Source organism: Triturus cristatus, chromosome 4_2, assembly GCF_964204655.1.
Source record: "Triturus cristatus chromosome 4_2, aTriCri1.1, whole genome shotgun sequence".
Taxonomy (NCBI): Eukaryota; Metazoa; Chordata; class Amphibia; order Caudata; family Salamandridae; genus Triturus; species Triturus cristatus.
In genome coordinates, this window is record NC_140586.1 from 115,906,181 (window position 1) to 116,194,538 (window position 288,358).

Below are 288,358 nucleotides of genomic sequence, written 5' to 3' on the forward strand. Positions count from 1 at the left end.
CAGATCGATTCCCTATTGTTAAAGGGGTGCACCAAGGGTCTATATCGGCCTCAACTCTTTTTTTCTCTGTATCTCAATGGCATTGTCCAGTTTTTTATTTATTATCCCACCGACGCTCCTTCTCTGGCAGGTTGTAAAATCCCTATTTTAATGTTTGTTGACTTAAAGCTTTTAATTTCAAAAACCCCTAGTGGCTTACAGCATGCCCAGCTCCATTTTGAAGAGTTTGCAAAATGCGGAACTTGGTCATCAACTCTGAACAAGACCAAATACATGACATTTAATCAGCGCAAATCTTATAGGGGAACTGTAAGACTAGCGGATAAGCCCCTAGAAAAAAAACAAATGTATTTAGTTATCTGAGCATAACACTAGCTTTAAATATATGTTAGAAACACCAGGTAGGAATGATGGCTTTGTAGTTTATCCAAATTTCTGGAGTGTTATTAAAATATTTCAACTGCTCTTTTTCCAAGCCCATTAGCCCAGTCCTTGAAATGTAGAACACTAATGTTTTGAGGTTGGTCCTTTACTGCTCTGCATTATAGGGCTTTTCCAATATAGCCACTCTAGCAGCCTCTGAATATAAGTTTTTGAGGAATTTGAGGAGTGTGATGAGTCTCCCGCAAAGCACTCCTTTTAAACTATTGATGCTACCTTGGAAGGATTTCAGTGACAAATAAGGCCCGACTTTGCCCTATTTTATTCTGGAGACGACTTTGGCCAACTGTGCCACAGGTTTAAAGGATGTCATTGATGGTGACTGCTTCATTAAGAGTGCTCAGTTATGTAAACAAACAAAGCAACACACTGACGGACATGGGCCTGAAGTCATTTTGGGACAATCCTACAGGAACTTATATTCTTTCAGATGAAAAACGATGTATTTTTTTAATCATATCTTTGCTGTGATTTTATGTTACATAAAGATTCACTTGTATTGGATTGACACTCTGACCAATGTAATGAAGTCCTTTTATTTCCCAGAGACCGCATTCATAATAATAGGATGTATAATATGGACTTTCTGTTAGTTTAATTAATTTACTATATTTTGATGTTATGAAATTTGCAGACCGTAGTGGGTTTTGGTTTCAAGAACCATAATATATCTTTCTGTCTCATCTTTAGGACATTTTTGCTCCCTCTCACATTGGGATCAATTCTGTCTATTGCTTAATATATCCGAAAATCCTGCAAAGAAAGTGAAAGTAAGCAAAATGCCTCACCACAGGATAATCATTGTCAATCTTATCTATGGCCCTCATATGTTCTAATATCCTCTACTTGGCTGGGAGAATGATGCTACACACATATAATTTGACACAGGGACATACTAGTTTATAGATTACATAACTAGTGCTACAGGTGATACATTTCTCTATTCCTTGCCCTTCCTGTAAGGTTTAGGGAATGTTTTCATGTTGCTACTATTTTTGCATGCCTTACATTTGTCAAAGACAAAGAATCCTTTATGGACCAAATTGTAGGAGCTTTTTTTTAAAAACGTTGTTGTCACTATGAACCAGTCAATCATGGATAGATCTACTACACTTAAGATATCTAATTTTTGGTTTCTCAGTAGACTGCCAATGGTGTTATTGCCTCTCGAAATTTTCCAGTTCAAAGAATAGTACATATTTCATGTTATAAGTAGTGAACAAACAGGTCTCATTCTCTGTAGGGTAACTGATATTGCTTTCCTCTCTCTCAAATATAATGTTTTCTCTCGTCTTCTCTGTCACCCTGCTGTTAGCTCTCTCTGATACCCACAGGGTATAGCCATTTTCACTAAATCTTTCAACCATACTATCCAGTTCCTTTTGGAAATCCATAGTATAGCTGCAAATCCTCCAAGCCCTTAATATTTTCCCATAGGGGATGCTCTATTTCATGAGGCCGGATGACTCCACAGCGCATGTAATAAGTTATTACCTGCAGTGGGTTTATGTTATAGACTGATCTCTAGTTAATTCCCATTTACTCTTACAGTCACATGCAAAAACACTACACTTATATTCCTTGCTTCACAAGTGAATTTCAAATTCCCAAATGTTTTATAACGTTTTTCACAAAATTCAGTGCCTCAGAATTTGTCCTTGCCATAACAAAATGAGATTGTCTATGTAGCTTGGACATAGCACTACTTTCCATGTCTTGTCAGATCTGGAGACATGGATAACTGTTCCTCCAACTAGCCTATATCCAAATTAGCATAACTGGGGGTAAACAGGTTCCCATGTTATGTTAACAGGATTTGTAGAGCGTGTGGTTGCCCCAGCAACGGGGCTTGCCATTGAAATAAGGTATCACACAACAGAAGTATACAGCGAAAGAGAGGTACAAAATAAGCGCCAGGAAAGCAACTAGGTTCCAAAATGTTTTGAGCTGTTTCCTAAAGCAAAGATGATTCTAAGTATTCCTTAAGTCAAGGGACAAACTATTCTAAAGGGCTACCCCAAAACCTGAAAGGAGCAGCCTCCTAATCTCTTCCTTTTGAATTATAGAATCACCACAAGGTTTTAAGTCGGCTGAGCAAAGAGCTCTTGTGGGTGAATAGGGTTGCACAAGTCCAAAGGGAATGGGGGCTCCTGATTCATTCATGATCTTATGCACTGTACTTAAGACTTTAAACTGCATGAGCCTCTCAATGGTTTTCCTGCATACCTGTTTTTAGAGTACAATGTCAAAGAGAAATATGTTATTTTCCAGGCATAACCTTGAAATTTCTGTGATCAACTTAGTATGTGCATAGTGGAATATAGGGCTGGCCCTGAGACATGTTTTGCGTGCTTCCATTTCTCTTTGATGCTGTATGCTAATGTAGATGGAGGCAACACCTAATGTCATAAAGAGAAATTATTCCTTTCAAGTTATCCCATCTATTCCTTGGGGAAAATCATTGGTGTCCTGTTCATAAGATGGAAGAGGCAACAAATGGTCATAAAAAAATAAATCAACATACTTGGAAGTAGTTTCAAGAAGGCTCCCAGCGAATGACACAATTGGGCTTACCAGGAGATTGTTTTCAATTTTGTGAATTTTAGGTAGTAAATAGAGTATTGGTGTGTGAGGGTGTTGACCACTAACGTACCCATACTCCTCGTGTTCAGTGACCCCCTGATTTTTCCATTTCTCTAGCTGGTCCTGGTTTGCTGCTATAGTTTTAGTATAGCTGTCCTTATCTCTCCGTTTATGTTTTTTTTTAGGGAGAGCTGTCTAAGGACTTCATCAATATACATGCTCTTGCGCATAATCACAGTGTTATCTCTGTTGTCTTAGGATAAAGTCATCAGGGCTTTTATTTGTGACCATATTAAGTTTTTTTTTTTTTTTTACCTTTCTGTTTCTTTGTCCCGAGCTACTTCAAATCTCGGATAACTACACCATGAAAAGTGTCTATGTGCAGTCATAGGAGATAGCAGGCATAAAGCGGATTTGGGGTTTGAATTCTGTTGCGGGCTCTTGTCTTACAATATACCTAAGCATTCCAAAAAGGCTACAGTGACAGCAATATAGTTACCTTCTCCTTATTATAACTCAGGAAGGGTAATAAGTTATCTACATCACTAATGTTCAGATTGTTATATAAATTGGAAATATGCCTCTCATCTACAGTAAGTTCAATTTCAATGTTTTCTTTACACATTTTAGTACGTTTGAGTTTCCTAATCATCGGAAGGAGTTTGTACATAATCAAAATCACTGCTGGGACAAAAAGACAAACCATAATTCAAAATGTTTTGATTTACCCTGCTATTATTGTCCATGCTTCTGACCCTTTTTTGTTGCCATGGGGTCCTCTCTTGCTTGTCTTTCTGCATTTCCTGTTTTGACACTTCTTCCTCTTCTTTTTCCTCTTTCTCTTATTTTGAATCCTGTTGCGACCCCTTCTGCAAGAGGAGCAACTCATCTAAAATAGTCAGACTCTTAGAAACTCATTCAGAAGTTACCACCTCACTTGTTTCCAGTGTATTGCTGTTTCCCATGGTCTCTGAACATTTTCCGAGGTGGTATCCCCATATTGTCTTTAAAGTAGTTTCTGTTTGTGGTCTCTGTAATTATTCATATATTCTTCTGAATGTAAAAATACCACCTGTTATATAATCTACAGTAAAAGACACACAAATGATGGACGGAATGCGGAACAAATCAAACATTCACCCCAGTCAAGAGATCTGGTTTAAATCCATTATTCTTTTTCTCTCCAAGTCACCCCAGATTAGACCCAGCCATATGCAAATCAGTTTTGACCCTGCTCCTCATGGGAACAGTCCAGCCTGAACTGCCAAGCCAGGTCCTCACTGGACCAGAAACAAGCATCCTGGGACTGGTTTTGGGGTATCACCCCTAACATCCAGGTTAGCTTAAATCTAATGGCACAGTGAGCCTGGGAACAGAGTCTGGCACACTTAGAGCGAGAAAGCAAAAGACACACAAATGATAGATAGAATGCGGAACAAATCAAACATTCACCCCAACTCAGGAGATCTGGGTTAAATTCATCGTCCATTTGCTCACCATGCCACCCCAATTTAGACCCAGCCATATGCAAATCCATCTTGTTCCTGCTCATGTAAACAATTCAGCCGAACTGCCAAGCCAGGTCCTCACTAGTCGAGAAACAAGCATCCTGGGACCGGTTTCGGTGTCCCATCAGCCAGGCTAACTGAACCCCAGTGGCTTGGAGAGCATGGGACCGGCGTCTGGGCATACCAATCTCACTCGGGTGACAAATGGAATAAGAACAAATTATGCCAGTGGGAGCCGCTTCATTACTTTATTCCTGCCTGGGTATGTCCCTACTCTGGAAAGTGCGGACAAGGAATACAAATGTATGGGACCCCTTCACACCAGTCCCTGAGGGTTAGGGCATCCCTATTGTTTTTATAATTTTTTTCTGGATTTTTTCAGGATATGGACTTAAAATGACTACCACAGCATATTTCTTGATATTGGAGCAGCAAAGCAGATGATAGTTTGATCTATCAGGTCCTCAAATCCTTCACAGCTTGACACATACATTAATTACTACAAAACTACTGAACGGATTTAAACCAAAATACACTTTCAGGGTAAAGACCTAGCTTTCTGCAAAATTTGGTGTAATGTTATCCACCCTATTTGGCTGTAGCTCTGTCTTATTTACCTATGTAAAATTGCAAGCTAAAAAAGAATTTTAGGACCCACTGCTTCTGGCTTCCGCTTGACCAATCACCCCGAAATGTCCAAAAAGGAGCTGAGATGGATGCACTTTTTTAAGTTTCGTGATGATTTGTCTGTGGCACCAAAGTTATTAGGAAAACAAAAATTCAATTTCCTATGGAAAAGTGGTCCAAACGAAAGAGAGATATATCTCCGCCAGTAGGTAGTTCTATTTAGGACCTATTATCCATAGGAGATCCGCAACATTCTATTTGGAATAACTTTGGTGCCGGTAGACGAATCTTTCTCGAAATTTTTAAAACTGGTGGGGCGCTCCGGTCCGCTCCGATCCTGAAAGTCTCAGGGTGATTCGTCAAGCGGGGGCCGAGAAAAAAGGGGGGTCCGAAAATGTGTTTTCACCATGCAATTTTCCATAGGAACCTTTAATCGCAGCTACAGCCCGAACTGCTAAACGGAATTACACCAAATTTGTCAAAAAGGTAGCCCTTGGTACAGAGTCGTGCCTTTTGGTCAAATGGTGTAAATCCGTTCAGTAGTTCCTGAGAAAATCAAAAGTAAAATCACATATATATCTGGGCGGAACCTAACCACACATCTCATCGTGAGATCTGATTGGCTGTCAGCACTTCATCCAAGAAGTGTTGGCAGCCCTCTTGGGACCAATATACATGATAGCACTTCATTAAAAAGCATTGCAGTTAATAGAAGGTTTTAAGACTTTAGTTACATTAGAAATCATTTGTTGATGGTACCATACTCATTTTAGGAATTGTGCTGTGTTCTAAGGTGATTTTACCATGTGTAAAAGCCTTCTGCTGGGATATTATGAATCATGTTTGAGAGAGAACTATTTTCTCATGCTTTTCCCACAGAGGTTTGGAAGGTGATCTATAAGCTAAACAGAGCATATTTTCTGTAAATTCACATTATCTTTCTCAGTCATGTGAGAATGAAGTCTGACATTCTCAATAAAACATGTACATCCAACAAGGGCAGAGACTGTCAGTTGATTCCTTTGTGTTCTACTGCAGCTTCTCAGAGTGTTCTAAAGAACAACTAGAGCGCTAACAGTCTTACTTATGACACAAGTATGGCACACCTGAAGCCATCTTGATTGGAATAAACTGGTAACACTTAAAACATTTAATTTGCAAAGGAACAAAATAAGGTGGTTCATTTTGCCATAGAAATTATGATTAGTGCTGCATAAAGAAAAATTAGGGCACATTTTGACTTCTCAAATTCTCTTCAATTTCATTAAAAAATTCTGACATGCAGACTGAAACATGCACTTTGAATACCAGCAGCAGACTTCCGTGGTGAGCAGTACCTTTACTACAGTGATCTAATGAGCAACTAGAGTGCTAACATTCAGAATTTATGGCAAATGTGTGACATATCTGAATAACTTCTTGATGGAATCAAAGTAAAAAACTGAAAGCATTTCCTACTGAGGAGACTGCAGTAAATGAGGAAATTAGGAAACTTCATAACAAATAAATCTCCCAACTTGGCCAAAAGAGCCAAAATGCAGCACAAATATCACCCAGATGTAGCCCAATGACAGAAGTGTGCAAAACACTTTTTATTTTTTGTGTTTTTGCAGTTTTATATAGTGCAGACTTGTCAGGTATTGGAGTGCTTTACATGAGCATTGGTTACATCACACAAGATCAAATTCATTTTGGTTGTAGACATGGGGAGATTAAGTGATTTGACCAGAATCGCAGAATGTTGAGCAGAAGCAGAAACTCCAACCTGGTTCCCCAGTTGCAAAGTCTGCAGCTCTGGAAGTAACACCACATCCTCTCCCCTAAGTGCAACATTTAATCAAGTGGTCAACTGGATAAAAAAAACATACAGATAACAAATAATTTAAAAGCGCTTTGTCGCTATTTGAAAACTCAGAAAATATGTCCTCATTTTAGTTTTTTAGAGCACTAGCCAAAATTATGATGCAAATAAGACCCTCTCATATATGTAGTTTCTAAAGGAAATGCTCTAGGTATTACAGTTTTGATTACATCAAGATGACGTCAGGCGTTCCACACTTTAGTAATAAATATAGAATGTTAGCAATCTAGTTGTTCATTAGGATACTGTTGAGAGGCAGAGGCCAGGGGCACGGACTCTGAAAATTGAAGGCAGGTAGGAGGGTGCAGAGGCAACAATTTGACCACACTGGGCAGGCAGGAAGGGCAGTGGCAGCACAACAGACTATGGAGGGCAGTGGAAAGGGGGGCAGGGGCAACAAACCAACAATTCAGGACTGGCAAGAGAGGCTGTGACAATATAATAGACCATTGTGGGCAGAAGGAAGAGGCAGTGGTAGTACAACCATACATGCCAACAGACCCTATTCAGCCAGGAAACAGCCAATGTGTTTAAGCTCAAATGTGCTTTATTTGATCTGTCTCTTGTCTACAATCTCCTATTTTTCAATGTAACTCAAAGGCGAAAAATCAATACCCCAGTTTTTTTCCCAAAATCTCCCTCTTACCAAGTTCAAAATGTTCGCAAGTATGGTACATTGGATAATGGAAGGCAGGAGGAATTGGGGTAAGGACATGGACTTGGATAACAGAGGACAGGAGGGACATGGAGAGGTGCACCAAACTGGCCCTACAGGGCAGGCATCAGGGTTTGCAGCAGCACAATACATCACACAGGGCATGCAGGACGGGAGTGCAGCAGAACAATCCATAGAAAGCAATAGGGAGGGGGCAGGACCATGCATATGGACAACAGAGAACAGAGGGGAAAGAGGCAATGGTAGGTAGCTGACCAAAATGGACAGACAGGAGAGAAAGCTGCAGCATAAAAGACCATAAAGGGCAGGAGGGGCGGATCAGGGGCATTGCAATGGAACAGACAAGCCAGGAGGGAGGGAATAGGGGTCTGCACATGAAAACAGAGGGCTGGGGGCAAGGGGGCAGGGCAGGGCAGGTGCAGCAAGATGACCATGGAGGTCAGGCAGGATGGGCACTAGAAGCAAGACATACCATGGAGAGCAACAGTGAGACTATGATGGCATACACACAGACCATGGAGGGAAGGTGGGAGGAGGTATGGGGCAGCTAGCTGACCACATAAGGAAGGTGGGAGGGGCCGTGGCAGCACAGAAGACCATGCATGGCAAGCGGAAGTGTTAGTGGCAGCACAATGGCAATGATGGGCAAGAAGGAGGGTGCAGGGGCATGCACAAAGGACCATGGAGGATAGAAGGGAGGGTCAGGACCTGGGCACAGACAAGAGAGTTCAGGGGAAGGGTCCTCACAAAAGACCACGCAGGGCAGGCAGGAGGAGCAGTTGCAGCACAACAGACCAGGGAGGGCAGAAGGGTGTGGCAGTAAAATGGACCATGGAGGACAGGAGGAAGGGGATAGGGGCATGGAATGTGGACAGGCAGGGTAGAGGTGGCAGGGACAGGTTACAGTCATCTGACAATGCTAGGCAGGTGGGAGGGGAGTGGCAGCTCAACAGAACACTCAGAGTAGATAGGAGTGGCAGGTCCATGGAACCTGGTGGGCAAAAAGGATGGAGCAGGGGCATGCACAAAGACATCGGAGGGCAGGGGGAAGGAGAATAGGGGCAGCAAGCTAAGCACAGAGGCTAAGCAGGAGGTCAATGATGGGGCATAGAATTGGGCAATGGAGGGCAGGAGAAGTGGACTGGTACATCATGCTAAATGGAGGGCAGGGGCAGCACATCAGACCATGCATGGCAGGAGGGAGGAGGCTAGTCCATAGATTCAGAACACAGAGGATAGGGAGGAGGTGGATGGGGCAGCAAGCTAACTGTTCAGAGAAGGCAGGTATTAGGAACTTTATTGTTTTTAAAATGTGTGTCTGTGCGAACTACTTAAAATATGAACAAGTATGCAGCATAATCTCACTTTTATTCAGGAAGAAGATGACGTTTGTGACTGTGACTCCGGGCTCACTTGGCAGAAACACCCCCTGACCCTCCACCTCCCATCTCAAAATGTAATGCCCGTGAAAAGGGTAGGTGAATGCAGTGTTATATAGAATATAGTCCTGAGAGCACGATCGAAAATGAAAACTAGAAATAGTGTATGGTATAAACTATGCACCAAAAAGTGTGATACAAGATGAACCGGGGTGTGAAAAATAATATGCAATACATTGTGCGCAATGACAGATTCATTGTAGAGCGCGAGATAGCACAGGCACTAGCGCATGCTATGCGATGTGCACCTTGGTGTGTAATATGCACAGGGCAGTGTTGTGTAACCTAACTAGTCTCTAAAGTTGTAATATAAAATATGTGCTGGGGAGTGTAACGTTGCATATGCACTGTGACAAAGATATGGATCCCAGATTGTAATATGTATGGCATAGCGCTGTCTATGTATGCAATTTAGCCTCCTTTGTCCTCTTGTCTCATCTTTCTGGCGGAGAAGGGAGAGATCGCTAGCGAATCTAGAAAGTCTTCAAGCTGCAAAACTACACTGACAGGTAAGAAACTATACGTTTTGCAGCGTGAATCTTGTCTGGATTCACTATGCTGTGCATAGACTTGCTAGCGGTTTGTCCTTATCGCGGTGGCTGGGTGGAAGATGAGCATTGGTTACTGAAAATGTGTTTTAAGACCTTCTGTCCCACATGCGCTTCCTTGTTCATTTGAATATCCACACAGTAGTGCTTAGTGAACGTATGCACTGAAGACCATGTTGCAGCTTGGCAAATGTCTTGGATAGGTGTGTTCGCTAGAAACGCAATTGTTGCTCCTTTCTTCCTTGTTGAGGGAGCTTGAGCTGCTCCTTCTAACTGTTGTCCTGCCTGCTTGTGGCAGAGTTGAATTGTCTGCGCAATCCATCATGCAATCTTATTCTTGGTGACTGGTTGTCCCAGAAAACTGCTGGCAAAGGAGACAAAGAACTGTTTTGTTTTCCTGCACTCCTTTGTGCTGTCTATATAGTGCATTACAGTCCTTCTGGTGTGTAGTGTGTGTAGCGCCCTTTCTGTTCTTGTGGTCGGTTTTTGGAAAAAACTTGGTATTTGGATTGTTTGGTTAATATGGAACCGAGACACCACCTTTGGCATGAAATGTGGGTCCGTCCTCATTACAATTCTGTCCTTGTGTATTTGTAAGTAGGGCTCTTGGAGTATCAGTGCTTGCAACTCACTTACTCTTCGTAGTGACGTGATAGCCACGGAGAAGGCTGTCTTTAGTGTGAGCATGTGCAGTGTAGCCTTGTGAATAGGTTCAAAGGGTGCCTTCATCAACTGAGTTAGCACTATGTTGAGGTTCCATGCTGGTGCTGGCATCCTCTTTGGGGGTGGGATTCTCTTCGCCCCCTCCAGAAATTTCTTTACAGCTTGAGAGGTGAAGAAACTTTTCCCCGTTTCTCCTCTTGTGTAGGCCACTACCGCGGCCAAGTGCACCCTCAGGGATGTGTAGCTTAATCCGCTTTGTAGCAGGTGCATTAAGTATTTTAGTACTGTTGATTCCCTTGTGATCTTCCGTTGTAGTTTCTCCTTGATGCACCATTGGGAGAACCTTTTCCATTTTGCTATGTAGCACTTTCTTGTGGTAGGCCTCCTTGCCTCCCTGAGTACTGCCATAGTACTTGCTGGTAGTTTGAGGAGTGCAAATTCTAGGTCTTTAGGAGCCATGCTGCTAGGCTGAGACTCTGTTTCTGGGTGAAGCACCCTTCCGTTCTGCATTGATAACAGGTCCCTTCTTCTTGGGAACCTGTGTGCTGGTTCTTGTGCCATTTCCACTATCTGTGAGAACCAGGGTTGCCTGGCCCACTGAGGTGCTATCAGTATTAGTGTCATGTTGCTGATTCTTCATTTGCCGAGTACCCTGTGTATCAGCGGTATCGGGGGGGAAAAGCGTATGCAAATGTCTTTGGCCAACTTATCCATAGCGCATTCCCTTGTGACTGACGGTCTGATTGACTGAATGTGAAGTGTTGGCATTTTGCATTCTGGTGTGTTGCAAATAGGTCTATTTGCTGTGTACCCCATTTCTGTAAAAGCTTCTCTATTTCCTGTTGGTTGATCACCCACTCGTGGGATGCCGACGTCTGCCTGCTGAGTCGGTCTGCTTCCACATTGTCCTTCCCCGGGAGATGTATTGCTAGTAGGTCTATTTTTAGTGGAATGGCCCATCTCTATATTTCCTGTGCTAGCCCTGATAGTGCCACTGATTGTGTTCCTACTTTTTTGTTGATGTATGTTGGACCTGGCCCTTTTTGCAGGGTCATCCCTAAACTTTTTGCCTTCCTCCTATATTTTTTCTGACCTGATGTTGGCTGTTTTATGACTCTGGGCACCTTACCACTGTTGATCAGTGCTAAGGTGCATATGCTCTCCCTATGGTAAAATGTATACATTGATTGGTGTCCATGTTTGGCTTATTTGGTTTACTATCAGCCCCTAGTAAAGTGCACCAGGAGTGCCAGGGCTTGTAAATACAAATGCTGCTGGTGGGCTTGCAGCACTGGTTGTGCCACCCACAGAAGCGGCCTAGTAAAATGTGTCTAGGGTCTGCCACTGCAGAACCTGCGTGCAGTCTGGTACTGTTGCGCTGACTGCGCAAGTGTACCCACTTGCCTGTCCCTAAACCTTCCCTGAACTACATATTAGTCACCCCTCTGGTAGGCCCAAGGGCAGGGTGCATTGTAGGCATAAGGTAGGACATGCCCTGATGTGTGTGGCATGTCTTAATAGTGAATTACAGCCATTTTCGTTTTTCACTATTGAAGGCTACCTGCTCTCCATAGGCCAGAATGGGCTGCTGGAATTACTACACGCTGTAATCCCAGTGGACTCAGTGAGCATGGTAGAAAGTCAAGTTTAGTATGCCTGAACTCAGAATAATAAAATACTTCTTTTAGTAAAGTTTATTTTAATATCCTGTGTTTGTAAATACTACTTTTAGAAAGTTAGTATTTACTGACCTGGCCATTTCAGTCCGCCTCTGCTGTGTGTGAGTGTTCTGCCTAGTAACAGTAAAGGAGCAGGGCTGGGGAATTCCAGGAGACAGGCTGGCTGCCAGGTGGTGGGTAGAAAGATTACACCAGGATGGGTGGGAGGAGTACACCTTTGACTCTGAATAGACCTGTGCTCTGCCACCACAAAGCCGGCTCTGCCCCCTGTGGAGCGGCTGATGTCTCTGCCCTGCTGCTGAAAGGAAAGAGCAGAGTCACCACAACAAAGTGCTCCAAAACTGGACTGAGCCAGGCCCAGGCCCCCTGGCGACAAAGAACAAAAGAATTGGTGTATAAAAGAAGGAGCCCTGCTCCTAAGAAATCAGATCCTGTTTGCGCCAAGACGAACCTCTGCCTGAAGGAGAAGGACCTGGAGAAGCTGAAGGAGGAATACTGTCTCTCTGCCTGAGAGACTGGCCTGCAGTGGGGGCCTGTCTGCTGGAAGGAGAGGAAAAGACTACAGAAAAAGACTTTGATTCAACTTGTGCTCTCAAACAATCTCCAAGGGCTTGCTTGTGAACTTGCCCCCTGATCTGCGCCCCAGGAACAGTGGGCGCTCCCTTTCCCCCAGAAGAGGAGAAGCTGCTGGACGCAATCCCGTGACGCTGACCCCCAGAGAACCTGTGTGCCTCTCCCCCTTTCTCTGCACCGCGACATCTGCCACCTGGGACTACCACGAGCACCGCAAGGACCTGCCTACCTGGTCTAAGCACCGCAAGTACCTGCCCCTCCGAGCCGTAGCTCGCAACGCGAAGAAAAGAACCTGAGTGTCCAACCACCGAGCCTCTGCGACCCTGTGCCGCCGAGATCACCGCGAGGACCTTTAAAACACTGGTGATCCCCTGGAAAGCCGATCGCGCTGCAACGCGCTAAGAATTGCCCCGGAGCTGCTCTCCCCTCCTCTGACCTTTGTCGTGTGGCTGAGACCTTCTGCGAGTGTGCCACGAAGCACCGCCGCCCTCTGACTGTGAGGGACGACACCGCGACGTGGGACACCTCTCCGTGGAAACCCGAGGCTGCAGTGACCCTCCCCGTGAAAGAATAAAGGTATTTGGGACTGTTCACGCTAAAGTACGGCCCGTACTTGCCTTCGTACGAGCCGTACCTATTTTGGGAAGATTTGGGACTTGTGCGCGTGATACGGCCCGTACTTGCCTTCGTACGGACCGTACCTGCTTTTAAAGTAACTTGTACCCCTTGGGACGGCCCGTACCTGCCTTCGTACGGCGCGTCCCTGCCTCTGAGATACCTTGTGACTTGTGCCGTAGTTTGACCCGTACTGCCCGTGTTCGAGCCGTACCCTTGTTGCTGTCCGTGTACGTCGCGTCCCTGTCACTGTACGGACCGTACAGCATCGAGAAGCATTGCCGGTGCTCATGCGGGAAGCGTGAGACTTGGCAAGCGAAGCCGGGAACAAGTTCGACGCGTACCTACGTAGGTACGGCCCGTCTGGCTCAAGGCCTGCATACGCGTACTCACGCGAGAAGCGTGAGAAACGGCACGACGTACGAAAATAGCGGTACGAAGCGTACCTGAGGCGCTACGAAGCGCACAACCCCCCCCAACTGAGCTTATTTTGAATAGAACTGTGCCATTTTTACAACTGTGGACTGCCTTTAAGCCTATAAGAGTAACTGGATTAGTACTTACAAAAGAACGGTATTTTAGCAACCTGCCTTCAACAAATCTTTTATATAAAGACCTATATTTTTACAGAAATACAGCCTTGTGTCTTTGTGTGGTGGGGAGGTGATTATTGTGTGGGACAGCTTGCAACGCTTAACCTAATGCCCTCTGGAAATCTAGCCTGACTGCTCGCGCCACGTTACCTAGAGGGTGAGCAGGGGTTATTTTTAAAGAGGTAATCCTACGCCCTGACTTAGATGAAAGGGTCCCTGCTTGTCGCAAGTGCATACCTGCGCCAACCAGAGACCCCGGATTCTAACAATGTAGAACATGGTGGTTGTGTTGTCTGTTTGGACCAACACCCTGTTTCCGTACAGCTCTTTCTGAAAGGCTTTTAAGGCTAGGAATACAGTCTGTAGCTCCAGGTAGTTGATGTATCTGACTGCATTCTGTTGCGACTATAGACCCCTCACCTTGAGCTTGTTCATGTGTGCGCCCCACCCCAGCTGGGAGGCGTCCGTTGTGACGGTCACTGTTGGAGTTGGTTGTGTGAATGGCTTCCCCTGTGATATGTTTTCCTTGTTCCACCTCGCCATTTCCTGATGCACTGCGTGTGTGACAACCGCAAGATCTTCCCAACTCCCTGTGGCCTGGAAACATTGCTGCTGAATCCATTCCTGCAATGGTCTCATGTGTAGTCGGATATTTGGGACTAGGTGGATGCATGACGCCATTATTCCCAATAGTTTGCTCACCGTCCTCACTGTCGGACCCTGCGGTAAGGACGTGCCTCCTTCAGTATCGCCAATGTTCTCTTCCCGCTGGGGAACACTTTGGCCTGTATGGTGTTGATCTCGGCCCCTAAGAATATCTTGATCTGCTCCGGTTCGGTTGATGATTTTTCCCAATGTATTGAGAACCCCAGTTGGCTCAGTGTTTGTACGACCTGCTGGATGTGTTCTTTGCAGTGGTTGTACGAGTTTGCTTTACAAGCTAGTCGAGGTAGGGATATACGTCTATTCCTTGCCTTCGTAGGTGCCCTACTACTGCTGCTAGGCACTTTGTAAACACCCTTGGTGCGGATTTGTGTTCGAATGCCAGTACTGTGAACTGGTAGTGAGTCTGGTTGATCACAAACCTTAGTAGACGTTTGTGGTTGATGGGGATGTGCAAGCACGCGTCCTTCAGATCTATAGTTGCCATGTAATACCCTTGTATCTGTGGTATTACCTCCTGTTGGGAAGTCATCTTGAATCTTTGAGTTCTTATGAATTTGTTCTAGGATCTCAGATCTAGGATAGCTCTTAGTGTTTCGTCCACCTTTGGCACAAGGAAATAAGTTGAGTAAACCCCTCTGTCCCTTTGGTTGTGTGGTACTACCTCTATCGCCTCTTTGCTGAGCAGTTCCTTCGCTTCTAGTTGCAAGAGCGAAAGCTTCCTTGCTGAGTGAGTCCTGTGTCTTGGTTTTCTGTTTGGAGGTTGTTTTTCTAGCTCTATGCAGTATCCGTTTTGTATGATGTTTAGTATCCATTTGTCTGTAGTGACCTTCCTCCACTGTTTGAGGAAGTTCTTTATCCTGCCTCCTATCGGTGTTGTATGTTCGAGGGACCGTTTGTCGTGGAACGTCAGGTTTTGGTTTTTCTCTTTGTACCCACCCTGAGGTGTTACTAGGGTGGGTGTTGGTTTGATGGTGAAGTCACTTGGAGGTGGGCTGTTGGCCTCCTCGTCCGTTTCTGCGCCCTCGAAAGGACTGGCCCCGGGGCTGGAACTGCCAGTTTTGCTGCTGTCCTTGGTTGTTCCCTTGATAGCCTTGCTGGAATGTTTGGTGCGATGTGATAGGCACATTGCCTCCTCTACCACCCGGTCTTCTCGTGGGTGTGACCCTTCTCATCCCTCTGAACTGCAGCGCTCCCATGGACCTTGCTGTCTCGTTGTCCTTCTTGAGCTGCGTTAACTTGTCAACTGGTGTGCCAAACAGTTGCTCACCGTTAAAGGCTGTATTCAGGATGTTACTTTGCACCTCTGGCTTGAATCCAGAAATTCTGAGCCATGCGTGTCTCCTCTCGGTCACCCCTATCATTATCAGTCTGCTGGAAGTCTCGGCAGCGTCCAAGGCCGATTTTAGGCATGTGTTTGCCATGCTTTTGCCTTCTTCTACCAGGTGAGCTCCTCTTTGTTGGTACTGATCTGGTAGATGCTTTAGGAGCAGCCCCACTTCATCCCAGTGGTGGCATGCTTGCCTGTTGATCAGGGCGTTGGAGTTTGCGATGCGCCAATGGATTGCCGCATTTCTCTTCTCCTTCCTCCCTGTGAGATCCATCCTACTACTCTCCTTGTCTGGAGGTGGTCCGGCATTTGTGGGCGCATTTGGTCCTCTTCCTAGTTGTTGCTGTGATTATGGAGTCGGCTGGTACTGACCCTTGGATGTATGCAGGGTCCTTAGATGAATGTTTATACTTCTCCGTTCTTGGAGTCAGCCTTGCATAGTGCTGGTTCCTTAAACGCCTCTCTTCCTTGATCCAGCACATAGGGAGCATAGGCAGGAATTGGCTCCTAGTCTGTTGAGGCAGTAGAATCTCCAGGAGAAAACATGCCTTGGGCATCTCCTCTTTCATCTTTACTCCATACGTTTGTGCAGCCTTCTGGACGACCATGTTGTAGACCGCTATGTCGTCTGGCGGTGAAGGCCTCAAAGGGTAAGTGTCTACCACTTCTTCCGGCAACTCGGCGTCGAGATCTTGCCATTCTAGGTCTTGTGCCTCCGAGGATGTCGTGTCCCGGTAGGATTGCAGATCCTCGTCGCCTTCTCCCTCGAAATATTAGTCTTCGGCCCCCTGTTCCTCGACTGGTCCGGGTGTCTTCGGCGTCCTCATCGTCTATTTTGACTTCGAGCACGGGTTTCGGTGGAATGGTGTATCGGCTCATCCTGTCGTTGAAGTTCTTTTTCCTCTGCAGGATGCTCGCCATTTCGGCCTCGAGCCTCCTCTTCTTTTCCATCTCGGCGGCATGTTTGCTGTTGATGGTTGGAGCGCCTCTCTTCGGGGCCATCAACGATGATGTCGGCCCTTCCTTTCTCAGTTCCCGAGGTGACCTTTTCAAGGGCAACCTTTGACGACCTGGGTTTTTCGAGGGCTTTTGCCGATTGGGAGACCTCTTCGAAGAATCCGCTCGGCTGACTGTCCTTGGTTGTTGTTGCCTTCGTCGAGTGTTTCGGCGGCAATGCTCCCTTCGAGGACTTAGCTTCACTTCTACGAGTGTCACTCAGGGCCTTAGCTTCACCCTTTCGAGTGTTGCTCGAGTGTTTAGGGGCCGACGACTCCCTTACCTCCTTCGACGTTTTCTAATGGACCTCGACGACTGTGCAGTCCTCCGGTCCTTCGGCGATGTTGTCCTCCTATCCACTGGAGAGGCCCAGGTCTCGGAGTGATGGAGGTGGTCCCTGCCCCTGCATGTTGCGGTTCGCCCTTCTCTGCCTCTCCCTCACTCTGAGGGTCTTGGGTGTAAACGCCGAGCACGCGTTGCAGTCTTCGCTGCTGTGGTCGAGGGGCAAGCAGAGGTTGGAGACTGGATGCTGGTCCCTCTGGGCATATTTGTGGTGGCAATTGGTGCAAAACTTGAATGGAGTCTTGTCCATACCCGTGCTCAGGGAGCCGCCTGCGAGCGCATTCTCCATAGAACGTCGAGCTCTTGGTCGTAAACTTTCTCCCTTGTCGTCCCAGCACCTGACCTGTAGTCCGGTGTAGCTGAAACTTGATTTTCATCGAATTTCTATGATTTTCCTAGATTCCTCTTCCAAAACTCTGGAACTCTTCGGCAACGATCCAGACCCAACGGCAGAAAAAAGAATCTGAAGATGGCGACCAAAGGGGGGAAATTCCGCGGGAAATTCCGCAGGAAGCTCGTCAACGTCACGAAGGACACCAAATGGTGGGACGAAACCGCCCACCTGGGCCACCAAAAAAAAAAAAAAAAGAAAGGAGGAGAGAAAGTACTACGATTCCGGACCCAACCACAAGATGGCAGAATAATGCACAGCATAGTGAATCCAGAAAGATTCATGCTGCAAAACTGTGTGAAGATAGACCAGGCGCTAGTTCAAAGCCAAGAGAGAGCGCCATATAAATCTTGCTAATAATAAACACATCCACGTTTACCCACATGGAAGTACACACAGTTCTTGACACTCCAACGCTGCAACCAAATGTAACCTCCAGGCAAGGTAAGTTGTAGCAAGTGTCCACAAGTACTGATTAGTGTGCACAACAACGTGCAGTAGAGGAAACAACCGAACTGCAATTAGAGCACTGCCAACAGGTTTTGTGAAGGTAAAGTAGAGTTTGCGATAAACTCGAATTGGTAGCCAGAAAGTCCCCACAATCCAGTTGACTTGAAAATACACAAGAGGCACAGGTGGCGGAATTCTCTCCAAAGCCATGAGCATGGGCAGCAAAACAGTGACACCTATATCAAAGCAGCAGGAGAAAGAGGCAAACAGATAGGCAGGTAGCAGGACACAGACGACTCTTCCAGGATACAGTAGGCAGGATGAAGTGGAAGGCAGAAATAACTGGCAGGCAGCAGGAACTGGCAGACAGCAGGAACTGGCAGACAGCAGGAACTGGCATGCGGAAGGGACTGGCAGGCAGCAGAGACTGGCACACTAGAGTTGTGGGCGACCGATGGCAAGGTCACTGGTGGGGCTCAAGGGGGCCAGGTTTCTTTACATATGTAGTTTTAAGTTCCTTAACCTTCTAGTTTCTTTAATGTTCATAGTAGTAGACCACAGAAGTTGCACACATAGATTCTTTTCCTTAAACGTCGCCAAAATATGATGTAAATAATAAGGTCCATTGCATGTAGTTTCTTTATGAAGATTTATTCCAAGTTAAGATGTTATACAGAAGAGCCCCACCAGGAGCAGCCTCCCTGCTGCTCAGCCCTTACTCCAACTGACACTCTCTCTCATCCAACATTCCATAACCAGCTTTCACTCCAACATTCCACTCCACAGACACACAGGCTGAGCAGCAAGTATAAAAGTTAACTACTGCAAAGTATCAGTAGAGTTCCCAAAGAGACAAGAACATGTTTGCTGAAATGCTTTCTTTCATGTTAGAGGAAAAAATGTCATTTCCAGTGTCAAGAACTTTCAAAACAGACAAAAGTGGAAACGGAAAACACTCTGTTCAGGCCCCTGGTCAAGCAGCAAATGGGCCAGGGATGTTTCCTTACATGCTAGGAAGATAACACCATGTTCTCTTCATTGGCTAATTGACCTACAAATCTTAGCAGTTGTAAAAATAAAATGAAAGCTTCTGGCATCCCAGTGGAAGGCATGCTATGGCTGCTGGTGAAGCACGCTCTGTGAAAAGTGATATCCCAACAAAACTCACACTTTCACGAATAAAGATGCGCCTCAAAAACTGAGGCAAAAACCAAAATACCGTCTGGTGAAAATGTCTGCAGAATCCACATAACACCTTACAGAAGCCATTCAGAGAGCAGTGGGGAGGAGAAGCATGTAAGGACAGACAGCTTTAAAACATGCATTCTCAAAAAGTGGTTCACACAAAAAAAAAGTGTTACCAAAAAGTGAGGAGTAATGGAAGAATACAAGGAGCCACACAAGGATCTGATAAACAGGTTATGCTCCACGGGAGGAAGTAACTCAACCTGGTCAGCCTAAAATAAATAAAGTCAGTGAACAGAAAGCATGCAAATGTGAATGACAAAAGTCAAAGCCAATTGTAAGTAATTTGCGGAATGCATTTCTAGGTCAGCTTCTAGCTATGTCTTTGCAACCAGACAGCTGTGCTGTCTGGTAGGCTTCGACCTAAAAAGGGCAAAGTGGTCCAGAAGAGCTCTTCATCTTGTTAGATCATTTTGTGCATCAAAATGTGTTGTGCCTTTCCTGAAAAGAAACAACCTGAGGGGATCTGTGTTCATTCCAATGGTACGAGGTCTTCAACTTCAGTATTTGCTAGAGGTGTCCCATGGCTGAAATTTGTAGTGCAGCGGCATGGACATACCTCCATATTTTCATCAAGCATTTGACTCAGAAGTAAGAAAGGATGGCCATTTCCCATCTGCTTGCTTCAGAATTTCCACGTCTGACCATTACCTCAGATCCATTACTTGTTATGGGCTACTGTTTTGAAGTCTGTTCAAGCGGTGAGGAATCTGAAGGAAAAAGTATGCATCAGAGGACAAATTTACTTACTTTTGGTAAAGTTCTTTCTGGTGGATGCTCTGTGGTAGCAGATTCCCTGCCAATCTTGCCCACCTCCCCGTTTTGAAGGATAGGACTTCCATTAATTAGGTTCCAACATCGTTTGTGGCACTGCACTTCAAAAATTAATATGAAAGTATCCTCATCTTTGCCTCTAAGAGCATGGAAAAAGTGAATGCAGGAAACTGATGTCAGTGGATCAGGGAAGCGATGTATAGCTCCAGTGATGTCACACCTACACCTCTTCCAGCTCCTGAGCCACCTACAGGCATAGTAGAGTTGAGAAATGTTTTTAGATTAAGTCTGATGCCTGGGGATATTCAATACGTGACAAATCTACCAGAAAGTTCTTTATCAAAGGGAAGGAACTTTTTCATCCTTGGAAAAGAGCTTGACATAATGGGCTTAAGGCAAATTGCCTTACTCGTCAGGGATCTTATACCAGCATGTTCAAACGTAACCTAGCATCGTGACTCAATCAGAGAAGTCATTTTCATATTTTGAAGGATAGGGCACCTCAACAACGTAAAAAAGTGGCATTGAATTGGTGAAGGAGCAAAATATCTAGTTGACTACTTCGAATTTAGAGCCTCAGTATTTGTTCACATGTTCTATCATCGTGCACTAAGGCTTATTGAACCAGCAAGTAAGATGTTTCTCACCCACCCAAAGTCAATGCACCTCACTTACCAAAAAAGTAGAAGCTTCCAGAACAGATCCAGTGTTTCGGATATTGGACCCACATCCGGAGTCTGAAATTGTCTAAACGCTAAGGAGCAGGGAGTGTCACAAACTCCATTGCCAGTCTTAGGGAGACCTTCATCAGCAGCAGATGGATCCTACCAATTATTTGTAGCAGTACCATAACAGCCAAACCATCACTTTCAGCATATGAGGCTACCATAGAGAAAAGGAGGTCACCAGGCCCACACTATCAGCATAGGAGGCTTCCATAAAGAAATGAGATCATGAACATCCTGTGGAAGCAGGGAAGCCTCCTTTCTATACCCAATTATTGAACACTCCGTCCACCCCTACCCCCCTCGCTTGTCAGTTACTCAACTGGGAGAGACAGATTTTGAACAGTCTGAAAAATGGCACAAAATTGCTAAAGACGAATGGCTATTAAACCTTGTGCAGAATAGCTATTCTTGTCAATTGCATCAGAAATTCCACAGCAATGATATCTGTATTTTATCACTGAACCAAGCTCCACCAAGAAGTTCAGACTTCACTGCATTGTTTTGCTTAGGAAACCTTTGCTTCACACCAGAAAGGAGTAGGGATTTTCATGCCTCTTTGTAGTTGATAGAAAAGGAGATAAACCCATTCTGGAGCTGAAAAAAGCTAATAAATTGATTAAAAAGATGAGGGCGAGATAGACCATGTACCTAAACGTCCCTGATCTGGCATTGGTAGAGATTGTGTTCATATGACTTGCTCGATAATGCCATCAGAAACACATGCAGGAAGGAATTGATTGAGGAATTAATTATTACATTTCATACCAAAGGTCACCTTGAAATTGGCAATATCTTATGCTTCAGGGAAATGTGTTTACTGTTATGACAATTTTTTTGTGTTGCAATATCCTGAATATTCGTGAGATGTACAGTGTTCTTGAATATACAATTCCCACATGCAGAACAACTAGTCAGTGATTTTTCTTTCAATCATTTCATCTCAAGCAGGTGCTCCAACTGATTGCCCCTTTCTGCGCTTATAAAGACTTTTAACTCCAATCGATCCTGTTTCAACAAGTTAATTCAATATTGACCTAATCATCTAGGGCTTTATTACAGAGAGTGCCCGGGGGTGCAATGGGCGTTTGCACCCACTTTCTCTGCCCCAGGGGCACTTTAGTATTACAGAAGGGGCTGCAGACGCTTGTGCGGCCCGTTCTGTAATACCAGTAACGCGGGTGCACATAAATCACCAGCGCTATCTGCAGGGAGGCGTTCCCTTATTTGCGTGGGGGCATGCCCCATACAAATGAGGCAAACCCGCGCAATATTACAGACGCGGGCACAGAGGCAAAGAAGCTGTCAGGAGGCCCCCTGAGATCAGCCCTCTGCAGAGGTTAAAGGGGGCCATATGGACCCCCCAGACATCCCCTTGCAGGCGGATGCAGTCACTAACTGCACCGCCTGCAAAGGGATCTCTAATCCCTTTATAAAGTGCAGGCCGATTGCCGCCTGCACTGTGAAAACACTAAACGCCTTTAAAGCAGCATCTCCCTTTTTCACCTGAATACACCACCCCTAGGGCAGTGCATTCACCGTAATAGGGTGCATTTTCATTGTTTGCAACTTGCCCACCTTTTAAAAGGTGCACCCCGTGCAAACAATATAAAGGCGGCTTTACTGTAATACGGCCCCTGGGGTTTTAATGTAGTGACAGTGAAACCTTATTGAAATCGCAGTATATTAAATCTGCTAGTTAATGAGACTCCGGCAAATACCACTGTGCTTTTTAGGATGGATATCTGTGGGGTACCTAAACATGGTTTTGTGGTCATTGATTCAGGCTCTGACCTAGAGCCTTTTCATCAATTACAGGCCACAGCCCCCTCTGTCCAGCAGCCGAACTATTGTCGTTTTGACTGGTAGACTGTGAGGTAAGGGAAGGGCCAAAATAATACACTTGAATCTCTAAAATGTGTAATCAGATTTTATTAGGAAACTGAAATTGAGGTGAAAAATACTGTGTTTGCACACAACAGGTAACATTTCATCTTGCATGTTCAAGTAAAATATCACATAGGTACATATCAATACACAAAAATTATGCCTTTCTCAGTTCTGCGAAGATGAGCTCCGGGAACGTATATTGCTTTTATAACAATCAGAAAATGTTGTATTGTGTTTGATGCTTGGGACCAGAACCCATGGTGAAGTGTGAAAATATCTATTCTAATATTCATACGTTGACCATGTGATTTTACATGTGCCTCTTCCTCAAAACCTGTTTTGTGCTTTTAAATGTGTTCTGTGGTAAGTTGTAAATTCTTCATATACATTTCTCAAATTTGTCAAATTCAAAATACAGTCCTTTTACAAAAATTTGAAACTGTTTTTAGCAGGTTTGATGCTTTAGGAGAAATTGGTGATTTATACATGCTCCTTCACTGTTCTTGGCGTTATTCTCTTCACTTTAATTGTGGACATGATATATGCCAATGACTTCTGTTAATATTATACATGTGTAATATAAATATTTGAAAAAAGCTTTGGAACGCATCTATACAATATTTAGAATAGACAAGAAAGAACTTTCAAGAGACCTACTATTTCTCATGCAACATTATCTGCAGCATCCTGTATAGTTTACGCATTTTATATGTAGCCGGGGGTACTGTATTATTAACGCACCTTCTTACCGATACTTCAGCCATTATAATTCTAGTTAATTTTTATAACTCTTCTGGTTATTACTGGTAGGACTCACAGGTCTCCTTGGTATCTAAGGTGTTTATCTCTACTCACTTTTTCGGATTTAACAGGACTCTCTGAAGATCAATATGATGGGACCGCAAGATGCTATATATGTTCCTCACTTGCAGATGAAGAGAAGGATGCCTGAAAAGGGCATGTGGGCTGTTTTAGATATTATTCATCTAGGAGTTTGGGGTTATCAGGATAGGTGGAAGGTAGGTACACATTAATATCCACCTGTCTGGTCATCATAATCAGTCAATCTGACAGATTCAGATGTATTTGTTCCATTCAATTATTTTTATTTTCCTAAAGAAGACAGAGCATATCTATGTTGAATAAGGTTATGATAAAAAATGAAGATAAATGGTGATGTAGATATGAAAAGTGTTTCCTTTTTTTGATAGATAGGCTAATTGGAGATATGGGGTAAAACCACAGGTCTAGATGTACAAAGATTTTGTGTGGGTTTGCGTTACTTTTCAACACAGACCCTTACCAAAATCCAAGTTGATATTTACAAAACAACATAAATGCTGATTTGTGTTGGTTTATAATGAAAAGTAAAACTTTAAAGGGCAGTGTGCAGCCTTGCCTTGCATTAATTTGCATCAAGGGGACATTCCAGGGGTGGTACATGGGCGTTCTCATGCCTCCACCCACGGGTTTTAACCCTTATCCGAATCTACTAAGAATTTTAGACATGGATTTGCACCTAAATCCTGCATATCCCTGAGGCTAGCGTAACAAGGTGAAATATTTTCATTTCTCCTTGTCTTTCCCTCTTTGAATATGGGCTTTCTTCTGCAGAACACATGCAAGAGGTAATTGCCTCAAAAACAATTTGTTAGTGCAGAAAGGAACAAAAAATATGCTGATCAAAACACAGATACCCTTGCACTATAGGGGAAGGTTGCTGCATTGGTGCATGGCTGCTGAAAGTACACCTGTATAGGGTGAGCGCAGAGATGTGCCCCTTCTTTGTAGATATAGCGCAGTTCTGCTCTCTCCAGATCAAGCAGTGCAACAACTTTGCTTGCTGCCCTGCATTGCATGAACTCTTTGTAATACTGGCCCATAGCGTTAAGGGTTTTGACCCTTCCAGAAATGAGTAACTTAAAGATTTTGAGAAAAAGATGTCATGGAATGCTGTTGAAGGGCTTCAGCAACCTCTCATTCTTCCCACAAATCTTGCAGTAGTTTTGCAGCCATTAAGTGGCCCTTATGTACACTTTTTATGGTTAGGATATTTTTGATTTACATAAGCGAGTAAGTTAAGATGTGCACTTGACATGAAGGCCAGTTTTCTGAAGGTATAGCTGTGTAATTATCTAACTGGGTCTTGTGAAAGCCAAGATAGGGGTAAAAAAATAATATTGGACACTATTGTTAGCTCAATGCTAGAGATCTATGTTACTAAGAGTAACTTCTGAATAAACATGAAAATGATACTCTGATATCTTTAGATCTTAGTACTTTACCCACTAAATAGGGGAACTTGCTTTAGTTTGACTTCCACTAGTACTCGGAACAGTGTTCATTCTATTCTCTTTTCAAGTAAACCAGAAAATTAATCTACTAGCCCATGTAAACTAAACTTGTTGTCTTATGGTGTTGACTTTGACACTTTGGTAGTTGATCACTATATTAAAAAACCTTAAAGCTACATAATGCTAGTTTAACTGAACTATCATGATTCTGTATTTATCACAGCTCTTTATCCATCTTGAGAGTAAATGACATATCACTGGAAATATTATAGATTTCACTTGCCAGTGGACCACGTTTGCATCCCTCGTTTGTCCAACCAGTGTATTCATACTACTGTTCATATCTTTGCAGTATTGACTGCTACCTGGTTTAGCTGCATGATGTGCCAGACTATTTGCTCGGTTTGATCATCATTGCAACCTTCTTCAGGGAGTAGGCCCCTCCCCTAAACTCTGCCCAGTAGACGCCATCTTGGTATCGGCTTCTGTAGTGCCCTCCTTTGTACCATACACCGTTGAGATTAGAGTGAGCACACATGTTGTACCACCAGCCACCTTTCTGATAATGGGCACAATTTCCTAAAACACACACAAAAAAGCGCATTGGTTGACATTTTTGACACAGAATTTTCAAAATTCACTATCCTGGTAATGGAAATTGGGAACATGTTATGTATGTATGAATCATATATTATTACAGTAGTGTCTCTAATTGTAAAAGTTAAATTGTCTTAATTGTGTTTTAAAAAAAGTACAAAAACTTCTTAAGCACAAGAGAAAAATATGGAAAGGTTTTCATATAGTTTTCACAAGCTCTGCTAATGCGACATCATGATTTTCAGATGGTAGATGCATTCTACAAAGATAATTTGTGTACACGTCAGGTTTACAGCCCATAATAAGGCACATACTCCCAGCAAAACAAATAGTAAGTAACAAATAGACACAACGTTCTCCAAGCTCCACCCAGGCTGCCCAAATAGTTTGTCCAGATCAGTGACCTCAGAAATGATGCACCACAGTTTTTGCTTGATCTGAAAAGGTGCTTTAAGAAGAGAGTCGTCTTCTCATTTTCCACCGATAAAAACGAATGTGCTGTGTACACAATTGGCAGTTTTTATCACCTTATCAAGAGATCTGCTTCCAGGTGTTCTTACTTTTCATCTTAAGTAGATATTTCCCCACATGGCACCTTCAGGAGGAGCAATTACTGAACCCCCCTAATACAGTACTGTTATGTCAGTTTTCTTCCTATTTACTTTAGAGCATAGCCCAGTAGGTAAGGGATGTAGTGCAACCTTACTGCATTTCTGTACCAAGCCATTCATGGCACATCACCCATCTCTATCGTTTGACAAGTTGCGCTACACTTAGACTCCTCTCTGAATTCTCCATGTTCCCAAACTTCAAGATGATGGGACCTCGTCTTTGGCATGCCCATCCCAGCCATCAACAAGCCACAGCCCCTTCCTCAAATTCTAATGAGTAATATTATTACAGTGGGAGTAAATACTCTCCCATGGGACGTGGAATTACATTTTCAGGGCCGGAGTGCCATGGAAAGTGTGCCCACATTTACAGTTATGTTTTGGGTTATAACCAATCCTGGAACTAGTTGGAGATGGATTATAACTGTCAATTGCAGGAGTAAATTTGTTTCCAGGATGGGAATGGGAAGACAATTCCCCCAAAATGGTTATGGTGTAAGAGAAGGGGTTTCTCCTATTATCCCTGTGGATGGAGGGAAAAAAGAAACAAGTGAGTGTGCAGTTAAACTCATGCAAGGCCTTTTTGATTCGAGAATAGTATATTTATTTATGGATGCCAATGTGTCTTAGTGTAAATTGGAGTTATGCTCTACAACAATTAGTACAAACCTGTGAACGTGCATATTATAATTCCTGTGTGAATTGGTGTTTCTGAGCTTGTGCTTGTGCCTCTGAGCATGTACATCATCATCATTCTCATCCAAGCGCTACACAGCACATGCATTACTTTATGTGAGAATTCATTAATAAATCTTCTATTAACATCATGTGCTGCAACATTTCACAAGAATTACATGCTTCTGCCATTGGGCACCGACGTTTAAGTTGTTTTCCGCAGAAGTAGAGGTTCCGATTTTGAGGTGGCTTGTGATCCCTCTCCTGAAACCCACAATGCACCTTAGATTGTGCCCCCATAAGGGTGAGTGAAAGCCAGCGTGGTGATGTGAGCAGGACTTTTCATCTTAATTAGATTTTTCCCCACATGGCACCTTTAGGAGGACCTATTACTGAAACCCCCTTATACAGCACTGTTGTGTCAGTTTTCTTCCTATTTACTTTGCACAGTACACCAATATGTCTATTGGTGTACTGTGGATACGTATTTGAAAGGTAACGACAGTTTCAAATGCTGTACAGTGAACTCTCAATCCGGGTAAATGGGAGGGTGCATTTGAATCTACAGCATGACAAGCTGCAGACTGATTGTTGCAGGTAAGTAACATTTTCTGTTTGCAGCATGTGCTCCTATAGTACATGCTTTTCAGAGACTGAGGAGCAGTGCCCTTCTCTCTGACTTGGTAGCTTTCAAGCTAAAGTGGAAGATGTTTGGAACACTGTTATACAGTTTACCCTATTTCTGCTTCTTGTCCGGCATGAATGTTATATTGTGCTAGAAGGTATGGATGCGTAGTCTGAATTTGACCACTTATTGCTGAAATGGCCAGAGTGGAGACACAACTTATGACCATTTATGACACTGTTTCACAGGAAATTGAAAGATCAAATAAAAGATTTATTGGTGAGATCTTCATGGCCTAAGAACTTGTGAAAACTAATCAAGCTGGTCATGATGACTGAGCACTGTCTGAGTGAAAATTATTGTTAAAGAAGAAAGGCTAAAGGGTTTGCTTCCAGGATACAGCCTCAAGCTATATTTTCTAGACATTCTGCCCCAGGGAGTTCTCCAGTCCCTAGTTGCACTGAGGAGACTATGCATACTGATCATATTAGTGATCTTCTTTCTGATGTCGATAAAGGGAGAAGAAAAAAGGTTGGACTGTGCATGTATAGCGCAATTCGAAACCTTGGTAAACTGATGTTTTACGGGACAGAATTATAGCAAATTCCCTCCACCAATCCTATTGCTTTGCTAGGGCTGCTTAATGTCTATATTTTATTCCACTCCAGTTCCAATTCTCTGGCAAGCCAAAGATATCGACTACTGTTTTACTAGATTTCAGAGTTTGTGGACTGTACCTGTACAAAGATTGGGCTTAAACTTATCAAATTCCTCTCCAATCAAAGGAAATTAATAAACAGGTTCAGATTTTCATGGTTCTCTCCTTTCTTCGGGTCCACTCAAGGAGACTTATGACAGTTTAACTTTTATCTCAATTCTGCCATGAAAACTGTTTTCTGTGGAAGGGTTTTGGACCCTCTCATAGGAAATCACTGAAGAAGAAGAGACTTTTTTTATCAGGTATCACAACTGGAATCAATTCCAAAATCCTATTGTCATATTTTAGAGGTTTGTCAGAAACCCATGGAGTATACTGCTCTTCCCCATTGGAAATGTGACTGTGCCATACCAACTATTCAGCAAGCCAGGACTTCTTGGCAGAATCAACTCATTGCTAAAGTGAGGCATACAGGTGCTCAAACAATACTATGAAGTGAATCTTCAAAATGGTCTCATGGCTCGATCCTGATGTACGCCTAGAGCTCTCACGGTCTTCATTCCCTAATAAACTGAAAGGGTTGCATCACTTTATTGAATATAGAGGTCTTAATAAGTTCACCATGAAAGGTTAATATAATTAGCATCTTATTAAAGATATTTTAGAATCAGTTCGAGGAGCAACCAACTTTATGAAATTAGACTTTTACAGAGTCTACCATCTCCTGAGAATGAAGGAGGAAGGTCGGTGTAAAATGGAATTTTAAAAACCCCATTTGCCCATTATGAATATTGTATAATGCTGCTGCGACTGTGTAACACCCTGGCAAATTCATGGATCATATCTTCTAAGATATTTTCAACCATTATGTAGAGGTGTATTTAGATATTCACGTTTTCTCTCAAGGCTTAAAATCCTTCAGGGAACATGTCACTTCCATCTTAAACACACTATGCTTACACCATCTGCACTGTACACCTGAAAAATGAGTATTGGAAAGAACTAACATCAAGTATCTGCGTTGCATTCTGTGTGCTTAAGGTCTGGTCATGAATCCCAGAAAAGGCTTTGCTATTTACGAATGGCCATCTACTACTTTTAAGGAGGTTTAATGCGTTTAGAGATTAGCAAATTTTTTTAGACAGTTCAAAGTCTATCCAGTGAATTTCATTGGATTGAAGAGTCAGGAGAAGCATTTCAATAGCTTGAAAAGCCTTTCACTCAAGCCGCCATCTTACGATATCCAGATGCTATCAGCCAATGTATTGTCCAGTCTGATGCTTAGCGAAGACAGTAGGACCGGTGAAGGTAACCCCGATAATGGCTTGGAAGACCTCATCAGTCTCATAATTTGTCAACCTTTCAATAGGTAAAAGAGTAAATAGCACATATGAAAAATAACTTCTACACCTGAACCAGAATGGGAGCTACGTAAATGTGTGCTCTGGTGGCTTAGAATGATATCAGCTGTGGAGGGCAGATGCAAACTCTCATCCTCACCAACCGCTTGTCAGAACATCCTTCCACCTTTACCAACCTCTCCATGATCCACCAGTAACTACCACTGACTTTCACAGCATTACTAGAGACATTGACAATCGCAACTAGATCCCCAAATTTGGAACATCCCCTAGCAATGCGACCAGTTTTTCTGACATTAAAACTTTCAACTTTGGTACTCTTCCTCCTGTCAGAATCCCATTTCACCTTGGCCTGAGCCATATCAACATTAGTCCTCACCACATGATCCAAATCGGAGATCTCACCACCTTTAGCCAATACCTTTGGCATCCATGCAGGTCAAAGTTTTGACTTGATTTTCCTTTCTCTCAAATGTTGGAAAAGTGACACATCCATGTGGAGTGTAGTGTGGACCGATTGAACTATAAAATAAATTGCTCTCGTTACAATGCTCTTGTTGAAAAGTAGCCATTTTAAGCACTCTTCTACCACCCGATTCATCCATTCAACTAAACCATTAGTTTGGGAGTGATAAAGCAAACTCCTCGAACGCTTGGCACTTGCAGATCTACGAAAACACTCTATTTCCTTATTCATAAACTGTCACCATTTTCTTACTCAAAGAATTCTGTGAAAACCTTGCTGTAAAAACACATTTATGCAATCAACAACATTCAAAAAGTTGGGATCCAATAAAACTCTGACCTCCTGTAACTTAGAATAGGAGTCAACTTAGAAGGAAAATGATACTTACCCAGTATGCATCTGTTCTTGACATATAGAACTGTAGAGTCATATGCTGTGCATAGATCGCCATCTAGTGTTGGGTCTGTATGTTTGCACTTTGTTTTTCATCGAAGAAGTCTTTTCTAGTCACAAGGTAGGTGACTCCTCCTTTCGGTGATAGTGCGCATGGGCATCAACTTCACTGTTAGAGTGTTTTCCCACAGAGGGTGATAATGGAGTTAGTAAGAGTAGTAAAAGAAGTCCATGAATGCATGTATCGAAGTAAGATGTTACTGCAACGGGTATAGGGACCCGGGAGGCGGGTGGGCGCATATGACTCTACAGCTGTATATGCCAAGAACAGATGCATACTGGGTAAGTAGCATTTTCCGTTGTAGGCATATGAGCTGTAGATCATATGCTGTGCATAGACTACATAGCCGTTACCTCCCAAAGCGGTGGCTAACCTGTATCTGTTGCAGTGGTCTGAAATAGTGTACGTAAAACTGCCGGGCCCACTCTAGCTTATTGTCTTGCTAACACATCTACACAATAGTGTTTTGTGAATGTGTCTGGTGTAGACCATGTTGCAGCTTTGCATATGCCATCTATGGGTATATTTCCTAAGAATGCCATAGAAGCCCCAAGTTTGCGTGTGGAGTGTGCTCTATAGGGAACTGTTAACGTTTGCTTTTGCATAGCATATTTGAATGCACTTGACTATCCACCTTGCAATACCTGATTTTGATATGGGATTCCCTTTGTGTGGTGGAGCAAAAGTGACAATTGATTTGTGTTAAGGAAAGGTTTTGTCCTTTCTATGTAATAAAGCAATGCTCTCTTCACATCTACTGTGTGTGAGCACGTTCTGGCTCTGAATTTGGTTGAGGGAAGACCACCGATAACTCAACAGATTGATTGATATGAAAAGCAGAAATGACTTTAGGAAGGAATTTAGGATTAGTGCGAAGAACCACTTTATTTTGGTGCATTTGTATAAAGGGTTCTTCTATAGTTAATGCCTGAAGCTCACCCACTCTTCTGAGTGATGTGATAGCAATGAGGAAAGGAACTTTCCATGTGAGAAATTGCAGTTGACATTTGTGCAATGGCTCAAAGGGTGAACCTATTAGTCTGGTGAGAACACTGTTGAGATTCCACACTGGAGCAGGTGGACGTCTCGGGGTAATGACTCTTTTGAGTCCCTCCATAAAGGCTTTGATAACATGCACTCTAAAAAGAGATAGATGTTGTCTATTCTGGAGGTATGCAGCTATTGCAGCTAGATGTAAGCGTATGGACGTGTACGCCAAATTGGAATGTTGTAGATGTAACAAATAACATATAATGTTTTATATAGAAGCATCAAGCGGGTTGATGTGGTTGTTATTACAGTATATCACAAATCGCTTCCACTTTGCTGCATAGCAGGCTCTTGCAGTAGGACGTCTAGCCTCTTTGATAATATTCATCCAGTCTGGCGGTAGATTATGATAGCCAAACTCTAAGACTTCAGGACCCAGATCGTCAGGTTGAGTTGACTGGGGTCTGAATTTCTTATGTCTTCATTTTTTTATTTTTTATTTATAGAGTTTTATATAGCATGGCTCTGTGTGAGGAGACTGGGTGTAAGATGTAGTTTTTGGTGAGGAAGTACTTAGAGTTCCAATAGGGTTGTGAACCAAGGTTGACGTGCCCATGAGGGAGCAACTAGGATTAGTGTCAGGGACGCTTGTTTGAGTTTCTGAACCACTAATGGAATGAGCGGGAGAGGCGGAAAAGCGTAAGCAAATATCCCTGACCAATTCATTGATAGTGCAGTGCCTTTGGACAATGGGTGTGGATACCTAGACACGAAGTTTAGGCATTTTGCGTTTAGATGTGTGGCAAACAGGTCTATGTGTGGGAATCTCCACATTTCTAAGACTGGGAGAAGAACTTGAGGGTGTATTTCCCATTCGTGGATTTGCTGTGTCGGACGACTGAGCATATCTGCCATCGGATTGTCTACTCCTGGAAAGTGTCAAGCTAGGATATATATTTAGTGATGTATGGCCCATTTCCAGATGGTCTGTGCTAGCTGTGCCAGCTGTAGAGAGTGTGTCCCTCCCTGTTTTTGTATGTAGTACATGGCTGTCATGTTGTCTGTACGAACTAGGACAGTCTTGCGTACTAGTTGAACTTAAAATGATTTCAGCGCCAGAAAAATCGCTGACAGCTCTAGATGATTTATATGAAGCTGTTTCTGCTGCAAGCTCCAAATGCCCTGAATTGTGTGGGTTTGGAGATGCGCTCCCCAACCTGTCAGTGATGTGCCTGCTGTCAGTACGATCAATGGAACCGGGTCGCTGAAGGGTCGCCATTTTAAAAAGTTTTGTGTGTTCCACCGCTGCAGAGAGCCATGGGTGCGGCCATCTACCAACACTAGATCTGATAACTGACCGTGAGCTTGGTTCCACTGACGTGCTAAGCATTCCTGTTGGGGACACATATCAAGTCTTGCGTAGGGACCTATAAAAATGCAAGACGCCAAAATTCCCAGTAACTGCATGAACACTCAAGCTGGTAAGGAGTGTTGAGGCTGAAACTGAGACATCAGGGTTTGTATATTCCGGACTGTGGCTGGAGTTGGGTATGCTAGAGCTTATTGTGTGTTTATAGTATCTTCTAGATATGCTTGAGACGTGGATGGTTGGAGATGGGATTTGGACAGATTTACTGTGAATCCTAGCTCGTGGAGCAATTACACAGTTTTTTGTGTATGGTGTAAACAGCTGTTGTGCAAGCTGGCCTTTATGAGCCAGTCGTCTAAGTATGGGAAGACATGAATATGTTGTGTTCTTAGATGGGCTGCGACTACTGCCAAGCATTTTGTGAAAACCCTGGATGCGGTCGTTACTCCGAATGAGAGGACTTTGAAATGATAGTGCTGAGGTGCTACCACAAACCTGAGCTATTTGAGGTGCACAGGGTGTATTGGAATGTGAAAGTATGCGTCCTTTAAATTCAGAGTGGAGAGAAAGTCGCCTTGCTGAAGAAGGGGAAGCACTTGTTGGAGTGTTACCATATGAAAAAAGTCCAACTGAATGTATCGATTTAGTTCTCTGAGGTCTAATATAGGCCTGAGAGAGCTGTCCTTTTTGGAAATTAGAAAGTAGAGGGAGTACACCCCTGCTACCTGGTATGGTAAAGAGACTGGTTCTATTGCACCTTTCTGCAACAAAGAGAGAACATCTTCCTCTAGAAGGGTGAGATGTTCTTGTGACATGAGGTGTGACCTTGGAGGAATGTTCAGTGGAGTGCTTGTAAGCTCCAGGCAATAACCAGATAGGATAATTTGTAGAATCCATTTGTCTGATGTAATCGTATTCCAAATTGGTAAAAATTGGGAAAGACGTCCCTCACCAGGAGTGGAATGGTCTGGGGGTATGGAAAGGAAGTCACTGTTTGGTGTTTGCAGGGAAAGTGCATGTTGAATTACCTCTGCATCTTCCCTTTCTGTTGGTTCCTCTATATCCACCTCTAAAATAACCTCTTGAAGAGGGCGACTGATTGTTGCCCTTGTAAGAGAAGGAGGGATTGTCTGTAGACACATTTTTGAAGCAGCCCCTATAAAATGAGCGACAAAAGGATCCTCTGTTGGAAGGTGATTGTAAGGTCTCCATGATTAAGCAACTTCAGTATCCTTTTTCATATTTTCTAGTGATGTATCAATAGCTGGACCAAAGAGGTGTTCTTTGTCAAAGGGTTGATTAAGAATAGAGGCTTGTACCTCAGGCTTGAATCCTGAAATTCTTAACCAAGCATGTCTATGGAGCAGTACACTAATGTTTACTGCCTGAGCTGCTGTGTCTGCCTGATCTAGAGCACACCTGATACATGTGTTAGTTATTAATTTACCCTCTTGAATAAGGACACTAGTTCTAGACTTATGCTCATCAGGAAGAAATTCAATGAGCTTTTCAAGCTCATCATAATGAGCTCTATCATAACTTGCCAATAGTGCTTAAGCATTGGCAATGTGCCAATGATAAGCTGCTTGTGACGCTACCCTTTTGCCCAAAGCGTCAATTAATTTGGACTCATCAGGAGGAGGAGTTTCCTGTTGTTTGCGAATTAGCTCTTTTACGAGCGTTGGAAACTACCAGAGAGTCCAAGGGTAACTGGCCTTTGATATATACAGGGTCATTAGGTGCTAATTTGTCCTTTTTCTCTACCCTGGGAGTGATGATTCTAACTCTTACAGGGTCTTTAAAGATATCATCAGTATATTTAAGCATACCCTTTAACATTGGTAATGTTTGTGCAGCCCTTTGAGATAAACTTAGTGTGTCAAACAGAAAATCCTCCTCTAAAGTCTCTTTAAGAAGCTCTACTCCATGATATTGTGCAGCTCTGTTAATGAGCTCAATATATCCAATGTTATCTGGAGGAGAAGGTCTGGATGGCTATAGGTCGGGTCATTATCTGGTTGAGGGTCAGCATTATAATTATCTTATGGGTCAGTATCCTGTGGTGTGTAGTCATCTATATCCCCATCCCCTGTATCCTGAGGTCAGGTGATGGTGGTGGAGGAGAATGTGTAGGTGTAATGAATACATTTGGATCAATGGGTGAAGGTGGAATGTATGGTGGAGAAGGGTTAGTACCCTCATTGTTCCTTTTTAGAGGAATGTGGTAGTCTTCTTGTAAGCCCATGTTCCTCTTCTCTGGAAGTTTGGCATGAATATGTCCAGTTTCTGGATGAATCATTATCTCCTTCTGTTTCGGATCCGAAGGTGGAATATCGGTCCGGGGCTCTTTAGTTGAAGTACTTTCTTTAGACGCCGGTTTTGGTGTTGAAAGTTTCGGCTCCGAAGTTTTTTGGCTCCGAAGATTTAGCCTTATGCACTGGTGGCACGGAAACCAGAAGGTGTTTGGATTTCGACGCTGAAGGTTTCGGGTTGGCATCGGCGTGGGGATGAGTAGAGCCCAAGCTGGAAGGCTGTTGTTTGTTTCGGCACCGAACTTGAAGGTGGGGCGCTCAAAACCTTTTCTCGGTGCCGACCTTGGCCCGAAGGCAGAGGAGGGACCGGAGCCTTTTTATGGGGGAGATGGTAGGGGAATGAAGTCTCTTTACTCATGATCCGTTGTCCCGGTGTGAGGTCTTTGGCATCGGAGTCGGCTTCAGACACGGAGATATGTTGCTCCTCCATTTCGGCTTCCTGCGCTTGTGATTCTTCTTGTTGGGACTCGTCTTTGAGGAGATCCGGCGCGGAGCCACTTTGCTGGTACATTTCATGATGTCGAGCCTGAAGGTCACGAAGCGTCTTCTTCGATCGAAATGACCAACACGCATCATAGTCCTCCTTGTCATGTTCCTGGGATAGGAAAAGGTTGCACTCTTCATGCAAGTTGGTGCGCGGAAACTTAGCGTAACACCCTGGACAGAACTTGAATGGAGTCCGTTCCATTGACTACTACTGTCCCCGGCACGGGTAGGCTCAACGGTCTGCCACAAATCTTCTGATCTAAGGTTTTCGAGTGTAAACGATACGCGGAGAATGGGAAACGTGATCGATAAACAATACAGTCGAAGGTAGTGGATTGCGCGTCGAAGGGGGCCCGAAGAATGGTGCCGAACCGGAGCGCAACAATTCACATCCGAACCCGAAGGCGGAAATAAACAATCTAACAATGGAGTCGATGCCCATGTGCACTATCACCAAAAGGAGGAGTCACCTACTTAGTGACTAGAAAAGACTTCTTCGAAGAAAACAAAGTGCAAACATCCAGACCTGACACTAAATGGCAATCTATGCACAGCATATGATCTACAGCTCGTATACCTCGAACTACTGCATTTCAATGACATGATATCATCAGATTCAGAGACCCTATCAACTCTATCCCTAACTTATCCGCAAAGACCAAAGGGCAACTCAGTAGGTTGACGAGTAGAAGTGTGAAGATTCCATTTTTTATAAAATCAGTGCAGATTACGCAATGTTTAATCACATCCTCAACATCTTTGTGCATTCCCGGCCACCAAAAAGCTATCAGGGACCCTGCAGTTCGTCAATTTGCCACTGATATGGCCCTCCTGGGCTTTAAAAACAATGGTTGACCTCTGTTTCCCAGGAGAAACCAGCTTGTTGGCATGCATCAACAATCCAGCTTCCAGTGTTCATCAGACACCTTAATAAAAGACTACATAGTACAGTGGCCAGTGTCTCTGCATGACACAAGTGTGTTCTTCCAATAGTTAATTGCCCTCAGAAGAACCCTGCCACTCACTTTCAGCTATGGCACTATGCTTTTCAACATCAAACAATTTTCAAACTCTTCCTCATCCTCTACTTCACTATCAGTCTGAAGAGGAATTCTGGAACCATAATCCACCCTGCAATTCTAGTCTCCAGGAATATGATGAATATCGAACTGGTATTGTAGAAGCTTTGAGGACTCGTAACCAGCTGTGAACTCATCCGTCCCTAACACGAGACAAAACAGACCCGAATCGAGCACTGGTAGTATGAATGGGGGGAACACAGTGTAACAACAGATCATAGGGTTTGAGAGCCATGACGCCTACAAACTCCTCTTTTACCCACTCAAATGAATTCTCACAATCTCGGCTGCAATTGTATGAACATCTTTCTGCAGCATGTTGGACAGACATCACATGCACAAAGGTAGCCGTGACTAGAACTCGCATAAATCCAGGAATGATTTTAAACTTGTCTTGTGAGTGGGAGGAGTGAAATGTTTGATGGCCTAAACCTAACTACGACATGGGAAAATACCATCCTTCGAGACTGCATATACCAGATACTCTACCTATTTTCTCAAGAACTCACATTTCTCTTTTTTAAACCCTTCAGTGCCACGCCCTTTCCCCCTCCTGTGCCGGGCGTTGTATTAGTGGGTGGGGTTCATGACGAGATAGTCTCGTCATGGGCACAGCGCAACCGTGCTCCATGACGAGACTATCTCGTCATGGGCACAGAAGAGGCTAAGAACAACTCCTCTTGACTGGAAAACAGACAGAACCTGTTCTAATCTGGTGGGAGCGAATATCACTATTGAACCGGAACTAGTGCCTGATTCAATTTGCTCTGCATGTGATGGGGGGTCTTGATGTCAACATTTGTTCTAATATTTTATCCCCTGAATTGGTATTTGACTCATCCCCTTCTCTCTTGAAGGAATCTTTATCCTTTCCTTTCTGAACAGCCTTTGAAGTAAGTACTGGATGTAATCTAATTCCTTCTATAATACCCTTTCTCCATCTACATTTCTCTTCATCCCAGCAGGCATTTGTATAATTTTTCACTGCCCTGTTAGTCCGTCTTTGGTATTTTTCCCTCTCTTTCTCCCTGGAAACGCTTTCCAATGCATTAAGTGCTTCATTCTGAAGGGATCTAGTGGTGGCTTCATTTCGTACAATTTTCCCTTCAATGGTCAAGAATTTTAGTATTAAATGTCTCATATCTAGGAAAGCGCAATTCACCCTCCTTCTCTTTGAATCCACTCCACTGGCAAAGCCAAGCATGTGTATTTAATCCATACTCGCTAGTAAAAATATATGCAGGTGTACCCTCAGGAGGTCCCGCTTCCTCTTTGAGTTGTGAAATTGTAATATTCCTGCTCACCAAATTCTTAATTTCTCTGAAACATTTCATAATTACAGATTAATTTGAAGCAATACAATTGAACTGAATGTTATGATTTTGTTCCGTACACGTCAATTTCCTGTTAAACCAATTGAATTCCAGTTACGATGTTCACAGTTTTTGATAAAAAATACAGTATACACTTTTGGGGCTCCAACCCCAGCATGGCACTGCAATGTCACCAACCAAACACTGCACGAAAACACACCAACTGACCAATCCCAGCTCAAACAAGCATTGGCATAGCCAATAGGTCTCGCCTTTGGGACCTTATAAGTGTTTAGCCATGCAACAGTTGCATAACTAAACACTTATAAGGTTCCAAAAGCGAGACCTATTGGCTATGCCGTGCGGCCGCAAAAGTGAAAGTGATCGCGATTGCGATCAAACATCAAAGCGGCCGTGCGGCCGCTAAAGTGAAAGGCCCTAAGGACATTTGAGTCACTTGAAGCATTTAAATTTGAAGCATCTAAGCCACAAAAACTACAAATTGCAAATCTTAAGGCGCTTGGTGGGCAAGGCAGGTTAGCAGCACAACAGAGGTAAGTGGATGAATGATTATTGACCCTGAACATTCCCCCAAAAGTATATAGACTTAACTGCCTAGGGGGTAGTAAGGGAGGGGAAAGTCAAGCGAGGAACACATAAGTGCATCCAATAGAATATACTTATTTGCGGCTATAGTTATGGGGCCAAAAAGAATGCTAAGAATCCGAAAAAAACAAACAGAGCGGAGTCCCGGCTGGAGAGAACTACTTGGAAAATCAAAATCTACAGAAGAGAGCCTGGAGAGTCAGGTTAGCCCCAAAGCAGGTGCCAAAACAATATCGCAAAGGAGAAAAACTAAAAAAGCTAACAACCAAGCTATTATAGAGACCGAGCAAGTAAATAAAGGATGTTTATCAGTCTCCAACCCTGTAAAGGATTTTTTAGGGAAACATTACAAAAGAACTGATACACCTATGAGAGCCATGTGTATGGGGGCAGCGCAGGTGATCGGAAATGGCACTGTAGAACTCGTGGAAGAACTACAGGAGACATCACTTCTGTTAAACTATTCACAAATAGGTCAAAGTGAATTGTTTATACCGCCGCGACTGTCTTCATCCCCCAGATTATTCCGGTCACAAATCCAGGGTCTCGAGACCTCAGGTCAAATGGAAAATATCAGTGAAACGTCAAGAACTGATCGGAGTGAGGTATCAAATACATCGGCTCAACGGTCAAATGAAACTCAGCAGGAACCTTTGAGAAGCACAAGAAGCGATGACCCTGAAAGAAATAGCCTACATGATTTTGACATTTCCGCTACTCCTTCCTCGTCAATGATGGACATACTGTTGATGCTTCAGAAAACCCTCCAGGGTATTCTAGAAGTTACAATGTTAAACAACGGGGTTCTAAAAACGCAAAAAAATATATTTAAAAGAGATAGAGAAGGAGTTGCAAGGAATTAGAGGACAAATCCATATATGATGAGACCGGTAGAAGATTTACAGTCTGTAGAAAAGCTAGGGAGTGCAGAAACGGTAGTACCACTCCATAATGTATATATATCTAAACGCCCGATGCTGATAAGAAGAAGAGGAGAAATCCCCAGATATAGGTTTATGAACTATAGCTGTCAAGCTAGGTTTACAAACTATAGTGGCCAGGCCAGAAGAATGTTAGGTAGAAAGCAGGGACCCAAAGGTACTCTAGGGGTAAAACAGCAGGTAAAGGAAGTGGAGAATAAGCCAAATCAAGCAGTAATATTAGCATCCGATAAGTCTGCAAAAGAGAAAAGTAAGAGGAAGGGCCCCAAGGACCAAGTAAAGAAACAGATCTGTAAGGGACCAAGAAGAGAGAAAGTAGAAGTAAAACCTCCATTAAAACAAAAAAAAAAACAAATGGGGATCAGGATAAATATACCCAGAAGATCCGAACCCTTGAAAAAGCCGCTCCGCAATCAGGAAAGATAGGAGTGAAAAGTAACCAGGGCAAGGCTATATGGAAGGATAATAGACGGTTAGGTATAAAAATACCTAACATAAAGCCAAACCCTCTAAGTAATAAATGGCTATACTTTGAACCAGCCCAACCAGAGAAAAAGGGAAAGAAAACACGAAAGATCCAACCCATAAATAGGTCCCAAATCCTGTTTTCCTTCTCAAAATGTCCAAGCTTGAGGGTAATAGGAACAAAAGATCTAAGACAAGTAGGTTTTGTAGAAGATACAAATGGGAAAGAAATTACAAGAGTCCTTGTTTATTCAGACTTGGTGAAAATGACAGTATGGAAAGCAGAGAGCGAGTTAGAGCAGGAAGGGATACGATTACTGTCAGAGAAGGAAATGGAAAAAAAGATGTACCCAGATGGCAATTTTTTAAATTACCATGCAGGACTTGGAAAGAGACAAGTGAGGTTAATGGAGGAAAGCAGAGAGGGGGGAGGTACTCTAAATATAGCAGTGAATAATACATAATTTGACAATACTTGGGGTAACTGGAGATAAGAAATAGTCCTGTAGGCCCCTCCCAGTGGTATAATGAAGATTCGGCAGAGGATGGAGGTTTAAGTGAGGTAGAATAGGATGAAGGGGTGTCGCATAGCCTTAAGTTCTTAACTTGGAACATAAATGGTTTGGGCGATAGAGCAAAACAGGAATGTTTAAGTAAGCTACTAAAGGATGTGGAAATTATGTGTTTGCAAGAAACTTGGCTATGCGACGAAACCCCAACATTTGATGGTTTTACCCAACTGCATCGATCAGCCAGGAAAAAAAGATTTGGGCGTCCGGCGGGGGGGATTATGACCTTACTGTCTACAAAAATAGCAACTAATGTGACTCCGGTAAAAGTAAAATGTAAATGGCTTTTGGTATGTAAACTGTCATTATTGATGCTAGGGAAAAAATATGAAAATGTAATTATTATAAATGTGTATATGCAATGGGGGGACATCAAGGAGTATGAAAGTGAGTTGGAGTATTTTAAAGAAGATATAGATGTTTTATGTGAAATGTATGAATTGGATATGTTTTTCATAATGGGAGATTTTAATCACAAATTGAGTCCAAAGAAGATCGATCTCTGGTATAGGGATATAATGGATGCATATGAGATAAAACAAGCAATTTTTCCGGTCTGCGACCCCCAAAGACGGGATGAATGGCTGGGAAATTATTTAGGGTCGAAGGGCCTTTATTGTCTGAGTGGTAGATTTGAATCTGATTGCCCAGCAAAGAAAACATTTAAAATAGGTACACAAAACTGCCCAATAGATTATATGTTTATGTTTGCTTGGAACTTCCCCCTAATAAGGAAATTTAGGATACTCCAGTTAGAAGGGAGTGATCATCATCCCCTGCAGCTGACAATCCAAGGTGGACGTACGAAACCCTGTGATAAGGTAATTGAACAACAAGTTGAATACCCAAAAAGAGTAACAACTAGATTAACGGAAGAATATTTAGAAAAATTAAGGAAATTGCAACAGAAGATACCTTTAGGAGATATAGCGGGTCAAAATCTGGAATGGTACGAGGGAAAAATAGCGCAAGTGGTGCAATGTCTACGAATCGAATTGAAGAGAAATAAAGTAAATCAACATACAATCCCTGTAAATTGCCTGAGATGGTTCACGGTAGATTGTCAGAAGAAAAAAAGAGAGATAAGGAGAGAAATTAGAAGTAGTAAAAAATCTAACTGGAAGAAACAAAGGCATCTTGAAAAATTAAAAAAAGAATATAAAAAGTTACTTAGAGATACAAAAAGAGCCTATAGAGAAAAATGTTGGGAAAACTTATTGGTGTCTATTGAAACGAAGAACCTAAGACAATTTTGGAAACTAGTGAAAGCAGCAGAAGACCATCCTGTCGGGGCCATGAATTGTGTGGTAGACGAGGCAGCATGGGAAAAGTATTTGAAGGTATTGTACGGCGTACATAGAAAACCAGAAGAAACAGCCCCAGAGCAATGGCCAGGGCTAACGGATGAATTAAAATCAGACTTCTCAGAACGAAATGTAAAAAATGTTATAGCTGATTTAAAACTAACACGGGCTGCAGTGTCAGATAACCTCCCAGCAATAATAATAAAGTCAGAGATGCAGTGGTGGGCGAGTTTTTTTTCTCAGATGTTTTCGGTAATTTTAGAGGTAGGGAAAATACCTAAGAATTGGAAGGGAGCCGTAATAAGACCAATCCATAAAAAAGGTGATATGAGCGCACCACAAAACTATAGGTTAATTAACCTGTTAGATATTGGGGAAAAAGTTTTCTCAAAAATAATTCTGAATAGATTAAAGAACTGGGTGGAGGAATTTTCAATTGTACCAACTGAACAGGGGGGCTTTAAAGAAGGACACTCCACAATCGACCACTGCTTTGCTTTATGGGCAGTGGCACGCAAGTCATTGGAACAAAATGGGAAGATGTGCTGCTGCTTTGTTGACTTTCGAGCAGCGTTCCATTCAGTTGATCGGAACTGCCTTTGGGAAACTCTAGTAAACAAAAACATCCCCGTGGGGTTGCTGAGTATAATAAAAGAGTTACATTGTGGCAATTGGGCCCAAGTAATAAGAGATACAGAGGGGTCACTGACACCAAAAATAGTAATTGAAAATGGCCTAAGACAGGGCTGCGTGTTAGCCCCCCTGCTCTTTGCAATATTCTTGGCTGACCTACCAGCAACCTTAGAGGTTGAAAGAAGTGCAAGCCCAAAAATGGACGGTAAGAAAATTTCATGCTTGCTATATGCTGACGACCTGGTGATTTTGGACCAGACCGAAATAGGCCTCCAGAGAAAATTACATGCGTTTAGAGAATACTGTGAAGGGAAAAGTTTAATTGTAAATATGGATAAAACAAAAATTTTATGTTTCGGAAATAAAGACACGAGTTTTAAATGGATGTTAGGAGATTTTAAACTGGAAATAGTGAATGAATATCGCTATCTGGGCGTATGGTTTGACAGGAAGTTAAAATGGTATACACATTTAGAAGCTCAGAAAGCAAAGGCCGTCTCATCAATCTGCGGATTGAAGAAATTTAATCGGGACTATGGATATATGTCACATAGACCGCTGTTAAAGGCTTTTAGTTCTATGATCCCACCAAAGGTATTATATGGAGTAGAGATCCTTTATCTAAGCGGTAAGCAAGTTTGGGACCAAGAGGAAGGTATGTGCCTGAAAACATTGTTGGCGTTACCACGCTCTTCGATGATCCAAGCAATAAGAACCGAGATAGGTACAACTGCTTGGAGTATTCAGGCTCAAATGGCTTTGGTTAGATTTTGGAAACGCCTGGATTTAGAGACAGGCCAGAAGATATCACATTGGTGTAGGAAAGAGATTATATCAAGTAGCCTGAAATGGGCGAAAGATACAAGAAATAAATTATTACAGGCCAGTGAGAATCTAAAGGTGAAAATCACCCAGAGCCAGTTGCAGGTAGAGTTCTCTAAGAAGGAGCTCATAAAATATGGACAAGAAGCCTCAAGAAGAGGAGATATGGTCTACTTGGAGAAGAAAAAATCTGTGCAATTAATGAGGGATTCATGGCGAAAAGAAAATTGGTTCCCCTATCTGGAAATTTTACCAAACATGGGGTATAGACAGGAGATTTTAAGAATAAGAATAGGCATAAATCCCTGGTTGGCAAATGAGGAACTGAAAAGAAAAATGTTATATTTTGATGGCCATTGTAAGTGTAATTTGGGCACTAAAGGCGATATATTGCACATTCTGTTGGACTGTACAACGCTACTAGAACAGCGTTAATGTTATCTCCGCCCAATATTTTTAAAATATGAAATAAGGCAAAGGAATAAGGCAGCAGAACTACTTACTGAAATGCCAAATCTTGATATAGCGATTGCAATTGGGAAATATATGAAAGAAATTAAAAATAAATAAATACATTTCCTAGCAATGAATTAGTTAAAAGATTTAATGATTTTAAACCATTTTAACTTTTGTATTATGGTACTAATATCGTATTTTATAAGAATATTTTTATATTGCATATATTTTAAAATGTGTTGAGCCTCCCTGAGCAGGAAAACTGGATTCATGTACTATTTATTGGAAAATTGATCAATTCCCAAACATTGATAATGTATATATTGTGATGTTTTCTTTTTCATGTGATGTTTTCGTTTGTTTTTTAAATTGGTTTCATAATTGTTTAAAGACCAAGGTCTAAATAAACATTGTTTTTGACTGACTGGTATTTGACTCATCCCCTTCTCTCTTGAAGGAATCTTTATCCTTTCCTTTCTGAACAGCCTTTGAAGTAAGTACTGGATGTAATCTAGTTCCTTCTATAATACCCTTTCTCCATCTACATTTCTCTTCATCCCAGCAGGCATTTGTATAATTTTTCACTGCCCTGTTAGTCCTTCTTTGGTATTTTTCCCTCTCTTTCTCCCTGGAAACGCTTTCCAATGCATTAAGTGCTTCATTCTGAAGGTATCTAGTGGTGGCTTCATTTCGTACAATTTTCCCTTCAATGGTCAAGAATTTTAGTATTAAATGTCTCATATCTAGGAAAGCGCAATTCACCCTCCTTCTCTTTGAATCCACTCCACTGGCAAAGCCAAGCATGTGTATTTAATCCATACTCGCTAGTAAAAATATATGCAGGTGTACCCTCAGGAGGTCCCGCTTCCTCTTTGAGTTGTGAAATTGTAATATTCCTGCTCACCAAATTCTTAAATTCTCTGAAACATTTCATAATTACAGATTAATTTGAAGCAATACAATTGAACTGAATGTTATGATTTTGTTCCGTACACGTCAATTTCCTGTTAAACCAATTGAATTCCAGTTACGATGTTCACAGTTTTTGATAAAAAAATACAGTATACACTTTTGGGGCTCCAACCCCAGCATGGCACTGCAATGTCACCAACCAAACACTGCACGAAAACACACCAACTGACCAATCCCAGCTCAAACAAGCATTGGCATAGCCAATAGGTCTCGCCTTTGGGACCTTATAAGTGTTTAGCCATGCAACAGTTGCATAACTAAACACTTATAAGGTTCCAAAAGCGAGACCTATTGGCTATGCCGTGCGGCCGCAAAAGTGAAAGTGATCGCGATTGCGATCAAACATCAAAGCGGCCGTGCGGCCGCTAAAGTGAAAGTAATCACGGTAAAAGTGGCGCGCGCGCCCGCGCACATGCACTGTAGCTCTAGGCTGGCCTGGTAGCACTTTTTGGAGCCCTCTCAATAAGTCTCGCCAGACCAGCGCAAGGCCTAAAAACTATGACACACAACGTCACTCCTTGCAACAACTCACCCTCCTTTACATTTTTCTTCATACTCGCACAACTGTATTAGCGATTTTTAAAACAGATTTTTTTTGCTCTGCTAAGAAAAGAAGTATTACAATCATCCAAGAATACACTTCACATTCGCAAGTGAAATATCGACCACCGTGAAATCAACCAAACCAATGTATTTTCCCAAATTTGCGCAATTAGGTTCAACTAACACAGATCAATGTTAATTAATCATAACAACCTAATAAACCTATGTCACTGGAGTAGGTGATGGTACCTTACACACCACACCTCAATCCTGCAAACAAGTTTTCAATTATTATGTTATCCTGGGATCTTTCGACTACAACAAGTCTGAAATCTTTGAACACCTTTTCAACAATTTATCGATCAACTTATCCACTTATTATAGTCAAACATTCAAACCAGAAGAAAGGCACAATCGCAACCACAATGCATTTGCCCTATTAATACTCACATCTTAAAAAACCTCAAACATCTCTGAAAATCGCTTTGTCAGATCTTCAAGTTCTGGACATTGGATTCATGAATTGGGAATTTCAAATACGATTTCTGGGTAGTTTCTTATAGATCCATTCAGGGTGTTCAACCTTTCCTCTGCTACCCGTTTTGGAGCGCAGAAATCTCATAACATTTTTATAAACCACTCCACCGTGAAACGTAATAGGAGAATCTCCAATATACATGCATCTTCAGGTAGAAGAATCTCTGCCAACGTTTTAGACTGGAGCACAACACAAATACATTTGTAAAGTAATCAATCATCAACTTACAGTATTTGATGTTCAGTCAATGATGAGAGGTTTGATGAAGTTTTAAATGTTTTATTTTCTCACTAAGCAACTAGTTTATATTTTTGTCTTTTTATTTAGTTTAGTCAGAGAAATAGGTTTACAGAAATATTGAGAAGAAATTTTGTTAGAATGACCATTATTATCATTTCTAGTTTATATAGCGCATGGCTACCCAGAGCGGGTTTCCCAGTGCTGACAGGAATCATGAAAGGAGAACATATTACTTGTATATACAAATGAGTCTTCAGTTGTTTTCTAAAGCTGAGCAAATTTCTGTTTGCTCTTAGATCAACTGGTAGGGAGTTCCAAAGCTTGGATGCCAAGTATGCAAAAGATCGTTCTCCACTTCTAGCCCTGTTTGTTCTAGGAGTGGCCTAAAAGAAGTAGTTATTGGACCGAAGGGCACGTTTTTTATTATGTGGAACAATACATTGACTCATTTATTTATTTATTTATTTATTTATTTATTTATTTATTTATTTATTTATTTATTTATTTGAGACGTTTTTTATAGCGCTGGCTAGACCCAGATGCATGCTGTCTTTGAGCATGCTTAATTTTATGTACGATACAGAGAGCTTTGATTTCTTTTCCTAACAGGTAACCAGTGGAGACTGGTCAGAGCAGAACACGCCGTTTGTGTTTTGGGAATTTTCAGCAGAATTCTTGCTGCAGCATTTTGAATAACCTGCAGCTTTCTGGTGACATACAATCGGATACCAAAATAAAGTGAGTTGACGTAATCTAGATGTGACAGGATGAGACCCTGTATCACTGTTCTGCGGGTTTCCACGGGAAGCCACTTGATTATCTTCCTGAGAGCTTTTAGGAGACCGAAGCATTGTCCTGTCAGTTTCTTAGTCTGTGAGGCCATGGTAAGATCTTTGTCCAGGTAAACTCCCAGACTCTTAAATTCCTTTTTCAGAAAGGGACGATTACTCAAACATAGAGGCCTGGAGAGATGGTCCTAAAGGGAGGGGTGGTTGCCAACCACATGACCTACATTTTTTCGCCGTTCAATTTAAGGCGACTAATAGACATCCATTTGTTCACTTGCTCCATGCAAGTAGATAAATTGGCCACAGTTTGGCGGATGTTAGATGCTAGGAACATGAAGATCTGTGTGTCATCAGCGTATGACACCATTGTAGAACCAGCTGAGCAAATAATATCTGCGAAGGGGCACACTTGCATATTGAAAGGAGTAGGGTTCAAGGACGAGCCCTGAGGAACAACACATTTAAGCTGATTGACCTCCGACAGACAAGGGCCTTCTTTGACCTGAAAACTTCTGTTTACCAAAAAAACAAAGTCTGCTAATTTAGCACATTGACTGTGATACCTAGTGCCTCTATCCTGTGCCGGAGGATAGAGTGAGACACAGTATCAAAGATGCACTCAAATGCAAAAGCATACAAAATAACAGTGTGTTCCATAAAGGAATTAGTCCCTATTTTAATCAAACGGACCTAACCTATCCTAGCCAGAATCCACAAAGAGCATGTGAAGAATTTGGAGCATTAGGCTAATAGCTATAAAAGGTCGAACTCCCCATAAAGAGAAGTTCTGGAAACTCAGTCGAGTTTCCCGACAGCTGTAGTAGCAACCGTCAGAACAGGTAGAAGGATATAATCACAACAGTAGCTTTAATCAGCATGGAGAAAGTCTCTAAAAAGGCATAAGGATAACAGAAAATCAGCGTTAGCAGTGGCTCACTGCAATTTCGGGCAAGAGTAGCACAGTCAAGTGCTAGAGGGCATGGCAAGGGAAGATATGCATAGAATTCATTGAATGCCATAACTCTGACAAGGAACACGTACTATATAGTAAACACAAAACATATGTTGCAAGAACAGGTGCTTAAATCATTTTGCGACAATGAAGCGGTTATCTTCTCTCTCAATTCCCACTGTAAACGTCCATTTTGACATGATGTTATTTGAATACGGCTATAGCGTATTACAAAATGATACATCTAGAAAGGTTCTAATGCGACCCTTTGAAAACCTACTCTGTTAGTTGTTCAGTGTCCCGCCGTGCAGCAATGGACTGCTCTGTGAAATGAAACATTAATATCTTGCATGTCCTAGTTAGATCATGAAATTCAGATCCATAGCAAGCATTTCCTTGCTTCAATTTACTTGTTCTTAATAAACATGTGGCTGAGGAAAGTATCTGAAATACGATTAAGTCAAATGGTGTGAGGAAAGAAAGAAATAAATTCTGCAGCAAACATCACAATTTACGAAGATTAAATTTTGCAGTTCAATAACGTTAAATCAACATTTCCAAAAAGGTATTTATTTTATTAAAGGGAAAGGAAAGAATAAAGAAACAAATTAGAACTATAGAAATGGGAGCTTTCTGCAGAAATAAACAGCATTTTTCTTTTTGCTCGTTTAATAAAGGCACATTTTCCCTAAACACTATATTAACACGTGTTTTCAGCATGAACATTAAGGCATGTTTCTACATTTTTATAAGGTAAATTTACTTAAACATTTTCAATGTCCACACTGGACTAAATTGGTATGTTCATCAATAGACTTTGTTCATACCCACCCAAGACTTACAGAAGAAAGTTCCAAGTGTCGTCATTCTCTTTCTGGTCATCAAGCAGAGTAGTCCACTTTAGATCTTGTTCTCCGATCTTGTGACAGTCCTCAATATCTCAAGATGTTAAAATTATAAGTGTGCCGCTTCCAGTACGTGCCCATGGAAGAGCTATTCATGACAAGACATTCAAATGTCTACAACACCTTCCAGTCCCTTCACATACCATATTTGCAGACTTTCCACCAATCTAGTGCCATTCAAAGGATATTGTGTAATAATAGTTAAAGCCATTGTTTTTCTAAGATGGCTCAATTCCCATTTTTCCAATACATTCAGTCGGCAACCCATATGACTAAACAATTTATACAGGATATTTGTCATCTATTTGGCCTTCCCAGTACTATCATATCAGATACTGCATCACAGTACATTTCTGATTTTTTAGACATCCTCAGCAGTTGGAATTCAACAATAATATTCTTCAAGGCTTCATCCTCAGAACTACAGACAGACTGAAAAGATGAACCAGTTCCTGGAGCAGTATCGCCAATCCTTAAGTAGTGCCACACAGGCTAAGTGATCTGAAATGTTATCCTTGGCTATAATAATGCACTTACTTACTCAGTTAGCAAAATCACTTTTTTCTGTCTTCAAAGCTTCCTTTATCACTCTTTACGTTCTTCTCCATAAATAAATCCCTCGGTCTCAGCAGCATCCAATTTTTTAAGATATCTTCAAGAACAGAGAAATGAGATTTCCAAGAATCTAACACAAGCCAGACTGACAATGAAGAGTCTAGCAGATCAACATGAAAACCTGCATCAAGTTCAACCTGGTGATAAAGTATGGTTTTCTCCTGTTTTGTGCGTTCTCGCTATATTTCAATCCATCTGAGACCTTGTTTCTTTGGTCTGTTTTGTATTGATCAAAAGATAAATCCAGACACTAACTATCTGAAATTATCCTCTTATTGGAAAGTTCTTCCAACTTTTCATATTTCCTAATTAAAACCCTGCTCACCAGGTGCTTTCAATAGAACTGATAGAGCGCAGTGATATTCTGGAAATTGTAGGGGTATATTATATTCACGAATAGTCCGTACCCGCATATATCCTTATGTGTGTTAATTCTAGTTAGTAGTTTGTGTTGTAATAACCAATGGTAAATGAAATGTTATAATGAGTCGTGCCATTCAAGAAACGTAAAATGGCATTTAGAGGGTATCATGTACTTCTCGATCTTCATTGCAAATGGCTAACAAGTAGCTCATGTGTAATGTAATGCATTAGATTTAAACGTGCACCATAATAAAGTCTGCACACATAGGGATGATTCATTTGTGTCCTTAAATGTGATGAAATGTAGTGCTTGCAGATTTAACATTTTAAATGCTTGTTAAATTCGATGTCAAAGGCCTAGATGGAGTATTTGCTCTTTCGTGCTATGAAAGGCATATTAGTTTCCCTTATGTTAGCTGGTTTGTGTAGGCCTGAAATGCATTTTTCCCTGGTAGAGCTCTCATTTTGAGGCAGTCAGTGAAATTCAAGTGCGTGCAAGGTTGTTCTGTTCTCATGTCTCTGTTGCAGGTGCAAGGACACTGTCCTCGTTAGTTAGACTAACGCATTTGTTTTAGGAGTTGGGTATGAAGGAGACCTGTTACAAAGTATTCAGGAATGCCGATAATTGGGAGCCGATATTGTTTCTTGCTGAAGAAGCCTGAAACCCAAGGACACGCCAACCGTTGCTAGACCGAGTACAAGTTTGGTGGAAAAACCTATGAGAGGTGCCTGGCCAGAGGAGGTGTCTCAAGGGCGTGTTCTATCAATTGTGCATTTTGTATTAGGGACAGTGCCCCGAGGGATGAGTTAGCAGAGAGCCATTAGAGGGGTAGAAGGAAGGGAGTGATTCTTAGGAGGAAGACTTAGAATTAACTCTGTAGTTTTGGCCACTGACCCGTACAATGTGAGTGTACTTCTTAGGAAGTCTTCACGAGCTGACACCTTTTCTTGATCTTGCCTGGGAAATGCTAAGTAGGGATGCCACTTTAGAGATAGTGTAGGGATAGATTAACGGATTTCTCTTACAGCCACTAATAAAGACTAACCTAGATGTTGGAGCCATTATTGCCTGTTTAGTATTTCTGGAGTTACTCATTCTCTTTATGCTGCACCGGATTAGATTGATTCGTAGGATGAACTTTGTATTAGTGCCTATGTATTTTTACAACCTCATCATGAGGTGCTTGTATGTTCAGTTATGTTTGGCTTTGTAATAAACCCTTAAATTGGAATTCGGAGTCCATGATCTTTTTCGAGTTTTACTAAATTGGTCCATGCTAGTTTGTCATGAATGTACTGTTTCTCCCCTTTACACTTCTCAGCAGGTAATAAAGGTCCAGTCGACCGAGGATTCTTAGTAAACTTTTACAGTGGACTCTGGTGTTATCAGATCTATCTCTGCTCCTTCAATCCTGGTTGAGGATCATCTACAATATGAAGTTGAAAAGATTTGTGACTTCAATTCCTATATCATGAGGTCAACTCCTATTTCAAATTCAGTGGTGAGGCTATCCACCTAGTGAAAGATTTTGGATTCTGGCTGTCTCTGATAAGGCCCCCACACTAATCTGTAGATTTATGTGTACCTTTCCCAGGAAACCAGGAGCTCTAAAGTAGGTCGGATGGGAAGAGTGTGCTGGTGTGTTGCTTGGAGCGAAAACAGCAGAGAGACCGGCCACAGTTAGTTTTACCTTGAGGCTCTATTCCCTGTGCTATTCTCGTGCTACTCTAGTATTGCGCCCTTAACCATGTTGTGTTATGCACCAGCCACTACAGGGCCAGTCAAATACTAGGAAATCTGTGAAGAAGACCAGAAGTCTACATCTTGAAGAAATACCTGTATTTAAATAGCTATGGGGTATTTATAATCTGTGCAATACAATTCTTAAACACCATCCAGAAATTTCTGGAACCATCTTTAACCTTCCAGAAAGTACTGGAAGCTTCCTAAAGCTTTCAGTTCAAGATGGCAGAACTTCCTGGTCACAGCATCCTCCATCCTGTTTCAGCTCTATATAAGACCTTATGATCTGATTGTCCTTGCATCGCCAAGCAGTCGAAGTTCCATACTCACCTTGTTCCTGTGCTCAGCTTGTAATCCTGTTTGCTATTTTCTCTAGGCTCTCCTGTACTATCTACATGCACACTTTCAGCATTGATTGCTGTCCCTTGTCCATGCTCCATTAGCCTACTCCAGGGATTCTTTTCCCGTGTTTTCTTCCTCACATTTGGTATTCCTTCTTGCAGGCACTGCGCTTCTCCATGCTACCATATCATGCTGAGCAAAAGTGTCTACAGGAGACCTTGCCCATACCTAGGCCAGATCCTCTCGACCCAGGCTATGAGAGATTAATAATTGTGGCTGAGGAATCTGTATTCAGGGGTTCTGATGGATAGTTCACCTGCATATTCCTCACCTTATGCATCTTCCTAGGTGCCAGGCTAGATCTGGAAAGAAACTTCCATAGCTACTGAGTGCCAGTAGATGGCGCCATTGACCACCTATGGGCTGATTTGATTTCCTTCTTGCCCACATACCACAGCTACTCATCCCGCCTTGCACATTTCTTATCCTAACACCCACTCTCTGGTCAAGCACCAGCTTGACATTTTCCTGCTGCTGACATCCGAAAAGCCAGATATCCTTCTGATCACCGAAACCTGGCTAACCCAGGACTCTGACCCAGACATCTTGGCAGCACTCCCCTCTGACTACTACATCTTGCACGTTAACCGGTCCCCAGGAAAGAGTGGCGGTGGGGTAGCTGCTATCATACATAAAACTTTTACGTTTATTACCCTCACTCCCCTTGTTCTCCCGGAAGCTGAGAACATTGTTGTGAGAAGTTGGCCTGGCATCTGCTGGTCACTAGTTATAGTGGCCACCTTGCACCAGTCCAATTCGACTCTTATGGTAGAGAGGTTTAAGACAACCTTTTAAAGAAAGCTATTCTAGTGGTAGCTGTGAAGAGCAGCCTTCAGGCTAATCTCTGAGGAATGTAAAGCAGCTTGTTTTACCTTATAATCTCCTGAATTACCAAATGAAAAGGACACCACACCAGTATATATATCAAATATGTATGTATTTATTTCTAGATACATTCTACTAATCTCTTTATGAGATTAGAACCCAGATACACATTCAAATGTCAACAGTTCTCAATAAATTAAACACAAATATGGCTGTAGCCCTAGGGGCGTACCAGACCATATACTAAGAAAATGGTTTAACAAAATCGACTTGCAAAATGACAAGGCCTTGGGAATCGCTGGGGCTTCACTACTGCAGTGTTAGCAGGTAAGTAACAAGCCCACGGCAGACGCGTGCAATGTCTAAACACAGCCGCGGGTTTCCTATAGGTTACAATGGAGCAAGTCGCGGTTTGTACTTTAAAGTTTTAGGGCACTTCGAAGAAGTCAACAAGCAAGCCACTTACAGGGTAAGTATTTCGAGGGCCAACACACACTTGGGCACCGGAGTGCACGAGTTACCTCACCCAGGGAAGCCGGGTGCATAGGTGTCGGGTCGCGATGCTGTTTTCAATGGAGACCAATGAAGACTTGCTGCTTGAGACGACTGAAGAGGTGTCCGCTGGAATCCGAAGGTGGATTTAAGATGAGGAAGACCTGAAAATTGAGGGGAAAGTGTTCAAAGTCACTTGCCAGTGACCAGTGGCCAGCAGGATGGATGACCACAGATGTCGCGTCATTTCAGGTCGTCGACGGTGATTTGTCTCTTTGCTCACGAGGTCCAGGAGGGATCGACGATGACCAGCAGCTGGATTCGGAGTGTTCCACAAAGTCTGCAGCTGATGACGGTGTCGGCACCCGGATTGGAGCCAACAAGCCTTGGCAACTGCAAGTTTCGTGTGAACTGAAGTTAGTCGGTGATGCAGACCAGCAGGTCTGCTGGATTTACCCAGCGAGGGTAAGTGAGGGCAGGCCCGGAGCAACCAGGAGAGCCCTTGAAGTCGGTTAGAAAGTCTTCGGGTGAGTCACTAGCCAACGGGCAAGTAACCGCAAAGACGCCTTCACAGGAAAAGTTTCACAGGAGCCCACGGTCACTCGGGACGGGGTAGGCCGCTGATGTTTGGAACAAAGCCTGCTAGGGACTTGGGGCACAAGTGGTCCAAAGCACAAGTTCGTGGAACGTTGTTTAGGGTTTGCACTTGACATCAGTGCATGGTTCCCTGGTATTGCTGTTCCTCGTCACTCGTGGGGTCCAGATGCTACAGCTTCGCTGGGGACTCAAAATGGCCGTCGAGAGGTTAGAAAATCCACCTCAGGGGACGCAGGGACTTCGGACTCCGGCGGGAGCGGTGAAGTTTGCAACCGTCAATGAAGAGTTTTGGAGCCTGCCAAGCAGGGGAGTCACTCCTTGACTCCAAGGGAGATTCTTCAGTCTTCCAGAGATAGTGGAACGTCGAAGGGCCAGGATTCTTCTTTGTAGAGCGTCGTCCAGGGTAATCTGAATTGCATTGGCAATGCTTGGTATCTTATAGTGAAGATATGGGAGGGACTAGCTCTATGACCACTCCTCTAGGAGGGTCAGGGTAGTGGGTGGTTACACCCATTTACCTTTGTCCAGTTTCACGCCAGAGCAGGGGCAGGTAGCCCCTGAACCGGTTTGAGCTGGCATATGCACAGAGGAGCCTACTGCTCCCCCAGTGCAGGACTTCAAAGCACTCTAAGAGTGCACCCACCCAGCTCCAATACACTAAATCCTGTCTGGGAGGTGGTGACACCTCCCTGTGAAAGGATACCTTTTGTTGGGCTCCCTCCACTGCGAGTTTCGGTCAGCAGCAGGAGGGCAGCCCAGTGTCTGTGCTGGTGGCATCCAGTTTGTGATGCCAGGGCTCTAGGAGATTTCTATTGTTTAGTACAGTGGGTACATGTCATCCCCTCTAGAAGGGTGGGATCATACTCCCACACCAGTTACTGGTGTGGGGGTATGATTCCAAGTTGTTTGACACCAAACACGACATGTTTTGATGCAGTCATTCCAAAATTAGCATTTACCGCGAGGTTATAATGCACTTAAGAGTATATGGTTTAACCGCATCCACAAACAGCAGCAGAGAATAGACTCTGCCAGCTGCAGAGGGGTCCTGCTCATGCAGAAGCACCCCCTCACATAGTAAACCAAGCACCCTGCCCACAGGATTGTTAGGGCCTGCAATAGGGGTGGCTGATAGGTTTATATGTGTGTGTATGGTGAGATATAGGAACCTATACCTCAGTGAGGAGTGCTAACACACAGGCTGCAGTAGCAGGCCTGTGGTGTCAGATTGTGAATGCTTCCCAGGGGTGGCATAATACATGCTGCAGCCCCTGGTAGGCCAATGAAGTACCAATGCCCTAGGTACCTACGGTACCATATACTAGGGGCTCATAAGGTACCACAGTATCCAATCACTAGTGCATATAATATGCACACCAAGTTGTTTAGAGAGATCAGTGAGACTGGGGCCCTGATTAGCAGGGACCCAGCCAGACTATAGCCAGAAACCAGTGTATACATCAGAAAAAAAGTGGGGGCAACATGAGTGCAGATCCTACTCTCCTACAATTGTTCTTAAACTCGACACTAATAATCGTTCTTTTGTCTTTGTGCTCATCTACCGCCCCCCTCAGGCAATGCCTTATTTTCCCCTATCACTGAGCGAACAAATGCAAACCTCGTCACTAATTACTCTAATGTTCTACTTATAGGAGACCTTAACTACTGGTTTCAGGATGCCCGGGGCGGACCACACGCCACAGAACTCTCTGAGTTGCTCACAAACCTCAATCTGGTCCAACATGTTCTAGCCCCTACCCATGAAAAGGGACACAGTCTGGACCAAATTTGGTCCTTTAACATCATTCTATCAGTGCCCTTAATCTCACCATGTATCTGGTCAGACCACTATCCACTGAAATTCACGGTCACCATAAACTCCAGGGTCAAAGCCCCCACGGCTGTAGGAGGGGTGACTAGAAAGTAGAGGACACTCAATGAATCAGAATTCGTTAAAACTCTGGCCAGCTCAGCTCCCACCTTCAATCCCGATGTTAACATCATGGAAAAGAACATATCGAATTGGCTATTGCTGGCCTCCAATACTCATGCTCCCCTCACCAAATTCTCCCGCACCCGCCATTCAGACGCCCACAAATGGTTCTCTGCTGAGTTAAAAAAACAAATACTTAAGCTTCGCCAAAAAGAGAGGAAATGGAGGTCCAGATACTCTACTGAAGATAAACAGCAGTTTGTACTGGCTCGTAAAGAGTATAGAAAAGCAATACTAGAAACAAAGGCAGCCTATTTCTCAGCCAGAATTCTCAACACTCAGAATAAGTCAAAATAATTTTTTCTGATAGTCAATTACCTCTGCAACTCTGAGAGAATACTTCCTAGTCCGTCTCCTACTCAAGAGCTATGCAACTCTCTTAATAATTATTTTCTGGATAAACTCTCCACCATCAAAGCTAGCATTTCTACTAGTGCTCATACAGAACCCCAGGACAGCTGGCCTACTAATTCTGCGACTCTGTCTCACCTCCCGATCATCTGCCCCCTGATATTTTCGGAACTAATGACCCGTGTCAAATCTGGGTACCCAAACGACTGCTGTCCCCCCCCAGGTTATGAGGCTTGCCCTTGCTAACCTCTCTCATCATGTGCTTCCCTTCTTGAATGAATCTCTAGTGCAAGGCTCGGTTCCTACAGCCTTTAAGAACGCTATTGTGGTCCCTCTGTTGAAAAAGCCAGGGGCTGATCCTTTACATCTTTCAAATTATCGCCCTATCTCTCGCCTGCCTTTCTTGGCTAAAATCTTAGAAACCCATGTTGCAGGTTGCCTGTCTGGCTTTGTCGAACAATCGGACTACCTAGAGCCTCGCCAAGCGGGCTTTCGGCCTGCTCACTCTACAGAGTCTGTGATCCTTGCAGCATTGGACACCATGAGAGCTAACTCAGATAAGGACATCCCTCAGGCCCTGGTGCTCCTGGATCTGTCGGCCGCTTTTGACACGGTCGATGACAAAATTTTGATGGACTGTGTCACGCAGGCCGGCATACAGGGCCCCACATTTAATTGGATAAAGTCCTTTCTCGAAGACAGGACACAGGCGGTCCGTCTTGGTCCTTTTACTGCCTCCAAGCTCTCCACCACATGCTGGGTGCCACAGGGCTCGTCCCTGTCCCCACTCCTTTTCAACCTCTATCTAAAACCTCTGATCTACTCACTAAAAGATAGAAAGGTAACGACCTTTAACTATGCTGACGATCTTCAGCTTGTCTCTACCTTGGACTCCCCTGACTCGGCCGCTGAATTTCAAGCCGCCATGCTTCACATCCAGCGCTGGATGGACCTCAATCACCTCAAACTGAACCTGGGCAAGACGGAACTAGTTGTGCCTGGGAAGAGCGAGACCCTGTGGGGCCACCATTACTGGCCAACTGAACTAGGTGTTCCCCCCCAACTCTTCATCCACCGTGAAGAGTTTGGGGGTTACCATTAACTCTGATCTTTCACTCAAGGGCCAGGTCGGAGCAGTGGTCTCTTCCTGTTTCCTCCAACTGTGTAAAATTCGCAAGATCACCCACCTGCTATCTCACTCAGCACTTATACAAGTTGTGATCGCCTTGGTCCTCTCACGTCTCGACTTCTCTAATTCCATCTATCTTGGTCTGCCCCAGTTCCTGCTTAAACGTCTCCAACTAGTGCAGAACCAGGCCGCAAGATTAATCTTTAAACAACCTAATTGGCAATCCGCTAGACCCTGGCTATCTAAACTTCACTGGCTTCCAATTGCCCAACGTACAGCTTTTAAGACAGGCTGTCTGATCTTTAAAGCACTGCACGGCAGGAGTCCTAAATTCATCAGCTGCATGATTGCTAAGCATGCCCCACTGCGTAACTTGCGCTCTGCCCATCTCCATTTACTAACTCTCCCCCTCTGCAAGCGCAAACGTCAAGGCGGCTGCAGGTTCTCCTACCTCGCCCCTAAATTCTGGAGTACTCTACCTCTAGCAATCAGGAGGTGCGATAATCTGTTGGGTTTTAGAAAGGCGCTCAAAACTTGGCTATTTGAGCAGGCTTATGCATGAGTCCTTACGCTGTAGCATTACTCAAGTTTAGCGCCATGAAACCTTTCGGTGACCATGCGCTCTTATAAGTTCCTGATAACATAACATCCTTCCATGCAGAGCCAGAGCTGTGCTTCTTCAATTTAGAGCCCATGTGGTGTTGTAGAGTGCGCCATATGAATTTACATTTACTTAGAAATTAGGAACTACCTTGGTTCTCTATTTTACTTTACTTAGTCAGTTCAGATGCAAAACATCCATCGACACAATCACATAAAATTACAAAATTGCAAAACAATTTAAGTTACTGTTTACGTTTCAATTTAAAAAACATAAAAACCAATCCATAAGGTGTATTAGAGGAATTAACTTTTTGCAATCACAATTTTCGCTCTTTCGACCTTATGTGCCAAAGTGACTGAACGTAATTAGAAATTACATACATGACCCAAATGCTGGTGTCAGACTTCAAATTGTCTCAAGGCAAGATGGTATTGTCTTATCACCATTTGTAAGCAGAGCAGCTCAATCCATTTCTGTCTTGCTTTCTTATATGCAATGCAAAAAAAGAGAACAGGGTCCTCAGTTTCATCTGCAGATTTGCACTATGGACATATCTTGCTTTCAGGGTCAGTCTTTGACCATGTGCTCTTAATAGGTTTGTCCAACACCTGTTTGCAGAATATTTTCTGCAAGTTAACAAGAAGACTTATCGGTTGATAGTTAATGGGATCAAAGTGGCCGCCCTTTGGCACTATGTCAGCTCCGTTTAAAGCATTGGCTAGTGGGGCCCCAGAAACAATTGCATTAGAAACTGCGTTTACAATAGGGGCCCAGATGTCCAGTTTAAAAAGATAAAGATCAGAAAGTATTTTATTCAAACCAGGAACTTTGGCCTTATTTTCTGCTTTCTGAAGTGAACAAAAGTTGGAATCACTGATTCAAATGTACGCCTATCCATGCATAGTTTAGGTAGAGGGTTAGAAGCCTCAGTTGCTACTGGTCATTATAAAGGGAAGTAAAATGCTTAACCCTTTGGGTTGGCTAGACATGAACCTCTGGTTTTATAGGGACACCGGGCACTGTGGGATAATAAACAAAAAGTTATTTCATCATTGCACCTTGTGTTGTCAGCAAGTTCTTCTCATGTTCTAAGATCCCAGTTTAATTTAGCTAGTTTGATACACTGCCTATAATCTGCCCTAGAGGCTTTTGTTGCCAAACTGCCCCCCTATTTTATTACCACTACAAGCTTTGATTTCATTGTAATACACTCCTTATTGAACCATTAATTTCATTTTTGCAGATCTTGGATCAAAAAGGAATTTCTAACAAATTCCTAAGTAGGTCAAAACATTGGTTATGTACTTTCAATAATAACAAGGGTTTGGCTAAACTTTCTGTAAAACACCTCGGAGTTGAAGCTGCTTTATTATAGATAGACTCAATTATTTGGGGAGTATTAATAATGTTGTCCCATTTAACATTCTTCCTAATGTTTTTGATGACTAGTCCACTGCTTTTAGAAAGAGAGCTATCTAGTTGCCCTTTGAAGTACGATTCTTTGTGATGGAGAACAAAAGGATCATGATCCCTTTCAAGTTTGGGAGACCCCTCCATACAATGAGCTCACCCCATTGGCAAACATCCAGTAATATGTAATCAATGCAGCTTCAGTATTGGCCTCTTTAAATTTAGGTGCGGTCCGGGCATCTGAAATTGAAGGTCCATTGCACGCCTTTAATCTATATGTTTATTAAATGTCAACTAACTGCAGGGATGATCTATAAAGCTTGAAAGGTGTTGGGCTACTAATCCAAGGATACACCAATCGGCATACTCATCTATCGCTAGCTCTGTTGGAAGACCCGACAGTTCAAAAGTGATATTGTAATCCCCCCCAATAATTATAGCAAAATCTTTCCAATAGGTATTTAAAATTATATCTAGATGGCGTACGGTAGGTGATTCAGAGAACTTATTTACACTTATACTGCATACTTTAAGTAGTAAAAGTGGTCTCCTTTTTCCCATCAATTTATTTAAACTCAAGTTGTCTAATTAGTGTCTTTCAAATTGGTTTACAGTGCAGTATAAAGCTATTTTTACCCAAGTGCATAGGATACTCATTGGGTTACCAGCATTGGATTTTGCAGACAATAATTGAAAATGTGAATAGCCCTGCCTATGGCAATCCCTGGTAGCCCAGGTATCTTGCATCAGACAAAAGTCAACCTTATCCATAAACATACTGAGTCGCTATCCCCGTTTCACTTTTAAGCCTTCAACATTCAAACTTAACAGTGACATCTTTTGTTAGATCAGAGACTTGAGCTCCTACAACATGTTTTTATTTTGCTCTGGAATTATGTAAATGACCAATAGAAATCTCTGGTTTGAGATGTTCCGACCTCCAACAGGAGAGAGGAAGGTAAATAAATGTCACAAGGTGCAATGATATAATTACACTGACTCAAACTAGTGTTGCAAATAGTGTTGATTATGCCAGTTAGAGTAGTACCTATTTGCCTCTTTAGATATCTAACATGCTCTATGCTAAGCTCTAATGAATTATGATGATCTTCGCAAGTACTATAATCACTGGCTGTAAAGCCAAATCATCATGCTCATTGATTTTAGTGGCCCGTGCCACTATGCTATTGAGTCATTGAATTTCCATGTATTCTAGGTATGAAATTGTCCTTGCTCAACTCATACTTGTCGCTTAGCTCTGGTCGGATTTAAGGACACATCCTTCAATGTCTTAAGAACCATCCTAATGGACATGACCCAAATAGTGAATATTGGTCAGCTCATATCCGAATCCTTCTCTTTCTTGTGGGGTCCCTCAGGGATCCTCACTAAGCCCCATGTTATTCAATCTTTGTGTTTTCCCATTAGCCAAACGTCTGTGATCCTTTGGCCTCCAGGTTTTTTCCTATAGTTACAATACACAGATCATTGGATCTATGGCAGAGGATGGATCTGCAAGGGACATTAACTTTAATAACTGTATGAAAGCAATTTTCCCCTGGATAAGGGACAATTGCCTTAAGCTGAATGCTGAGAAGATAAAGGTGATCATCTTTGGAAGTCAGCCTTGGATTTGGAACAGAAATTGGAGGCCTGAATCATGGGAAAGTTTGCCCTTACCAGTGAAAGCTGTTAAAAATCTTGGGGTCATAGTGGATGACTCACAGTTCAACCGAACAGTATCCTCCTGCTTCAACTTGGTCAGAATATTGTGGAAAGTCTTATATTCCACAATCGGAGTGCTGAACAATAGCAGTGGTGCTAATTCTGTCCAGGATCGATTATTGCAACACCCTGAATCTGAATATCAACAAGTTCTCCATTAAAAAACTGCAAACTGTACAGAATGCAGCAGCAAGGCTCATTTTAGACCTACCCAAGCATCAGTCGTTGGCTGCTGAACTTCTCAAGCTCTACTGGTTGCCCATTAGTAGGTGAGTCACCTTTAAAGCCTTGTGTATTGCACACAAGGCATTACATAGCTCAGCACCCCAGGGCTATCGGAGCCAAGTTTCAGTGGTACCTACCAGCAAGACCACTAAGCTCTACTTAGAACAAACTGGTGGTTACACCTAAATTTCGGGCAGCAAGATGGGGAGGAAGATCCTTATCTATAGCCACGGCCAAACTTTGGAATACCCTTCCACGTTATCTAAACGTTGTTGAAAATCATCTGACCTTTAGAAAGACTTTAAAAACGTGGCTATTCTCTCTGTAGACTAATCTTATTTCCCTTTGAATGCTTCTAATTCCCAGCCTCTAGGTCGTTTACATGGCTCAGAGTGCCTTGACACCAACTGGTATTTGACCACTTTATAAATTTACTTTCATTCGTTTCATTTCAAGTCATATGGTTCAGCCTCTCACTGTCATCTTTACGACTCAGATTTGTTTCTTGTTGGCCATGGTGGGGAAATGGTTTAAGCTGAATCTCAGAACCTTACGGGGTGTCTGTCCTTAAGCCCAACACAACAAGACCCCTTGCTAGCTCAGCATCTTTGAGGGTGACCTTATCTTAGGCCCAATGACCTGTAGGGTCAGGAAAGCGGGAAACCTCCACCATGTCACTATAGTTTACCAAGTAACACTGCTGGACTAACCTAATTGAGTTCACTATCTTATTTTTCAATGAAGACATTTTCTCATGTTCACCTATTCATAATTTAGGCACCTTAGTCATATAAACTGTGGCTTCTTTTAAAGAATTATAACCAGCTCTGGGATTTGGACATATACTAGTAGAATAGCTACAACTATCCCAGGTAAAAGGTACTCCTGATCATAGAATTCACATTTTCACTATGTGCTGGGCTTTTGCTTGTAAAGAGCCTGGGTTTAGGTTCTGACCTCTACCCTTCCTTTCCCTCCCTGACATGTTTTGTTTTCAAAATCAGCATAAGATGGGTCAGGTCTTGGGTCCCTAAATCTTTTCCCTTCAGTTGAAATTCTTAAAGCTGTTGGGTGATCCCTCATGCACAACAACCCACCTTGCTTGTTTGGGGGATGCAAGGGAGGGCAATTGCAATTTGGATCACTATTTTGAGTGCCCTTAGGTTGGAGTTGCTGTAAAGCAATGGGGAGTACAAATTCGGATGGCAAGCTTGGTCAATCAGATTTACCAGCAACTGTTTTAAATCTGATAATGGATTTCCATGAAATAACAAGGTCAGTAACCTCTTAAAGTCTGGGAAAACAACAATGGTGACCTCTAACCGAAGGCTTTAGTTGTGTTCCCACTTTAGTAACATTTACCACACACCCATCTTACCCACCCTGTTCCCCAACCTCCTGAGATTGCAACACCTCATATCTGTTTGAGCAGGTAACATTTGATAAAATATGAGAAAAACATTCTTTATTACTCTTAAAGATTTCTGGTTGAAAAGCAACATGGAATGTCTCAATGGAAGCAGGTGATTGATTAGATAGTATTTGCCGACCTTTTTTCTTGCAGGCAACCTTTTTTGTGAGTGTTTTTGATCTTGTGGTGAATTTTCCACTGGGTGTCTTTCGCCCAATATAGACTCCACCATTTCAATCGAATTTTCAATTTCCTGTATCACACAATTTTCGGTGTGCTTAGTTCCTTTCTTCTTATTTTGTGTTCCATTTGGGATAAATGCAGCCTTCCTCTTTGCCCATAATAGTGGAATAGACTAAACTGTTCCCCAGACAATTTTACATCGGCAATAAATGATTAAATGTGTGAAAGTTCGTAAAGGTAATAAAAAGGCCCAGCTATAGCCAAATGTTAGACCAGGTAAGTAAAGGGTTAAACTAAGCAGTAGCCTGGCATTATAATAAGAAAGTGGTTGTGGTAAGTCCCCTACCCTTGGAGCAAACTAAGAGTATAGGCCCAGTTCACCCTTATCTGAGCAAAGGCAGGCCCGCCCTTGCCCCACGCGTGTCCAACAAAAATGTTGAAGCGCTATCTAGTGCAAAGTGGTGATGTCGCTGCTGCACTTGCCTCCACCACCTCTGCTTCTCTGGCAGATGACTTTAAGTCCCCTCATTAGTGCTGTTGTGTCCCCTGCAAAGCGGTGATGTCGCTGCTTGGCCCGTCTCCATCATCCTCCTCCTCTGGCTGGAAGTGTGGATTATGGGACTTTAACTCCCTCAACGGTTCTCTCCCCTTTACTACTTTTACTTAGCTTATAAATTTATATATATAACTTTCCCACCATTCAACGAATCTCCATGGAAGTTTGCAGACCTATTCCTTTTCTCTACATTTAAGGATGATGCAAAGTTTTGTGGTGATTAGTTATGAGAGTGTAAAGAAAAAAGGCGGTCCCAAAACACATTTTTCCATCAATAGATTTCAAACTCTGATTGGATTTTCATGAAATTTGGAAGGAATATAGATTATGTTCTGGAAAGGATCCTTTTTGTATTGTATGGAAATCTGTTGAATAGTTTTGTAGAACAAGGAACTAAAATGCAGTGATGTCCTGGGCTGCAGTATACCTCCGTTCATTCACACTATATGCAGAACATAGCCAGGACAAAAAATACAAAATTCAATACTATTGGCTAATGACTGCCTCTAAAAAAGAAAAAGGCAGCCTTATTGTTTAGACTACACTTTGGCTGCGTTCTCGGTTGGACCTGAAATATACATTTGTAATATGTTTTATATATATATAGAAAGTTTCAAGTCACTTTATAAAACTGGTAATTGTTAGGGAAAAGTATTATATTGTTCTATGTATTTTGATCAAATGAAACTGAGTACTGTGGTAGTACCTAGGAAGCGCTGCGGTACCTTTTGACATTAAAAAATATATATAGTAGTCAATAAAACTGAATTAAACAACAATAAAAAATATTGTTTTATTGTTAGTGAGAAATCTTTTGTTTTTTTATAATTTCAAAATGTACCGCAGTACTTTCAAGATAGTGTTACATGGTACTCCGTTAACATTTTTTTTAAATGTATACAACAATACAAAAACTTTTTCCTAACTATTCTCACTTTGATAAAGTGCCTCATTTTTCCTATAGGTTAAAAAGCATAGTAATAAGTTATATCTCACATAGAAACGAAGATATCAGCCATTTTGCCACTACGTCTGTCCACCACACTTTGGCTGTGTTCTGTGCTATTTTTCGATGTTTTTATGTGTTGCTAGGAAGACATTAAGCATTTTACATTAGTGTGAGTAGTTGGGGAAAAAGATTTTTATTATTTTATATACATTTTTTAAAAAGGTAACAGAGTACTGCAGTACTAGCTGGGAAGTACTGCAATACCTTTAGAAATTAAAATAAACAAAGGATATATTTCAAATAATAAAACAATAATAAGCACCAATACAAAATGATTGTTATATTGATTAACATAACTCCTTTTTTAGGTCTCGCCTAGGCAGCGCATGTGCTGTCTTTCGAGACATGTTGCATCTGGTGTATGTGCATTCAGAATGCCCATTGCTTGTGTTTGGTTCCTTAATGTGCTTGTGAAAAATCCTTGCTTTTCATTTGTCAAAAGCTTACATTTGTCTCTCCTTTTGCTCACGCCATGGAGACTGCCCCTGTTACATTCATTAGTTTGCGGTGAGCCCTACACTTACTGTTGGGCGCTACTTTTTCTTTTGCCTCAGATTCAAATGTTAATTGCCTGCTCCAAGCACACTATTCTATACATACACCACAGCCTGATTTTCATTCACCCGGTATCCGATGTCTATGTTGTGTTGCCTTTAGCCTCTCCCTCCTTATGCCGTGCAAGTTGTAAATTCCATTCTCAGCTTGTGTTGTCCATGATTGTCTTTGTGGCTTGCAGACTCTTAATGGCAGCTCGAGGTGCCTCTCCTCGCTTCAGCCCACCCTCGTCCCCCTCCAGCCTTTGAGCACGCGTGCACGGCTGGCAGCCCCAGACAGATTGCATTTCCAATGCTTGATTTTTGTTCATTGTGGTAGGACGACATTTTATTGCCTCCTTGAGTGCATTTTATGAATGTGACTGCTGCTGGGTAGCTTTCCATTCAAAGTGCGACAGGGTGACATCACGTATACGCTCTCCTGAGCACGTTAAATTCACAGTTCTATATATGGCTTCCTAATAGCATTGTGAGTGTTGAGCTTCCTGTCCTCAGACACAGCCTGGCTCACTTAAACCGATTCCGAATTCTGTTTTCTTAACCCTTGCTGCAGAATGATCATTTTGTAATTTTGCAGAGTGCTGTTGCATGAGGAGCCCCGGCTGTCAACGGCACAATGTGGTGTTTATTGGGAGCAGGCTTTGATGAGAAGCGTGGTGGAGGTTTTGACGATGCCTCTGTGAACTCCCCCGCCCCTCCTCATGCTGCTTATATGTGCTCTTGCCACAGGAGGGTCCAACAGTTTGTACCACCTCTCTCCCTGCAGAGGCTTTCATGTAGACATGGCATGAAGGACCACGCTTCTGGGAGCCTCCCTTGTGTTCAAGCGCTTGTTCGTTTTATGCTAGATTTCAACCACCCCTGCCTCTTGGGAGATAGATAGAGAAAAGTTTGTTTTACGTCTCAATTGATTTAAGATGAAGGATGTCTGGGAGAAAAGTCATCAAAAGATGATCTGATATTTAGTAAAAAAAGAGGGAAAAAACACCTGGTCAGCTCTTTGTCAAAACTAGCTTCTTTTATGGGGGGAGGTGTCTGTACTGGGGAGCATGTCCTAAATTTGATTTATCCCCTTGTTTCTTTGCACTACTACTTCCCCGTTGACATTGCAACTGTCTCCATCTGGAGGGGAAGGAAACAGCCAGAGCTTTAAAGGGTATGACATTTGGATAAGCAATGCACAGAAAGCCGCAGACCCAGAGGGCTTGAGCGGCAGCATTTAAGCGCTGTGCACTTGCAGATGACGGAAAACGCAGTCTGCATTTTACATTTTTGTGGGCCAAAGGATAGGATTTCATGCATTATGTGCTGAAAATATTCATGTTTCTCAAAAAAGATTATGGATGGAAAAATCTAATTAGTAATACCAATGTATGCAGTTACCCTCGATCACCAGTTATACAGAACATAGATGCTACTACAACAAGCATTTGCAATGCAATATTTCTTGATACTGAAAGTTTGAGCTATTGGCAGTGCATTAATATTTGCAACGCCAATAGTTCAAACTTTCAGTAATGAGAGACCTATTGCATCTGCTTGTTTACATTTTAATAGGTACCACAGTACTTCCATGATAGTACTGTGATACTCTACCTTATTTAAAAATACATACAACAAGAAAAATATGTTTACCTAACTATTCACACTAATGTAAAGTACCTCATGTCTTCCTATAGGTTACAAAATTTACTAATATCGTATAGCTCACGTAGAAATTAAGAACTCACCTATTTTGATGCTACATCTTTCTAAAAAGTCAATGGAATGTGCAAAACACTGACATGTCACTCCACTCCACTGTACGACACACCACGCTAATCGACAACACGCCAATCCACTCTACGCCACTCCACTCTATGCCATGCTACTCTAAACCACTCCACTCTATGCTATGCCTCTCTACCCCACTCCACTCTACACTACTCAGCTGTATGCCATTATACTATATTCTACTCCATTGTAAGACACCAAATGACACGCTACTTTATGACACACCACTCCACTCTACTCTATGACAGGCCACTCCGATTTACACTATCTCTTTGTATGCCACTCTACGCCACTACACTCAATGCCACTCCACTCTACACCACGCCATGCCACTCCACTCTACGCCACTCCATTCTACGCCACTCCACTCACTGTAAGACACTGTACAACACACTACAGTATAACATGGCACTCCACTCTCACTACGACATGCCACTATACGCCACGCCACTCCTCTCTACGACACGCCACTCCACTCTACTCTATGAAATGCTACTTCTCTCTAGGTCACTCCACTCTAGAACACTCTTCTTCACTGTATGCCTATTCAATCTATGCCTCTCTATTCCAATATACACAGCACTCTACAACACTCCAATGTACAGCACTACATTCTGACACGATACGACAATCCACACGACACTACACACTATGATTAGAAGCACTTTCAAAAAATTTAAATTCAATGAAAAAAACAAAGGCTAACAAGAAGTTATAGTTATGAAAACGTCATTTATTTTTTGTGTACAAATCCAACTTAAACTACATAAACATTAGAAAGTCTACAGTTATGGTTATAACTTGCAGTTATATTTTGTGCCCCCGTCGAAATGTACTATAACTTGCGCACCTCTGTACACAGTGTTAAGAAACCCGCTAGCCACACTACATAAACTAAAACTCACGCCGTCCCCTTGCATTGCTTATAACTTTTCATATATCACTTATAGCATGTTAAATCATAGCCTTTATGACAACACTCATGGGCATTTGATTTGGCATCATTTATGAGAACAGTGTGCATAGTAGAGGGAAGAGATATGTTTCATGTAGTGTGGATAGCGAGTCAACAACACTGTATTTTTTATTTTGCTAATAACTTTTGCGCTGTTTGAAGAATCTTCATGAAACTTTCCAAAAAAGGCAAATTCACCTCAGCTCCTTTCTGGAAAGATTTGGAGTGATTTGTCAAGCGGGGCTGGAAAAAAAGAGAGAGGGGGGCAGCTCTATTGCCAAAACACCTGAACGGAATTACACCACATTTATTAGGAAGCTAGATCTCGGTTCACCGATTCTGTTTTTAGTGATTTGGTGTAAATTTGTTCCGTATTTTTTGAGAAATAGCGTTTTTTATACCTGGATGTTTAAGTCCAAGGGACTCCTGCGAGGTCTCACCCTCGCCGGAGTACCAGTTCAGAAATAGAACATTCGGATTGCCCAGGGCGATTTTTTTCCTGTGGGCTATGTCGCTCCTGTGAGTGCTCTGATTTGCTGCCAGCAACATGAGAAACAATTTGCTGGCAGCATTACAGGAGTCAGAGACTTAGTGTCCTGTCCTGAAGTGTGAAAAAAATAACAAAAGGGGGTAGGCCTGCCCTGCACTCTTAGGCTTTGCGGGGAGACCCAGAGGGAATCCCCTTGGGCCAAAGATTTTAAAGAATTGTCCATTTTTGTTGCAATTTGTGGGACTCCATATTTGTTATTGAACATATGGGAGGGGGGCATGGGTAAGGTCCCCAGTCCATTTTGGGCCCGGGGACTCCATCCCCGGGGCCAGTTATACTTAATTAGAGGGAGGGGGTGCGGTCCCCTCCTTGAGCCAGTGGTGGCCCCGGGGTGGCACATTTCCAGGACAAAAATCATCAAAAGGGGGAGGAAGGGCCTGTGAAGGCCTAAGTGACCCCATTCCCTGGGGAGGGTTGCCACGAGCCCTCCAGAGGCAGAATACAACTGCTCTCTCCGGACGCTGTCATCAATGACGCCATTTGAGATGTCAACAGTGATGTCATGGAGCATGTCATGAATGATGTAATGTGTGCGGTCACAAACAGTGCAGGGTGGGGGCGCAAGTGATAGTTAGGTGTGCTAACTATATCCAGTGAATTTCTGTGTTTTTTTTAGTTCAAAACATTAATGTTGTCACTGAAATATTCACGTAATTATAATGTCCCTGTAACCTTTGGTTTGTTAGTGAATTTCTAAGGTTTTTTAAAAATCCTGTTTCGGAACTATAACGTCCCTGCAACCTTGGTTTTTTTCAGTGAATTTCTACTTTTTTAATGCTATTTCTCAACTATAACGTTCCTGTAATCTTTGGTTATTTAAGTGAATTCCTAGGAGTTTTTTTAACATAAAATATTATTTAATTAAGGCAGTGCACTGCGAGGGGTTGGCCACATGGCCTGACCAACCCCCTGCATGCAGCAAACCCCTAGCTGTGCATGTTCTTCGGCCGAACGCAGTGTGGGGGGTTGTACACAAGGCCTTGCCTGTGCCAGGCCCTGTGGGCCACCCCCCACAAGTAACCAACACCACACTGCTTTTGGAGCCATTGCTCGTGGCCCAGCCTTGAAAATACATTGGGAAATGGGCGCCCAGCCCCCCTCCCGGGCCGATTTTGGCCCCTCGGGACCCCATCCCCTAGGACCGAGCCTTTAAAATATATTGGGGGGGGCACGCCAATTGCGGCCCAGGGACCCAATTCCCCGGGGCCCAGCTGTGCATTAAATGGTGAGAGGGGCCTCCGTCCTCGAGCCATTAATAGCCCTGGGGACCCCATCTCCCAGGGCCTGCTCCTGCAATGTCCCAGGGTACCCACCCCGGGACACAGCGATTTTCCTGCCCACTCTGGCATGGGCAGGGAATCTTGTGTTTGCTGTTGCTTGATGGGAACAATTTCAAAGCTCCCGCCAAGCTAGAGCAAACATTGAAATGCTCCTGCCCGCTGGGAGAAGACTTTTCATTTGTTTGCCATAACAGATGAAAATATTGCTCCCGCCTGCAGGGAGCAGATTTTTTAGCTGCTCGCTGTAGGTAGGAGCAATGTCAGCTCCCACTAGAGGCTGGGAGCCTGCTGGGGCCACGGGGGCCTAGGGGCTCCCCTGCAACCCACAACAAGGAGATGGTTGGAGCCTTGGGTGGTCACCAGGGTGCCCACCCTTAATTGCCTGGGCTGGGGGGAGGGGTTCACAGGGGCCAAAATCCACCCAAGAAGGGGAGTGGCATGTTCCCCCCTCCGCAATAAATTATTGGCTTGGCCACCAGTGATGGGGTCCCCGGGGTGGTACTCAGCCCGGAGAGAGGCCGTGCAGCCCCCTCTACCTCTACTAAATGGCCAGGCCCCCGGAGATGGAAAATCCCTAAGGCCTATATCAGCCTAGGGAGGGGGGGCTGCGTACCCACCGCCCGTTTACAATATGGCCGGTAGACAGGGTCCCCCGGGCTGAAATTAGCTCTGGGAGGGGGGCTATGTGCCCCCCAATAATTACAGTGGTGGGCCCTGGGGAATGGGGTCTCCGGGGAGAGAGACACATGCCCCCTCACCCACAAAATGTACCAGGCCCCAGGGATGGGGTCCAGGGGGCTGAAATTGGTGCAGGGAGATGGGCTGCATGCCCCCTTCTTGGGTTGGCTGCCTTTTGGGGCGTTCGCGACCGGGCTTGGCTGCAGGCCAGACCTTGCAGCCACCCCCCACCTCGCACTGCTGTCGGCCATGCACGGCAGGGTGTTGGCCACAGGGCCTGTTCGCTGTTTACACTCACAGTTGGATTACCGCATGATAATTAAATATTACTTTACGTTAAAAAAAAATACTAGAAATTCACTGAAAAAACACAAAGGTTACTAGGACATTATAGTTAGGAAATAGCATTAAAAAACAGACATTCACTGAAAAAAGCAAACGTTACCTGAATGTTATAGTTAGGAGATAGAATTAAAAAAACTTAGAAATCCTCTGAAAAACACAAAGGTTAATGGGACGATACAGTTAGGTTCAGACTTTACACACACAAAACCACAGAAATTCACAAGTTAGAGTTATATAAAGTACATATCATTTGTGCCCTAAAGTAACTATAACTTGTGCCCTCGCCATGTACTGCTAATTACCCCACTTATTACATCACTCATGACATCTTCTATGACATCATTGATAGTATCACTGCAACATTTCTGTAAAATTATTATAAGAAAACTATGTATGGCAGGGGCCTGAGCTATGGTTACTTTAGAGCATGGGTTATAGTTACTTGAGATAATTCTGAATATAACTGCTGAATTTCTATGGTTTTGCGTGTGGAAACTCTAACCTTAACTATAACGTTCCTATACCCTTTGTTTTTTTCATTGAAAATATATGTATATATGTGTGTAGATATATATGTATACATACTATACAAACAAACGCCATGGCATTGTAAACAATTGTGGCCTAATAACAGGATATTTAGAGATTTAGAGCAACTGTGCTAATAGATCCACGTTCACACATAATTTAGTGCAAATATCAAATTTGAGTTTATTAGTACAGTATAGCACAATTGACATTGAATAGCATAAACAGTTTTTACTGCCTTGCAAACTGCATTTAACAATTACTTTACTCAGGGAAACAACTCTCCTAATAGTCATAAGGTCTCTTCAGAGTGATTTTACCATACTGGAACGGTACCCCACTTGTGTGGCTGGGCCTATTACCCATGACAGGAACCGGTCAAAACTTAGACTGTGTGATGTCATTGTAGTGTCACTGAGGTCTTCCCATTGCTATAGGTCTGGTCAATTCCAGTATCATACCTTAGGTACCTGATTCATAGGAGTAAGCATTTTAATTGAGAGGGTTGTGGGAACGCCTGGTGGTAAGACGTTTGCCATTAGCTGGAACTGCCAGCGTTTTCCTTCACATAACTGTGTGTAAAATAGACATTTTGTTAAATACGTTGATGTTAATCAGGCATTTGGGTTAAAAAAACATGCTTGGATCCATATAAACTACACTACCCTGGTTCTCCTGGGTCTCAAGATTCCGGAAATGCCCAAGGTTGGTAGATCCCTCTGGTTAATGGTTGACCCAGAGCCTGAATAATGCAGGCATTGACAATGGTAAGTGATAGCAAATTTGCATTTCTTTGGGCACAGTTTTGACATACAGACCCCTCTGGGGACAGAGATGTTGCCTTGTGCCAGGTGTACCAATGCCAAGATGACCCCACCCCATTCCTTTTCTCACCTTTTCCCCTCCCCGAGGTAAACTGGCGGGCTTTCAGCCTCCTTAGGTAATGAAGATGCTACAGGCCCTAGGGGCAGAAAGACTATTGTGGATTTTAGGGCATGATTTGCGGCCTGAATCCAGACAAAAATGAAAATAAATTAATTATAGAAATCACCGCCAGCATCCATTGGGCTTCTGCTCTCCAGGCCTTTGGGAAGATTGGGGGTTGACCCCCACAATGCACCATCCTGGGGGCAGAGAGACTGCCTGGGTCTTTAGATGGTTGAGGTAAAGCCCGATGTCAGTGTGGACTTACCCCCACTCCATTATGTATCTAAATTTCTTGGTACCTATTGGGCATTCAACCCTCAAGAGAGGGTGGACTGTGGGTAATCCATTAATCTTCCAACAACTGTTTGACCTTTAGGGTTTAGGAGAATAGCCTAATGTCAGGGGCAAGCTGCCCCCACCCATTATTTTGCAAAAATGTTCAGGTGACCAGTTGGCTTTTTGCCCCTTCTCCAATGAGATGCTGAAAGTCTCAGAATAGAAAAGGAGGCACCTTTGAAGCAGTGCAGACATTCTATGAGTATAAATGTTGGCCTCTCTGTACAAAGTGCAGATATAACCTAGATTAAAACTGCATACTTTCTCTGAAACCTAGCACAATGATGCAAGCAGTTCAATTCATGTTCAGTCATCTGGGGTTGCTTATGAGCTGCTTGCACTGACCTTTCTTGACCAGCAACACAAAAAGCAGCTTGCTGAGTAAGTCATGTCCTCCAGTGAGCCACCACAGAAAGTGTTTTGTTTTTGTCTGGCCTCCATAATCCCATAGCTACCAGATTTATTTGGGTTTGTTCCAAAACATGTAATTGGAAAGAAAGTTCCGATATTCTTGGCTTCTCAGTGAATCAGAAGGGTAACACAGAGTAGTGATTCAACTTTGTTTGTAAAATTGTCATTTAGGTAATGCCTGAACACAAATGTGGACTGTTCAAATAGTATTTTTGACTGGTCTATGACTTACATTGTTACCTGCAGCCAATATGAAAACTGAGCTACTGTCATTAAAGTAGGCAATAGACTGTTTTTAGGTCTCGCCTGATCCAGCGCATGCGCTGGTCTGGCGAGACATTTTGTGAGGGCTCCAAAAAGTGCTACCACTGTAGCCTAGAGCTACAGTGCATGTGCGTGGACACGCGCGCCTCACTTTCACGGCCGCTTTGATGTTTGATCGGGATCGCAATCACTTTCACTTTCGCAGCCCCACGGCCGCTTTGATGTTCTCAGCGAGCCAGTTTTTTTTCCTCATGTTTATTACTTCTATGTAGTAATGGTGGCACCCGTGCGCCGCCATTACTACAGAGCAGTAATAAACAGAAACAAGCATTGGCATAGCCAATATGTCTCGCTTTTGGGACTTTATAAGTATTTAGTTATGCAACTGTTGCATGACTAAACACTTAAAAGGTCCCAAAAGCGAGACCTATTGGCTATGCCAATGCTTGTTATGTGTCTCATCATGTGTATAGGATCTCATTCAAGACTTTAGGTGGTAAAGGTGTTAAATTTGCCTTATGTAGTGTATTGAGACCTCTGAAAACACTCTTTAAACAGGGGGTTATGCCTTGCCTGGAGAACCCCGTTAAGCACCCTTTTTTGAATTCCATCTCTGATACTCTACCTGCCTCTGATTTCCACACTTACTTTTCCACCTTACTATCCTGTCACTCGCTAATACTATTGTTAGGTATTTTCTGGTTCCCTTCTCTATGCTCTTGCATCATCTGTACCAGTGTGATAGACACAAATCATGCTATGTAGGTCTTATATAGACTTACCTGTATATGCATCTCTGTCTTTGTCCAATGTGCTGAACTGTTTTTCGTTGTGCCAGGAAAGGGAGTCGCCAGCATTGCCTCGGTAGTTGCCCAGCCGCAGTCTGTAGAAGTCGCTTTCTGGCTCCACTGAGAAGTTGTCGTATTCTGCAAAGACCTGCCGTCCCTGCCAGTCCTCCATCAAAATCAGCAGCTTGTAGCTCTCTTGGTTGGTTAACCAGTACAAGTTTTCCAGCCCCAGCCAGTACTCGCCATCCATGTTCCCAAAACCTTGCTGCGAGAAAGAGGTATAGGTTGAATAATTTAGGCCGTCATGCACAAACATTACATTTAAGAAAACTGCACCATACAACGAATCACAATTTACGATTTCTAAAATGGTATGTGCTAGATTTTATGAATTGTAGCCTTTCCCAAGGTAACATTGCTTTGTATAAGACGCCCCTGGTATTTCTTTAACTTATTTCTCAATTTCTTTTTCCAACACAACCATTAACAAGGTTATCTTGTGTATCTAAATATACCTGCATATGAAAGCGTTTTGGGTTGGTGTCCTGAGTAAACTCACCTCCTCCTCCAGTAATCTATTCCAATGCAATCTGAAGTTTTTCCTCGGCATCACCAACTCTAGTATGGTTCCATACATTTGCTTATGCCATTTATTAAATGAGCTTTCGTACTTAGTCATGATGTAATAGGATAGCATTCGGTACCGTGAAAACTATCCTAACATACCAACTCCTTTTATTATTTTTATGCACAATAGTCTATTTTCCAGCCCTGCACCTTCGCTCAAGAAACTTTCTTAACTAAATCTCTAAATTGCTGGTTAATGGATACAAACATCAAGACATTTGCTCTTGCAATGAACAAACGGTGTATAGATGTTCAAATGTACACAGTACCCATTTGAGAGCAAAGCTCTTCTCTGCATTTGTAGGTCTTGCTGCTGACAGCTTAGTTGTTTTTTTTTTTTAGACTTTATGTGCCAATCCCTTAAAAAAGATACACCCAAAAAGTAATACAGAGAGAGGGAAAATTAAGTCTACAGACTTCAGCCATAGGTTTTCATGCATTTTCATGGTTTGCCAGGTCTGTTGTCCATGCAGGCTATGACTTTTTGTGGATGGCTACATTATCCTATTTGTGTTCCCACTGGGTTTTGGTTATGGACTGAAGTAGTCATTTTGTTAGACTTTGCAAGCAATATAAAGTGTAGCTTGTAACTCAGAGTCAGGGTAAATTATATTTGATATAGTTACCTCGCTGACATAATGACATTTTAGTTGCTGGGTTCTGGCTTTTGTGTTTAGGAAATTATAGACCTCGCTGACAAAATGACATTTTCGTTACTGGTTTCTGGATTTGTTTCGGAAGTGATCCTATTTTGTAGACTATATAAATCTCTTAAGCAGATGAACAACCTCTGCAGCCTAAATAAAATGAATGACATCTGGACACTTTATTACCCGACAAAAGAGAATGTACTTCTATTTGCACTCTCACAATACATTCCCAAGAACAGACTACCTGTTAGCTAACAACATTCTCACCCCTAACTGTTCCAACCCCCAAACAGAACCTATTACAATCCCTGACCATGCCTGCACATCAATAGGTGTTAATATATCTAAATCCACCTCTGGAAAAAAAATAAAAACCTGGAGAATGAATGAGGAGAATCTACAAGATCAGAACTCTGAGGCATATATAATAAGCAGCATTCCCAATTTCTTCACCGAACATAGCTCTGAAACCCTGTGGACAGCTATGAAAGCTACAATTAAGATGATAAGCAGCATGAGAAAAAGCCATAAATAACAAACTAGATGACATAGAGAAAGAGATTGAGACACTCGGACAACAACTAACACATAGCAACAATAAAAACATCCTAGACAAATAAAAAGACTCTCAAATACAATTACACCAAAATTATTAGTGAGAGAGCTCGCTGACCGTCTGAAAGCAAATAAATAGTGGGAATTCAGAACAGCAAAACTCTGGCAGGTTACCTCAATTCACCTGACTCAATAAATATAAATAGACAACTTACACCAATAATACAAATAGTAACACTCAGAAAAAGTGTGAGGATGTCTGTATCAGACTAAACCCCTCAACCCCAACCACCCCTCAGTGACCCATGGAAATGCATAACCAAATAAATATTACCTGTAATAATCCAGTGCAAATTCTAGACTATTCATAGGTCGGTTTGGACTCCTGACAAATTATTGAAATCCAGTCTTTTACAATCAGATATTTGTTGTAATTGCAATGAAGTTAAAGGATACCTAGAACATATGATCTGCTATAAATCAGTAACTCTTTCTTTCTGGTGTGATATTGGACAAACTGTTAACAAGATATTCCAAACTTGTAAACTATATTTGCACTAGGCCCCTGGGTGATCACTACCATCTCCTCCTCTCGCCATCTCAGAATTCCTTCTCTTGGATATTTTATTAACTCTAGGGGTTAAAATAATCCTCTGTGAATGGAAACACTATTACAATATATCGTATCACATATGGTGGACTTGGTCCTACTACTCAAGTGGTTCTGACAATATTATGTAACCAAAACCTCCAAGCAAAAACTCTCGACATCTGTGGTCCAAATTAAACTTCTACTTAGAAAAAGAACTGCCGTGATACTTCACGATTACAACCACACCAGGCCAAAACACAGACAGCTTTCATACAATAAGCATTTGGAGATACAGATCCCTGTATTTACATCAATCGATAATATATGATGTAACATATTAACTGAGCAGCCTACCTACACTCTTCTTCTGATCACCTCTCCTCTGCCCCTCAGTTCTTTGCCAGTCTCAATGCCCCCTCCCCCTTCCTACAGCCTTGTTTTTCTTTACGCAGGAAAAGTTGCACTTTATAATGACATTGTTATCACAAATACTCATCACGCCTATTGGAATTACGCAAATACTAATGACTTACCTCCTACTATCAATATACTATCACAATCCAGGTTTGCTTCTCTTACATTGTTATATTGTACTATTATAAAGCCAATAAAAGTATTTGAAATGGAAAGGCTAAACTGTTCACTAATCATAATTGCATGTTCATTTGTTTTATTTTGATGTCGTGATAACATGATGTTGGACATACAGGTTTCTAGTTTACACAAATTGGCTTTTCTAAGAAATGCACCACAAATACTAGCCCGTTGTCAGAACTATGTACTATGCAGTAGTTTCCTGTTTATATCATTCCAGTTCACCCTTTAGAAAGGGTAAACAACGTTTACCACAAAACTTTTTCTCCGCAGGGAATCACAACGCGGTCGTTACAACGACTGCGTTGTGATTCCGCATACCATTACTCCACAAGTCGGAACAACGACTTGCGGGGGGTGGGAGGTGTTGGATTTAAAATCCAACACCTTCCCTAGTGTCCGCACAGACTGGAGTTGGAATAGGAAATTATACTATTTCAACATCCAGCGCCCCCCCTCTGCAAGTCGTTGTTCCGACTTGCGGAGTAATGGTATGCGAAATCACAACGCGGTTGGTGTTACGACCGCGTTGTGATTCGCTGCGGGGAAAAAGACTGCAGGATGACGACATACATTCCAATGCCTTCAGCTTTTATATTGTTGTATCTCAAGAGATTGCTTTATCTTGGTATTTTCTTTGAAGACCAACTCGAAGCAAAACTCACAAAGCCACCGACGATTCCCGTAACAAAAATCAAAACCTATTGGCTTTGCCAATGAATGTTTAAAAAAAGTGAGACCTGTTGGCTTTGGGAGATCTTGTTCACATATACAAACTCTTTGGAATCTGAGCCTGCCTGGGATCACTGTGCAGTCCACTGGGTATTGTACAGCACACATCTACCATGCTTTGGCCTAGTAGCACTGAGTTTAGATGTATGGGTTCCAGAGTAGGTCACATGGCTCTAATGTGGATTTAATAAAATGTGTTACATTGCTATAAAGTGTGAGTATGTTTGCATTTAGGGACATGCTAGTGGCGTACAGTAACTTGGTTTCAAATATTCTTCTAAATTGTTGACAAAATGTATACATTTGGACAAATATTACCATATTTAACTATATGAATATAATTAATGATGGTGTTGTGCAGATGCCAAATTTGATTATAAACCTTGAATTGTGAAATTTGCATTTTACAAATGCATATCAAATATTTATTCAGTGGTAATCAAACTGTTGAACTAAAATAAAAATGAGGAATGTAGGGACAAATATGCAGCAATGTCTTTGCTTCATCGATAATACATATTTATTGGGTCCGTAGCTTGAGATGCTGCTTTGGAATACTATGGTGTCCTCCTCCTACAGAGCCCGTTGACCCTTTAAGGTGCCTTAGTGCCGATGCCACCTAATATTTGTTGATGGGGCACTGAGTAGGCAAACGACTGTAGAAAAAATTGTATTTTGACTATCCACCTGAAGATGACAAATTTTGTTGCATTTTATATTCAGTGGCAGCTTGTGATTAATTACAAAGGTAACATTGATATAAAAGTAATGATAAGATGAAATGTACAACAATATCTAGCAATCTACATGGTACCTCCTCTATTTCCCATGAAATTAATTACGTAATCATTCTAAGCCTTAACTCGTACTAATTAGTTTGAAGTGAGATGACTAACCATCTCTTACACCTTGGTAAACACGAGATACACGTGGGACTAAAATGCTAATAGCATGGGAAAACAATTAAAATAATTAACTGTGGTACGCAAACTAACTTTAGAACGTGGTGAAATAGAGAATTGCATGATTCATGTCGCTTTTGTGATGGGTTGTGCTTTCAGTACTGCAGAATGGTGAGTATTATTGATTTAAATGTTGCTACAAGCTAGAAAAATACTAATATATATTGGGATTAGCGTGGGATTAAACATTAGAATCTTCATTTTTATATTCTAATTACTGTAATGTCTGTTTTTGCTTAAGTTGGCATTTGGGCCTGCTAGGTCGCAGTACGTAAGATGGAGCTCCTGTGGTGCCGCCGTCATGTGAGCGCGATGACTACTGCGCAGAATCAAATGGCTCTGGAGATCTCCAAGTGACCTTAGCTCCTGTAGCAGAGTGTCTCTTGTCAAGGATAGGAGCATGGAGGGTTGCCAAGTGATGAACGGTGTGAACTACCAAGGGGACAATGGCTTGTTATTACTTTGCAACTTTTGCCTGTGAACCGAAGGATACAGGACATATTTTACGTTCTCCTATGCCAAGTCTCATGGAAAACCAGTTGGTCATGAGAATTTTTTGAGAACTTACAAATTGAATCGGACTAGCCAATCAGATCAGTTTCTAACCCTAAAATTTTTGCATATTGATCTGAAGTAAGCGGGAAAAAGGGTATAAAGACTCATCTGCCAAAGGGGGGTGGTTCACTGGGATGATCCTCTATGGCGTTGGGTCTGCATTGAACTGAATGAAGATTTCCATGGTTTACCTTGGGTTTCTTTGATTTTCGGGAAAGTAATTTCATCTGATGGTTTGAGTATTGCTGTGGGTTGGACAGTTTATCCGGAGATTGTAGCAGAGACTTGAATAATCTTCTGTGTGATCGGAGGGTCGCCAATTTCGAGATTTTGGTAAATGTAATGCAATGCGAAATCTATGCTTATGTTCTAAAGGTTTGATGTCTTCTTGAAATAAATCGAATTATGTTATATTCTGTAGTGCCTAAATGTAATGCAGAGCAAATTAATATTAACCCTGGGCGTAGTTCGCGAAGTAGCACTACGCGTAGCTACGCAAAGTGCACTTCTCACTACGCGAAGCACTTCGCGAACTGCATAGTACCCTGTTCGCACTGTGCAAGATGTTGTTTTCAATGATTGCGCAGTGCCGGATGCTTGTCTGCACTGTGCAATCATTGAAAACGGCATCTTGCACAGTGCGAGCTGTAGTTTTCTGCTGCTTGAGTAGATTTTTACTTGAGCGGCAGCTTTCTCAACGCGGACTGGTAGTTTCTCATCGCGAGCGGTCGTCATCATACGCGACCACTCGCAATGAGAAACCTGACCTCCCCGCGTTGAGAATCTCGCCGGGAGGTTTATTTCCCACGCACGCGATCGCCAACTTGATGTTGCTGATCGCGAACGAGGAAAAAGTCTCGCCGGGATGTCATTTTGCTTGTTCGCGGTCGCCAACTTGACGTTGAGGACCGCGAGAAAGCAAAAAATGACTGCTGCGCTACGCAATGTATATTTGCACTGTGGTACGTGCAATTCGCGTAGTGCAAAGTAGAGCAAACTTCACAAACTACGCGAGCGTAGCGTAGTGCTTTGCCCAGGCTTAATTAATATTAGATAAACAAAATTTGGATTAATAAGAAATGAGTTTGTGATTCTTTAATTGAGTACTGGAAATTAATCAAATGTTTCCTAGGCTTTAATTGTGTTTTAGCTGGTTCTAAATCACCATCAACCAGTCCAACTAATTGGTCCGTTGACCAAGTGGTGGAGTGCCTTGATGTCAAAGTCAGGATTCTATAGGTGCAGATGTATATAATGTAAAGAAATTTACTCCTGACAGGTAATAAGTTACCCCCCCATGTCCAGCGCTTTTCCTCCTGTGTACAGATTCGAGTGAGACGAATGTGTGTTGGTGTTATGGGCCCCATCAATGAATGAATGTATGGATGAGTTAGTGTGATGACGAGTCTGTGACATAGGGAGAATATGTAAATTTGTCCTTTCCGCGGGAGCAGCGGCTAGTAGGGAGGTAGATACCTTTCCAGTCTCTTGATCTTCGTCATTCTGCTTTTTTTGTTGGGTAGACGCAGGGCCTTTTATGCTACTTTGCTTCACTATTTAATACCATCCACTCCAATCACTAAAATAGTTTTTGTTGCTGCCACAGTCTCTTCACTATTTAATACCATCCACTCCAATCACTAAAATAATTTTTGTTGCTGCCACAGTCTCTTCATCTCCACCTTAGGACAAGCAGGTAATGTGAGTCCCTCTTTATTATAATGTATGCAGACATCATACATTCTGTGGCAGAAGTAGATCTGCAGAAATTTAACAGGATAAGTTCAACTGTGGGCTCAGTGATAGAACATATAGCAACAGGGTATGATATGAGAGCAGATGTAGAACCCGTGATTGACTAGGAGCTTCCTGTTCTGTGGAATGCACTTGGTGATAGTTTGTAGATTATCAGGGAGTTCTTTCTGATGGATTCAGAGATGGAACATATATTAGAGGTAGTTCTGTGGCACAGGTTCACCAATAGAACAGAGACCACCAGGAATTTATATGGCACGGGATCAGCAAAAGAACATTCATTAGCCCGGAGGTCTTTGCCATGAGATCAGCAATAGTCCATATCAGCCAGCTCTTAACAGGAAGAAATAGGAGGTGCTGGAGAAAGGTGATTTGGGCCTGCCTAACTTAGATTCTTATCGCTTGGCATTTCAACTGTGTGGCAGATTGAAGAGTACATGAACACTTCAGTTACTTTTGGAGGGAATGCATGGCAATAGGCCCCTGAGAGAAAGATTTAAAAATTATGTTGTATGTGATGACAGACTACCTTCCTTGAGATAATTAACTAGAAATCTCTGGAAGGGTTACAAACAAAGAAAAAGTGTGCTGAGCAATTCGCTGAACAATCACTGTTGTAGGATTTGCCTTATTTCTGCGACTCAATCTGCGATACGGATGTGACGAAATTGCAAGAAGGAAACTCCATATTGTTATGCAACTTATTTTTAATTGAATACTACAAAACATTGTTGACACCAAGGGATTGTTTGCTATTTTAGATGTATAGTTCCTACACTGCCTAAGGTTATGGAAGGCAGCTCGATATACATCAGGTTCCTTCTGGGATAGACCGATGGAGACTAATATTATGAAGAGCGTGCTGAGATTAGCGACTGGTGGAAAATATAATTCCTTCCTCCACAGAACATTAATGACAGATACAATGAAGACCAAATTGAGGATTATAGCTAACCATAAAGGGACTCTTTGACTTTGATTTGGAATTTAGTGCTAGAGAATGGGACAATATATGTCCTCATAAAAAAAATATCTTCAGAGTCAAGATTCATTCTTACAATGTAATGTTTTGCATTGAACATACATGGAGACTAGTCTAGCTGTGCAAAATTGATGACTAGGTGAGATAGGTGTCCTAAATGCTAACTTGAATAATCCAGTACTTTCCATCAGTTAATGAACTACCCTAGGATTACAAAATACTGGATGGAAGTGCTTGACAGATTAAATGACAGCATTGATTTCTGCATCCTAAAAATGTCAAGTGATTGAAGCTGGTCTCAAATCAAAATAGTAAAATAAGTGATACAATTTGCACTGCTGATGTTATTGCTGGCGCAATGGGGGCTTGCCATTGCATGGAAGGGGAGAGAAAGGGTACGTCTAATGGAGAATTGGCTGTCAAAGTTCAAAGCTGTACACATGTGTAAAACGAGAATTGATTACATTATATGATGAGTGCTTTGATTGGAAGCTATTTGTACAAGCACTTCTGTTTTCACCAGGCGTGAGTACCATTCCATTCCATAACTTTATTTCGGTCTCATGAACCATAAAAGTACATAATCATGAAAAAATTTCAAACGGAGATATACACAAGTGGATCATAAATAATACATAGCCGTACAGTTAACTCATATAAAAGACAATCAAGTAAGAAACATCTACCAATAAAAGAAGCTATACAGTTGGAAACTTTTAGCACTAATAAAGTACATTTTATATTTTCCAAATCATGATCCTAAACATATGATTTAATACAATACAATGACAGGTTTAAAAGGGATATTTGTTTAGAAGGTATAATCGATAAAACTGTTAAAATTGAAGGAATACATATGAGAATAAAAAGGATAGCAGCAAATATAAGTTTCTAGGGCCATGATTACTAATTTAAAAAGGTCCACGCCACATTGAGGTTAGAAAGCGAGATACAGCAAAAACAATGGGGGCATGGGTGTTGTACTTTAATACTCTAAGTGCCTCAGCGCAATGTACGAAACCTAAGTTCCTGCAAAGTTGGATAAGCCAGCGCTGCAGGGGTAGTTTATAGCCAGAACAAAAAAAGAACACATGTAGCTCTGTCTCTTCCTTATAATTACAGGCTCCAGATTGAGTTTTGAACCATTTATTTGAAAAGGCATATAGCGGTCGTGTCCCAAGTCTAAACTGTACATACAGTTTTCTTGCCAGAGTTGGTTGTATGTCATCCAGGAAATATTCCATGATGTGCTCGTCTTTGATTCTTAAGAATTCGGCTGTCACACGGCCGGAGGACAAGCTTTCCTGGATGTCGGCAAATTTATACCTCCTGAAGAATTTTACCAACTGCGAGATTAGAGGGCATGATTCTTCAGGAGTGCTCCACAGGCCTGTTTTACCCAGCCTGTTACAGACATCCTTTATGTATACAAGCCAAGGTATTTTGCTGGTGCCCGGGAGACTCAACAGCTCTTTAAGCTCAGATCTATAGGTGGGCGATTTCTTTGCTAATGGGCCTGATGCCCAGATCCAGTCTGAGGGGGGTACTGGGGGAGAGACATAATAACTCCCTCATGAAATTATTCACTACCTTGTTCCAACTGGTAGTGGAGCAATGACCCATAGTTCTGCCCCATGTAATGTAGCACCCCTTGTTTGTGTTTTATAGATTTCAACTATTGGCCCGGCTGGTTTGTATATAGAGGTTCTGTTAGACCTGGGGGTCTCTAGTTGGCTGAGGTAGGTCCCTTAGGCCAAATAGGGACCCTTGCTTCTAAGTTAGGGAAATGAAGGACACCTTCTCAGATGGCCCCTGCCGACCACCTCGGTAGCTTGGCACGAGCAGCCAGGCTTATCTCCAAGGCAAATGTGTAAAGTATTTGCAACCACACTCTCAGTAACCCAATGATAACACCACAAATGGACTCCACAGGAGTTTCAGAAAAAACAATTTTATGTTTATATAAAAAGATATATGATGAGACCACACAATAAAAATCCAGCATATGCGTATTAGTAATATTTCACCTGGCCAGTTATTAGGCCAGCAAGCCCTTGTAGGTTCTTGCAGTATTAATGAGCAATTTTTGATGACCCAATGCAGTCCTAGTGCAATGCTATGCAGTTCGTAATGCAAGAATTAGGCACTTAGTAATGTAAAAATAATGCAGTTCGTTATGCAACAATCAGGCAGTTCGTAATGCAAAAATAATGCAATTCATAATGCAACAATCAGGCAGTTTGTAATTCAAAAATAATGCCATGCGTAATACAACAATCAGGCAGTTCATAATGCAAAAAGAATGCAGTGCGTAATGCAACAATCTGGAAGTTCGTAATGCAAAAATAATGCAATGCGTAATGCAACAATCAGGCAGTTTGCAATGCAAAAATAATGCAATGCGTAATGCAACAATCAGGCAGTTTGTAGTGCCAAAAATAATGTACTCCAGCCAAAAATATGCCCCCAACACGGTTTATGATGGAAAACAAAGTGTAGCTCCACGCTCCGGCCCCGGTACTGCCACTCCTCGGCAAGTACGGGCTGCAATACAGACTTCAGCGGAGGCTCACGCTGCAAAGTGGGGAAAGGCCGAGAGCATTTCTCTCGTGCCTGGGGCGGGATTGAGCCTCCGATGCAACGTCCTTGATCTTGGGAAATGGGATATGGCCCCCCCGACGGGGAAAGGTTCGAGGTCCCTCCTTGGCAAAGGCAGGCTTGGGCCGGTGGCACACCTCCTCTGGGAATGCCATTCAGGGCCGATGGCAATGACGAAGGTCTCCGGCTGCAACAGGGCACCCTCACACAGCGTCGCTGAGACTCACTTAGATTCCGGGTGCCCACGATCACAGGGCAATCCTCACGAAGGTCTCAGGCTGCATGAAGCACACGCACACAGCGTCGCTGAGACTCACTTGGATTCCGGGGGCACACGATCACAGGACAATCCTCACGAAGGTCTCAGGCTGCAAGAAAGCACACGCACACAGCGTTGCTTAGACTCACTTGGACTCCGGGTGCACACAATCACGGGCAGTTCTTACGTTGGTCTCAGGCTGCAAAAAGCACATGCACACAGCGTCGCTGAGACACACCTGGAAACTTTTATGTTCCTGAGTTTCCACAACAGGGAGCCAGCTCTCCTCGGGCCCTTTGGGACAAGTTACTTCAGGACACAGCACACAGCAAAGTCCCTTAGCCTCTCCTTGGTTAAATCAGCAAACTGCAGGCCAGCCCCAGAACACACAGCAAGGGTCAGTCCTTTCCTTCAGTCTCTTCAGCGGTTTCTTCCTTGGCAGAGGTTACTCTTGACCATGAAGTAGTTTCAATCCTTTTCCGTCTTGATCAGTCCAACGTTCAGGGGTTTCAGCTCTGATAGTTATACCCTTAAATGTCTTTGAAGTCTTTGTGTTCAGGGGGGGCACTGACCCCTGTCCAAACCAGTTCTGGGTGTCTCCCTGCCAGTGACACCTTCTTCCTTTGATAGTGGGGGTCTGGATCCTTAATCACTCACCAGGAGATGGAGCCATTGTTTTATGGTGGCACCACAGGCCTCTTCACCTCCAGGAGCTACTCCTTCCCCCTCAGACCTGTTCTAATGAGATTCCCGTGGCGGATGCCTGACGGAATGAGCCATAATAACGGAGCTTTTTTTTAGTAAATAGTATTTTGCACTTATTTGCGCGCTGTTTTTAATTTGTTTTAAATTGTACTGCTCGGTGCCACTGCTGGAAATTGCCCATTGCTTTTTCTCTCCTGAGGCGAAAAGCTGGGAGATCTCTCGCTGTATTCTATCACTCTATTGTGGGGGGGACTTGGCTTCTCGCCTTTTGGGGGCAGTTGTGTACTTTGCTGCTACTCTTGTGGCCGCGCCGCTCCTCCCCTGCCTCCCTCTTGCCGTGTTTTCTGTGCGCCTCCCTCTCACCCGATTTGGAGTGGAGGGATACACGCACTTGCACGGCGGTCATCTTAGGTGAGGCAGGCCTGTTAGTCGGCGGACTAGGCTTCCTGCCTCACGGGCGGGAAGTATAAAGTTAGACGGGATGGCTCCGCGCAACAGACGCGAGCAGCGGATGCGCCTTTCCCGCGCCAAAGGAGCGCCTAAGGAAAGCCCGTCTGCGCCCGTCAGCATCCCGGATGCGGACGGCTGCGGACGGGTCGGCAATCTCTGGACACAGTACCAGGGAGGAAACAAAGGTTATTCTGCTGCACAGCTCTTGGCCTTAAGACCGCTCATTAATAGAGGCTGCAGTACCCATGACCATTTATTTCGAGGTAATTTCCTCTGCATTTGTTGTGGGTGGTCACTAAAGGATGGGTGGACTGAGAGGGGCCCCGCGGAGCATGGGCTCAACGTCATTACGACGGCGGGCGGAGTACATCTGAACGCTTTTTCAAGTGCGCCCTTCTAAACACTCGGTCTGCGAGCAAACATGCTCAGGATCTGTTTAACTTCCTATCTGATTCTAATCCCGCCTGCCTTTTCCTGACGGAAACTTGGCTTGGCGGAGCATCAAGCCCAGATGTAGCGAATGCCCTGCCCTCTAACTACTTTATGCTAAGGAAAGACCGGCGCATAGGCAAAGGAGGGGGAGTGGCTCTGGTGATAGATAGACGCTATGAGTGCTCCATCGTACCTACAGAAGACATTCCTGGGGCAGAAGCATTGGGTTTTTGTCTGACACTTTCACCCGCTCAATCTTGCGCGGGTCTGTTGGTTTACAGACCCCCAAGTCCCATTGGATTGTTTAACGAGGAGTTGGACTTAGTGATCTCGGCAATGAGTGTACAATTTAAGCACTTCATTCTCCTGGGCGACTTTAACATTCACTTTGATACAGTGGATGCTGCAGATACCATCAAAGTCTTAGACATTACTACTCCTCTGGGCTTGTCACCCTACGTACTGTCTCCTACCCACAACAAAGGGCATATATTGGATCAGATTTTCTCTACTTTTCCTATTACAGTGGAGCCCCCCTTTCCCGTATTATGGTCTTACCATCTAATGGTGACCTTTAATATCCAGTTTAAAACCACTGTGACGATGAGAGGCAATGGGTGCCAACCCCGGATGTCGCGTGCCCTCCATCGAGTAACACCGGATAGGATGGATCAATATCTGCTAACTCACCCCTGTTCGTTGACGGGTGACTTAGAGTTGGACCTTGTCCGCTTTCAAACGTGGTTCTTGCAGTGCTTGGGGGATCTGGTGCCGCCTAGGCGGACTTACAGGAAATCTACGCGAGCGTCTGCCCCATGGTTCACGCCTGCGCTCAATACCAGTCGACGGCTCTGTAAGAAGGCCGAAAGAGCATGGCGAGCAAACTATCTGGAACCATTGAGGGAGGCCTATAGGTGTTGCATTAAGGCCTATCACAAGGAAATGTATCTGGCTAAGAAAGCCTACTTTGCTCAAAGGATTGAGGAGGCCTCCAACACCAGCAAAGAAATCTTCCTGATTGTGAAGGAATTCACTTCACCAGCCTCCGTTACTCCGAAATGCTCTTTCTCGGAACCCTGGGTTATGCAACTGGCAAGCTTTTTTGCCAATAAGATCAAAAGCATCCAGGCAACGTTCCCATCGGTGGTGTTTGGGGGAGTGTCTTACCCAGAACCCCTTTCCGCTGTGTCTGACTCGGGACAGCCCTGTTTGACGAGCTTTCCGCCTATTGAGCCTCAGGTCTCATTGGAATTTCTTTCTAAAATGAGATCTGGCTCTCCGCTGGACCCCTGTCCCGCTAAGTTTCTAGCTAAAGTGGCTCATGTTATTAACCCTATGGTTAACCCAATTTTAAATCGCTCACTGGAGACAGGGATAGTGCCACTTGCCTGGAAACAGGCGCTGGTCCTCCCTCTTCTGAAGAAACCCTCTCTGGACCCTGCCATCCATGCTAATTACCGGCCAATTTCTCTGCTCCTGGAGGTGGGAGTACCACAAGGGTCGATATTAAGCCCCACTCTTTTCAATATATATATGTCCCCTTTAGCGGCGCTGGCTGAGTCTTTTGGCGCCCAGATTGTCTCATACGCTGATGACACTCAGCTTCTTTTCACATGTGGAAAAAATATGGACTTTAACGGAGACCGCATTAAAAGCTGTCTGGGTGCGGTTTTTGCCTGGTTTCAATGTAACCAGTTGAAATGCAACTCGGACAAATCCGAGGTCCTTTTCTTCGGCTGCCCTCCGAATCCCTGTTGGAAGTCCTGGTGGCCGGCGGACATGTTTCCTCCTTCCGCTGTGGCCTCGGTGGCTAGGAATCTTGGTGTTAGGATGGACAATTGTCTCACTCTTAAACCACAGATTATGAGCCTGGTCGGTCAGTGCTTTGGGATTTTGAAAATGCTAAGGAAATTCCTTCCTTTCCTATCCATTGCCCATAGGAAAATCACGGTGCAGGCTCTGATAGGATCAAGGCTGGACTACGCCAACATCCTCTACCTGGGTCTTCCAAAGTTCCTTCTCTCACGCCTGCAGGTAGTGCAGAATTCGGCCGCACGGGCAATCTTTGGCCTTGGCCATCGCTCCCATGCTACGGGACTGCTGGAATCACTTCACTGGTTGCCAATTCAGAAACGCATTGAATTCAAGGCTCTCACCATGGCATTTAAGGCCCTTCATGGCACTGGCGCCCTCTATTTGAGGAAGAGAATTGGTTTTCATCTGCCTTCCAGAGACTTGCGTTCGGCGTCATTGTCTCTGACCTCGGTCCCGGCAATCAGGCGTGCCCGGATCGGTGGGCGGTCTTTTAAATATCTTGCACCCCGGGCCTGGAATGCCCTCCCACTGTCCTTAAGAAAGAGTGAGAGCCTACTGTTATTCAGAAAGAAGCTCAAAACGTGGCTGTTCGGCCAATAAGTCTCTTCCATCTCGTCTTTCTCGTCGGGGCTCTGCGGTTATGGGTCTGATAGCGCCGGGACACTCTGCTTGAGTAGCTGAGCGCTTAATAAAACACCAGATAACATAACATAACATAACATACACTCCAGATGCAGGTCAGCCTGTTGCTGTCTCACCTCCTCCCCTGGGTCAAGACATTCCCCAGATCCTATCACATTCAAATCCAGATAGTCAATCCACAGCCAGGCAGAGACACACAGAATTGTTAGAACACAAAAAACCAGCCACTTCTAAAAATGTGGTTTCTAAACACACAATGCAAAAACCACCTTCACAAAAAGATGTGTAATTAAATTGTGAGTTCAGGCACACTAAACTTCACCTCTCCATCTTAAGCCTATGGAAAGATAGGCTGGAAACATATTACAAAGCCTCCCCCATTCTGTCCTATGGGCAAGATGGCCTTTCAACAGTGAAAAATGAAATGGAGTATTTCACTGTCAGGACATGGTATACACCTCAGTACATGTCCTACCTTTCACATACACGGCACCCTGCCCAGGGGGGTACCTTGGGCCTACCATCGGGGTGTCTGATGTGCATAAAAAGGGAAGGGTAAGGCCTGGCAAGTGGCTGCACTTGTCAGGACAACAAGGCAGTTTAACAAACTGCGCGCAGGCACTACAGTGGCAGGCCTGAGTTCCCTCTTTAAGGCTACTGGTGTGGATGGCACAATCAGTGCTGCAGGCCCACTAGTATCATTTGTGTTACCAGCCCTGGCACACATAGTGCACTTTACTAGTAAAATAAATATACCAATTATGGACAAGCAATTACCATTACACTTTATACAGGGAGCACTTGCACTTTGGCACTGATCAGCAGTGGCAAAGTGCCCAAAGCATCTTAGTTGGCACTACCATGTCAGGAAAAAGGTCTAGGGGGAAGGCAAAACGTTTAGGGAACTTTAGCCAAAAAGGGCCAAGTCCAACAGGTTCTATATAATTTTACAAGTCCTCCTACGGTCTAAGCAAGTTTGTGGCTTGCTTTGGTTATTTGCGGCCCTCCTTACAGGTTTTCTGTCACGGTAACACCTAAATAGTCAAAGACCGACACTCTTTCAAGAATGGTGCCATTCAGACAGGGGTTGGAGCGAGACTTGTTAGCAGGATTGAAGACCATAAATGTGTTCTTTAATGTATTAAACTCCAGCCCTCTGATTTTACAGAATTCAACAAAGCTATTGAGTATCCACTGGATGCCCATAGGCAATTTTGAGAGTAAAAGGGTGTCGTCAGCAAACATCATTCTTGGAACTTTGATTGACACTAACCTAGGGGCATCATTATCTTTGACCTTTCTGAGTTGGTCAACCAATGCATTAAAACAGAATAGAGTAGGTGCAAGGACGCATCCCTGCCATACCCCTTTCTTAACTGGAAAGCGGGGGTTAGTTCACCAGTTTTTCCATACCTCACTAGGGCAAAATTACCTACGTGGAGCCTCATCAGAATGCTAAGGAGGTAGGTGGAATCCCTAGATCTCTGAGTACATCCCATAATGTATCCCTTACTACTAGATCAAAAGCCGACTTCAGTTGCACGAATATTAGATAGAGACTGTCACCCTCTATTGTCACCATTTTCCAGAAAAAAAGTTGGAGTCTAAATATCTGGACAACTGTGGAGGTGTTTTTTCTGAATCCTGCTTGATATGGGCTCAGGATCACTTGTTCATCCATCCATACCTGGAGGCAGTCAAGTAGTACCTGTGCGAAGAGTTTCTGGGTGACATCGATCCAAATGATCAGCCTATAATTAGTAGGTAGAAGAGGTGAGCCCTTTTTAAGGACTGGGGCAATTTCTGCCCCAAGCCAGGTATCCGGGGGATCCATGCCATTCATAATGGCATTAAATAAGGCCCACAGATATGGCTCCCACATTTTTGGTTCCCCCCGGAAGAGGTCCCCTGGTAGTTTGTCCAATCCCGGGCGCTTTGTTGAAGGGGAGCTTGTTAATAGCATTTAGCACTTCATGCATGGTAATCCCAGTGAGGATTGTGGAAGATTCATCAGTTTGGGCTACAGTTTCCTTAGTAGTATATAGGGCCTGGAAATGATTCTCCCATGCTTCAGATGCTATGTTCGGCTCAAGGGCTGGCTTCCCTTCGGCATCACCTGAACTAACTATAGTCCAGAAACCCTTCATGTCTTTATTAGATAAGGCAGATTTAAGGGTCTCCCATCTGTCCAATCCCCAGTTCTTTTTTGCTTGCTGGATTCTGTCTTTATAAAGCACCCAATTCCTTTTGGTTCGGAGCTTATCCTTGGCTTTCAGCAGAGCCCGTTTGGATTTTCGGCATTTACTATTAATCCAGGATCGTTTAGGCCATCTTTTCACCCTATGGGGTTTCACCGGGTAAAATATATCTAACAATTTAGATGTTAGCTCCGAGTGTAGTTTTGCAACCCTCTCAGAGGTTGATGAGTACCCTCTGCAATTGTGGCTTCCCACATTTTCATTAGTATTGGGATTTCTGAAGGATAAACTGTGGCAATCTTGTGAGGTGACTGTTAGATTTGCCCCCATCTAATTTTCCTTCTATTGTTTGAGAGTATCAGACCACTATCCTGGGGTGTGCAAGTGGCCTCGGAATTAATATGGCCCAGAATCTGTATCTCCAGATCCATGGTCAAGGCATTGTGATCACTGTCTAGACGTGTTATGACAGCAAAATCACAAACCCTTTGCCATAGTCTGGTCTCCACTAAATTGTAATCCAAGAGGGGCGAATGACCTACTCTATTGAATGTTAACTTCCCCGGGGTATCTGATTTTGTACGGCCATTACACGCTCTTAGGGCATGAGTTAATGTAATTGCATTAATCTGGAGTGCCAATGGGGACCAAGCTTTAATGGGTTGGATTTGTGGATCTGGGATTAGCCATTGGTGGTCTTCCTCGCTGGGGGTAGAATTACTTGGATCAATAAGGGGTTCAAATTGGCAGGTAAAATCACCCCCTACGATCAACCATATGCTTGGATCAACAGTGGGAATGAAGAGGCTCAGTTGATCCAAGGTAGCGGATTCCTCGCTAAGGGCAAAAGGCCGAGAGTACCACCCTGAATGCCAGTGACATGAAACTGAATATTTGTTGCAAGAATCCATGCATGTCAGTGACTTTGGGCCTAATTAGGATGTCGGTCTGTAAACCTCCGACCGCTCGTCTGAGGCTTACCGACCGACATCCCTGGTTTGAATTCTGACCACCTAATTACACTGTAGGTGGTCTTAAATCAAACTGGCCAGTCATTCTGGCTGGATTCTGAAGGGCTCAAGGAGCCCGTCGGCCAGTCGGAACTGCCACATAATCCCTTAAACCTTACGAACAGCGTTTCAGCCATCAGGATTACGATATTGGTTTCCGATAGGCTTTTCATGTCAGGCTTTCGGACATGAAAAGCCTGTAGGAAAGCGACTTAGGGGGCCCCTAGCAGGGCCACCTTGCCTCAGCAGCCTACGGTTGGGGGCCACCATAGGTGCCCCCCCCTGTTAATCCCTGCACCGCATGGCAGGGATTAACAAAAACTCCCATTTCTGTATGGTAGTTTGTGCTGCAGCCAGTATCTGACTGCAACAGAAGCTCCCATAGAAAAATAGGAGCTTGCGACCGCACCATGTGCGGTCGCATCATAATTGTGAAGTCGGGACCGCCGACCCACGGTCAGTCGGTTCCGTATCCGCTGTAATGTCAGTTGGAGGCAACCCCGACCAACATCGTAATCAGGCCCTATGTGTTTACCAGATGAATGGTTATAGTAAATGGGATACAACATGTCATATTTCTGAGAAAAAAGCAATGTTATGATATAAGATAGATTCTAACCTTGACAGTAGCATTGGTAGATGTGGTATCTCAGTCATGAGCCATTTATGTGTTTTTGTTGGTTTATACTTAAAAGGAATAAATAAAGGGACTTCTAAAAATACTTCACACATCAGCAGGAAGTAATGTGAAATCAACAATAGAACTTATATTAGAACATTAGAATAGTGAGAGCTCTTTTGAAGACAATGGAGTGGCTCGGAGCCCATAATCGCCGATAGAGACGTTCTGCTCCAACATTCGAATGTTTGTCTTTCTGATTCTCCCATTTTTAATTTAGAAGATTCTACCTCCAGTTTGTGGAATGTTCTAATAGCCATCACCCTCAATCTAGTCCCGAGCTGTGGGCTTGGGGCCTTTAACAATTGTTATTGCCCTCTGCAGTGGGCTATAATGATTACAGCCGCAGCCTGGCCATATGGGAAGAGGGGTATTTTTCCCCCGACAAGAGTGTCTGCCAGGCTGAGAAAAGGTCAGTCTGACAGACACTCTTCTTGTGCAGGTCAGGTAGCCAGGAGCTAGACATGCGCAGGTGGTTGGTTGCCTGAGCTGAACTTTGCCAGGCTGACGATGTCGCAGCCCTGTGGGGATGACCTTCTCAGCCTGGCAAAAGTGATCTCTAGGCCATCCTCCTTGTGATGAGGGGGTGTCACTGACCGCCTCGAACCTGGGCACTTCAGTTTTAAGCCCTGAAGTGCCTAGGGTCAATCAGTGACACCTTGTCACAGAGTGGGGTGGGGTCAGCAGTCTCACTGACCCCATCCTACTCTATGACGAGTGAGGGACGGCTGCCTTACCTCAGCCAATGAGAGAAAGCAGCATCAGTCCTAACCCTCCTGAGACTTACCTCCCGAGCTGAAGCACAGGTAAGTTTTATGTTTTTGAATGTTTGGTGCGTGGGTGTGCACATGTGGAATACAATTAATTTGTGAGTGTTTTGAATGGGTATGTGTGTGCTTGTGTGAGAATGCATGGGTGTGAGTGCATATGTGTGCTTCTTTGGCCTGCCCACCCACCTACCTACCAAAATTACCAGCCGCCACTGAATGATTAATTAGAACATTGGAATATTGAGAGCGCCATTGAAGAAATTGAAGTGGCTCAGGACCAATTATTGTTGGTATAAGCCTTCTGCTCTAACATTCTAATGTTTTTGTTTGTTCTTTCCATATTTAGAACATTCTACCCTCAGTGGGTGGAATTTTCTATTGGCATTATAATCCTGCTACACCAGTTGTTAAATACCTACTTCCTCTCCTATAACTCGGGGTCAGAGCCTTTAACAACTGGCAGCATGTTATAATGCTATTTTAGCAGGGGGGTTGTGGCATGGGAACACAAATATAACATAAGTGGGGGTGAAGGTTCGGTGGCATGTACTCAGTGACAGGATATATCAGCATGGAGCTATATGACTAGTCTTTTATTAGGAGGTCTCTGGCATGGGACCGATGATTGACCACCTGCTGCCACTGGGAGCCCTTTCTTGTACCATCAGGGGTACCCTCTGTTGGTAGAGATATCTCCTGTTTGGCAGGTATGACATGAGGATGTCACTTTCATGCCCCAGTCTTGCTCTATACCTCACCTTGTAGTTCTGCCATGTGGTAAAAAAGTTGACTGAGCCATCTTGCCGCCGCTGGACCACCGTCCATCCACCCTTGTCATACTGCTGATCACACCAGACCTGCATCATTTGATTGACATTCAGAGGCTTTAGGATGAAGATACCACTGGTCGCGTGGCCGCCTTCGAGGGCTTCTGCACAGTCTTTCCAAGGACCTGTTGTCAAGAAAGGCAAAGAAACAGGTCACATGGCAGAGGACAAAGCTTCAAAATGAAAGACGATTTGAAATTAGTGGTTTAGTCATTAAAAGCCGGGCCTGCCCTAAGCAAAATGAAGGCCAACACACAATTTTCAAGGTGCACACTTTGTTGATCTATGTTTAACCTTAGTCTGTATCCCCTCTACTTTTTCTTTAAAATTCTTATGAATGAACTTCATTTTAATTGCATACCTTTTAGTATTGCTGCAGTTCTTTTAGCTTATGCACCCTGAGCACCTCTGACCTCATGCAAGTTTGTATTAGTGTAGTCTCCATCAACTATTTTAAATCGTCAAATTGTGATAATTTGTCAAGCACTGATATTTTCGTCAAAACTTGATTTTCCTGCTTAGAGTTCCACACTGCCTAATTATGCACATTCACATACATTTTCTGAATCTGTGCACGTAATGCAACACATTATGTAAAATGGTATTAGTATTGCAGCACAAACGTGCCTAAGAGTAACACACTGCGTTGCCTAGTCACCAGGCTCAGAATAGCAAATTGTTAACGTAGAATAAAACGTTTAGGATATCGACTCAGTCAGTATGACTTAAGACCAAAATCCAAAGTCCACAATGTACAACGTAGCCGCCATTTTCAGATTCTATTCCTGCCATTGAATTTGGAAACAAATGCATAGTGAGCGAAGAAAAAAAGTATGGTAAAGCAGCAAACGTATTGATAAAGCTAAGTACATTTTCCCTAAAGGCTACGAAAGACAAACACACTTAAAAACCAGACAAGAAATGAAAGGCATTGAGGAACTGGGAATATTGGATCAACTGCGTTTTTTATATATCACAAGACTTTCACCCCTTCCTTCTATCTTCAATAATTGTTGTAAGTGGTCGAACCACTTTGTTTTCAGTTGACTGCATACTTTTCATGTATGATATGCAACCAAAAATTCCAATAAACACATGTACAAAAAAAAAATGAAAGGCAGACTTTATTGAAGGGTCCAAAGATGTAAAGTAGTCCATCAGCAGGACAACGCAAGCCCTGGGGAGGAGGCAGAAGAATACACCCAAACAACCAAAAGCATTAGGTGAGAGTTGGTTACTTCACTGGGCTGCGCCAACAGGCGAATGACAATCTCTCAAGCCAACAGCTGAAAGAGGCTAGTCAAAAAATTACAGTGGTTGAAAGGAGCAGACCCAAAACCCAATCTATGTGTATTTGAAGCAATAGGTCTGTTGTAACTCTTCGCTGTCAAAACCTAGACTTAAAAACTGATGTTTGTACTGGCATGTTCCGAAAAGGGGTCAATTATAGTGTTATGTGTTTCTTACGGGAAGTTTTTACAAAAAAAATCCAATATTTATATTGGATGGATACATTACCTCCAATTGCGACACTTTATGTAAATTGCAGCAGTACTTCAGGTCTGAATGAAGGTTAGATTAACCTGGTGTTCAAAGGTCTTTTTTGCACCACTGGCTGCAGATTATAAGGAGGAAGTCCACGAAGGTTTGGTATTTAACCGCATTTTGAACCCAGCCTCCACGCGGCTCTTTATAAGGTACATGTGATCTTCCCGGAATCCGTAAAAGATAAAGCGTGGGTGGGACGTGCTGTTCTTCATTTAATGGTACCGAGAAAAGCCCCACTCCAGCTCCAAGAGGAAATACTGAATGTTACAAGCTGCTTATGTTGAGGCTCTGTCAGGTGTGATGAATCTGGCACTGTTAGCCACATAATCGTGAGGACTGGATTTGCCTCTGGTGCAACTACACCTTTTATACAAGGCACTGTTGGTTCTTCGTCATCTGCCTTGCTCAGGTCACACCTTCAACCTCAAGCTTGAATACCCACCAGTATGCGCGGGACCCCAGTCCACTATGTATTCCATTACAGGGTTATTTTAAAGCAGTGGGTGTTCCACAGCCTTACATTTTCCGAAGTAAAGCCCTGAAATGATTGATAAACTTTCTGATACTATACACCACAATTTTCTTTTTAGCTTTTTGGAATGATTTGTGGTTTTCAATAACATTCTACGTAAGCCTCTAATCATTTATTGAGTTTTCTACCAGCCTGCCTTGCTTTTCTGAACACATTAATTTTACTGGGATGGGAACTGTGACACAGAGACCTGTGTAAATGTGCCCCATATTATACAGCACAGACAAGTGTGGAAGCCAAGATTAGAAGTTAGGTCTTCTAGATGAACCATTCACTGCTTTAAATACCAGGCCATATCTGCTACCCAAATTCTGATCTTGAAATTGTAGAAGTGCCTCTCGGAATATGGTTAAGGTGTAACACCCCTTTCTTGGTTGGACCCATCTCACAGTTGTATTTGCCTACTGATGTCAAAATCTGTTTAATCTGCAGAATGTCTGTTCTCATGCCCCTTCTCCCTCCCTTCCCTGCTTACATGTCACTGGCGATTTGGCAGGTCTAGAGTGTAAGGCGGATCAGGTGTGTACTGTCAATTTCAATTACATTTTGAGGGACATTTACGGTTCATTAGCACTTTTTTTTTTAAACCTCCATTGCTCTTCAGTTCAACCCCACGCAACTCCCTTCATCGCGCCCCTGAGGCGGACTAGGAGTGTAAGGTAGACTGCATATGTATATGACGCCTTCTTACCTTTAAGAACTGCACACCCCCAGCCTGCCCCACCATTGCATCAGCCTTCAAGTGTTAGCCATTTCGTAGGTTTACTGTGAAAGGCGGATCATATGGGCCCAAACAGTCCACAGGATAGCAGCGGAGGCCACCAGAATGCATTTTTCATAGTTGTATTCTTGCTCACACACAATAAATGCAATTTGACCTGAAGTCAGAAAAAACATGAATATCTGGCAGTCAGTTACTACTGCTCATTAACAAAGTTTAGTGAATTGATTAGCCTTATTAGTGCACTGTTCCCACTTCCCAAGAAATCTCCTTATGTAACTTCTGGCCTTTAGTTCACTGCCTCAGTTCCCTGCGAGAATGTGTTTAACTAGAACATGCCCAGTATGTTACTCTTCAAAATAAGGGTGTCCAAAGCAAAACTTTTTTTTTGCAAACTTCTCAAATTCTATGGAAAATTTTGCAAATATTACAAAGTCATCTCTGCTATATATCATTATCTAAGATTAGCAAAATGGTTTTGAATACGATGTACTTTACAGAAAACAGTTAGTATTCTCTTCCAGTGTAGTGCCACTCTGCAAAGACAAAAGATGCAAAATATTATTCTGCAGAGAAAAAAGTGTGCAAAGCTTTGCTATTTTATATAGAAAAACACTGTAAAAGGTCAACTTGTAGAGAGTCTGAAATCCATTTCAAGCTCGAGTGGGTTTCGATTATTTGCGGTACTATAAAAATGATATTAGAATGAGAAAAAAATACGCTCAAGCAAAGATAAATCAATGATGAAACTTCGCAACCTTTGCGTAGAGTAAAAGTTGGAAACCTCAGAAAACATACAACCGGCCTCCTTCATATACTTTCTACTTTGATTGTAATGTATGTGGTAACCTCAATAGCACCACCAAAAAAGTCTCCCTCACGTTCTCTGGTGAGCTCTCAATAATATTTATTTATTTTGAAGTACATTCCCGCCAAAAAACCTATTGCTTCTCGTGTAACATCCTCACCAAGATAAATGACGAATTCTGTCGATGATACACTATTTTGGAATCTGATTCTCGACAATTATGTATACAGCTTTACAGTGGTCCGATGACTTTTGGGGCCTGCATCGCAACTTGGAAACTCCAAACACATAGGTTGAATAATTAGAGGAGCCCAGTTTTTGCGATAAACTATCTCTGTAGCAGAGATTTTAAGCCCGTTTTGCAGTATGTTGTGACTATGTTACCCTGGCCCTGCCTTGTCTCCCCGGTGAACGTGTTGGTTGTGGGCGAAGAGAGGGAGGGGTGAGTAAAAAAACACATGTGCACCGCTTATCTGTCGCACGCAATGCAGTCCAAGTTTCCAAATACGTTTCTAGTCAGTTACAAAGTTTGCGTAATCCGCCGAGAACATACCTCATTCTCTGCCAAATGATGTGCCTCTAAGCATGGGACGCTTTGATCGAATTTACGGGAAGCGGGCTTTTTACAAGCGATGCTTATCATGACAGAATTGTTTGCAGTCCAGCGTGCTTTCCTCGACTAAACAAAAACAGCCCCACAGACCTCAACACTGGTAACCACACTTCACTTTCAATGGCATCACTCCAAGCCCGAGGGTAGGAGACAGAAATGCAGACAAACAGCTGAGTAAAAGCCGCCCAGGCCCTGTCTTCTTGTGAGTAAAAAAAAAACTTTGAGAATGTCATTGCGGACACAGTGCTCTGGGCAAGTTCCTAGAAAAAGACAATGTTATAGATTAAGAGTCTCTCCATTTTGATGAAAATGTTTATAGATTCACTTGACGTACATCGTTCCGCCATCTTGTGGTTGGGTTTGGATAGCTGACATGCCAATCCCATGGTGACTCGCGCATTTGCTTTGGTGCACCCCCTGGTCTCGAGTGGAAACCAGCAAGGAACAGATGTTTTCTCCAAAAATAAAACAGCAACGGAATGAAGACATTTGGGCCGAGGTTGGAGGACATTTCACCAGGTAGTCTGAGGAAAATACTTGGGTCAATCTGAAGGGTCACTAACTTCATGGATATGGGATGTTGTTGGCAACATATAGGGGTTCGGTGTAATGCTACCTGCTCTTTCTATATCTCCTATGAACTAATTCTTACAGCAATGTCTGATGTGAATGTCTCATTCAGTCCTGAATTTCATCCCATTCTGCTCAGTATACTTCAGCGAATAATTTCACCTGGGAGACAGCCGCCTACCCACCTGCAAAGCGCCTGGATACCCTCACGGGAGATAGTGCGCTATACAAATTGACATAACATAACTGACCCATTCTTCTCTGTAGTTCCTGATCTAGCTATTACCACCCTGGGCTTTTCTTTCTCGGAATTTACTGCTCTTCTTGCATTCTCCCCTCACTTCTTCGGCAGTTTCTGTTCTTCCCTTTTCCACTCTCAGCCTCCCTCGGCTTAGCAGGGCTTGCTTTCCCTGGTCCCTCCCCTTCACCCTTGTCCTGCTCTCTCACAATCAGTTTTTGTTATTCACCCTTCATATCCCTGGCACTCTCTCTCCTCAGCCTTCCTTCAACTCTCTGCCTGCTGTCTCTTCTGTATCCTGGCCTCTGTCTATTCCATCTTTCAGTAGTTCTTGCCATTCCTCATATTTTGCTCCTCTCAGTTCTTGTCTTTCTGGTTTTCTCCGCTCTCATATCTCTGCTTTTACCGTCCCGCCATTGCCCCTCTTTACCCGCAAGAGATCTTATTGTCCCTCATTTCCTTGATTTGACCCTCCTCTTTCCACTCAGATGTTCTCACATTCAAGTCTTAGTCTCTCCTCTGCAGTTCATGCAGTATCTCATTCACTTCTTTCTGCTTTTCTCTCTCAGTATTTCTCAATTCTCCCCATTTCCCTTCCACCCCCATGCCTCTTCTGCGGCACTTTCTATCCCCTTCCTCGCTCCTCAGCATTTCTTCCTCCTAAGCACCCCATATTTTCCCCGTTTCTCTGCCATAGGCAGTTTTTGGAATCTCTCCTTTCCCTTTTCTTATCCCCTCTCTACTCACAAATTTATCTGTCAGCCCTTAACACTTTTATATGTCTTGCCTACTCACTTTGCTTCAGAATTTCTGTTGCCTCTCCTTTTTAGGTCTCGGCTAGCGAAGGCTGCGCTTGTGCAGTCTCGCTTGCGAGAGTTAATGTTTTCTAGTGTGGGGCTTGAACCCGCCCCTCTTCTCCATTGGCTGGCTTCCTAAACGGAGGCGAGCCATTGGAGGAGAGGGGTGTCTGTCCATTTAAGCCCCGTCTTTTTTGGATTCGGGGGTGTGTTTTTTTAGTTTGTTTCTCGCCTCTGGAATGTAAACATTCCAGCCAATGGGAAGAGGAGAGCAAGAAAAACACGCCCCGAATCCGAAAATGACGCTGCGTTTCTCCGAGGCATTTCTGCTTGACCTCAGAGAAAGATGGTGGTGTTCATGGCGTCATCCCCGTCCACAGCCCGGCTGGGGCTCGTCCCCTCCCCCTGCTCTCGGCTCCCTCGGTGCTCCTGTGTTTGGCTGCTGCTCTGGTCTCCTCCCCCTGTCCTCTCCGGCTGGCGCTGTTTGCTCTCCCCCGCCTGGCGCTTGCTCCCTCTCATTGGGCTACTTTTTACTGGGTGAACTGCGTGTCCTTATTTGCCTTAGTGAATTGACACACGAGACAGCTGGGATACACTGGTGATCCGTGTAAAGCGGATCGCTGCTGGTGAGTACTTTCCCTTAAGATTTCACTCACACTGCGCCCCCGGTCCTATTTGGCAAGATCCATCGAGAGCCACCCGGTCAGTACCTTTGTCAAGCGCGCGTCACCCCAGGTGCCCCGCCCTCCCCCACTCCGACCTCAGTGGCTCCCGCTTGGAAGGTCCCTCTCCTGCTACCCTGTCACGGGCCTGCACCCCCGCCCGGGCCGCTACTAGTGCGGTGAGTGCCATTTGCGACTCTTGGTTGTTGAGAAGAGGCGCCAACTGGCGCGCGGTGATGGCCTGGGATGCCCCCGTACTGACCACCTAGCCCCCTGCGAGGCCGAACTGTCCAGTTCTGCACCATCGCTCCGTGGGGGCGGGGCTGAGCCTCCTCTAGTTTCGCGAACGACGCTCTGTGGGGCTGCGGCTGGGCAGCTCCCACCGCCACACAGTTTGTGATGGAGATTCGCTGCAGCCCTCCAACTCGCTGCTCCTGGGCTCCACCTGACAGTTTGGGGTTGCTGTTGGATGCCTGTGATTTTTAAGTCTGCTCAGAAGGTTGAGGAGAGATCCTCGGGTTTACTACCAGAGCTCCCTTTTAAACTCATTGGAATGAATTGGACATGAAGGTGAAAGTACAGCCTTCAATTTTGCGTTTTAAGATTTTCTGTTTGTAAAAGTAATCGTATGCTTCGTCTCGCATACATAGGTTTGGCAAAATGTAACTTGGTAGTCAATTCAATAGATCTTTATTCGATTCACAGAATCATAAAAGCATTACACAAACAAGAAGATAAAATATAATATAAGCTATTTACAATGCTGGGGCTAACCCTTCATCAAAATACACCTACCAGCATTTAAAACCCTGTGATGATACATGGTGCAACATGTTTAGTCCCTAACAAAGACACATAAAATGCTTGTTACTTGCTTGTGGGCTAAGTATTCATATATAAACAGAATTAATTTTCATCGAGAGAAGAGTGCGAGGTAGAAAAAACAAAGTGCAAAGTGCAAGGTGCTTTGTCCTAAGCTTCTATGGTTTAAAAAAGTGTAAACATGACTTCGCTAGGAATTATTGCATTCAGACGTAAACTTTAAGTACACACTAAGTACAAATTTTAAAATTAATTTAAAAAAAAGAAATTCCACATTTCTCAATAAAAATAAATCTAAAATCTGAGTCCCTTTTTAGTCCTAATAAAATAAACTGACAATAAGAATCTACTGGTACCAAATACAATGAGTCTTGATGAATCAGTTTTTAGGATGCGTAGCATTTCAAGGTATTTTCCAACACCTAATTTCCTGGCCAACGGTTTTATCCATTTATTTCTCGGTACTCTGTACACAGGGCAAAAAAATAAAATGTGTGCAACGTCCTCTTTGATCCCTATATTGCATTGGGAGCACCTGTCATCGGCATCCCCTCTCTCTCTCTGGGCAAGCCCCCATTTAGATGTGAAAGATTTAATTTGGAGAGTGCCGTACCTGAATTTAAGATATAAAACTTTAGCGAGCTGAGGCTCGATCTCATCCAGAAATTGTTCAAAGCAGGGGGTTGTTTTGAACATTATAAATTGAGAGGTGAGGGGGCCAGCATCACAATTCAAAACAACATTGTGCATTATAAAGTTCCAGTAGATACTTTTTATTTCCTGTTTTGAGTCAGAATTGAGCAGATTCGGGTTAGCCCAGAATCTGCTCAGACCCAAGTCCAGCAACCATTTGCGAATGTGTGCCAACCATGGAAAACTAAGGTTGGTGTCTAGGGCCAAAAGTTCAATTAAGGCTTGTCTGTACACGTAGAGTTCCTCTGTCGTCCAGATTCTTATCCAGTAAGACAGGGACATCCACACAGCTCTATGGCCCAAGCGTTTTATGCCTAGGTCCATCATGAGGGGGGTTAATGGTGTGTTTTGTGGAAGTGTAGCAAAACTCCTTAGTATCTTGTTTTCCCCCTTGGTTAGAACACTAAGCGGGCCCCCCCCCCATAACTCTGAGCCATATAGGGCAGCAGTCTGGGCCCTTGCCTTATAGACTTCCAGTGCTGGAGTGATTGCCCTAGACATGGTTGCGTGCAGTTTTTTTAAAAATGGGACTGAGTTTTGCATTAAAATTGTACTTGATTTGGTGATCTGTGGATTCCAGGAAAGTTTGGAGTCAATGTTCACACCTAGGTAAATAAAATTAGGAACACACTCTAAGCTCATTCCATTCAATTTAAGGTTGTGCTTAAAGCATTTATGGGGTCTGATTGACATATATTTAGTCTTTGTGGGATTTATTTCCAGACCTTTTAAAGTGCAATAGTCGTTAAGTGAGTTCAGGAGGTTTTGCAGGCCCTTAGGTGTTTGTGATAATAATATTGTGTCGTCTACGAATGTAAGAGCACAGACATGGTTCCCCCCCAGCTTCGGGGAATCGTGGTTAGATCTTTGGAGGAACTCCACCATGTCATTGACATAAAGGAGGAAGAGTGTCGGCGCCAGGACGCATCCCTGGCGCACGCCTCTGTTGACTGGTATGTCTTCGGTGAGTTCACCCGCCTGTCCCCAACATACTCTAGCGTAATTGTTCTCATGGAGCCGGACCAGCTGTATTAAGATATTTTTGGGAACTCCCTGTTGGAGCAGATTTGACCACAAAAGCTCTCTGGGAATTGAATCGAAAGCGGCCTTTAAGTCTATAAAGGCCACATATAAATGGCTGTCTCTTAGCCTGGTGTATTTCCAGGCTATTACTATCAGACGAAACACCTGATCTATGGTGCTTGTCCGTTCCCTAAAGCCTGCTTGGTAGGGGGAAATGATGTTGTTTGCAGATATCCAGGCTTTTAATTTTCCCAGAATTTGTTTTGCATAGAGTTTTTGTAGTATGTCCAACAAGCTGATAGGCCTGTAATTAGCCGGGTCGTCTCTACCACCCTTTTTATAGATTGGAACAATCTCTGCTCCCTTCCAGGAATCAGGAGTTGGCTGGCCTCCTGCAATTGCATTACTTAACAAATTGATGTATGGAACCCATACATCTGGTGCGTGTTTAAAAAGGTCGCCTGGTATTTTGTCAGGACCCGGGGCTTTTGAAGATTTTGTTGAGTCCAAAGCCAGTCTAGTTTCTTCGATGGTGAAACACAATGGGGCAATCGTGGTTAGTGCTATAAGACTACCAATGGCGCTGCTATGGCCGCCCATCATAGGAACTTGGGAAGCGTATAAATGAGCAAAGTGTCTATGCCATGTACCTGGGTCCAGGTTGAGGTCAAGAGCCGGGGTACCTGGATTCTTACTCTTAGCGATAATTCGCCAAAATGCTGATTGATCGCCCAGTTTTGCTGCTTTTAGTAGTTCTCCCCAACTCAAGTCTTCCCAACTCCTACGCGCTACGTTCAAGGTTTTGTTATATAATTTCCTTGCATCTCTAATGAGCAAAGGATCCTTTGTGTGGAGTGCCTTCATTAGAAGTTGTTTTTTTTCTGCACAATCGTTGTCGAACCAGGGGTTAGATTTCGTCGCCTTAAGAGGGTTTTTTGGTTTAGCAAGCCCAGGTTTTGTCAAATCTGGTTCGATTCTTTTTACCAGTTCTAAGTGGGTCTGTGTTATCAGAATAGACCTTGGGGGTTCGTTTAAATACAACGACATAAGATCACTGAAACTATTGTAAATATGAGTGAGTGATTCAGTATTCCCCATTATAGACGGCCATTTCACCGCCCTTCTGTTGTTACTCACAATGGGCTGGATAATTTCGTGACCAGATCCCAGTTGGGTCGTTAGATGTTTTTGAAAAGATACTTCTGCGAGATCTAGGCAGAGTGGGAAGTGGTCACTTTCTCTTCTAGTGTCTATTTTGAAGTCTTTAACATAGGCCCAATAAGCTGCGCTTAGCATAATGTAGTCGATCCTGGATGTTGCGGACCCCCTTGAAAAGGTGTTTGATCCAAGGGGGTCCGAATGTGTCCTACCGTTACATGATCTCAGGCCATTTGCTATGGTAAAATTCAATAGCTGTAATGCAGATTGAGAGGTTCTAGAAGGTTTAGGTATACCCAAAATGGGTATGCCCATAGCAGTGTCTTCATCTTAAAAAATTTCTTTCAGGCCTGACAGGGGTTCGTAACAGCAGTTAAAATCACCTCCAATTAGGATAGGGCCAGAGGAAAGTAAGGGGACTAAAACATCTTCCAGTAACTGTACTGTCATTGATTCTTTTGAGTTGTCTCTAGGCCTAATATATACATTGACTAAGAATAACCTCGTATTGTTTTTAAATTTGAAACTTAATGCCAAAATGTCCTCTTTGTCTGAGCGTATTATCCCTATTGACGCGTTAATACTATTTGCAACCCAAATAAGGAGGCCTCCTGATGGTCTGCCCCTAGCTGATTGACGTGCCTCTATACTGAATGTTCTATAGCCCGCCTTATGCAGAGGTTCCCTGGCCCACGTTTCTTGAAGTAGACAGAGATCAAAGGTGTCTATGTATTCATGCCAGTCAGGTTCCTGGAATTTCCTTGTTAGGCCGGCTATGTTCCAGCATACCATCTTCACGGCGTTTGGGGAGGTATCAGTGAGGTGGATACGGTGTACTACAGGTTGAATTGGCTGGGTATGGTATGATGATAATTCAGAGATGTTGACCAAATTACCCGCCTCCTCTGCAGTAGAGCCTAATCCTCCCTCAGGGAAAGTTTTTTCACAGTGTGTGCCATTCTATGGTACAAGGGGAAATACAGTAGGAATTTGTTGTGCCAAGGCTTTAGGAGATTTTTCCCTTGTTGGCGGGATACCAGACCACTGTTGAGTCAGTCAGTCCAGATCTTCTAAGTTCGAGAGCCCCCCAATGGTATGGGGTGCTATGTCCCTACCAACTAGACAAGTTCTTTTCTGTCTAATGCCAATACTAGAGTTAAAAAAGGAATGGGATCTCAGATTCATAGTTATTAAGTTATCAGCGATGTTTTTAGAATGAAAGGTTAACTTAATATCATCTAGGTCACCCTTATCTTGTTGGATCCTTTCAACATTTTTTAGGTCAGGTCTTATTATGGATAGACACTGCCTTTCCTTTCTAATCCAGTGGACTACTTTGTTTAGTAGGGAATCCTTGTCTTCCCTGGTGCCCACCTTCAGTCTTGGGACATTTGTGAGAAAGACACAACATAGCTCTGGATCCTCCCTTAATACAGAGTGGTTGGCCTGGTCAAGGTATCGGATGTATTCTTGCTCATTGTCCATTGTCCCCCTCCAAGGAGAGGAACGCAGGGGTCTATCTGTGAGGTGGTTACTCGGGTTTACCTTGGTGTTTCTGGGGTATTTGTTGTTATTATGCTGTACTCTACCCTCATTAATCTCGGGAAGTTGTTGTGTACTTAGGTTTTTGCACTGTATGAGTTTCTGGCGCTCTGGGTGGCTATTGGATGCTCTAGGCAGGGTTTTTGACATTTGACTACCCCCAGTCCTGGCTGCTAGTTTGGGTTCAGGTGCAACAATTATTCCCGTATTTGGGGATGGAACCCCTTTGTGATGCGATAAGTGGGACGTTAGGGTCTCAAGCATTTTTTTGATTGTCCTAACCTCCTCTTGGAGACCATCCAGTTTGGTGTTTAGGGTTGCCACTAAGCTATAGGTGTCCAATGTTACTGAGTTAATTGATAGCTGTGCCTGGGGATGAGTCCCCGTCACGTCTAGATGGTTGGAAGTTGTTTCAGCACTATTTCTAATAGAGATTCCAGTGGGAGGTACTAAATCATCACAAAGAGGTGCAAATCTATTTGAGCACTCAACTGTGGGGACCTCTCTGCGTATGGGACTATCTGGGTGCCTGATCACTATCTCCGTGGTGTCAGGAATTTCTGGGCCAGATAAGGGCTTTGTGTTGAGCCCCCTACTTTGCATTGGGGATTGGGGGATTAATGGTTGAGATTGTATCTGTGGGGGAAAATAGGGTTCATGTACTACGACAATGGATTCTAGGGACTTTGCCCTTGACACCTTCTCTTTTTTGCTATAGTACGATGAGATTTTATTACCCTTGTTGTTAGACCCCTTGTCGCTAGATAACATGGACTCTACTTCTTCAATTAAGTTATCAATCTCAGCCAATGTACAATTGTTTACGACGGTTTTTGCTTGTTTATGCGTTTTGGCTAATTTCCTTTTCCCAATCATGGGTTCGGTGGCCTTCCGCTTCCCCATCGCAACCCCGTCAATGAAGCAACGCTGTTAACCCCACAGCCAAAATGGGTCTCTAGGCAGTCACCAACAAATGAGTAAAACCAAAGAATGTGTTCAAAAGCCAAACTGTCACTATATCATATATATCGGTCTAGAATAAAAGGTCTCGAAGATGTATTAGGGGCCCAGTCAGTATATCAGAGCTCAGAATTGCACAGACACCCTGCAAAGGAGTAACTACCTTAATTTCCAGGTCGGATCACTAATACCAATAAGATCACAGTCAATGGTGTACCACAGAACGTGGGTATGACACTCTTCTCTATTTGCTCTTACTTGGAAGGTAAGGGGGATGGCCCAGTCCAGTCTTGTCCAGTCTTTGACGGGCAAGGACGGGCCCGCCCTTGGCCCGGGCTTCGCCCGGGCGCTGCCCGCGCGCGTCCCGCGCTGCGGGAGGCGTGCAGCGTTGAAATAGGCAGGTGACGCCTGCCACTGACGTCACCTGCGGCGCCACTCGGATGAGGCTGGGAGCTGTAGTTCAGGTTGGTGCGGCCGTTTCCCTCACGGCAGATCTAGAGGTTGTGCGGTGAGTGCCCCTTATAAGTAGACCTTTCAGGAAGTAACTGCAGGTCTCTCGTTGGCTCCGTAGCACAGGAAGGGCGATTAGGATCAGGCCCCTTGCAAACGCGTCCCGCGCTGCGGGAGGCGTGCAGCGTTGAAATAGGCAGGTGACGCCTGCCACTGACGTCACCTGCGGCGCCACTCGGATGAGGCTGGGAGCTGTAGTTCAGGTTGGTGCGGCCGTTTCCCTCACGGCAGATCTAGAGGTTGTGCGGTGAGTGCCCCTTGTAAGTAGACCCTTCAGGAAGTAACTGCAGGTCTCTCGTTGGCTCCGTAGCACAGGAAGGGCGATTAGGGTCAGGCCCCTTGCAAACGCGTCCCGCGCTGCGGGAGGCGTGCAGCGTTGAAATAGGCAGGTGACGCCTGCCACTGACGTCACCTGCGGCGCCACTCGGATGAGGCTGGGACCTGTAGTTCAGGTTGGTGCGGCCGTTTCCCTTCACGGCAGATCTAGAGGTTGTGCGGTGAGTGCCCCTTGTAAGTAGACCCTTCAGGAAGTAACTGCAGGTCTCTCGTTGGCTCCGTAGCACAGGAAGGGCGATTAGGGTCAGGCCCCTTGCAAACGCGTCCCGCTCTGCGGGAGGCGTGCAGCGTTGAAATAGGCAGGTGACGCCTGCCACTGACGTCACCTGCGGCGCCACTCGGATGAGGCTGGGAGCTGTAGTTCAGGTTGGTGCGGCCGTTTCCCTCACGGCAGATCTAGAGGTTGAGCGGTGAGTGCCCCTTGTAAGTAGAGCCTTCAGGAAGTAACTGCAGGTCTCTCGTTGGCTCCGTAGCACAGGAAGGGCGATTAGGGTCAGGCCCCTTGCAAACGCGTCCCGCGCTGCGGGAGGCGTGCAGCGTTGAAATAGGCAGACGACGCCTGCCACTGACGTCACCTGCGGCGCCACTCGGATGAGGCTGGGAGCTGTAGTTCAGGTTGGTGCGGCCGTTTCCCTCACGGCAGATCTAGAGGTTGTGCGGTGAGTGCCCCTTGTAAGTAGACCTTTCAGGAAGTAACTGCAGGTCTCTCGTTGGCTCCGTAGCACAGGAAGGGCGATTAGGGTCAGGCCCCTTGCAAACTTGGTAGTTCTAAATGTTTCTCTTTTGGATTTGTAGTGTGTCTAGTACAGGTTAGTATTTCTTTATAGTCAATCCTTCATTGTCAATAAAATGTCCATGTTTTAAACGTTCCGTTGTAATTGTCCCCGTTGCACCCTGACATTATGTGACTGTGCTGTGTACTAGGAATTTGAGCAAGACTTTAACTTCACTCACCCCGATTTGAAAGGGCATATGTGGCTCCTGAAGAGCTTTACTTGGGCAGGTACTTAGTACCTGTATTTAACTTCATTTTGGTAGGAAGCGTGCCTGCAGTTCTTGGAAACGGTGCAATACTTTTAGTGGCAGACTACCGGCCCTTCCCAGTAACAGACAGGTACTCTTGGATAGTTAGTACTTGTATTCGTTCCAAGCGCTATAATCATGGTATTCGGTAATAAAATATTCACGGCAGCCTGTATGTAGGTTTCTGTTTTCTGGTCTGGACGGTAACTATTTTGTTAGGGAGTGAATGGTCTGTACCCACGTTTAGCTGTTTACGTATGTGAACAACTTTTAATTTTGTGTATATTCTAATGAAGTAGGGGGGCCCTCTAAAGTGAACAATGGCAGGCACTGTCCATGATATTTACTCTTCGTACAGCACTCCCCCTTTTAGCTTTGACATCAGATGATTTTAGTGCATCACGTCTCTCAGTAAAGCAAATGCTTCTTCATTGTGTGAAGTAAAGCGTCTTTAATCCAGCATGTCCGTGCCGCAGCATCCTTTTCTAAAATGTTCACAGGTGGACTCGGGATTATTTCAATAACTGCAAAATGTTGACTTTGCAACTATACATTTAGTGGCCACAAGCTGTTGTACCTGTTGTGTCGAGGTGCCAAAACAGGGTCACACCAAAAGGCAGATTTGCAGTAACATTACCTCTAAACACGTGCTGCATAGGAATGCAGATGCCCCGAGAGAAATGACTTCTATTCTGGGCAGATTAATCCTGATATTTTGGATAAATTAGTAATAATTGTATCTTGTTCTTTGGCAGGTGTAGGCTGTCTGGGCCAGGCATTAAAGTGGTAACTGCTGTTCTCCTACCGGCCAACAAGAACAACAGTACCATTGCCACACAGCAGTGTCAACAAACAGCAACATTTTGCCACCTGCCAGCAACACCAAACTACAGCTCTTTGTCTTATTTGGACCCCTTTGAACCTAGACTCCAGTGCTTCCTCGCATGTCACGTCTTTATTCCCTGATTTCCCCAACAGCCACTCTAAGATCTGTGTGTGTGTGGGAGGCTCTATGTGTGTGTGTGTGTGTGTGTGCCTCTGTGTGTGTGGCTCTGTGTGGGTGGCTTTTTTGTAGGTGGCTCTGCGTGGGTGGCTCTATCTGTGTGTGGGTAACTGTGTGTGTGTAGGTGGCTCTGTGTGGGTGGCTCTGTTTGTGTGTAGGTGGCTCTATGTGAATAGCTCTGTATAGGTGGCTCTGTGTGTGTGGGTGGCTTTGTGTGTGTGGCTCTGTGTGTGGGTGCAAATGCAATAGGTCTCGCATTCGAGAGAGATTAAGCTATTGACATTGTAAATAACAATGCCGTTTCTTTAAATGTTTTAAAAACAAAAACATAAACAAAAATAATGTCATGAACAATGCCAATAGCTCTAACTTTAACAATGCTGAGACCATTGCATTGTAAATGCTTGTTCCTCTCTGTGTCTCACTCACATCTTGCTATCCCTTTTCCTTCAAAGTCTCCTCTCTCCCCTTTCAGTGGTTCTGCTTTTTAAATCTTGCATAACAGACAGCACACATCGTCTAGGTATGAAAGACCAATTGTGGGCTCACCAAAAACGTACAGTGGGTTTAGATCCTACCTATTGTTTACCATTGGTTAGATTTACTTTTGTTGTTTGATCGGTTGACTTGTATCCTTCCACCGCTTATTTTTATGGAACTACATTTCCTTTTCAGTTACATACTCCATGATAGTGCATGTTTCTTTCTGCTCTACCATCATGTGCTACTCCCCCTGCCAAAAACCTCATGTGCCCATTGTTGCTCTCTCCCTCGAATGCTGCTCTCTCTCTCGCTCTCTCTCTCTATCTCTCTCTCTCTCTCTCTCTTTCTATTGTATACTCTCTCCACCAACCGCAAGTGTTGCATGTTGCTCTCTCCCTCATGTGCTGCATTTCCCTTCTCCACTCCTGCCTTTGCTTCTATTTAGTTTCCTTCTGCCTCACTCCCCATTGTATCCCCCTCCCATCAACACCCCTGTTGCCCCCCGACACAAACATTTTTTAAAAATTATCATAATTTTTTTTGGGGGGGGGGGCTTGGCACCTGCCATTTTCTGCCCGGACGCTCCATAATAAAGAGAGCATTTTCATGCTAACACATTTTCATTTTCTTATCAAGCAAAAGATCCCACAGCCGACTAATGTTGTGCACTTCTACTTCAAAGTCCCATAAGTTTGATGCTCCTGTATCAAACGTCTCCAAGATCTGCTGCGGATAGATCTCACTGGGAAACCCAAGAACAAACTTTTGAAGAAAAATGGAGGCGGCACCAGGATAGAAGTTACGAATCCACAGGCGTAAACTTATTAAAAAAGAATCCTTTTAATTCTTCTTCTTATAAAATATGGGAACACACAGGACAACAGCCAACGCGTTTCGTTCCTTTTAATGGAACTTCATCAGGGCATAAAACATGTTTTCTTTTCCCTGATTGTGGGTACGGAGGTTTAAAATGTGAGCGTCGACTATAACGCCTACTAAAATACATTACATTATACTTATCTTTCCTTGGTTACTATTGGATGACCTTCATTCTGGATATTATCAGTAAAACCTTATGGAAATCGATACTTCATTATGCCCTGATGAAGTTCCATTAAAAGGAACGAAACGCGATGGCTGTTGTCCTGTGTGTTCCCATATTTTATATGAAGAAGAATTAAAAGGATTATTTTTTAATACGTTTACGCCTGTGGATTCGTGACTTCTTTCCTGGTGCCGCCTCCATTTTTCTTCAAACATTTTCATTTTCTTAATTTACAGATAAAATTGTCATCCACCATCTTAGATTGGTAAATAAAAAAGGGAAAATGGCACCTGTGTCATTATGCTGGAGAATGCATGCTTGATGATGCGAACACCGATGGTGAGAAGGGGCGTGATGGTTTAAACCACAACCCCATATCTGATGATGCACTATACCTACATTTACAAAATGCCAGTGGGATAGATACCTCTCCTGAAGTGGAGTTTGACTCACCACATGGTACCCCCCGTTTCTGTATGTAATAAATGTCTTGCATGTTGTCTTTGTTTATGAAGACCAATTTGCCATGAACAAGCTTGTAAAATGTTTTAATAGCAAGGTGGGTGGCCAGCAGCTCTAAGTAGTTTATATGTTGACCCTGGCAGGGTTTCCAAGTACCTTGCAAAGTCATGTCACCAAGATGTGTGCCTCATGCAGCGAGGGATGTGGTGATGCTAATGGTGAAAAATTTGAAAGGGCCCAAGAGAGGCCTGCTGGGCAACAGGTTAATGCCGCCATTGCAGAGAGAGCTGAGTGTTGGCTTTTATCGACAGTAGATCTTTCCACTGACTCTAAGCTTTTGAACATTGCCTCAACAGCTACTGTTGGAGTGGGCGCATGTGTAATCAGGCATGCAGCACAGTTTTGAAGTATGATGCCATCATACCCTAGAACCTCATTACAGTTCTTACAGTAAGCAGACAAGTGGACTGAAAAAGAAGCAGGAGCCTTTGGAAAGGAGATATGTTTTCCCTGTAATAGTGTTTAAGATCCAGTCCAGGAAGGGCTGGATGAGTTGGGATTGGAGGTGAAACTTCTTTACTGTGAACTCTAGGCAGTGGAGCAGGGTTAGAGCTCCCTAAATGTATGCTAGACATTGTTTCCGTCTCTTGATCAGCCAAAGGTCTTGATACGGGAAGACATGGGTGCCCTGGGAGACATAGTGACTTCGAAGGGTAGCACTGTGAATTGGTAGTGTTGTCCATGTACCACAGACAGAAGGTACTGATGGTAGGCATGGTGGACGAGGATGTGGAAGTATATGTCCTTGAGGTCTAGTGCCATCATAAAGTCCCCTTGGCAGGTCAGCAGGTTGTGATTTAGCTGCCCTCAGGTTTAGGATAGGCTGGAGGAAACCATCTTTCTATGGAAAAATAAAGTACAGTTAGTTGATGCCTTTGGCTTGTTGGTGTGGGGGCAAGAGCTGTAGTGTTCCCTTTTAGAGGAGCGCTTAAGTCTTAAGTGGTGTTGGCTGAGCATGTGTGAATGGGGTGGTATGTTGTGACGGGGTGTGGAATTTAAGCGGTAGTCTTGCTGAACTTTCACTAACACACAATGAACTGAGGTGAATTCCTCCTAGCAAGAGTGGAAATCCTTTAGTCTTACTCTGATAGATATTGTGTGATTGGTGGAGGGGGCATGGGCGAATAAGTTCTTTGGAGTTGAGGTTCCTTTAGCACAGCCTCCTCTACCCCCTGCCCTTGCCTCTATTACTAGTGTTTATGTTGTGGGAGGCAGTAGCCACAGCACCAAGAGTGCAGCAGATGCTCACGTTGGAAATAATTTTCTCCTCAGTGACTAGCTCCCTCCACCATCTCTAGTTTTCAGGTAGGTGCTGTACCAGCACCTCCTATCCATCTGAGGGGAAATCTGTCATACCTCATCAGTAAGCCAACTGAACTGGCAATACGCCTTTCGGTGCCAACCACCAAGTGCATTTTCAGGCGTATTGAGGCACTCACTCTCCATATCAAGCAGGTGTGTCCCCATTGCGTGAGCCAAGGCCCATGTTCTTTATGTGTGTACCACCAGGACATCGGAGAGGACCTGGCCGAGGAGGCAAAGTGGGTAGTTGGGAGAAACTTTGAATTTCACCTCGAACTATGGTCTGGCGAGACTTATTGAGAGGACTCCAAAAAGTGCTACCAGGCCAGCCTAGACCTACAGTGCATGTGCGCGGGCGCGCGTGCCGCACTTAAATGCAATTACTTTCGCTTTGATGTTTGATCGCGATCACTTTCACTTTTCGCGGCCGCGAGGCATAGCCAATAGGTCTCGCTTTTGGGACCTTATACGTATTTAGTTATGCAACTGTTGCATGGCTAAACACTGATAAGTTCTCAAAGGCGAGACCTATTGGCTATGCCAGTGCTTGTTTAAATTGTCTGGAGCATGCAAGCATGGGCAGGAAAAGAATGGTACGTTCTGTCTTCGAAAGAGTTGTGACTTGTCGTGGCAGGCCTCCCTCTGAATGGTGGCATGATATGCAGCGTTATCATCCAAATGAGAAGATTTAACTTGGGATGGCTCCATTACTGTAGCCATCCTAGGGGGTGTGCCAATCCCCTGCCCAAGCAGGCTGGTCATAAGGGTATCGCCCCTCATAAAGGCTAGAATCATCTGAATACACTCATGTGTCAGGAGATTCTGAAGGGGGGAGAGTGGGTGGTGAGTAAGGGCATCTTGGTGGTGGAGGTGCAGGAGGAGGAGGTAGGTTGAGTGGACATCTTATTGCTTTGCCCTTTTGTCTCTGGTTCACCAGATGCATCAAGGGTGAGCTCCTCTAAAAAAGGCAGCCCCCTTTCTTGTGAATTGGGGGTGGCGTGTTTGACAGTTGTACTAGGCTAGGGGATGCTTAGCATTAATTTTGTCTGTTTCTGGATGTATCTAGAGCCAATTCTGCCTGGCGTCGACCTCTTCATCCAGTCTCTCCAGAGGGGAGCCTCAGATTCTTTTGATCTCGGAGTTGAAACGGATCCCCCAGCTTTGACTTGGCGCTCAGTATTGGGGGCGCTCTCTGTGCCAATTTCAATTCTAAAGGCAGTGGTTCTGTGCCCTTCGGATGAGAAGGGGTAGATTAAGCCAGTCACTGGGAGCTTTCACAGTCCCAAAGCCTTCTTTCTGTGTTAACTGGAACCTGAGGACAACAATGGGCTGGAGTCTGAGATTTCATCTACCCTTCTTGAGGCTCGATGCCCAGCTCCTGCAGAAGTGGTGCACTGCCTCAGCCTCAGCCTTTGCGCTGAGGAAATATTTATGCCCTTTGATGTATTCTTAGTTCAGGGCCCTGTTGTATTCTTAGTTCAGGGCCCTGCTGTTGTCAATGCCGATGGTGCTTGATCTTTCCCGGAGGCACTCGAGGACAACATCTTGGGGCTGGGCATCGGTTGGGCAGCTGTGGTCCCAAAGGGGCCTGCCACTTCTTCCTTGATGCCGCGCATGTTATGTTTCCTGAAAATATTGGGCATGTCAGAAGAAGACTGCTAATGCATTTTCAAGGGCAAAAGGCAAGGCAGTGCTTGCAGGAGGTCTCATCTGGGTCAGGGAGAGGCAAATGTTGCAAATGCCATGCTGACCCCCACGTGTACTTCGCATAGCACTATGGACAAAATTGGAAGGGTGTGCATTTCACCACCCCTTCCTTTCTGCATTCTCTGTGGCGAGTTCCATGGAGATCGAAGAAGACTTAAACAAGTCGAAGACTGGAGTACCAGTGACCAAAATGTCAAAGTGAAGTGGTAAATGGGAGTAGAGTGGTGTTCAAGTCGGGAGAACCTTTGAATACAGGTCAATCAAGCAATAAATATTATCTGAGTTATCAGTATTGAAAAGTAGAGCAGTTGGGCTCACAAAAACTTATGGATCTCAGAGCTGCTGCTGAATATGTCTAAACACAATAGTGAAAATAATAAATCAAAGGTGTAGTCGGTGCCCATGCGCATTGTGGACAAAGTGAGGAGTCATAATTAGGGCTCCAGGTGTTATGGTATTTATTATTTTGACATTTCCGTCTGTATTTATCCATATTTATTTTTTGTCAACTTTATCTGTATTTATCCATATTTATTTTTTGTCAACTTTATCTGCATTTATCCATATTTATTATTGGATTTGTAAAAAAAATAAGTTGAAACTGATATATTGTCACATGAAACCAATAAATATGCAGTCATGCTTGAATGCCTGCCAGGTTTCAGTGATATGAACACCCGCAGAAGACAAATTAATTAACACTTATATGGAAATATGCACATTTCAGTATCAGCCTTGTGCATATATACTGCTGTTTAAACCTCTTTACTAAAATTCCTTGCTTGTTTAACCCCCTTACCTTTCGATCCACACAGTTATTGGCCTGGCAGTCATTGCAAAGTGTATTTAGAATCACTCAAAAAGCACCCAATTTCCGTTTTTATCCACATTTGAAAATAAATACAGACAAGAAAATAATTTTTTTTGTCTGCATTTATCTGTAAAAATCAGTAAAAACGGAAAACATGGAGCCTTAGTCATAATACATTCTGTGACAGGACGGTTTTTCAAAGAAAATCAGGTTGTAATGTCCAAGCCCAACACTAGATGGCAGGAGTATGTCTAGCGTGAGTTTCTACAGCCACACATTCTACAAATATATTTCAAACCTCAAAATAAAAGTGCTTGTACCTATTAAAAACAGACAGGTGTGCCTAGTCAAGCTACAAATGAAGCACGTGTTCTACTGTGCTTTCAATATGATGGCCATTCCCTATGTACTTCTTAGTAAAGCATCATTTGTCATACACATTTTTAGGTCTCGCCTGACCCAGCGCATGCGCTGGTCTGGCGAGACTTATTGAGAGGGCTCCAAAAAGTGCTACCAGGCCAGCCTAGAGCTACAGTGCATGTGCGCGGGCTCGCGCGCCGTGCTTTACCGCGGTTACTTTCACTTTCGCGGCCACAGGGCCGCTTTGATGTTTGATCGTGATCGCGATTGCGATCACTTTCACTTTCGCAGCCGCACGGCCGCTTGGCATAGCCAATAGGTCTCGCTTTTGGGACCTTATAAGTATTAAGTTATGCAACTGTTGCATGGCTAAACACTTATAAGGTCCCAAAGGCGAGACCTATTGGCTATGCCAATGCTTGTTGTTACTTGTTATAAGCTGCATTATTTTTTGTCTTTCCATTGCCTGCTTATTGATGAAAACAGCATTTTTTATGATCAGTCATTTCTTCTAACGTTGCATATGATTGACTTGCCTAACCCATGTTTGAGTGCTAAAACTTGCACAGATCAATGCTAGTGCCTGTGATTACTTTTTTAACGTCTCACCTACAGAAATCTTGTAACTATCATTGTTAAATACCTGTTGTGGTCAGTATCAATATCTCTGGTGGGCTTTGGTTTAGCCTACCACTTACCTTTGGAAGGTTTTCTCATCAATCTTTTTTTCTTGTTTCTTATTTGATGGCCTTTATTCCTCTTCTTCTGTTTGTCCCTCTCCTGGAGCACGGATTTCTTTAACATTCTTTTGATGGGATGACTTGCATTTTTCCATTACATTCAGGGCCGACGTTATTCTTTAGCACTCCAAGTGAGTGCATTTTGTTTTGCTGTCTCACTCTGCTTTCCCACTGAAATCTCCAAACTTACGGAACTCTATTTGTGATTATATTTATACAGCGCTTACTACCACTGGCAAAGCGTCCAAGCGCTTTTCAGTGAGTACCACACTACTCCGGAGCCCAAAAGGACTAGTGGAGGATTAGTATTGGGAAATATGACTTAATTTGAGCGATGGACATGTGAATCAGTTAGTTTGATTGAACTGGATAATGGAGGGATAGAAGAGGGAAGCAAGGGCGTAAAACAGGCCGCTACAGCCCGCGCAGTGCGGGGGGGCCCCCAAGCTCCAGGGGGCCTCCTCAGCACAGCACTTTGGCCGCAGAGCTCCTGATTGAGCACAGAGGGGGGCCCTCCACGTACCTTGCAGGGAGGCCCCCGCAAGTTTCATTACGCCAGTGGAGGGAAGAGTCTAGAAAGTGTTATTTGGGAGATCATAGTAGTAAGATGAGGTATGGGATGAGTCAAAGGAGGGGTATATGAGGGAAGCATTTAGTAAGGGTTGTTTGGGAGATCATAGTGGTAAAATGAGGTTAGGGGTGAGCCAGGTGGGATAGCGGAGGGACGAGTCTAGAAAGAGTTATTTTGTAGATCATAGTAGTAGAATGAGTTTGGGATGAGTCAGAGAGTGGATGTAGAGGACATACTGAGAGAGGTATCGGGTGAGACAGAGTAGTGTATTGAGAGAGTGAAAGTTTTTTTCTTTCCCGACAGTAGGAGTAAAGCAATAGATGTTTAAATACATGACCAGAGAGAAAGGGTAAACATGTATAAAGAAGATAATATATTGAGATTTAAAGTTGTATTGTATAAACTCAGACTTTAAAGTTTTACTGTACTGAAGCTAATATATTTGTGTATTTTTTATAACTCAATTTTATTTTCTAATTTTATCTTTTCATCAATTTTTCAATAGTGAAGCACTAGTAGATAAACTAGTTATGATAATATTTGCATATTGTGGTAGATAAATACAGCAGAGGCCCATAAGCATCTAATCAAATAACTTATATATGAAATCTATGCATTGACCTTTAAACATGTTAATCATAGAATAATATATATATATTCTACCATAAGTAATATATACATTTGTTAAGCAGACCTAAAGAATATCCATATATTTTGAAAACCCATAGTTATTATACATATTTGTATAAAGAGATACACATATCTAGATACATACTTATAATCAAAGTATTCATGTTTACACACCCAGGGATATGCTGTACATTAGTGTACCATTTTGGCTCCCCTCTTCAAACCCCCGCTTGTTTATTGCTTGCCCCTCACCTTTTTCTCAGTTTTGTACAAATAATACTTACAAACCTAAAACCTTTTCTCTCCACTTTTAATGCTTGTCAGCTCTCAAAACACCATCCCCTCTCTCCAATGATTGCCCCAGACTCTTCCCATCTTGTTCTTTAAAAAACACAACAAACAAAGCTAAATTTTTTGGAGGACTCAACAACTGCAATTTGCTTCTGTAGCACTCTTTAAAAAAAAAGTGCTGTTGTGTACTTTGTATTTTTTTTACTTTGCTGCTGTACGATGGGCATTTGCCATCTTGCAATGGTAAACTAAGCAAAAAAACGAAATGGCCACCACGCCATCACACATGCACTGCATGACTCATCTTGTGTGCCTTTCATTATTTTTCTGCTGATACTGTTTTGCATCGTCAACCAAGCAAAGCCAAAAACGTTAATTAACGCAATTGAAAGGCTATTGGCTTTGCCAATGCTTGTCTATTTACCCCATCCTGCTCTTTCATACTTAATAGTTATCCATCTTTTTCCCTCTTGTGCTGCTATCTCCACAGCAGATATTGCTATTCATCCTTTTTTTTGTCTGTCTCTTCTCAACAGTTTCTGCTTACCTGCTTCTGTGCCATTGCCCAGGGGTGTAACGCTGGCATCTGCAGGCTGTGCGGCGCAGGTGGACCCCCAAACTTTGAGGTCCTCCCTCAACCCTTTAGGGAACCACATTCAGCTCAAGGCAAGGCTAATGAATATCTGTGAGATACAGCAGACTTGGGCCTCTCCTCACATTCTGCCTGGAGGCCCCAACATTTTGGGTTCTGCCACTGCTTCTTTCTGCCTTATTGGTCTACACTATACACAGCGTTGTACCCCCATCCAGGCAGCCCACGCTAGTCGCAATAATAGAGACCATACTTATTTACAGAGTCTTTCGGAGGTAGAAATCATGAGACAGGTTAAAGTATAGAAGTATCTTTGGAGACCCCCACTCACTGACCCCCAGGTCTCTGTCTCAATCCAGCAGATTAATGACAGATGTCTCGAACAGCCATGTTTGCATCCAGACACTTGTCTGCCTTCAATTCCCAGACAGAGAAGCAGGCCAGACCCATTCCCTGCTCTTAAAAAGCAAGTGTTAAGTGATGCTTTCTACTTTATTGGGCACCCATAAGCTCAGAAATCCCCCTCCCAGAGTCATGTCCAGGGCATGTCAGTGTTTAATTTTGCACAAGCTGAGCAAACGAGTGCAGCTTCCAACATCTGAGAACAAAATGTAGCAAGTGTAAAAAGGTAGCAATTTATTAAACATGGCATCTTTTTGCATCATAGTTGCATTTGTATTACGTTCCTGCGCTTAGGCAAGTAGTAAAGAGGAGTGAGGGATAGCACGCTTATCTTATATTAATGTACTGGGCTCTGTGGTTGGAAGGGTTGGGTTAGGAGAGTGATCTGTGTGGGAAGTGTTTTAGTGTCATGCATAATTCTCTCTTCAGTTGTTGCATTTAGGCAAGTAGTAAAGAGGAGTGAGGGATAGCACGCTTATCTTATATTAATGTACTGGGCTCTGTGGTTGGAAGGGTTGGGTTAGGAGAGTGATCTGTGTGGGAAGTGTTTTAGTGTCATGCATAATTCTCTCTTCAGTTGTTGCATTTAGGCAGGCAGTGAAGAGGAATGAGGGCTACCACGCCTACCGTATATTAATGTACTGGGCTGTGTGGTTGGAAGGGTTTGGGTTTGGAGAGGGATTTGTGTGGGAAGTGTTTGGTGTTGAGTGATTACAATTCTCATATTTGATGCAAGAAAATTGCATCGCTTCTACCTGCGGTGTAACGCTGGAGACAGAGGTAGTTGTGCGTGTGATTGCACCTACCATTTTTGAGCGGGCGTACATTCTAGTTCTTCGGTGATTGTAGACCAAAGTCATCTGATGTCTATACTGTTCTTATTTTGAGTATAAAAACAAATCTTTGCTCAGTGTGATCTTGCATCGTTTGTGTTTGAAATGCCAGGTTGTTAACGCCTTCCGGAATGCCAAGTGATCTGAGATATGTCTTGTCTTCACTGTAATTAACAACCATTGTTAAAAATGCAGATCCGGGGCTGCTTCAGTAGGCTCAAACCACTGAAGGAGCTTGTGTGAAGTTAGAGCTCCCTCAAGTCGCAGGGTGGTAGCAATCCAACTCCTTGCATCAATGCAGGTGTGCATTGAACTGCACAAATGGCTGTCTGCTCGCGCCAATGTCGTACGTCAGTCATCACTATATATGCTGAACCCCTAACACTTTCATTAATTTCCTCCTGGTGCTTCCTGTAAAAGCTCTAGCCTACATAAATATTTTTCTTTTCAGCTGTTCCTAACATGCTATGGAATTTAAAGAAATTAGGACCTTTGAGACATGCTCAGATTCTCCTGGAATACCCGAGCTTCCCCAATTCAACAGAACATTTGTGATTTACTAAAACGTCTTCTGATAAACTCAGACTTTCCTGACGTGCTCAGACATACTTAATAATCCCAGACTTTCCTGACCTGCTTGGACTTCCATGATATGCATTTACTTTTCTAGAGGCATAGACTCTTCTAACATGACTTGACTTCTCTAACATAACACTACTTTTGTGACTTACTGAACATTTCCAGATGGCTCTAGACTTGACACGCTCAGACTTTTCCGACACACATACTGGGACTATACAGACATCCTTAGACTCTCACAACATGCAACGGCAATATGAATAATGGGAATTTTCTGACTTACTTGGACATTACCTGGATGATGTATATAAAATGGAGGCTAAGAGCCCTTTACTTTGCGGGGCTAAGGTGCGGATGAAGCATTACACTTTGCTGTTCGAGGCTGGTTTTAAAAGATCCACATCTACCTGTCAAGGCATGGACAAGCTCCAACCTACTGGGTGTAGAGATTCCTAACTTCCGACTCCTTTCGCACAAACACTAAACGAGAGTTTTGAATCAGCTGGTGGTGTTGTTATTTATCTTTTAGTATGCAGTCTTTTATATACACTGGTTAGGGGGCAGATTTACTAAGGTTTGTGTCAGAGTTGCATCACTTTTATGGAGTAACCCCAAAGCAAAATCCATTTTGGCATTTACTAAGCTGCACAAAGCCACCTTGCGTGGCTTTCTGTGATTTAGTAAATACAAAGTAATGCAGGGCAGTGCTTATCTCTGCCTTGCATTGCCTTATGTTGGGAAGACATTACATGAGTGGAACAAAGGCCTTCCATGCATCCTTCCATGTATTTTGCTGCATTTCCAGATTTACAAAGACTTGTGAACATGGAAGTAAGTAAAAAAACCTGCGCCTCCCTCAAGCAGACGTAACAAGGAGAAATAGCTTTATTTCTCCTAGTTACTTCCTCTGTCTGTGTGTGTAGCGTTCTTTAGCACACATAGAAATAGGGAAATGCCTTTAATGTTTGTTTTTTGTGTGTAGGAAGGTGTCCCTTCCTGCAGAAACACAGTCCTGGCTGTAATGCAGGCCCCCAAGCACCATGGAGCAAAGATGCCTGCGTTGGAGTGAGGCACCACTCAGTGCACCAGTGCAAGGAGACAACAGAAACGCAACATATCCTAATAGATATGGCGTATTTCCGCTGTTTGCCTTTCACGCAATGCAGCAACTTTGCTTGCTGCCCTGCATTGTGTGATATTGTATATAGAAATATCATATGATATAAATATAGCTTGCAGAAATATTGTCCCATTGGGGTTAGTTTTTCTATTATTAGCTCAAATGGGGCAATATTTTTGTAGACAATATTTAGGATATAATATTTATGGCAGATGACATTCTGACAGTGAAATGTTGTTCCCAAACTTAAAAGGGGTGCTAGTCAATCAATCAATCAGGGGTTTGTAAAGCGCAGCTACTCACCCGGAGGTCTCAAGTTAGAATATCATAAAGAGAAAATATTGTTCAAAATATTGTACTATCAATGGGAGCCATATCGGCTATGAGATCCAGTGATCCATAGTGAGCTGCCATTTTTGAGATTCACTGTTTAGTCTTCCTCTTTCAGGCGATGTGCATGGTACCAGGGAACTATTGAATCAAGTTGCATTCAACTTTGCAGTGAGAGACCCCGCTGGCACCAAAGGTGAGCCCATCCACGCGCAAACTCAGTCAGCAATGCTCCCAGTTCTCACTGCAGATGAACCATTGCCTCTACTTCTGCACAAGATGAGACCAAGTATTACCCCTCATCATCCAGGCTCGCTTGAATCCAGTAGCACAGTGAGCATGGGACCCAGGTCTGCGCATACCATTGGCCCCTTAGGGTCGAACATAGCAAACACAACAAGATGATGGACGGACTGACTGGGGGTGAATGTTTGACAATGTTCAACATTCTGTCAATCAATTTTTTGTGTTGCATTTTCACCCTAAGTGGGGAGGGTATGCCCAGACGTGGGTACCATGCTCACTACACCACCGGTTTCAAGCTGGCCTAGCTGATGAGGGGGATGCCCCGAAACCGATCTCAGGATGCTTGTTTTCAGGACCTGGCCTGGCAGTTTGGGCTGGACTGTTCGGCAGGGGAACAGGGTCGAGGCTGATTTGCATATGTGTGGGTCCAAACTAGAATGGCGTGGTCAACAAAATAACAATGGATTAAACCCAGATCTGTGACTGGGGAGTGAATGTTTGACAATATTATTATTATTATTATTATTATTATTTATAAAACTTGTAATGCGCAACAGCTACCCGCAGTGGGTTTCCCGGCGCCAGGGATAGACTAGAGAAGAAAAGGAAGAAAAGGAGAAAAGGAGAACGCAGTAACCATGACAACACCAAATTAGATAACAGGAAGAAATTAAAAAATTAAAAAAGCAGAGTCTTTAATTTTTTGCGGAAGTTCAATAAGTTGACTTCCAGCTTGAGGGCAGTAGGCAAAGTGTTCCAGAATTTAGGTCCTAAATAAGAAAAGGACCGTCCACCCATTCTGACGAGTTTAAATCTTGGAACAACAAAGTCGCCGTTTGCCGAAGATCTTAACAAGCGAGAGGGTTTGTATGCTTGAACAAGGCATTTTAGGTATTTTGGGGCCACACCATTCTTAATCTTAAAAAGATAACACAGGGCTTTGAATTTTATCCGACTAGCAATTCTCAGCCAATGCAGGTCGCGGAGGGCCTGTGTTGCCGAAGATCTTCGTGGTAGATTACATAAAAGTCGAGCGGCTGAGTTTTGTACTACCTGGAGTTTATTTAAAGTAAAAACATCGGCGCCAAGATAGAGAACATTGCCGTAATCAAGACGAGATGTAACTAACGCTTGTACGACAGTTCTCCGAGTAGAGTGGGGAAGCATCCACAGAATTTTCTGCAGCCACCTTAAGATGGCAAAGCAGGTGGAGGCAACCTTGGTAACTTGCTGTCTCATTGATAGCTTGTCATCAATAAGAAAACCAAGATTGCGGACCACAGAAACCGGTTGTGGAAGGGGTCCCATATTACTTGGCCAGTGCTGAGGGCCCCATAACTCTTTGTTTTTACCTAAAATAACGACCTCCGTCTTATCGCCATTCAACTTTAAAAAATGAGTTTGCATCCATTCGGCGACACGGGAAAGTCCATCTCTTAAAACAGAGTCACGGTTGCCTTCACTACTGGAAAGGGAAAAGACAATCTGTGTATCATCGGCATATGAAAAGATGGTCAGCCCAGCGTCCTCAGCGATGGCAGCCAGGGGTCTAACATAAATGTTGAATAATAGGGGGCTGAGTATAGACCCCTGGGGGACGCCATATGCCGATGAACAGATAGCTGAGGAGGCCTTCGTCGAAAAGACCTGAAAGGTGCGCTCACACAAAAAGGAGGCAATCCAGGCGAGTGCGGGGCCATCCACTCCAAGGGACCGGAGGGAATTTAAAAGAATGGTGTGGGACACGGTATCAAAGGCCGCACTCAAATCCAATAGGATGAGTGCAGATGTTTCCCCTCGATCAATACCGTGTCGCAACTTCTCCGTGACCCCTAGGAGAGCAGTCTCAGTAGAATAGTGTGCTCGAAAGCCAGATTGAGAAGGGTGTAAAAATTCAGAGCTTTCCACTATTTGATTCAACTGAGAGTTAATATGTCTTTCCAGTACCTTTGAAAGAAAAGGCAACAAAGATATAGGTCTAAAGTTGGACAAGTTCACAATGTCCGCACCAGCTTTCTTTAGAAGGGGGACAACCATTGCGTGCTTCCATTCTGGAAGCACATAGGACTCCGATAAAGACGCATTGAGAAGACTCATTAGAACCCGACGGGGTTTGAGATCCAATAACTTTAAAACTCTTGCTGGGATCAAATCGCGAGGGGATCCAGATCTGACACTGTTCAAACAGGAAAGAAAAGAGGTATCGTCAAACAACTGCCAGTTAGTGACCTTCAGCAAAGGGGAGGACAGTTCAGGCGCATTCAGTTGCGTCTGGTGAGAGTCCGTTGTGGTCAAGGGAGAACTCATAGAGTCGTATATACGCTCAACCTTGGCCACGAAAAACTCAGCAATAGCTATACATTGACCCTCCTCCAAAGCGGGACATTCAACATTCCGTCCTTCATCTGTGTGTGTTGTAGGCTGCAGACCAATGCAATGCAGTCCTGGATGATTAATGGAGAATGGTGGAGGGTGGTGGTGTCTGCGCACTCATTCTTGTAAGCATTTCCACTACTTTTGGCACTATTGATACCTCCTTTCTCATTACCAGACTTCAAGAAACAGAAATCAGAGACACAGTACATAAGTAGGTAAAGTGTTTTCTGATGAAGAGTAAGCAATCTTTTATCTTTTCCCCTTTTAAATTAGCATCTGAAAGGATCAAGTGTAGTGTCCCCCCTTCTTTGTTTTAATAGCACTATTACTTAGGATGCCCATGTTTCCACAGGTGTTTTCTTAGATTCTGCTGGGGTTTAATTCTATATGTATGCTAGTTACACCGAGCTGATCTATAGACTTATCGTCGTTAAAATCCAAAACTTGTAGATGAAGAACGTCCTACATAAACTTGTATCCAGGATAAAATCACAGCTTACTATTTGATTCAATCTACCTTGACCTCCTGGACTAACCAATAAAAAGACTGGAGATGGTTCAGAATATGGCAGCAAGACTCATTTCTGGTAGCATGTAAAGACATCATATCAACCCATTTTTTTTTATTTTATTAGCTTCCTGTTGGAGAACGCGTCTTTTTTCAAACTCTTGATATCATTCACCTGGCAATCCAATAAGCCTCCCTTGATTTTTAAGACAGGCACATTTCCTATTTATAAACCACAGTGTACTTTATGATCTGCCAACCAATGGTTGATGCGAATCCCTATGATCAAGACTGTAAATGTTGGCAATAGGCATTTTTCTGTAGCAAGCGCCTGGAATAGCCTTACATTGGCTCCATGTGCTCTTCCTCATCACCGGGGTTTTCCCAAGAAACTAAAGATCCTTGTTTTCTTTTTTAAATTGTTAATTGGTCCAGGCAGCTCCTATTTCTTTTATTGTTTCTTCCAATTCTCTAAGCTTCGAGAGTTGTGTTGTTTTAATTATAGCGTCTGGAAACGATGGTGAATTTTGTACTCTCTATTAATGTTGTTACCAAATTATTAATGAAAATTATTGTTTGATGGGCATCCCAAAGTAGAAAATGTCCACTCAATTAGACAATTTTTTGTAGACGATATTTAGGAAACAATAGTTTTGTCAGAAAATACTGTGACAATGATATTGTGGTACCACAGCTACTGTGTACTTGATGACTACAATGGTCTTTAGAATACGGAGGCAGAAGGTAGATGTTGAGAAATTATTCGCAATATGTAATAAAATCGTGATCAGTCATAGAGTGATATGTTGTTAACCTGTGATTTGTTTCATTTTTAACAATTTATAAAATGGTGCAATTAAACCTATGTTTAACTAATGCATTCATTTATTTGATTTCATATTTTTATGTTAATAATTTTAAGTAAACAATACGTGAAGTTTAATCCCTTCGCCGCGGCGGGAATTCCGCCGCGGCGCTGGGGGGGGGGCGTTTGGGGGCACTGCGGTGGCGCCGTGCTCATGACGGAACCACTCCGTCATGAGTCACGGTTGAGCTGTGCTCATGACGGAGTGGTTCCGTCATGACTCCGCCCACGGCGCTAATCACCCGCACAGGCGGGGAATTAGCGCCGCGTGGGCGGAGCGGCGGCCAACGGCCGCAGCATGATGGAACCACTCCGTCATGAGCATACGACAACCGTGGCTCATGACGGAGTGGTTCCGCCGTGAGCAGGGAGGGGGTTAAACGCAACTATCCCACAGTGGCCAATTGTTTGATTACTTTGGGAATATATTCTAGTTTTGGAATGAGAAGTCACGTGGCCTGTTGGTTGGTGGAGGGAGGGTGGCTGGTGGTTTCATACAGTGGTACACATCAGTACGCTACAGTTTAAACCTCGATAATTTGTATTGAGTTTTTTGCATCACATTTAACAATCTATCCGTCTCCCTCCCTTTTCTGTTAAAATAAAAAAAAGAAACGGAGCTTAGTAATGTGTTTGTCTAATGGTCAGTTGGTTTGGCAGGACATCAAGTGACATCCATGTTTTAACAGCTGGGTCAGACCCCTTTCAGAAACCCCTGTCAGCTGCTGAACAGACACAGAGCAGAATTCTTGGTAAAACTTTGATTGTGATGTCCACCATGTCTGACTGAGTTGCTGTACGGGTGATCGGTCACTGAAGCACAATACATTTGTTTATGCCATTTGTGCCAAGAACCACAAGACTCCCTTTCTAAACCCACAGTGACTTCTCCTCTCCTTTCTGTGGTTCTTTTTCTTAAAAGTAGAAGAGTTTCAGCGCATGACACTAGTATGTTTTGGCACCGTAGAGAGTGTCAAAATGTATCATCGTGCAAACTCTGGGATATAATCGACGTGCTCACAACCGCACTATTCAACAGGACGCAGGGCCGGCTTTAGCGCTGGTGGCGCCCAGTGCGACAATGTTAGTTGGCGCCCCCCCAATGACCACCTCCACCACGGGTATCTCTCACTAGCACCCTTAAACAGTGACCAAGTCTCCATAAACACTCTCTCTCTCAGATGCATTGAATTAGTTATATAGCGCCACTCATGCCAGTAAAGGATGTCAGAGCACTTTGCATCACACACACATTACACAGAGACAATTAAACATAGGTTTGTAAATCAGCTTATAGGAAATGTAACATAAGCCAAAGGACTAAAAGTGTAGGAGTCACATGATGTCATCCATACTGGTAGGCCGTATAGTTTAGGAGTGCTTGGTGTGGAGAAGCACAAACTCACGAGTCGGAAAAAAACAGCATAGTTGGGAGTTTTCTTTAATAAAAAGTATCGATTTCTACCCAAAGAAACCCTTTTTGCAACATTAATCTATGTTCTAATGTATACTTTGCAACGTGTATGCAGCTTTATGATAAAGGGTAATACCTCATTGTTCTATATTAGGACTTTAAGTTAGCAATTGCAAGGAACAAAAGATGTCTCTTTTAAAAGCAGAAAACCTGCAGATCTATTTACATTATATGCACTCTGTAATCTACATGGTACACTTTTTTTGCAGCAGGCATATTAACCCTCTGCACTACCTTCACATAAGTCAAAACATCAACTATACAAAACTCCAATCTCTCTCCACGAAGAACATTAATCACAAGAGTTAACTTTACATTTTTGTGAGGACTGGTAATTGCCTGAGGAAAGGAACGATGCAGCAGGTGCTTTAAAAACATAATAAACTTGCAAGCACAGCGCCCCCAGGAAGCCAGCACCTGGTGCGGTGGCACCGCTCGCACCGCCCTACAGCCCGCCCTGACAGGACGAACAATGCACCATCGTAGACCAACAAAGGCCAACTATGCTGTTAATTGGGTTTTACAGCACCAGGCAGCACTTGCTGGCGGCCACTGCTGCCTCCCACACGCACACACACACACACACACACACGCTCTCTCTCTCTCCCTCTCCCTCTCCCTCTCCCTCTCTCCCCTCTCTCTTTCTCCCCCCTCCGTCTCTCCTGACAAATACCAAAAACATTCACCTATAGCTCAATGAAGCTGACACACACACCCTACACAGAAACACACCCATTCACACTAATGATAGCACATCTTCACACACCGAACGAGACTTTGGTCGGAAATAGAAACCTTTCAATCACTGTCACTCCCATCCTAGTGAAAGAGCTGCAATGTCACAAAAAAAGGTAGATAGATGGTGGGCCTTATAAATGGCAATACCATTGAAACTATTAGAATCTTCGGCAATGTAACAGGGTGAAACCTTACTCTGTGTCATCGTAAGGATTTGGGCAGACCCCGGAAAGACATATTATGGGGCACAATTATGAAATAAATTTGATTTTTATTTCCCATTTCTGCTAATTCAATCTTGCATGCTGCCAAACAATAATAATTTATATATTAAAGTTTAAATGTGTCACAAAAAACAGTTGAAATATGTCTTGCTCAGGACACTGATTAGAGGTAGCTAGCGAGGGAAAGAGGTTTAGACAGAGAAATAAAATAAGCAAGAGTCAAATAGAGGGAAAGTTCACTTTCCCAGTGGGCTCCTTGAAAGGCGGGGGCCCTGGGCAATTGCCAACTTTCTCCATGACTTTTTTGACGTTAGTTAGTAATCAGTTGAAACCCACCAACTATTGATATATTAAAGCGTGCCACATTAAAATGGTTAACATACTAATTAGGATATTTTACAGATGTGTGCAAAAATATATTTTAGATATTTTAGGAACATAAATGGATTTGGCTCTCAACTAAATTTGTTAAAAGTTAGCGCCAGTTAATATACACACCTGACCAAGGCCAGCGCCAGAAAAGATAGGGACCAGTTAGTGGAAAGCCACATTACAGTGACTGGTTATAACAATCCCCCTTTAATGGATGAGGAGTGCTTCAGCAGCCAAAAATATCTAGTTGGACTCGAGGGCCGAAATCCGTCACATTTTTCATGCCTCAGAGTGACATGGCCTAGGACTGGAGCAGCGTATGTAATGTAATATAATGTAAGGTGGATTTGTAGATCGCTGCTTGTCACCGGTGAGGGTATCCAGGCACTAAGTAGGTGAGAGTAGGCATGTGGTGAGGCTGGGCCAGAATAGAGGCAGTCTTGATGGTCCCACAAAAAGATGAGTTGAAAAGCCAAGTCTTCAGCTGCTTGCGGAATTCAAAAAGTGAGGAGGAAGCCCTGATTTAATGGGCAAGGTTGTTCCAGGATTTGGAAGAATCCACCTCCCGTTCTGCTTCTGTGGATGCAGGGTGTGCGTGAGTGAGCACAATGCTGAGTGAAGTTATCTGGTAGGTTGGTGGAAGTGAAGCCGGTAATTATGGTATGCAGGTCCCGTGTTGTGTAATGCCATGAATGATGTGTGAACTGGCATCACTTTTGGATGGGGAGGCAGTGGAGCTCTCTGAGGAGTGGTCTCGTGTGGGATTGGCAATGGAGGTTGAGGACAAGTCTGGCGGCGGCATTTTAGATGGTTTGAAATCTGTGAAGAAGATGGGTTGGGATTCCAGCGTAGAGTGCTTTGCCGTAGTTCAATCTGCTTGTGATTAAGGCCTGTGTGATGGTACGTCTGGTGCCCAGTGAGAGTCACTTGAAGATTTTACGTAGCATGCTGTGGAGCCATGCAGAGGTGACAGCGTTGACCTGGGACTCCATGGTGAGGTTGGTGTCCAGGATGAGGCCTAGGTTCCTAGCGTGGTCGGTTGGAGGGGTGTGGGTCAGAGTTTGGCGGGTCAGCAGGTGACGTCCCAAAGTGAGCTCTTATTTCTGAAGATCAGTACTTGAGTTTTGTTGGTGTTCAGCTTGAGGCAGCTCTTTATCATCTGATTGCCCATGCTGGTCATGCATTGTTTGAAGTTTGTCTTGGTGGTACCGGGCCTGAGAGGGAAAAATGAGCTGGGTGTCATCAATGTAGGAGATGACGTTCATTCCATTGAATCTTATGATGTTGGCCTGAGAATTCATGTACATGTTGAAGTGTGTGGGGCTGAGTGAAGATCCCAGTGGGACCCGCAGATGAGGTCCTTGGGTTCTAAAGAGAGGAAGAAAGCTATCCATTTGACTGCTGGTCCTTGTATTCCTGTTGTGTGTAGTCTGGCGATCAGTGTGTGGTGGGAAACAGTGTCGAAAGCAGCAGAGAGTTTGAGGAAGATAACGGCGGCAGTCTGTCCACAGTCGAGGATGGTGCGTATGCCGTCTGTGGCAGCGATGAGGGCTGTTTCGGTGCTGTGGTTGTTTCAGAATCCTGATTGTGAGTCGTCCTGGAGTTTGTGGCATTCTGGGTAGTCAGAGAGTTGTCTATTGATGGTTTTCTCGATTACTGTGATTGGGAAGGGGAGCAGCGAGATGGGTCTGTAGTTTCTGTGGTAGTTCAGGGTCAGCCGAGGGTTTTGTGATGAGGGCGGTGACTTTGGCGAATTTCCAGCTATCAGGGAAGGTGGCCGACCTGAGGGAAATGATGATGAAGGTGAGTGCAGCACTGATTGTGGCTCTTCACACGTTGTACATAGAGGGCGCCTCTGAGTGGGCTGTCTTTATTATTGCTCTAATATCCTCAATAGATAGAGGGCTCAATGCTGTCAGTTGGTAGTCTTTGGTTGATGAAGTTAGCAGCCTGGGAAGGTTGATGGAGGGTGGCTGGTGTTCGAAGTCCATGCGAGTGGAGGTATGTGGCTGACTTTAACCTTGTCGCTGGAGGAGAATATGGGGTCCAGGGTGTGGCCAGCTATGTGGGTAGGGCCTTGTACTAGCTGGGTGAGGCCAATGTTCTGTAGAATTTCAAGCAATTCCGTGGAGAAGGCATCCATGGTGTCGTTGAGATGAAAGTTGAGATTGCCTAAGAGTATTAAGTCTTTGGTGCCCATGGCGAGGGGTGTAGTGAGGTCAGCGAGGAGGTTACTGAAGTGGGTACAAAGTCCTGGGGGCCGGTATGTCAGGGTGCCTTTCATAATTGTTTTACTGTCTGACTGAAGTTTGAAGTGCATGGGTACCATAAACGTGGCTACTGAGTCAGTGTAAGAGTTAGACTTGATTGTGTCTCTGTGGATAATGGAGAGTTCTCCTCCTAATTTATGGGGTCGGTACTGGTGATTGATTTTGTATCCACCAGGGGTGGCTGCAGCATGTCTGGCACAGATGTGGGATTGAGCCCAGTTTCAGGGAGGAAGAGGAGGTCCCAACTCTCGGTGGAGTGCTTGCAGAGTGAGCGTTTGTTGAGGAGAATGCATGTGAGCTAGTGTTGTTGTGTAGAGTGAGTATATGGCGCTGTGCGAGTGTGGGTTTTGAGTTCTGACTTGTTGAGAGATGCAGTGTGTGTGTGGATGGTGGGAGCTCGAAGCTGGTGTGTGGAGGCATGTGAAGTGGAGTAGGAACAGGCACAGGGCCAACCATTGACTGAGGTGTGACCCAGCAACAGTGTTTGTGGCAGCATCCAGGGTGGAGCAGGTGGAGCTCGTCAGCGGTGTAGCTGCGGGAGGCAATTGGACCAGGGTTCCTGGAGTTTGGCACAGTCCAGGTGCAGACAGGCTTGCCTTTGGCATGCCGGCAGCATGGCTGCATTGCAACCTCCATTAAGTAGGGCCTTGGAAAGTGGGAGGAACGCAGGGGTGTGGTGGGTGTGCTCAACAAGAGCAGGAAGGTCCAGCAGGGAGAGTGGGAAAGTCCTGCAGGGAGAGCAGAAAAGACTGAAGGGAGCGGCCAAGTAGGAAAACGTGATCAGCGGAGCAAGTCAGGTAGCAAAAACTGCCGGAAGAGACCAAGATGCAAAACGGGGCAATAACTGGAGCAAAAGATGCAAAAAGAGGCAGTTGACAAGAACAAAAAGGATGCAAAAAGAAGCAGATAAACTGACACAGGGGGCAAATAGAACAGACGGCACAGACAAAGAAAGAGTAGTCACCAAGTCCGGGGCAGAACAAGCAGCTAACAGGGAAAATGGCAGGAAACAGACACCAGCACGAGTCAGAAGGGCAAGGCGAGGTCCAGGCACACAAAGCAGAAAAGAGATGTCTGGGCACTTACTCAATGGGGGTCACACTGCAGCTTCCATTAAGTAGGGCCTGGAGACCATAAAGTCCACTGGAGATGCTCCAGTTATACTGCCATGGAATGCATGCTGCCAGTGGATAACATGGGCTTGCGCTGTCCCCGCAGTTGATCCACCCTTCATCACCACTCCATGCCCTCTGCCCCCAACTTCAAGTTAATTATAGGCAGCAAAGTGATTTGGGTTTTCAGGTGGCCCTTTTCCTTTATCAGACTAATTTGATAGTTTTAGTATTTAATTGTGGTGTGTCTTAAATTAAACAGCCATAGATCAGATTTATCCAATGACACACAAAAAACCCAGATCCCTCGTTTATAGACCACTGAATTGCAGGGATTTCAAATCTACCAACACACTAAGCGTCAAATGGTTCGCTGCTTTGAAGCCAGGAAGAATTTGACATGCTTTCCCATGCAGAGTGGGACTCAGCTGCAGAGGATCCTAGAGTGTCCTACAGCAATGAGTGCTAAGCTCTAATTCTCCACGACCAAGACCATGCAAACTAGGGCAACCTGAGGTGATAACCTGGCCCTAGATTTAGAAGGAGAAAACCATCCCAACTTTGATATACTTTGTTGCCCATCATTTGCTAAGAGCTCGAATGATCCGGCCCTAGTTTATGCAACAAATGTCTGCTATCTTCTGCATTAATCGGTGCACGTCACACACTTGTCCCCCATGGCCTGATTTCAAGCCACCTCACACACTACATATTTCAATTAGAGGCAGGGTATAACTTCTGCTTTTGGCACCTATGTTCCAGTTCACACTTTCTCTACAGGTTCTGAGACCCACTAGGTTAGGCTATGTGCGGCACATGTAAAATAGGATGTACACCGTGAGGTTTCCATTGTGCTTGCTCAGGAATCATGTGGAATAGTTCTGTATTCACCCAGAAAGAGAGGCTGCCGAAAAATTGTCCTATACATGCTAAATTGGACAAATGACACATTCACCACTTTTTGGTGGAAACTCTAAATAAGACCTGATGTGTTTAGGAGGCTTGAGAGCCTGATGTGACCAGGGGCAAGATGAAACTAGAGTGTGAGTTTGTTGCAGAGATGCGGTATTAATATTGTGAAGCATCGGCCACTTTTTATTGACTTTTGAAGCAGACGAAGATCGAACCTTTTACAATGGCACAGATTGTACCTTTGGCAAAAGCAATGAATTTCTAAGGAATTATGTAGGAGTGAGCCCTCACCTTCCTGCCTCTACAGGACACCGTACTAGCCAGCTTCCATCAACACTGGCCATTTTTATAGAACAGAGTCCTGCTAAGTTCCTAGAGAGAATCTATACCCTTTTTTTGTGAGTGCGGCATACCCTCCACATGTGTTTCAAGCAGGTCACCTGAACAATGTGGCTGGTGTCATGCTTTCCAAACGACAACATCTTTGAATCCGAGTCTAAGTGGCCACATTACTCTATGTTATAAAGCCTCCAATTTTTGAAATCACATTCATTTAATAAAAATTGTCTCATTAGGGTAGAAAGCAATTCTGGACCGGGAGCAAAAAGCCGCCCGGACAGGTTTTTTACTACCAGACCCATATTGCAGCTTGGAAGCAAGGATAGTGAACAAATATTGCAGCCTGCAAGCAAGGATAGCGAACAAATATTGCAGCCTGCAAGCAAGATTAGCGAAAAAATCTGATCTTCTGCCTGGATCTTAGGTGGTTGCATATCTCCGCAAGCAAATCTTGGAAAAATGAAGCTAAACCCAGGATGACTGTTTGTTTTATCAGGTGTTGCTCATATGCTAGTTTTTTTTATTTGCCTCAATGCTAACTCAGTGTTCATGAATTTCCAGTTTATGGCATGTGCACACAATATACCCATTATAGCATAAAATGTCCTTCTTGCACCTCCCGATCTGCCTTCTTCAGCTTTACAGACAGTAATCAGGAGTGTGTGATGTGCTTATCCATGGCATTTTATGTGAATAATCATGGGGTGATATGACAAAACCTAGTGGGTTTTAGAGTTTGGCGGATGTGGGACACCCGTCAAAAATTGGTCCCATCCACCCTATTTAGAGTGTATACCCATGTATAAATTCTAAATAAAGCAGATGCGACAAACTCTAACTTACCCCCTTTGTTCTACAACCAACGTGATGTAATACAATTCCATCACGTTGAAAGGATAAGCCCATTAACGGTCAATTGATAATATCTTTCTCTTTGTTTTTCTTATCTACAAGCTGTCACTGTGTAAAATCAATAAAAAACTTCTTATGCTCAAAATTATTCCTGGAGGTATAGTTTACAATTTTGTTTGAGAATTACAAGTAAATAGAAAAGACGAGGACGACTAAGAAAGACCAGTGACAAAGCTAATCAGAGGAGCAATAAATAAAATGAGCCACTTTTAGTTTAAAACAATAGTAAAAAGCACAGTGGTGAGACCAACTATGTAGTATTTTTAGTAGTTCTATAGCCTTGTCTCAGGTTTCTCAAGCTAACAGTTGAAGGGAGAACCAATTATCTTATTCAACTCTGGTTGTAAATTTGAATCCTTAGATCTGCTAATTGTGGGGACCTGGAATACATTCGTAATAACCTTTAGGGTTTATTGAACTTCTTTCGTCACTCACCAGTTGATTTTTTGGTTGGAAGAGCCGACATCACCACAGGCAGCGTAGACGGTGTATCTGTGGTCATGGGCAGTATGGTGGAGGGGAGCGCCTTACGGACCAGCTGCTTCCTGTCTTGAGACACCACTGATGTCTGGTCCCGCTGGATCTCATTGATGGAGACAAAATGGTTCCTGCTTTTGCTGCCATTGCTCGTCACAAGGCTGTTGGGGACCACGTTGACTAGGGGTGGTGGCTGAACAAGGTACTTTACAACAAAAAAAGGAGCAAAGCTTATTGGTATCGCTAGGCGTTAATACAGATTATAAACAGAAAAATGCTTAAATAACACAAACATTGGCATAACATTTTGATGCCAATGCTGAAGTGAGAATTGGTGTGTGCTGTACAGGAATGTTTTCAGATATTAACCCAATTTACTTATTTACCTCATGTAGCCGGGCTCTTGAATTGTGACATAAGTAGGTTTGTGTCGTTGGAAACTACCATTTTATTTTGAAAACACTGTTTGGATTGTATTGGCTTCCTTTAGTCGTCTTTATTGGGCTCCTGTTTATAAGAATTATTCTATGACCATTGGGGAGTTTCAGATTATTGACCATATTATAATTTGGAAATTGAGTACATCATGCTTCTAGTAACTGATTCTAGACTCAGATTTCCGAATGGTTTTGTATTTCCTGCAGGCATTTATTCTAGAACCTTTGTGAATTCTCACTAAAACAGTGTTTGCAAAGGCTGCATTTTTGCACCCAAGATTAAATTCCATTCGCCCACTTATCTGCTAATGAGATATTATCCCTTTTTCCACAAATAGATCTAGTTTATCATCAAGTATTAGGATACTTACTAAAACCCTGGACCGTCAAGATTTAATGTAAAGATCTTGGGCCAAGTTTACTGTGTGGGTGGAGAGAGGCTTAGGTGTGGCCATGGTGAATTTGGATTTGAGAAAATATCTCAATGTCAACTATATGGTGTAGTGACAAAACCATTAAGTATAGGATCAGGAGACCTGAATTGTAATCCCTGTTTTCCTACTATGCACAATTTATGATATTGAGAACATTGCTTTCCTTCTCTCGCCTCTGTTCCCTCAGATGCCAAATTTGGTAATGCTTACAATATGGGTTAAATGTCACATTTAAGCATAACCACTAGATCAGTAGTCTCAGACCTTTTCTTTAATAAGAGCAACTTAAGTTCAATGAAAATCCCACAGAGCTACTAATATTATTAGTATTGTAATAGTGAGCTCATCAGACGAGGTTACATTAGTGGCCACCCCATGCAAGAGGGTCAACAGTGATCACATCAGCGCATCAAACAGGGTTGCCAGCAATAATGCAGAAAAGGCTTTGACAATATGGAATGCCTCTATGTGTGTAATACATAATAGCCAAAGCTGCAAGCTGCTGGTACCAATGTAATTCATTATACTATCAGTAAGCCCCCTCAACGCTGCATGATGTTTTTTCTCTATAATAGCTTTAAAAATATTATGCAAATGTAACCATTTTGCTCCAAGCATCACTTATGGGTTCTGAAGATGTACACACATTTTTGTCTCCAATAAACACTTTTTAATTTTGGTGTACATATATTTTTCAACCATGCAAAAGCTTTAATTGAGTAGGCTGGGGTGCACACTGGAGAGCTACATATATGCAGCTGGAGAGCTACCAGTAGCTCATGAGCTACTAGTTGGAGAAGCCTGCACTAGATAAATCATTGGACATTTACTCTGAAAATAAATACCCAATTTTATTATACAATGGTCTCTGGAAAAACTTCAAAACAAATCATCAGCAAACCTTCTTGATAATGAAAAAATATTTCGATTGTCCTCCAAAAAATTTAAAATAATATTCATTTTTTCGTTTGAAGTTATGGGAATTATTTTACAATTTTTGGATGAAAATCTAAATATTTTCTCAACATCAGAAAGATTTGCGGGTGGTTTATTTTAGGAGTTTTTCCGGAGACCATTGTATAATAAAATAGGGTGTTTATTTATTTGCAGAGCTCAGGTAAATATCCAATGATTTATCTAGTAATTATGCTTAAATGCAAATTTGAAACCATTTCAGGTAGGGGGGCCTGATGGGTTGCCAACAATTCTTTATTAGTCACATTCATTATGGTGGGCCAAAGATCTAAGCCCTGTTCAGGTCTCGGCTAGACAGCACTTGCACAATCTCTTCGAGACATGTTGTATATACTTTGTGGGCTTCAGCCCGCCCATAAGCTTGCAATTTCTTGGCTCTATCATGGCTCTCCTATTCTTTCTTCCCGTTTCACCATGGCATGCATTTGTGATGCATCTAGCTGTGTTTAGCCCTCCCCGAGAGCAGGTACCAAGTACTATATCAATCCACTGGTCACCATGTTACCATCTGTTTTACAAACTACTATTTTCTTTCCCGAAAAGCAATTGACATGATCAGTCTTGTTTTCACTCCCTGTGAGCTCCTCTGTAAACAGGCCAGTAAATCTTGTTTTTATCTCATCACTTTTAATGTGCATTCAAAGACTGAGGTCAAAAGTCAGACACTGTTTGCGTGTCTTCGATGCGTGTACAGGGTATTTCTTCACCACACTCCAATCCAAAACAATCTACACCACTCCAATCCAAGACAATCTGCCCCACTCCAAACTTCCACACTCCAATCCGCCCCAGTCCAATCCAAAACAATCTGCCCCACTTCAATATAATCTTCCCCACTCCAAACCATAACAATCAGACCCACTACACTCTAAAACAATCTGCCCCACTCCAATCTGCCTGACTCCAATATGCCCCACTCCAATATGCCCCACTCAACTCCAAAACAATCTGCCCACTCCAAACCATCCCATTCCAATCCATCTCATTCCAATCTTCCCCACGCCAATCCTCCACCCTCCAATACTTTGCATTCCAACCCAAAACAATCTGCCTCACTCTAATCCCCCCCACTCCAATATAAAACAGTTTGCCCCACTACAGTCCAAAACAATCTGCCCACTCCAATTGGCCGCACCCCACCCAATCCAAAACAATCCGTCCCACTCTATTCCACCTCACTGCAATCAGCCTCACTCCAGTCCAAATAAATCTGCCCACTCCAGTCTGCCCCACTCCAATCTAAAACGTTCTACCCCACTCTAATCTAAACCATTTTGCCTCACTGCAATGTGGCCGACTCCAATCTAAAACATTCTGCCCCACTCCAATGTACCCCACTCCAATCTAAAACGTTCTGCCCTACTCCAATCTGCCCCTTTCAATCCAAAACAATACAACCCCCTCTAATCTGCCCTACTCCAATATGCTCTACTCCAATCTCCCCCACTCCAATCTGCCCCACTCCAATTTGCCCCACTCTAACCTGCCCCACTCCAATCTAAAACAGTCTGCCCCACTTCATGCTGCCCCTTTCAATCCAAAACAAACAGACACACTCTAATCTGCCCTACTCCAATCTGCCCTACTCCAATCTACCCCACGCCAATCTGCCCCATGTCAATCTGCCCCACGCCAATTGGCCCCTCGCAATCCAAAACAATCTGCCGCACTCCAATCTGCCCCACTCCAATGCAAAACAATCTACCCACACCAATCTGCCCACTACAATCCTAAACAATCTGCCCCACTCCAGTCCACCCCACTCCGGTCTGACCCTCGCCAGACACCCCAATCCAATCCAAAACAGCCTGTCCCACTCCAATCTGCCCCACTCCAAAGAGCCCCACTCCAATCCAAAACAATCCACCCAATCCAATCCAATCTACCTCACTCAAAACTAATTCACCTCACCCCAATCCAACCCACCCCAATCCAATCCAATCCACCCCACTCCAATATAGTCAAATCCAATCTACCCCACTTCAATCCACCCCACCCCATTCCAATCCACCTCAATCCACCCCAAACTAATGCAGTTCACCCCACCTCAACCCACCCCACCTCAATCCACCCCACCTCAATCCACCCCACTCCAATCCATATCACTACTATCCACCCCACTACTATCCACCCCACCCCAGTCCACCCCAATCCAATTTACGTCACCCCACTCCAAGCTAATCCACGCCATCTAGTTCACCCCACTCCAATCCACTTCACACCCGTGCAAACCAGTTCACCTCACTCTACCCAATCCAATCCAATCCAATCCAATCCACCCCAATACAGTCCACCCCACTCAATTCAATCCAATCCATCCAGCCCACCACACTCCAATCCATCCCACTCAAATCCAATCTACCCGACCCCACTCCAGTCCAATCCACCCCACTCTAGTCTAATCCACACCCCCTCTAGTCCAGGCCAACCCAACCCTCCTCTCTAATTCACCCCACTCCAAACCACCCTACTCTCATCCAATCCACTCCACCACTCCCGAAACCAATCTAATCCACCCCACTCCAATCCACCCCAGTCCAATCCAGCTCACTCCATTTCAGCCAACCCCAATCAAATCCAACCCGCTCTACCCCAATATACCCCATTCTACCCCACTACCTCAATCCACTTCAACTCACTCCACCCTATTCCGCCCACTCTACGACACTCCCCTCTACGGCACTCCACTCCATGCCACTCCACGCTAGGACACTGCAGTATACGACTCTCTCTACCACTGAACTCAACTCCCCTTTACTCAACTATACAACACTTTAGATCCCCTACTCGACTTTAGGACATTCTACTCCAACAACTCCAGTCGACGACACTCTAATCCCCCGACTCCGATACTCCATGCCACTAACTTTTAGGCATGCTGAACAACAGCCATACTGGGGTAAAACATGGAAAAACACATTGCCAAAGCCAATACCTATTGTATAGGTGAGACCTATTGGCTTAGTCAATGCTTGTTTCAACTGGGTGTGAAAAAATGGTGTAATCCCTGATTCTTGGCGAGGTGCAGTAATTACCATAAGAAAGGTTGCCAAGACGATCCAGCCAACTATCAGTTGATTTTTTTGCTGGACGTGTTGTCCAAGATCTACATCCAAAATTCCCTGATCTTCCTTAAGGCATGGGCCTTTGCTAGTAGGCGAATCCCAGAAAAGCAAGGTGGGTTTCGACCAAAGTATTCCACAGTCGACCACTGTTGCACCCTCTGAGCTGCTGCCCAAAGGGCAGTAGGCACAGTGGGTAAATTATGCTCCTTAGTTAATTTCATGACAGCTTTTGACCGAGACTTCTGTGGCAAAAACAGGGTAGATGGTACATTCCCAAAGAACGTTTATTTCTGGTATGACAATGACACAAAAATAACTGGGTCCAGGTCGACCTGACTAGGTTAGTAATCCTAACCAATACATTTGAAGTCAACAAATAATGAAGACAGGGGTGTGGACCAGCCTCTCTGCTCTTTAGGCTTTTTATCTAAGATCTCCCCAAAACATTGGGGAACTCCAATTAATGTGCCTCTAATAAAGGTGAGGTGCATACCCATTGTCTTATGTATGTCAACACTCTGGTCCTCATGGCCTATACTCCGATAGCCCTGAAATGGAAATTGCTAATTTTACATGCCTGCTGTGAGAGGAATTTGCTTATCATTAATGTGGATAAAACCAATACTATGATGTTTTCAAATTGGTTGGAGAAAGTATGTTTAAGGCATACAAAGGAATATAAGTATGTAAGAATCACCTTTTCTTGGAACTTGAAGTGTGATAGCCACATGGTGAAAATTAAACTGGACTCTTTATCACAGTACATTCCTTGAGAAGATTTGATCAGAGGTTTGGAGGATCATAAGTGGACCTATTAATAAAGGCAGTGGCAGGGATGTTAATGCTGCAGGGCCTTTATGGAGCTAAATTGGTGACTTTGGACCACTGTGTTGATTGGGAAGCCCTGGAAAGCGTGTGTCTGGAGACGCTCCTGGTGTTTCCAACGAATGCTGTAGGTCATGAGGTTGGAACTTACCTTTGACTCCTTGATCCTGTTAGCAAGATCAGGCACACTTAGATTTGTGTATGGTCTTATTCAAGAAACTAATAAAGAGAACTTATATTGTATGACTATGCAGGATATTATGTAGTTTACAAATTAATTCTTATGAATGTTCCTATTATCAGTGGGAACAAAGGATCTAATAAATGACATACTCAGGAGTGCCAACACTTTGAGGGTGAGTGCACTGAAGAATATTCTCCATGAGAGAGTTAAGATATGCTCTGCAGTCAGTGACAGACATTTTCTGGTCTCCTAAAGTTCTATAGCCAGTTCCTTGCAGTACCTTGGAGCAGGGGTCTTGTTTCCTTTGTTGTCCCAGGTCTGTGACAAATGACTGGGGAGCAACCTTCTACAGCTTCGGCTCGTATCAACCCTGGTTGGAGAATTTTTGGCTTCAAAAACAGAGTTTTGGAAAACAATGGATTTTGTTTTTGTAATTTAAAAATGAAGCACTCCGTTATTCATTTACTGCCAGAGTAAACCCTCTATTTGATTGAAAGGAGAAAGACGCTGCGTCCATTCTTTATGAAGTTTGGTATAAGACAAAGGAGTGAAGCACATGTCACTTTATTTACTGTGAAGCAATTCGATAGTGTGATATCAACTGTCAGATATATGTTGCTTATTCAAAAATGGGAATTTTAAAAGAAGAAAGGAATTTTAGAAATGTGTGGTGAAAATGGTATTTGTTTTTATGAAATGCTATTTTATCTTAGATGTTTCCAAAATGGATTTTGGAAATGGGATATAGGACACTTAGATACATTTTAGTCAATATATATTCAATGAATTTGAGTGGTGTAGTGATGAAATTGTAACGGTTGTATTTGTTCTCATTTGTTGATGGAGTTGCATGTGTATATTACAATAAGATGAATGTTTTCGAAATAAATATTTTCTACCTATTTCTAGTAATTCACATTTAAAATTTTTTTTTAAAGAAAACCTGTGCTCAATGGATTGTTTTTTATTGGGGAATTTTTTTAAAGCGCTGCATACTATTATTCGGTAGCCTCAAAGAGTGTACATAGATATATATTGGAAGAAACATTATTAGATAAAACTTGGGACTTCTGAGAAATTGATGGCTGGTGGTGTGAGGTCTCATCCAATTTACCATGATGTAATACTAAGGCCCTGATTAACAGGTAGATTCCGACCCATGCGTAAACACCTGTTTATACATGGGTCTGAATTATGAGTTGGTACGTATTTGACCCATCCGATAATTATCGGATGGGTTAAATACCTTAACTGTAGTTACATTTCGGCAAGTCAACCAAATTTGTTGGAGGAATATCCTACAGTAATCACTGTACCATGTGGATTTTGGTGCGTAAACACCAAAACCCACAAGTAATTCCCCACTAATTTGTAATAGGTGCTTTTTTATTGCACCCGATAAATAACATGCCCCATGGTATTGTTATTTATCACATGTGGTAAATGACACCTAAACTCGTAATCAGGGCCTAGATCTTGGGGGCCACACATAAGGAAAATAAATTCTCAGATGTACTTCGTCAACAAATACATTCTAGAATGCTCCCGGCTCTGTTGCGAGAACTGTTTACAGTTCTCCAGCTTTGGTCTCCAGAGCTGCGAACAATACACCATCTTCAGACCTGGACCGGAAGTAATTGTTTCTCTGTAGTTTCTATCTATTTCTTGATGTTTCTTTGTTTATGATATAAGGGTGTATGTGATATTGTTTTGAGATCTGCTTTGTATATAAACGTTTGCCATTGGTTTTCCTCTCCACAAAAACGGGGCAGTTTTTTTTTAAATTTAAGAAACGATTGGCTAATGGAGTCATAAAAGCAAAAAAATCACCACTCCAGTGCAGTTTGTAACTATAGTTAGGCTGCATCTACATGGCAACTTGGACATGAAAATTAGAAATGTGATTTGAATGTAATGTATTGGTTTGTGATATGGATGTCTCTAATTGATTTGTGATTGAGTGTCATCTATTGATAAGTCATTTTGGAGGTCATATATTGATTTGTGATTTCGGTGTCTCTTATATTGATTTTTAAATCAAATTTCCTCATTGACTAATGGATGTTAATACAATATTTTTGATTCATAAGTCATCCATAGATATCTGATTCAAATTGTATTTGTTCTTCAGCTTTCACAATCAAATCAATGTGTGATTCTTTTATTGCAAAAGTGTTCATAGTTTAGGAAGTCCCAAATCAATGTGTGATTTAGATATTGTTCATGAATTATGTTTCAGTAAGTGGGATGTCTCAAATTGATTTGGGGTATTTTTTATGTGGATGCAACACATCAAAATGCTATTTGGAGAATTACAATTCACTTGTGATTTAGATGTTATACCTTGATTCGAATTATGGCAATCCTTTCATTATATTTTGATTTGGAATGTATGCATTGATTCTGGTGTCAATCAATTATGTTTTAATAAACGTAAGAATCCCACATTTTGCAGAGTTCATTCTGCATATCCCTGGAAAAACCAAAATGAAAATCAATACACCAGAGTTCCACAAAACATTTAGTTGTTTCACATATATCATAAACTCCCCACAAAATGATAATTGTTTCATAAGTCTGTTATCACATTGATCAAAGTTGCTAACTTCACTTTAGCCCAGGACGGTCACCCATCCCCTTATCCTTCTTTGAGTTTTAGGCCTCAACGATAGCAATAGAAGCAGTAAGCTTGTGAAGAAGCACAGTTGGTTATTGTTGCTACTGCAGAGAACTGGTAGAAACGCATGGCTTTAAATTCTGGCTCAGCCTTTCATCCTTCAGAGGGCGATAACGCAGGCATTTTCAAGTTCAGTAAAATAAAAAAAATGCTATATATTAATGCCAAGAAGTCTGCCACCGAGTTTTCCTTTAATCATATAAAGCATAATTAATTTGCCCTTCCTTTGCTGTGTAATTTAGCCAAATTTGTCACGCAGTTTGAGCTCCCACTGTCGTACAATTCCAGGGGCCTTGCTTACGGCGCCAATATTTGGGAGTAAGGGGATTTTAGGAGCAGAATGATTCGGCCACAATTTCATTGTGATAAATTGTGCAGGCAAGAACAGGACAGAAAGGCACAAGGCGTACTTTCACTCGTGCACCCCTACACTTTGACTGTGGTGACCCCGGCTTCCGGGAATAATCTCGGATTGTGGGTTTTGTCTTGAAGAGTTTACATGGCAGTGAGGCGTCGATAACTGCACTGCTCATGCAGGCTCCAGTAATTGCTTTTTGGCAACGGCCATGGCCTGCGGCGCTGCACCTCAGATGGAAACACGAGTCTTTTTTGGAGCCTACCCAATAGGGCGCAGTCATCACCCAGCACCCTGGGTGACCCACAAAACCCTTCACCAAACGTGGAGCTTCTCCGCTTTATTTTTTGGCTCGTCTGTGTGTTCCTTCCTCTCAATCTTGTATATTTTTATTTGTGAGCCTCTCTGCCAAGTTTAGATTTTGTTTTATGACACATTTAAAATTGAAAGTATGGCTAATGGCCAATTTTGGCAAATGTTGCAACGGTGGTTCAGTGAAATAGAGTGACTTGCTCGCAAGCACGCAATATGTTTAATCGGGGCTGGGATTAGAAGAAAGATGTCCTTGTTGCCAGACTGACAGATTAGCGCTTTGACCACCGTGCCTGACCATGTCTGATCAGAGCTGCTTAACCGACTTGGGGTCAAGTATATGTGATTGATGCATTACCCACTTGTGTAGTGTAGCTGTAAGTAGGCCATTCAAAAAGCGGATATAATATCTTCCAGAGGCAAAAGGAGGCTGTAGACCAGTGATACTCAAAGTACAGCCCAGGGGCCGCATGCAGCCCTCCTAACCTTCACGTACAGCCCCCTGATCAACAGCAGCACTGGGCTGCTTTCACCCAACTCAGCACTAACATTAAAACAATGTTAGATTTACAGGCAAGCCTTTAATTAAAGTTTATTTGAAGCTAAAGAAAGGAAGTAACTAGGTTGTCCTGCACCACTTAAGTTTAGGAACACCTTCATTTTCAAAGCCATCCTGCAGCAAAAAATGTAAAAATATAAGATTTCTTCAAAAGTTCAAAAAGTGTATTTCATGAACATGCAGAACCATTTCACCTTAGTATGTCAGATAGTACATTGAGAAGTATTTTTTAAGTGATAGTTTTCAAATATGATTTTAGAAACATACATCTTCCTCCACACTGACAACAATGCCAATAGTGAACTAAGAGGTCTCAGTTCTTAAGTTCACTCTTAGGACGACCTCTTATTATATATGAACAACATAAAAGTTTATTAAATCAAACACAGAGGAAGGTTTTCTGCAGCACACATCCTGAAGTCATGTATTTGGAGGTCCTCTTATATGTGATAATAAAAGACAAGCATTTACAATGCAATGGTCTCGGCAATATTATAGGTAGAGCTATTGGTATTGCTCATTATTTTTTTATCATTTTTGTATCCCTAAATAAATGGCATTGTCATTTCTATTGGCATTAGTTTTTTTTTTTGCATATGTGATACCTATTGCATTAGCAGAGAGAGAGTGAGGTAGGCAGATAGAGAGTGAGGTATTGAAATAGAGAGTGAGGTAGTGAGAGAGAGTGAGGTAGAGAGTGAGGTAGTGAAAGAGTGAGTTAGTGAGTGAGGTATTTTCTGATGTAGTGAGATAAAAACAGTGAGTGATGTTGTGAGAAAGATTGAGGTAAGGAAAGAGAGAGTGAGGTAGTGAGGGATGTTGTGAGGTATTAAGATAGAAACAGATAGTGATGTAGTGAGGTAGTGAAAGAGTGAGTGTAAGTGACTTAGTGTATTTGAGAGAGAGAGTGAGGTAGTGAGATAGAGAGAGTGAATTAGTGAGTTAGAAAGAGAGAGTGAAGTTGCGAGGTAGTGAGAGAGTGATGTAGTGAAGTTTTGAGAGAGTGTGTTGTGATATAGTGAGGTAGTGAGAGTGAGATAGAAATAGATAGTGATGTAGTGATAGAGAGTGAGGTAGTGAGATAGAGAGAGAGTGCATATAATGTATTTTAACCTGCGTGATTGTTGGGAAATCTGACGTATATATCCCTCCCCCCCAATCTTCCTGAAGAAGTTACCCCCGTGCATTATGCGAGGCTGACTGCAAATAATCGAGTCCTGTATTTCACAAGAAGCATTGACCAATAACCACTGACAAGAAGAGCTTGTGCCCCAAAAACTTGCCCAGGGCTGTCTGCCTTGCAGGCCAAAGAAGGCAGAGTTCCCTCCCAAGCCGTGATCTTCGTGCGAGCAAGCAAGTCCTATCTGCCGCCATTTACTGTAACCTCACAGACTTCACTCAGGCGTCCCTGCAAAGGACCCCCAGGGGTGAAGCTTCCATTGGTGCAGCAGGTGCAGTGGCACCAGGGACACACTGAGCCTTGAATATTATTGTATTTCACACTTCAAACAGCAGCCGGGGAGGCATGTCCTTCCTTGCACTAGGACCACTGACACACTGACTACAATAACAACACTGTGAACCCCGCTCAGTCAGGGGGCAAGCCTCGATATCCGCATCCGGCACGAAGGCGCGGTCCGACTGAGGAAACTGCGCACTCCGTGCCCCTTTGAGGAGGGAGATAGACAGTTGTGTCAACAGAGCTCAGTCCTCAGGGGGACATTGTGGCGACGAGATTAGTAGCTTTCTCAGTACTGTCTGTAACGCATGCGGGGCCTGAACTCAGCTCAAAAATCATATTCAACATCAGAAATTAGGTATTGCCTGAAACCGACTCAAGCGGGCATTGACTGCTGGTTCACACACACTGGACATAGACGCGCCGCTCGTCCGCACTTAAACTACTCTGATAACTGCACAACGTGCACGTCAGTTCTTAGGTTTCACGCGCTAGAGGAGTTTATGGAAACTGTAACCATTAGGGAAAGCCCCTCTGTAATGGTCACGGGGACACTACACCCTCAGTGCTCAGTCTTGTTAAACACTGATATAAACTGTGTCGACGGCGCATCACTTGTTAGTATGACTGACGCAAACTGACCACAGCTCAATTTTTAGTCAAAATGTCGTTTTTGTGATATAATGAATATTTCTTGTAAACTGTAACAGTTACTTTCGCAAATCTTAATTTTCCATTTGAATGCCATATGGAGTATTTATTTGTCATTTTGTTTGAAAGTGTGCACTTGTGGTATTTACGTGGGCTGCATACATGCACCTCGCTGCTCCGGTGTAATGTGATGAGAGTGGTATATTGTTAACTTTACCCACGCGGTGGGACTCGTGGTACACAAGTACCGATTTTAAAGACGCCCCATGTTCATAATGAAGCGCTAGGATTTGCATGTTTGTTGTATTGGCAAAATGTGCCCATTCTGTAGTACTTTGGGTAGACTGGCACAGACTCATTCAACACACGCCTCGGTTTTCAGAATAACCCCGGCGAGGACTCAGCAAGACCGGGGCATTGTGTTGGAATGTGCGAAGATGCCCTTCCGGGATGGGGCATCTCTTGAATGTCAAAGCCCCTTTTCCAGGGGGTCCGGGCTTTGTTTATATCCAGATGGCGCCGATTACTTCCCAGTAGGGACAGTGGGCGGTCATTAGCAGCTCACTGTGAGGTAAATTGGTAGGGGTCGCTAGGGATACAGTGGGGGTGCTCCCGTGTGGGCGGGGGCGTGCCTAAGGTGGTGGTGGGCTGCATGGCTTTTGTAAGTGCGTTTACATAGCGCCTCAAACCTGCCGAGGCGCGAACAATTAGGGCGTCGATGTTGCAGGGTCAGATTCAGGCAGGGACAGAAAATAGACCCGGGCTGATTGACAGAGACTCGTTGCACGGCCTTTTCACAGAGCCTCGTTCGCGTCCTTTCAGCTGTGGATTACGGGCAGGGCAGCCCCACTTCTGTGGAGATTTACGTGGCAGCGCGCGCAGCCAGTCACCCTGGCAGCGGGCGAAGCAGCAAAGCTAATGCCGCACAGATGGTGGCATGGCGTGTGTTTCAGTCTGGAGCAAAACAGGGCTTTAACAAAACATTGATTTGCACACTTGTATGATTTATTGTCTCTTTCTAATGTATGCGTATGCTCTAAAGTGCTCAGATGCCCCATATTGGGATGAGAGAGGTATTAAAGAATTAAATTAAACATAAATTAGTGCATTTAACTTGTTATTTGTTTTGGTATTCATACAGACAGATATATCCGATATTCTTACAGTGAATGCATATCTCTTACACACAAAGTCAAAAACATGTCTCCAAATCACAGTTTCTTTTAAGAATTTATGAAGTGATAACCTAAGAGCCTTTGTTTCCCTCCATTGCATTGGCATTTAGATGCTACGATCAAGATCGCTTCCAGCCAGGACGATACTGGAACACAAGTGAGACTGGTGGCTCTTTAAGTGAGGCCTGTGCGTTTGGACCCAGTTGTAAGTGAAAGTGGGAGAGACGCCTCGTCACCGGCAGGCTGCTGCTCTCTACGGAAAGCATACCATGCTACAAGCACATCTAGAATGCATCCCGGTGTTGGCAAATTCAGCATACTCCATCAGGCCAGCAGAACCAGAGCAGGCTCCATAACAGCTGCTGGTTCCCTGATCTAGCTTGACCCCCTCACTTCCTGCACTGCCTGCACGTACCATACGAATCTATGCAACAAAGACATTAACCCACTGAGCTCAGCTGTCTTACATAAAACACATCTGTAACCGACATTTATAGGCGATGCTGTGAAGCAGGAACATTAACCTGCTGTGTTATTGTAAGAGCTAAACATGAGATGAAAGCCCACGCAGGTCACTCCTGCAAATGCATTTAACACCACAGTCACCGTCTTCCACCCAACAAGTCCTGGATACGCACCGATCGTTGCAACTGGTGCCTTACCCCGTAACCTAGTGTAAAACAGAGCCTGCCTGTGACTAAAGTAAGCCAGAAGAAATAAAATGTACTATCCAACTTTTCCCTGCTGCTAATTTCTCTGAGGAGGGAGTTTGTAAAAAGAAATAACACATAGCTCTCATGACTACCGAATTTCTGCAGCAGCCTTCGCTGAATATATATCGATTGTCCGAGCATTGTTTTATTGCTCATCACCCCTGCTCTCGCTTGCAGCTAGGTACATTACTCTATAGGGGGACTGGAGTTCGTAGCTATCACTTCTGAAACGGTGAAAGCAGCAGCACCGAAACATGAAGGAAAACACACGACGAGCCAAGAACAGCGCAGACACAAGCAAAGCCGGAGTTCGTGGACGGCGCAGTTCTCTGCCCGGCGGGTCTGTTCCCAGATAATAACATCGCACTGCGGTCTGCGGCGGGGTACGCAGGACAATCTCTCGGAAAGGGAGGCGCTGGCCGAAAGTTCATGCACTCTTTGGAGAACCTACTTTCATACACGGACCCAAAGACCTTTCATTTGACAGTCATCCCATTTCGACACTGCGCACAGTTTATTTTAGTGTGCAAACTGCATGTAACCACGCTGGGCAACCTACACTCGGATGGTGGTGCTGTGTCGTATCACAGCCCCCGTTTTTCAAGGCGGGCCCGACTTGACGTTATGTTACGCCTTATCACTCGCTCGCTGTAAGCTGAAGCGCCTCGCGCTGGAGGCAGATGTCGCCTGCCACACAACGGAAAACAGGCAGGGATTTGTAGGAGAGCTCCATACAATTTAGCGATAACTTCAGGCTCGACATGAGGCTGCATCACATAACAAACACCTACCTGGTTACTCCTAAAGCAGGTCAAGCCACTTAAAGTTTTGTACGCTCAACATGAGAGGACTTAATAAACCGGTAAAACGCAGGTGCTACTGTCCTAGCTAGGGGGAGAGGACGCCATGAACACCACCGCCTTTCTCGAGCGAAGAAGAAATGCCTCGGAGAAAGGCAGCGGCCGTTTCAGATTCGGGGGCGTGTTTCTTTTTCTCTCCTCTTGCCATTGGCTGGAGGAGAGAAAAACACGCCTGAGAAAGGGCGTGGCTAAAAAGTAGAAAGAACAGCAAGAACACGCCCCCGAATCTGAAAAAGACGGAGCCTATTTGGAGGGACGGCTCTCTCCTCCAATGCCTGGCCTCCGTTTAGGAAGCCAGCCAATGGATGAGAGGCAAAAAGAGAGGCGGGCTAAGGAGCCACTCTAGGAAACATTAAATCTCGACTTCCGGTTCTGCCTTCGGCAGACCGGTAGTCCTCGACCTAAAAAAGGAGGGAAAGTGAACTGAAATGAAACAATTTTGTAAAGTGGGGAAGCTGGGATTAATCCCAGGTTTTCTGGTTTCATATTGTGCAGTTCAGCCACTATATGTATATGCCTCGCTTCCCCTATACCCACCATACCGTAGCCCCCCTTCCTCCCCCCAACCCCCCCGATCGCACCCCTGCTGGCATCAATGCGGCCCTCAGTCACATTATAGGCCAAACTTTGCGGCCCTTCGGAAAGTGTTTGTGAGTACCCAGGCTGCAGACTATACTGAGCGGTGGTGGGACAAGAGCAATCCATGATTTAGAGCAGGCTGTAAACTGTGATGGTGGGAATTTTGTGTATGTCAATTTAAAGCCCGCTCATGAACTGGGGGCAGTATTGATCTCTTAATGATTTTGTTGCCCTTTGAATGGACCTGGTCGCCAATTAAATTTATTATTCACCAACATTTTACCAATTAATGTGAAGCACTTTAGGCTCAGCAATGAAGACTGGCAGGTATTATAGTTGAACCACAAAGATGTATTGAAAGATGTAAATAAATAAAAATAAAAAAAGTGGCTAGAAGACAGTCAATTATTCAGTAGCCTGATGCTCTGGATAAAATATAAGAAATGAATATGTGGAAACAAATATAGTTCAGCTCTAAAGAAATTAATGAATGGAGGAGAGCAGTTGGCCTAACGGCTAGGGCGCTTGACCTCGGACCTGGGTTCGAGTCTCGGTAATGATGCTGAACATCCTGTGATTCTGGCCAAATCACTTAATCTCCCTGTGCCTAACAAAAAATAAATGTGTGTCCTCATGTAACGTAACTGGTGCTATGTAAAGCGCTCTGATACCTGATTGGATTCGGGTCAAGCTCGCGCTATATAAATCTCTGCAACAAAAAAAAAATCAAAGCTATAAATCAGAGGTCAGACTGATCTGGAGCCACCTCCTAAAATTTAGCAGAGAGTGAACCGAAACATTCTCAGGAATGGGCTTCTTTTATAATGCAAAATACAATTAAATCTATACATGAATGTAACTATACAAGAATCATACAAATCAAACCAATCAGGTTAAAGGAAGAACGATGCAGTATCTGAAATCACATTTGAGAGCAAAATCCTGAAGAATCACATAATGCAGTTCCCTTGCCTGGGGCCCATCAAATACCTCAATAGTTAGTTAAAATATTAGTACTTTGAAAACAAGAAGTTATCATGATAATCACATGGTTGTGCCAGTAGGCCTTGGCTGGTAGGAAAGTTCCTACGCTCCTGTTTGCGGATGATACCCTCCTAATTTCCAAGTCACCAGTAGGTATCCAAAAGTTGCTTTCTAGCTTTAAGGCCTTTTGTGATACCAAGGGCCTGTCTATAAACATAAGCAAGACCAAATTCCTCGTTCTTAATCCTTCCAGGAAAACGGTTGTTCCCCCTACCTTGGACTCTGTTCCTTTGGATAGAGTCAATGAATTTGACTACCTTGGTATTCGTTTGTGTGCCAATATGAGTTGGAAGGCGCACCACCAGAAGGTGTTTCTGACACACAAGAGAGTTTCAGGGGCCCTGCTCAAGGAACATCGTGCCTCAGCTTTAAAACCTATAGGGGCACTGCTTGATATCTATAGGGCAAGGGTGGTGAGTGCAGCATTGTATGGTGCTGAACTGTGGGGTATACAGAGTGTTGACACCTTGACATACCTCGAAAATAATTTCCACAAAGATCTTATGTGGTTACCCCATAGCACCCCTACTATTCCTCTTTTGTTAGACGCAGGCACACGCCCAATTTGTGAGCAAGCTAGGCTACGTCCTCTCTTATTATGGGCCAGGATATGGAATGTCCCTGAACTGAGTAGTTATGCAGATGCCCTTAGCGAAATTCTATCCTTATCTGGCTGGCATAAGGTTATCTGGCTCAGGGAGGTTAAGCGTCTCCTTTTGGACCTGGGATTAGGAGATGCCTGGGCAAATAGAACAGCACCCTCAAAACAATTGCTTAAGAAGATCTATTGGCTCTGGGTGGATAATGAGAGGTTGTGTAACCCTAACCATTGTAAATCTGTCGCCCAGTTTTTCTTGGTTAAGGAGATCCCTTGCAGAGAACCCTACTTGGATTCAATCCTTAACCCGGGTGACAGAGCATTATACTTTAAATTTAGGGTGGGCGTTCTTCCATTAGGTCTGTTCACGTCTACTTGGAAACCTCCATACCAAACTATACCCTATTGCCCCTTTTGTGATTCTAGGGTCGAGTCTACAGCCCATTTGTTATTTGAGTGCTATGCTTATTCTGTGCCCAGGTCGAGATGGTTAAAGCCCTTATGTAGGTGTCTAGGCACAAGATCCTGTCTGGAAGCTTTACGCATATTACGTTCAGACGCCCGTCCCTTCTATGCCTGTTGCTTGGCTAAATTTTTGGGCTGGGCTTGGAGGATAAGATCTGTAAGAAAACAGTTGTTACAGTAATGTACTCTTCTTAATTTTTTTAGATATTAGACAGTCATGGAATTTAATAACTTTTTACCTTGTAATTGTATATGTGTTATTTATTGATTGTTATGTGTTGTATTGTTGTGCTTTTATGACAAACTGTCGAAATAAAGCTTTGTGAATGGAATGGATAATCACATGGTTGTGCCAGTAGGCGAGGCCTTTGGAACATTCACTCTCAATAGAACAATGTGCTACAAAGTCCTGAGGATGTAAAAAAGTGATGTGTTTAGGTGCAAAGGAGAGTTCTAGTGGGCAGCAGTGTGGAATGTAAAACCAATACCTCAGAGCACAGCAGGTAGGTTCAGCATCGTCTTTATTAGCACCTCATCCACCAACCCAGAGGCAACTGTCCATATCACAACACCACCACAACACCAAACTCCTCAAAGTTCCAGAACTCAATAGAGATGAGAGCACCTGCAAAGGAACACAGAAAGGCTCCAATGCAGGAACTGTCATAAGATACTACAGTATAACAGGCATTGTCATTGTTTAACATATGACATGTTTTGCCAAATTAGGTCTCCATTATTGATTATGAGCCACTGACGGGGCATGTATGCTTTGTTTTGCATTGATTATCTGCCAGGTCCTCATTAGGAGGGATTGTAATGTACTGCATATCATCGTCTTTATTGTTTCTTGTACTGTTTGCCAACTGTAGAGTGTGTATATATATATATATTTGTGATTCTATGTATAGTATTTACCTTTGTGTGCATTTAAGCACTTTTCCGTTTTAAAAGTGAAGGCACAATGATTTATTAAGTGTTATTATGTGTGTTGCTGAGTCTCCAACCCCTCTCCCTTCCCTGATGCTTCGTCATTGCTTCCTGGTGAGTCAGGTGCCTGGTTTTCAGTTTGGAGGGAGTATAGTATGTGGACACAGGGACACCAGTGGTATACTACCTTAGATGATGCAAAGGAGGCCAAGCAATCCTTGGATGCCTCCGGGCCACTAAACAAATCCACGCAAAAGTCTTGAATTAGCCAACGAGGGAGATTGGTTATTCTGAGACTTCGAGAAGTTTCTTTACTTCAGAGGAGTCACGCTGAACCTTCCCCTAGGTAGCAGACTTGGTGTATTGGACTTCGAAGTTCCTTTTCACGTTTGGTATAGGATGGGGCACAAAATCTCACAGGTACCAATCTCATGAGGTACTTTTGCCCCCACTATTACGTGCGCAAGAGATGGTAGGTTATATTTATCTGGAAAATAGTTTGCAGAATAATATTGACTAACCAGCCAACCAACTTCTTGCCAATGGGCAATGTCTAATCAAACATGCGCTTTAAGGGTCGTATTGCTACAGATCAATAGGAGATTTGTGATATTCTGCTAGAAGCAGACCAGCATCAGATCTGTTTTTTTCTCCAAATGCTCATTTGTTTATTTTTCATATGCCTCTAATAAGTAGGTCCTTCTATGCAAACAATGGGCAGGTTTTTCAGTCTGAAATAGCTGCTACATCCAATATGCCATCTCAGCATCTTATCCATGTTGCTAACCAGCAGCCAGCTGGCATGGTCAAACAGGAGTTTATAACAAGAAAGGAACCTAGAGCTTTTTAGCGAGGTCCTGCACAATGCTCCAACGATTGCGAAAGACAACTGTGTATGCAGTTCCTCAAGGGGGGAGGAACAAGTCTCTTATTGAATGCCCTCACACACCTAGCAAGGTGTCATGCTTCATCATTGGGCTGTGCTCCTCATCGGGCCGGCGCTGCAATGCCCGACGGGCGACTTATTCAGAAAAGTCCGACTCAGGAGTTTCTTTAAGGATAAGACCACGCCCACCGGCAACGACACAGGCTTACGAAGACCATCTACCTTCACCCCCACTACGGCAATGGTACCCCCGGAAGTTCTGGCCTTCGAAAAAGCAGTCCTCAAGGACATCAACTCCATGAAACCTAAGGATACGTTCCACAACACATCACGCTTGGAAAATGAAGCCATCAAAAACCTGGCCAATGAGAAGACCATTACAATCAAACAGGCAGACAAAGGCGGAGCCATTGTTATCATGTCCACCACGGTCTACAGAGCAGAGTGCCTATGGCAACTCAACGACACCAGGTATTACACCCACATAAGAGAAGATCCAACCAAGAGACTCACCATCACAGTAAGATCTCTTGTGACGAATGCGCTGACACAAGGATGGATATCCAAGAACGAATCTGAATTCCTCATGAACAACAACCCTCAAGTACCGTACTTCTATACGTTACCCAAAATTCACAAAGGCACCCGACCACCACCTGGGAGGCCCATTGTGTCAGGGATCGGGTCCGTCCTGGAACCCCTTTCCCGTTTTTGTGACCATTTCCTACGACTATTGGTGCAAAAGACCCCGACATTTCTACTCGACACAAGGGATGTACTTAACATCATCGAACTTCACAACAATGAGGGATCCACACTGGACGCCTTGATTACCCTGGACGTAGAGGCCCTCTACACTAACATTCCCCAAAGGGCTACACTTGAAGTTGTAGAAGAAGTCCTATGCGCACAAGAATGGAACTCACCTACACCCATATCATTTGTTATGGAATGTGCGGACAGCGCCCTCACCGAAAACTATTTCCAATTCGAAGATCAAATCTACCATCAAGTACAGGGCACTTTGATGGGGAGCACCTTCGCCCCCAGTCTGGCATGCCTCTATATGGCCCATTTTGAAGCAAAACACATCTTGACCAGCACTAACATATATAAAGACAACGTTATTCTATGGCGCCGCTATATAGATGATGTTCTTATCTTTTGGAAAGGAGACCTGGACTCCATACCCCACTTCGTGAAATGGGTTAACAGCCTCAACCCTTTCCTACGCTTCACTGCCAACACATCGGTACAAAAACTACCCTTCCTGGACCTTTTAATACAAAGCTCGTCCACAGGTCTTACCACAAAAACCTACAAAAAGCCTTCCGACAGTCATAGCCCCCTCCTTTTTAGCAGCTTTCATCCCAAAGCATTATGTGACAACTTACCTTATGGACAATACCTAAGACTCAGACATAATTGCAGCAAATCGGAGGACTTCAATACACAGGCCCAAGAACTCACCACCCATCTAACCAGGAGGGAATATCCTATGGGACCTACCAAAACAGCCTGTAAAAGGGCACGTAATACCAACAGGGAGGTATTACTCAGACCCAATGAAAAAACGACCACCGATTGAATAACATGCGTTACGACCTACACGCAGGAGTCTAACATGATTAAAAAGATCATAAAAAAACATTGGAGATTGTTGGCTTTAGGAGACTGCCCAGTACCACAACCGAGATTTGCCTTCAAGAGAACCAACAACCTAAAAAACCTCTTAATTAGAACTAGACCAAGGAGAGAACCCCCCCCACCAACAACCGACTTTGGGACTTACCACCGGTCATGGGCCACTACCCATGTGTGCAATGCATAGTATGTCCGCTGACTAAAGCAAGCAAGGGTATCAAACTCACAGAGAATCTAACCTGGGTACAAAAAACACACACTAATTGCAACACACGCAATTGCATTTCCCTTATCAGGTGTCCTTGCCAACTCATGTACGTGGGGATGACAACCTGCCCTGTTAAAATCAGAATTTCCGAACACAGCAGTAACATCAGGTGCAGGAGGGACAACACCAAAATGTGTACTCATTTTCTAGGAATTAATCATAAGGCCAATGACATAAGCTGGTCGATACTTGAATCCTTTTCCACAATCAGCAAAGATGCCCTTTTCAAAAAGGAACAAAAATTGATTTTTAAAATCTCAAGCCATACCATTGGCCTCAATGATGAAATCCCTTGGGTCTCACTGAATAATACTTAAAATTCACACCCAATCCCGTGGGTCAGTTACTGAATCTAAAATCCCCACCTTGACCAACAATTAACGTTAACATTGTCACAATTGGCCATTCACCAGGGTTCATCCATACTTCGCATGGCTTTATCACACTCCATGTAGGAATTCACTATCAATCATTAAACATGCCAAGCCTCGTAGGACTCATAGTCAAAATGTGCCATATACTGGACAGCACTCCTCGAGCTCATTAGCCCTCAGCATCACTATCTTCTCATCGCTGAGTGACTAATATTGTGATACACCATCTGTTCCACCCCCGCGGTCTGTTCCGCTACTCATGCCAAGTACCCCACAACTGGGGGTGAGTAGCTAATACGCACATTCCTGTCATGCGATCTGTTTGCCGTTACCACTTTTGATTAGCCACACGCTCCCCCTTTGTACATTATCCTTGAACACCGCACTATTGAGCACTGCACTCGCTGTTACGATTATCAATCAGCACGGCGAGGCACTTTGCATGAGTTGGTTCTTGCGATCACGCCGGAACGTAGTCTGATGGCGCCCTGACTTTAACCATGAATTACTCACTTGCACTTGTGAGTCCAAGCCCTATGCTTCTCGTAGAACCCTTTATTTCTTCCCCTCCACGCATGGTCACCATGACACCATTTAGGATATTGTTGTCTTGTGCATTTGTCATGCTGAATTATTTCAAATCGTTGTGATTATCTTGTTTTGTTTCATCCTGTGTTTTTCCAGGTCTCTTCCTTACAGGTCCTCTACCGCCCAGGGACCACTTCGTACATTGCTGGTGATATACCAAATTTTATTCCACTGGCATTGTAGTAGTGTAAGAGTTTTTTTGAGCATCTTTCTCTAATACACCGGTCCTGAAGAATTTCCGAGCGACCCGCTAGGGGCAGTAGGCAAGAAACATGTCGACCACACTCATATACTAGCCCCTGTGGATCATTATCTATCCAGACAGGGCTCACACATTTTAATTAGGTTAGCACACCACGTGAATAAAATCAATTCCCTATGGCAGTGCTTTACCTATTTTAGATCACTAGCACACTCACTCACTACACCGTTCACTCACCCCCACGCACCAAACGGCTGTCTCTTAAAAGATCTCCGGCAAAGAGCCCCTTCGCGGGAGCCCGTCGGGCATTGCAGCGCCGGCCCGACGAGGAGCACAGCCCCAATGATGAAGCATGACACCTTGCTAGGTGTGTGAGGGCATTCAATAAGAGACTTGTTCCTCCCCCCTTCTTCACCCTTCAGGAACTGCATACACAGTCATGGTCAAACAGGAGCCCATGACCAAAGCTTCCATTGTCATCACATCTCCGTGAGTTAAGCAGTTCATCTCTCTTGAAGAGTGAACACGGTAGTGCCTGGAGCATCCTTCAACTGTCCGAGAATGCCAACTCACTCTAACATAACAGCACATAGGATTGCATCTCACTGACTCTAGCATTGCTTGTGATCGGAGCCAGAATATTTAATGGAGCATGGCCTTAACTCTCAAACCCATTCATTTTGTACTCTGTGCTATGGTCCCTAAAAAGTGGATATCTCATTTGGCCATAGAACAACAAGGATATTCAACTTCTGTCAACAAAGGTCAAATCCCTGCCAGAATGTCAAGATATTTGCATGAAAAACAAAGGTACAATTAATCTAAGCTGTAGTCTCTTATACAGTTGTTGATTATCCTGAAACTGTGGCATGGATCCAACTGTCATAGAGTAGCGTTCCACAGCCTTGGACTAGGAGCAGTGCTATTGTAAGGCCGGAGTCTCTAGAACCAGGAAGATTAGAACCACGAGCAAGATATTCATAAGGTTACTCTTTTAAATCTGGAATGCTTTGCCCACTACCTTCAGCATTGATTGAACTTTACAGCCCTATATAAACAAAACTTAACTTCTATGCACTGCATTGGTAGGGTGTTTCAGTTTGTTTCTTAGTAACATACTGATGCAGGATTCTACAGTCTAACCCTAAATCTAGCCACAAATCTAACCTTAATCCCATACTCCATTTAACACCTTAGCACACATTTTATTAAACGTAGGTGTCCGTATATAAGTGAGAGGCAAAAAATAACCAGAGCTAAGTAAGTGCTTCATATTGCATGGCTTGATTTAGTTAACTTGAATGGATTGGTTGGATGTTACGCATGTTGACATCCTTTAGGGCTTGCTGCACCGTAGAAAAATATTAAATAAATTAGCTGCAGATGCAAAAAGGAAATGAACATACCTGCTCTGTACTCTGGCCGCTGGCCTTCAGCTGGCACTGTTTTTCCAGCTGTGCAATGATCACACTTTGGTTGTTGATGAGGGACGCCAGAAGGCTGTACTTGTCCTGGAGGTCCTGATACTTGGTAGCAATTCTCAGGACTTCTGCAGTGGTGTTGAGGACCATGTTTTCCAGCTGTGAAGCCTCCAGTGTGTGGTCCTTCTTCTGTATGATCTCATGCAACAGCTGGGTGTAGAGTTGGGTGATCCGCGAGTTCATGTTTCGGCTCTCTTTGCGCAGGAACTTGACCTCGTTGACCACGGTCCCGTCCACATCCACCATCTGCTTGAGCTGCTCAATCTGCAGCTGCTGCTTCCGAAGCTCCTCCTTCAAGTCGTGGAGCTCGGTTTTGTTGACGCTAGAGGCATCAAGGTTCTTGGAGTTCACGCAGATTGCCCCTGAGAGTTTTTGTTGGGGTACTATAAAGGTGTACGCACACTTCCCCGTACTCTGTTTGTCCGGAGAGCGGCTGTAGCGAGCTTTGGTGTGGTGTTCGGCATCTGCAGCATACTCTTCTTGCCCTTCAGAGTCAGCAAGTACTAAACCTACTAACAGCAGTATCACAACCCTTGTAAATGTCTTCATCCTTCCAGTCGTAGTGCTGTCATCCACGTATAAAGTTCCTGTTGTTGAAAACAAAATAATATACATTTAAGAGACATTTAAGACTTCTGAGAAGCCCATATCATCGCTGTGATTGTCTCTATATTTTTCACTAAAAGTGTAAAATATACATGGTGGTTTTGTGTAAAAAAAAGCGCCCTATTCGAACCACCTTCATTTGCATCCACATGTCTTGCTAATAAGAGTTGTTGGCACTGTCTTAAGGCTTGATTGAACTGTAAATACTAGATGTTACTATATACCAACTCAATTTTCTTAATTATGAAACCCTTATAGATTGAGTTGCGCATCTCTGATTTAGATGGTAGTCATTTTGATGAGGATTTTGTTTGGAATTTCCCTGAAAATGTTAGAACCGCTTTTAATGTCCATGCAGAATCGCAGCATTGCTGCAAAAATTTACTGAAATCCCTCCTGACACTCTATATAAAGAGGCAATCTGTCTTGCATTGCCAACTCTTTGTTGCCCCTCCGCAATTAGCTTTGCCAGTGCTTGTTAAATTTAGCCAACTTTGGTAAAGTTAATAGAAGATGGCCATCACGCTGAGGCGATGTGGGGGTCGTCATGAAAGTATAAAAAATAAAGTTCTGACCTTTGCATCATGCAATGTAGCAATCGTGTGTAAAGCAACGTAGCAGCAATTGTGAAAGTATAGAAAATAACATGCATCCAATTGGAGCGTTAAGCAAAGTGGGGACCGTCTTGGAAATATACAAAATACACTTAGAAGATGGGCAGCGACCACTATTGGCTTTGCCAATCACTCTGCAGTTTTAAAAGCATCTGGCATTGCCAGGGGCAATAGTGGCGGGGGTGGTGGGGAGGCGGGACATTACACCCACAGAGTGCTAAAATACAAATGATTTTTGAAAAAAATAAAAAAGTGGAAGGACACACTTAATCAATCAATACCAAGAGTGAAACCCACATGCTCCAGAGACGAGACAACGCAAGAATAGGGAGTAAATCTATCGAGGAGGGTTCAAGAGGCCAAGAAGCAGTCCAATCATAAGCAAACATGAAGGCCTCTTTGGGAAGTACAGAAGTATTGATTACAATGCTGTTGTGGAGAAGTGTGGCTCACTGGTTAGAGGAGGCAGACCTGGAAGCAGAGGTCAGCCCGGGACCAGGGTTCAATTCCTGGCTCGGCTGGGTCTTGAGTCCATAAATTGTCCATGGACTCGATAATTCTCGCTCCAGTGCATACTCGATTCATGGGTTCACACTCTGCGACTCTGGGCAATAGCTTGCTTAATCTCCACAATGGCCCCTCGCCCGGTTGGTAATTTGCGCTATATAAATATCTGTACATTTACATTTATGAGACAGCTATAGCTGTTTTCAGTGAAATCGCAAAAAGTAAAACGCTGTGAACCATAATAAACAGTGCAGAGTTCATAATACCCATTAGATCCCTGGATTTTTTTCCCCAAAAGTTGTGTGCACTGCTGATCAGCCATGCGTGAATTTATCCTCTGGCTTTAAGGGTCACTCGCAATGGAGTTTTCAAACAACTTGATGTTGTTTTGGTTTGTGATATAGAGAGAAAAGGACCATGCCTTTTGGTATGTATGTGTATATTTTTGAAACCCATCACAAGTGTGGACTGGCACTGTTGAACTTAGCACAAATTGCTTTTGACACTATTCTGTAAACTCAGGGATACAGTGACACGTGGAAGGTTCCTATTAACAATAGAGAGCATTTCTAGCAAGGGTATTTAGAGGGATCACGTAGAAATGTATTACTTAATTATGTTTAAGCATAAAACCTCTCTACACACACACCTACATACATATATCTGCTTGGGTGCCTTTATTACACAAAATGCAGGGGTGTAAAAAAAACGTGTTACAAGTAACCGTGATCTGTGTGAAATATTTCACAGTTTTCTGTAAAGTATGGATTTCATATTCAGAGTGACAGCTTCCAAACCACTGTGCAGAGCTTTACCATTACCAGGGCTACGAGAATTATGTGGCACGAACAGCCACATTTTGCTTCAAAGAACACAAATAATGTGGCACTTTCTCTGGTTGTATTATTTAATCAATTTGACCTAGAAACAATATTTTTGTGAAAGCTGGAAATTATGTGGCAAATTTTGCAGCACGCTAGTTAAATCCATAATTACGTAGTAAATGCAGCAGCCACAGAAGCACATTAATCTACTGGCCCTCACCATAGAACATTGTTTTATCAGAAATGTAATACATTAATACAGTGCTGGAATTGGAAAACATCTACATTGGGAACCCAAAAATAGAAAGTCCAGGCATGGCAGAGGAAAACGGAGAGAGTCCTGAGGTGTGGAGCTTGAAAAGCAGTCGGACTGCCAACTTGTACATTTATTTTTAAAAATTCTGCTACAAAGAAATTGGTAACAAAGACATATGTGACAGTAAATCTGTACAATCTGTACAGGATTACTTAATTAGTCAAAAAGAAGCTAAAGCTGCATTTTAAAATATATTACAGGGTTAAGACACCTGCTGGACCGATCATTCTGTGCCCAGCAATTTTGAGGGGATTATAATAGTGGTAAAATAACTCTAGTGTTTAACGAAGTTCTGGGAGAGTTCTGTGTTTTGTCTATTCACAGTTTTGACCCATCAAGTAGCATGAATGGTTAATTTGCCTGCTGCAAAGCACATAGTGAAACACGCAGATCACAGATTTGTATTTTATTTAGATAGGCAAGTGGGCTGCTGCTTTTGATAGGGCGAGCCTTTTTTTTTGTTGAGGGATTAAATAATAATATTTAATTAATGTCAAACTCACGTAAAAATGTACAAGATGCCGAAATGTCATTGGCTAAAATAGCAAAGAGATAGAGAATTGACACACCTCACCACTCATGAGGAAGGGCTTTACATTTTGTAGGAATATATGATCTATCTGTCAGCCGCGGCCCGTGGAGGGAGTTCCGTGGGGCGGTAAGGCGGGGCGGGGGAGGGGCAGGGTGGGGGGTTCTAAAAACCGGAGTATGGATAATTGCAGGTAAGTAAACAATTAAATAAACAAAACGAATTTCGTAGCGCGCGCTGCATCGCAAAATGCAATGCAGCGGGCGCTACGAAATTCGTTTTATTTATTTAATTGTTTACTTACCTGCAATTACCCATATTCTGGTTTTTAGAACCCTGCCCCGCCTTACCGCCCCACGGAACTCCCTCCACGGGCCGCGGCTGCAAGTATCTGTGATGAATTTATTTCACTCTGGTGCTAAATGAAACAACGTTCTGTCGTTATGTGTCCCTCCTACATCTTTTAAAGAATGGGGTTCCAAACTTAGGCTTTCTGCTCTGGACACAGCATACTGTTTTAGAAGCAAACACTGTGCATGCATGTGATATTTGTATTGCCAAAAAGCAGCAAAGCCCTGTACAAGGTCAAAGACAAAGATACAGTCAATGAGTGCCTGTGGGAGAAGCAGGGTTCTGATAGTGAACTTCGTCCTGATGTACTGTTCCTTAAATAGGTGTGACCTCAGCGCGTTCCTACATTGGAGGAGGCTTAGAAAAGGCTTGATGGATACAGGGATGTTTTTACAGCTCCTGTGTGCATAAATGGAGAAAACATGTTGTCTGTTTTTTTGATGTTAGGGCGAGCCTTTTGTTACTTTTATATCATAAGTTGTAAGCCCTCTACTATAGCAAAGTGATGTATTTACCGGCATCAAGGAGCTGCATACAAACTGTAATTCATGGGATAAGATCCTTATTCTTTTTCTCAAACTGTTGTTATTCTAAGAGTGCAAAGAAGGGCTCCTTTTGGAAATAATAAAGTCTTGTTAGTATAGATAGAGGTAGGCTAGCCACTGGAAGCTCGAGCTAGACCTGAGCACGATACCAGGTTCAGGAAGGCTCAGCTCGAGGTCTTCCTGAACCTCGAGCTCAAAACGAGCTGAGCTTTCATGTGGTTTCTGCCTTCTTCCCTTGTTCTACCCTCATACATTAGAGTTGAAAGCAAAGTATTGTCATTTGAGATGAAAAAGAGAGACATATGAACACCCATTTAGTGGCTTAATTGTACGAAGTAAAACCAGAAAACATGGGACTAATCCCAGCTTACTCACTTACCCAAGTGGGTGATTTTAGACACATACGATATTTCCCCAGAACTCCTTTTGCTTTATTACCAGATATGAATGCACCTTACCAAATACTTGAGTTCAGAATCAAAGCTGTATAAAAATGTATTATGTTTAATTTAACATACTATAATGTTGCTGTATCTATAAGAACCTAGGCCACATTCAGGGCGCACATGACAAATGTCTTGCCTCGTACTTCACTAATGGCATTGTTACCAGGGCTGGGCAGGAACGGTTCTAAGTTCATGTTTAAAAACTAGAACTTTAAAGTACCTCTTGCTGTAGTGATATAATGTAACATATTATAGTCAATGCTTCCACATGTTAAAGCAATACACTTTTTAGAAATTTCCAGAAACATTTTCAAATTTTTCGTGACGGTTGTTGCATGATTGCAGGGAAATATTTTCATGGCTCACCTCTGGCTCTGCAAGCCAGAACCTTGGCTCATCTCTGGTTTGGCTCGGCCTATTAATTCGTTAGCTTGGCCACCTCTACATACAGACAACCACACTCACTGTGTTAAGTTGTATATCCTGACTTTATGTTTCTCTTAACATTTGATATCTACAAGTATGGATGATATGTGATTGCTACAAGTTACAACTCTCATAGTCTTATGTAACATTTACCGTACATTGATTTACACATTTGTATGATTTATTGTGCCTCTGTGTGTGATGCAAAGTGCTCTGTCGCCCTACACTGGTTTTGGACTTTTTACTGTGGGTGAGACTCTAAAGTGGTGTCTCACCCACGGTAATCACACAGTAGATGGACTGCACATGTTTACAGCCAGTGTCTGTCTTTTATAGATAAGGCCGCTGCAACACAGCAATGGTAAGGGGCACATGGCTGTTACACGTAACACTCTTCAGGGTTAGATATTGACCTAGATATAGGCCTTATAATAGTGGACACTCACAGGGAAAATCAGTGTGGTTTACTGTTTGTAGTGAAAGAGCCACTCTTGTGGTTTGGCACCCTAGAATGACTTCCATCTACCATCATTTTAACTGACTTTAGTGTGTTATTTTACCCTAGCCTTAATGTAGGATGGTTCTGCATATGCCTGCTTCTCTTCTTTCTTGTAATCTTGCTGTCTTTCAGTGGGAGCTGTCACGGAGTAGAATAGTCTTGCCAAGAATAGAAGGTGTGGGATGTGCATTTGAAAGCATGAGAGGGAGAGAGAGGTGTGGAATGTACACTTTGGTTTCGAAGTGCAGTGTTGTGGGCAGTGATGCACACATGTGCTCGGTGTTGTACATTGGTGAGAATTATGAGTTCTTACTTTTGGCTTTGACATGGCCTCATGTTACCTTGTTTTCTGACTTTGACTATTGGCTTTGACATGGCCTCATGTCATCTTGTTTTCTGACTTTTCCTTGCTTCTGCGTGTACAGCAGTGCTTGTAAGTAGTTTGGGGTTATGTGAATTATAAGTGCTTACTATTAGCTTTGACATGGCCTCATGTCATCCTTTTTCTCTGGCTTTGCATTGCTGCTCGCACATAACTGCAAAGTGGGGAGGGCATGTTTCTGCTCCTGACTTGTTTTTCGCTCTTCACTGACCAGAGTGAACTGGATATTATCTGTAGAATGTCCAACTCTGCCTCGAAGTCAAAATACGGGAGCTTGGCCAGCCTTCGTCTTGGCCTTGACACAGACTGGTACAGCCAGCTCGGTTTTTTCTAATGAGGTGGGGGCAAGGTTTTCTAGAAGCTTCGCCTCACGTTGAGTAATGGTATTAAAGCTGGGAGCCTTTGGGGGCCAGGTGGAAGTTCACCACAGAATAGACGTATTGCTGTGTAGGTGACGGAACTTGAGTCCTTGTATATATTTTCTACTCTTTGCTATTTGTATATATACTGCTTTTTATTCTAATTGTTTATTGTAGTTAATTGGCACTTGGAAATCTGCATTTACTGATATATTTGGCCTACCGTTTTAAAAATTGCATTAATTAACTTGTGTGTGTTATTTTAAATGCACCTGCATTTGTTTTCTTGCCTCGCCTAAAGGGAGTGCTGTGTCTTTTTCCTCATCTTTAGGGGTGCTGCTCAAAGTGTATATTATTTAAAGGTGCAGTGGTATATTTGCCTCCAGAGTGCGAGTGCAGGGTTTGGGTGTGTCCTTTTAGCGAAAAGCACATTCATTACACTGTTTTGTATGCAGTGACACTTGAATATACACCTGGGGGGAAATCTTCCTTAGAGTCAAGGTTCCTTTATCTTTTGCCTATAAAGTCCACGGAGAAATCAAACGGGGGTCAAAATGTGTGCCCAATTGAAATATACATATCCCAAGCAGATATATATATATTCTTTATGGGTCATCCGGAATTGTCATATCTCTCTGGCTCAGCTCAGAATAAGCACCCAGATATTTTGCCTTCCTGCTGGGCCATGTTACACTGCTCTCCAGCAGAAAGAACAAAGGCCACCTCACACAAAGGGAGCAATTAACAGTGCCTCCTGAGATCTTGCGGAGGAAAGGGTTGGGAAGAAAAACTGCATTTGTTAATTAGCTGTCACAATGTACCTGGGTTGGGACAGCCCAGACCCACTAAAAAACAGAAGGGAACCCAGACCTCTAGAGCCAACACAGGAGGGGGCGACTATTTGGAGTTTTGGTGGAAATGGTCCTAGCAGTGATATCAGCGAGGGGCGGAGCTGAGGCCCACAGAGGAGATGTGACCAGTGACTCCTGAATGGCACCACCTTGAAATGTGCCAGCATGCTGTGCAGGAGGGTTCGAACAGGGGTGTAAAGGTTATGTAGCACCCTATTATTGACCAGGGGCACCTGGCTTCTAGAACGTTCTACCCCTATTTAAAAGCTCTTGCACAAGGGAAAAAGAGTGCTTTTTGTTGGAACTGTACATTGGGGCTGGACGGCGGAAGCCATGAGCAACTGAAAGGGAAAAAAAACCCTGATGCCCTTTTGGACTAAAGACTCCATTTGACCCCAGGACCAGTGGGTCTCTCTCTAGGACCAGGGAAGCTGGTCCCCTTCCCCCCATAAGGATCAGTTGAGGGAAGAACTGGACTTCTACACCCACACAGGAGGAAAGAAGCCTCAGACGACAAGGAAAACAAGCATTGGCATAGCCATTAGGTCTCACTTTTGGGACCTTATAAGTATTTAGTTATGCAGCACAATATCCTTGGTGCAACAGTATCAACTGTTGCATGGCTAAACACTTATAAGGTCCCAAAGGCGAGACCTATTGGCTATGCCAATGCTTGTTGTGGATTGTTTCTAGTTTGTTTTCTTCCTTGATTCTGCTTGATATGATTTGTCTTCAAAGCAATATGTCTTAGTATCACATTTCCTTCTATCGTTTTTTTTCTCTCCTAGAAAAGAAACAGTGTTTTATGCCCACTAAATGCTGCCACCTAGGCGGATTCCACTGGTGGTCACAGAAGGTCGATTTTTGCATTTTTGAAGCCCTGTCTGTACAGATCTTGGTGCCTGCAGTATGCAAAACAAATCCCTTTCTGCAGCTGAGCATAAACTCTGCCCAGGAGCCGACTGTTATAAACACAAAGCACAGACAGGCTGCCGCTAGTCTGCAACCTCCCTTTTTTATTTACATTTTTATTAGGTTTTAGAAACCTAAACACGCATAATGCAATCAGTGCACATCGGTAGAAGGAATAATGCAGCTCCGATGCTTGTAAAAAACCAATAGAATGCTGTCAAAAAGCAATAACACCTATTAAAATAGCTTGCATTAGCCACTGCCTGGCGTTTTTAAATGCGAGTGGTTATAAATGTGTTTGTCACGAAGAAAACAAAGATTACAGGGGGTCATAAAGGCAGACAAGACAAAGAAGCTGAGATGGAATCGAAGTAAGGAATAATTCAATAAGAGAAGCAGTGGGGAAGAAAAAAAGAGAAGCAAATCTGGCAGAATGTAAGGAAAATGAAAAGGCTGAAAGGAATGAGGGAAAGAAACTCTTGCCGATCTGAAGAGAAAAGTATGAAGATAAAGAGGAAATAAACAATGAAAGGGAGAATTAAAGGAAAATAGAACACAAAGGGGTTTGAAGGGAAGGCAGGAACAGAGAGACAGAAACAAGAAAATGATTAAAGAGAAAGGAGCCAAGAGGAAGAAAGGGTGATATAGAAAAAGAAAGACATCTAAGAGAAAAATGCAAGACAAACAGAGCAACAAACAGGATGATTCAGTGAAATAGAGAAGTAAAAAACAAGGAAGGGAAGAGGGATGGGAAGAAAGGAAAACAAGATCTGCTGCCAAACATTGGCGTGCATGGTGGCCAATTGTGGCAATCGTTCTGTAGGGGGAGCTGTCAAACTTAAAATGCTTGCGCTCCATTCAGAAAAGCTGCCGATAAACGTACAAAGGAATGTGTGTGCGATTGGCGCAAGGAGATACCATGCTTTGGTTAGGGGGGAAGGGGGGCATGCGTTCACGGTACATTAGGAGAGCATGCTTGTACCACGCACGGACATTCAGCTGCCCTGGCAATTACCACAGCCTTTCGTTAAGCTCTGCTCATTTCTGTGACTCCACTTGGATACAAAGGCCATTTCCTACTGCCCTCAGACCCATACCTTTATATTAACCTAAAAAGCAAACCCGGTTCAGAGCAATACTTCAGAAATCCGGCTGACAGAAATGTACTGCTTGTGCAAGCACCTTTCACAACGCGCTGCTTCTAGCAAGAATGTAACCACTTTGCACAATATACCTAAATGTACAGAGTATGGGGGAGGAGACGGGGTATTGTACACAAAGGCAACCGTCGTACAGTAAGCTGACGAAGAGGGAGGGGGAGAAGGGAGGGAGTAGTGAGAGCAGAGAGACAGAGGGGGTGGAGGAGCATTGTAAGGCTTAATGAGCCATTACAAAAGCCAGATGGCGAGCTTCAGGCCAGCAAAGGCCTCTCTGGTAGCACTTTAAAAACCCGCTTACCAAAGGTCTCACTTGAGCGAGCGCATGCGCTAGCTCAGGCGAGACCTAAAAAGAGAAAGGCTGGTGCAGGGAGCCTGTGGAACCAGCTCCCTGCATTGTGTTCCACCTTAGAGGACAGGAGGTCTGAGGGAGAGACTATAGGTGGCAAGGGCACACCACCAAGAGTGAAATGAGTACAAGATCGAGAAGATCGGCGCAATGGGGCCAGAGAAATGCCAGGAAAAAGATATGATCTTTGAACCCCCCCCCAGTTGTCTACCAGAGCACGTGCAGCTCCACTGCCCAGGACTTCAGGGCCTGGGGGTCACCACAAGGATTATTAATATGTAATGAACCCTGGAGGGGCGTTGTACTGCTCGATTTTCCTGGCCCTATTGTGTTGACGGGTGATTAGGGTGACTTCAGTCTCTTACCATTCAAGCCTAAGGGTTAGAGTAGTGAATGAAGTCTATTTACTAGGCACTTCGACATGATCCTGTGTTCTTCCCCATAGATTAGGGCTTGCACACATATCCTAGGGGATAGATTTGTTAGTATTAGGGATAACCTGCCCTGTAGTGAGGGTATTTCATGGAGCCGTGCTGAATTCAGGCCTGGTAGGCCTCAAACGGGAGAGACCCCATCTTTCTTTCTGCTCCGGCAGCTTGAGATGCTTCTAGGTTAAAGGGGATGTTTTAGTTATGAGGTGTTATTCGCTTGGAGAGAACCGGTTCAGACCGGCCCTTATCGAAGGATTGTATTTTTCTTCATGCCGAAGACACTACATCAGGCCGGCCGGCTGGGAAAGTGTCCTTGGTACGGAGAGGTACGAGAATTTGGTGGGCGGCAGGTTACGGGCCGGAATTTTCCATGAGGAAATGCACCTCTATATTAGTGAAAGTCTGAGGCAGTTACGTGGCACACTTACTTCAGTCCGTAGGCGGCATCTAGCCGTTAGCAGTAAAGCTACTACTTATTCCAGGGAAGACAGATGACAAACTTGAAGGCGGAGAAAAACCGAGAGACAGATACTCTTCTAGCAGAATTGCCAGAGAGGAGAGAGTAGCCGATGAGGAAGAGGTCCCAGTGACTCGGAGAAGGGAGACTACGGAGGTGTGACCTCCAGGCGAGCCGAGGCACAGACGAGAAGGGAACCTAGATGACCATTGAGTGCAGGCTACACACGACTAAGGTGATGTCGACCCCTTTCTTATTAGAGTGTACAACCTAATCTTTCACTTTTCTTTGCAGGTTATGTGTTACACAGTAATGTTATGTGATTGCGTATATAATAAATAATAAAGTATCCAGTTTGTAGTGAATCAACATGTGCTGCGTGTTCTTGTATAAGAGGGTAGCCTATTCTTCTAGTCAGCTGTGACTTGACATGAACAGATGTTAACCCTGATCAGGTAAGTGGTAACTGAATAAGGGAGAGAGGAGCCCCTCGAACCAGAGAACAGGTTGTGCTCAAACTGGCAGTTCTTGTGTGATCTGATAAATAGTAAAACTGATTCCCCTGTTGTATGTTATGGTAATCATAGGATGAACTTGTACTGAGGCTGCCGTCTGGGTAGGAAGTCCTGGGTCCGTCTGGGACCGCGAGGCTAAGGCTGCCGTCTGGGTAGGAAGTCCTGGGTCCGTCTGGGACCGCGAGGCTGAGGCTGCCGTCTGGGTAGGAAGTCCTGGGTCCGTCTGGGACCGCGAGGCTAAGGCTGCCGTCTGGGTAGGAAGTCCTGGGTCCGTCTGGGACCGCGAGGCTGAGGCTGCCGTCTGGGTAGGAAGTCCTGGGTCCGTCTGGGACCGCGAGGCTAAGGCTGCCGTCTGGGTAGGAAGTCCTGGGTCCGTCTGGGACCGCGAGGCTAAGGCTGCCGTCTGGGTAGGAAGTCCTGGGTCCGTCTGGGACCGCGAGGCTAAGGCTGCCGTCTGGGTAGGAAGTCCTGGGTCCGTCTGGGATCGCGAGGCCGCCACTTGTATTATAAGAGGTCTAGATACATATATATATATATATATATATATATATATAGTAGGAATTCCCTGTCCTTAGGTGGTATATATATATATATCGGTGGTTACTTGTTGTGAATAGGCCCTAGGGAGAGGGTAACGTTCTGGCTGGGTTAGAGAGGCTCTGATGAGCGGGTTCTATCTGATCCGAAAACCCAAGCAGAACATTTGGCGTCACGAACCGTTTTCGAAACCTGTGTGCGTCGTGTTGTCTCGTGTTTGCTTTCGGCGTGTGCGTGGTTTTGTTTGTATATTATTTGTGGTATACTTGTGTGTATAGTTTTTCTTCTTCTTTCTTTTCTTTTTCTTTCTTTTCTTCTTTCTTTTTCACGATGTTTTCTAGAAAGTCAAAATCTACTTTTAAGTTGCCCGTTGATATTCCCGGATGGGATTCAACGCCTTATGAAGCCTTAGCCCGTGAGTGGGCTGATTCTACTGGTTTGAGTGAGAATTGGAATTCTTCTTTGGAGCTGGCGGAGCCGGCTAATGTGATTACTTGTTTACAGAAGGCCCCCATCTCGAAGGGTGAGGAGATTCCCATTTTGGGGCGCAGAGGTTGGATTGTTCTGTCTGCGTACAGGATTCTGCATGAGAGGTTGTTGAAGCTACAGATATCTCTTAAGGATGTGGAAGCGCACTTTGTTGAGATTCAGAATTCTCATACTTTGTTGCGGTGTCAAAATAAGTTGCTTGCTGACAAACTTGAGACTTACCAGACTATTGCCGAGAGGGCGGCTGTGCGAATTGCTCGTTATAAATACAAGAATCGGCGCGGTCGGGTTTCGACGCGAAAGGTGCGTCTGGTCGTGGCGAAAGCCGGACTGGATTGGAATCCTGATGAATGGGATGGTAATATCTGGAATTCGAGTGATTCTTGTTCCTCGGGTGAGGAATCTGTCAAGCGCGAGTCCTCTCGCTCCCGCCATGATTGTAAGCCTGCTTCTCGCACCTCTGATGGTGCACCCCGTGATTGCGCTCGTCCTTCGAGCGGGGTTGATGCTTCTTCCGCTGATTGTTCCTCTACGTGTACTGGTCGAGCTCCTTGTGATGCTCATCCCGCGGTCTCGGTGCATCCAGTTTTTCGTCGGAAGTTGCAGCAGTCTCCAGCTGCTCCGCAGGGTGTTTCTTTAGACTCTTTAGAGGACTTTACTCAACAGGAAATTAGTGATATTTTGCAGCGATTTTGGCAGCGAGCTGGTGAGACCTTGCTCACATGGATGGTGCGCCTTTATGAACTGGGCGCTGCTGGCATTATGTTAGATAATGGCGATTGTTTGAAGTTTTGTTCCTTGAGTTCGGATTCTACTGTACAGGATCATTTTCGTAACTATAATGGTGGTGGTCAAATTTCTTTACTTCAATTGGCGACTGAGGGTTGTAATATAAAGTATCCTACTGAGTCTGATTGGCCTGTGAATGACAAACCGTGGTATACTTTGCGCGACGCTGCACAACGTCTCAAAGAGGAGGTGATGAAAACGGCAATTTTTCTGGGTACTGCTGACAGGTTGCTTGATGGTTCGTTGACATCTTCTGTGCGGAATCGTATTATTCGTTCTTCCCCTGTTGCTTATAAGCAAGTCATGATGACTTTATTGATTAATCAGACTGGTAACGTGTTATCTACGGTACTGGAATCGATACGCCAACTCGGTGAGTTGGGTGAGTGGTTTAAACCTGAACGTCAGTCCCGGCCTGACACTCGTACTCCTGGTGACAATAAACTTACTAGACGTGATATCTTTTCTGGTCTTCTGGCCGATGGTGTGCGGAGGGAGGACATTGACGGTGAGACTACTGCTCGTTTGTGGGAGTTGTTTCGCAAACGTGGCTTGGATCGGAAGGAGGGTGCCCGGCGTGTTCGGATGACTGAGTGTGATCGTGGTGGTTCTGACGGTAGCGGTGATGACGACCGCCGTGGGCGCTCTGTTCGTCGTGATGATCGACGTTATGTACGTGATATGTCCCCCCGTTGAGAGAGAGACAGAGAGAGAGAAGAGGAAAGAGAGAGGGGAAAAAATGATTATGTTTACAGCAGACGTAGAGATGATAGGGATCAATCCCCTGAGTCGAGGAGGGGAGAGGATCGTCATAGTTTGGCCGATCGAAACCAGCAGTGCAATGCAGATAATACAAATCCATTTCGTACTGGGAATGGATATGAACAGGAGGCACCGATACCTAAGAAACATGAGAGTCTTTATCCTGATTTATCCTGGTACACAGAATGCAGTAAGCATGACTAGGAAATAGGTCAAGCTCCAGTACACAGATGGGCTCACAGAGATAATAGACCCTATGTAGATATTGAAATTTATTGGAGACATCGTAATATCCAAAGGGCTCGAGCATTGGTGGATACAGGAGCGGAGGCCACTCTTATTCATGGAAAATCAAAGAAGTTTACAGGTCAGTCTTTTACAATTACTGGATTAGGTGGAAAGGAAACTCCTGCCGTTCAAACTTTACTTGAAATGAGAATAGGTAGAATCCCTAGAAAAGAATACTCTGTACTAGTGGTGCCACTCTTGGAATTCATAATTGGAATTGATATTTTGAGAGGAATGACTTTGCATTTAGATGATGGATGTTACCAATTTGGAACTACGCATTATATATCGTCCAGGCCTATACGGGTTGGTCGTTTACGAATGCCCCCCATAAAAGTTCCTCAGGCGACAAAAGTGGTTTGTCAGAAGCAGTATCGTATTCCAGGTGGTCATGAGGAGATTAGTACCACTATTCAGGAGTTGGTGGATGCAGGTGTTATAGCCCCAGTTACTTCTGCTTGGAATAATCCTGTTTGGCCTGTACGTAAGAGTGATAATTCTTGGCGTATGACTGTTGATTATCGAGAATTGAACAAACACACACCCTCCTTGACTGTTGCGGTACCGGATGTCATTACTCTAATTGAAAGAATCCAAAAACATCCAGGTACATGGTATGCGTCCATTGATATTGCTAATGCTTTCTTTTCGATTCCGATTGCCCCTGAGTGTCAGGAACAGTTCAGTTTTACGTGGAATGGGCGTCAGATGACGTTTAGAAGTCTTCCTCAGGGCTATGTGCATAGTCCTACGATATGTCACCGGCTGGTGGCAGAGCATTTGGCTGAGGTACCAGTTCATCCACAAATTCAGATGTGTCATTATATTGATGATGTTTTGATCCAAGGCGAAACACAAGAGGAAGTTCAGACCCAATTGGACAGAGTCATTGAGTGCCTGCGTGAGAAAGGTTGGGAAATCAATCCGGATAAATTACAAGGCCCGTCCCAGGCTGTAAAATTTTTGGGTATTAATTGGCATGAAGGACACCGTGAAGTGATCCCTCAGGTTAAACAGAAAATTCTTGATTTTGCAGTTCCGAGGAATAGGAAAGAAGCCCAAAGCTTCATTGGGTTATTTGGTTTTTGGCGTCAGCATATTCCTCATTTGAGTCAAATATTGGCCCCCTTGTACCGTGTCACTCGTAAAAAGAATGCATTTGAATGGGATAAACCACAGCAAGATGCGTTCAACCTAGCAAAAGAGGCAATTCAACATGCTTTGGATTTATGGCCCGTACGTGATGGGGAGGTGGATTTGAATGTGTCTGTACAGGGTCTTTATGCGAATTGGAGTTTGTGGCAGAAGCAAGGCAGGAGTAGAGTGCCGTTGGGTTTCTGGACCAAAAAGTTACCTGATGCTGGTGAGCGTTATACACCTTTTGAGAAACAGTTACTCGCATGTTATTGGGCTCTGGTGGATATCGAGCAACTGACTTTGGGTCATGATATAGTTTTGCGACCTGAAATTCCTATCATGCAGTGGGTTATGAGTTCGCCGAAAACTCACCGAATTGGACACGCTCAAGAGGCGAGTGTGATTAAATGGAAATGGTATATACAAGACAGGGCATGTGTGGGACAGAAAGGAGTTGCATCTTTACATGAGCAGGTGGCGCGAGCGCCATCGACTGAGAGTGAATGTTCCGTACCTTTAGTACAGGAGTCTCCTGTCAAGTGGGGTAGACCTTTTGATGATTTGTCCGCAGAGGACAGAAACCATGTCTGGTTTACGGATGGTTCAGCAAGGTTCATAGGGACGAAACGGCACTGGAAAGCGGTGTCCTATAATCCGATCACACAAAAACTGCTGAGCACAACTGGTGAAGGTAAGAGCAGTCAATTTGCTGAACTTTATGCTGTTTTTTTTTTTTTTTTTTTTTTGAAACCGTTTATTGCAATCTCAAATATATACAGGCATGGGCCTACAACCTTCCGGCCGGCCGCTAAAGTGACAGAAGCAAATGACATATATACAATAAGGCACTTGACTTTGCAGAGACGATAAAACAGGAGGTATCAACAACGTGGGCCACATGACTCTGAGCCCACAATACGGTTTCGTTTTATACAACACAACAACATAAAACCACACCCGCAAGGCAACCCGCAATCGAAAATGACAACACGTGCTCCTCCAGTGGGGGACCCCAACCATCCAAAGAAATCCAGAGAGGGGAAGGGAGACAGATCCGGGACTGGTAGAACAATGTGTCCGGGGCTGAGGGAGGGGGTCAACTAGGGGGATGGAGCTGGTGAAGCGGGAGGCAACAACGGCGGCTCGCAAATACCCCCGCGGTAGGCGTTCCAGGGGCCCCATATCTTCACCCATGCCCCAGGCTTACCCCGCGCCACATACACCACCTTTTCTCGGAACATGCACCAATCCATGTGTTCTTTCCAGGCCGACACCGCCGGGGGTCTCTGGGATCCCCACAGTTGAGCAATGTCACGTTTAGCTATCATATATCCCAGAGTCACCCATCGCGTCTGCGGAACCGAGTAATCGGTCGGTTCCCACACATTCAGCAAGCATCTCCTCGCTTCAGGCAACAGCGCGACATGCGTAACCGCTCGCAGGACCTCATGCACACCACGCCAGAATCGCTCCACCCTCGGACATTCCCACAGAATGTGCAAAAAAGTCGCCAAAGCACCACACCCACGCTTACACAATCCATCCTCGGCATAGCCCATACGCAGAAGCCTTGGCCCCGTCATATACACCCGGTGGAGTATCTTAAGCTGGACGAAGCGAAGGCGAGCCGGGATGGCCACCTCCTTCGGAGAGGCCACCGCAGAGGTCCAGTCCTCGTCGTCCAACTCCAGCCCATCGGCAACCCAAGCCTCGCGGAGACCAGTCAATAAGCCCGAGCGGTCATTTATCAATTTCTTGTAAATGAGGGAGATCGTGCTGTCCGGAACGTGGCCATCTAGCACTCTATCCTCCAGGGGGAGGACTCCGGGATGGAGGCCACGTCTGGGAAGACGGAACCTAGTGCGTGACGGACCTGCAGGTAGCGAAAGTATTCACTGCCCTGCAGCTGAAACTCCGCCTGCAGCGTCTCGAATGTTTTGAATCCTCCCCTCGTCCAGAGATCTCCCACTGTACTGATGCCTATCATGTCCCACCGCTCGAAGCCCTTCGAGGTCCACAAAGAGCCCAGCCTCTCCGACGCATACAACGGTGACGCTCGGGTCAAACGGTCCTTCCATCCCATAGCTGCATTGGCCGCGTGCCATACTCGCACCATGACACGCGTGGGTCCCGTCAAGCGGGAATCGGGCACGCTAGTGTAGAGCGCTCGATTGTAGTCGCCACCGGGCAGGAGCATTTTGTCCATTTCAAATGCCGGGTTTAGGGCGGGCCCATAGAAACCGTGATTAATTGCAGCTAACTGGGAGGCCCAGTAATACCGCTTAATATCCGGGAGGGCAATCCCTCCGTCGTACCACGGGAGCGTCAATTTTGCCAGAGCTATACGCGGCCTCCCGTCCCAAAACAGACGGCGCTGTAAGCTTTCCACCTCACGGAAATAGCGCGCCGGGACCAAGTCCATAGTGTTCTGGAGAGCGTACAGAAAGCGCGGCAATGACATCATCTTGAACAACGCCGCCCGACCGAGCGGCGAAAGCGGCAAGCGCCGCCAGCGCACGACGTCCTCCTTCAAGCGCTGGAGGGGGGGAAGCAAATTTCGCTCGTAGCGGGCCACCGGGTCCAGCGTAATATAGACCCCCAGGTATCGAAATCCCTGCGAGGCAATCTGGATCGGACAGCTCCGAGGGAGGACAGGAGCCTCCCCGGAAAGCACATAGATACAGGATTTAGCCCAGTTGATGACAAGGCCTGAATTACGGCCAAAGGAGCGCAAAACATCGACCAGGACAATCAGTGACTTGCGCGGGGAGGCTAAGTACAAAAGGATATCGTCAGCGTAGAGGGACACACGGTCCTCATACTCGGGGGTCCAACGGAGACCACGGATAGAAGGGTGCCACCGCAGCCACTCCGCCAGGGGTTCCAAGGCCAGTGCAAAAAGGAGCGGCGACAGGGGACAACCCTGTCGCGTGCCCCGTCCCAGCACGAATGGGGCCGAGACTCGACCATTCACCACCACCTGTGCCAATGGGTCCGAGTACAACAATTTAACCCAACTGATGAATCCCGGGCCAAATCCAAATTTCGCCAACATGGCCCAGATGTAGGGCCATTCGAGCGTGTCGAACGCCATGGTGGCGTCCAAGGACGCCAAGATGGCCGGCTCCCGCACGAACGGAACACGCGCGAGCACCCCGTGCAAGCGCCACAGATTAAGGGCCGTATTGCGATGGGGAATAAAGCCGGACTGGTCTTGGTGGACCAAATCGCCCACCACGCCGACCAGCCGGTTGGCGAGCACCTTGGCGAGGATTTTAGGCTCCGCGTTCAAGAGCGAGATAGGCCGGTAGGATGTGACCCGGTCTCGCGGTCTCCCCTCCTTGTGGATAATGGATAACCACGATGGTAGCCAGACGCTGGTCCGGCGGGAGGGAGCCCCGCGAGTGGGCCGCAAGGAACATTGCGCGGAGGTGGGGCGCCAGTACATCCGGTCGCAGTTTATACAACTCGATAGGAATGCCGTTCGGGCCCATGGCCTTGCCAGAAGCGACCGAGCGGATGGCGAGGGCAATTTCGTCCGAGGTGGGGGTGGCATCCATCAACTCCCTGTCCTCCATTGAGAGGGAGGGCAGCGCGATGTCACGCAGCAGGGCATGGGAATCCTCCTCCGGGCAGGGAGAAACCGGGGAATATACCTCACGGAAATAATCTGCAAAGCAAGAGACAATGCCTTCCGGCTCAGTAACACGTACACCATCCATTCTCTCAATCAGCGGGACCACCCGACTAGCTCTCTCCTTCTTATCCAACCACGCAATCAACTTGCCAGCCTTATCACCCACATCATACAATCGCCCCTGTTGCTCTCTGCTGAGGCCCCTGGCCGCCTCCGTGACGAGGGACCTATAGGCCGCCTGCTTAAGGTGTAGAACGTGCAGCGCAGCGTCAGTCACCCCACTCCCCAGATCACCCTCCAGTTCAGTAATTTCGGCCTCCACCCGGGTCACCTCCTCCTGGGCGCGCCTCCGGGCATGGGAAATAAAGGAGAGGGCCTCCCCTCTAAGCACTGTCTTGAAAGCCTCCCACAGGGAGATGGCCGACGGGACAGACCCCACATTCTCCTCAAAATACCGCTGCAAGGATTTAATCAAGTCCGCACGAATCGTGGGGTCGCGCAGGTACCAGGCACTGATTGGAGCTACCCTGCCCTCCCCCCTCGGGAAGACATCAAAGTGCAACAGGAGTGGGGAATGATCTGAAATACCCCGCGCCAGATGGCGCACCTCCCCCACTCTCCCGGCATAGGCCGCAGGGACAAGGACATGATCAAGCCGCGAAAGGCTACCATGGGCCCCCGAATGGAAGGTGTATTGCAGCTGAGCGGGATGCTTTAGACGCCAACAGTCCACCAATCCCAGTGTGTCCAAAAGGCCAGACAGCCACGCTTGTGCCCGGGGGAGGTCCCTAGGGGGATAGCGATCCATAGTCCCAGAGGCCACAGCATTGAAGTCCCCCCCAACCACCAGAAGCCCCCCCGGAAGGTCAAGCAGGAGGCGTCCCAGGTCCGCAAAGGTGGTGGACTGTAACCCCGGTGGGACGTACACTGAGACAAAGACGACTACTTTGCCCTCCATTCTCCCCACCAAGACAGTGTAGCGTCCCCTCTCATCATGGCGCACCTCGTCTATTTCTAGCGGGAGCGAGGTCTTGACCATAATGCCCACCCCTCGTGAGCCTGATGTAAAGCCCGAGTGGGCCACCAAACGATAGCCACGCCGATTCATGGCACAAAAGGAGTTACCAATGAGGTGTGTCTCCTGCAAAAAGACCACATCAGGCGAAATCCGTTTCAGATATTGCAGGACCACACCCCGCTTAATCCTATCACCCAGTCCGTTAACGTTCCAGGACAACAAAGTCAGGTCCCTACCCCCCATCACATACAGAAGCCATCATTTGTCCCCCCGAGAGCATCTCAAAAACACCAATACAATGAAGGGTTTGCCTTGCGGTAGAAACGAACCACACCCCACCCCAACCCACCCATCCCAACAGAACTCCCCCCACCCTGCACCCCTGCATGAGCCCAAACAGCCCCCCCAAAGTGCAGTGTGCCTGTCGCCCCATAGAAGAAAACTAACTAGTCCCCCAGAGGAGGAGGGAGATCCCCCAAGAGACCCCACACGACCTCCACAGGAGGGGAACTTACCCTAACAGTCAATGGTGACAATAACACAGTCCAGAGCAGGGCCTACCATTAGACCCTCAGTCCTGATCCGGCGGGCCCTCCCCACCAACCGCTCCCCCCCCCACCCCCCCCGGCCCCGATCTCCGGGCAAAGTGTCCAGCCAGTCCCCGGCCGCTTCGGGACGATCAAAAAAGTGCGTGCGGCCATCCACCTCCACCCTCAGCTTAGCCGGAAAAAGCATCGCATATTTGAGATTCAGGTCCCGTAGGCGACGTTTGACACCGAGAAAGCTCAGTCTCTGCTTTTGGACCGCCGGAGTAAAGTCAGGATAGAAATTTATATCCATATTATCAAGTTTGACCGGCCCTTGTAGCCTGGAAGTCTGCAGGATAGCGTCCCTGTCCCGAAAATTAAAAATCCGGGCGATGAGAGGCCTCGGAGGGGCTCCGGTCTTAGGCCTACCCCCGGGGACCCTGTGGGCACGTTCCACTGCAAAGAATTTACTCAGCCCCCGAGGCTGGAGATGGGTGAGGACCAAGTCCTCCACAAACAGGTCCGCTGCCTCTGCCTCGCGTCCTTCCGGCACCCCGATAATGCGGACGTTGTTTCTCCGGGCCCGACCCTCGGAATCCTCCAGTCGACGATGCATCAGGGCGCTCGCCTGGCCAAGCCTGCGCACCTCCTGTTGGAGGGCCGCCACGTCAGATGTGAGGCCCGAGGTAGAGTGGGCCAAAGAATCGACCCGGTCATTTGTTTTTGACAGATCGGCTCTCACGAGGCCCACGTCCACGAGGACCGAGTCGATCTTCTGCGCCAGAGTGTCAAAGCGCTGGTCCACCGAGGCCTTCATCTCGGCGATGGCGCCCATGACGTCTCGGAGGGTCAGGTCCGTGGGCAGAGCAGGAGCATCAGTCGGGCCCGTAGGGGACCTACGCAGCGCCTCTGGAGACCCCTTCTGGAGGGTGTAGCGATCCATGTTGTTGGATTGATGGGCCGCGCCACGACGGGTCGACTTCACCTTAGCCCGGTCGCCATCTTGTTTTGTGGCCATGGTCCCCAAATCGAGCCAATCTCCTCAAAAAGGGGGGTAGACAATCCCGTTCAAGGGCTCCGGGGGGGGGCGACCACCGCTCCGCAGGACGGACCGCAGCCGGCGGGCCGGCAGGGCACCCCAACGAGGCCACACCACCTCACACCGCCCCGCGACCCTACCTCGCCTGGCAGCAAGGAGGGCGCAAAAGCGAAAGCGAAAGTGCGGGGTGCGCGAGTCGCCCAGCCTTGCCCGCCGCTGTTATTCACTTTGTCGCCGGATCGCCCCACAACTCCAGTACGGGGGGCCGGCGTGGAGAGGGCCGCAAACCTTAATCGGTGCTCCCGCCGGTGTCCGAAGTCCGAATTGAAAACGGAAAACGGGCATCACCTCAGTTCGGGTTCACAAACACAGTCCCCTCATCTAGGACAGGATTTATGCAGGAGGTCGCGGAGGTCTTCGGGAGCCTCGCACCTACGCGGCCATCTTGGGTGCGCGCTAGGCTCCTCCTCCGAACTTTATGCTGTTTATCAAGTTCTGAAACAAGAGTTACCTGGCACATGTCATATTTTCACCGATTCTTGGTCTACTGCCAATGGACTGGCAGTTTGGTTACCGACTTGGCGTTCCCATAATTGGGAACTGCATTCAAAACAATTGTGGGGAAAAGAATTATGGCAGGAGATTTGGGAGATGCTCCCACAGAGTACTGTTACAATCTTCCATGTGGATGCTCACACCCCGATAGATTCTCTTGACAAATTTTTTCATAACATTGCAGATGAGAAATCTAAAATTGCTGAGGCAGTGGTGGACAGGCAAGATTCTGATATTGCGGGATTGGCGAAATGGGCCCACCAGAAGGCAGGACATTTTGGAGAGAAAGCCACTAGCAGGTGGGCTGCTGATCGAGGAATTTATATTCCTCTAGATTTGATCAAGAATGTTATTTTACATTGTCCCATTTGTCAGCATATAAGACAGCGCAAAGTGCCCCAAATTGTTAAAGGTCATTTACATCGCGGGAAACTGCCCGCTCAAATTTGGCAGATTGATTACATCGGTCCACTTCCCATGAGTAGGAATTGTCAATATGTTTGCACTATTGTTGATACATACAGTGGCCTGTTGGTAGCCCTTCCCTGTAAGCAAGCTACCCAATTGAATACCATTAAAACATTGGAATTGATTATGATGTATTATGGTGTGCCATTCCAAATCCAATCTGATAATGCATCCCATTTTCGTGGAAGATTGGTACAGGAATTCTGTGTGGAAAACAATATTGACTGGGTATTTCATATCCCATACTATCCGCAGGCCTCGGGTCTTGTGGAGAGATTGAATGGTCTGCTGAAGGAGCAGCTGCGTAAATTGACAGATGACAAATATAAGAATTGGCGAGACTTTTTGCCCCAAGCGCTATTAATTTTGAATAATCGTCCTTTTCTAAATGCTGACTCTCCACTTATGCGTTTGTTCCCTCCGAATGTTCATGCTCAGCCAAATGAAATCAGAGAGACTGTGATGTACTGGGAAATTACTCCCGGAGCTTTGGCTCCATGTAGAGCGACCCCAGGGTCGGCAGGTTTAGACTTGCATGCCATGGATGACACCGTTATAAAAGGTAAAGATCGGGTCATCATCGCGACCGGTGTTGGTGTTCATATACCACCCGGGAATTTTGGATTAATCGCCCCTAGATCGGGGCTGGCTGTAAAAGGCATTCAGGTACTTGGAGGGGTCATTGACAGTGATTATCAGGGAGAGATTAAGGTGCTCCTGCTGAATAGCAGTGAGGCTGACTTGCTGATCCATCGAACTGACCGAGTGGCTCAATTACTCATAATGCCTGTCTTCAGTGGTGGGATGGTAAAAGGCACTGCCCCCACTTTGCTAACTGTACGAGGCCAGAAAGGTTTTGGCTCCACAGATAACCCTGGGGCCAGGGTTTGGGTGCAGTCGCCTAAGAATCCCCCTGAACAAGCAGAGGTCATCGCCACCGGTCATGACAACACCATTTTAGTTATGAGACCAGGGAAAGATAGCTGGGAAGCGGTCCCGGCTGACAAATGTTACTTACGAGAATGAATAATGCCTGTATTTGATTCTCTTTCAGATCATTCTTTGGACTGTTGCTGCAGGATGTGTCGTCGTCGGACTATTTTCGGGTTGGTTCGACGAGAGAGGAGGAATCCCGTCAACCCGGGATGAGCTACGCACCCGAGTGTCGCATTCCCTCGCTGCGTGGGATTCGTCATCGAACTTTTGGACCTTACTGGCGAAAAGGGTGACCGATGCCCCTCACTTTTGTTTGACGCCGATGAGATCTGTACACGACATCTTAGCGACCTGTCTGGTTGCTGTCCCTGCTTCGCTGGAAACTTTGATTAGTATTTTCAACATTTCAAAGGCTCGCCCCAATGTTCTTCTGGGCGATTTTGCCACCCATGCGTATTGCCCCTTATGTACTGAACTACCAGACCAGATACCCCCCGTCCAGTCCCAAATAGTTACCTATAATATCACACAAGGAGATATGTGTTTTTTCCCTACGTGTAATCCTAGTGCAATTTCTGAATGTCTGCGTCTAAAATTGAAAGGTGCTACTTCCTTCACCCTTCATGAGCGAACTTTGTGCTTTCAAAGGACACCGAAAACATGTGCTTCGGTCCAGAACAATATGACTTGCAAGAGTTTGGTAGTTACCCCTAGTCATTATCGCACGATGTTACTACCTGCCGGATGGCTTTTCTCATGTGGTAATACTTCCTGGCCATATGTCCCCGCAAATATTTCTGGTGGCCCTTGTGCCATTACGAGACTCAGTTTACTGATGTTCTCGTCACATCCGAATGCCAATTCTCGTGTGATTCGAGATACAGTGATGTTACAGGAGGATTGTGACTCATCTTTGCATTTATATTCCAAGTCTGAATACCTTAGCCTGGCTTTTTCAATTATTGGTGTTCCTGCTTTGGCGGTTTATAATGCTAAATCTATTGAGAAAATGGCCTGCTGGATGGTAAAATCCATTAATAATACTTCTACAGTCCTGTCTGACATACTGTTAGACGCCCAGGGTGAACGGAGAGCCATCTTGCAAAATCGAGCGGCCATTGATTATCTTTTGCTTAAACATGGACACGATTGTTCTGATTTTGAGGGTCTTTGTTGTTTTAACTTGTCTGATCATACACAATCCATTCGCGCTCACATTGACAAGCTACATGATTTGACGGAGGAAGTTAGAAAACACATTGACCAGGGCTGGTTTGACTGGCTCTTTAATTGGTTACCTGATTTGTATCTGTTACGTCAAATATTAGGAGGTATTCTGATTACCATCGCTGTTTTGATTTCTATCTGTTGCTTTATTCAGTGTATTCCTTCACTACTTCAATTTTGCACATTTGGTACTAGACATAGATCAGTTAGCTTTGTTTCATATTATTCTTCCACAGATGTTAGTTCTGTTTAATGAATGTATAATAGACTGAAGTCAAGGGTGAAATGTACTGCTCGATTTTCCTGGCCCTATTGTGTTGACGGGTGATTAGGGTGACTTCAGTCTCTTACCATTCAAGCCTAAGGGTTAGAGTAGTGAATGAAGTCTATTTACTAGGCACTTCGACATGATCCTGTGTTCTTCCCCATAGATTAGGGCTTGCACACATATCCTAGGGGATAGATTTGTTAGTATTAGGGATAACCTGCCCTGTAGTGAGGGTATTTCATGGAGCCGTGCTGAATTCAGGCCTGGTAGGCCTCAAACGGGAGAGACTCCATCTTTCTTTCTGCTCCGGCAGCTTGAGATGCTTCTAGGTTAAAGGGGATGTTTTAGTTATGAGGTGTTATTCGCTTGGAGAGAACCGGTTCAGACCGGCCCTTATCGAAGGATTGTATTTTTCTTCATGCCGAAGACACTACATCAGGCCGGCCGGCTGGAAAAGTGTCCTTGGTACGGGGAGGTACGAGAATTTGGTGGGCGGCAGGTTACGGGCCGGAATTTTCCATGAGGAAATGCACCTCTATATTAGTGAAAGTCTGAGGCAGTTACGTGGCACACTTACTTCAGTCCGTAGGCGGCATCTAGCCGTTAGCAGTAAAGCTACTACTTATTCCAGGGAAGACAGATGACAAACTTGAAGGCGGAGAAAAACCGAGAGACAGATACTCTTCTAGCAGAATTGCCAGAGAGGAGAGAGTAGCCGATGAGGAAGAGGTCCCAGTGACTCGGAGAAGGGAGACTACGGAGGTGTGACCTCCAGGCGAGCCGAGGCACAGACGAGAAGGGAACCTAGATGACCATTGAGTGCAGGCTACACACGACTAAGGTGATGTCGACCCCTTTCTTATTAGAGTGTACAACCTAATCTTTCACTTTTCTTTGCAGGTTATGTGTTACACAGTAATGTTATGTGATTGCGTATATAATAAATAATAAAGTATCCAGTTTGTAGTGAATCAACATGTGCTGCGTGTTCTTGTATAAGAGGGTAGCCTATTCTTCTAGTCAGCTGTGACTTGACATGAACAGATGTTAACCCTGATCAGGTAAGTGGTAACTGAATAAGGGAGAGAGGAGCCCCTCGAACCAGAGAACAGGTTGTGCTCAAACTGGCAGTTCTTGTGTGATCTGATAAATAGTAAAACTGATTCCCCTGTTGTATGTTATGGTAATCATAGGATGAACTTGTACTGAGGCTGCCGTCTGGGTAGGAAGTCCTGGGTCCGTCTGGGACCGCGAGGCTAAGGCTGCCGTCTGGGTAGGAAGTCCTGGGTCCGTCTGGGACCGCAAGGCTGAGGCTGCCGTCTGGGTAGGAAGTCCTGGGTCCGTCTGGGACCGCGAGGCTAAGGCTGCCGTCTGGGTAGGAAGTCCTGGGTCCGTCTGGGACCGCGAGGCTGAGGCTGCCGTCTGGGTAGGAAGTCCTGGGTCCGTCTGGGACCGCGAGGCTAAGGCTGCCGTCTGGGTAGGAAGTCCTGGGTCCGTCTGGGACCGCGAGGCTAAGGCTGCCGTCTGGGTAGGAAGTCCTGGGTCCGTCTGGGACCGCGAGGCTAAGGCTGCCGTCTGGGTAGGAAGTCCTGGGTCCGTCTGGGATCGCGAGGCCGCCAGGTGGTTACTTGTTGTGAATAGGCCCTAGGGAGAGGGTAACGTTCTGGCTGGGTTAGAGAGGCTCTGATGAGCGGGTTCTATCTGATCCGAAAACCCAAGCAGAACAGGCGTGCATGGGGCTATCTCCCCAGAGGTCTGGAGGCCTGATGATCCCAATCCCCTGGCCAGTTTATGTTCCAGGGGGCCCCGCCACAAAAGGAAAGGCGGGAATGCCATCGCCCCCCTGGGATGGAAACAAAGGGACCTGGGACCCTTTCTAGGGCCACCAACTTTGCAAGGAGAGGGAGAGCGCAGTAGCACAAGCCCTCATGTAAGAAGCACAGGGACTCAGAATCCCATTTATGGGCCCTCATGAGAAAAGAAGGTGGGCGATGCCACCATGCTCCCCCCAACTGTGGTGGGCCCATCCCCTGTGCTCGTGTCTGGGGGAGTGGGTGGCCACCACAATGACACACCCTACCCGCATGGAACTGTCAGGAGAAAGCACAAACACAAGGAGATGATGGACGGTGTGGTGAAACTTTTCAGACACTCACCCCCAGTCACACATCTGGTTGAATCCATCATCGTTCTTTAGCTCACTTCGCCACCACAGTTTGGACCCAGCCATATGCAAATCAGTCTTAACCCAGGTCCTCCCTGGACCGGAAACAAGCATCCTGGGACCGCTTACGGGGTAACACCCCCCATCAGCCAGGCTTGATTGAATCCAGTGGCAAAGTGAGCAAGGGACCCACGTGTTACCCCGAAACTGGTCTCAGGATGCTTGTTTCCGGTCCAGGGGAGACATGGTTGGCAGTTCGGGCGGGACTGTTCCCACGAGGCACAGAGCCAAGCCTGATTTGCCTATAGCAGTGTCTGAACTGGGGTGGTGAAGTGAGCTAAAGAACGACGATGGATTCAACCCAGATCTGTGACTGGGGGTGAGTGTCTGAAAAGTTTCAGCGCTCCGTTTATCATCTCCTTGTGTTTGCACTGTCAGGAGAAACACACTGCCGTCTCTTGCACTATCAGAGAAGAATGCTGACCGGGCAGGGAGATGGCAGGGGGACCCACGGTGGTCTACCTGAGCTGCCCCCATATCCAAAGCATGCGTGGGTGCTCGGGTGGGACCGGGCACCCCCAAGAAACAAAAAAAGAAGAAGAGTCAAAGAAAACAAAAAGAAGCTGCACAGTGTTAATTGCAGCTGGGCCCGCTCATTGTGTATTCTGAGCATAGGCTTACAGGGTCAGAGAAAAGATGACCCCGCTGGCTTTCTCTAATGAAGTTTAACATTCCCAAGCTGGAACCTTTGTTCTACAGCCTGTGAGCATAGCGACCTTGTAAGGAAACATGTTTTTTGCAGGTTCACCCCCACGTTTGCCCCCATTTGACTAGTAGGCTCTGATGTAATGGCTGATGTGCCCTGAAGGCCTGCTAATCAGGACTCAGTGAATGTACTCTGACCCTTAAAATGTGTATGTTTGTTTGGCTTCTACCCAATTGGCATAGGCTAAATTACTTGTAAGTTCCTAGTGTATGTTACCCAGGTTACCCATTGTCTCTAAGTTAGAGTCTCCCTTCAAGGACTGTAGCACTTATTGTGCCACCCTGAGTGGGACATGGTAAAACATGCCTGCCACTGCAGACTGGAAAGACAGTTTAAAACTGCTAACTTGCCTTTGCCATGTAAAGCAATGATAACGACCAATCCTCCCTTTTTAGGTCTCGCCTAGGCAGTGCGCATGCGCACAACCTTTTTGTGTTGACGGGTGATTTTTTGTGACTTCAGTCTCTTACCATCCAAGTCTAAGGGTTAGAGTAGTGAATGGAGCCTATTTACTAGGCACTTCGACATGATCCTGTGTTCTTCCCCATAGATCAGGGCTTGCACACATATCCTAGGGGATAGATTCGTTAGTATTAGGGATAACCTGTCCTGTAGTGAGGGTATTTCATGGAGCCGTGCTGAATTCAGGCCTGGTAGGCCTCAAACGGGAGAGACTCCATCTTTCTTTCTGCTCCGGCAGCTTGAGATGCTTCTAGGTTAAGGGTGATGTTTTAGTTATGAGGTGTTATTCGCTTGGAGAGAACCGGTTCAGGCCAGCCCTTATCGAAGGATTGTATTTTTCTTCATGCCGAAGACACTACATCAGGCCGGCCGGCTGGGAACGTGTCCTTGGTACGGGGAGGTACAAGAATTTGGTGGGCGGTAGGTTACGGGCCGGAATTTTCCATGAGGAAATGCACCTCTATATTAGTAAAAGTCTGAGGCAGATACGGTGCACTTACTTCAGCCCGTAGGCGGCATCTAGCCGTTAGCAGTAAAGCTACTACTTATTCCAGGGAAGACAGACGACAAGCTGGAAGGCGGAATAACCAGAGAGGAGAGAGTAGCCGATGAGGAAGAGGTCCCAGTGACTCGGAGAAGGGAGGAGGGAATACGAGCCGAGGCACAGACGAGAAGGGAACCTAGATGACCATTGAGTGCAGGCTACACACGACTAAGGTGATGTCGACCCCTTTCTTATTAGAGTGTACAACCTAATCTTTCACTTTTCTTTGCAGGTTATGTGTTACATAGTAATGTTATGTGATTGCGTATGTAATGAATAATAAAATACCCAGTTTGTAGTGAATCAACATGTGCTGCGTGTTCTTGTATAAGAGGGTAGCCTATTCTTCTAGTCAGCTGTGACTTGACATGAACAGATGTTAACCCTGATCAGGTAAGTGGTAACTGAATAAGGGAGAGAGGAGCCCCTCGAACCAGAGAACAGGTTGTGCTCAAACTGGCAGTTCTTGTGTGATCTGATAAATAGTCCCTTGTTGTATGTTATGGTAATCATAGGATGAACTTGTGCTGAGGCTGCCGTCTGGGTAGGAAGTCCTGGGTCCGTCTGGGACCGTGAGGCTGAGGCTGCCGTCTGGGTAGGAAGTCCTGGGTCCGTCTGGGACCGCGAGGCTGAGGCTGCCGTCTGGGTAGGAAGTCCTGGGTCCGTCTGGGACCGCGAGGCTGAGGCTGCCGTCTGGGTAGGAAGTCCTGGGTCCGTCTGGGACCGTGAGGCTGAGGCTGCCGTCTGGGTAGGAAGTCCTGGGTCCGTCTGGGACCGCGAGGCTGAGGCTGCCGTCTGGGTAGGAAGTCCTGGGTCCGTCTGGGACCGCGAGGCTGAGGCTGCCGTCTGGGTAGGAAGTCCTGGGTCCGTCTGGGACCGTGAGGCTGAGGCTGCCGTCTGGGTAGGAAGTCCTGGGTCCGTCTGGGACCGCGAGGCTGAGGCTGCCGTCTGGGTAGGAAGTCCTGGGTCCGTCTGGGACCGCGAGGCCACCACTTGTATTGTAAGAGGTCTAGATGTATATGTATATATATATGTATATATATATGTATGTGTATATATACATATATATATATATATTAGGAATTCCCTGTCCTTAGGTGGTATATATCTGTGGTTACTTGTTGTGAATAGGCCCTAGGGAGAGGGTAACGTTCTGACTGGGTTAGAGAGGCTCTGATGAGCGGGTTCTATCTGATCCGAAAACCCGAGCAGAACAAATGCCTGTTAACTTTCGCAGCCACAGTAAATTCAGGGCTGTTGGCTTTGTCAGTTTACTGTTAGTAGACCATGAAGCATTGTTTAGTACTTGAACTTCCTAACGTACTATTTACTCCCACTGTTGCACTTCATCCTCTACTTCCACCCATGACATGGGAATCCATGATAACTTAGTTTGCGCCTCCAGTCTCTATTTTGACAAACTACATTTTCAACTTTCATACTCGTCAGATTTGCCTCAATTTTCTAAGCTTCAAATTGAAGGCCTTACTAAGTCAGCAGTATGGTATCGGGTTGCTGCAGCCCCACTTTGTACGCCTTTCCAAGCAAATTAAATAATTTAAACAGCTAAGCGTACAACACACGGATGGTAATTATGCGTATTTTGTGCCATTAGTGTCTTTAACCGAGCATTAAAAATAAGAGATGTAGCCAAAAGCAAAATGACTCTAGCTGCTACGACTGGAAATGCTGCAAAGTACATGTGAGGAAAGAAGCTGAAAACCTTTGGATAAAGTGAGTTTGCAGTGTACTTTCTAGGTCTTTTGATATGAGGGTGACCTAGTGCTTAAGGCTACTCCACCATCCACAGTTAATAGTAAACTTCAAATGAAAGCTAGCTGTTAATCCCCTCCCTCAAGGCCAGTCTTTGTCTTTCTGAGCTGAATATCACTTCATTACTTGTTGCGGGGCCCTTGCTGGCCCTCCAAGCTGTCTATTTGCAGCTTTTCCGGTGCCGATTGCCTCTACCTACCAAGAGACTCTCGTGGTCATTTCTGGCTGCATGGCCGCTCTGCCCAGCAACTTATCTTATTGGGTCATCCAGTGAGACAGGCCCAAATTGAAACTGAACTGCGCATCCTCCCGCAACAACCTCAGCTGGTCAAAATGTTACCTCAGACCGCACATGCTGCTTATCTCAACTTCTGGATAAACCCCCCTTCTTGCATAAAACATGTTAGGCAGTTACGAAAGTTCAGTGCCTACTAGCAGTTCCACCATTTTTAGATCTCGCCTGAGCCAGCGCATGCGCTGCTCATGCGAGACATTTAGTAAGTGGCTTTTAAAAGTGCTGCCACACGCTTTTGCTGGCCTAGCGTTTGCGTTCACGTGAGCGTGCACACGCGCAACCACCAGCTTTCAGTGCCCGATCAGGCGCCATCTGGACTCATCAGCCTGCTTTTACTTTTGCCGTAGCGCACGCACGCACCACTCATTGCTTTTTTTTAAACCCCAAAACTTTCAATTTTGTATATGCCCACACACCTGATTAAACAATCCCCCGTTAGACAGAGAGTTGCTCGTGGCCAGGGACAGATCATGCACAAAATTGGGCGTTTGTGGGGAAAGGATTTCTTCAGGGGAAAATGCTTTCCCATAGCGATAAAAATGCTTTAAAGTGAAGCAGCATTTTTTTTTTTTGCTAATTATGTGTGCATGCATTAATGAACACCGTGTACTATGTAATCCTGGCGAAAAGGCACTTTATGAGAGTTAAAAACGAAACTTTGTCAAATTACTCAGACAAATAACTAAATCTACAGGATTACATTTTTAAATGCGTCATCCAATTATACACTTAGCTGCTTTTTTGTAAGTTTGCAGAGGGCCAGGTAGGTATTAGTCACCGTTAGTCTTAACATGGCCTCACACCGGACAGTCTAAGCCTCACCTACTGTGGCAGCTGCACACGAATCTTGTGAACACAAAGGAAATGCAGAATGGACTGTTACCTATGCGAATTAATTGAATGTTGTGTGTACCAACGTGTAGTCGTGGCTGGTGTGCGTAATCCGTGTGTTAGCCCTGACCCTGTGCCCACACTCTCCTCTTCTTGCTGGATGCCAGCCCATGTGTGAATGCTGTGCTTTGTGCGGTAAACAGTCCGGTCAGATAGATAGTTGTCTATGGCTGCCTCAACTGTCAACAGAGCACTGTTGACACAACATAACATTATTGCAGATGATATTAACAGTACAAGAGCGCCCCCTGCTGTCCGCATCTTGTATGAGCTTATAGTGAGTACTACTTTGCAAGTTGTCAAGTTTACAGTTGGCTTAAGTTACGTGACATTTCCGTGTCTGAAGTGTGCTACTGAGGAACACTTGTGTGTCCTTGTGACTCAGCAGAACATCTCTGTGACCTCCACATCAGCGCCGGTATGAGGTGTGCACTGCGTCTCTGCACTTTATTATGCCGCAAGCCCCTAAGTGAACTGCCAGCCGACGTCTCTCTTATGGGGCACTGCCAATGGTCTTTGCCACTGGCTGCTCCACCCGACACTGCTGCCCCATTCTACTGACCTCATCTCAGCCGCCGCTTCTACAATCATTTCAGGATTCTCCTCCTCTTCTGGTTCCAAGATTACATGGAGAAAGGATGAAGTACTTACCCATGACCTCATCTGCTAGAAGATGCTCACTTGAAGGTCATCTGTTCATACGGGTCCCTAAAAAATTTATTAATCTTGAAAAATCTTCCTATACATAAAGGGGCCACTAATATCCATGTTAGCGAAGGGCACTTTTGGGTAGGAACAGAGAACACAAATAGAATCCTCTACTTGTACTGATAATAAAAGCAGTGAAATGTAAGGGGCTGGATGAAAAAAAAAGCAGCGGTCAAAGAAGAAAAGGCGGGGTAGGATCACACATGCAGAGGGAAAGAAAATGGCCCTGTTCTCACACTTGTCTGTAAAGACTCAGAGATGCATAGAAGAGAGGAGGAAGGATCAGACAAGATGGTGGAGTGGGTACAAATATAAATGCTGGAGATGTAAAGGGTGGGTCCGATAGGCTGGGGAGAAAGGAGAGGACCATATGGAGTTGAGGGACGATAGGATATTTGTGGGAAGCAGGGGAGATTATCAGCCAGGAGAGGAATAACTGGGCAAAGTGAGAATGGATGGACAGGAGCAGACAAGGAAAAGAGATGGTGGAGGTGAAGATTAACATCTGCACAAGTGAAGCATTTATGCAGCTTCAATTATGCACAGTCGAGAGCAGAGGTCTCCCATCTTTTCTGTAAGAAGAGCTGCTTAATCTCAAAGAAATCATCCTGCGCTACTAATACGAATATTATTAGTGTTGTAGTGACCAGATTAGACTAGATTACATTAGTGGCCACCATATGCAAGATTACTACTAGTGATCGCCTGGGTGCATCAGGCAGGACTGCCAAGAGGGAAAAACAGTCAACTGAGAATGCCTCCACATGGTAATGTATAACAGCCGTAGCTGCAACTAATGACACGCACCCTGTTCGTATTATTTCATCTGAACTAAACAGATCGAGTTCTTGTTCATCTGATACATACATGTATCCCCTTATTCACACGTGTGTATTGCACTAAAGAGGGCACTGACACCCATCATTAACCATGGTCTGTGTGGTTTTTCATTAAATGAGATACCAATTAACAATAATATTGTTCTCTTATAGTAGGAACTACTGTTTTCTGTAACTTATATTATGACACAAGGTCTCTAGTGATTCTTGGAACTAGACTCTGATCTCTCTGTAGGAGGTGAACTCTGGAAATAGATACAGAAATATCCCCTTGCAGAGGTCTTGGGTGTGACAACAGTTTGTCCAGAGAGGCTTCCAGACCAGGTGTAATCCAGAGAACACCAAAAGAGCTAAGCTTTGATCCTAGAGGTGTTAAAAGGAAGTCACCAATCTTACTTGCCACTAACCCAGATGTCTGGAATGAAATCAACATTTATAAAGTTACTAAAATCTGGATGGGTGGCTTGAATCTTTGAGAATACATTGCAGAGTTTGAACGAAGATTACAAGCACTGGCAAAGCCAGGAGGTCTGGCCTTGGCCAAGCAACTGTGATGATTAGATTTTTTTACAGCAGCATATGCCAGAAAAATAACAATTAAAAAAACATTTTGCTGCCTAAAGGTGTCTGCTATAAACTTGCAATTAAAATTCTGAATTAAAAACATGTTTAAAATTACAGTGCATGAACTCCCTAGCAAGCAGGTGTACATAGAACAGATACATTAATGTTGTTTTAATTTACAACAGAAGAAGAAATCATTCTTATCGATGCAAATAAATGGTAATGTTGGCTTAGAAGTATTGTAATCTAAAGACATAGTTCAAATAAATAAAAACAACCTTGGCACTAAAAGTGTGTATCTTTTTATGCAGATGTACACGTGATCAAGCAAAATCACCCAGTGCTAGAGAGCCAATGAGCGACGTGGGCTGACCCCGTCATTGCCCCATGCTGTATACTGTGATGGATGGAAGCAAAACAGGCAGGGCAGATGAAGAGGCAAATGGATGACGAGAGATGAAACAAAGCCCCTCTATGCATATATAGGTGTATGTATTTTTTATGATTTTTTTTTATTACATGAGGTAAGCGACAGCTAAAGAGGTCTCTCTGCCAGTCCTAAAACAAGCATTGGCATAGACAATAGGTCTCGCTTTTGAAACCTTTTAAGTATTTAGTTATGCAGCACAATATCCTTGGTGCAACATCATTCAACTGTTGCATGGCTAAACACGTATAAGGTCCCAAAGGCGAGACCTATTGGCTATGCCAATGCTTGTTTGTGTATGGCTACGGCGTTTTTATTAATCAACTTGAAGATTTTCGATTAAAGTGAGAATACAATCGTTTTCACTCTTATATGGGGGGTGCATCTGGTGACCCCGTTTCACTGCATATTATTTATTGATGGGCCTGTTTTGGTTTTAAGATTTTCCCTACCCCCACTCCCCTCACTCCTTGCCTATTACCAAGGCCACTGGAACTATGCTGCAGGAGAGGGCCAAATTATGCAGCAGAGTTCAGTAAATTATGCAGCAAGAAAATGCAAATCATGTGGCATAATGCAGCACGTTTTTAAATAGTATTATTTTAATATTTTGTACTTTTGTACTTTTTCTCTTTTTGAAACTGTCTGGGCATTAGGTGCACCTCATTAGTACCAGTGAAATACCCTAATATAGCAATAAGCAACATAAAGATGACCAGTCAACTTTTGCAAAAGGCCTTCCTCTGTGCGGCAACGGTGCTGCTGCTTTTTTAGTAACTTTTGATATTAGATTTATATATATACCCCTCTGTCCGCATGGCCTCTCACTCTCTCTCTCACTGACTGACTATCTCATTCTGTCTCACTGACTGACTAACTAACTAACTGACTGACTCTCACTCTCTCTCTCACTGACTGACTGACTATCTCAAGCTCTCTTTCACTAACTGACTCACTCTCTATCTCTCTCACTGACTGACTGACTCTCTCACTGACTGACTGACTCTCTCACTGACTGACTCTCTCACTCTCTCGCACTGACTCTCTCACTGTCTGACTCTCTCTCACTAACTAACTCTGACTCGCTCTCACTCATGGACTCTCTCTCTCCTGACTAACTCTCTCACTCTCTCTCTCTCATGGACTCTCTCTCTCACTGACTCTCTCACTCTCTCTCTCACTGACTAACTCTCTCTCACTGACCGACTCTTTAACTCTCTCTCTCTCTCACTGACTGACTCTCTCTCTCACTGACTGACTCTCTCACTCTTTCACTAACTGACTCTCTCACTGACTGACTAACTAACTGACTCTCTCACTAACTGACTGACTGACTTTCTCACTGACTGTTATACAGGTGCCATTTCCCAACCTTCACCCTCCTGTTATTTATGCCCCCCATAACAAAAAAAACCATAACAAGCAACCATTGGGACAGGCAGATAGAAGTTGCCAGCGTTAAAAGGACAAAAAAAAAAATCAAGACATTATTTATTGTTAATACTTTTTTAATATGGTCGTTCAGTTGTACATAATGCTTTCTTGGTCATATACAAGGTAACAAAAATGCTTCTGACACTTCTTTATTATAACTTTTAAGCATGCTGTAGACTTCTGTACAGCACAGCTTAAAGACATAGGCAAAGTCAATAACCCTGTCTAACACTTATAAGGTCCCAAAGGCGATACCTATTGGCTATGTCAATGCTTGTTTAATATATAAGTCACCTCTAAGATCAGTGTGATGAGCCCTAAGGCAGGGTGCTGAATATTGATAGGTGGAACATGCTTTTACATGTTCCAGCAGTAAAAACCCTAAATTGTTGTTTTTACTGCGGAAAAGTCTGTTAGCCCCATTCGCAAGTACAGAGTTACAGGTGGATACCTGAGCCCTGCTAACTTCTCAATGGGCCTGCAAAAGTTGATACTGTAAGGCAGTGGCTCTTAACCTCTGGTCCAATGACTCCTGGGGGTAAGCGAGGCCTACTCAGAGGGGTTCACAACTGTTTTACAAAAAATATGCTAATATTTAAGCATTTATTTGGTATATATACTTATTTCTATATTTTTGTGTATTGTTTTGAGGTTCAAGTCATAGAAATTACTGAGGATGGAGGGTCCTCAGCTTTCAATATTGACTCAGTGGGATTCCCTGGATTCTTGTAATGATTCCCTGGGGGTCTACAGATGTCATATGTTTAAGAACCACCGCAAATCAGTGCATTCAATCCGATTTAATGGTTACATTGAATTTAATGTCACTGGGAGGCGAAGTTGCCATTTAGTTGCCCAAGGTATTCAGGACCTCTTATGGTTGCACACAAGAATTGTCCTCGCAGACAGCCTTCTACCCTCCAGGGGAGATGTGTGAATGGCTCCTAGGAAAGGGCACTAGAGATGCCTACATTGGGGAGAGATGTTACCTCACTTTGGCAGTAAGTAACATGGGTGTTGGCCTAAAAGACGAGCTTCAAAGCTTTAACCCCTTCAGCGCGGCGCGGATTTCCGCGCCACGCTGAAGGTTCTGAGCGCGGGCGGGGCCATGACGGAACGGTTCCGTCATAAGCACAGCCCAACCGACGTGCATGACGGAACCGTTCCGTCATGCGCGTCAAAGGGGTTAAAGGGCAAATGGGAAACACTTGAGATAGGGGCAACTCTGTCCAAAGTGCCAGCCTGTCTGCCTAAATAATAGAGAGGGAAAACCAGTTGACCAGCCTTTTCTTCAGGGGCATGTAGCCCTCTTGGTAGCTACACCACTGGGTTGGGCTACGAAGCTCTATACGCCGAGAGCAGGGTTCTGCCATGATGAAAGTGGGCAGAACAGAGACATTTGGGTTAGCTGGATGCCACACTTCCGAGGAAGTAGTCTTCTGGATGAAGGGAACCTGGTAGCACATTGGCTAGTGACTGCGACCACTCTTGAGGGCATTTTCTGGGCAGAAAAAAGACCTCCTGACCCCCAGAACTTCAATCTCGTTGGACTGGAGGAGAGACCTGAAGAAGGACTACATTGCTGCACCAAGGATGTCAGGTGTGCGTAAAATTTACAGACAAATTGGCTTTCAGCCTTGTGGTTTTTGATGTCACCATGACCCTGGCATTTTGGACCATATTATATGGTTACTTGTTATGTATTTTATACGTATACACATAGTGCGTAACTGTGTAATATGGCCCAATATTTCTTTTGAGTTGTCTGGTGACATCCTAAATCATGAGGCAGAATGCAGTGTTTGTAAATTTAACCTGATCCCCAACATATAAAAGACCCTATTACACAAGTTAACCTTCATGCATTGTTTTATATTGTTTGTTCTGGGGCAGTTAATATAAAAGGTTTTTTTTTCTGGCAGATTGTTTATTGGAAATAGTAAGTGAAAAGGTGGACTATACTGCTTAGCTATATGCAGAAAAAAAGTGAGAAAATATGAAAGTAAGTAGTTAAGAATGAAAAATTCTAGAAAAACTCCCTTTGCTTAGTTAAAAACGACTTTGAGTGTAGATGTAAGAGGTTATTGAAGCCGTGCTTTAAAAAGTTCAACTAACAATGGGCACTGATTGGAAATAAAACGTTCTGTTTTACTTGCTGCACTGATGACGCCAGAACAGTGCTTATCTGCCAAGCACCTGATACAAAGAGTGCTGTAATTACAGTCTGTCTAGCAGTGCTATTCACATGGTTCAAATACTGCATTCCCCTTAAAGAACATCAAACACAGCATGTGTGACCCCATCAACCAGCTCGGACTTTCTAACCAGCAGCACTTACATGTTAAGATGTGCGAGCCCAAACTTGTATTGCTCAAATGGAAAAATAACCCGGAAAGTAACGTGCTAATTAGCTAGAAAACAGGACTGGCTGAAAGTGTCAAACATGAAATGATGGCACTTGACAGTTGCACATAAAGTCAAATAGAGACCGCCTGACTTTGTCACTGCTTCTTCGCGGCCTCTAATGCAAGCACCCCAGAGTCTTGCAAGATTGTTTCTGCTGTTTTAGTGACCTAATTTTCAGACTGACCTCCAAAATCACCAGACAGTGGACAATTTTCGTAAGCGCCAGGCAGTCGTCCAGCCCTCCACCCAGGCAGAAGGTACTTTTCTCTCAGGGTTCCCTGGCACAAAAAATCTGGACTTAGGGATGAGAAGTTTTTTAGACGTAAGAGAAACAAGCACTGACAAAGGCAAACTGTCTCCCCCCCAAAAATAAATAAATATGGAAGTACTTTAATTTTCATTGATTGATTAATTTATGTATATTCTTATGAGGACCCATGATTAGTATATAAATGAATGAGAGAGCGCATAGGTAGAGGAGTGATCGGGTACGTTGATGGATAGATGGATGAGTGCACTAATGAAAGTATAAGCGAATGAAAACATGAAAAGCTAGCTGATTCAATGAGTAAGTGAGGGATAGCTTGTATTGATGATTGGGTGGGTGCACCAATGGATTAATGGGTGAATAAAAAAAGACTGTTAGCCGGATGAATAGATAAATCTAGGCGGATGGAGGGGTACGTGAGTGCATGTGTTCTAGAATAGGAAATATGCAGACATGGATGTGTGGGTGTTTTTGGCATTTGTGTATTCTCCACTCCCACAGCTGATGCTTACTCACAGGCACTCATTCATTCAAACATCCACAATCACCTATTAACATAAACTCCACATTCAACAACTCTTTCATCTATACAACCCCACATAAACATGCATACACTCACCAAACTATTACCAAACACTTTCACGAATATAAGACCAGGCCTCTCTGCTTTGCCAGTGCTTATTTTACTTGCCACATTGTTATTTTTTTTTTTTTTTGAAACCTTTATTACAGAAGTCAAAAGAGTTACAAAAATGGGCCTACAACCTTCGGGCCGGCCGCTAGCAAACAATAAGAGCATAGAATACAAGTGGGAAACACACGCTGCAGCGTGAGAGAGATCACAGGAGTTGGAAAGAAAAAAACGTTGGCGGCCACACCGTCCGGACCCCCCAGATGGCGGTTCCATTTTTATATAAGAAATAACAAACAAACCCACAAGGCAGCAAGAAATCGAAGCAGCAGTATGCGCTCCCCTGGGGAGGACCCTACCAATACACAGGAAAAGCGGGGGGGGACAGGCCAGAGCGGAGACAAAGTGGACTCCGTACCCAGAACCAAGGAGACAAGGAGACTAGGGAGACGGGGCCAGTGCCAGATCAGGCGTCAGCGGCGGGGTACAAATTCCGCCAAGGTAGGAGTTCCAGGGGCCCCACACTTTCACCCATTTCCCAGGCTTACCTCTCGCGACATACACCACTTTTTCCCGAAACATACACCAATCCATGTTGTCCTTCCATGCCGAGATCGTTGGCGACCTCTGGGAGCCCCACAATTGCGCTATGTCACGCTTGGCCACCATATAGCCCAGAGTCACCCACCACGTCTGCGGCACTGAGTAATCAGTCGGCTCCCACACATTTAGCAGACACCTCCTCGCCTCAGGAAGCAGCGGCACATGTGTGACCGCCCGCAACACCGCATGCACACCACGCCAGAATCGCGCCACCTCCGGACATTCCCACAAAATATGGACGAAGGTCCCTAATGAACCACACCCACGCTTACACAACCCATCCACGGAATATCCCATACGCATCAGACCCGGCCCCGTAATATAGACCCTATGGAGTATTTTGAGCTGGACAAAGCGAAGGCGGGCCGGTATGGCCACCTCTTTCGGGGAGGCCACCGCAGACACCCAGTCCTCGTCGTCCAGCTTCAATCCATCGGAGACCCACGCCTCACGAAGGCTAGTCAACAGTCCCGAGCAATCGTTGATGAGCTTTTTGTAAATCAAGGAAATCGTGCCATCCGGCACATGCCCATCTAGCACTCTATCTTCCAGAGGGGAGTACTCCGGGATGGAGGCAACATCCGGGAATACGGAGACCAGCGCGTGACGGACTTGTAGATATCGAAAGTACTCCCTGTCTTGCAACTGGAATTCCGTCTGCAGTACATCGAATGTTTTGAATCCCCCCCTCGTCCAGAGATCGCCCACCCTGCTGATGCCTATCATGTCCCACTTCTCAAAGCCCTTCGAGGTCCACAGGGAGCCCAGCCGCTCAGAGGCATACAGTGGCGTCGCCCGGGTCAATCGATCCTTCCACCCCATCGCCAAGTTTGCCGCGTGCCACACCGGTACCATGACCCGCGTAGGGCCCGTCAGACGCGCGTCGAGCGATCGAGAATAAAGCGCCCGATTGTAGTCACCACCCGGCAGTAATAGTTTATCCATCTCAAAGGCCGGGTTTAGAGCGGGCCCGTAAAGGCCGTGGTTTATCGCGGCCAGCTGGGAGGCCCAGTAGTACCGTTTGATGTCTGGGAGGGCGACCCCCCCGTCATACCACGGGAGTGTCAGCTTCGCAAGGGCGATACGCGGCCTCCCATCCCAGAATAGTTGGCGCTGCAAACTCTCCACCTCGCGAAAGTAGCGCGCCGGGACAACATCCATCGTGTTTTGTAAAGCATATAGGAAACGTGGCAGCGACATCATCTTAAACAATGCCGCACGGCCAAGCGATGAGAGCGGCAAGCGCCTCCAATGTGCCACGTCCTCCTTCAGGCGCTGGAGGGGGGGGAGCAAATTTTGTTTATATCGGGCCTCAGCGTCCAGGGTAATAAAGATACCCAGGTACTTAAATCCCTGCGGAGCGACCTGGATAGGGCAGCCCCGCGGCAGGATAGGAGTCTCCCCGGAGAGGACATACACACAGGATTTAGCCCAGTTGATGACTAGGCCAGAATTGTGGCCAAAGGAATGCAAAACATCCACTAATACAATCAGCGATTTACGCGGGGAAGCAAGGTATAAAAGGATATCATCTGCGTAAAGAGATACGCGATCCTCATACTCAGGGGTCCAACGGAGACCACGAATGGAAGGCTCCCACCGCAGCCACTCCGCCAGGGGCTCCAAGGCAAGCGCGAAGAGGAGCGGCGACAGCGGGCAGCCCTGCCGCGTACCCCTGCCCAGCTCAAACGGAGCCAACACTCTACCGTTCACCACCACCTGCGCCAGAGGTCCGGAGTATAACAGTTTCACCCAACCAATGAATCCCGGGCCAAAACCAAACTTCGCCAGCATCGCCCAAATATATGGCCATTCAAGCGTGTCGAACGCCATAGTGGCGCCCAAGGACGCCAAAATGGCTGGCTCTCGTATGAACGGGACTCGCGCGAGCACCCCGTGCAGACGCCGCAGATTAAGCGCGGTATTGCGATGAGGGATAAAGCCGGACTGGTCCTGGTGAATCAGATCGCACACCACGCTAACCAGCCGATTAGCCAGCACCTTGGCGAGAATTTTGGGCTCCGCATTCAACAGAGAGATGGGCCTGTAAGACGTGACCCGATCCCGCGGCCTCCCCTCCTTATGAATAACCACGATAGTGGCCAGACGCTGGTCCAGCGGGAGGGAACCCGCCGAACGGGCCGCGAGGAACATAGCGCGGAGATGTGGCGCCAGCGTATCCGGTCGCAGCTTGTACAATTCGATGGGAAGGCCATTAGGACCCATGGCCTTGCCGGAAGCGACCGAACGTATGGCGAGGGCAATCTCCTCAGATGTAGGGGCGGCGTCCAACGACACTTTATCCTCTTCCGAAAGGGAAGGCAGCGCAATGTCTCTGAGCAGAGCATGGGAATCCTCTTCCGAGCGGGAAGATACCGGGGAATACACCCCACGGAAATAGTCTGCGAAGCAATCAACAATTTCACCCGGATCAGTGACACACACACCATCCAATTTCTCAATCGATGGGACAACTCGACTCGCTCTCTCCTTTTTATCCAGCCACGCAAGCAATTTACCAGCCTTATCACCCACATCATACAGTCTCCCATGCTGCTCTCTACTGAGGCCCCTGGCTGCCTCCGTGACGAGGGCCTTATAGTCCGCTTGCTTGAGCCGGAGAGCATGTAATTTGTCATCCGTCACCCCACATTCCAGATCACCCTCCAATTCAGTTATCTCAGTTTCAATACGGGTCACCTCCTCCCGCCCGCGCCTCCGGGAATGGGAAAGGAGGGACAGGGCCTCCCCCCGGATTACCGTCTTAAACGCCTCCCACAGAGAGACCGCAGACGATACAGACCCCACATTATCTTCAAAATATCGCTCAAGAGATTTAACCAAATCTGCGCGAATTGTGGGGTCACGCAGATACCAGGGATTGACCGGGACCACCCTCCCCTCCCCCCTCGGGACAATGTCGAAGTGCAGCAGGAGCGGGGAGTGGTCCGAAATACCCCGCGCCAAATGTCGTACCTCCCCAACCCTCCCCGCCTGTGCCGCTGGCATCAGAACATAATCAAGCCTTGAAAGACTGCCATGAGCCCCGGAATGAAAGGTGTACTGTATCTGCGTAGGGTGTTTCAGCCGCCAACAATCCACCAGCCCCAATGTATCCAAGAGGCCGGACAGCCACGCTTGGGCACGGGGGAGATCCCTAGGAGGGTGACGGTCCTCAGTACCGGAAACTACAGCGTTAAAATCTCCCCCAACCACTAGAATCCCCTCCGGAAGGCCAAGGAGGAGGCATCCCAGGTCAGCGAAAGTAGTTGTTTGCAACCCTGGCGGTACATAAACAGAAACTAAAACAATCACTCTACCCTCCAATCTACCCACCAGAGCCGTGTATCGTCCCCTGTCATCGTGGAACACCTCATCCATTTCCAACGGGAGCGAAGTTTTAACCATAATTCCCACGCCCCTCGAACCAGAGGTGAAGCCCGAGTGGGCTATAAGGCGATAGCCCCGGCTATTCATAGCACGAAAGGAGTTTCCAATGAGGTGTGTTTCCTGCAGAAATACTATATCGGGAGAAATACGTTTTAAAAACTGCAGGACCACACCCCGTTTTATCCTGTCCCCCAGTCCATTAACATTCCAGGACAAAAGACTCAGTCCCCTACCCCCCATCATAGCCGAAATCGAGCCATCTCCCCCCAGGGAGCACTGTAGAAGTAGCACAACAATACATCTGCCTTGTGGTACAAATAAACAATACCCAACCCCAACCCAACAGCCCCAACAAAACTCCCCCCTCCCTGCACCCCTGCATGAGCCCAAACAGCCCCCCCAACTTGCAGTGTGCCTGTCGCCCCTATGTAAATGGAACTACTAAGACCCCCTAGAGGAGGAGGGAGAACCCCCTCGAGACCCAGCACAACCTCCCATGGAGGGGAAACAAGGCACAATAGGCAAAAGACCCTAAGCATGGCCAAAAGTGAGGCCTTCGCAGTGGTGTGGGCCCTCAAAAAGCTCCGGCCCTATCTCTTCGGTACCCACTTCCGGGTACAAACAGATCATCGACCCCTGCAGTGGCTAATGCAGATGCGGGGGGAAAACCCCAAACTATTGCGCTGGTCCATCTCCCTGCAGGGGATGGACTTCACTGTGGAACATCGACCGGGCCAAGACCACGCCAACGCAGATGGCCTGTCACGCTTTTTCCGCCTCGACGAGGAGAGTCCCCAAGAGGATGGGTGACTCTCCCCGCCTTCAGCTGGGGGGGACGCATGTTGGACAGGCCACATGAAGGGCTTGCTCCCTCCCCGCATGACAGGGCCCAAGCCCCGGCCCTCCAGGTGTACCCACAGAAACAACCCGCACCCCGTCTCCCGACGGAACTCCTGCCCCCGGACATCCATGTATCATGGGGCCGAACCACTACCGGCTCCCCCGGCCGGACCAGCCGCCATCTTGGACACTGCACCACGAGGCCGCGTGGCCTCAGCTCGACCCTAACCCTGGGCCTGGCCAGGCCCCGACATCCCGGCACCACCATCCACCCAGGAGGTGAACAGACCACTTGGCAGGTCAATGGGAGAAAGAAGTGTCGATGGCTCTCCCCCGCCAGGTGCTGATCGCCCTCCAGCTCCCCCGGGCGCTGGCTCCACCCCCCTGCTGGGTGTCTGGACTCCCTCATCCCGGACCTTCCGACCTCCAAGTGCGAGGGTCCGGACATCAAAGGGCGCCAGACCTATAACTATGGCAGCTCCAGAGCAGGAAGGCAGTTGTATCCTGGAGTCGAGAGACACCGAGAAGAACTCATCCTTGACGGACTACCGGCGCTGCCGTAGCCCTGCCTTGTGAACTGTCGTCCTGCCTGCTGGCGCTGCCGCGGCCTTCTGAATCCTCCATCCTCGTTGAGACCTGCTGGCGCTGCCGCGGACCGTTGTATCCACCACCTTCATCGGGACCTGCTGGCGCTGCCGCGGACCGTGTAACGACCACCTTCATCGGGACCTGCTGGCGCTGCCGCAGACCGTGTAACGACCACCTTCATCGGGACCTGCTGGCGCTGCCGCGGACCGTGTAACGACCACCTTCACCGGGACCTGCTGGCGCTGCCGCGGCCCGTCCAAGCTAGAACACCGAGCTCGAGGATTGTGAGCTATCCATCATCGCATCTACCAGATTGGTAACCAGACTGTCCCGCTACCCCCTTTCCCAAACCAAGAGACTAGAATCGAGGGGACCCCTGAGTCCAGACCTCCTTGTACCATTCCATCGTACCTCAAGAAAACGCTTATAAAGAACGTTAAATCCTATCCTTGTGTGGTGTACATCTGTGGGGGGGAAGTTACTCGTCTGTACGATCGCTGGAGACGGCTCTCCCCGGAGACCTCTCCCCTTGTCCTCGGCCGACCCTCCCGGTCCGTCTAACAGGCATCATCCGGGGTGAGCCACGGTGTCAGTACCTCAGACCCGGTCCGGTGAGCGCTCACCTCCCGTTGCCCCCCCTCCATCCCGACCATGTCCCCCAGTCAAAGTGTCCAACTAGTCCCCGGCCATGTCAGGACGGTCAAAAAAGTGAGTGCGACCATCCGCCTCCACCCGCAGCCTGGCCGGGAAGAGCATGGCATATTTTAGGTTCATGTCCCGAAGCCGCCGCTTGACACCCAGGAAACTCAGTCTCTGCTTCTGGACCGCCTGAGTGAAGTCAGGATAAAAGTTCACCTCCATGTTTTCCAGCTTAATCGGCCCTTGCAGTCTGGAAGCTTGCAGAATCGCATCCCTGTCCCGAAAGTTAAAAATACGGGCAATAAGAGGCCGCGGAGGGGCTCCGACCTTCGGCCTGCCTCCGGGAACTCTATGGGCCCTCTCCACCGCAAAGAATTTACTCAGCCCCTTAGGCTGGAGATGGGTAGAGATCAGGTCCTCCACAAAGAGATCCGCCGCCGACTCCTCCCGTCCCTCGGGCACTCCAATAATGCGGATATTATTCCTCCGGGCCCTGCTCTCGGAGTCCTCCAGGTGCCGATCCAGGAGCGCACTTGCCTGACGGAGCCGATGCACCTCCGTCTGAAGGGCCGCTACCTCAGTCGTGAGGCCCGACGCGGTGTGGGCCAAAGAGTCGACCCGGTCATTTGTCTTAGAGAGATCGGCTCTAACAAGGTTGACATCGATGAGGACCGCGTCGAGTTTATGTGCCAAGGTGTCGAATTGCTGGCCCACTGAGGTCTTCATCTCAGCAATGGCGCCCATAACATCCTGCAAAGTCAGATCCGCAGGCAAATCCGGGGCATCCGAGGGGCACTCGGAGGACTTGTGCGATCCGCCGGGAGACCCCTTCGGGAGGGTGTAGCGGTCCATAATGTTGGCCTGATGCGCGGTGCCACGCCGGGTAGACTTGGCCTTCAACCGATCCCCTTCCTGCTTCGTGGCCATCGTCGTGTGGCTCGCGACCTCACCAGCTACGCAGTGGAGAGCAAGCAATCAATCAAGGCCGAGAGCCCCGGGGGCCACCCCAGGACGACAGAGCGGGCCACCGCAGGCAGGCAGGCAGGGTCTCCCAGCGAGGCCACCCCAACACAAAGAAACGCCGTAATCCCACTTGCGATGAGGGCAAGGGGAGTCAAAAGCAAAAGTGAAAGTGCGGGGTACGCGACTCGCCAGGCCCAGCCCGCCGTTGTTGTTCACTTCGCCACTCGGTTACCCCCAAACTCGAATCCGGGGTCAGGAGGGAAGTAGGCCGCAAACTTCAGTCGGTGCTCACCCCGGCACCCGGGGTCCGATTCAAAAACGGAAAACGGGTACCACCTCGGCTCAGGCTCACCGACACAGTCCCCTCAACCGATTCAGGATGAAGACAGGATAAACGTAGGAGGTTGCGGAGGTCCTCGGGAGCCTCGCACCTACGCGGCCATCTTGGTTGCGCGCTAGGCTCCTCCCCCCACTTGCCACATTATTGCTCCTGCTCCCAGGGTGTGAAGTGACATGGCAAATTTGTGTGCTCTGCCCAAATCTGTACTGACACTTTACAAAGAAAACAGTAGTTTTCAGCTGTCTCCAATGTTGCTTGAACACTCTTCAGGGTGGGGGTACTGCCACCAATGCAAAGTAACTAAGGTCATAGGATAGTGAAAAATCCAAGCATTACACAAAGAACATGTGCAGCAAATGAGTAGCTAGGTAGTGGTAGATGAGTTATATGTGTCTAGTGGTGCATTCTAGAGCATTTTTCCAGTTGTGATTCGGCCCATTTGTGACCGCAAAAATGCCTTTTCAACTGTACAAAATGCGATTTGGCAACTTGTTATCGAATTCTAATTTGCACTTGCGATTCAATATTTGCAAATACCGAATCGGTATGGTATGTATTACTGAATTCCCCTTGCAAACAGTAAGTCTTAACCACCAGGTTGAAAATGGCGGTAACCCATCTGCAAAGGGAACAAGCATTGGTATAGTCAATAGGTCTCGCTTTTGGGACCATATAAGTATTTAGTCATGCAGCACAATATCCTTGGTGCAACAACATCAACCGCTGCATGGCTAAACACTTTTAAGGTCCCAAAGGCGAGACCTATTGGCTATGCCAATGCTTGTTTTTATGGTGTCACAGAACAGTACTGCTCTGATGTCAATATGATTGTGATGTTATTGTACGGTCAACGGTTATCAGGTGGATAAATTTAACTCAATATCACTATCTTGTTCTTTTTAATTACAGTTTGCTAACTTGGAGTTTGCTGTTTCATACTGCTGTAATTAACAGCGTTTATTTTTACCCAAACATGCGACTTTAAGTTAAACCGATCTTATAGGAGACACTATAACCCACTAAACCACCATAAAACAAGGTGCAAAATCAATAGTTCATACAAAATTCATATCACGACACACACAATTGGTATTTGGTAGCTTTACAAGCAAACACGCGTTTTCAGGTCAGTGCCACAGATGAATACATTTCCACCTGGGCTCCCTGGCTCTCGAAAACACCCAAGCACAGTGCATAACTGAATGGGCAAAGAGAAAAAGATTATTTTCTGTTTTTTAATAAGGGCTTGCTTCAATGATTGCTATCAATACCAACATGTACAGTCATGCTTCCCTGACAGCAGTGACCTATGTACGGGCTTTAAGACCAGACACATTAAATGTCAGGCAACATCAAGTAGCTACAGAAACCCCACCATCTGAAAAAACATGGCAAAGCACATTTACCTCTGCTGGTCAATGTGTTTATTTAGCTTGCTAACTTGGGTACTCGCAGAGAGAAATGTACACATTGTAGTGGACTATTTTCTCATTTTGGTTAATATGGATGAGCAAATGCATCATGCACATTTAAGCAGTTCTATAAAAGTGCGCCTCTCCTGCTTGGGACGGATTTGCAGAATGTATTATTCAAAGTATATGCTTTTGGAATGTGGTAATTTGAAAACATGAGCAGCGCCATCTGGGTAACTCTTGCCACTGCAAAATATAGAATGCAGCGCATTTCTGCTAAAGGAATTAGCGAGAGCAGTGCTTAATTTGAGCCGGAGCTTTCCGGTGCTGAGCACCAGCACTTAATTGGTTTCCGGCACCGGCACCTAATTGACAACACCACACTTAGGGCAGTCTGCCACAAGGTGGCGCAGCTCATGTCATTTAGAGATGAGCAGTATACCAGTTGTTTAGGAAAACAATATACATTTAAAAATTACTAATACCTCCCTCCCCAGCCATCCCTTTAGCTTTGGGGACCTGGAATAATCTGAACTGTCACATTTACATGCGAGAAAGATGGTTAGTAGTTGTTTTGGCAGCGATGACAAGGGTGATGGGTGGTGCAAGCTGCAGTGGCCTCCTGGTCAGAGCCCTGGCACTTAATATTTTACAAATTAAGCTGATAGCCAAGGGGAAAAAATATAAATAAATATATATCTCGCCATTGCTGGTCAGCAATAATCGAACCACTTTCTGGGGATTAGGCGCATGGCTACGCCTGCTGGACGAAACACTACCAAAGGGCAGGGAGTCTTCTTATCAGAGAAATACTTCTGGAGCCAGTCTCACTACAGGACAGATTGCTTTCATATTCCTGTCAGTAAGGCAACAAAGGCTGGCAGTAATGCGATAATGCCAGAGAGCAAAGGGGGTTAAACCCCCCCCTCACAATAATGCATTGTATTTAGTAAATAATCAGACCCATCCAAATTGTGATTTTCCCATTCAGCTAGAGCCATTAAAATCCAGGTAGGTTAATGCGGAGGAATACTTTGCTGGGTTTTAAGCGATCAAAAGGATCTCTTTTATTTGCATGGTTATGATAGTGTTGGCCGCTCCCTATGGTATAATGTGTGTCCAGATACTGCAAAAGGCATTGAAACGCAGGTCACTGGCTGCTCGCCCGTGGTAAACACTGAACTCACTGCTTGTCCACCGCCTCGTGGTTCGGTGAATTAAAATGCAAAGGAGGAGAAAAGCTCCGCAGTTTCACCGTATTTCTTGAGGTTTATTGACACATTTACGTCACTTCGTGCATGAGTTGCAATATACAACAGTATTTTTGAGTGTCAAAAGTTAGAAGTTTTACAAACAATATCCCAAACTCAATAAAGGACATTAAGATACTACAGATGATTTCTGACTGAAAGAAGTACTTCTAGGCTAGAGTAAATTCTAGGTAGTCATTATTAATTAAACAACTAGTAATATTTTGAGAACTCGGGTATACTTGTTGACTGGTTGCACATTTTATCATTATCTATTTTTAACCGAAAGAAAGCAGGCCTAAAAAACATAAAACAAGAAATGTTTCAATTTCTGTCAAAGTGCATTTAAGATTTCGAACCTATTCTAAGTCTGTTCTCTCTGTTGTAATATGAGATGATCTTTTGAAAACAGTGCATCCTGTTGAGAAGCTCATGGCGCGCTATCTGCAGGCATCATTATGTCTGCCACTCTCTGAGGCTGTTCGCTGTCCGGGGCTCATATGGCCGCCCCTCGATCAGAAGCTTTTTTTTTTTAACGAAGTGGGCGGTGCCTACTCGGCTGCGTATATGCCCTCCCAGTGAGGGACATCTGGTGTGCTCTGCACAAGCTGTAGGTCCTTGACGGACTCCGTCCCCTGCTTCGTGGTGCGGTCGCCTGGGCCAGATGATGACGCAGTAGGGTAGCACAACTGCTCTTGACTGCAGAGTTGACAAAATGGCACCCTGGAAGGGAGCGCCGGGTTAGCCAAACATAAAAGCACGCAACAGGGACGTAACGCTAATTAATGTGACCAAGGATTGTGTCAGTTACTAGAAATCAAGATTGAGCCACATTTTTTTCAGATACATCAAACAAGCACTGACTGAGCGGCCCGATGACATGTTAGTGAAAGTAATCACGCTAAAAAAATAAAGCATGCGAGAGCTGCGCGCGAGCGCTTTCAGCTACATCAAACAAGCACTGACTGAGCGGCCCGATGACAAGTTAGTGAAAGTAATCGCGCGCAGCAGCGGAAAAAGTGAAAGCTGCCGGCGGCGCGCGTGAACGCAAGAGCTAGACTGTGTGGCAGCACTTTGAAAACCCGTACACTAAATGTCTTGGCCAGACCAGCACATGCGCTGGATCAGGCGAGACCTAAAAAGGTCCCCTAGGGACCACTTTTCCTTTGAGAATGTTAAAAACATATTTTTAAGAGCAGGTAGTGGTCCCAAGAACCACTGTCTGCTCTTAAAAAATGAAACTTCTAAGTTTAATTTTTTTCTTTGTAAAAGCATCCTATTTTTCTTTAAGGAAAGCGGGCTGCATTTTAAAAAAAAAAGATTACTTTATTAAAAAGCAATCAAAGAAGTGGTGGTCTGCTGACCGCAGAAGGCCACCATACCTGTGATGGCTGCGATTCCAAATGGGTCACAAACGGCAACCTACTTCACTATGATTTATGAGATAGGTCGATTTGCGACCTACTAGGAATTGCTATTTGGGAATGTAAGTACTTCATACTTTAGGAATATCAATTCAGAGATAATCACAATTAGGAGATCAGTATTCCTAATATTTGTACATCTGGCCCAATGTCCCAAATATTTGATGAAACCATGGTATACCTGGGTACTGCCATTTACAAAGAGCGCATTTGCTATTAAAATGCCACTGAAATTAGTATCAGACATGCAGATTTACTGCTAAACATATATAGTGCACAAAGCAGTTACCAATGTGTGCAACCACTGATTGCGCTTTTGGGAAGAGCTCTAACCTGTCCGGTTACATCCTCTCTCAAAACGTCGAGGCCCATGTTCTGTTCAGTTGTTTAACCAAGTCATTACCAAGCCTGACAAAGAATTACTTCCAAGAGCGCGCATTACATTCCAGAAATGGACCGTTTCATTAATATTCGCGAGGAGTGAGCCGCCCGGAAGCTGCCTAAGGCCCGAGGCCACCGACCCCCCCACCGCCGACCCTCCCACCGCTCACTCCTGCCACACGGTGAACCCCGGAGAGCCCCAGTGGAATCAGCAGGCTGCGGAGCCACATGGGGAGGGAACTAGGACCCAGAAGAGCAGAGCAGCAACAGGAAACTCCGGCGTCCCACACGGGGGAAGCTACGGGTGCCGTGACCATTACCGGCGGCAAGAGGTGATAGGCGAGAGGCAGCGAGGTTGAGCAGGGGTTACAGGGGCAGCAGGAGGTAGCCAAGCCGAGGTAAGCCGAGCCCGAGTGGGTAGAGCTGGCTGTGTGGGGCAGTGTGTGGCATCATCGCATTCTGCTCCCTAAACGCCTCGAGCAGAGCTGAACGCTCCTGTGCCTGTCCCCCTCCCTCGCTCTATCGATCTCCCAGTTCCTCACCTTTCTATACAACAGTTTCATCAATTTCATCGGTCTTATTTGTCTTGTATAACAGCCAGCCGCATTCCATCGGTGATTGGTTGTTGAGACTGAGAGCTGAGCTGACTGTTCCCCACGCTGAGATTGGTTCAGAAAGCAGAATTGTCCAGAGCAAAGACTGCTGGAGCATTGACCCATAGCTTGACTGCTAATAGCAACCAATAAACAGCCTGAATAGCCTTTTTAAACTTGGCAGCTTAAGGATTCAACCCCGGGACTGCGAGGACCGGCATTCCCAGCATAACTACAGCTGGTGCCTCTTCCCAGGGGTGCACCTTCTGACTTATGTCTATAAAGTGCAGCCTCTTCGGATGATTGCGGAAATCTCGCAGCTTTAAGGTTTTTAACTCGGGCCCTCTTTGGCGAATTGGTGCTGCCAGTGTAAAGTCTGATTTTGGTGCTTTGTTTCATTCTTTGCGGAGTACAACCCCGGGACTGCGAGGATCAGCAGCACGATCATGATAACAGCTGGTGCCTCTTCCCGGGGACATGCCTTCTGACTCACACATACATTCATACGCCCACTTTACGCAACGCCCCGGGCTAAGGGTTTTGAGCCCGTTTGAGAACGGAAGAGACCGGACCGGTCCCCCCCTTACTGGACCCTATAGCCGAGTTGGTGTTAACTGTGGTAGCTTCGTGTAAGTGAACATGGCGACAAGGGAACTAAGGAGTAAGGTTGTGGGGTCCAGAGGACATTTAACAGGAACACTAGATAATTTTATCACAAGGGCAAATTCGGTTATTGGCCAAGGGATAACCCTTATGGAGCGCAGGGTTCCACAAGACTTGGTTTTAGCAAAACGTTCTTCTTTGGGTAACCTGGCCAACGCACGGACACCGAATCGTGATGACCCCAGCACCACAAATGATGTGTCCCCATCCATCCTGTCCCCACCTCAGTAGGTTGTGCAGACCTCAATTGCTATGAGCCCCCACATAATACCTGCTCTGGCAAGCCCTGATGCTCGGGCTCTGAATAAGGCAAACCCAATAGAAAAATCATCAGTTCGCCTCCGCAGAGAAAATCGCGAGGGTGCCAAACCCAAGAAACACTGTGCAGTTCTCTCCGGCACCAATAGAAAGTCTAAATCTGTAAAGGGACAGAGTGGTAGTGTGTCTATAAATGATCCTAGGGGTGCACTACCCCAAATGACTCGCCTAGTTATTGTCCTCCAGAAGTAATGACCATGGACCGAGGGCAATTTGAAAAGGCTCAGTACAGAGATGTTATTGGGTTGATAGAGGATCCCATAATAACCAAGATGGATGCTCTTTTAAAAACCATGCTAGCACCGCTAATAGAAAGGCTCGGGCGCATGGAACAGCAGCTTTTTAGGTTTGAGCAGTACTTGGGGGATAACTTATATAACGCAAGGCCTCATGTGTCAAATCAGACCACTGCTCAAGCTAACCGTGACATAACTGGGATTCCAGATCAAAATATCACAGCCTCTATAGGTCCCTCTAGTTTAAAGGGTAATAATTTCCATCAACTTAGCTTATCTATTGACACTCTTGGAGACAAGGCCACCCCGAGCAAGGCGAAGACTGACCTTGTTCCCCATTTATTAGGCAGCGCCCAGCCTTCCTTGGCTGAGCTCCCGCCGAAGGAAGTTAGGATTGATCTTCCACCGGAAACTAGCCCGTACTTAGTAGTTATGACTGGCATTCCTGAAATTAGTAATGCAGCCCAGGAATCGTACCAGTCTTTGAAAAATAAAGTGTCTCACTGGCTTAATATCAATAGACCCTTACCGAGCCACATTACCAGTGAGATACTAATGGTGCGTAGGCTCTCTTGGGTGGGTTGTACATCTAAAACCCTGAAAGGGGACTGTGTGCTAGTGAATTTTAGGAACCCATGTACAGTAGACTATATTTGTAACTGGGAACACAACTTTAATGGGTCCACAATCCAAACACTTCCCCTATCATTCTTCTACCCCCCAGTTAAACGTTCGGACCATGCAAGTGATTGGTCATTTGTGAAACACCACAGCAGGGGGGGAATGGGGAGGGGTTATAATATTCAGACAGTCCCCCAGAAATATCTTTCCACACACAACAGATTCAGTGGCCTCGAGTGTGTGGACTGACTGCAGTTGGATGATGATAGTTCATTGTCCTGTCCCCACCCTAGGATTGTAGAGGGGCTAGAGGGTGGTAAGAATGCGCCCTGTGCCAATTCCTACTGTCCCACTCCAGTATCCCTTAGTGGGATAAAAAGCCCTTATCAGCCGGAGGGGAGTAAAGGTCAAGAAAGTATAGAGAAGGACCCATTAGCAAGTACAGTACACCATACTGGGATAAAGGCTCCCAAACAACTAAGGTGTAACGATGTTGAGGTAAGCGTAGTGAAGGAACTCTCAGAAAGTTTCTTATACGTACCTGATACCAGTGGTGCAAAAAGGGATTGTGTTTCGCTTCCTAGAGGGGCTACTACCTCAAAGGAGATGACCATACTCTCTTGGAACCTTGCGGGCCTAGCTAACAAATTAAATTGTACGGAATGGGGTTGTTTAGTGGACCATATTGACATCTGTATATTCCAAGAAACGTGGGCCAGAGAGGAATATCCTAGAGAGGGGTTTGCCACTTTCTATGTACCAGCAAGATGGGGCGGGAAAGGCCGACCATCTGGAGGCCTTGCTATTTGGGTAGCACTGAACCTGGGGTGCTCGTCAGAGATTGTAGCTACAAATTCCAATGATCTCCAATGCTTAGTTTTAAAATGGCCAAGTTCCTTTAGACTGGCAATTGTGAACGTCTATTCTCGTCCTGTACGGTTGGCATGTGAATCGTCTACTATAGAGGAGCTATCCCACTTTCTAACAGAAATGCCCTGTGATTCTAACATTGTGATAGCTGGTGACGTGAATTGCCACTTTGAGCCTTTCACGGGAATGAACGAGGGTGCGCTTATGGACGAAGACGATTATTGGGAAATTCCATCTTGCCAATCTCCGTCCCCCAAATTATGGTCTCCACTGGCAAATCAGATCTTGGTCCTGACCTTGAACAATTCCCTGAGAGCCTGTAATGGGCGCACCCCGTCCGACACTCCTTCAAACTGTACTTTTAATAAAAGGGGACAAGAGTCTCGCCTAGATTACATCATGGTTGAGACCAAGTTATGGTCTAAGGTTAACGACTTTAGGGTAATTCCTAGAGTTGAGAGTGACCATAATGCTCTCTGCCTAGAAATGCTACTACCAGGTCCTGAGGGCTCCCTACCAGTGGAGTCGGATAACATGGGTGATGGACTGTTGCTCTCTAATGACAGACGAAGAGTAAAATGGGCCAAAATTATAGATTCCCATGACGGAATAGCCAAACTCTACAATATAGTACTGCCCAGAATCCTACAGGTTGAAAGTCTAATCATTGAGTACCCCAACGATGATTTTAATAGGAAACTAGGAGTTATCCACCGGGATTTGGTGTCTAGTCTAGCAGAGGTTACTAATCCTCTTATCCCTAGGCGGAGGAAATATATAACCCCAGCCTCATCCTAGTACAATTCATCGTGCAGAAAGGCTAAGGCAGAGCTACTCCTGGCGGTAAAATCTGGGAGTGACAGAGTGAGAATTAGAGAATTAAGATCACACTATAAAGGGGTTACGGCCGATGTCAAAAAGGAGTGGGATACGGAAAGGTGGTCCAATCTAACTGCCGCTCTGGAATCCAGTGATGCACGAAGATTTTGGTCTTTAGTTAATTTAGGAATAGGGGACTTGAAATCAGCTGTGGAACCCAATATTGAACCATCAGTGTGGGAAGCCCATTTCAGGGGCCTTTATACGGACGAGCAGAGTATGGACATTGTCCAGCCTCTGGCAACCATTTCCAGCGAGGATGAGGCCCTAGAATTTACTTTAAGTGAGGTGACCACTGCAATTGGCAAACTTGCAGCAGGAAAGGCCCCGGGGCTTGACAAACTCCCCGGTGATCTCTTTAGGCAGCAACCTGGGATATGGGGTCCCTATTTCCTAGTTCTGTTTAATGCCATATTGGGCGGTATGGAGATTCCCTGTACTTGGCTGGGTGCAGAGATAGTCCCGATTTTTAAGAAGGGCTCTCCTCTGCTTCCAGTCAACTACAGGCCTATCAGCCTTATCAATGTGCCACAAAAAATCTTCGCTCGACTTGTTCTGAACCACCTCCTGGAGTGGATGGAGGACCATGATGTCCTGAGTCCTTTCCAGGCGGGGTTCAGAAAGAATACTTCAACCATGGACCAGATCTTCCGGATGCTCCTTTTATACTGGAAAACTGTTAAGATGGAGGGAGGCAGCTTATATATGGTCTTTGTGGACCTTTGGTCCGCTTTTGACCTTGTACCACGGAGGAATCTGTGGGCTGTGCTGCGGGATATGGGTGTTCCACCTCAAATTTTGAATATCCTAACGAGGCTCCATGATGAGAATTTTGCCCAGGTTAGGTGTGGGAGGAATGGTGCACTGTCCCCTAGGTTCCCGGTTAGAAGAGGGGTGAGGCAGGGCTGTGTACTGGCCCCAACCCTCTTCTGCCTATATGTTAACGACCTAATCCCGTTTCTGAACGAGGTGCCAAATAATGATGCTCCACTATTGGCGGGTAGGAGGGTACCCGCAATCATGTTTGCCGACGATACTCTCCTGCTCTCCAAGTCCCCCATGGGGATTCAACGGACACTGGACAGCTTTCGGGATTTCTGTAGCCTGCGAGGACTAGAGATTAATGTCGATAAAACTAAATACATGATATTTAATCCCGCGGCATCCACACGTTCGAATCCGACCTTGGGCAGAGGGAACCTGGAAAGGGTAACTACCTTCACCTATCTTGGGGTTTTACTACAAGAAAATATGTCATGGGACCCCCAAATTGCTAAATCCCAACTAAAACTTGCACAGCTGACGGGTGGTATAATCAAGGTGTCAAATACTTCACCACTGAAACCAGTGAGTCCCGCCCTTGAGATATACAAAGTGCAAGCAAGAGCAGCAGTCCTCTATGGCGGGGAGATGTGGGGTCACACGAAGATAACAGCAATTGCCAAAACTGAAACTAAATTTATGCGACAATTGCTGTCCCTTCCGCAAAGTACACCTACCCTTCCCCTAAGGTTGGACTTGGGATTAAACCCAATTGAAGATGAACTAGGGATCAAACCCCTAAGGTTCTAGCACAGACTCTGGTCAACGCCTGAACTATCCAATTATAGGGAGGAACTAAAACAGTTACTTGCCTATAACGGGGTAAGAAAGATCCATTGGCTAGTATTCATCAAGCAGGAATGATGAAAATTGGCCTAAAAGCCATGTGGGAAGATCCAGAGAAAGCGTGCAGTGAGATCTCGCGAAAAAACCTTACTAGGATTTACAAGGAGCATAGATTTAGTTCCACTTTCTGTGCCGCAACACTGGGTTCACTAACCACTTCTTTCCTTGATCTTAAAAATTGTTATGCCTTTGAAAATTTTATGGATATTGTATATCCAATTCTTGCCAGGAAACTCTACATACAGTGGAGACTTGGCACTCTCCCGCTCAAAGTCCGCACTAGTAAGTGGTCAGCATCCCCGGACATCTCATGCCCGGGTTGCATCTGTGGCGTGGAGGACGAACTTCATGTCTTTTTTTTCTGCCCTGAATATAAGAATTCCAGGAGATTTTTGCTGGTACCGCTGTGTAGAAACTTGGGGTTTAAGCAATACCAACATGCTTATAGAATTCTAAAGTCAGACACAGCGGCCTCTATAGTATTTGCAATTTCCAAATATCTCTTAGCCATGTGGCTTAAGCGGTGCAAATTAGTTGATATTCAATGCTAACTTGTAGCAAATTGAATTTCATGGAACTAATGCATTTTGATCAGACGGTTTTAACCAATTTCTATAATGAGTTGTAATTTTTTTTTTTTACGGTATTAATTATGAATTTTGAAATGTGTTGTTATACTGTTTATGTACCCTTTTATGACATTGTCGAAATAAAGGCTATTTGATTGATTTGATTGATATAGTGCACAAACAATTGTGTGGAAGTCAGGCCACAGCGCATATTTCTCATTTGCATAAAGTGGCTTGATATTTTTTGATCCTATTGAAATCTTTGTTTCCATCACACTTCAGAAATACAAGAAAATCCAACATGCCTCATTTATACTTTCCTCGTTGTTGATATATATTAGAATATTGTATGGTCAATTACAACTATTTGATTGTAGTAGTGTGATATAAAATAGTGACATCCTATAGTCTTTCCGTGCGCGAACCCTATGCCCCGTCAAGCTTGCCACTTGGTTCACATTATAAATGTCCCTCACAATGCAGTTTCAGAAAGGTGAAATAAACACCTATCATGGTGTTAAATGAATAAGCAACAATTTTTCAGAAGACATAGTCTGACATTTGAGCTCAGTCTTTGAATGAACAGCAAATGCAACAAGATAAATTCAAAATTAAAGGCCTCATTCTCCTCCAGGGACATTTTGAGGTGCTGCACCCTCCTTCCCCAACCCCACAACCCTACTCCAAGCGGCCTCGAAAATTGGAAAAAGATACAGAGGTTTGGGGGAATAGAGAGTAAAGCAGCCATTGAGTGGAGAAATTGAAGCCAGGAGAGGGGGCAGAGACCCCAGAGCAAGAGGGAACACAACACGACAACAAGGGCCAGAGAGGCACATAAGACAAGGAGTGGCTTGAACCCAGCATAGGGCTACAGCAATGACAAAACAGAAAGGATTAAGGTAAGGGAAAAAACAGGGTTCAGTAGGGGGGCAGTGAAAGTACACAATCTGTAACACAATATAAAAGTAAATATTAAGTAACAGTGTTCATGAGAGTGTAGTCCCATGACAATAACAAAAGGTGGAAACAATTTCTAATTTTGAGTACATATCTGAACAACTGAATGACTACAAGTGCACTTTTGTGCTCGGTATTGTTTTGGTGGTTTGTTTTCTGATGTTTTCCTCTCGATTTCTCTTAACCGCAAAGTATCTATGGCAGTTTTATAATCATAATGTGAAAGGTAGAGCCTGAGGCCCTTGTTACATGTTTGTGTTTCTGTCACTTGGCAGGAGACATCAGGGTGGTGAGAACAGTCATGGAGATGGCAGAGTTTCATAACTTCAGCTAATTGAAAAGATCATGCAGTACATTACTATAAAAGCAGCGCTTAATTTGAGTAAGTGGGGCCAACGGCTTTGGGAAAAAAAATATATATCCATATGTATGAACCACATAAACATCATACTTAATTCCAGTTCTCACCGCACTATCTCTAAACTACTGAACTAACCCACTTCTTCCTGTGACAAGCAGGTTAGGTCCCCCTTGGTACACCAGCCCCTCTTTCACAAGTCTATTCCAGCCCTGAAACAAGGTTTCCAATCTGACCTTGCCTGAACAAGCTTCAATAGGTGTTCTGTGCCCACTTAGATGTCACTTTGCTTTTCCTGACTTCCACGTTAGTTTCGTTCATCAAGTTGTTCATTTAAGCCTACACTGCAAATATGTCTATTTGGCACAGTGTTCTTTTTAACTTGTGCATACATGGCAAATCTGTTTTCTATATGTTCGCCAATGTTTGGAATGTGTTCTTCCAGAGTCTCGCCTGGCGTTGGAGCGCGCATGCGCTCCTCGCCTGTGAGAGCTATAGACATGAAGTCAGTTTCAAGAAGGGGACTCGAAGCCCCGCCCCTCATTTTCATTGGGTAGCGTCAGCGTTTATGTTAAACACTGGCTTCCCATTGAAAAGGAGGGTTTTCGGTTACCTCCCTTTGGCTTTTTGTTCCGGCCCACCCGGACTGGCTCGCCTGCATTACGGCTGTTTCTTATCAGAAGTTTCATCACACTGCCTTCCACGCGCCAGTCCGGCTCTCTGATTAGGCCGGACAAAAAAGGAGACTTGGCGCTGCGTGTTTATTTTTGCATCTCGCTTTCACTTTAAAGTGAAAGCGTGATGCAAAAATAAACAGCGGGAATGACGAGCGCTTGTTGATATTGGCTGCCGGGTTTAGTGGTTTAAATGGTTTTTACCATAGCAACTTTTCAACAATGAAGCTTCAAATTTAACCTCAATAACCCGGAAATCTGTTGCGCACTAGCACCTTTGTAGTGGTTTTGCAAACACAGCTAATGCTGGGGCCGGTGATTAAGGAACCGTGGGTCCTGACTCCTGACACGGCATCCGCGTGGTAACCAGGACAGGAATCCAGACAGAGGAAAGGATTGGCCCTCGGCGCTCTGCCTGCTTCAGGAGCTGTGTGGGCAAAGATAAATGTTTAGTCTTGCCTGTGAGACCGTGGGCCTGGGGCTCTGTGCGCAAATATGCAAGGTATGCGGGTGCACCGTCGTCCCGTTGATCTCTGCAGCAACATGTCTGGACTGCAAGGTATTCCACGCGTATCCAGGGGGGCTGTGGCAATAGGATCAATGGACGGGCAGTGCGCGCTATCTTCTCATCTGTCCAGGGTCACCGGAGGGTGGTGCTTCCCGAGGAGGCCTCGCTGAAGTGAGTCATCACAGGTTGTCATTGGAATGTGCGTGTTTACTAAGGTGAGGCTAAGGTGAGGCTGAAGACAGACACTTTCCAGAAGTAAAAGAGCGCCTCATACTTGCACGCGCCCCAGGGTGACGCTGAACGACTGAGGTTTTTCTTCAGTTAAACGGATGCCTTGGGCCAGGATTCACTTCCCTCAGCTTCCACTATTGCATTTGCACTCCCCACGACACTTTCACCCAAACAAAATCCAAACGCAAATACACACAAAACACTTTCTCGCCAAAGTAAGAATTTCACTTAATCACATGTCGACCTCTGAAGTCTGAAAGGCTGACAGTGCTGCTGGGGGCTGATGCTGTGACCTGCAGGTAAATCATAGATCTCAGCAGCATCTAGGGTTCTCTCACTTTCTTTCGAAGCCGTCTCCTTACTTTGTGCCCATGTGCTAATGAATACTTGGGAACAACTTATTCACGAGTTTCTGTCTCTGTGTATTACAGTTGTATTCTCAGTAGTAAATTGCAGCAGTAGTTGCTGGAATATAGTCTGGTTGGCAATATTACTGCTTCCCTGGTTATTATTTTCCACTCTAATATTATGTTTTACTATCCTTTTCCATCCACGCGACATACACTGTGAGGAAGACGGAGGTGGTGGTGGTAAGAGGTAGGAGAAGGATGTGGAAGGCAGTGTTGGATTGGGATTAAAAATCGGCCCGGACACACTAAAAACAAGCATTGAAAATGCAATAGGTCTCGCCTTTGATTAAGTTAAAGCTATTTGCTTTGCTAATGGTATTGTATAGCAAAGCAAATGGCTTTAACTTAATGAAAGGCGAGACCTGTTGCATTTTTAATGCTTGTTGGCTTCTGTTGGTGGCAGCATTTTGTAAGGTAAATAAAGGCCACACAAGAATGACTCAGGGCAGAAGAAACCAGTTTCTAAGGCGTACCACTGAGATGTGCATCTGCCTTCTGCCTTGGCCAGCCCATAAGCATTGATGCCTGTAAATACATTTCATCTGTTTTGAGCCTTGGTGTCTGTGTTTTCTTTTCACCACTCCGAGGAGAGTTGGAAAAGTTGTTCCCTGATAAATGTTGACCATGACTCGGATCGGTGGAGTATCTCACTGGTTTGTGGTAAAAACCATTGTCACTGTAGCCCTCCAACGCATAGAATAAAGCAGAATGTCCCCTCCTCTCTAGCAATTAAAGAGGGGACTGAGGAGTTAACTGCAAGTTTCTCTGTATCAGTAAGTTGGTTGTTAGTGGCTGATCCCTTTTGGGTGATCGTAACTCACATTTTTTAGGGGATCCCAGGGGCAAATCCTCCCGGGGTGTAATGGGGGTAACATTTGATTATCAGGTGGGAATGGCTCCAAAGGGAAATGATTTTGAAATGTGCGCAACAATAATCAGTTATTGATCAATGACTGTATTTGAATTATATGTTGACTGATGGTAATGTGCACCTATGTTACCTTGAAATGTTTCTTTGAATGATACGTGAAGTAATAAATTACTGCATTGGATAAGAGAACTGCTTTATGTGTTGTCTGTGATTTGATTTTTCTTTCTCTTTCTCTCTCTGTCCACTGCCTAACAACTTTTCTAGCAAGATACAATTGTTGTGTTTATCTTTCAGGGTTTAAATAGTGATTGAAGGGCACAATGGGCAATGGAAATTCTAAAGGAAACGAAAAGGTGGTGAGCCCCCATATGTTGAAAAAGACAAAAAAGTTGTTTAAACAGCTGGCAGGAGAGATAGGTTTTAAAATACCACCAGATAGCCCTGCAGCTCAGGTTGTAGAAGAGACAAATTTTCTAGAATATGTAACCCCTTTTTGTGTGCTAGTCTGGACATGGAAAGGGAATGATAGGTGGCCTCGATTTGGATCTCTTAAAATAGATTATAATTAGTATTTGACAGAAACTATAGAATTACGGGGTGGCCCATCACATGATTCACACTATTTAAGTGATTGTTTTCAGCAGTGGCATTCAACTTCTAAACAGAGAGCTCTCCCTTCAAAGGAGAAAGTCCAGGAAAATGTGAAACAACCACAGTCTCCTAAGACAGAGTTCGGGGACTGTTCTACATTAAGTGCACAAAACCTCTGCTCTGCAGAGTGCTCAGATGGCTGTTTGACAAGAGCTGGTGTCTGCATGACGGCCAGTCTCCCAGAGGCATGAGGACATCACCTGAAGTCTGCTGGAGGAGATGAGGGTATGTTTAGAGCTGGAAGCCTGCCTGCTTGGTGGGAAGGATCAGAAATGTGGCAGGTGCCTGGGCTTTAGAAGGACAGAAAATCCTGGAGAAGAAGCCCAGTCTGTTCCTGGCATGAGGAACAACCAGAGGAAGTGAGCGGCTACAAGGGAGCCAAGCAAGGGGTGACCTGTGTGCGAAAGGCTCCACCGGCCTCCCTGAGAGGTTCTTTCTGCAAACTGATCCAAGACTTTGAAATTACAAAGCGACATGTGAGATCGGAAACCTGCCATGTGCCCAAAAGACTGGTGCTGCCAATATTGGAGATTCCTCATCACCGTCAATTAGGATGTCCGGATTTTTAGAAAAATCTAAAAACTGGAATTTGTACAAACATAGAAGACGGACTGCAATTTCACATCAACCTCGGGGCACAGAAAGACTTAAGTAACAGTGCTCACTGACATAAAAAAAATAGACAGTGAAGCACTAAGGTAACTAACGTATATGCAGCCTTTACAGAGTAACAGCTGTATTATGTCAATTGATTTCGGAAAAAGACTGGTAACTATCCTGCTTTGGAACATATAAAAATGTGTCCCCTTTTGTGTTCAGCTAAACCTCTCCAAAAACTGGAACGTATTAAATTCTGTGAAATCTACCAGTACAGATGATGGAAAACCAGGACAGTACCAGCAAATCCGGGACACCTGGTCACGTACCACTGATGGCCAGGAGGCTACTGCTGCTGAAGACCCCCACCGCTGGCAACCAGCCCAGAGGCCACAGCTTTCATCCAAACACCCCTCTCTGCACACAGCTAGGAGGCCACTCCTGCTGAAGACAAAGCGTTGCTGATTGAGGCAATGTGTTAAATGCTCCTAATTGTTGAGTTATGAGTGCGGACACAACTGTGGCACCCTGCACTGACCAAGAGCCGCCACCGGAGGAGTGGACCACTGCTTGAGCCCATCCCACCCTGCCTGAACTGCATTTACAGAATACAAGTGACCGTGGGGCCTAAATTGTGTGTGGAACACAAGACTAAGAAAGCAGAACAAGTTCTGCCTCATGAACTTGAGACTTTGTGTGAACTTGAATTGGTGAAAGCGTTCTGAACGTTTGTGTGTGTGCATCTACACTTTGGGGCATGTTAAGTCAACTTGGCACATAGTCCCACATTACACACCAAACAGGATGGACACTAGTCTATTAGCAAGGGCACGGTACCAAAAGGGTGTAGTGCCTCACTGAATATAGCAAACAAGATTACAACCCTGTGTAACAGACCCCTAACTATGCTGTGCAGTTTTTATCATGCTGTGTGATTAAAGTACTTTGGGGTATACTTTTCCTTCTTTAACGCAGTGCAACGCAGCAAGTGACTTTCCTGAGCTGGACTGCATGTTAGGGAAAGGGCAGGAATGCACTGTGTTTAACATTATAGGGCCGATTCCAATCCTGTATTTTTTTTTCCCGTCCGACTCGTATCGGTAAATTTTTCCATACAAATCGTACAAGTCCCGTCCGACCCGTGAAGTACGATTTGTACGGGAAAAATACAACTTTTCCCGATCCGATTTGTACGGATCGGCCCGATCCTTACAAATCGGATCGGGAAAAGTTGTACCAGACGGTCCCGGACACTTTTCCGTACAAATTGTAAAAATGCAGTCCAACCGTACTAGTACGAGCCGGACCGGCTTTCCGATTTACGATTTGTACGGAAAACGTCCCGTACACGGGGAATGCCATTACCCGCTATGAAGCGAACTTTGTACGACTCGTATCCCAGGAAACGTTGTTCCCGGGGTGTGAGTCGTACAGGGGTATGAGTCGTACAGGCATACACCCCCGTGCGTTGTGTATGTACGGTGCATACCCCCAACATCGCTTATGTACTGTGCGTACCCCCAACATCGCGTACCCCAACATCACGTACCCCAACATCGCATATGTACGATGCGTATATACGCGATGTTGGGGTATGTGATGTTGGGGTACGCAATGTTGGGGGTACGCACAGTACATACGCGATGTTGGGGGTACGCACAGTACATACGAGATGTTGGGGTACGCGATATTGGGGTACGCGATGTTGGGGGTATGCACAGTACATACGCGATGTTGGGGTACGCGATGTTGGGGTACGCGATGTTGGGGGTACGCACAGTACATACGCAATGTTGGGGTATGCACCCTACATACACAACGCACGGGGGTGTATGCCTGTACGACTCGTACCCCTGGGGACTCTGCTTTTACAGCTGTTTTTGGCTCCCGTAAGAAAAGAGCCGTTTGGAGTGCCGTAAGGACGAATCGTACTTGCTGGGCTGGAAACCACTGCTTAAATACGTACAGACGTCGCGTGCAAGCTGTTCCGGACCAGAATCGTTGGTTTATTTTAGCTGTATGGTTTTTTGTACGATTTGTATGGAAAGAGGCTTTCTGTACGAATCGTACTTCCTAGGTTGTAAGAAAAGTTTACCGGGTACGAGTTGTACAGGAAAAACGCTCCATACAACGATTTGTACAGCCTTTTTCCAGGATTGTAATCGGCCCCTATATGTCACATTCCTGTCTTTCCCTAGCGCAGGTGCACTTTTGGCTGCCTAGTGCCAACACGGGCACCCTTGCATCCTGTTGCAAGGTGTACCTGCATTGTAGGAAGGATTGTTTTTGTGCAGGAATGGACTCCATTTCTCCTCATTACTCCTCCCCTAGGGAGGGTAGCATTTTGACGCATTCCCAGGTCTACCACTAACAGTAAATCTGGGAATACCTCAAAATCCATGTGTGAGAATACCGACGCTCCACCCATGGAATGTCACCCTGCCGCAGATTAACGCAAGGCGGTGATTTGCACTGCCTTTTGTTACTCTAGATTTATCGAGCAGTGCAGGACCACACAGACCTGATAAATCACACTTAGGTTTTGCATTGCCCTTGCATGGTGCAAGGGGGATGCACAATCTTAATAAATATGCCCTTTATTTTTAAAAATAGATTAGCACTGGGCTGGACGAAACTTTTATTTTGTCTGTTGGTTGACCGGTGAGTCCTAAGGTATTCCCCTTCCCTCTAACACTATCTCACTGAGAGGCTTATAACTATTTATCTTAGCTATCCTGAGAACAAGTACGGAAAGAGTGTACTTGGCCTAGTTTGGAGAGCAATAGGAAGGGAGATAAACAAGGCAGCCGACCATTACCATCTACGCACCCAAGATTTAGACCAACATCTCTGTATACATCCTGACCGCCCAATGCTGCTTCGATTTAGGAGAGAGTTGAAGACGCGGCCAATTAAAGAACACTACATCAAAATGCATTAACAGTTCACAAACCAGCTATGACACCTATCAATTGTTGACTTTATGCTTGTCTTTGACCATGCACAGCGCCCCGCTACCTTTTGGCTAGGTACATGCTTTAGAAACCCCACATGCATATATAAACCAAGGCTTTATGTGGATCGGGCCCCTCCAGGTCTCAAACAAGGTAATATTTTGAAACGGACATTGAAATGGGTCCCTTTCGGGCCCAGTAGTCATGTGTCTAATTTTTCATGCAAAGATACTAATTGATTTTCGAACAATGGGTGTAAAACATGCTAAGGTAATCCATGTTATTCCTGTTTATATTTCACATGCTGTAGTTAATCATGCATTCTGAATAAGTGTTTGCTTTTTCCAAGATATTGCGTAATATTCTTTTTTCCAAGATGTTGTGTTATGTTTTTTTTTGTTTCGTTCAGACATCTTGTCTAGTGCATAACTTGAATTCAGTCTCTTCCAGGTGTTTATAACGGGCCACAGTTGAGTTGTGACTGAAGGCAGTGCGAGTTTCTCTCACTGTCTGTCAGTGGTAAAAAGGTGTTGAGAATATTTGGTCTCCCAAACCTTGGTCTCTCTGCAAAGCGCACAGAGCAAGGTTACGTGTGCCAGTTGAAGTTGTGATTCTATGAACATTTGTGGGTAAAGTGGCAGTCTAAATGAATTTTAGTGTACATGTTAAAGCCACGCCCTTAGTTATATAAGCCCAGCTTCTTTCAGGGTCCCACACTCACACACACTTTTTTCATCCTACTTAAAGCCCTCATATACACTGTGGTAAATGAGCTCACCCACCCTGCCTACCATCAGTCCCCACCCTGATCGGGGTCTGACAGACGGTATTACACAGGGCTTTAAGTGGGATGAAAAAAACTGTGTGGCGGGGGTCTCTCAAAAGGGTGTGGCCGATGTTATTAGGGCGTGGCTTAAAACACATAAGCTGAAAATCTGTGCTTAGCACAGTGCGCCGCCTGACTTGTATTTTGCTGCTTCTGTCATTGCATCCAGATACATAATACAACAAGTAACATTATACCTACAACAAGCCAGGACTATTGGCTTTGCCAATGGTTGTTAGTTGTGTACGATAAATAAACAGCAACTATGGCTTTGTTGTATAGAATTTTGAAAATGCTTTAGATCTGAAATGATGAGACTGAAAGAACTATAAGGAGTCTCTTTGAAGTTACATCAAAGGCAGTGTAGGGTGGCAATGCTGCAGAGTTAAGATTTATTTTTTTCATACTGAGGATGAGGGCAAAGACGGAGAGCCCGATAGGAACCCTTTTCAGCACCTGCTATTTAGGTCTCGGCTCGAAGGCTGCGCTTGCGCAGTCTCGATCCGAGATTTAATGACTTGGAGAAGAGGGGCTTGAACCTGCCTCTCTTCTCCCCTGTTCTCCATTGGCTGGCCTCTTTAATGCTGGCCAGCCATTGGAGAAGAGGTCCCGTCACTCTGATCAGGCCCCGTCCTTTTCGGATCGGGGGGCGTGTTTTTTTCAGAAAGTCTAATTATCTCCTCCAGCCAATGGCAAGAGGAGATAACAGCAAAACACGCCCCCGAATCCGAAAACGCCGCTGCGTTTCTCTGAGGCATTTCTGCTTCGCCTCGGCGAAAGGCGGTGGTGTCCCGGCGTCTGACGCATTTTTTAATAATCTTTCTGTACACACGCGCAAACACAGGCACTCTCGTTATACCAGAGACAGTTAATTCATTTTCGAAACGCCATTCGGGTAAGTGTCGGGACCACTATTGTATTTTCTACTTCACTTGTCGGTTTTCGCGAGTGTAATACACCGTTGTATTTTTCAGTATTACCGTCTTTTATCTCCAATGAGCGTCCGGTTCACCTAAAACTCATTGCCTCGTGAGTTTCTTCACTGTTAGTTCCTTTTACCCTCTACTCCTTCCGCCTCCAAGTCCCAGTTCACTATCTACACTCAGCCCGCCCCCGACCCCCGCTTCCTCCGCCACCAGCTTCCCCAGAATGTCTTCTTCCCGGCGCGCGCACACTACATATATATTGCTCCAGGAACTGACGTAGCGCAGCTCCGCATCTTTAACCCAAACAGGGGACGGTGGGGGCGGTCTGTGTGTTTTATTTTTCAGGGCTCAATGTCGCTGCCTGTAGCACCTAAGACGTCGACATTGCGCGGTAGCATTTTAGCGCTATTAAATTGCCGGCAATAGATGGGCTAATTGAAGCTGGTGCCAAAGGGACATCGCGGAGCTAGTAACAGCGCCTCCCCAGCTAAGGTTACATTGTCCTGTGACATCATTTAAACCTATGTATTAGTGCTGGAAGCACAAACCTCTTTGTGCAAATAACATTTGTGACAAGCAGCTTTGTTGTTGTGTTAGATTAAAACGCTTGAGTTAAACAATAGTGAGTGTTGCTCGTTTTGCATGCATTATTGCTCCATTGGTAACATACTGCAACGCCTAGTTATTTCAAGATAAAAGCTAGTGTTTTGTGCCTGGGCTAAGAGGAGTAAGTCTCTAACGAGGGTCCAGATGAATGTATCGGTTTCACTTTCTTTCTAACGCTCTTCTCCGAGCACCCCTAGGAGACTCTCTCTGACATCATTCTCCTGCCATCTAGTTGACCTTCAACCGCACACTTCCAAAACCTCATTCAGGCTCTGAGCAGCAATCAATAGGAAAAGTCATGCTTAATTTTTAGTGATAAATGCAAAGATCTAGAAACAACGGTGCCACTTCTGCTTTGGCTCCCAAGATTAATGTGTATGTGTCTATATCTATGTGTGTGTGTGGTTCTGTATGTGTGTGCGTGTGGCTGTGTGTGTATGTGTATGCGGCTCTGTGTATGTATGTGTGGCTCTGTGTGTGTGCGGGAGGCTCTATGTGTGTGTGTGTATGTGTGTGCCTCTGTGTGTGTTGCTCTGTGTGGGTGGCTTTTTTTGTAGGTGGCTCTATGCGTGGGTGGCTCTGTTTGTGTGTGGGTGGCTCTGTGTGGGTGGCTCTATTTGTGTGTGGGTTGCTCTATGTGAATAGCTCTGTGTAGGTGGCTCTGTGTGGGTGGCTCTGTGTTTGTGGGTGGCTTTGTGTGTGTGGCTCTGTGTGTGGGTGCAAATGCAATAGGTCTCGCATTTGAGATAGATTAAGCTATTGACATTGTAAATAACAATGGCGTTTCTTAAATGTTTAAAAAATAAAAACATTAACAAAAAAAATGTCATGAGCAGTGACAATAGCTCTAACTTTAACAATGCCAAGACCATTGCATTGTAAATGCTTGTTCGGTCTGCCAGTGCTGAGCACCGGCAGTACCCAGCCCACTTAAAGCCCTGGTATTATAAAGAATTAATACTCGATAATGTTAATCTTTTTTGGACTTAAGCCCTTTAACACCAGTGTTGAGTTTACCTACTGTGACAGCAGGAAGTGACCCACTGGTTTGTCTACCATACTTTCTGGATTATCACAGGAAGCAGGACAACGCTCCTCGGGATGCATAAAAGATCACCACATACGGCTGTGAAGTGTAAAAACGACAGCTGGGCCGGGGCTCTGTACTTGCGAAGGCCCGTGTGAACAGAAGGTGAACTGGTGGTACCCTTCGGCCCCATCACTGGAGCAGGGATGCCTGGACAGCAAGCTGTGTGTGTAACCTCTGTAGCTGCCTGGAAACTCTCCATCCAGTGAACTTGAGCCCACTTATGTCCCGCGCCCCTTGCAGGCTTGGCTACTGTCTCCCCCACAGCCTCCGGGGGCTTAATGTGATCCTCTCTGGGTTTAGAAGATTGCCGCAACAGTTGTAGAAATTAAGGTGACCGGAATGCTCCATGTCACCAGGACACAGCGTGTCCATTTCTATGTTTTGAATTAATTCTTCAGTGCATTCTGGGAGTTGTAGTCTTGGATCACTTTAATTGAGACAATTGGACCAACCGACCTGAAAACAATATGTAACATCAAAGGGATTCTGAAAAGCAGTACTATACAAATCCGCTTTGATTGAAAGTACAGGAATGGAACAGTCATATTCCGGTGACATGGAGCCATTTGGTCGCCCCCCCCCCCTCTCCCAGCCCCCCAAACAAGATGAACAGATGGGCTGGAAGACTAACCAATTCTTGAGTTTGACCAAGATCTACAAGATGGTGGAATCCCTCTTAGGCCCAGAAACATTTTTTACTAGTTTTAACAAATGTGTCTGCACTCTGCCAGTGACACCAGGCTCAGCAGTGCATGGTGGCAGAAGATTAAGAAATCGCCATGCACAATGTTTAATGGTCATTTCAATTAGGCGAGAAAAATATGATTTGATAGTAGTGGTGTTTAGCAGGTTGCACCTGGCAGGTGCATTCATACCTTCCTTAGCATGGTGCCATGATACTGGCTCACAAGGCCATTAGCAAACATTTTAACAAGTATTCAGAGGTCTTAGTTTGTTTGCAGGGTTTGATTAGCAAACATTTTAACAAGTATTCAGAGGTCTTAGTTTGTTTGCAGGGAGGATGGTAAGCCTGACCACCTGATGTACAATAAAAAAATGTATGTGTACCAGTTGCCCATTCGCTGCTGGTCTTTATTTTTCTATTTTTTTTGTATCTATACGTCCATGTTTCTTAAGGGGAGCAGTTTGTCCACCTATGCTTATTCACAGTAGTCGATATGCCCAAGGAGTGTCAGGGGGGCGCAGGTGCGAACATTTGAATTTAAATGCCAGGGCCTTTGTTCCTAAGCCCCGCGCCCCTCCTTAAAACCTACAGCTATGCGAGGAATGCCAACCCCGGCCCCCTCTCTCCTCTCCCCCCCCACCGCCCGCGTTTACCTTTTGTGCTGTGGTGCGGGCGAGCGGGTGCATTTTCCACAGCTGAGAGGAGAGATGAAGCAGGTGTGCTGAGGGGAGCGATTAGAGTCCAAGGAATTCACCCTGCATTTGCAACCTTTGCTCTCTCAGGGCTGCTGTATTCCCTCTTGCCCCAAACATCATAAAGGGAACCGTTTACTTGCGTGCACATGAAGCATACTGTGCACGCTTCCACAATAATGCGGCTCCCATGTGTCTTCCTGGAGCCCATCCATGCTGCGTGTGACTGGGAGCTCGCATACTCCACACACAGACACTCATCTCCGTCTTCGGCTTTACTCTGTCCTATTCAGTGCTCTGATTTCCCTGTATCCCGTGAGGGGCATCCCGCCCTGGTTCTTCCTCCCTACCCTTCATGCACGGAACCCACAAGGACTCCACATGTAGCCTTCCCCACCAAAGCTTTCAAATGCCCAGGCTCATCCCGTCCAGCGCTTACAGTTGTACTGCTGAGACACATCCAGGCTGCCCTTCGTCCTGCCTGTTCTTGGGACACGGGTGTTAGCCTCCGGCTTTCCCCAGGGCTCTCACTTCTGGTCTGGTGCCCCGCAGCCAGGCACAGGTTTCCAGCTTTCCCCTCTCATGCTCAGGACAGCTTCTCTGGTGGTTACGCTCGAAATCCCCGCATGCTGCCGCCCCCCTGTCTGCTCTTGGCCGCGGCCCGTGGTCTCCGGCTTTATTTACCCTGCCACACTCGGGGTGTGGTTCACCTTTGTAGGGGACAAGGCGCGCTTCCCACCTCACCATGTGGCATGCGTGTAAAAAGTGTCATTATTCATTCAATAAGTTACCCTGGATGCACACGGACTTCACTAATTCTGAGAGTCATTGTCCTCTGTTGTATTTTCCAGTGCAGTCTGCCCATTCTCCACTACATCAATGCTACACAGTCTCCAGGTTTTCAACAGCTTACCCCCCTTCGTTGCCGGGCCCTTTTGGACTCCTTTAACTCCCTTTCTCCTCCTTCCCTTGTCCTCCCTCCCCCCTGCCCCCTAACAGAGGGAATCCTGCAGTTCCAAACAGGATTGATTTCTTCGCATGAAATGGTTATCTGGAGACGCCAGTAAAAATGTTTTTTTTATTTCCACTGAAATCGAAGTCTTAGTCAATTTTGAGCTGAACAAGTGGAATGTTCCCTAAGACTAGCAAGAAAGCCTCTTTATCTCAAACCAAGCGCCCCACTCCGTGTCGGCATCAGAAATAATACTCCCATTATGAAAACGTCCACAGCATGTCCAGTGCCTCACAGTGATGAGCACCTAAAAGGGCAAAACGTGACTGTGATTGTCAAACATCTCTGAGCTAAATAAATCTACGGATAGCAACGCAGTGTCTTAACATCAATTTAAGAATGAAAAACACTTAAAAACTCATCTCTTCTGATTTTTATTGAACTAAATGCTCTTCCCAGACAATTAACGGATGTACACAATGTTGCTTCTATTCTGCGAGGCTCCTCTCAAGCTCATAGAAACCTGCCCTCTATTCTAGGCTCGTTCATGTAGTTGGATGTTTTGCTATACATTTGATGTAGCGTTATGAATATGGATTGCATGTAAGCAGGCGCGCAACACCCATTGGACTCAAAGGGCTTCAGCCTCCCCCCCCCCCCCCCCTCGTGTGTGGCAGCCCGCGATGAGACAGATTCCTGGGCACAGACACAGCCGCACCCGAGCACTTCACAGGTCTTTAAAAGACCATTTGCATGTTAATGAGGCCTCGCTGTTGTTTCACCCCTTCTAAGAGCCCCTGCAGCTCCACGCTGCCTATTGCTCCAAGATTCAGCCCCCCCCCCCCCGAATTTTTTTCTTAGCCCACCCCGAAATTTGGCTCTAGTTGCGCCTCTGCATGTAAGGGGCCCTAATACTTAGTGATGGCAGGAACGCTACACAAGTCTGAATAATAGATAAATAATAAAAGCGCTCAGGGCGCTATACTGACCTAGAACTTGACATTACACTCTGCGGAACAGTATGCATGGCTCCTGCCATGTTCTGCTTTCATGCGCAGAAGATTTATGCCAACAGACGATTTTGTTAAGCCACATAGGTGGATAAAAACTCATTAAAAAGCCTTGTGGTTAGAAGCACATTCTTCCTTCTGTAAAATGATTGTAACGTGAAATCTGCGAGACAGTAAGCAGTGAATTCTAAAGGAAGCAACACGGGATTCTGGCAACATAACATTTCTCCTTTGCACTCTGATACCAAATGTGAAATCGTTAGGAGAATTTTTTCAACTAACATGTTAAAATGGGGCGGGCCACATTCGTCTTCACTGTCATGGTACAGTGCGTGCACGCTCTGCCCAGGAGCACACAGTTCCAACAAACAGTATATTGGCATTTGAGCCGAAGCATTGCTCATCCTTGACAACAACACATGCATGAGCTGTCTTAGATATATTTGGCTTTAAATATTAAAAATGTGTTACTCGCCTGGTTGCAAGACGCAGCCGGTCAGACAACTTCAGCGTGCATGTGTTTTCTTTCCTGTAAACTCGGCGGTTAGATGCACTGTTCACTCCATCCCCTGGCGCGAAGCAAGCGGACCGTGTCCATAATTAAAGAAAACCCGAGTAATTCAATTGCAGAAAAGGTACCTCTTTCTGTCTATCCTTAAAGTGTGTCCACGATCAAAAAGCCGGCCTTCGTATGGGTTGTGAGCCGGTGTTCAGAGGCTCTGACTGAAGCCCCCGTGAGAAGCCTTCTTCTGCCCGTGCGATGCTGCTGCAAGGACGCCCCTCCCCCTGGCTCACAGACAAACAGGCATCAAGACGCGAAAACCCAGCCCCTCCTGGAGACCCGTTCAGGAAATTGGAGCTGCCATGCTTTACCCCAGGGGCTTCCGCCCTCTCTCGTTTAGGGGTCTAAAAGCTTCGTAGGTGTTCTCGAAAGTTGCAAGTAAAGGGTTAATCCAGGAGACGGGCTTCTGAGAAGTTCACAGCATCTACAGGAAATCCAGTTTTAAAAGCGATTCTGATAAATAGTCGTTAACATTGGACTCAGACTAAAATGCTATTTCTCAGAACATAAGATGCTAATGAGGTTGCGACGAAATGCAAATAAGTGTTTTCCCAGACTACCCTTTCGTAACGGGGGGGGGGGGGGGTGGCGGGGCAAGCGCTGGGTGTTGTACCGGGGTTCCTTCTGTGCACGCTCGGAGCACTCAAAGGTTTTCCAGGATCAGGGAATCCTTCATGCATAAAATACTATGCCAAGACATGCTTCACAAATGTTCTGACTTCAAATGGGGCATATGCATCAACAGTGGCATTTGCCATTCCTTATTAGCGAAAAATAAGGATTCGCTAATAAGGAATAGCAAAAGGCTATGCATGTAGGAATCGCTATTCAAATAGCGATTCCTTAACTTTCCTTAATTGCTACTCGCAAATTGCGAGTAGCAATTAAGGAATGCCATCCCAATCATTCCTATGGGCCTCCAGGCCCATAGGAATGAATTGGAGATTGCATGAGCAAATAGCAAGTACCAGTAGGTTCTCGCAAATTGCTCATGCAATTTCAAGGGTGCAAGGGTGTCAAAATGACACCCTATTGCACCCCTGAAATTGATATGTGCACATATGTTGCACACACACATGCTCTAAGGGCATGTGTGTGCGCAACATGAAACTTTGAAAAATGCACAAAAGTGCATTTTTCAAACTTTTAGCAAATTACCATGCAGTTCATCTTCATGGTAATTTGCTCCCCCTATTAGCGAATTCGCTAATTTTTTAACTTTCATGCATTGCATTTAAGGAATCCCAAATTGAGATTCCTTAAATTAAGGAATCTCAATTTGGGATTCCTTAAATGCTATCGCTATTTAAGGAATCGCTATTTAAGGATTCCTTAAATAGCGATTTTTGCTTTTGGGTTGATGCATTGGGATTGGGTATTTTTAACTCAATACCGGGAGCTATTAGCGAATCGGTATTTTACCGACTGGATTTTGGCTTGATGCATGAGGCTGATTGTGTCTACAGTGCGGCTGCACACAGAGCTTAATATGTAAAATGTTTAGTGCCAGGGCTCTGATCAGGAGACCACTGCAGCTTGCACCACCCATCCCTTGTCATCGCTGCCAAAACAGCTACTATCCAGCTGTGACAGTTCAGATTCTTCCAGGTGCCCAAAGCTAAAGGAATGGCTGGGGAGGCAGGTATTAACAATTTTAGTGCATATCGTATTCCTAAACTACCCTTGTTCTCCTCATCTCTAAATTAGATGAGCAGTGCCACCATGTGGTGACAATTAGGTGGTGGAAACTAATTAAGTGCCTGTGCTTGTCACAGGAAAGCCCTGGCTCAAATTAAGCACTGGCCGCACATGCAATGTTTGAAAAGTTTCGAGAAAAAAGCTTCTCCTACTGTGGAGTCTGCCTCACAGAGGTATTTTTTGAGGCACAAAGCCCTGTCTATAAAGGTCAATGTCACACTCCTGGAACACCCTTTTACACAAAGAAAATTAAATAACAAATCAACACTGGACAAGTCCGTGACCTTGCTGGCTACTCCTACTTCCTCTCGGCCCTCGAGAGTAGCGCCTTCAAAACCATGGTTTTCGGATGAGCTGCGCTCGCTCAAACACAGCTGCAAAAAATTGGAACGGGCCTGGCGCCGTCAGGACTACTGTCCTTTGGCTAAGGCCGCTCTGAGGACTAAGCAAAAGATCTATTATGCCGCCATTTCTCAGGCTAAAAAGCAATATTTCACCGAGCGTATTGAACAGGCCTGCAACAACTCGAAGGAGATCTTTCATATAGTGCAGAGCTTTACATCCCCTGTCGCTCTCAATTGCTCGGGCCCGGCCACGACTGACTGGTGCAATACCCTGTCCTGCTTTTTCAAGGATAAAATCCGTATGATACAGCAGTCCTTGCCTGTGTGTTCGGCTCTCCAGGCGGATGATGGGTTGACTGTTCCCTCTGGGGGCGCTCCTATTCACGCTCTGTCGGTCTTCCCACCTGTCGACATGGCTTGTACTCTGAAATTACTTAAGGGCCTCAAGTCCGGTTCTCCTTCGGATGTATGCCCTGCCAGACTGCTGGCCGCGGTCGCGGAGATCATCAACCCTGAGGTGAATGCTATTATTAACCTTTCCCTTAGGGAGGCATGTGTTCCGCCGGAGTGGAAACAGGCTAAAATTCTTCCCTTACTAAAGAAACCGTCCCTTGACCCCACGCTGCCCGGCAATTATCGCCCTATCTCCCTTCTCCCTTGCCTTGCTAAGGTATGTGAGAAGGTAGTGACCCGACATCTCTCCGAATTCGTGGAAAGATCTGAGGCTTTGCACCCTGCCCAGTCTGGGTTTCGGGCAGCCTACAGCACAGAGTCCGCGCTAGTGGAGATCTCAGAGGCGATTAGGGACTGCTTAGATGCTGGTGGCAGAGCAGCTCTGGTAATGCTTGATCTGTCAGCAGCATTTGACACGGTGCCCCATGCCAGACTGCTCTCCCGCCTCTCTGAGATTGGGGTTTCTGGCTTGGCCCTCGCTTGGCTGAGGTCCTTTCTGGAGGGCCGTACCCAACAGGTCTGGGTGCCACCAGCCGCCTCTTCTCGGCAGGAGGTTCCTTCAGGTGTCCCCCAAGGTTCGTCCCTTAGCCCCCTCCTTTTTAACATCTATGTTACTCCTCTGGTCTTTTTGGCCGAGAAGTTGGGGGCTAAGGTGATAGCCTATGCGGATGACACACAGCTTCTTTTTACCTGGGCCAAGGGGGAAGATTCCGTCTTGCCTGTACAGAAGTGTCTGTCTTCGGTATTTGGTTGGCTTGCTAGTGCCCAACTCAAGTGCAACGAAGAAAAATCAGAGATCCTTCTGTATGGCAACTTCCCCTTGGACTTCAGACGCGAGATCTGGCCCCCGGATCTCCCTCCTCCTCCCTCTAGTGGTAACTCCGTTAAAAATCTCGGAGTGTGGTTTGAGGACAACCTGTCGTTCTCAGCCCAGGTGAAGAAGGTCTCGGGTGGCTGTTTTGGCCTTCTTAAGGTTCTTAGGGGTTTTCTTCCTCTTCTCCCTAGAACTGCCAAGGAAACGGTTGTTAGGGCACTGCTACTTTCCCGCCTGGACTACGCCAATGCCCTGTATGTGGGCTTACCTGGCTACTCCATGTACAGGCTGCAGTTGATCCAAAATGCAGCCGCAAGGCTCCTCCTTGGAATCGCCAGGAGCAGCAGCGTCCGCGCTCATTTCCGTGCCTTGCATTGGCTGCCCATGGCTGAAAGGGTTAAATTTAAGGCATTGGTCATCGCCCACAAAGCCCTTCACAACCTGGGTCCCATCTACTTGCAGAGGCGGTTTTCATTTTATGCCCCGACCAGAGCTCTCCGCTCTTCAGCCCTTCTGCTGGCCAAGGTTCCTCGTTTCTCCCGGTCCAGGATCGGGGGCAGCTCGCTTGCGGTTAAAGCTGCCGCTGCCTGGAATGCTCTCCCTTTCTTCTTGCGCAACACTAAGGACCCACTCTGTTTCAAACGTCTCCTCAAAACTCATCTGTTTCCATAGCCTTCTACTTTGGTTCTCCTCATTTGGCTTCGCGCTGGGACACTCCTTGGAGTAACTATCGCGCGTTATAAATTTATCTAACATAACATAACATAACATAACTTAGCCCCCGTTTGTGTCTCTTTTGGTGCTGCTGTTTGAAGTAGTTCTATTTCTGATTCAACTACTTTACCTTGATTTTACCTTGTGATCTGCTGCTAACAAAAGAATCTCTGAACACGCTCTTTAACCCTCTAAGCTATCTTGCATGTAACATACATTTGTGATCTTGTAAGAAAGTGGGTTGCTGATTGAGGGGGGTGAAGCCCTACTCAAGCAGCAACCAAATCCTTGTCAGGGTGAAGTCACAAGCAAACCCCAAATTAAAATGTGCTCAACCCTCTAGTAGCTTGGCACGGAGCAGTCAGGCTAAACTTAGAGGCAATGTGTAAAATATTTATGCAACACTTCAAACAATAATAAAGTGAAAACACAACACAAGAGGAATCCCACACCAATTTAGGAAAATAGAGTGAATTTTAATAAATAAATCAAGGCCAAAACAACAAAAATGCAATCAGTAGAACTGGAGATTTACAATTTAAAAGTTTTAAATTAAAATAGCCCCAAAAAGCACAAAGTTTAAAATATGGTTAACTGGCCGCGCCAGACCGGGGCAAAGCCACAAGTCCAGGCCGACCGTGATGGAGCTCAGGCTGACTACAGGGACCCAGTTAGACCTGTTAAACAAGAGGACCTTAAATCCTGGTTGCGAAGAGATTCGGAGTCTTGAGTTTAGGATGAGTTGTGCTGCAGGGACGATGTGAGGTCTGGGTGAGTTGTGTCATGCAACGGCAGTTCTGGGGATTGTGAAGTATGAGGTGATGTCCTGGCGTGGAGCTCTGTGGTGCAGCAGCAGTTCAGAGGAGCTGCGAAGTTCAAGGTAATGTCCTAGCGTGAAGATGCGTTGGCTCCGATGGGCTGCGATGGGCGCTGCAAAGCCCCTGCTTCGGGGAAGTCCACGTAGCATAGGCGATGCGTCGATTCCGCGGGCAATGCATCGAGCAGCAAAGGCGATCTGCCGGTTCTATGGAAGATGCACTGCACTGCGTAGGATATGCTTCGGTTCTGCTGGATCCAGAGAGGGGCTGGCAGAGCACCTTCAGGCCCACTTCCAATGGTCTAAAACTGGAATGGCATGCACCACTCGGGATGGCAGGACTCACAGATGGCAAAGTCCAGGTGCTGGGCTCAAGGTTGGTGGAAGCCTGGGATGCCCCTGAGGTTTTTGATCAGGAGGTCAGTCAACTAGGGCCCTGGGTTTAGAGATGCAGGTCGCATCCTTCTCACACAGGCAAGAGGGCGGCAGGGCAGCACAGCAGGGCAGCAGTCCTTCAGAGCAACAGTCCAGAAGATTGGCACTCCTTTCAGCAGCACAGCATTCCTTCTTCCAGGCAGATTCCACAGGTTCAGAAGCACACTGAAGAGTTGTGTCCAAGGGTTCAATATTTATACCTGGTGCCCGCTTTGAAGAGGAGGAAGCTTCTAGGGGATTCCACCCTACTCCCCCCCGAGGTGTCAAGCATCCCCTTCCTCACTGTCCTGACCCAAGCTTGGCTGACATCACAAAAGACTAGTGACAAACTCTTTGTGAGGATGTTCAGGCAGGACATTTGTGATGTGCAAGTGTGGTAGGTGACCGCTCCTCCTTCTCGTTAACTCAGAGTGACCCATCATGTAAACACCTATCTTCCCTTTGTCTCACTGTTTGGGAGCAAAACACAAAGACCAACTGCCAGCTACATCTGGTCATGTGACCCAGGATCAGACTGCAGGCATCAAATGTTTAGGACAAGAAAATGCAAACTTTCTAAAAGTGGCATTTTCAGAACTGTGATAACAAATTCGACTTGACAATTAAAGAGGGCTTTTAAGTACAATTCATAGGGCACCAAACTCGACCTATCTACCTGATCCCAATTGGAAGTTACAGCTTATTAAATGTAATAAGGTAACTCCAATGTAATCCAATGGGAGAGGAAGGCTTTGTAGTAAAGAAAAATGGATTTAGGAGTTTTTCACTACCAGGAAATTAAAACGTAAAAGTATATGTCCTACTTTTTGTATACACTGCACCCTGCCCTCTGGGCTGTTCAGGGCCTACATACCTTCCTTATTTGTATTAATAAGGAAGGTTTGGGCTTGTCAAAAGGTGTATTTTGCCAGGTCAAAATGGCAGTTTAAAAGTTCACACCCATGCTGCAGGGCCTGAGACATGTTTAAAGGGCTACTAAAGTGGGTGACACAGTCAGTGCTGCAGGCCCACTAGCAGCATTTAATTTACAAGCCCGGGCACAGGTAGTACCAATTTATTAGGGAGGGACTTACAAGTACATTGATATAGACCAACTGAGCGTAAGCCAATTATACCATGCACAAACACTTTAGCACTGGTTAGCAGTGGTAAACTGTGCAGAGTGCTAGATCCAGCAAAAAGGAAATCAGAAAAATCGGAGGATTAAAAGCAAAAAGTAAGGGGAGAATCACCCGAAGGAAGCTAGGTTTAACAGACCTGCACATTACATGCTTTCATGTGGACACACATATCTCTGCAGCTGCTACCTTAACCCAATCGAAGATAAAGATATTTTTCTTTCTTCTTTCTATTGAATCCCGTGCCTAAGTATGGTTGTGGAGAGAGTTTGTCATAGCTGTGAACCACAAACCATCCGTGGGCTCTTTCTGTAAGTGCCGCCTTGTCTTCTACTAATGATAGCTTTTTCGCTGTCTTGTTAACAATTTCTTTAAAACAATAATAAGACCCTGAGGTGGCCCAAAGATCCTTGAGACACAGACGTTCTATTGATGCTATCAAATAGGTCCTTGCTGCACACTCCTTCTTTAGATGTATTTCATTCCATAGATATGAGTTCAGTGTGCCATTTTCAGATGCTCCTTTGCGGGCTATTTCTTGCATTTGCATGCCGAATTCTAGCCTTATTTGGGCTGGCGAGACGTACTTCGGTAAATTAAATATTATCCTGGCAGCTCTTGAGACAGTTCTGTCCAAAGTGAGTGCATCTCTTCCCCTCAGACACTCACTCCCATACGTGATTGCCGGGATGAGTTTTGCTTGCCAGACTTGTAGCAGTGGAATAAGGCTAGGGCCGGCCGTTTTCTGTTTGATTGATTTTATGGCTACCGCTATCGTAATGCCTCTTCTTTTAATTGCTTCTTTTTGTAAATTGAAAGACCCCTTGTTATCCATGATCACACCTAGATACTTATATCGGTCAACTACTTCGATTAGTGAATCTGCCATATACCAGGAGTATTTAGAGGTTTCCTTCTTTGGATGTATCCTCATAACCTTTGTTTTGTCATTATTAGTTAATCCGTTAGATATTGAATATCGACTAGTTGTGTCCAATAAGTGTTGGAGATCGATGGGGGTCTGGCTGACCAGTACAAGATCGTCTGTGTACAAGAGGTTAGAAAGCAAAAGCCGTCTCAGCTTTGGCGGATGAGAATTGCAAATATCCTATTCTGACGAAAGGTCAGACATAAATAAGTTGAAGAGCGTTGGTGCCAGGACGCACCCCTGTTTAAGTCCCATGGTTGTTGGAATTTTCCTGGACAAATACTTTCCGTCCCCTAGCTTTACTTGGACCCATGTATTTGTGTGAAGCAATATTAACTGGTTTAGGAGAGCAGCTGGTATTTTCATTTCCTTGAGTTCGTGCCAGAGTTTACTTCTATCGATTTTGTCGAAAGTTGACGAATAGTCGATAAAGCACATGAATAACGGAAGTTTTGCTGACTTGGCCCTGTCTATCAATAGGGATAATGCAAGAATATTAGTGGTTGTCCCCATGCCCTTGCAAAAACCTGTTTGGTTAATTGGTATTGTTGATTGATCTTCGGCCCAAGCAGTGAGGTCATCCAAGAGGAGGCCAGCGTAATATTTCGCCTCGATGTCAATTAAGGCCACAAGCCTATAACTCTTTGCTAAGTTCTTGTCCCCTTTCTTGTATATTGGGGATATGATTGACCCCCGCCAGGAGTCCGGGATGATGACTCCTCCTGCTATTTGGCCATACAGCGGTAGTAAAGTGGAAGCCCAGTATTCCGGGTCCATTTTGAATAGCATTGGCGGAATCCCGTTAGGGCCCGGAGCGCCGTCTCTCTTGCCCTTGGCTATCCTATTCTTAATCTGTATGGTTGTGAATAAAAGATGATCGTTTCCAGTTAGTTCATTTGAATGTAGAGGGAATGGCTCTAGTATATTACTGGAGGGCTTTCTCCGTGGAGCATTAAAGTGTTGATGCAGGTGCGAGGCCCAGGCTTCTTCTGATAGGTGGGAATTTACTCTTTGCACATTCTGGTTGGCTAAGCTATTTACTGTGCGCCAAAATCTTGCACTATTATTCATCTTGGAATCGTACAGTAGCCTCGCCCATAGATTTTAATCCTTTTCCCTCTTCACCTGCCAGATTTTTTTTTTCTTTTTTGCTTTTAATTGCGATAGCTCCCTTTGTAAAATGGGATCATGGCCTGTGCACCGAAGAGTACGTATTAATTTATTTATTGCATTCTTGAGCTTACGGAGGTTTGGAGTTACGAAGTTTAGAAATTGGTTGTCCTGACGGACTGGCAGGCTGCTTGTCATTGAAACTGGGGGAAGACTTGGCCTATTCACTGCTCCCAGTGTTTTGGTTAGGTGTTCCCAGTATGCTATCATATTTACGTTTGCGTCTGTCTGTTCCCTTTTCTCCCATATTGCCTTTGCTGTTGATAATAGTTCCTCTGGGCGATTAGTTTTGATTTTTAACCTCCTGAAATTATCCGTATAAATAGACTCTGGGTCCTCTACTGGCATATCTAATGCAGTTCTGGATAGTCTTTTAGAGATTACTTGTGGCAAATGATCGCTTTGATCTTGGGCCCCAATCTGGAAGTCTATGATCCTGATTAAGAATGAGAGGGATACAAAAGTATAATCTATCAACGTATTTGAAGTTGCGCTGTAGAATGTTGCCGCCGGGGGCTGATCTCCAGGAAAGCGCCCATTTAGAGTCACAAGGCTTAGATGTTCCAGTTCTTTTTCGAGGTTCTTGGCGTGTGGTGTTTGTCGCTTCTTAGCACTCGGCTGCTGACAAGGAATGTTCCAGGCGATGTATTGCTCATCGAGTACCTCATCCCTCTTCTGTTTCCCCATCAGATGCATGTTAAAGTCCCCCGACAGTAGCAGATTGGTCGTCGATTCTTCTGTCAATAATCTAGTTATCTCTGCCCCCACTATTTTCGCTCCTTTGATTTTGTCACGAGGGTGTATGTAGATGTTTAGGAGTAATAGTTGTTGTTTAGTATTTCCTTCCTTTATATCCACTCTAAGTGCTTTTATTGCATTAGTTGATGATGTGAAGGTGTTAACATCTTTAGTCGATGCTATGGCCTTTATTGAAGAATAAATTGTTAGACCCCCTTTAGATGTCCAAATTTGAAACTGCTGGACTGTGATGAGCTTTAAAACCATGTCTCTTGGAGTAGAATAAGGTCAAAGCCTTGAAAATAATCCAGAAGCTCTTTATCTGAAGTTTTGTTGCCCAGGCCATTTATATTCCAGGAGCAAATTCGTCGTAAGTGAGTGTCTCCTGGCAGTATTGGTTTTGTTCTGAGTCAAGTGCTCTCGTTTTGTCGATTTATGGTCTTTGCTAGCCATGACCAATCTTCAGACTGGAGTATTTGCTGTTGGTCTATCCTTTCTACTGGTCGAACGGGCGCATTTCAGCACAGATTGCAATTTTGTGCCCGTGGAGGTAGGAGCTGAATACCCTTGCTCTCTTTTACTTGGGATTAATGGATCTGGATAACCTGGCTTTTGTTCAAGTTGTATTTTTATCCCCCAAGCCTTTAGTTGGGGTTCTTCTGCTAGAATCCTCCTTGCTACTTCCTCTGAGACCCAGGATGTCTTGGTTATTTCTCTTTCCGAGATTCCCTTGATGCATTTGAACGCAATTCTTTCAAGATCATTTGTATTTATATCTGCCAGCTTTTCAATTGCTTGTATCAGTTGTATTATATTCCGTCTGTTAAGGATATCCCCACTGCCTCTAATCTTGTATTCGGGGATGAACAGAATTGAATTGTTTTTAGGTTGTGATTGGTTAGCAATTGCGGGGGCTGCCTGAGTAAATGTCTTCTCTTCGGTGTGCATATTTAAATGTTTATATTGGCGATCTCTTTGATCCGCCCTGGCTATGGTGAGTGATTTCCTTAAAATGGCTACCTCTCCGGTCCTTTCCTTGATGGTATATACTGGTAGTCTGCTCACGTGATTACTGTCCGCGTTCTGTGCTATTAAAGGTGGCGCTGCTGGTTCAGCCCCCGCCTTGTACGGTTTAGGTTCTGGATCCCCTGATGCTAGAGTAATTGACGGGCTTGAGTTCCTTTCTCCTGTTGTTATCTTTTGGGTAGGATTCTCTACTGATCTATTCTTGATAGAGGGTGCTGGAACTCGAGGTCTTGCGTTCTTTGTGGTTTCTCCCGACACTATTAGGGGTGGTTCTGTCAGTTCTTCCTCTGTTTTTTCCGATTTGATGTCGGAATCCCCTACTTTAGGGGTCTTCAGATCGCTCACTGCATCTCCTTCTGGGAGCAGTACTTCCGTTGAGATGCTCGTAGCGTGCCTTTTCGCCCCATGTTTTATGCTGCCTTTGCGAAAATAATCCATTATGTTCTTTTTCTTCTTTCATCCCTTTCTCCTCTGTTTACGGCTGGGTTTGTAATCCTTGGTCTCCCCAGCATCAGATTTATCAGAAATCTCTGATTCAGGGTTTGGTAGTGAGGATCCCTCCAAAAAATGATCATAACTGTGCTCGGCATCCCTGATATGCTTTATTATGCCTTGACTTCCAGGATCCTCACTCTTTTGATCTTCTGTTTTTTTTTTATAGTAATTGTCTGCCTATTGTTTAGGTGATTTCCTGATTGCTTTTCCTTTTGGAAATTTTTTGGGGGTCCGTTTTCCCCCCCTTTATTAACCTTTTCTTCATTGGTTTCGGATTCACCCACCGAGGGGCTGTTTGTTTGAGCATCCTGAGATTGTTTACTGGGGGTTTTTGCTATTTTCCGGATGTCTACTAGGATGTCCTTCATAACCACTGGAAGAGTGGAAAGTTTATCAATTATGGCAAAACAGGTACAGTGCAATGGGGCCAGATGTGTATCTGCCTGGGCCCTTTTAATCAAGTTGTTCATGTCTGCCAGTCTACTATCGATGTTTGAGATGTGGGTGGACACTGAATTAAGGATGGAAAGTTGTACATCCATCTTGTTGGAGTGGTACTGCATCGACTTGACGGAAAGCTGCATGGTGTCCAATAAGGATTCCCAGAGCTTGTCTAAGTCTAATTGATTAGCCCCTATGTTGCTGATTTTTGGAGTGGTAGTGGCCTTTGCCTTTGCCTGCCAGAGGTCTGTAAATTGGTAAGAATAGGAACGCTCTTGCTGATCTTGACTATGTGTCATATGTGCTAGGTTGTCAGCTAAATCCGTTGGGCCATCTACGGATTCCAGTCCTTTTTCTCCCGTTGTTTGATAGGCGCTGCAAGAAGAATCCGTGGCTTGTGTATTTAGGGTGAAAGAAGAGACAGTTTTGAGACTGTCAGTTGTGGTTGGGTTATCCCACTTTGATATGCTTTTGTCAATACCCGTTAGAACCTCCGCCCTACTGGGGCTTGACCCGTGATTGTAGATTTTCAAACCTGTCTCTGGGCCAGAGTGGCTTATGACCTTAGGACCCGTGGGCTTTTGGGGGTGTGGTTCCCGACAATCGATATAGGTCTCTTTTTTGGAGTAGATGAATTATTTTTTTGATGGTTTGAGCCCCATTGCCAAACTAACTGGGATTTCTCTGCATGCATCATCATGAGTATTAGATAAGGGGGTTGTGGCAAGAGCAGTTGTTGGCGTTTTTCCTATGTTTTGAAAATTGATGGAGTTGATATCATGTTTGATATCATGTTTATCAGTAGTGGAGTTAAAGACCCCCGAAGGAGTGGTGACAATGGGTTCAAGTAGTAGTACTTTGTCAAGCTCGTTCCTGGCGGAAAAGGATCCTTCTCTTAGTGTTGATATCTGAGTGATCCCAAGCGCCGTATTAGTTGCTTGGAGGCGTTCAGCGGGCGTTTCTTTGAAGGCCGTCCTTTCTTTCTGGCCTTCTAAATGTGGGGTACTTATCACTTTGAACTTATGCTCTCTATTGCCTTTTTTTCATTTTTATCATCTCTGGCTCCACTGTTTGGGACCGTCTTGTCTACAGCAAGTGCTTGAGGATCTATTTTCAGTGGGCACAAAGGGGACGGGAGATTGTTGAAACTTTCATTCCTTGTGCAGAGTGCTGCCCCAGCATCCCTTAGAAAAGAAAATTTTGTGTAAATATTCGGTTGATGACTGGCAGGAAGAGCTTTTAGGCAGTGTGAAGACAGCACATTGTTTTTAAATCAGTCCCACAGAGCCCCTCGATGCTGCATTCCGGACCTGTTGACCTGGCCCTGTGGACATGTTGACCAGTGACCTGTTGGGAAAAGGCGGGACCTGTGTCGGAAGTTGTGTTTCCATCGCTCTGGTACAGTGAGGGGCGTTTGCCCAGCCGGGCACACACCATCGGGGGGAGAGGCAATACGGCGGGAACGCTATGGGAGAAGGGAGATTGCAAAGGCTTGGAGGCTTGATAGAAGTAGCGTTAACTCTCGAAGGACACCCGGTAAGTGTGTAAAAGTGCTTAAAGAGGGCTTAAAGAGGACAACGTGCTGAACTGGCCATGGGGACTGTACTCCGGCAATAACGTTAATTGTAGCAGAGAGTTGCTACATTCCCTCATCAAAACTGTCTTAACTGCCTGAATTTTGGCTTTGGTTTTTCCAAGAGCGGTAATTGTAACAGCGAGTTACTGCACTGTTACTACACTGTTTCGCCCTAAACTGCCCTAACCCCTAGACTTTTTTGTGGTGGGTAGATCGTATCAGTGAATGCTGTTGTTGGTTCTAGTGAGTTAGGCTTACTGTTACTGCCGCGGTTGTGGTGTAAATCTACGGGGGTGAGGAGAGTGCATTCACCATCACCGAAACGCCTGCACTTACAAGGGGTGAAGAAACCACATCCCCCAGTTGCCCTAGTAGCGCGATTGCCGCTGGCGGAGCCTGAACGGGCCAGGAGGCGCTTAAGAGCCGGAGAGCCGGAGAGAGCTCCTACACCGCTCCCGGTCGGACAAGGCCGGGCTGGGCTGGGCAACACCTCTTGGCCTTTCTGTCTAGGATCATCTACATCAGTAAGGACATTGGTAGGGACATATTTTTATTGCATTAATTGTCTGCCCAGAGTTCCATTAAAACAATGGGGAAGAGAAAATTAGTCTTAGACAATGTGAAGTCTACGGGGAAAACAGTGCCTATTACAAACTATCTCAAAAGCGCTATGGCAATTTTAAATGCTGAGATAGTCCAAGTAGAGGAACAATTGGCGGCTACTAAAACAGCTTTAAACGTTGCACAAAGGGAAGCGAAAATTACACTCGAGGATCATGTTCAGGATGATAAATCTGGCCCAGAGGACAGTGGGGGTGGAGTTCAAGATCAGGATCAAGGAAATAGTAGCAAACATAGTGATGGCCATAATAACGCCAATGTTAATGCTCAAAAAATTGCAGGTAGCACACACAAAGTCTCCACTGGATCTGTGGAGGAGGGAACTAGAGGCATAGGGGTTCTAGGAGCTGGCAGCCTCCACTACAACTGTTTACCACAAGAAGCCGCTCCTAGTGTGATAACCCAAAACGAGTTACAGGAACGTCGTAAGTGTGGGCATCTCACAAAAAGTTATGGACTGGTCTCACACACCACCTGGTGTCATGCTTCATCATTGACCAGTCCTCGCCCTCTAAAACCTTCGTTTGATAGAGGGCGGGCATACACTTGACGACAAGGATGCACTTGCTAAATGGTTAAGTGGGGGCCCGTGAGATTGTGAGTGAGGTTAAAAATCATTATAGTGGTCAGAAGTGATTTTAATGTGAATGACAACTATATGATATTAAAAATATGTGTGACGGTATATAGGGTTTTAATGTCCCCTAACCGTCCTATGTGTGGTCAACATGTTTCTGCCAAAAAAGGCCCTGTCGGGTCCGCGGCATTCTTCAGGACCAAAGTATAGGTGAGGGCTCCGTTCTTACCATGTGTTGGTAAGATACTACCACAGCGTGAGTGTGGCAAAGGCCACACTTCACTTCATATGGTGCTTCCAGGGGTGAAGCCTATAAAACAAGGTAAAAAGCAAAATTTATTTAGAACTTATTGATGCGAACGTACCTGTAAACGAAAGGGAAAAAGAGAAAACAATGCATGCATTGAACTCTAAGGGTGAAAAATAGTGTTTTGTGACTCTGTGACACTCTATTTGTGTACACTTATTGTGAGCAATTGCAGCCTGGGAGCAGTGATTACTGCTACCAAACTTACCCTAATCGGTTGGGCAACTTGTTCCAAGGGGGGAGGGAGGGACTTGTGGAGATCCACTGTTATTTTACTTCTGTAGGAAGAAAACACACAGCCTAGTACTTAATCCATGTTTAAAAATAGATGGTATCGTCACACAGACATAATGATGGTTCAACAATGCAATGCAAGCGAATCCCACACCGTCTTATGGCATTCGTTGGCTTGTGGAGATCCACTGTTATGTTAATTCTGTAGGAAGAAAACACTCAGCCTAGTGCTTACTTAATGTTAACAAAGGATGGTATCGTCACACAGACATAATGATAGTTCACAATGCAAGCGAGTCCCATATCATCTTGAAACGGACACTGAAAGAAAGCCAGCTTATAAATAGCAAGGTAATAATACCAAGGTAATGATACACACGCATGCCGTTTCGTCATTCACATCATTCACATCATTCACACCCTTACTGTAACAAGTGGCAGAATATGCCTGTGTCCTACGCGTCCGCTCCAGCCTCCCGGTAACGAGGACTGGAGATAGCGGGCGCCGCCTTAAATGCGCTGTCAGATTGAATTAATTAGATCGGGGTCTGAAACAGGTGCTGGGTTCCCGGTGTCTAGAGGGCACCGCGCCTGGAGTCCGAATGGTGGAGTGCGCGTGTAAAAAAGACGGGGGAGCTCATTGGTAGCGAGCTCATTGGACGGAATATACACACCCCCGGGCTCTTCAATGAGCCTACGTCACCGCCTATTACAATGCGCCTACCTCTCGATAAAACAAACCAGGCTTCAGCGCGCACTCAGAACGGCAATCTCCCCGCATCCGATTGGACGCTACACACACACCCCTCAGCTCGCTACCAATGAGCTCCCCCGTCTTTTTTACACGCGCACTCCACCATTCGGACTCCAGGCGCGGTGCCCTCTAGACACCGGGAACCCAGCACCTGTTTCAGACCCCGATCTAATTAATTCAATCTGACAGCGCATTTAAGGCGGCGCCCGCTATCTCCAGTCCTCGTTACCGGGAGGCTGGAGCGGACGCGTAGGACACAGGCATATTCTGCCACTTGTTACAGTAAGGGTGTGAATGATGTGAATGATGTGAATGACGAAACGGCATGCGTGTGTATCATTACCTTGGTATTATTACCTTGCTATTTATAAGCTGGCTTTCTTTCAGTGTCCGTTTCAAGATGATATGGGACTCGCTTGCATTGTGAACTATCATTATGTCTGTGTGACGATACCATCCTTTGTTAACATTAAGTAAGCACTAGGCTGAGTGTTTTCTTCCTACAGAATTAACATAACAGTGGATCTCCACAAGCCAACGAATGCCATAAGACGGTGTGGGATTCGCTTGCATTGCATTGTTGAACCATCATTATGTCTGTGTGACGATACCATCTATTTTTAAACATGGATTAAGTACTAGGCTGTGTGTTTTCTTCCTACAGAAGTAAAATAACAGTGGATCTCCACAAGTCCCTCCCTCCCCCCTTGGAACAAGTTGCCCAACCGATTAGGGTAAGTTTGGTAGCAGTAATCACTGCTCCCAGGCTGCAATTGCTCACAATAAGTGTACACAAATAGAGTGTCACAGAGTCACAAAACACTATTTTTCACCCTTAGAGTTCAATGCATGCATTGTTTTCTCTTTTTCCCTTTCGTTTACAGGTACGTTCGCATCAATAAGTTCTAAATAAATTTTGCTTTTTACCTTGTTTTATAGGCTTCACCCCTGGAAGCACCATATGAAGTGAAGTGTGGCCTTTGCCACACTCACGCTGTGGTAGTATCTTACCAACACATGGTAAGAACGGAGCCCTCACCTATACTTTGGTCCTGAAGAATGCCGCGGACCCGACAGGGCCTTTTTTGGCAGAAACATGTTGACCACACATAGGACGGTTAGGGGACATTAAAACCCTATATACCGTCACACATATTTTTAATATCATATAGTTGTCATTCACATTAAAATCACTTCTGACCACTATAATGATTTTTAACCTCACTCACAATCTCACGGGCCCCCACTTAACCATTTAGCAAGTGCATCCTTGTCGTCAAGTGTATGCCCGCCCTCTATCAAACGAAGGTTTTAGAGGGCGAGGACTGGTCAATGATGAAGCATGACACCAGGTGGTGTGTGAGACCAGTCCATAACTTTTTGTGAGATGCCCACACTTACGACGTTCCTGTAACTCGTTTTGGGTTATCACACTAGGAGCGGCTTCTTGTGGTAAACAAAAAATTGCAGGCCCATGTGTATTACACTCCCCATTGGAAATTTCCACAGCGTCCGACGCAACTGATCACTCCTCACCACCGGCTAAAAGAAGCAAACAACACTCTATTTTGACAAAGCTCAGTCCAAAGACTAACCCCAAGAAATCCAAACTAAAAAAAGGAAAACATTTAATTTTATGATAAAAGGGGTACAGGAACTGGGAATGGAGATTTGGACTTAAATATGCCTGGTAATGATATCCTTATTAAGAAATTGCATGGGAAAATTGACTCTATTGAACAACGTATTATGTCTGAAATTAAATCTGTACAAAAGGACCTTTGCCATCTTACTGAATTGATCATAGATCTTAAACAACTAAACATCAGTAGACCATGCATAGAAGCCTTGCCAAAGGGAGATGCTGTCAAACAAGTAGCATCGGCTACATGTAAAGCAATTGACAATGAAACTTGGAAGGCGGCATCTTATAAACACCCTGTGAATCATGAGATAGGGCTATCAGGTCTATCTAACCAGAGTACTAATGATAAAGGGACAAACAGGAATCCTCAAAAAAATCTTATGAATGAGCCCGGTTCAGAAATTGATCGTCAGCCAAAGAAGTTCCAGGGTGCTTCTTTGAATTTACCCCCACAGGCTACCCCTTATGTCATTGTTTTAAAAGATGTTCCACGATTAGCTGAAAATTGTATAGATGTATGGGGATCCTTGAAAAATCATGTGGTTCAGTGGTTCTTTGTCAATACCTATGGTACTACTGGAGTTCTATCTCGGGAAATAATAATGCTTAGGAGAGTGGGTTGGGTGGGTAGTAAAGAAAAAAGCTGTGAGGGCGACTGTATTGTAGTAAACTTTCAACATCCGGAGTTGGTGGCTCGCTTGTTAGACGAGATTGCTATGAAACAAAGATGGTCTAGAGCAGGGGTACTCATAGTACGGCCCGCGGGCCGCCAGCGGCCTGGCAAGCCTTTCTTGGCGGCCCGCGGACCTTGCAGACATCGTACCGGTGTTTTTTGTTTTTTTTAACAGTGTCAGCAAACACAGACTCTGCTCTGTGGGGGCCTGGGGATTCAAGCGATAGTCCGAGTGGAGCTGCTGGGGCGCTAAGAGGTGAAATACAACAAAGCCTTGTTATCATGCAAATGGTCTCTTAAAGACCTGTGAAGTACTCGGGTGGGGCTGTGTGTGTGCCCTGGAAGGTAAGCTGCCTTGATGGAGCGGGTAAAATAAAAAATGTTAGTATACCCAATCCATTTATATATATTTATATTAAAACGACTAAAGAACTAATTCTAATGAATAATAAAGTGTTGTGATTGAATTAATCAACCTTATTAACCAAGAGAATGCACGTGGGAATGCATTTGCATGGCTAAAATAATAAGTGAATTAAGTTTGTACGCATATTAAATTTATATGTTTAGCTTAAGCAGTGTTAACGTGATTTGCGCTTAAATAAACTAGCATTAACGGCTTTAAATGTTGCATATGGCTAGGTAAATGCATACACATAAGGGTATTAGTAAGGGAATAACACTGTTTTAGTCATTTCTATGTATTAATTGCGATTTGTGTTTCCTTTACTTAAGTTGACTATTTCGGCCTACTAAAAGATGGCTGCCGACTGAATCCTCACTAAAGTATATGACTTCATGCACTGAGCAATGGAGGAAGGCGCCTGCACTGACTTTGTCGTGGCTTTACCATGAACTATTGAACCGGGTCTATGAAGACTACTCTGGGCGAGATGCCAATGTCCCTGAACATGGAAGAAATGTTGCCATCTGGGAACCAAAAGCCACCTATCCACAATAGACTGATACTTTCCTGACCTGGGAACAGCTTTCCCATGCGCCTAGTTTATTCATCATCCGTATGTGAAATTTTGAAAATGTTTCTTAAAGTATTGGGACGAGGCTGAATTCAGCCATTCAGGGACCTGGAAATAAAGAAAATGATACTGTAATATGTTAATTTTGGTATAAATATTAGTAGTCTAGAGAGGGAAGAGGTTACCACCCCTTGTGTTTGAGACGCACCCTGATCGATGCTACTCTATGCGACACTCCATGCTGACAGAAGAGGACGGGACGTTAGAATACTGATGATCTTTCTGAGGACTGGTGCTGACTTAGAAAACGACAAATAGCCAGAATAGGTAAATATGACAAAAGATAATATGGCATTGTTAGGATTTAACTTGCAAATTAATTAGATAAAGAAAATCATTATTTGAAGAACTGTGTCGGGTGATTATTTCTTGTAATATTTTATTGATTAATATGAGAAGTTAAGAGTTTTCCATCAAATTCCAAAATCAACTAAATGATCTATTCGACCTCCCGGATGGAGGAACTGTTAGAGTAAGTCAATAGATGTGTTTCCTCTATCCAAAGTGAATAGCTGTAGTTCGGGATCAGAATATCTCTCCTCTGTAAGGCACGGATAGTTGGATGTGAATGAATGTTGGTGTTATGGGCCCCACCAGCGTGTGATGAGTGTATGTGTGTGTGACTGAGGAATCATTCCGTCTGTGGAAGCAGGAGGAGATTTTGTGTTCTGAACTGCACCAGTATTTCTGGTAGCAAGAGATGGTTTTTATTGTTCTGGTTTGATGATTTGGCATGTATATAGCTTATCGATTATTGATTGATATTGATTTATGTACTAACACTATATGTTGAAGTCGTATTGAGTTTTATGTTGTCTGTACGGCTTCTGGGAGTTAGGAAGTCGGGAATTGATGACAGTTCCGTAGTAGAGCAGAGTTAAGTGCTGCTCTCGGGAAAGACGGGATTGAAGTTGCCCGTAGGTACACGGGAAAAACGTGTGACAATTGAAGTTGCACGTCGCATTGTCTGGATTCGATTCGGTGACATCGCTGTGTGTTGCCATTAGAGACAATTTATGTGTGAGATTGGAGGTTGTGACAGTGACGTAGACGCTCCAGGATTGGTGCGTTAGTGTGAGTCACGCAAGGATTGGATGTTGTGACAGTGACGAAGACGCGCCGGGATTGGTGCAGGAGTAAGAGTCGCGTTGTTATTGGACTAAAGATCGTACAGTTGTAGAAAAGACTAAAGGGTTCACGAAAGAAAGAAAAATGTATTATCATTCACCCGAAAAGAAGAAGAAATCTTTATTTAGTAAAATGCGGAATTGGTTTGTAAAAGACAAAGAGATTGTAACTAGGGAAGGACAGTTACTTCCCCCAGCGAAGACCCCCGCATCCTTCATGGTTGCGAAATATGGGTACCATACTTGCATCTGGTTAGACAATTGGGCAAAGTATACAAAGGAAGACGGAGTTCTAGCGTTTCCAGAGGATGGGTCTTTAATTTGGCAATATTGAGGAATTTACGGGAGAGGATGATGAGCTTAGACCTAGGCCTACACAGTTTGAGGCACTAACAGAGTGGGAAAATGAGATGCACGAGCGAGAGAAACAGAGAAATGGCAGTAGGTATCGGTATATGTTTGGACGGCCAAACGATCGTGAAACTCATTGTGACCGAATGAGAAGGTGGCGAGATGCTAGTATGACTGAAGGATTGTTTCCCGTTAGAACAGAAGGAGAAAGTGGAGGAAGGAAATGCCTAGAAAAGAGAAATCATGTAGAAACCCGGAGGTATGGGGCTAACGAAACGGACGACGATGTCCTAGATGATATGTTTTACAAAAGTCCACCTCCATACAGGCAGGAACCAGAAATGCCAACCGCAGGTACACCAGTGAGGGAAACTCTGAGAATCATTAAAACAGAAGTTGTGACCCCAGAAGTAAGAAGAAGAAATTCTCTTAAGGAAAAGGGAAAGGAAGATAGGGCAGAGAGTGAAAATTCTAGGGAACTAGCAAAAACCACTTTAGAACTGACAGAGAAAATAAGGGAATTGACGAAAAATCTAGAAGCAGTTACAGTTCCTGTGACCATAGGTCCTGTTATGCATATTTTTGAGAAGCAGAAAGACAGTGAGCACGGACTAACGGTTCCGTATGTGAACAATAGACAGGAAGAACAGCCCCTGATGAGAGCAAAGGAGGATTCCTGGGGACATACTATGGGTAAAAGAGAGTTGCATGTGACAAAGAACCCATTTTACTGTTCTGATACTGCCGAGAGAAGTAGAACGGTAGGAGGATGAATATTAGAACCACAGAGATTGACAGAACCAGGGAACGTAGAGAAATCAGTGAGCATAACTACTGAAGAATTGAATGAATGGCTGAAAGGCTTGCAGGATAAAGACACAGAATCTCATACCGTTGATGTGGCAAAATTACGGATGGTATTGGAAGAGTTGATTGTAGGGACCATCCCTACAGAAAAGCTGAAAAATTACCAAGATGAGGAACTGTTGTTCCTCTGTAAAAGTGTCACTTGGAGAGCAAAGAATTTACATGACAGATTAGCAGAAATAGCGAGTGAAATGGGAGTTGACATGGACAAGGTAAAGGCTTTACAGAAGCCATACCGAGTGGATTTCACAGAAAAAGACATAGAGAATCTGAACGCTGCAGGGCGGATAGGGCAGATTAGGGACATAATCACGGTATTAAGGAAATGGGGAGATGTGGACAAATGGAAGAGCAGGTGGTATAGGAAGCTGGATGACACCTCAGACAGAACATTTCCAGCGTTTCCTGTGAGAGAAAAGGAGAAGGTGGTGATGGAGTTCCCTATGAGAGAGATTCCAGGAGGGGGATATGTGCATGTCCCATGGACCAGACAGGACATTTTGTCATTTACCAATGACTTCCCTCGATTACGGGAAAAGCCGGTCGAGTGGTACAGACAGGTAGACAGATTTGTAAAATTGTCAAAGGTGTTGTGGATTGATTTGAATAGTCTGTTTGATATAATAGTGCCAGCAGACTTGTGGGCAGAATGTAAGATAGTCTACGTCCCGAGATTGGGGACATGATCAAACAGCACACCGTGGACTGGCAGAGCAAGAAAATAGATGAGATCCTGAGGCATGCTAAATACTTTAGTGATGAGATTGAGGCAAAACAGCGAAAACTAAAAGAAAAGGCAATGTGGGCTCAAGTGAAGGTGGCGGAGAGACAGGAGGCTCAGCTGATAGAACAAGCTAATAATCCAGGCATTAAATCAACATTTGGTCCAGAAAAGGGAAAGGGTAATATAGAAGAAGCCAAGAAAAAGTTCCCCTGTCACAATTGCGGAAGATTTGGGCACTGGAAATCCGAGTGTAAATACCCACCAGGTACTAATGATGAAAATCCGTCATTGAATCCACAGGTGCAGTGTGAGGGGAGTGGCCCACCGCCGCAACAGCAGAAGGCTGTTAATCTACAGAATCAGGTGCCAAAACCGCCCTTACCACAGAGCCGGAGCACACAGAAGTATAGCAAAGAGACGGGATTCTACAAGGAAGAACAGGTAAACAAACTGCAACGCGCGAGCGCTGTGTCACAGTATTGGCTGCAAAATGACGAAAGTGAGCCAGAAGAGATTTATTTACGGTGCCGAAAAGAGGAAGCAGGGTGCGTACTTGGCGCATCTCTAGAAATAGATCAGACAGGACCATTTGTGGATGGGAAAGTTAATGATGAAAACTTTACTTTTCTAGTAGACACTGGAGCTACACGATCCACTGTCAGATCAGCAGATGTTAAAAATCTTCCTTTTTCGGATGAAACAATCCAAGTAGTTGGTGTGTCTAACACCCAGATTAAAACATACCTTACTGATCCTGTGAAGGTCAGAATAGGGAAATTTTCAGACATGCATCGATTTGTGGTGTGTGACACCAGTCCTGTGAATTTACTAGGAAGGGACTTGTTGTGCAAAATGAATTGCATCATATTCTGTACACCAGACGGAATAGCCTTTGAAACACCAGATGAAGATGTTCTATATAAAATGACCATAGCTAACCGAGAGTGTGAGGTTGCTAGAACCTATGCAGTATTCAATCCAGATGAATTGCCCCCAGAATTGAAACAGACAGTGAAGGCAGCAGTCTGGGATTTCACTGGAGAAGATGTAGGCCTGATGAGAAATGTAGACCCAGTGAGAATCGCTGTAAAGGAAGGAGCCGTTGACCCAAACATTACACAGTACCGACTGACACCTGAAATAATAGCAGGAGTAACCCCTTTGATTGAGAAAATGATCCAGCAAGGAGTGCTGAGGGAGATACTGAGCAGTCCATGTAATTCGCCTATCATGGGACTAAAAAAGCCAAGTGGGAAATTCAGGATTGTGCAAGATTTGAGAAAGATTAACAAGATTGTCGTCTCATGTTGTCCAATTGTTCCAAATCCCTCAGTAATTTTGTATCAGATCCCACATGATGCAGAATGGTACACAGTAATTGATTTGTGTCATGCTTTCTTTTCCATTCCGTTGCATCATGACAGCCAGCCGCTTTTTGCATTTCGGTTTGGAAACCGTATTTTGGCATGGTGCCGAATCCCACAGGGGTACACAGAAAGCCCCTCCATTTTCAATCAGTTGTTAAAGAAATCCCTGGAAAGTCTTACTATGCCTGAAAATTCAGTTTTAGTCCAGTACATTGACGACCTACTGGTGGCGTCAAAGACAAGTGAGGCCTGTGAAACAGACACCATAGCTTTGTTAAGTCATTTGGCAGATGGAGGACTGAAGGTATCTCCAACAAAATTGCAATACTGTAAGAAGGAAGTAACATACTTGGGTCATAATATCGAAAAAGGCCTGAGAAAAGTAACCATAGACAGGATCAGAATCATTAAAGGAATGAGAGCTCCAATGACCCAAAGAGAGGTGAGAATGTTCCTAGGAATGGTTGGTTACTGTCGTCAGTGGATAAGTAATTTTTCCCTGATTGCCAAACCATTGGTGAAATTGACAAGAAGTGAGGTAAAAGACCCCCATGAACTGAACAAAGAAGAATTGGCAGCATTTAAACAGTTGAAGAACAGTCTTTGTGAAGCCCCTGCGCTGGGTATACCAGACTATGAAAAGGAGTTCGAGCTATACTGTAGTGAGCGAAATGGATGCGCACTTTCAGTGTTGATACAGAAACATGGAAGGCAAAGGAGACCAGTAGCATATTTCTCGTCAATGTTAGATCCAGTGGCAATAGGTCTGCCAGGATGTCTGAAAGCAGTAGCGGCCACATGCCGAAGCCTAGAGCAGAGTGAGGGAATCGTGATGGGGTATCCAGTAAGAGTGTTTGTACCCCATAGTGTGGCGATTCTTTTAACAAGGAGTCGAACACAGTTCATGTCACATAGTCGGCTGACTAAGTATGAAAAGGTCATTCTAGGTGCAAACAATGTGAGTCTGGAAAGATGTGTGAATGTGAATCCAGCTACACTTTTGCCTGATGCAGAGAGAGTGGAAATAAGAGAAGAGGTTGATCATGACTGTCTGGATGTGCTTGACTACTGCACAAAACCTCGACCTGATATAAGAGATCTGCCACAGCCAGAAAGTGATTATGTGTTTTTTGTGGATGGATCCTGTTTGAGAACGGATGAAGGAGTGTTGAGCGCAGCCTATGCAGTATGCACAGTTTCAGCCGTTATAGAAGCATCACCCTTGAAAGGAGTTAAATCCGCTCAAGTAGCAGAAATAGTGGCATTGACCATGGCATGCAAAATTGGGAGAAATGCGAGAGTGACTGTAATGACTGATAGCCAGTATGGCTTTGGAGTTGTCCACGATTTCGGCCAATTATAGCTGCAAAGATGTTTCCTGACCTCAAGTGGAACTCCTATAAGGAATGCAGAAGTGGTTGGAAAATTGCTTGAGGCAATACAAATGCCCAAATAATTGGCTGTGGTAAAATGTGCTGCTCATGGGCAAGGTAGTGATTACATCACTACCGGAAACCGTTTTGCTAACGACATGGCTCAGTATTGTGCCCGAAACAAATACTCAATTAATCGGTCAAAAGAAAAGGAAATGTCTTCTTGCTCCATAATGTTTACTAACGTTGTGGGAACATGGGAAGAAGTGATGCAGTTGCAGGATGAGGCAGTGGATGAAGAAATGAGACAATGGGTAAAAGAGGGATGTGCACCCAGGGAAAAGGATCATGTGTGGGTCTATCGGGATGGAAGACCAGTAATGCCTGATAGCATGATGTCAACCATGGCACGGATGTATCATGGCCAAGGACATCTGGGAAGGGATGCCATGATAAGGGCTTTTAAGCAGACCTGGTACAATCCAAAATTCAGGTTGATAGCAGAAAGTCTCTGTCAGAGATGCCTGACATGTCAACAGTACAACCCTGGAAGGAAGACGGTGGTGAGTCTAGGCACCATAGGCCGGGAGGGAGGACCTTTTACCAGAATGCAAGTAGATTTCATTGAAATGCCCCCTTATAACAAACTGAGGTATGTTTTAGTGGTTGTTTGTCTGTTCTCTAGATGGGTGGAGGCATACCCAACCAGAAGAAATGATGGAATCACAGTGGCCAAGCTATTATTGAGGGAATTCATCCCAAGGTACGGGTTTCCAATAACCATAGAATCAGACAGAGGAGGACATTTCTACAATGAGATCATGAAATTGATTTGTGACGCATTGGGTGTACAACAAAAACTGCATTGTGCCTACCGACCAGAGGCTTCTGGAGTGGTCGAGCAAATGAATGGTACCATCAAAAACAGAATAGGGAAAATGTGTTTAGCCACAGGTTTGAAATGGCCTGATGTCTTGCCTCTGGTTTTGATGACCATTAGGTCTACTCCAGACAGAACCACAGGTTTGAGTCCACACGAGATCATCATGGTACGCGCCATGAGACACGTGTTTGTACCAGTCAACAAGCTGATGACTATAACTGATGACATGATTTTGGATTACTGTAAAGGCCTGGCTGACGCAGTTCATTCTGTGTTTCACCAGGTTGGAGCGGATGCCACCACACTTGAAAAGAAACCAGCCCATGATTTGAGCCCAGGGGATTGGGTGAGGATAAAAGTCCACAGAAGAAGAAATTGCCTGGTTCCAAGGTGGGGAAGGCCAAGACAGGTCATCTTGACCACAACAACTGCTGTGAAGTGTGCGGGACTGAAAAACTGGATACATGCAAGTCACACTCTGAGAGTTCCAAATCCAGCAGATGGCATTGGAAAAGAATACTTTGACGAATCAGAATCAAGTGATGAGTCAAGCAAAGAAAATATAAAAAAAAAAAAATCCTGAAAGGGGGGAAAATGAGCCAAGACAAGTTCAGACCCCCAGAGAAGAAATTCTGAGAAAAAGATTGCAGATTTCAGATAGTTCAGATTCTGGAGATGAGCAAAACGTCAATGGTGAACACAGAAAGAAGAAAAGAAAAGAAAATAATGTCCAGTCAGAAGTAACATTTACACCAAATGAGAGAGTAGAAGAAATTCCACCTGAGAAAATACTGGAAGAAGAAGAAGGGACAGTCACAGAAAGAGAGGGACAGATTGCTGAAAAACCCCGAGGAGGTGTAGGGAACTGCAACACCCAGCTAGGTGAAGGGACAAGTAGTCAGCAGGGAGATTGCGTGCCGGAGACCCGAGGAGGGACAGAAGTAGGGCCAACCCAAGAGGTGGAAAAAGAAATTACTGAAAAGGAAAAGTCAAACGAAACAGGATCTGAGGACAGTGAAACTGAAATACCAGAGGGTCGGGTTCTGAGAAAGAGAACTTGGATTGAGGAAAGAAACGGCAAACCAAGAAGAAATGCTAAGGGTGATCTGTGGCCAAACAAAATTAAGAAGCTGAGATATCGACTGACACGAGCTAAACCCTCAGAGGCTGAACAAGTGAATGAAGTAACCAGTCAGCATCCAGAGAAAGAGGGAGAAACAGAAGTGTCAGAAGCAAACAAACGAGCAAGAAAACCAAACCAGAAGTATAAGTCACCTGAATGGACGTACGTGGCGCTGCCTGAACAAAGGGAAGAGGCAGATAGTCAAGGAAATCCAGAGGAGACTTTGCTGAGATTGATAAAAGAAGAAGAAACGGGGGAAATCCTGAGAGTTATTTTATCCGACATTGGAGAAGAAGTGGAAGATCAGGAAATCCTGCATGTGGATGACGAGAAGGAAGTGAAAAACGACGAAAGGCCGAGCTGAGTAATTTAAATTGATTCTTGTAGGAATACACAGGATTGAATAAGTGATTGAAGTATTTGGATCACCTGATAAGGTCTTAGCTCTTGTAGGAAAGCTACAAGAGGCGGAGTAGAAGAGGCTAAGTCAAAAGACACGGTTAATTCTAACAAGATGGCTAACATAGATGATAACAAGAGTAGATGTACCTTCATGAGAAGGTGGTGCAAGACATGTTGTTGTTGTACCGGACTATTAATGCTTCTTTGGAGCGTACTCGCTCTTTTGATCTCTTTCAAAGTGACTTTAGATACACTAGCAGGACATACTGAGAATATGACTAATATAGTGAAAAGCTCACAAAAAGTAATACCGGTTAGAACAAGCACAGAGCATGTGCATCAAGATAGGTCAATAACTGATTTTTCTAGTAATGTGTTTTCAAGAATATTGTATGAATATGTAAAAACAATGGAAGTAAGGGATTGCTACGTATGTATGCAATTACCTGCATCTGTTTCAGAAGGGGTGACTTATCATCACCTCCCAGCAACTTATGGAATAACATGTAGCGTCTTGACTAGTATATTTTATCAAGTAGGGAAATTAGAATATAATTTGTCTAATATAGATAATATTCTTGGACTATTGCCCATGAATAAATAATTAAATCCAGCTAAAGATGCTAATGTATTAGGAGAGATTTTTATAGAAACTAAAGGACTAACTCTAGAATATATTTTTAAGAACAATTTAACTTGTAGTTTGAAAACAGAAGAGAAAACATTTTTGGATATGGTTGAGGAGAGAAGATTGAAAATACACAAGAATGCAGAAGGACATAAGGAAGGGGAAAACATTTGGGAAATAGATGGGAAAAAGGAGACACCGGGTGGAGTTAAACCGACAATAGCTATAGACTCACCCCAGAAAGGCAAATTATGCATCATGAGGGAAAGGTCCCAATATGATTATATTTATATAGGGACAAGTGAGTGTCATGATACTTATTTCATTGCATCCGGATGGGGATTTAGAGGTGGAGAAGATCCAGTTCTCCCTGGACTGTACTATATTTGTGGGAATAAGGCTTACTACAGGTTGCCAGACCATTGGTATGGCACATGTTATGTTGGCCTGGTCTTTCCAAAGATTTTTCACATGGATAGAGTAGAAAATAGTGGACCAAATAACCTACTAATGCGGAGCAGAAGAGAAACTTGGTTAGAAATTGTAGGTGATATTTTTGGAGCCTTGATACCAGCAGTGGGAATAAAAGTTGTCCACCATAGTGGATCTCTTGTCAACAAGCACCGCTGGAGGATTTCTCTTGGTAAACACTGAGCTGGTTGCCATGCGTGCTATGATCATGCAAAATCGACTTGCCCTTGATATTTTATTGGCAAAAGAGGGTGGAGTCTGTGGAATGCTGAAAATTCAACATTGTTGCACTTACATTCCTGATGAAAGCAAAGATCTAAAAGTCTATTTAAAGAATATTACAGAATTGCATGATGAAATAAAACCACTGGAGGTTGAAAGTATCTGGACTAGAATTAGTAATAAAATGGCTGCTATTAAAGCTTTCTTAGGTAAATTAGGTAGTACTATACTAGGGAAAATATTATTTCCATTAACCTGTGTGATTTTCGTATTATTGATACTTAGATTAGGATGTATGTGTTGTAGATATAGAAGAAATAAAAAGAAGGTTAAACGAGAAATTTACAAAAACAGAGAAAAGAAACCAGAAAAAGATCTCAATGAAATAGAAATGGAATAGTGGAAGGAGAGCATGTATGATAGAACCCAGAGAGAAGATGAAAGAGAAACAGAATTTTAATTAAGCAAAAAGACATTTCAAAATTTCTGCAAAAGGGGAAATAAATTGAAATTTTTGTGAGTTTTGTGGTGATAAAATCACCAAAGGGGGGATTGATGGAGCGGGTAAAATAAAAATTTTTAGTATACCCAATCCATTTATATATGTTTATATTAAAACGACTAAAGAACTAATTCTAATGAATAATAAAGTGTTGTGATTGAATTAATCAACCTTATTAACCAAGAGAATACACGTGGGAATGCATTTGCATGGCTAAAATAATAAGTGAATTAAGTTTGTACGCATATTAAATTTATATGTTTAGCTTAAGCAGTGTTAACGTGATTTGCGCTTAAATAAACCAGCATTAACGGCTTTAAATGTTGCATATGGCTAGGTAAATGCATACACATAAGGGTATTAGTAAGGGAATAACACTGTTTTAGTCATTTTTATTTATTAATTGCGATTTGTGTTTCCTTTACTTAAGTTAACTATTTCGGCCTACTAAAAGATGGCTGCCGACTGAATCCTCACTAAAGTATATGACTTCATGCACTGAGCAATGGAGGAAGGCGCCTGCACTGACTTTGTCGTGGCTTTACCATGAACTATTGAACCGGGTCTATGAAGACTACTCTGGGCGAGATGCCAATGTCCCTGAACATGGAAGAAATGTTGCCATCTGGGAACCAAAAGCCACCTATTCACAATAGACTGATACTTTCCTGACCTGGGAACAGCTTTCCCATGCGCCTAGTTTATTCATCATCCGTATGTGAAATTTTGAAAATGTTTCTTAAAGTATTGGGACGAGGCTGAATTCAGCTAATCAGTGACCTGGAAATAAAGAAAATGATACTGTCATATGTTAATTTTGGTATAAATATTAGTAGTCTAGAGAGGGAAAAGGTTACCAGCCCTTGTGCTTGAGACGCACCCTGATCGATGCTACTCTATGCGACACTCCATGCTGACAGAAGAGAACGGGACGTTAGAATACTGATGATCTTTCTGAGGACTGGTGCTGACTTAGAAAACGACAAATAGCCAGAATAGGTAAATATGACAAAAGATAATATGGCATTGTTAGGATTTAACTTGCAAATTAATTAGATAAAGAAAATCATTATTTGAAGAACTGTGTCGGTGATTATTTCTTGTAATATTTTATTGATTAATATAAGAAGTTAAGAGTTTTCCATCAAATTCCAAAATCAACTAAATGATCTATTCGACCTCCCGGATGGAGGAACTGTTAGAGTAAGTCAATAGATGTGTTTCCTCTATCCAAAGTGAATAGCTGTAGTTCGGGATCAGAATATCTCTCCTCTGTAAAACACGGATAGTTGGATGTGAATGAATGTTGGTGTTATGGGCCCCACCAGCGTGTGATGAGTGTATGTGTGTGTGACTGAGGAATCATTCCGTCTGTGGAAGCAGGAGGAGATTTTGTGTTCTGAACTGCACCAGCCTCAGCTGCCACACAAGCGGAGGGGGGGGGAGAGGTGACAAAGAATGACAAGAGAACAGCAGGGTGTGAGAGTCGGGTAAGGGGACAGAGGGTAACAGAGGGCAGTAGGGAAAGACAGAAACAGACAGAGACAGATAGAGATAGAGACTAACAGAGACAGGGACAGACAGAGACAGATAGGCAGAGACAGGGACAGACAGATAGAGGCAGAGACAGACAGAGAGGCAAAGAGACAGACGGAGAGGGAGACAGAGAGGGAGGGCGACAGAGAGAGAGGGAGACGGAGAGAGAGAGGGAGGAGACGGGTAGAGAGAGGGATGCGGGGAGAGGGAGGGAGACGGGGAGGGAGGGAGACGGGGAGAGGGAGGGAGATGGAGAGGGAGGGAGACGGGGAGAGGGAGGGAGACGGAGAGGGAGGGAGACTGAGAGGAAGGGAGACAGACGGAGGGAGACTGAGAGGGAGGGAGACTGAGAGGGAGGGAGACGGGGAGAGGGAGGGAGACGGGGAGAGGGAGGGAGACGGAGAGGGAGGGAGCGAGGGGAAGAGGGGGAGGGAGGGAGGGAGACGGAGAGAGAGGGAGACGGAGAGGGAGAGAGAGAGAGGGGGAGAGAGGGAGAGAGAGAGGGAGGGAGAGAGAGAGGGAGGGAGACAGGGAGGGAGGGAGACAGAGGGGGTAGACAGGGAGGGGGAGACAGAGGGAGACGGAGAGGGAGGGAGATGGAGGGAGACGGAGGGAGAGGGAGGGAGACGGAGGTAGAGGGAGGGAGACGGAGGAGGGAGGGAGACGGAGGACAGAGGGAGATGGAGGAGGGAGGAAGACGGAAGAGGGAGGGAGACGGAGGAGGGAGGGAGACGGAGGAGGGAGGGAGGGAGATAGAGAGAGGGAGAGAGAGAGATATGTGTATGCCGGGTCCGGTGGCTCAGTGGACGAAGGCGTCCGCTGCAGGGACCTGTGTTCCACCTCATGGTCACAGTTTTTATTTGTTGCTCTAGCCCCGCCCCCTCCCCCAATGACCCCGCCCCCAAGGTGCGGCCCTCGGCCACAAACCACACTGTAAATTTGGCCCCCAAGAGAAAGTTTGTGAGTACCCCTGGTCTAGAGAATATGTACATAAAACAATTACCGCAGTACCCCTTGGTTATTTCTATATATCTAATATAGAGCGACACCCAGAACCCAATAGGTAACGATATCACACCGACAATGATATAATTCCACTCATGCCAAATAGATTTGAACTCCTACAACGCTGCAGTGAAGTAGATTGACTACATTTAAAATCCACACCAATCGATGAGCTTCAGTTGCCTGTAAGAACTTTGGAAGGCCCAGGGGTACTAACGCCCTTAGATGCATCATACTCGGATGAAGAAATAACTCCTCCCCCCACTAGTCTCCTGAACGCGCTAGCTGAATGTAATTTCTTCCCTCATCTTCCTAGCTCAGAAGGCGCGCAAGTGACCGAAAATGCATTGTTTGGCACTAAAAGAGGACCCACCCTTTCTAGTAATTGCCTTCGTAATGACCTGGTAGATCGTCAATCATTAGGATTGTTACAATTCCTTTCATGAAACGTAGCAGGGGCAGCCGCGGCCCGTGGAAGGAGCTCCGTGGGGCGGTAAGGCGGGGCGGGGGGTTCTAAAAACCGGAATATGGATAATTGCAGGTAAGTAAACAATTAAATAAACAAAACGAATTTCGTAGCGAGCGCTGCATCGCATTTTGCATAATTTCTATGGCAAAATGAACCCCCTCATTGTGTTCCTTTTTAAATTAAATGTTTTAAGTGTTACCAGTTTATTCCAATCAAGATGGCTTCAGGCGTGCCATACTTTTGTCATAAGTAAGACAGTAAGCGCTCTAGTTGTTCTTAAGAACACTCTGGGACATTCTGTCATTGGGCTATACTTGGGCTACATCTGGGTGATATTTGGGCTACATTTGGGCTCTTTTGTCTCTGGTGGCCATCTTGGGAGATTTATTTGTTATAAAGTTTCCTAATTTCCTCATTTACTGCAGTCCCCTCAGTAGGAAATACTTTCAGTTTTTTACTTTGGTTCCATCATCATCATATAGCTTTATTTCGACAATTGTCATAAAAGCACAAAATAATACACAAACATGACAGACTATATATATACAAATGGTACAATATACACTAGCACAGTTTTAAAAAGTATTACATTCTATAAAGCTACATATAAATTAAAAAGCCATAAAAGAAACATATAAAACATTTGTGTGTGAATTTCCCTTGTAAAATAAAAGAATCATCACATATCAGTGCATAGGTATGGTGACAATTATTTAGATTAGACAATAGCAGTCACATTTAAAGTGTGTGTGCGGATGGCCCAAAACCAACTTAAAAATGTAGCCACAGCAATAGCTATATGAGGACTACAATCAGAGCCTAAAACTCTTAAGGCAGCAATGCAGCTCCGCGTACCAAAGGACACACAGATTGGTCTCAGCCAGTTACGTCGTGGTCCCGCATATAGCGGACAACTAAAAAATACATGTGGAATGGTTTCATCCTCTGTCAAACAATTATGGCACTTGCCATTAGTAGTAGAAGCCCATTTACGTATAAAATATTTAATAGGAAGGGAACCAATCCTAAATTGGAAATACAATTTCCTATCAAATGGCTTCTCAATAAGGTCCCAATACTTCTCACACACAGGCCAAGATTTGAAATCCAAAAACCGGCCTGATAAACTAGTGGCAGGGATAGATTGGAAAGAAGACAAAAAAACCAATTCCCAATATTTTTGCTTTAGAACCATCTTGGTTGGGTAAACCGAAGTCTCCGGGCTATCCCAGAGGTGCACCATATCAAGCTTGGCAAGTATAGTTCTAATTTCTTTGAGCCATCCCATTTTATGAAAGCGATCTAAAACAATCACATCTTTTAGGCCCTGGGCAAAGTTTGAAAGCTCCGGTGTAGACCATAATCGCCTCCAGTATAAAAGCGGGCGTAACATTACCATGTCCTCTATGTTTTTCCTGTCCAAATCTAGGCGGAGAGGAACCATCGGAGTGCTTTGGGGGACCCCAGTGAGGCAACGTAAAAATGTGTTCTTTGCCAGAACTATACATCTTAGGTCATTGAATCCCCACAGCTCTGCTCCATATAGAGCTGAGCTCACCGCCTTAATATTATAAAGTTCAAGGGCCGGAGTGACAGGTTTTGTAAGAGACATTTTATGCTTCTTTGTCAAGGCACCTATATGCTGGTGAAATTTTAAAGTTGTGAGGTCCAAATGACTTTTCCAGCGCATGTCCTTTTGTAGTGATATGCCTAGATACGTAAAAGCATCCACCTGATCAAGGGGGACATTATTTAGCAAAATCCTTCCCTTGAACGACTTGTGCTGGTTAATTGACATGAACTTTGTTTTAGGAGTATTAATTTCAAGCCCTCTTTCAGTACAGAAGTCACTAAATGCATTCACAGCCCTCTGTAGACCACTCGGGGTCCTGGAGACGATCAACGTATCGTCCGCGAACAAGAGGACCGGGACACGAGTTCCCGGCAGGATAGGGGCGTCAGATGGTATAAGGGAGAGGTGCTCAACCACCCCGTTGATGTACAAAGAAAATAGGGTGGGAGCCAACACACAACCCTGCCGGACACCACGCTCGACAGGGAAGGAGTCGGTAACCTCCCCCTGTGACCCCCACCTAATCCTGGCAAAATTGTCCTCATGTAGGCGCACAAGTAAGGTTAGCAATTCCGACTCCATCCCCATTTCCCCCAGCACCCTCCACAGTTTCCCTCGGGGGACTAGGTCGAAAGCCGACTTGAGGTCTACGAAGGCGAGATATAGTGACCCCTTACCCAAGACCACGGTTCTCCAGTAGATGGTAATAAATCGGAAAACCTGGTCAATGGTGCTAGTACAGCTACGAAACCCAGCTTGAAACGGGGACAAGATATTTGCTTCTTCAGCCCACACTTGTACTTTTTTTAGCACTAATCGGCCCACTACTTTCTGTATAGAGTCAATAAGACTAATGGGCCTATAATTGCTAGGGAGAGATTTGTCTCCTTTCTTAAAAACGGGGATAATTTCAGCTCCCTTCCAGGATGGTGGGACTGGGGACCCGTTAGCCAAAGCATTGGCTAAGAATGCTATATACTCGCACCAAGTTAGTCTATCGCTTAAAAACACATCAGCAGGAATACCGTCCATGCCGGGGGCCTTCCCACCTGACACACAATCAAGTGCTATGTCTACATCCTTTGGGGAAAACACCATACCTTGATAAAATTTAGAAGGGATCAAAAATGGGACATCATCCGAGGGGCCACTTGCATACTAGGGTATAAAGAAATCAAGCCACTGTGTTTGCGCTACGTTATTTTGGGGCGGTTCCGGACACCCTCCCCGGTCCCAATTAACAATATTCCAAAATAATTTGGAGTCTTTAGCTACGCAAGCGCTTCTAAGTTCCTGCCACTTTTCATAATCCCATTCTCTTTTTGCCTACCTTTGCACTCGCCTGTAGTTGTCCCTGGCAGCTCTCACCCCAAAGTGACCTTTAGATTTGAGCGCTTCACTCAGTTTCTGGCGGGCCAACCTACAGTTAGCATTAAACCAACCGGCCTTGTAAGGTTTTGACGCCTGCTTACCATTCATGGAAGCTTGAACAAAATAGGTTTTTAGCTTGGCAAAAAGGGATAAATGAGAATCTATCATAATTTGTGGGAATTCAGGACTAGTGGCTCTAGATTCAATAAAAACCGTTTGCTTCTTGACCTCTGCTTTAAGGGCTGCCAACTTCAAGGGTTGATCCCTGATTTTATTCCATTTTACATGGCGCTTGTCATTAGAGATTACCAAATCTGATGAAGTAGGGGCCTCTGTTGAGTTCCCAACCCTCTCTTCGTTTATGAACAAAAAATCTAAACAGAGGGGGTTATGATCACTTTCCAGGCACCACACTACCTTCATATCCTCTAGGCGCCACCAGAGCCTTACGTCTACCAATAGATAGTCGATCCGGCTTCTATGGCGTCCATTATCAAGGGTGTTAGCCCCTAGGGGGTCCGATCTAGTATAGCCATTTGCTGCTCTAAGTCCTCTTTCGAGGCATAGTGCTTTAAGTTGGATGGCAGCATCAGTCCATCTTTTGACGACAGGGAGCTCGAGTGCCTGGATACACCATTTGCCATCCTGGACCAAGTTAATCTCCTGCTCCTCAATTCCCAAGGGTTCAAAAGTAGTATTAAAATCTCCTCCCACAATGGGTGCTATGAAGCCCGGAAGGGTGTCCAACTGCAGATCCAGAGCGGTTATAACCTCAGACCTTAACCCACCCCTACAACCCCTGGCATAGACATTAAATAGGGCTAAAGTACACCCCTGAGGCCAGATGAGTTTGATTGCTAGGATATCACTTTTAGTAGAGTATATAGGAACAACTCTACAGCACAAATTTTGTCGAACCCATATCACCATGCCACCAGTGGGACGCCCTTGGAGTTTTTTGGTAGCAGGAATGTAGTAATTGAGATACCCCATCCGGAATACTGGATCAATGGCCCATGTCTCTTGTATTAAACAAATATGTTTGTCGATAAAATTACCCCAGTCCTCTGATAAAAGTTTTTGGCCGATACCTGCAATATTCCATGATAATATAAACATTTTACCTCCTCTACTAGGATTTAATGGAGGGGCATTTTGGTTTCCATGCAAGGTTAGGCTTCCGGGCTCACAACCTGGATTGCTACCAGGGGATGCTGACAGTAAAGAATTCCTAGCATCAGATTGTAAAGTGGATGGAACTCCCCTATTACCACCTTTACTTGCCTGATCAAAGGACTGTAAGGTGCCTGCAGAGGGAACTTGCACTAAACTCGTGGCTTCCGCCCAGGGTCAATCGCACTCCTCCAGATCTGTCAAAGCAGAATATCTGTTGTCTAGGCTGAGATCACTTGAATTACTTGGAAGTACCCTCCTAGACAACAAGCCGTTCTGGGCCCTAGGTAAATTAAAACTCACATTTTTCCTAAAGACTCTCAGTTGAAAAAAATCTAACGTTAGTCAGATTATACCAGGGACCCTTTTCTGGGGTGGGAGTAGGTTAGCAAGTACATTAGATAATACATCCTTCCTAGAAAAATTAATAACAATGCAATCCCCCCCGAACTTTTTCGCGTTTGAGCCCACCCATGCCACACATCTAGCCATGATAATCGCCTTAGCCAATTGATAACCACCCCTTTCATCAATGTCCATGTTATTAGTTAGCCAAAATAAAGCTTTGTCCATCAGGGTGGTTGTTGTTTCCACTTGGTCAGATCTCAATGATGGAAAGTTAGTGAGAACAAGGACCAACGGAAAGGCTTCTCTAACTAACATAAGTCCCTTGCCAGTTCCAGATTTACGGGAGCTCCTGGAAGTTGGATTTAAAGCGATGGAAGGTAGCCCTAAATTGGGGGCAGGTGGATGTAAGGGGTTGTGAACCCAAGAAGGACAGTTAGATTTTAGACCATTACCGGGGTAACGTGCTCCAGATGATGTAAGAGAAATGTCGACATTTGAGGAGGATTCAGTTGGCGCTATAGTCCCAGGAGATACAGGCTGACCAGTAGCACAAGGGGGCACCACGCTATGCAGGGGGGATATACATTTGGGGGAATGCAGCTAAGTTTTTATTCTAAAGCAGTAACCTTCTCCTCAATAGAGACCAATCTGCTAATTAAGCGAGCCAGGGTAGTGTCGATCTTCTCCTTGATGTTGGCCCAAAGATTTTTGGAGAGAGACTCAGGAATTGGCTGAGGGGCCGCCCCGACTTTAGGGGCCCTTCTCGGTTGATGCTTCCTAACTTTCATGCCTGCTACCAACCCCGCCGCCCTTGTACGCCTAGCTTGGATGAGAGCCGGGGGGGAGGGGACAATAGTCAGTGAATCATCAACAGATGCTGTCCCATGCCTGGACTCTTCCTTCCAGCAGAAACGATGGAATGAGATGCGGTTGGCACAGGCAGATCCGCCAGGTGTCTAGGTATCCCCGGCGTTGACGATGGAGAGGATAGTGACAGTTGAGCGTCAGAGGGCTCGTCAGAATGGTGGACTAAAGCTGACGTTACATTCACTACCTCCATGGACAGACGTCTTTCAGTTCTCTCAATCTCAGCAGTCAAGGCGGTTGCAGCTTTAACTAGATACGAGTCCAGAGTAGCCCCTGCCACCCCGTTTAGCTTAACTCCAGGGACCCTCTTTTTACCCATCAAATATATTCGGCCCCACAGCTGCCACACCTTACCGACGTGCAGAGCTCAAGGGGGTGGCCCAGCCCAGCCACTTTCAGCCCCTGACGGCCTCAGACGGCCTGCCCTTTGCCCTGACTTCGCACGGGCACGCCCGCGCGCGTCCCGCGCTGCGGGAGGCGTGCGCGGCTTAAGTAGCGCTTCGCCGCGTCACCGCTGGAGGGCTGAAGGGCTGCTGGGACTAGTAGTCCTGTAAGAATGCTGGCCGTTTCCCTCACGGCTGTTGCTGAGGGCGAGAGCGATGAGATGCTGGCCGTTTCCCTCACGGCGTTCGCGGGAGCAGAAGCAATGCAAGCAAGGTAAGCCGTTCCCCTCACGGCGTTTCAAAGAACACTTTGGTTCCATCAAGAAGGCATTCAGATGTGTCACACATTTGCCATAAATTCTGAATGTTAGCACTGTAGTTGCTTATTAGATCACTGTAGTAAAGCTACTGCCCACCAGGGAAGTCTGCTGCTGGTATTGAAAGTGCATGTTTCAGTCTGCATGTCAGAATTTTTTAATGAAATAGAAGAGGATTTGAGAAGTCACTCAAAATGTGCCCTAATTTTTCTTTCTGCAGCACTAATCATACTTTCTATGGCAAAATGAACCCCCACATTTTGTTCCTTTTTAAATTAAATGTTTTAAGAGTTACCACTTTATTCCAATCAAGATGGCTTCAGGTGTGCCATACGTTTGTCATAAGTAGGACTGTTAGCGCTCCAGTTGTTCTTTGGAACACTCTGGGAAGCTGCAGTAGAACACAAAGGAATCAACTGACAGTCTCTGCCCTTGTTGGAGGTACATGTTTTACTGAGAATGTCAGACTTCATTCTCACATTAGCTTATAGATCACCTTCCAAACCTCTGTGGGAAAAGCATGAGAAAATAGTTTTCTCTCAAACATGATTCATATCATCACAGCAGAAGGTGTTTTCACAGGCAAAAATCACCTACACACCACAATTCCTAAAATGAGTATGGTACCATCAACAAATGATTTATAATGTAACTAAAGTCTTAAAACCTTCTATTTACTGCAATGCTTTTTAATGAGGTGCTATCATGTACATTGGTCCCAAGATGGCTGCCAACACTTCTTGGAAGAAGTGCTGACAGCCAATCAGATCTCACGATGAGATGCGTGGTTAGGCTCCGCTCAGATATATATGTGATTTCACTTTTGATTTTCTCAGGAACTACTGAACGGATTTACACCATTTAATCAAACGGCACGAGTCTGAACTGAGGACTACCTCTTTGCCAAATTTGGTGTAATTCCGTTCAGCAATTCGGGCTATAGCTGCTTTAACTGATCCTATGGGAAAATGCATGGGGAAAATGCGTTTTGGGACCCCCCTTTTTTCTCGGCCCCCGCTTGACTAATCACCCCGAGACTTTCAGGGTAGGAGCGGAGCGGAGCGCCCCACCTATTTTGAAAAATTCGCAAGGATTCGTCAACCGGCGCCAAAGTTATTCAAAATAGATTTTTCAGATTTCCTATGGAAACACGGTCCTAACTATAACTATCTACTGGCGACCGCCAGTAGATAATATATATATATATATATATATATATATATTACTGCTCCCAAGGTGCCCACGTGGCAAGAAAGCACTCCAGAACCAGCCATGCCTCTCAACACCCCAGCAGAGGAAAATGCGGCCAGACGCGTTTCGAGTTCAATCTCTTTTTCAATGGCCGTTCACCTATATCCTGCGGCCATGCCCCGCCTACATATGCTGCTCCTGCCTCCTGATAGGCGAGTGTGTAACTGGCAGTCCCCACAGAATTGTGGTTAATGTAGTGCGGCACAAAAATAAAACCCTGTATGGGTGCCAAAAGATTAGGATCCCTGATGCATGCCCTGGATGGGCTGACCCCTCTGTAAGCATCTTCTTGGCGCTGGTTCTCTCGAGAAACTGGGGAGATCCCCAGCTGACGACCCGCTTGTATTTGTGCGGTGGTGCTCTCTTCGCGGCTGGACCTGCCGCTTGTAAATTACTGCTCCCAAGGTGCCCACGTGGCAAGAAAGCACTCCAGAACCAGCCATGCCTCTCAACACCCCAGCAGAGGAAAATGCGGCCAGACGCGTTTCGAGTTCAATCTCTTTTTCAATGGCCGTTCACCTATATCCTGCGGCCATGCCCCGCCTACATATGCTGCTCCTGCCTCCTGATAGGCGAGTGTGTAACTGGCAGTCCCCACAGAATTGTGGTTAATGTAGTGCGGCACAAAAATAAAACCCTGTATGGGTGCCAAAAGATTAGAATCCCTGATGCATGCCCTGGATGGGCTGACCCCTCTGTAAGCATCTTCTTGGCGCTGGTTCTCTCGAGAAACTGGGGAGATCCCCAGCTGACGACCCGCTTGTATTTGTGCGGTGGTGCTCTCTTCGCGGCTGGACCTGCCGCTTGTAAATTACTGCTCCCAAGGTGCCCACGTGGCAAGAAAGCACTCCAGAACCAGCCATGCCTCTCAACACCCCAGCAGAGGACTGCCAGTTACACACTCGCCTATCAGGAGGCAGGAGCAGCATATGTAGGCGGGGCATGGCCGCAGGATATAGGTGAACGGCCATTGAAAAAGAGATTGAACTCGAAACGCGTCTGGCCCCATTTTCCTCTGCTGGGGTGTTGAGAGGCATGGCTGGTTCTGGAGTGCTTTCTTGCCACGTGGGCACCTTGGGAGCAGTAATTTACAAGCGGCAGGTCCAGCCGCGAAGAGAGCACCACCGCACAAATACAAGCGGGTCGTCAGCTGGGGATCTCCCCAGTTTCTCGAGAGAACCAGCGCCAAGAAGATGCTTACAGAGGGGTCAGCCCATCCAGGGCATGCATCAAGGATCCTAATCTTTTGGCACCCATACAGGGTTTTATTTTTGTGCCGCACTACATTAACCACAATTCTGTGGGGACTGCCAGTTACACACTCGCCTATCAGGAGGCAGGAGCAGCATATGTAGGCGGGGCATGGCCGCAGGATATAGGTGAACGGCCATTGAAAAAGAGATTGAACTCGAAACGCGTCTGGCCGCATTTTCCTCTGCTGGGGTGTTGAGAGGCATGGCTGGTTCTGGAGTGCTTTCTTGCCACGTGGGCACCTTGGGAGCAGTAATTTACAAGCGGCAGGTCCAGCCGCGAAGAGAGCACCACCGCACAAATACAAGCGGGTCGTCAGCTGGGGATCTCCCCAGTTTCTCGAGAGAACCAGCGCCAAGAAGATGCTTACAGAGGGGTCAGCCCATCCAGGGCATGCATCAGGGATCCTAATCTTTTGGCACCCATACAGGGTTTTATTTTTGTGCCGCACTACATTAACCACAATTCTGTGGGGACTGCCAGTTACACACTCGCCTATCAGGAGGCAGGAGCAGCATATGTAGGCGGGGCATGGCCGCAGGATATAGGTGAACGGCCATTGAAAAAGAGATTGAACTCGAAACGCGTCTGGCCGCATTTTCCTCTGCTGGGGTGTTGAGAGGCATGGCTGGTTCTGGAGTGCTTTCTTGCCACGTGGGCACCTTGGGAGCAGTAATTTACAAGCGGCAGGTCCAGCCGCGAAGAGAGCACCACCGCACAAATACAAGCGGGTCGTCAGCTGGGGATCTCCCCAGTTTCTCGAGAGAACCAGCGCCAAGAAGATGCTTACAGAGGGGTCAGCCCATCCAGGGCATGCATCAGGGATCCTAATCTTTTGGCACCCATACAGGGTTTTATTTTTGTGCCGCACTACATTAACCACAATTCTGTGGGGACTGCCAGTTACACACTCGCCTATCAGGAGGCAGGAGCAGCATATGTAGGCGGGGCATGGCCGCAGGATATAGGTGAACGGCCATTGAAAAAGAGATTGAACTCGAAACGCGTCTGGCCGCATTTTCCTCTGCTGGGGTGTTGAGAGGCATGGCTGGTTCTGGAGTGCTTTCTTGCCACGTGGGCACCTTGGGAGCAGAAATTTACAAGCGGCAGGTCCAGCCGCGAAGAGAGCACCACCGCACAAATACAAGCGGGTCGTCAGCTGGGGATCTCCCCAGTTTCTCGAGAGAACCAGCGCCAAGAAGATGCTTACAGAGGGGTCAGCCCATCCAGGGCATGCATCAGGGATCCTAATCTTTTGGCACCCATACAGGGTTTTATTTTTGTGCCGCACTACATTAACCACAATTCTGTGGGGACTGCCAGTTACACACTCGCCTATCAGGAGGCAGGAGCAGCATATGTAGGCGGGGCATGGCCGCAGGATATAGGTGAACGGCCATTGAAAAAGAGATTGAACTCGAAACGCGTCTGGCCGCATTTTCCTCTGCTGGGGTGTTGAGAGGCATGGCTGGTTCTGGAGTGCTTTCTTGCCACGTGGGCACCTTGGGAGCAGTAATATATATATATATATATATATATGTATATATATATATATATATATATATATATATATATATATATATATATATATATATATCACAACGAAACACCCCTCCAGTTGGAAAGGAAAGAGGCCACACGGGGAATATTTATATATTTTAAAATATCCCCTTAAACTCCCAAATTACCCTTTGTACTGCAATAACTATACAGCCCCCAAATTCTAAAATTACCCTTACCCATACCTCCTAAACCCTCAAATTACCCTTGGCACCCCAAAACCCAAACCCACCCTGAATCCTAAAAATACCCTTGCACCCCAAAACCCAAACCCACCCTGAACCCTAAAATTATCATGGGCACCCCAAAAAACAAACCCACCCTTAATCCTAAACATACACCCTGCACCCCAAAACCCAAACCCAACCTGAACCCTAAAATTATCATGGGCACCCCAACACCCAAACAAACCCTGAACCTTAAAAATACCCCTACAATCAAAACTAACCCTAAAATCACCCTGGGCACCCTAAAACCCAAACTCACCCTGAAACCTAAAAATACCACTACACCCCAAAACCCAAACAAACCCTGATCCCTAAAATGACCCTTGGCAACCCAAAAAACCATTAACCCTAAAAATACCCTTGCACCCCAAAACCCAAACCCACCCTGAACCTAAAAATTACCCTTGGCACCCCAACACCGAAACCCACCCTGAACCCTAAATACACTTGCACCCCAAAAAACAAACCCACCCTTAACCCTAACGATGCCCTTGCACCCCAAAACCCAAACCCACCCTGAACGCAAAAATTACCCTAGGCACCCCAACACCCAAACCACCCTGAACCCTAAAAAACACTTGCACCCCTAAATACAAACCCACCCTTAACCCTAACAATACCCTTTCACCCCAAAACCCAAACCCACCCCGAACCCTAAAATTACCGTTGGCACCTCAAATTCCAAACAAACCCTGAACCCTAAAATTACCCTGGGCACCTCAAAACCCAAACCCACCCTTAACCCTAAAAATACTCTTGCACCCCAACACCCAAACCCACCCTGAACCATAAAATTACCCTGGGCACCCTAAAAAACAAACCCACCCTTAACCCTAAAAATACCCTTGCACCCCAAAACCCAAACCCACCCGAACCCTAAAATTACCCTGGGAGCCCCAAAACCCAAACCCACCCTGAACCCTAAAATTACCCTGGGAACCCTAAAACCCAAACCCACCCTGAATCCTAAAATTACATTGGCACCCCAACACCCAAACCCACCCTGAACCCTAAAATTACCCTGGGCACCCCAAAACCCATACCCACCATGAACCCTAAAAAACCCTTGCACCCCAAAAACAAACCCACCCTGAACCCTATAAATACCCTTGCATCCCAAACTAACCATAGGCAGCCCAAAAAACAAACCCAACATTAACCCTAAAAATACCCCAAACCCAACCTGAACCCAAAAATTATCCTGGGCACCCCAAAACCCAAACAAACCATGAACCCTAAAAGTACCCCTTAAACGCAAATAAATCTTAAATTTACCCTGGGCACCCCAACACCGAAACCCACCCTGAACCCTAAAAAAACATTGCATCCTAAAAAACAAACCCACTCTTAACCCTAAAAATACCCTTGCACCCCAACACCCAAACCCACCCTGAACCCTTAAATTACCCTTGGCACCCCAAAACCCAAACCTACCCTTAACCCTCAAAATACCCTTGCACCCCAAAACCCAAACCCAATTTGAACCTTAAAATTACCCTGGGTACCCCAAAAACAAACCACCCTAAACGCTAAAAATACCCTTGCATCCCAAAACCCAAACCCACCTGACCCTAAAATTACCCTGGAAACCCCAATATCCAAACCCCCCCTGAACCCTAAACTACACTTGGCACCCCAAAACCTAAACCCACCCTGACCCCTAAAATAACCCTGGGCACCCCAAAAAACAAACCCACCCTTAACTCTAAAAATACCCTTGCACCCTAAAACCCAAACCCACCCTGAACCCTAAAATTACCCTGGGTACCCAAAAACCCAAGCCCACCCTGAACCCTAAACTACCCTTGGCACCCCAAAACCCAAACCCACCCTGAACCCTAAAATTACCATGGGCACCCCATAAAAACAAACCCACCCTTAACCCTAAAAATACCTTTGCACCCCAAACCCACCCTGAACCCTAAAATTACCCTTGGCACCCCAAACCCAAACAAACCCTGAACCCTAAAATTACCCTGGGCACCTCAAAACCCAAACCCACCCTTAACACTAAAATTACACTAGCACCCCAAATCCAAACCCACCCTGAACCCTAAAATTACCCTGGGTACCCCAATACCCAAGCCCACCCTGAAACCTAAACTACCCTTGGCACCCCAAAACCCAAACCCACCCTGAACCCTAAAATTACCATGGGCACCCCATAAAAATAAACCCACCCTTAACCCTAAAAATACCCTTGCACCCCAAATCCACCCTGAACCCTAAAACTACGCTAGGAACCTCAAAACCCAAACCCACCCTGAACCCTAAAATTCACCCTGGGCACCCCAAAACCAAACCCACCATGAACCCTAAAAAAACCCTTGCACCCCAAAAAAACCCATCCTTAACCCTCAAAATACCCTTGCACCCCAAAACCCAAACCCACCCTGAACCCTAAAATTACCATTGGCACCCCAAATCCAAACAAACCCTGCACCCTAAAATTACCCTGGGCACCCCTAAAAACAAACCCACCCTTAACCCTAAAAATACCCTTGCATCCCAAAACCCAAACCCACCCTGAACCCTAAAATTACCCTGGGCACCCCAAAACCCATACCCACCATGAACCCTAAAAAACCCTTGCACCCCAAAAACAAACCCACCCTGAACCCTATAAATACCCTTGCATCCCAAACTAACCATAGGCAGCCCAAAAAACAAACCCAACATTAACCCTAAAAATACCCCAAACCCAACCTGAACCCAAAAATTATCCTGGGCACCCCAAAACCCAAACAAACCATGAACCCTAAAAGTACCCCTTAAACGCAAATAAATCTTAAATTTACCCTGGGCACCCCAACACCGAAACCCACCCTGAACCCTAAAAAAACATTGCATCCTAAAAAACAAACCCACTCTTAACCCTAAAAATACCCTTGCACCCCAACACCCAAACCCACCCTGAACCCTTAAATTACCCTTGGCACCCCAAAACCCAAACCTACCCTTAACCCTCAAAATACCCTTGCACCCCAAAACCCAAACCCAATTTGAACCTTAAAATTACCCTGGGTACCCCAAAAACAAACCACCCTAAACGCTAAAAATACCCTTGCATCCCAAAACCCAAACCCACCTGACCCTAAAATTACCCTGGAAACCCCAATATCCAAACCCACCCTGAACCCTAAACTACACTTGGCACCCCAAAACCTAAACCCACCCTGACCCCTAAAATAACCCTGGGCACCCCAAAAAACAAACCCACCCTTAACTCTAAAAATACCCTTGCACCCTAAAACCCAAACCCACCCTGAACCCTAAAATTACCCTGGGTACCCAAAAACCCAAGCCCACCCTGAACCCTAAACTACCCTTGGCACCCCAAAACCCAAACCCACCCTGAACCCTAAAATTACCATGGGCACCCCATAAAAACAAACCCACCCTTAACCCTAAAAATACCTTTGCACCCCAAACCCACCCTGAACCCTAAAATTACCCTTGGCACCCCAAACCCAAACAAACCCTGAACCCTACAATTACCCTGGGCACCTCAAAACCCAAACCCACCCTTAACACTAAAATTACACTAGCACCCCAAATCCAAACCCACCCTGAACCCTAAAATTACCCTGGGTACCCCAATACCCAAGCCCACCCTGAAACCTAAACTACCCTTGGCACCCCAAAACCCAAACCCACCCTGAACCCTAAAATTACCATGGGCACCCCATAAAAATAAACCCACCCTTAACCCTAAAAATACCCTTGCACCCCAAATCCACCCTGAACCCTAAAACTACGCTAGGAACCTCAAAACCCAAACCCACCCTGAACCCTAAAATTCATCCTGGGCACCCCAAAACCAAACCCACCATGAACCCTAAAAAAACCCTTGCACCCCAAAAAAACCCATCCTTAACCCTCAAAATACCCTTGCACCCCAAAACCCAAACCCACCCTGAACCCTAAAATTACCATTGGCACCCCAAATCCAAACAAACCCTGCACCCTAAAATTACCCTGGGCACCCCTAAAAACAAACCCACCCTTAACCCTAAAAATACCCTTGCATCCCAAAACCCAAACCCACCCTGAACCCTAAAATTACCCTGGAAACCCCAAAACCCAAACCCACCCTGAAACCTAAAAGTACTCTTGGCCCCCCCAAAACCCAAAACCACCCTGAACCCTAAAATTACCCTGTGTACCCCAAAACCCAACCCCACCCTGAATCCTAAAATGACCCTGTGCACCCCCAAACCCCATCCCATCGGGAACCCTAACATTACCTTTGGCACCCCAAAACCCAAACACACCCTGAACCCTAAAAATACCCTTGCACCCCCCAAAAAACCCACCCTTAACCCTAAAAATACCCCTGCACCCCAAACCCAAACACACTCTGAATCCTACAATTACTCTGTGCACCCCAAAACCCCAAAACCCCAAAACCACCCTGAACCCTAAAATTGCTCTGGAAACCCTAAAACCCAAACCCACCCTGAACTCTAAAATTACCCTTGGCACCCCAAAACCCAAACCTACCCTAAACCCTAAAATTACCCTGTGTACCCCAAAAACCAAACCCACCCTTAATGCTAAAAATACCCTTGCACCCCAAAACCCAACCCCACCCTGAATCCTAAAATGACCCTTTGCACCCCAAAACCCCAACCCATCGGGAACCCTAACATTACCTTTGGCACCCCAAAACCCAAACACACCCTGAACCCTAAAAATACCATTGCACCCCAAAAAACAAACCAACCCTTAACCCAAAAAATACCCCTGCACCCCAAACCCAACCCCACCCTGAATCCTAAAATGACCCTGTGCACCCCCAAACCCCATCCCATCGGGAACCCTAACATTACCTTTGGCACCCCAAAACCCAAACACACCCTGAACCCTAAAAATACCCTTGCACCCCCCAAAAAACCCACCCTTAACCCTAAAAATACCCCTGCACCCCAAACCCAAACACACTCTGAATCCTACAATTACTCTGTGCACCCCAAAACCCCAAAACCCCAAAACCACCCTGAACCCTAAAATTGCTCTGGAAACCCTAAAACCCAAACCCACCCTGAACTCTAAAATTACCCTTGGCACCCCAAAACCCAAACCTACCCTAAACCCTAAAATTACCCTGTGTACCCCAAAAACCAAACCCACCCTTAATGCTAAAAATACCCTTGCACCCCAAAACCCAACCCCACCCTGAATCCTAAAATGACCCTTTGCACCCCAAAACCCCAACCCATCGGGAACCCTAACATTACCTTTGGCACCCCAAAACCCAAACACACCCTGAACCCTAAAAATACCATTGCACCCCAAAAAACAAACCAACCCTTAACCCTAAAAATACCTTTGCACCCCAAACCCACCCTGAACCCTAAAATTACCCTTGGCACCCCAAACCCAAACAAACCCTGAACCCTACAATTACCCTGGGCACCTCAAAACCCAAACCCACCCTTAACACTAAAATTACACTAGCACCCCAAATCCAAACCCACCCTGAACCCTAAAATTACCCTGGGTACCCCAATACCCAAGCCCACCCTGAAACCTAAACTACCCTTGGCACCCCAAAACCCAAACCCACCCTGAACCCTAAAATTACCATGGGCACCCCATAAAAATAAACCCACCCTTAACCCTAAAAATACCCTTGCACCCCAAATCCACCCTGAACCCTAAAACTACGCTAGGAACCTCAAAACCCAAACCCACCCTGAACCCTAAAATTCATCCTGGGCACCCCAAAACCAAACCCACCATGAACCCTAAAAAAACCCTTGCACCCCAAAAAAACCCATCCTTAACCCTCAAAATACCCTTGCACCCCAAAACCCAAACCCACCCTGAACCCTAAAATTACCATTGGCACCCCAAATCCAAACAAACCCTGCACCCTAAAATTACCCTGGGCACCCCTAAAAACAAACCCACCCTTAACCCTAAAAATACCCTTGCATCCCAAAACCCAAACCCACCCTGAACCCTAAAATTACCCTGGAAACCCCAAAACCCAAACCCACCCTGAAACCTAAAAGTACTCTTGGCCCCCCCAAAACCCAAAACCACCCTGAACCCTAAAATTACCCTGTGTACCCCAAAACCCAACCCCACCCTGAATCCTAAAATGACCCTGTGCACCCCCAAACCCCATCCCATCGGGAACCCTAACATTACCTTTGGCACCCCAAAACCCAAACACACCCTGAACCCTAAAAATACCCTTGCACCCCCCAAAAAACCCACCCTTAACCCTAAAAATACCCCTGCACCCCAAACCCAAACACACTCTGAATCCTACAATTACTCTGTGCACCCCAAAACCCCAAAACCCCAAAACCACCCTGAACCCTAAAATTGCTCTGGAAACCCTAAAACCCAAACCCACCCTGAACTCTAAAATTACCCTTGGCACCCCAAAACCCAAACCTACCCTAAACCCTAAAATTACCCTGTGTACCCCAAATACCAAACCCACCCTTAATGCTAAAAATACCCTTGCACCCCAAAACCCAACCCCACCCTGAATCCTAAAATGACCCTTTGCACCCCAAAACCCCAACCCATCGGGAACCCTAACATTACCTTTGGCACCCCAAAACCCAAACACACCCTGAACCCTAAAAATACCATTGCACCCCAAAAAACAAACCAACCCTTAACCCAAAAAATACCCCTGCACCCCAAACCCAAACACACTCTGAATCCTAAAATTACTCTGTGCACCCCAAAACCCCCAAACCACCCTGAACCCTAAAATTGCCCTGGAAACCCTAAAACCCAAACCCACCCTGAACCCTAAAATTACCCTTGGCACCCCAAAACCCAAACCTACCCTAAAATTACACCAAACCCCAACATACTCTGAATCCTAAAATTACCCTGTGCACCCCAAAACCCCAACCCACCCTGAACCCTAACATTACCCCTGGCACCCCAAAATCGAAAGCCACCCTGAACCCTAAAAATACCCTTGCACCCCAAAAATAAACCCACTCTTAACCCTAAAAATACCCTTGCATCCTTAAATCCAAACCCACTCTGAATACTAAATTTACCCTGGGCATCCCAAAACCCCAACCTACCCTGAACCCTAAAATTACCCTGGGCACCCCAAACCCCAACCCACCCTGAACCCTAAAATTACCCCTGGCACCCCAAAACCCAAACAAACCCAGAACCTCAAAATTACCCTGGGGACCCCAAAACCCAAACCCACTCCCAACCCTAAAAATACCCTTGCACCCCAAAACCAAAACCCACCCTGAACCCTAAAATTATCCTGGGCATCCCAAAAAACAAACCCACTCTGAACCCTAAAATTACCCTGTGTACCCCAAAACCCAAAGCCACCCTCAACCGTATAAATACCCCTACACCACAAAATCCAAACCCACCCTAAACCCTATACTTACCTTATACTTACATGTAAAATACATATGCCTTTACCATTCATTGCTTTATAACGAAATTCGTTGTAAAGGCATGCATGGTAAATGCATATGCTTTGTAATGCAATGCATTGTAATGGCATTGCGGAGTAATGGTATTTTCGTTGTGTTGGAATGTGGGGTAATAGTATTTGTTGTGATATTTTCGCTGTTTGGCTGTTTACCCTTTAACAAAGGTTTTCACAATAAATTGGGCAGACTTGTTGCCTTTGTCTTAACTATAAACATAACAGACCTATTACATCTAACATACATTTTCATTCATAACCAATCAGGCGTCTAGTCTTATTATTGGTGTGTCATCATAACTAACTTACACCTATTGTATTCTGCAAAAGCTTTCCCGCAAGGCAGCCCTCACGCATGCAGTCAAAACATTATAAATGTGCACAAAATTATAGTTGGCGAAACAATATTCAAGACCTCCGTAACAAGAATTATCAAAGCTCAAACTTTTACCCACAGGGGTTGTCAGAGGAATGAGTCAGAGTGGGAAACCAACACCAACACCCTTGTCTACTACAGTAATCTATATGAATCCATGTAACACAACACCTGTTTGCAGGCTTGTATACAGTGTAATTACAGTCCACCCTTGATGGCCCATTAGGCTTACAACTAATGATCACAATAAATGTCAGGCCTACGACATTTGTAAAAAAATATTCATAATAAAGAGATTAGACCTAGCAATGAAACAATCAAGTCTTTAGTCTTTATCACTGGCTTGTTTGTTATCAAAACCAACACCAATGTACAGTACTCATGTACAACATTTCCTAAAACAAAAGGAACTAACATTCTCTAACTACAAATCCTCTGCCAAAAGGATTTGTAACAATTGATAACCAGCACCAAAAGCCCTTGCCTGCCATGGTAATTAATAACTACCTTCCTATATGCTTTAACACAGTGTCCGCTGTTAATGGCTTATTCACATTAATGTATGCTTTACACTATAAATAGGTTTGTATTAACTTTGTAATATATTTCCAAAATAAACAGATCAGGCCTATAATTTTGATCAATAACTTGTCACAATAAACAACTCAGATCTGCTGTGTTGCGCATAAGCTTTTCCATAAGGCATAGCATGCAATGCAAGCAATTTCTTTCAGTGGAGCTATACAACGGATGCCCAATCAAAATCTATTCTCAAGGTAATCAGGCTGGGTGGAGCCAAAGTCCTTCTCTAAGTAGTGCTTCTTAAAACTCGTTTATGTTTATCATAGAACATCTGAAGACAGCTGTATTGTTAATCTAGACATTAAAACCTGAATTACTTGGTTTGAGGCCTAGTACGAAGTGGAGGTGGAAAAGGAGGGAAGGTAATGCACATCATAACAAACACCAGAAACACCAAAAAGTCCAGATGACCAAAAGGACTAGAACCAAGAGAATTTGAACCAGGAGGGTAATGACCAAGAGGATCAAGTTTGACCAGGAGCATTAAAACCAGGAGGACCACAGGGACTAGGACTAGAAAACAAAGTACACCTGAAGGATTGCAGGACCAGAATTAGAAAGATCAGGTGGGCAAGGGCCAGGTGGGCCAGTGCTGCGAAGAACCGATACATGGGGCTGGCACCAGGTGATCCATCATCATGAGGATAAGGGTGAAGAGGACCAGGAGGAGCAATTGGAGTAGAAAAAGTACCAGGCCATTGAGGGCCAAATACAGTACATGGAGTACCAAGAATAGGATCAGAAGAACCACTAAGATGAAGACCTGAAGGATCAGAACCAGAATAAGTAAAATGATCAGAGCCAGGAGAAACAGGCCCGAAAGGACCCAGGAAACACAGTCAAGAAGAATGAAGAATATAGCAACTAGGTGCAGAGGAACCAGTTCTAGGAAGCCCAGTAGCAGGATCAGAATGACCAATGATAGGATCTGAATGCAATTAGAAACAGGACCTGAATGATGAGAAACAAGAAGAACACGAAGACCAGTAGAGGAACAGGAGGACCAGTATGCGAAGGAGGGCTAGGAGACATATCAGGAGGAGAGAAGGGGGACCTAGAACAGAAACAAGAGGACAGGAGGTGGTGGAGGTCCAGGAAGACCAGGACCCAAAGGACCAAGATTTGGAGTTTGGAGATTAAAACCTGAATAAATTGGAAAAGGCCCAGGGGGAGGACCAAGAAAATGAGGATGATCAGGGAAATCAGGAAGGGCAGAAAGGTACTGAAGAAGAGGAGGAGAAGGACCAGAAGAATGGAAACAGAGGACCAGAAGAAGGAGGAGGCCAATGGGACTAGAGGCCACATCTGTATGTACATGTTTTTGGTTACAGAGGTGTCACAACTTATTAATGATTCCTAGTTACTCCACCTAGGCCGCAGCCCAGCTGGAGACAATGCCACCTTTTCCCGCTCAGATAAAGCGCATCTTCTTTCAGCTAACTTAAAACTAGAATACAATTTTTTTAAATGTATGGAGTGGTCTTCTGCTCCACCCAGTGGAGTATTTGTTTAGGTCTCGGCCTGGCGAAAAGCAGCGCATGCGCTGCTCTGCCATGCAGAGACCTTTTGGAATCGATACGATTCCAGCGTGCATGCGGGGAAACAAGACAAAAGATGTGCACGCGGGGATTGGATGCTTTACTGGCGGCGTGACACTCTGGCGACTTTTTTTTTCGCCGCCAGTTAAGGCAGTCCCCGCGTGCACATCTTCTATCCGCTTCAGCCGTTCACGTCCCATGACGGGCCGCGCTTATTTAATAGTAGGGAGCTTGGGGGTTAGTAACTGGTGTTATACACGTGTAACAGAAGAGAGGGGTGTCTCTTGTTACACACATGCAGATTAGGAGAAAAGAACATTGAAGTTAGTGTATCTCGTCACTTGAGTGCGTAAAAGAAGGGAGCATTGAGATAAGCATCTCATTTTACGTACATGTGCAATAGAAGGGTGGTCTGCAATTCTGTATTTTTCTCTGGAAAGCAGCCCTGTGTCTGCATTCGTCGGGTCAGCCTAAATATTGAGCAGAGGTGGGACACCGGACTATTTAACTTGAACAGACACCAGAACATGGCTCATCGCCATTCGCATAAGGTGAGTCATACCTCTGGGGTAGTTCCAAAACGTTGTCCATTTTTTTTGCTGTCATTCCACACTATTTTTAGTCAAGGCGCGCTAGGATACCACTCTTAATTTACCTTCTTTCATCCTTTTTCTCGAACTGTGACCCTGAGAGCCGATTTTGTTTGTTTTCATATGGAAGGAATTCTCCACTTTTTTCTGCCTTATGTTTTGGGAGAAGCTTGCCTAGATTTTATCATTTGGATGCCAAACTGGCCTCTGCTTAACGCACGTGACTCCTTCTAGTGCACAGCTCAGTCCGACTATATCAGCTCTCAGATTGACTGGGGTTTTCCCCTGTTCTTCATGCTTTTACTAAGTAGTGGGCTGTAGATTTCCTCAAATTCGTGAACAGGTTCAACAAAACATACACCCTTCGTGTAGTCATTTATTTATTAATGCATTTTTATATAGCGCAAACTTTACCCAAAGGTGTCAGAGCGTGACTACCCTTGGAAATGACGTACAGAGATGCACATTTATCTGCTAGAGATGACAGTTTGTGAGGTTCTTTGTAAATTAGGATTGGAATGAACAGGAAGTTGTGCATCACGGTCCCTCCTCAGCAGTTTGTTTCTAGATTTACCCAGTAGTCACACTGCTAATGTAGTAGTTTACAAATTTGAAGTGAATTGGAGATATTTTGAAAATTTAGAAAAGGATAAAGGGGATTAAAATGAAAATGTTTTATATGACTATTTAAATGGACTTAGCTAGCATATTTATAAGCATTTGCACTTTATCTGTGGAAATAGTATTCATTAGATATGAGGAGTTAATAAGCACTCTGCACTCTATATGGCTATTGCACTTTAGTTGAAATTTCTGTACACTTTTGTCAAAAAGGAAAATTGAATATGGCAGTGTGGAGGTTACTGAATACTATTGAGAGTCCCTCTTCTGCGTTGTTTTTTCTGTATTATTAATTGTATTTTTAACATCTAATTATATTTTAACATCTGATTGTAAAAAGAAATATATATTTTATTGTATGCCATGCTCAATAAAAACGTTAAAAAAAATAATAATAATGTAGTAGTTTTCTTGTGGCCCAAATTGTCACAACACTGTAAACTATTGGTGTGCTTGTGTCAGTGGCATTTTTGGTTGGAATATTGAAAGCTGTGGTCATTTACAAATTGTAGGCTATTAGAGAAAACGTCATCTAAAAGTTTTCCCATAATCTTTGTAAAGAAATGATCCAAAACTAGAAGCAGGCTTCCAAATATCTTTCAGACTAATTCTATAATCTCCTAAAGCACCTTTTTGGGATTTCTTTGATTTAAAAAAAGTATTGGATTGTAAAAAGCACGGGGCATATTAGCAAGTAAGGGCGATTATTATCGCCCGGGCCAAGAATCGGGGGTTTTGTTATCGCCTCCTTTCCCCGCTAATTTTCAGCTTCTTACCGACGTATTATCAACACGTCTGTAAGAGGCGATAGTGTCAGGGAAAGGGCGCGATAACTCCCGCTATGAGGCGATAGGTATTCAGGGGATACCTTGCCATCGGCAGCGATCGGCGCACAGACATCAAAGAGGTAATGAGTATGCTGCATTATTATTATTATCGGGGAAAGGAGGCGATAACAAAACTCCCGTTACTTGCTAATATGCCCCTACCTCTTTGATATCTGTGGGTCTTCTGATGGAGATCTGGCTTTAGTCAGGTTTTTAGCAGGTGTTAAAAACCTGCGTACATCGGGGGTTAGAGCGAATATTTTTATCGCGGGTCATCTTTGATATTACAGCGAAGTGCTGTTAGCAATTTTATTGTGAAATTTAGGTAAGTAACGCCTACCTTGCATGTCATTAGCGATATATATCGCTGGCATGCAAGGCGATGAAAAAACTATCAGGTAACGCCGGAAAGCTTCCGCTAACGCATGTTAGCGCAGGCTTGCTATAGGGTGATAAAAATCTTGCAGCTTTATCGGCAAAAAATGTCACTAAAGCGGCGATAATGCCCTTGATAACATGCCCCTCAGTTTTTCTGTTTGTGGTTTAGAGCATAAATACGTAACAGTGAAACATTCTGAAAAAACCTTCAAACGTGGACATTCAGTGTTTAGCGACATTCAGTCATCTCCATCTGGATATTAACCCTACATCTGCCCTGTATGAGCCTTCTGCATTCCTTTAAGCATTGTTTATGATTCTGGGATGCTAAGAGTTGAATAGCCAACAGGCTCTGATAGGATTTCGAGACATACTTTAATGGAGTCACCTCTGATCACGTGTAATGATTCATTAATATTTCTTCCTTCCTTCAAAAGCTCACTATTCCTCTGGTATAGCACTATCTATTATTGTGTGGCATGTGTAGTTTATTTCTAGGTGAATTTTAGGGCTCGGAGGATCTGCCTTTGGCAATATATTGTCTTTATCAGTCAGTCAAGCAAGCTTTATTCGACGTATAGTCATAAAAGCACATAAAACATTTATATATTGTTACAATAATACAATAAATATCAACGAATTATAAAATAAGCATGTTTGACCAGTAGACAATTATGTACATCATAAAAACAGCAATAGATAGTTATCTTCTGGAACAATCTCCACTATAGCAGTTGGTCAGACCCCAGCACATAGATCACATTTCATGAAACACTATGAATGAAAGTTCATACTAAAATGATAAAATCACTGTGTCTGAGAGATGTTTTAATCAATTAAACAAGCACGTTTTGGGCATGGCTGGATTTCGACCTGATTATCCACATCCACCCTAGATATTTTGCAACTGCTAGGGAGATAGGGGGTGCGGTATTGGTACGCAGAATTCTTTCTGCTACCAAACTACTTTTTGTCCCCATATAGGGCTCGACCACACCCTTCGTGGTATTTCATAAGCTGGGCAAACAAATAGCATCTGTGCAACTGATTCATTACATGCCTGGCAACTAGGACACTTACTGTCGTCTGATTTGTTCCACCTTGATGTAAAAGACCCCAAGGGCAGCGAACCTGCTCTCAGCTGAAAATACAGCTTCCTGTCCCGTGGTTTAGTGACAGAATCCCAATAAAATTCCAGACTCGGGGTGATTTTAAAATCCAAGAAGCTTCCTGTTAATGAGGAAGATTCGCTAGTTATTCATTTGTTGAGTACGACCATTTCCCAATACTTTTCTTTTAAAACCTTTTTTGAGGGAAAACAAGCAGTAGCGGGGTCCTCCCAAGGCATCAACATACCAATTTTGGCTAAAATATCTTTAATGCCACGAAGCCAGCTGATTTTGTGGAAAATGTCAGATTTTATTATATCCGCAAAGCCAGCGGCATATGGTGCCAGTTCTGGTGTAGTCCACAGTCTACGCCAGTATAACACAATCGTAGCTTTACGGTGTCACAAAGGGGTTTTCTCCCAAGATCATAAATCAGCGGGCACAATGGCGTGCTTTGTGGAAGGTTGGTAATACCCCGTAGGAACTTGTTTTCTGACAAACTGAGCTTGGATATGTTATCTAATCCCCATAGTTCAACACCGTATAAAGCTGAGCTTACCACTTTAGTGTCATATACCTGGAGCACCGGTCTGATAGGTTTCGTAAAGGACCTGTTGTGCTCGAGACGTAAGGCCCCCGAAAGTTGCCTGTGTTTCAGTGTGGCCACATCAATCTGGTGATTCCACTTGAGATCACTCTGTATGTTCACCCCTAGATATATGGACTCCCTAACTTGCTCCAGAGGGTGATTGTTCATTATGATGCCACCTTTAAAAACTTTGTGTTGGTTAAAAGTCATAAATTTTGTTTTTGAGACGTTGACTTCGAGACCCCGAGCAGTACAAAAATCCTCAAATACTTTCAGAGCTCGTTGGAGCCCACTCGGGGTCTTCGAAATTATCAACGTATCGTCCGCAAACATTAAAATCGGGACTTTAGACCCAGCTAAAATTGGAGCATCAGTATTCACACGGGTCATGCAGTCAACTACACTGTTAATAAACACAGTGAACAAGGTCGGCGCCATAATACAACCCTGGCGCACCCCCCGCTCAAGAGGGTGAGAGCTAGTAACTTGTCCCTGGGAACCCCATCGTATCTTAGCATAATTGCCCTCATGCATTCTCTTTATGAGGGTGAGGAGTTCAGTGTTTATGCCAAGTTCATGGAGGGTTGCCCAGAGGCTAGAGCGGGGAACAAGATCAAAGGCGGATTTTAAGTCGACAAAGGCAGCATACAGACTGCCTTTGCCCAAGACCACCACTTTCCAGTGTATCAAAACAAATCGAAACACCTGGTCAATGGGGCTTATGGAAGCACGAAACCAGCTGGTAAGGGTGACAATATACTGTACTCCTCAACCCAGTCCTGTATTTTGTTGAGGATCAGTCTCCCTAGTATTTTTTGTACTGAGTCAATCAGGCTAATGGGTCGGTAATTCCCCGGCAAAGACTTTTCACCTTTTCTTTTTTATACACAGGGATTATTTCCGCTCCTTTCCATGAGACCTGTACAGGGGCTCCTTGTGCAATTGCATTAGCCAGTAGCATTATGTACTTTCCCCATCTGGTTTTTATCATGGAGGAACACATCAGCAGGGATGCCATCTGGGCCAGGTCCTCTCCCTCCTACAACTGCACCAAGAGCTATCTCTATATCCCTGCGGCTAAAAGGCCTCCTCTACGTAA

At 44.8% G+C, this 288,358-nt stretch overlaps 1 protein-coding gene across 2 annotated transcripts; it reads right to left on the reverse strand.

Moving 5' to 3' along the window:
- Positions 1 to 22,637: 22,637 nt before the first annotated feature.
- On the reverse strand, positions 22,638 to 231,436 carry LOC146833118 (angiopoietin-related protein 2-like). 2 transcript variants are annotated; one of them, XM_085600741.1, is made up of 6 exons: positions 231,300 to 231,436; positions 158,416 to 159,077; positions 134,709 to 134,955; positions 93,980 to 94,173; positions 73,654 to 73,924; positions 22,638 to 25,485 (listed from the first exon to the last, which is right to left on the reverse strand). In XM_085600741.1, the coding sequence occupies exons 2-6, from the start codon at positions 159,037 to 159,039 to the stop codon at positions 25,298 to 25,300; spliced, it is 1,524 nt and encodes a 507-aa protein (XP_085456867.1). In that variant the 5' UTR covers positions 159,040 to 159,077; positions 231,300 to 231,436; the 3' UTR covers positions 22,638 to 25,297. The 2 variants fall into 2 exon arrangements, with proteins under 2 accessions (XP_085456867.1, XP_085456866.1); XM_085600740.1 differs by having other exon boundaries at positions 231,136 to 231,425.
- Positions 231,437 to 288,358: the final 56,922 nt, after the last annotated feature.

What these genes read in the sequence shown, in the direction of transcription:
- LOC146833118 (XM_085600741.1), bottom strand. Translation starts at nt 159,039, where the DNA reads ATGAAGACATTTACAAGGGTTGTGATACTGCTGTTAGTAGGTTTAGTA. An exon ending in GCGGCCAGAGTACAGAGCAG is followed by an intron (nt 134,956 to 158,415) that starts GTATGTTCATTT and finishes TTTGTTGTAAAG; the next exon opens with TACCTTGTTCAGCCACCACC. An exon ending in CCACATGGCAGAACTACAAG is followed by an intron (nt 73,925 to 93,979) that starts GTGAGGTATAGA and finishes TCTTTCTCGCAG; the next exon opens with CAAGGTTTTGGGAACATGGA.